The 288,358-nt window shown below is 35.1% G+C and overlaps 6 protein-coding genes across 7 annotated transcripts in view; all 6 read left to right on the top strand.

Annotated features, from left to right (window-relative positions):
- Nucleotides 1-61,632: 61,632 nt before the first annotated feature.
- Nucleotides 61,633-66,651, top strand: LOC125864680 (chloride channel protein CLC-c-like). Its single transcript, XM_049544710.1, has 7 exons — nucleotides 61,633-61,873; nucleotides 62,071-62,271; nucleotides 62,356-62,533; nucleotides 63,326-63,588; nucleotides 63,716-63,985; nucleotides 64,588-65,716; nucleotides 66,087-66,651. Exons 1-7 carry the CDS (start codon nucleotides 61,674-61,676, stop codon nucleotides 66,174-66,176), a joined length of 2,331 nt encoding a protein of 776 aa, XP_049400667.1. The 5' UTR covers nucleotides 61,633-61,673; the 3' UTR covers nucleotides 66,177-66,651.
- Nucleotides 66,652-77,828: 11,177 nt separating this feature from the next.
- On the top strand, nucleotides 77,829-238,569 carry LOC125864910 (ras-related protein RABA2a-like). Its single transcript, XM_049545020.1, has 3 exons — nucleotides 77,829-77,834; nucleotides 233,570-233,738; nucleotides 237,937-238,569. The coding sequence occupies exons 2-3, from the start codon at nucleotides 233,574-233,576 to the stop codon at nucleotides 238,417-238,419; spliced, it is 648 nt and encodes a 215-aa protein (XP_049400977.1). The 5' UTR covers nucleotides 77,829-77,834; nucleotides 233,570-233,573; the 3' UTR covers nucleotides 238,420-238,569.
- LOC125864897 (transmembrane 9 superfamily member 1-like) lies at nucleotides 110,472-120,299 on the top strand. Its single transcript, XM_049544999.1, has 12 exons — nucleotides 110,472-110,727; nucleotides 113,390-113,579; nucleotides 113,809-113,913; nucleotides 115,695-115,712; nucleotides 115,815-115,909; nucleotides 115,980-116,132; nucleotides 116,313-116,447; nucleotides 116,533-116,699; nucleotides 117,582-117,676; nucleotides 118,030-118,403; nucleotides 119,297-119,570; nucleotides 119,805-120,299. Exons 1-12 carry the CDS (start codon nucleotides 110,635-110,637, stop codon nucleotides 119,870-119,872), a joined length of 1,767 nt encoding a protein of 588 aa, XP_049400956.1. The 5' UTR covers nucleotides 110,472-110,634; the 3' UTR covers nucleotides 119,873-120,299.
- LOC125863763 (uncharacterized) lies at nucleotides 154,761-155,576 on the top strand. The gene is made up of 4 exons (XM_049543772.1): nucleotides 154,761-154,856; nucleotides 154,936-155,055; nucleotides 155,163-155,288; nucleotides 155,391-155,576. The coding sequence occupies exons 1-4, from the start codon at nucleotides 154,761-154,763 to the stop codon at nucleotides 155,574-155,576; spliced, it is 528 nt and encodes a 175-aa protein (XP_049399729.1).
- LOC125864900 (uncharacterized) lies at nucleotides 204,832-215,652 on the top strand. 2 transcript variants are annotated; one of them, XM_049545003.1, is made up of 12 exons: nucleotides 204,832-204,967; nucleotides 205,092-205,190; nucleotides 205,805-205,999; nucleotides 206,093-206,217; nucleotides 206,318-206,439; nucleotides 206,521-206,603; nucleotides 207,179-207,325; nucleotides 210,471-210,593; nucleotides 214,196-214,378; nucleotides 214,759-214,853; nucleotides 214,941-215,038; nucleotides 215,322-215,652. In XM_049545003.1, exons 1-12 carry the CDS (start codon nucleotides 204,926-204,928, stop codon nucleotides 215,414-215,416), a joined length of 1,407 nt encoding a protein of 468 aa, XP_049400960.1. In that variant the 5' UTR covers nucleotides 204,832-204,925; the 3' UTR covers nucleotides 215,417-215,652. The 2 variants fall into 2 exon arrangements, with proteins under 2 accessions (XP_049400960.1, XP_049400961.1); XM_049545004.1 differs by lacking the exon at nucleotides 207,179-207,325 and having other exon boundaries at nucleotides 204,891-204,967.
- A 47,231-nt stretch (nucleotides 238,570-285,800) lies between the features above and the next one.
- The window catches only part of LOC125864899 (uncharacterized), a 6,035-nt gene continuing 3,477 nt past the window's right edge, over nucleotides 285,801-288,358 (top strand). Inside the window, exons 1-3 of the mRNA XM_049545001.1 lie at nucleotides 285,801-286,255; nucleotides 286,892-287,828; nucleotides 287,939-288,034. Coding sequence (XP_049400958.1) covers nucleotides 286,023-286,255; nucleotides 286,892-287,828; nucleotides 287,939-288,034 — 1,266 coding nt within the window. The 5' untranslated portion in view covers nucleotides 285,801-286,022. The remainder of the gene's footprint in view (nucleotides 286,256-286,891; nucleotides 287,829-287,938; nucleotides 288,035-288,358) is intronic.

Below are 288,358 nucleotides of genomic sequence, written 5' to 3'. Positions count from 1 at the left end.
CTCATGCTCAGTACTAGTCATCATGGGACCCAATAAGGGATGGGAGAAGGCATCATCGCCTAATAGTCCATCCACTCTTTGAATAGTAGCAGCAACGGGGTGGTTAGTCGGAGGTTGAGCAACCTGCACTGTGGGAAGGACTTCAGGGCCGACCAACCCCTTCACGAAAGTCATGATTTGCTAAGCTAACACCGGGTCTAAAGGAGGAATGTCGGTATTCTCAGCCTGTGCATCCTCTTCTGGTCCAACATCCTCTTCGTCTTCGATCTCTACATACTCTTCCACCTCTTCTTGGGTTGCAAGAGGGGCCTTTTCCCTGGGAATATTCTCAACTGGGGCTCCACCCCTAGCGGGTGCTACCCTTCCTCGGACTCTGCCTCTTCCTCTTCCACTACCCCTGACTCAGGCACGACCTCTTGCTGCGGGCTTCGCTGCAGGCTCATTGATGGGAGCTATGGGCTTGACACCGTTGTATCGTGTGTTAACCATCTGCGGCTAGAAGAGTGAAAGAGAATCAGTTACCAATTTGGATCACCAGATACCAATTGGAATCAAGTGATAGCACGAAAGGAGAAGAAGACAAAGATATTTCCTAAAGTCTTGTAGCCTCTCGAAGATAAATACAAAGTCTCTGTACCATTCCGCAAGACTCTAATAGACTCATTTTGTTACAATGAGATCAAAGAACCTAGGGCTCTGATACCAACTTTGTCACGACCCTGACCGCCGTGATTGGCACCCACGCTAACCCTCTGGTGGGAGAACCATTACTACACCCCGACTAAACAATTTAAGAAAGTAAAACATTTAACAATACAGAAGCAGGTTTAAATGACGAATTTAATATGGAGTTCCCATAAACTCCGAAAGTCTTACAAACAATTATCACGAAAATTCAACCCCTAGAACTGAAAGTAATTGTACCAAAACTCTACCAATCAACAAGTCTAAGAAAGAGGGGGTGCAACCCCTGAAACCATACTTAAGTAAAAGTCTAAACATGTAGTCGAAGTTCGAAAAGAATGGACTAAACTAACAATGGATCCATGGAAGCTTGAAAGAACTGGCTCACCCTTGAATTCGGTCTCGGTCAAAGATCTCCAAACTGAGGTCTATCAGTAGCCGCCTAAAGATGCCCTATACTCAACAAAGAAAGAGAAAGTGCAATAGCAGTACACGAAACCACAGTATACTGGTAGGATCACGCGACTACTCTAGTAAGTGAAATACACGCAAGAAATTATAACACATTAACATACATATACAAAACGCATAATTCAGTTATCATTTAGGAGCAACATACAATTTCCCAATATCAATGACAGGTAGATATGAATGTAATAATCACAAGTGTTCCTCTTATGGAACCCACACCTAAACTGTTAGTGTGTCGGAACATGATACCCGATCCATTATACATGTGTCGGAACATGACACCCAATCCAATATATGTGTCGGAACGTGACACTCGACCTAATATGTGTGTCAAAACGTGACACCCCATCCAGTCAGCACAACCACAGTCACAATCACACCCATAATGAATAGTACTCATAGTCATACAGTCAAGTAATAAGTTCATGGCATGTAATTGTTCATACATAATCATTTCATTAGATTTGATTCACATTCCCAATTCACATACATACACGCATACAATAAAGTAATTAACCAACATATATCACACAACAGGAAATCGAACCATCACCTACCTCGAAATCAAGCCTGAATACTCTTAAGACACGTGATCCTTCCCTTTTCGGAGTCTTTCAACTGGTTCTTGATCTAAAACAAGAAATTAATGCAAGGATCACTAAACAAGGTCTAATTTACCCGAATAATAACAAAATTATTAACCCAAGGCCAAACCAATGATTCTAATGTTCAACTAGGGATTTTCCCACCATTAACTTCGAGCCAAAATCCTTCCCAACTATAATTACCTAAGATTCTAAGTTCTACGAATTAAAAATACGAATTAGAGGATTAATTAACTTACCTTTAGCCCAAGAAATCATGGGAATTTGATAAGAACTGCTCTGGGTCGTCCCTTAGCTCTGAAGAACGAAGTTTTGTAGAAAATAATATTTTTGGGGTTTTTCCCCAATTTAATTCTCCACTGGCCCGCCACATTGGACCCCATCCCACCACTGTGGCCCCACCCTAGCCAGATTAATCCCGCCCCAGCGGCTTGCACGGAGACAGAAATTTGAAATTTGAGTTCCACGCTCCCATTTCACAACACACTTTCAAACCTGGACGTAAAACTACTCCTTCACGCCAAGATTAGTTTCGGGAGTTTTACTCGCCCGAATTTGATTTCGTAAAGTTGTACATGCTCCATAATGTCTTGGTTATACACTCACGTGATCAAACTCTTAATTAAATCCCCATCCATTACTTGATTACACTAGACCTCACTTGACTTAGATTTCATCCAAGTCTGGCCTATGTTAGAATTTTCCAAGTTACTACTCAGAAGTTTTTTGGCCCAAATTCCTTCCCCATTGGTTTTTCATAACGACAAGAACATATCATTACAACTTAAGATAATTAATTGTTGATTTTAATTTTAGTCAGATTATTTACATAAAAAGGGTATTTTAATACAAAATATCAATTGATTTGAATTTACTAAAAAGTAACCAAGTAAACATGATTTAACATTTTGTTAAATCTATAGAAAAATGAAACTAGGGTATATGTGCTCCTCACAAGTTTTTAACACACTAAACCTTATAACAGTAACCTTGTCTAGTGTTTAACATGTAAAGTCGGTAAGTTAAGTATCTCCTAAGTGATCGGTCATCCAAATAGGGAATATCACCATGTAACTTGGTCGGTCTACGAGTGTGTCCTTTACTAGCCCTTACCCTTGACTCCATATTAGCCTTCACAAAGATGGTTCAAGCTATTAGACGACGGATTATCATGCCAAATCTCTGTTGTTTAATATCTTTTCCCATTCCTTATTAACTTGGTCGAGTAAGTAGGAATAAGACAGATTCTAACATAGGCCTCCGTTAAAAAGCAATTAAAATGAAGAGATTAATAATACATGCATAAACACTATTCAAGAATTACTAATTATTGAGTCTACTTTGTTAATTACTCATGGTTCCCACAATACTAGTTGTGGATTTAGCTACTCATGTTTAGGTAATCACAATTCATATTAAGTTTGTTAAAATAAATCACGAACTTATAATTAGAGTAATCGAAATTAGGAATCTTGAATTGACGAACAAAACTTGTATTATAATCTGATGCTTCAAGAATTAAATGGACAAAATGTTCACCAAAATAATTCTCAAAGCCAAAAACAAAGTATCAAATTGTCTAACTCTTAAAAACATAAAATAAATCATATATTTATAAACATCTAATCCAAAATAAAGTCAAAAAAGGAAACATAGGAAGATTCGGCTCGACAATCAATCCTATGACTTGGTCCTATGAATTGTAGGAATTCCTACGGTTCTTAGAGACCTTTTGTCAAACAACAACTTCACTTCTTAACCTCTAGGATTTTCTACGGGTACGTTCTATGACCCGAAGAACTTTGCATGACCCATCTTGGCATTTCGTAGTTTCAAGTACTGAGACTCAATTTTCTGATCTTTCATACGACTCGAACCTATGACTTGTAGAAGTTTCTACCGCTCGTAGTTTGGTCTTGTTCTTTTACACTTAACTCCAATTTTCACCGCTTCAGTCCACGACTCATTCCTACGACTCATTTAAAAGTCTACAACTTGTAGGTTGAGTCATCAAAACAGCAAAAACTAATGTTTCACCTTTTTCCCTTCCCGACTTGTCAAAAACCTATTTTCCTACAAAATACAAGAAAAATACCATTAAATCTAATAACAACTACTTAAGACACTCGCAAAACTCCAAGTTTAAAGCATTATAAGTACTGTAAAGCTACTGTACATTAACACTCTCAACTTAAAATCATTGCTTGTCCTCAAGCAACACTACTAACTTTAAATGACATAATGCAAAAGTAAACCCAAAACTCAAGCAATTACATGGCATTTTCCCAATAATCAGTCCTCTATTATCATTTTTTCAGCACAGTGTAATCATTAAGCTCAACAACAAGTTAAAACATGTGGATAAATTTATGACATAGACATACCAATAGATACATTCACATGCAAAAAAAATAATCACGAAGATACCAACTACTGACAATGTAACTTGTGCCCTCGCTGCAAAGAAATCCCTTTGTTCACATAAATATTGATTTATAGTTCAATTTCAGAGACTCAATATACGCTCACTCTCACAATTGAATTCAATACAGTACATGCACAATACCATAGACTTGCCCTCATTTTCTATACTTAATACTCTCAAAACATTAAATTAAGATCACTATAGGACTTTCTTAGCTTGTCACTCAGGCTTAGGGTTAGGTGTGGTGTATTTGGATTTTAAGTGACTTTTTCGGCCTCCTTGACCCTACAGTGGCTATTTTCGTCTTTTACAACCAATCTGGGGTATCACCTTAATTTTTCTTTTTTCCTCATTTTTCATTAAAACTCAAGTGTGAATTTGACTTGCTTTTCTTTTTAATTTCATTTCAATTTTTTCTTCAACTTTTCATTCTTTTATTTTTTTATTTTCTTTATTCTGCCACTATCTTATTTTTTTCTCTCTTCTCAATACATAACTCTTTTCATACCCCTTTTTCTTGTTTTCCTCTATAGTAGACTTGGGCTTTTAGCCTGACTTGAGGTGCACGATATCTAAGGAGGGACGAGTGCCAAAACAAAGGTTTAACCATTATCAAGGGGAAGGTGAATTGAACAAATTGAAAGAATGGTCTAATTTTGGCTCAACAATTTGGATCGAAAAGAGCATTTTCATTTGGTTGGTTGTTTTTAGGCTTTAGTGGACTCAATTTCAACAACGTTCTATGATGCTTTCCTAATTAATAGTTAAATAATCTTAGCAAGACTAACGGGCCAAATTTTAGACTGACTTATATTGTACGAATGAGAAATTAATCTTACACACACATGGCACATCATTTCACTACCAAAATTCAGTGTATCTGGTTCATGCTTGATTTTAAGCCAAATTATCATATCAGTTCCTATCATGTCATGCAAAGATCCTACACAGTTGACTTACCAATCACACAGATATAGCACAAACACAAAATTTTGAGGGATATCAATTTAGTTACTTCCATTATGCTTTTGTATCTAGTGTACTTTTACAATCAACATCCTAACATGTCGGTTCAACAAAAATTAAATAGTTCTTGGGGGAAAAGAACACATGTAAGAAAACCCCAAGGCATGGTCCTAGTGTTAGGGTTATTCAGACTTCACCCTTCACTCTCTTAACATATTCACCCACCCCGACAGAAAAGATTGTTCAATGTCCCTAATGCATGAAAAATAAAGATTCGAAGGTGAAGATAAATGTGTGGCGTCTAAGCACCGAAGAGCTAGACAGAGTCATGTGGGTCTGCTGGTGGGGACCTCGATACAACAATGTGTGCCTCCAAAGTGGTATGTGGGATGCCATCAGTAACGTCCACTGAAATAATTCGAGGATCACCATTTGTAATGCTCCTCGAAGCCGATGCTCTGGCTTCCATTCCACGTGCATTTCACAGCCACCCGATGGGGTCCGCATCACCAAATAAAGTAGCAACAACCTAATCTCCAGCCTCCATAGGTGAAGGATCTATAAGGAAGCAATTGCACCAGCCAATGCATCAACGTCAGCCCAAAGTCTGGCCAACTTAGTCTGGAACCTGCAAGATTTGCACGCGACATAGTCTGGGGTCGGGCTAGAATTCACAACTCAAAGACATATGATTAACATTTCAAGGACACTTCATCCAATTCTAATTGTCAACGATCGCTAGTCAGTATAAAACCCAACTGAATGAGTTGGGGTTGAATCCCACATGGAGTGGTACGTGTTTAAGATTCAATAGTAAAGTGTGAACATGGTCAAATCAGTCATAGAAATATAAGTTTTTGAATAAAGACATCATTCAAATAAGGGGGTGACACGAATGTCAAATGGGGAGGGGTTTTGGTTTGAAATTATCAACAACAACAATGAACAATATGAAATAATAATAATGAGACGGGTTCTTGGGATGTGATTCAATTATAGGCTAATATAGACAAATGGGCAATTGCAACTATTAGAAAATAGCTAGATATTAGTGAGTAAGCTAAATTGTAGGGGAGGTACACTTTCTCTTGAGCAATTTATCCCGAATCAAGTCGATTTCTCTCGAACATCGACAAGCATGCAAAATAAGAATAGCCTACACTTTAGTTCATTCACTCTCTCGAGCTTAATGTGTGGAAAGGGTTTAGGATTCACTCTCTCGAGCTGAACCCATGGCAACCCAATACCCACAGACCATCAATCAATAATCTTAGTTTTAAAACCTCTCTCTCAAGCAAGCCAAAAACACAAGGGTAGAATTGCATTCCCAACTACGATTCTTAAATTAAACCATAATTAATTATTGAACTCACTTCTAAACAACATTTAAACTAACAATTAGCAATAGCCATAAATTAAATCAACTCAGAATCACATAATCACACCACAAGAATTGGGGTTTTAGCTAGACATTATAAAAAGATAAAAATTGTTACCAAATTGAGTTTCCATCAACTGGGTAAGATTGATTTCGTCTTTACAATGGTCCAAGTTGAAGAATCTCAAAGACCCACTTCCAATTTCTCAAAAGTGAAAAACTTCAATTCTTCAAAGATAAGGAAAACTAGAGAAAACTTGTCTCACAGTTCAAAACTATGAAAATTATGAACACATGCACTATTCAGAATGAATAATGATACTAAACTAAATGTTCAAACGTTTATTTATAGTCACCAAAAATGTGCTACAAAGAGCCATTATTGCAGTAAGTCGGGCTCGCCGATCCACTCTTTAGGCAATTACATCGCCCTTCTGCCTTGACCTTCAACATCCTCAAGGTCTGTAACTTTGGGTGATCCAACATTGCATCGCGGAACCACTCAACGATCCGTCGACTGATCCTTTCTCTCGCCAACTTTGTTCTTTCCTTCGTGGCTTGGCACACTGGAACTTTAGGCAGTCAAGCAGTCGTTCGGTGACTCGCCAAATGGACTTGGCAATCACTATGCTTGATTTTCTTCATTCTTTCAGCTCGCTTCGTTCCTTTTTGCACATTAGTTTCCTTGCTTTGTTCCTTAATCCATATACCTGGTAACAAAGGGTTTTAGATTGGTTACTGGCACAAAATAAGCATTTGAGGAAACTAAATCATTATGTATAAAGCCCTAAATGAGTCAAAATGTCAGACTCATCAACATATATCCTCCATTGTGTGGCTTGAGTCTGCTCCGCTACCACAACTTTCGTCCTCGTCTCAGACTCCTCAATAACTATTCGTATGCAATGTTAAAGAGGATACAATAACTAAGCCATCTAAGTCTTTAGCCGTTGAAACTCAGCTATTGGCAAAGTAGAGAGACCCGAGGTAGTGGGAGTACACGGTGTGCTATCAGTCGAGCAAATATAGATGGAGGACCAGTCCCAACAAGCTCAGTAGTAATGGTTGGACTATCATCCTCTGTGGGTTGCTCTTATGCAGGGCCCTCACCCATAACCGATATATCAAAGTAGATGTCGCATCTTGATATAGATAAGTCATCCTCATCACGAATCAGACCAACGTCCCCAGTCTTGGTAACCTCAATCAAAGAATCAATAGATATCACCAGGAAAATGGCCTCTCTACACAGTTAAAAGATCAAGCATGCAAACAAAAGGGTAGTGGTTTTTGGAAAAAGTTCTCTCATGGATTTCAACAATCAATACATGGGAAAAGTCAATCTCCTGCCTGGAAATCAAACAAGCTACCATTATTGCCCGATCTAAAGTCAAATGATTGTTTGCCATAGTAGGAGATAGTCTGGAGCAGACAATGGAACACCAAAATTTTGTAGAAAAACTGAGTAAACCCTAGTTATAGGTGCCAAAAAATAATGAATCCACTCGGCGTTGACACCTTGCTCAGCTAAATATTCGTTTACCCATCTCAGCACTGCTTCTTTCTCATCCGCATCCCTCATGGATGATTAGTTCTAGACTAACTTCATCCGGTAGTCAAACTCAACCATATCGATAGGTTGCTTATGTGATAGGCCATAAATAAAACTTCAGATTGTATGCTCTAATAAATCCACGGGAATGTCCCATATTTATGTGGTTAGGAGTGGGAACTGATCCAACTTTTTGACCCTAAAAGGTAGGGCATTTTCACCATAGTTGCGTGAGAGGCATAGAACTCCCCACCATGATATCATTATACTTTCCTTGTGAGTAAGCCATCTACTCACACATGTGCCTTCGAAATAACTCATGCATGAATGGTACGGTGTGAAGACTCCCAGCAATAACCCATGGATCCTCCGTAATAGGTCGGGCATTCTTGTTTTGAGTATTTTGGCAGATTGCATCCAAATAGATATGAAACATGCCCTGGACACACCACCGGTTTGGTTCACTCACAACTCGTACTGGCTGAACAACTCTAGTAGGTGGTGCATCGTCCTCTTCACTAAACTTGGATGATCTATAATTAAACTCAGAACCAAACTGTGATCTGAAGCCTGACTCAGACTGTGAGCTGGATGCCGACTCTTCCTATAAAATGACCTGTTGGCTAGAAGTGTCAGCTCCATTTTCATACTGGGAACTGATCCTCATGGAGGTGCTGCTATGTTGACCGAATCTGAATCACCTCTACATGTTTGGTATGTTACTGTTATTCCCCGAGCCTACACCCTGGACGTGTCCGAAACTCGAGAACCATGGTTGGTCCCCAAGTGAACCCTTGGCCTGGCTCAATACTCAGCAGAAGACTTATTCAACAACATAGGAACTCAAATGAAAGTATTAACCTATAAGATCTCATTAATAAAGTAACTTAACTCCAAGATGTCTGAAATACTTAAATAAACATAAATGTTCAACCCAAAGTCTTTAAAACATCAACAAGGGAAATGGGAAAAGACTCATCAACTAATATTGTCTATAAAGCCTATCAATACTATGATGGAAGTCGGGACAAAACCCACGACATCCTAACAATACTTAAATCTAAATGTTCAACCTTTCGAAATCAAGGAGGCTCACCAAGCTAGCTGGAATGCAATGAGATCAACGAAGAGCTTGTTTATGACCCTAAACACCTTTATCTGTTCCATGAAAATATGCAGATCGAATGACGTCAGTACATTGAATGTACATGCATGTAAAGGGAAAACTGAAACATTAAGATATGTATAGCTAAACTGATAACTCGGGAAGACATACTCACGTCAACTCAACTCGACTCAACTCAACTCCAATATGAAAGCAACAATACAAGACACAATATAAAAAATGTTTGAAAGAGTAGACAATAGCTTAGAATGTATCAAAATACAATAATAAACTCTTTACTCTTATTAGGAAGGTTCTCTAATCGACAGCCATCATTATGAGCTATGTGATGATACAACGTCTCGCCAACGCTGCCAGAATTGTCCTATACCTTGTCGGGAGTATAGAACTCCTCAACTAAGTGGATTCACTAAGCTATGCTTAAAAGCAATAAGGAATCATCTAAAAAGTATGATCATTTACCTATGTTGGCATACATTATTTATGAGGATATTGAGTTGTCTAAAATCATTCCCATATCGATGCTCAATACTACTCCCAATAATATATACCTCATGCTCAAATGTTTAAAAACATAACTCTTCCTCAATTTGAGATAATTACAAAAAAAATCCTCTTAAAAGAGGTAATGCTCAAGACTCATCATAAACTCATTTAGAAATTGGTGTTTCTCTCTTTTAAATGTAAAAGTAATATGTACTTGGGAATACTTAGTTCCCTTATACCCATTTTGAAACATGAAACTCAACTCTCCTCATTTACTTAAGTCTTAATTCAAGTTCTAGAAGATTGTAAAAGACTTCTCAAAATGACTCAAAAAGGTTTCTCGAACTTTACTCTTAATCTTTACTTTAATTTGAAATGAAGATTTAAGATTTATGATTAGGATATATATAAGATCTATCAAGGATTAATGAAGGCTTAGATAGTTAGTATTAGGAAGAGAAGGAAGAATGGAAAAGAAAGTGTCCTGACGCCCCTGGAGCATGGGTGGCATGCCACGCTAGTCCTCTTTCTACTGGGGCTCAAGTGAGGTGCACTACAGGTGCAGGGTGCAAGCCGTCCTAGTGCCTTGGGGCGTGATGCCCCAGCCTAAACCCAGAACTTTTGACCTGTTTTCTTGCTCAAATTCAAGGCCTAACTCATCTAGAATCGAATGGTTTCCTCCAAACTAGTTTGGTTTCATAAACCCAACACAAATTCAACGAAAACCCACCAAAATCCATCAAGAACAACACTAATTCGCAAGACCCTCACCTCAAGAACTCAACAAGACTCCATTGTTAGAGAATGAAGCTAAAACTTCAAGAACTTCTCAAGAATTCAAATTCAATAACCTTCAAGTACAAATATATGGATGAATTCACATGATTGGCGTGAGGGAGAAAACACTAAACACTATAAAAGCTTTCATACTATGAAGAACACTTGTTCTTGGTGAAATCCCCAAATTCTTGAAAGAACGTTTGAAACCCTTCTCGTTTCTCCTCTTGAACTTGCTCTAAAATCCCTAAACGATTTTGAAATGTCTAAAATTGACCTAGTATGATTATACCCCTTAACTTAGGTGAGCAAAACATGGGTAGGCCTTTAGGGGTAAGGAAAAGACCAAAATACCCTTCCTTAAAATAGATGAAATGCCTTAACTAGAGACGCTGCACTCAAATGAGCATAACTCCTTCATCCGAGCTCAAAATTTGGCAAACTCAGTGGGGTTGGAAAGAGGACACAAAGACCTTCAATTTGATATCTCCTGGGTCACCTAAATTCTTATGTGCTAAAAGTTATGGTCTTTTGAAGTTGACCTAAAACACACAATTGAGAAGTAACCTGTACGAATCTCAATTTTGCTCTTTCGAAGTCCGAGGTCCTACAGTTGCCTTGTCGTCCGGGGTTATTTGGGTGAACCCTTTCCCAATTTTGGATTGTATTCCAAACCACTTTATTAATCATTTGCACATTCATCCCGCAACTGATATGTTGAAGTAGCCCGCGCTCGGAAAAAAGTTGCGGTGGACTTGCCCCTAACTTCGTGAATTTCCTTTTGGAGGTATTGTATATGTGGAAGAGTCATTAGTACCATAGACAGACTAAAGGAAAGCAAGAAAGTTTAAAATAAAACTAAGAAACCAAAACAAAAGTTGTGGGAAATGCACTATTTTTGGTCCTACGGTAGGGTTCCTATGCATCGTAGAAGTTTTTACCAGCCGTAGGACCCAACCGTATAAAAGGAAGTCAAATTTTACTTATTAAAGTTTGAACTACGGTTTGACAGTACATTCTCAAAATTTCTATGAACATAGGCTAACTTGTAGTTCCTAACTTAGGCTACTGGTTTGTGCCTTTTAGGACTATGAGGCTAATCTATAAGCCGTAAAAGATTCCTACGATTTGTCGATAAAATCCATACAAACATAGGTGAAACATAGGAAACATTAATAATTTAAGACATACTACAAGGGGAAACTACAGATCGTAGAAATATTTACGGGACATAAGAGACCCTCATAGGTCACAAAACACCAGACCAGTGTACCAAAATCACACCCGATTCTGATTTATTTCCACTAACAACCCAATCGAAACAATTTCTAACACGGATAATCATGAAATATTATAAAAACACCCACAAAACTATCATTTCTTTAATTTAAATAAGTATCTGAATCTTAACTTAAACAATTAAAACTCTACGTCAAGTTACAACTCAAACCTTCAACCAAAATCGGTAGTTTAGGATATGCATCCATACCTTATTAGTGAAATTGAGGTTGTGTTAATGTGTTTTATTTTTACTCCGACTCAAATCCTTTACTCCGACTTGTTGTGACCACAACCCGTGACAGTGATGTAGTTAGGGGAAAACAAATCAAATTGAAGAAGAAGGGGAAAGTGATGGAGATGATGGGTTAATTTTATGGTATGGTGGATGATGAAAGGGTAGGAGGTTTTAGGGGGTGTTACAACTTTAGGATGAAGGGAAATGGGGGATGAATTTTAAAATTGAACAGTTTTATTTAGAAAGGTCGCGGGTCAGATCTTTAATTTAAGCGTACTCGGCTTGACGAAATCTCGTTTATGTGTCGTAGGACTTCCTACAATTTGTAAAAGACTTTTGTAGTTGGATTCTATTCTTACAACAAAATAGAAAAATTACATGGAGTCTACAAGTACAGACTACAGACTGTATACATTTTTACGATTCGTATTGTGTACTCGTAGACTTAAAGTTGCAGTTGTATGGAGACTTAAATTCTATGGTTTGTCAAATTAACTCGTAGATGGGACCCATAGAAAAAGTCATTTATTATTATCTTATCGCTAAGGTTCTATGAATAAGGCCTGCAGCCCGTAGAAATTCCTACGACCCATAGGACCCATATGTAGGAACCTCTGCACTTTAAATTTTTTCCATTTTATTCTTTCTTTCATGCACATGTAGCAAACATTTGGCCTTACTTTGACATTTTCTTGATACTATTTTGACACGGACCCTAAGTTAACCTATTCTAGCCTAAAAATCAAAACTAAAAATAGAAAACTTTAGAAATAGATAAATTTATATCTTGGGTTGCCTCCTAAGCAGTGCTTGATTTAATGTTGTGGCACGACACAAACTCCCTAATTACTTAGACTTCTTCGGGATCCAATTCTTCAATCACTTCTTTGACTTCCTCCGACTGTTCCAAGTAGATTTTTATTATTTGGTTGTTCACCTTGAACCTTATTCCCTCATCATTCTCAAGTTCAACCGCTCCATGTGAAAACACTTGTACTACTCAAAATGGTCCCATCCACTTTGATTTGAGTTTGCCAGGAAATAAACGGAGCCTTGAATCGAAGAGAAAGACCAAATCACCTGATGGAAATTCATATTTTTTGATATTTTGATCATGGTACTTCTTCATCTTTTCTTTGTACAATGCTGAACTTTCATATGCTTTCAAGCAAAATTCATCAAGTCCATTCAGCTCATTTAAACTTTGATTTGTTGCATTACCCTAATCCAGGTTCAACTTCTTGAGTGCCCACACAACTTTGTGCTCCAGCTTTACAGGCAAGTTACAAGAATTCCCTAACACAAGTTTGTAAGGAGACATACACATATGGGAATCTTGAATGCACTACGATATTCCTATAGAGCATCATCAAGATTTCTTGACAAATTAGTTATGTTCGCATTCAGAGTCTTTGCAAAGATTTTCTTTATCTCTCTATTTGACACTTTAAATTTCCCACTAGATGGCGGATTATAAGGAGTTGTTACGCTATGCCGAACACCATACTTTTGAAGCAACACCTTGAACAACTTATTACAAATGTGAGAACCTCTATCGCCCTTGGTGTACTAAAATCTGGAGAAGATATTATTTTTCGGGAATGCAATAACACTCTTTAGTTCATTCTTTGAAATCGCAACAAATTCCACCCATTTAGATACATAGTCAACCGCTACAAGTATGTACTTTATCCCATTCATACTCACAAATGGACCATAACGTCAAGGTCCCAAACACCAAACAATTTAATCGCCAAAATAGGAGTAAGTGGGAGCTCTTGCTTCCTTGAAATACCTCCTTCTCTTTGACATCGATCACAAGACTTAAAAAATCATGAGCATCTTGGTGGATGGTAGGCCAATAATACCCACATTTCAAGATCGTATGAGTAGTCCGGATATGACTATAATGACCACCAATATGAAATAAATGACAAGCTTCCAATATACTCATCATCTCAACCTTAGGAACACAACCACACATAATCCCATTGGCGCAAACACGAACTAGATAAGGCTCTTCACAGGAAAAAAAATTCTCATCAGATATGGATGTTCTTCGTTAGTGGAACGACAAATTCGAAGTCACAACATCACTTGCCAAATAAGTAGGGAAAACTGTGAACCAAGGGATAAGATCTAAAGAATGAGCCAAAACCTGTTTGTCTGGAAACGTATCATCAATTTCAATGCCATCAGCTAACTTCAATATTGCTTCTTCTTCTAATCTGGACAAGTGATCAACAACTTAATTTTGTGGTCCTTTTCCATCTTTCACTTCAAAGTCAAATTCTTGCAACAATAACACCCATCTAATTAGTCTTGGTTTAGCATCCTTCTTTGCCATAATATATATCAAAGCTACATGGCAAGTGTGCACAATAACTTTAGTGCCAAGCAAATAGGATCTAAATTTTTCGAATGCAAAGACTACAACAAGTAATTCTTGTTCAGTGACAATGTAATTCTTTTGAGCAACATTCATGGCTTTGCTCACATAATATATGGGATGCATAATCTTCTCACGTCTTTTCCCTAATACTACGCCAAGTGCCACCCCACTGGTATCACACATAACTTTGAATAGTTGTCCACAATCTGGTGAAATGATGATCGGTGCAGAAATCAACTTCTATTTCAACCCTTCAAATGCTTTCAGATAAGAATCATTAAACTTGAACTTTGTCTCCTTTTCAAGTAACTTGCACAATGAGTGCACTATTTTTGAGAAATCTTTGATAAATATCCGATAAAAACCAACATTCCCAAGAAAGTTTCTAACACACTTTATAGAGATAGGTAGGGGTAACTTTTCAATTACCTTGATCTTCACTTTATCAACCTCAATGCTGCAGCCTCCAATCGGGTAGCCTTCACATCAGCAGAATGGGCTAAGTGCCCCATCTTCAAGATCATGGCCTGAGTAATCCTATGAGGCTGGGAAGTAGTAGAAGCACTAGGAGCCTGGAAGTAAGTGGAAGCAGGTGACCTGAAGGCCCGGAGGCCGGAGTAGGCAAAGATGCCTCTGGAGGTATAGAATCAACATCCACCTCCGGGATGCATCCACCGGAGCTGCTCTCCTCCTGTTTGCCTCCTCCCGAGTGTCCTCGACTTCAATGCATTGGATGTCAGTGGAAGATGTAGGAGTTACCTCGATATCCCTCATCTCATCACGAGGAATTCCATAATGCCCAACATAACTTTGTAATCAAGACCGGAAAGGGAAGGTGACGTTTGGTGCTGCTTGGCCCTCATGGCCATCTCCTACTCAATGATGATTCCCAAGTTGATGCTCCTCCGGGCTATAATAGATTTGAGACAGGCAACCTTTGGGTGGCAAAGGATGGACTCATTCTGCAAAGGAATGACAGAGCTGCTGATGAACCCGAACCAGTACTGAGCGGCAACATTTATGTCTTTCTTATATATGGGAGCTCCTGCCTCAATCCACCTCGGGGTGGTATAAAAAATCAAAGGTGCAGGCTAGCCCTTTAAGTCATCCAGGGACTGCGCTGTAGCCAAACCCTCATATGCATGCGCAAAACATATAGCCCCGTCAAGTATAGTATTAATGTGATCGCTACTACACCCTACTTCTTTTCGCCGGACCATAACAAACTTCACCGGGCTGAAAACACTGGCCTTCTTCTTGCCCTTAGGCACTAGGTCACCATATGCTTTGTAAAATTCCTAGACCCATGTAGAAATATAACGGCCTCGAGGCCTGGTTAACTGCTCGAACCAGTGAAACTGGAGAATGTCCCTCAAGGTGGAATATCTACCCACTAAACCCTCTGTGGATAGCATCTTCTCCTCGAAAATTGTCCTCAACCCGTCGGCCTTTAATCTGTTGAGTAGTTGGGGATGAGGACCCTGTACTGGTGGTGCTGGAACCACAGTTGGTGCCGGAGCTGGCATTGTATCTGCTGTAGGAGGGGTGGCCTTTGGAACTCTTGACGAATCTAGGTGAGACCTAGCACGAATCTCTGCCCACCGGGACTGTAGAGGATGGTCATCCTCCGGCTCAGAAAGTGCAACTTGGGATTCAAAGAATTTTCCCTCGTTCCCGGAGTTGTGCTCCGGAACCTCAGATACGGCTTCTTGCCTTTGCCTTTTCCTTCCTTTGGAGTGGCCTTCTTTCAATTTTGAGACAGACTCACTAAACCGATCGGCGAGTCGCCGAATCACTTAGGCGACCCAGATCGGGCTTGCCGAAAGGATTGACTCAAAAATTTTATCAGAAAAATGGCCTGTCGTCAATGGGAAGGCCCACTGGGCGAATCACTGACATTATTTGGCTAGCACCGATTAGCCCGCCAAAAATTACAGTGCATTTTAGGTGTTAGGGGCGCAGAAAGGGCGATCAAGGAGACTTTCGGCAAGTCACCGAGTGCACTCGGTGAGCTTAGGCTTCTCGCCCAAAGTTACAGAACCAAACTCAATATAAACATGAAATTAAAGTTGATAAAGAAGGATTCGGCGAACCGCCGAGTGGTTCGGCGTTCTGCGATTTGGCCAAAATTGGTCATTTGACGACTTTAGCCCTTAAGAATGACGTCAAACGCTCCATCATTGGGCAAAGCACGTCATTTAGCACAACTTGGGTTACTCAGACTTCACCCGACTAGACCCAAAAACAATTAAGCACAACCCAATAATTTATGATGAATTTTAAGGCACAGAACTCGGGAAATTAACAATTAGGCATGACTATGAAATTAAAGCAGGCACACAAGCACACATTTATGATTTCAGAGAGGCCCAACAGACATAAATAAGAACAATACAATTGCAAATGAGGCTAATCGGTAACTACGAGTTTGGGGTTCAGAAAACCAACCTTTAATGCTGAATATAAGAATTTATAAAGCTTTGCAGCAAAGTATCCAACTCCGAACACATATTCAATGACTAGAAAGTGGTAAAAATGCAAAAATATCAAAAATATAGTGTTGGTGTGATTGTATGACGTTAAAAAGTGAGGGAATGTGAAAGAGTTTGAACTTTTAAACCTTTGGCCTTTTAAAACCGTTCAGTTTGCGCCCTTTCTGCGATATTAATCGACCTCGCTGAACCACTCGGCGACACGCCTACTGGTTACTTACCTTGCCAATTTTTACAGGACCTCCACTTAATGTGGGGGTTCAAACGGCTGACAAAGTCGGGTTCGCCGACTTGTTCGGCGATTCGCCGACTTGTCTATGGGCCCACCGAGTTTTACAGACTCCAATTATATAATTTCTTTAGTCCAATGGCGGTCCAAGTCGGGCTCGCTGATCTCTTCAGCGAGTCTCCGACTAGACTCTTGGCTTGCCAACTTCCAGATTTCAAACACATTCAACTTTTTCACCTGCACAACCAATACACGATTATTCCATAAACAAAAATAAAGCAACAAAAACTTGGGTTGCCTCCCAAGAAGCGCCTTAGTTAACATCGTGGCATGAAGCGTCCCCATTCAACTTTGATTCATGGGGTTTGCCCTAGTGTCACTAGGCAGCCCCCTTTTTGTCTTGGGTAGAGACGAGACAGCATATGACCTATTTGGGTCTCCAGTAGCTGAATAGACATGGAATGAGAAGCAGTCATCTGATTCAGCATTAAGACATTCTCTTTTATCTCTTTCAACAATGTCATGATCTTCGTCTTTGTGGAGAGTGAGTGAGAGTATCTCTTCTACTTGTCCATCCTCATAGTCCTTGGCTTTCTACGCTCATGAGGAGGAATGTACCTCTCTTTATTTTTGTACAGTGCTTCAAATTCCATGATCTTTTTGGCCAAGAGATCCAGCTGAGTCAACAGTGTGGCCAAATCCTGGTCCTTCTCTGTCTCCTTGTTAATCTTAGTCATGTGATCAAGGAGTTGGGCTTCTATTGCATAGGGTAGTCATATGATACCACCTGGAGAAAGTTGGTCAGCCGCTACTCTGTTCTCAGGACCAAGACCTCTATAGAAGTAGTCCAGTAGCATTTTATCTGAGATTTCATGATTTGAGCATTGCAACAATATTGTCTTAAATCTCAGCCACAACTCATGGATTGACTCACCATCAAATTGCTTGAAATTTAGGATGCTATCCTTAATAATCATCATTTTTTAAGGAGGGTGGTCCACTTGGTTACCGTTGCTGCAAGACATGCTCCTTTCTTCTGTTCTAAACGAGCAACATACAAACCAAAACTGAAAGTAAGTAGATTCAACTATGACTAAAAAGAACAAAATTCAACTTCACCAAAAAGATTCTAAAACAACACCACTCCCCGGCAGCGGCGCCATTTTGATTATTTAATGTTTCAAAGACACTTCATCCAATTTTAAGTGTCAACGGTCGTTAACCAGTATATAACCCAACTAAATGAGTTGGGGTCAAATCCCACAGGGAGTGGTACGTGTTTGAGATTCAATAGGGAAGTAAGAACATGGTCAAATTAGTCATAGGAATATAAATTATCGAATAAAGACAATATTCAAATCAGGGGGTGACACGTAAGTCAAATGGGGGGTTTTGGTTTGAAATTATCAACTACAAACATCAATAAACAATATGAATTAATAATAGTGAGACGGGTTCTTGGGTTGTGATTTGATTATAGGATAATATAGACAAATGGGTAATTGAAACTATTAGAAAATAGCTAAATATTAGTGAGTAAGCTAGACTATAGAGGAGGTAAATTTTCTCTCAAACAATTTACCCCGAATCAAGTTGATTTCTCTCGAACATCAAACAAACATGCAAAATAAGAATAACCCACACCTTAGTCTATTCACTCTCTCGAGCTGAATGTGTGGAAAAAGGTTTAGGATTCACTCTCTCGAGTTGAACCCATGACAACTTAATACCCACATACCATCATTCAATAATCTTAGTTTTAAAATCTCTCTCTTGAGCAAGCCAAAAACATGAGGGTAGAACTGCATTTGCAACTACAATTCTTAAATTAAACCACAATTAATGATTGAACTCACTTCTAAATAGCATTTAAACTAAAAATTAGCAATACCCATAAACTAAATCTGCCCATAATCACATAATAACACCCCAAGAATTGAGGTTTTAGCTAGACATCATAAAAAGATAAAAATTATTACCAAATTGAGTTTTCATCAACTGGGTAATATTGATTTCGTCTTTACAATGGTCCAATTTGAAGAATATCAAAGATCCACTTCATAATTTCTCAAAAGAGAAAAACTTCAATTCTTCAAAGCAAAGGAAAACTAGAGAAAACTTGTCTCACAGTACAAAACTTTATAATAGACTAAGAAATTATGATATGAGATACTAAACTAAATGTTCCAAAATGTATTTATAGTCGCCAAAAATGTGTTGCACAGAGTCACTCGGCGAAGTAAGTCGGACTCGCCGAACCACTTGGCGATCTGCCCTTTGGTCATTTCCATCGCCTTTCTGTCTTGGCATTCAGCAACCTCAAGGTCTTCAACTTTGGGTGATCTAACTTTTCATCGCCGAACCATTCATTGATCCACTGACTGCTCCTTTCTCTCGCCAACTTGGTTCTTTCCTTCAGGGCTTGGCACACTGGAACTTTAGGCGGTCAAGTAGCCATTTGGCGACTCACCAAGCTTGCATTTCTTCATTGTTGCAGCTCGCTTCGTTCTTTTTTGCAAATTAGTGTCCTTGCTTTGTTCCTTAACCTATATACTTGGAAATCAAGGGTTTTAAATCAGTTATTGGCACAAAATAAGCATTTGAGGACACTAAACCTATATATATAAAGCCCTAAATAAATCCAAATATGAGACTCATCAATATTCCACTCCATCAAGTGCAACAACTAACTCATCGTACTCCTAAATTTGCTCTCCATAAAAATTTATGATCACAACCGCTAATGCTTCAACACCTAATCTCCCTTCAATTGACACCTCTGATTGCTCCTTAACAGTCAAATTCACTAGGTACACTACTTTAAGATCACTTTGATGATTCATTGATTCGGAAATATTAAATCTTACTTCCTCATTATTCAATCAAAATTTTATCTGTCCTCTCTCCATATCAACTAAAGCATGTCTAGTAGTAAGGAATAGTCTTCCTAAGATGATAGGCACTTCAAAGTTAACCTTGTAGTCTAAAATCACAAAATCCACCAAAATTATTAATGCCTCAACTTTGAATAGAACATCTTGTAGAACCCCAATTGGTTTCTTTATAGTACAATCAACCATTTGTAGCCGCATTACAGTTGGTTTGGGAGATCCCAAACCCATCTTCTTGAACACAGATAACAACATCAAATTAATGCTAGCACCTAATTCACATAGTGCCTTAGCAAAGTCTAACACACAAAATAGTACGTGGAATGGTAAACGCTCCAGGATCCTCCTTCTTTTGCACTAACGATCTTGTAGCAATAACACTGCAATGCTGCAACTTATCACCCCCTTCAAAAATGATGACCTTATGTTTCGTCATTTGATATTTCCTATGCTTAGCATTGCCCGACATCTGTTTTAGTGCTTCAATCAAAGAAACATTTATCGAGAGTTATTTCAACTTAGAGATGAACTATGATATTCCCTTTCTCAGTTTTCTTGACCAATATTTGAGGGAAAGAAGGCGGAGGTTTGGGCATCAGAATGATCTTTTGAGTAACTTCGGCTTCTTTCACACTTTGATTTTTAGGATGTTCACCTTCTTTGACTTTATCCTCTTTCGGTTCCTTAGCATTTTTCATCTCAGTCGATATATGAGGGTCAATAGTCTGTTTTCTACTTTGAGTATTGATTTCCATGCATTGTGTATCATTTTTGGGATTTTGGACAGTATTGCTAGGAAGTGTTCCTTAGTGGTGTGGATTCGTGTTCAAACATAGTTGACTTAACCTTTGCTCAATCTGTTTAATTGACAATACTTGTGAATCTACCTTTGCTCGATAAATCAGTCCGCATCTCTTTCACATTGTCATCTATCGAGTCAAACCGTTTTCATCATCTTAGACATCATATGCTTAATGCGATTAAAACTTTATCCTCCATTTCGATTCCCTGATGTAACATATGTGATAACACTCAAACTACTCCTCTAAACTAATAAAAAAAAGTAGGAGGCCATCGTCAATAAAAAAACACAACTAAGAGTCGGGGTCGAATCCTACAACAACAATTTGCCGGTGATTGAAGATATAAAGAACTAATAGCTACAAGTTTAAATCTAAGGTCAATGACAAACCATTCTCAAGTTGAGAGAATGTTTGAGTAACACAATAAAGACTTCAGGCAAAGAACAAATCAAGCAAGGGCTAATCGAGAATTGTGAAATTCGGACTTCAACGCTCACTCAAAGATCCATTGCAATCTCAACACATGATCATTCACTCATGGGTATAGGCTAGGTCATCATAGATTAGTCCTAATCTCCTTTCGATATCAAAGGATTATTTTATGACATCTCATTTCGGTCTCAATCATGTAATTCATCAAAACAACCTAATATCTTAACTTTGACCTTTCTTTTAAGCAAACCTCGCACTCAATAATAAAACCCGAAACTTTTTCCCTTTGGTCTCAAATTTAAGAATCAAAGAAAAAATGCGAGTATAATTCTAATTTTCCACTTTGCAGATTCTATTTTCAAGTAACCCACAAGGATTGAACCCTAGAATTGAGCTTGCACTCTCAACTCATAAATTCAAACATGAATATTAGATTAAACCCAACTCATAAAGATTACACATGGAATCAAATACAAAGAAATAGGATGAGTATTCAAAGACCAAAATGAATTGCATATTTCTAGCACAAAACCCCAATCTCAATTAGCAATTACATCCCCCAATTCATTCAATACAAAGCAAGGGAAAGAAGATTGGATAAACAATATTAGCATTAGGAAAACAATATTGAAACCAAAATATGAATTATGAGCCAATAAAAAGGATAAGGCTGGAAGGGGACAACTAAGAATATAATTAGTGCAAAGGTGAGATCTTTAGGCAAAGTGGACTTCAAGGACAATCAAAGAAATCCTAAGATCATTTCTCCAACCAAACTCAATCAACATCAACATTTCAAGGCTAATCGGGCAAGTTTTAGTTAACACAAGTGAACATAAGGCATTATTCACAAAAACTCACCATCTATGGCATGAACACTATTCAAGAAAAATCAATTTCACTTCCTAGTCAAGAAAAAAAGAGTTATTTTTCACATCAACACCTAGTAAATTGGAGTCACAAAAAGAGTCAAAACATTGTCACAAGTTATCTATTTTCACAAAAAAAAAATCCAAAGGGGTGCTCATTTCAGTACTCACAAGGCTTTACTAAATCTATTAGTACCAAACAAGTCACAACTAATATCAAGGCATGACCAATGCAAACAACACTCAACAAATTGATGATTTTCCCTTAAGAATGACGTCACCCTATCTATCATTGGGCAAATTCAAGCCTTTTTGTTGAGCCTTTGCAATGGTTTCAAAACTCACAAGCTACAGGTACTCAGATTTCCCCTGCTTTAAGGCATACAAGAATGAAACACTTCCATCACAATTTATTTCTACAACAAGATACTACTATAATACAACCAAAATATTATAAAAATGACCAACCCATACAATAAACAAAAATAAAAACATCTAAACAACAATTCAATATGTCCATCAAAACAAGATAAAACAACCCAAAGGGGAGCTCCCCAACTAAAAATGTTGTTGTGTCCTCACAACATAACTATGAAACTCAAAAAGAGAATACGAAGGGCTCCCTGGGCAGCCTCAATTCTCTCCATCGGTATTGGTAGCCTCACAACTATCATCTCCACCATCATCACTCTATGTAGCGGGATCATCTCCATCTTCCTTTGGCCTAGAAGTCGAGAGTGGCTCATTAACCTTCAAAACTTTCCAAAGGACTTTTACCCCTTTCCACATTTGAGTAAAGAACTTGTCTCTACTCTTCTTCCACTTATTTATTTCACTATGTGAGATGCTTAACTCATCATGTGACTTAGTCAAACTGGCGTAGGCCTTATCCAAATTTGAAAGTTGAGCTTTTTGCTTCCTTTGATCTTTCAAGTAGGCATGAAACTCACTTTGGGGAAAATAGGATACCGGCCCAAAAGATGAATCACCTGAACTCTGCAACAACCTTGTCACTAACTCTTTCAAGATCCACAACTCACTTGTCAAAGACTCAAAAGGGACCACAATCGGAGGTGTAGGAGAATCATCCTTCACAATATGCACAGATTTGTCGGAGTCAACCTTCCTCTTCTTGATTTTTACCACCGTGCCTTTACCACGCATCCTAAGGGGAAAAATAGATTTTTGGGCTCCATCTAAGTGTCACCCGGAAACACCTCAACCTCAACACATTTGCATAGCTCCGTGATCAGAGATGGAACAAAAAAGATAGGCTGTCATGCATTTTGAATTCCCAGAACTCATTCATGATCAAATGACCTATATTATATGGGACATCATCAAGTATATATGCCACTATTTGTGTCCGCAACTCTGGAATGTTACTAATATTCCCACTAGGGGAGATGCAGCTGCATATACTTGACATCCATGACCTTGCTTCGATTGTCAAGCCTGAATATAGGATCTCGGCCTTTGTGATGACCCATGGGACATTTTTACATGGATAAAGCTTTAAAGCTAGCGAAGAACCTGACTCACAATCCTTGGTCTTGAATGCCTCAATATCATGTTCATGTTGTCCATATATGGTATTGATCGTGTCTAGCCCATACTTGACAACCTTGTCCCGAATGGTGATCAACCTTGATGTCATGTTAGTCTTTGTGAGGTTGGCTTAAAACTCCCTCGCCCATTCCTCATTCGGCCTTCAAGGTTCAGCCGCAAAGCATATCCAATCAGATGTTATCAACCTTTGGTAGAAATTTGGAAGTAGTTCCTTAACCTTTTCAAGTGATATGCCTTTCTCCGAAAATAGCTTCTTCTTCATCAAATCACCATAATAGATCTATTGTGCTTCGAGAGAGACAAACTGATGTTGGTCATATTCGACCTCCACTTCCTCCTCAAACTGAGTTTGTGTGTCATTCTTGACTTTGTAAAAATTTGAAAATCACAATAGTATACAAGTGTGAGAATCATGCGTTAAACAATCCTATTTAATAAGTAGAAGTCAAAGAAAAGAGTTGGAAATCAAATAGGCATCAAAATAGGCCTACTGAATAAAATGCACACCGGCAGAAAATAGCCTCAGGTATCGCAAAAGTGAAGCCATGTTTGCTTAAGCATACATCACAAAAGCAACCAGAAGTCTGCTTATGCAGAAATTGCAAAAGCGAAGAGGGATCGCTTAAGTGAATATCGCTTTTGCGATGGTGAGTTTGCTTTTGCGAACAATCGCCTCCCGCAACATGAACAACCAAATTTTAATTCAAATTTAATCACAAAAGTTTAACTACCAACAGTGTAAAATCAATAATTAGATCATGAAATGGGTACTCAATACTTCCCCATATTCTAAATCATCCCACACACATGTATTAAACATTAAAGCAAAGAATTTAGCCAATACATTCATAATTTTAAACACCCCCAAGTTAGAGAAATTCCCACATAATACCCTAACTTTAAATCAAGGAAAATCAAATGACAAACAAAATTAACCAATTTAAGAAAGGAAAAGTGAGGGAGACAAACCAGATTGTGTTTTCAAAATGAAGACCAAGAGTTTTAGGACAATTTGAGATAGTTGTGGGAGAGAACAAGAAGTAGGACCTTTTATTCCCTTTTAAATTCTTACCTTCTCTTAAGCGACAATTGGTCGTTTTGCGACCTCTCATGAAAGGATAGGGTTCTCTTAAGCGAGTGCCCCTCGATGGACTCGAGGGCTATTGGATGATTCACCTAGTCTCTTTCGGCAAGCTTGGGCACCCAAAAAGCTTCCCAAGTCATATTTTGATGAGGTTTTAGCCCCAAATTTTATTTCCTCCAAGATTCACGCCTCCAAACTTGTTCAAATTATTTTGAAAAACTCTAAAATCATGAGGGTTAGTCAGAAACTAAAAGTAATCCTAATCTAAAAGTCAAAATTTGAAAATTAAAATAAGTTGGATACCAATGGGGTGCCTTCAATCAAGCTCACAATTTAACATCGCAGGGCAACGTCAAGTACACCACCCTTTGTGTTTCCACTTCGAGGCAATGAACCATCTCCCCAACTTGAGATCATTTTCATTCCAAAGAGTAGTGTTTCACCCGATCGTTCACTTTGAAGACTTGAATTTCTTACCCAACTTTGAATCATGCTTTCGTTTAGGATCATTGGGTAAGAGTGAAAGGATCACTTGGCCATGTGAGCATTTAACTTCATAATTATTGTCCTTCAAGTGAGTGGCACTCTCACTTGCAAATGATCTAAAGTTTGCATATATGATATTTTTGGCTTTTTCTTGCAACGCTAAAATCATTTCTTTGACTTTGGTATCTTGGAGTTTTATTGGCTTGGTTTGGTTGCAAATGCCCAAGATTTCGTCCATGTTAAACCTACCCCCCTCTTCTTGAAAATACCAACTCTATTTTATATTTGTTGAGCTTTTGGGAGGGAATACCACATACCCTATTCTTGATCTTACATCGATCTCTAAAGTATCAATACCAAACCCAAGTAAGATCATCTCAAAGCATCAATTAAGGTTCAAGTTGTGAAATTTATCGCACAATTGGGACACTAGATGTAGGTGCTTCTCACTATCTTCAAACATTTGAATCAAGCTCATGAGCTAAGATTGACTTAGTACACCCATTTCATCACAATAAGGCCATGGGTCATCAACGTAGGGCTTACAATCCCCAAGCATTTCTTTATCACAAGAAGCCATAGAAACAAAACAAAAAAAACAACTATTCATAATTTATATAGAAACAAGTAAACTAGAAATCCTTAATCAATTCAATATGCCTAATGGTTCCTCGGCAACGCCGCCATTTTTGATAACTCACAAACTACTCTTCAAAATTAGTCAAAAGAGTAGGCGGTCGTCGTCAATAAAAATACTTAACTAAAAGTCGGGTTCGAATCCTACAGAGAATAATTTGCCGGCGATTAAAGAGATAAATAACTAGTAGCTACAAGTTTAAATCTAAGGTCAATGACAAACCATTGTCAAATTAAGTTAATGGTTGAGTAACACAAATAAAGACTTTGGGCAAAGAACAAATCAAGCAAGGGCTAATCGGGAATTGGGAATTTAGGTCTCAACACTCACTCAAGGATCCATTGCAATCTCAACACTTGCTCATTTACTCAAGGGTAGGCTAGGTCATCATAGGTAAGTCCTAATCTTCTTTCGGTCTCAAAGGACTATTTCATGGCATCTCATTTCCCTCTCAATCATGTAATTCAACAAAACAACCTAATACCTTAACTTAGACCTCTCTTTCAAGAAAGTCTTACACTGAACAATTAAACACTAAAGTTTCTCCTTTCGGTCACGAATTTAAGATTCAAACCGAAAATGCGAGTATCAATCTAAGTTTCCACTTCACGGATTCTATTTTCAAGCAACCCAAAAAGATTGGACGCTATAATTGAGTGTGCACTCTCAACTCATAAATTCAAACATGAATATTAGATTGAACCCACCTCATAAATGTTAAGCATGAAATCAAATACAAAAGCAATAGATTGAGGAATCAAAGACCTAAATGAATTGTATATTTCTTGCACAAAACCCCAATCTCAATTAGCAATTACACCCACAATTCATGCAATACAAAGCAAGGAAAAAAATAAGATAAACAATATTAGCATTAGAAACACAATCTTCAAACGGGAAGATGATTTATGAGGCAACTTCCCTTAAAAGTCTCATCCCCAAAATTAAGAACAACAAGACATCTACTCTAAACTAAAAAGATGAGTTTTTCTCGTTGCAATCTTCTCTCCTATATTTTTGGATGATTTCATTCCTTTGATGATTATCTCCAGCCCCCTTTTGTCTGAATTTGGATCTAATGCTTGAGAATTTCCAATTCTGCCCCTGTCTGGATAAACGCTCTCAGCAAAAGCAGTTGGGAGTTTACAAAAATAGATGTCGCAAAAGAGAACATCTTGTCACTTAAGTGAACTCTGCCTTTCTTGACCAGTTCATAAAATTGAACCACGCATCATCGCTTAAGCGACCAATTCACTTTGGTTGGCTGTTCGCAAAAGCAAATACCAGCTCGCAAGTGCGAGATCTATGACTCAATTTCTGCCAAGTTCTACTCCTTTTTTACTTTGTGCATCATTTTTCCTTCCTGTAACAAAAACATGAAATTAACATAATTCAAAGGGTAATTAGCCTCTTTCTCTATTTGAGTGCCACAAAATCATAAGAAAAGAGCCTAGAATTAGTGAAAATCCACCACTCATCAATATTGACCACTCTTTTCGTTCCTGTTATTATACCCTTTTTTGTTGTAATTATTATCTTGATTATAGTTTCGTTCACGGTTGTAATTGTTGTAGCTCTGACCTTGATTCTCTTGACTTTGGATCCAATTATACTAATTAGATGCTTAGGAGTTAGTCCAGAAACCCTCCGTCTACGTATTCACAAAATTAGCATCTTCTCATAGACACACTTATCATGCGACGGTGTTCTATTCTATTAGTTGATTGCATTAACTTTTTCAGCAACCCCACCCAAGTGTTTCAACACCAATCTAACCTCTGTTCTTAACTTTACTACCTCTTGACGCATATCTTCACTCACTTGATCATGAGTGGCTTGTATTGAAAAAGAGCTCTTTGTAGTAGCTGAAGTTATAGCGTATCATGCTTTATTATGCTTTGAAATCTTTTCCATCTTCTCTATAATATGTTGGAATTTAAAAATTCATAACTCCCAAATCTTTCATATTCATAACCTCTCAAGTCTTTCATATTCATAACCTCTAACTATTTAATGTGGAAGGTTATATTAACACTATAAAATCACACTAAAATTGTGTGTTATTTTGTAGTCATCTTTGGTTAGAGAATTAGTGGCAAACATGTTACAATATTTGTAAGCTTTGAGGTGCATTATCTTTTCCAAATATGATTTCATATATTACTTTTAATTAGCAAGTAAGGCTAATATGTCAAAGCATATTTTTGTTTCTTGTAGATAAATTATTTTGTTTTGTTATCTTTGAGATTCATTTTAGGACTAATAATCTATTTGTTTTTTTTTCTTGACTCTTGTATAGGATGAAATGAAATCATCCAGAGATGGAGATTAATGGATTTTGAGCTATATATATTGATTATTCTTTATTATTTTTAGGTGCTTAAGAAGTAATGTTTCTATTATATTATTTCCTTTTGAATTATTTATGTTTTGTCAAAAATGATTATATGTGTAGGAGGATTTATGATTAAATGCAATTTTCTCCTTATTCTTTATCTTTTTCTCCTTTTGCTAGATAATTTTTTAACTTATTTAGTCATATTTTGCAGATTATAGGAGATATATCTATAACGAAAATGGTTAGACATTCTTGCATAATTTGATTTTACAAGGTAAAATAATTTGATATGTCTAATATAATTACAACTCTTTCTTTGTTGAAATCATACATTAATATTATTTGTTTGTGTTCGTGAAGATATAAATCCTGAGTTTTTTTTAAAAAAAAAAAATAATTTATTTTCTTTAGCCCTCTATGTAACTCTTAGATAATTTGATTATATTATAATGAAAACACTCTTCAAAATAATTATTTGTTCAGGTAAATTCATCTCTCACTTTTTTGTTGATAATATTAGTTTATTATGTTTGTGGGGTATAATATTTTAAAACATAGAAGAATGAAATGAGTAAATGGATATCGATATGCAACTTAATTAAATAAATACGTACATATACTTCCATAGTCCGATGGAGCAATTTTTATTAACAAAAATGATAAAACATGAGAATGTAAAGTTAATTTATAATTTTGAAAATACAGTTTGTTTTATTAAAAACAAATTATTTATTAATGTGTAAAATTGCAATCTTTAAATTTTTCATTTTTGTTGTTTTCTAGGAGATTTCAAGTTGTTTATTAATAAGTCAAGTTGCAGTATTTATATTTTTCATATTTGTTGTTTTCTAGTAGTTCTCAAGTTATTTCAAAATTGCGATTAATTTATAATTTTAAAAATATAGTTGGTTTCCTTGCTTTCTATTTACTTATAATAAATATTTGTCTCAATAACTCTAATTTGATTGTCTTTTCATTTTCTTAATGTTCTTTATTAGTGTAATAATGTACAAATATTACTCTTGTTATGTTACAAACAAGTCCAAAGCCACATTGTTAATCCTCTTAATTACTGTGACTCTTTATTCTTAGGAATTTATTATATTGAATGTAATATTTATTTAAAATGTAAAATATAATTTTTAATATTTTTGTGTTTAAGCCAATCAAAATTAAAAGAAATAGGAATTTGTATGTGTCATTATTTTGAATTTTTTTTTGCGTAGTTAATTCTCTCTTTTGTTCTCTTTTATTTTTATTTTTATATTTTACGTTCTTTTGTTTTCCCAATATAAATTGTCCCAAAAATAATTGGATATTTGAACCTAACTATAATAATAATATATTAAGATATGGAATCTAACTAATTAAGATTGTTATTATGTATACTCTTTTTATTTAAAATTTAATTATTAAAAAGTTATTAATCAAATATTAAATTAATCTAATATTGTACAATAAAAATAATTAAAACATGTGATGATTGGGTGATGATGACGACAAGTAATAATAATTGTGGATAATGATTAAAAATAGTGTAGGCTAACGATATAGTCATGAATAATAACTATTAATGGCAATCTGAGTTACTCATTGTCGAAAAATTATATTAAGAATATAATTAAAAAGATTACAAAGAAGCGGAAAAGAACAACCAGATTTTCAAGTTTACATAAATATATATAAATTATACTAAAAAGATCCCAAATAAAAAAAAATGATCACATCTCAAGTTTACATTTCATTAGTTCTAATATTACCTTCTCTTTTTCTCTATGAAATTTATTTTTAATATTTAACTTTCCGAAGTTCACATATATTGATTTCTTAATGAATTTCATATTTGACTTAAAATTTTTCATAGCTTCTCTTCTATGAAATTATGTGATTAATAAAAAATTCATTTTATTAAAGTAATTATTGAAATTAGTATGTAACTTTATTTTAATTCTTTCCATAACCGCGCGAAGCGCGGCCAAGTACACTAGTAACTAATAACAACGGTTAGAACTAGTTATTCTTTAAATTAATCTTTCTACATTCTACGAACAATCTCTTCACCACAAACATGCATTTTCAGATCAAATGATCGGAAAGGGTAGTTAACAAATAATTGGGTTCATAAATAAATGACATTTTCTTTAAATATAAAATATATAAAAAAAAAATTGGATTTTAATTTTAAAAAGAAATCAATAGCTATATTTTGGTCTAAAAATAAGTCTTTTTTTTTGCAAATTTTTGGATTTGATTTTCAAAATCTAGAAAAATTCTATGTTAAGCAGGTTTTGCCAATTTTTTTCTTTCAAAAAACGCTTTCAAAATCTATAATCAAACGAGTCCTAAGAGTATGTGTCATATAGATACATCAAATTGACATGACTAAATGACTTAGGCAACTAAGAAGTCTCTAAATTTTAAAAAAAGTGACACAAGTTTTAAGTATCGAGTATAATAGACAAGTTTATGGTTAGCGTTCAATGATATTTGACCATTTTCGAAAAAGCCTCCAAATTTTTCTTTTTACTCTTTGACTCAACTTATATAAAATTTTAATTACGTAAAAGGAAAAAGAACCTGCCATTGACAACAACTCCTTCACGTGTTCTTCTTCTATTGTTGTTGTTGTTGCTTTTCTTCTTACAAAAATTGCAAAAAAAATATTCGCCTAATTTACATAATTTTTGGATTGAATTTCGTTCATGTAGCAGTGAAAATTGTTTGAGAAGTGATTTTAAATCATTTTGGTAAGTAAATAATGTTATTTTGTGTGTACTGCTCATATGAATAAAACTCTATTTTTTCAAATAAATTTAGTAGTAATTGCAACAATTAGTGCATTTGTAATATAAAGAGGTTGCAGCCAAAGGCTATAATTACTCCAGAACTTACAACTAATGCGTAAGATTTATAATGTAATTTTTTTTCGCAACAATTAATAAAGAAGTTGTAGCAACTGTTACAACTTCTTATTAGTTGTTGCAACAATTAAGTCGTTGTACAATTATTTTTTGTTTTTTTACAATAACTAATTAAGTAGTTACAACAAGCGAAATAACTGTTGAAATAGATAACCCACTTACTGAAATAGTAGTGGTAGTTGTTGAACAACTACTCACAATTATTTTTCTTCTGTCACGATCAGTTATTAATTTCTTAAATAAAAATATCTATAGATACCCCAAACTTCACTAATGGGTGACAAAATAACAATACAGATTGATTGCCATGGTGAATGAATCGAGTTCAACATATTGTAACACCTCGAAAAATAAAAAGTCAAGTCAAAAAGGAAATTTGCATAATTTTTTGCTAATGCAGTGATCTACGAGTCCCATCTATCGATGTAGAAGGTTCTACGGGCTGTAGAAGGTGAGTCATAGAACTTGAGTTGAGTTTAGAAATTTCAAGTTTCTAAAGATTGGACCTACGAATTGATAGAACGAGTCGTAGAAAGATTGACAGGTCGTTGGACTAATCCGTAGACTCAATTCAGAGATTTGGTTTACAGACCTCACGAATGGAGTTAACGGGTCGTAGTTGATTCTACAGATCGTAGAAGGGGTCTCGTCGAAAGGTTCTAGACTTGTGAAATTTAGACTTAAGCTTGTGTTCTACGGATGAGGTCTATGGATCATAGGAATTTAGATGGACCGTAGGAAGGGCTCGTGGAAAGTAAGGTGACTTTGGGTTTATGAAATTGGTTCTATGGTTGACCAGTACGGGCCGTAAAAACTTCTATAGATCGTAGGTCTCAATTGTAGAAACCATCCGAGAGTTATTTTAGGGTGGATCCACTAATCTATGCTTTAAAGCAATCAAAAATATACTCAAATTTCCTCAAGAACAACCCTCAAACTCAAAACTCTCACCTCAAGAACTCATCAAACTCTATTATGATTCTAGATGAATTAGGATAAAAAATCAAACAGGAAAAATTCGTCGGGTCTTCTGGACAGGGGGTGGCACAACGCTCCACAGATCCGCCACGAGGGCTAGCGCGCAGCCCCTGCAATGCGCCAAAAATGGTTCTCTAAAGTTTGGGGTTGGCGCCCTGCACTAGGAATGCGCTATGGTCACCTGCCCCCGTTCCTTTTTCGTCGTTCGTTCTTTTAAAATGTATCTTCACTCTCTTCCTGATTTTAACTATCCAAACTACATCTAATCATTGAGAAATCCTATATATCCTAATCATAATTCTTGAATTCGCATTTCAAATTCAAGATAGAGTTAAGAGTAAGTGTTTGAGGGCGTTCTTTGAGTCATTTTGACAAGTCTTTTGCAATCTTTTTTAAAAGTTGTTTTTATACTTGAGTACTTGAGTATGAGGATGAGGAGATTTGAGTTTATGTTTTCAAAATGAATTTAAGGGAACTAAGTATTCCCAAGTGTTAATGCTTTTACATTTAAAATGAAAGGAAACCTTGTTTTCCAAATGAGCTCATGAGGAGTTTTGAGCATTATCACTTTTAAGAGAACATTTTGAGTAATAATCTCAAAGTTTGAGGATGAGGAAATGTTTATAAACATATGAACATGATCTATATTATTGGGAATGGTATTGAGCACCAATATGGGGACGGGTTCAGACAACTCAAAGTCCTCACAAGCCATGTATGCCAACATAGGTAAAGGGTCATACTTTTTAAATGATTCCTTATTGCTTTCAAGCATAGCTTAGTGAATCCACTTAGTTGAGGATTTCCTATACTCCGTCAAGGTATAGGACAGTTCTGGTAGCGTGGGCGTGACGTTGCATCATCACGTAGCTCATAGTGATGGTTGTCAGTTAGAGAATCTCCTAAATAAGAATAAAGAGTTATTATTTTATTTTTAAATACATTGAGTTGTTATTTACTGTTTTAAAAGCTTTCTTTATACTGCATTTTTATTGTTGTTTTTATATTGAAATGAGTTGAGTATTCTTGAGTTGAGTTGAGTGTAGTTGAGTTGAGTTGAGTTGAGTTGAGATGAGGTGAGTATGTTCTTTTTTTTTATCAGTTCAAGTTTATGTCTATGCTTTAGAATTCCCCTTGCATGCTCATACATTCCATGTATTGGCGCCATTTGACCTGCATCGTTTCATAATGAAAATATAGATATTCAAGATCATCAATCGGCGCTTCGTTGATCTCATTGAGTCCCACCTAGTTTGGTGACCCCCCTTGCTTTCCGGAGGGTTTCACTTTATGGAGTTTTTTTTGTTAGGACGTCGTGGGTCTTGTCCTGACTTCCATCATAGTTATTAGAGGCTTCATAGAATGTAGTAGTCGAGTAGTCTTTTTCTTATTTTCATCGTTGATGTTTTAAAGACTTTGAGTTGAACACTTATTTTCATTTGAGTATTTCACACATTTGAGTTAAACTACTTTACTTATGAGGTTTTATGAGTTAATATTTCTTATTAAACTCTCATATATTGTTGAGTAAGTCTTCCGCTGAGTATTGAGTCAGGCCAAGGGGTTCGCTTGGGGACCAGCAATGGTTCTCGAGTGTCGGCCACATCCAAGGTATAGGCTCGAGGCGTGACAATTGATATGAAGTCTCTCCTATTAGTAGAAGTTGGGCCACTAATAGCAATATCCTTGTCTTTAACTATATGCCACGTAGGATTGTCTTAAGTGACATAGCTAGTGGATCCACCTAAGCTAGAAGTTTAAGGTCTTTGTCTTGGCAAGCAAGGACGCCTCTTTTTCGTGTGGGAGCAAGACATTGGATCCCATGTTATAGCTCACGTAGTTTTTTTTTGTTAATAGTATATATCTAGGGCGGACCTACATATTAGATTGTGGGCGCTTGAGCACCCATTAACCTGGACGTAAAATGTATATAGATATACAGAAATATTAAGAAATGGATATAAATTACTAGTGAGCACCCACAACATATTAGTTTGTTGTGGTGTGTTGGTTAAGAGTTAGATGCTGAAGGCCTTCAGTTTTAGCGGGAGAGGGATCAAATCCTTCTTAAAGCGGATGGTTTTCTTTCTTATTCTTACTTCTTCTTAGTTCTCAGTAGTTCTATTTTATTTTTTTAAAAGCAAAATATAATTATGAATAATGTTTTCATTTATGAACTATATTGAAAATGAATTTTATAATAATATCACATCAAGTTTATACTATGTATCTAGTAATAACTTTACGGAAAACAAAATTAAGCACCCACTATCACAAAATCTTGGATCCGCCGCTGTATATATCTCACAAATTGAACTAAGACTTATGAAGCTGTCATTATGATTTTAAGATGCATTGACCATGTTCATGATTTATGATTCTTCTTTAAAAGTTTTAATATGTTTTAGCTTGGTCAAGCATATCATGTTTTCCCCCTATGTCCTCTTATGATCATGTTTTACGTTTTTATGCATATCCCTCGTACAAAGTACACTCCATGTACTAATGCATACTTGTGCCTACATTGTTTAATAATTTAGGGTGTGATGCTTCCTCTTCTCCCGCTCGTAGCTAGTTGATCATTCAAGGTTGAAGACGTGGTGAGTCATCATGTCTGAGTACCATGTCATTTTTCACTTTGTTATCATATGTCTTTAGTTTTTCGGTTGTTGTACGTGGTGTACAAGTTACGTCCCGACCACTTTTTTGATGTATTAGATTGACTTGTGAAGACTATGAGTAGACTTCCGCTCTTATGTTAAACTCTTTCTTTATATGAGATTTTCTACTTTTGTCTATTATATTGTGTATACGTATGTCAAGTGGCTTGTGTAGGGCCTCTCGGGGTCTTATACATCATGTCACATCTAGAGTATACTTTGGATCATGACAGTTATATTTTTCATTGAAATGGTAGATATATGTTAGGCTCAAGTACTTTTTATGACCTATGGAACCTATATTTTTTATTTGTACGAATAAAAAGTCATAGTTGTCAATGAGATATTCTTAAAGATTAAATATGACTGAGTATTGTTGTTTGTTGTTGCACATGATGCGGATAATCATTTTTTCCATGATATACACTACTAAAAAATTGGTGAAAATGACAGAAAGGAAAACGACAGACGACGCCGCTCTGAAAAAACGATGCCATTTGCGACATTGTCTATCGTTTTCCTTATTAAATTTTTTTTGTTTAAACGACAGATAGTGACTCTAAGTTCGTCATTTATTCTGGCAGATTTTTGCGCCATTCTATATATATATATAATTAATTCTATTTTTTCAAAAAATTTAACATAAGCGACGGACGGCGTCAATTAGTCCGTCTTAATTTTGGTCAAAATATTGGTCAAATATTTTAACAAAGCGATGGACATCGTCGATTGGTCCGTCGTTTTAAAAAAATGTTGGATTAAGATTTTGACCACAAAGTGATGGACTAAGCGATGTCGTCCGTCGCTTTTATTAAAATATTTGGAAAAATAGATCGAGTTTTTTTTCATTTGTCCCCCTTTTCGTCTTTCTTTCTTCTCCTCTCTTTTTCTCTCTAAACTTCCACCACCGGACGCGCCTCCCTCGGTGGTTTTGGAGTTGTCGTCTCCCCTCTGTCGCCGACCTCCCTACTGCACCGTGACCTTGCCACCCTTGTAGCCTCTCTCTTCTAATTAAATTAAGGTTATGGTTAGTTTTTTTTTTTCAATTTGAGTAATTTTTTATTTGTTAGCATATTCTATTTAGTTTGTTGAATCTTTATTATTAACATAGTTAGTTTGTATATTTGATTGTGAATTAGTAAATGAAGTTATGATTTTAGGACTTTAATTTGAATTGAGATTTTTTTAATTAGATTGTGAATTGGGTATTTTTTGAGTTGGAATTGAAGTGTTTTTTGAGATTATAAGTTAGAACTAAGAAGTAATTAGAAGTAAGAAATACTTGAAAGTTGAACTTAAAAAAAATATTGGATGGTATGATTTTTAACGAATTAGAACTTAAAACTAATTGAAAATTAGATATTTGAAATTAACATGAATTTTAGGATTTTTGGAGTTGAACTTAGAAGGTTTTTGGTTTGTATACATGTTGAAGTCTAAACTTTAGAACTAATTAATTAGAACATAGAATTTATTGTTGTCATGAACTTGAACTTTAGATACTTGAATTTTAGGATTTTTGAACTTTAATTATACTCAAAATTTGAAATTTTTGTACTTTAACTTAGAAAAATTCAACTTGAATGTCATGAACTTAGAACTTAATTAGAACTTGTAATTACAACTTAGAACTTAATTATAACTTGAATTTAGAACTTGAACTTAAAACTTTGAACTTGAAATCTTGTTGAATTGTAGTCCTTATGAACTAATTAAGCTAGTTAGAGTTTAGAAATCTTGAATTGTAGGATTTATTTGAACTTAGGTTGTGAACTTAATTTAGAAATTTTGAATTATTCATGAATTTATGAACTTAGGTTTGAACGTTAGAAATTTTGATGAATTGTAGTCTAAATGAACTAATTAAGCTTAAACTTTAGAAATCTTGAATTATTTTAGGATTTATGAGCTTTAGGTGTTGAACTTTAGAAATTCTGAATTGTAGAATTTACGAACTTTGATTGTGAACTTTAGAAATCTTGATGAATTGTAGTCTTTATGAACTAATCAAGCTTAAACTTTAGAAATATTGAATTATTGTAGGATTTATATATGAACTTTAGATTATGAACTTTAAAAATATTGAATTGTAGAATTTATGAACAAATAATTAGGTTGTGAACCTTAGAAATCTTGAATTGTAAAATCAATTATGAACTTATTAGGTTGTGAACTTCAGTAATGTAGATGAATTGTAGTTTTTATGAACTAATTAAGCTTAAACTTTAGAAATATTGAATTATTGTAGGATTTACATATGAACTTTAGGGTTTATTGAATTGTAAAATTTATGAACTAATATTTAGTTGTGAAGTTTAGAAATTTTGAATAATAGAATTAATTATGAACTTATTAGATTGTGAGCTTTAGTAATGTAGATACATTGTAATCTTTATGAACTAATTAATCTCAAACTTTAAAAATCTTGAATTATTGTAGGATTTATATATGGACTTTAGGTTGTGAACTTTTGAATATAAACTTAGGTTGTGAACTTTAGAAATCTTGATAAAATGTAGTCTTTACGAACTAATTAAGCTTGAACTTTAATTTGGAGATCTTGAAATGTAGTATTTATGAAGTTAGGTGTATAAATTAGCTAAATATATATAAGTAATTATAAATAAGTAATTATGAACTTAGGTATATAAATTGCATATAGATGTCATCGAGTGGTGATGGTGATAAATCTCGTGATCATCTTGAGGTTAGCCAGCCTAATAAGGCTAGAACAAAGAAGTCTATGAGGCCTATAGATGTTGAGTATATCCCAAAATTTCTTTCTTCTGCGTCGGAGCGAGGTAATACTGATACACATTTGTATGTTGTTCCATTTGAGACTGTGGATCCCCAAGCATATCATACTCAGTACCATCGACCCCATGGTGCTTCCTCTACTTCACACTCCTTGCATCCACGTCGCTATGATGTCTACCTACAGAGGCTATTCGTAGAGCACGATCCTTATCGACAAATAGCGTATAGGCTCCATCTCTATATCCATCTCCCACAAGTATTGTTGTCTCCTGTATTCAAATTAGCAAATCGAAAATAATAAAAGATGAAAAGAAAGAGAAAAGAACTATTCGAATTCACAGAACCCACTGTGTGTCCTTAAGAAATTTAATCCCCTCAAGTACTTGAGGTTGTAGATTAATTCCTCCCAAGATAAAATGGATTAACCATTAAAGAAGTATCGGTACCTCAAACTTCAATAATTTCAACGAATTCAAATGACAGCAACGAATCACACACACAGACTCGGTCAATCGATTTTATTTTGTAAGAAATGTATGCATAAGAAGGAAAGAATTTAATGCAAAAAAATGAGTGAAAATCTCTCTATTTATAGCTAACAAAGGGTAAAGGTCACAACTCTTTGGAAAAAAGACAACCTTTCAGAAAGGTCACAATCCTTTGAAAAGGCACAACCTTTCAAACGGTCACAACCCTTTAGAAAAGACACAACTTTTCTTAAAAGTCACAACCCTTTGGCAAAGTCACAACCCTTCATTTCCTTTCACACCTTTAAGCCCAACTATCCCCCACATGAATAGGGAATGACTATTGTTAAAATATATGCATGAAAAATTGTGTGATTCATAAGTAAGGATTGATTGCATCTGGATAAGTGAGTTTCCCTTTGAACTTTCCACAGTGAATACATATCAGATATACTCAGTCAATCGGTAGATTTGATATCTTTGAACTGTCGAGCTTTGGTGTATACCGAGACAACATAAGTCACACAATCAACTCTTGAACTATTTTTAGTTCTCATTGTTTTGTTCGTTTTAGCCATGAACATGTCTTGGTTTATAAGTGTGTAGAGAACTGGCCTTACCGAATTCTCCCCAAAGCGATTACACTTCACACTTACATAGGTGATTTCTGAATATGTTATCTTGTAGATACACCATTTGATATACCATGTATCAAACTTAGAAACCATTAAAAACTAATGTCTTTATTCTTGTTACTAAACATTGTTTTATCATGAGAATGGACCATAAAAATTATTTTGACAATGTTGAATCGTCATCAATGACTTTGTTTGATCTCCTTGAAGCTAGATCTTGGGATCTCCAGTCTTCTAGGTAGAGTTACCGCTACAATGACTTATCCTTGGCCATAGTCTCATTCCCTTTGATAATCTATCAACTCCCTCTCTAGTTAGGCCTTTTGTAAGTGGATCCGACACATTATCCTTTGACTTTACATAGTCAATTATGATAATTCCACTAGAGAGTAGTTCTCTAACAATATTATTTCTACATCATATATGACGAGACTTTCTGTTATACATCATGCCTCATTCCCTACCTATTGCAAATTAGCTCTCACAGTGTATGCATACTTGAGCTAAAGGTTTGGGCCAAAACTCTTTCAAGAAATTTTGGAGTCATTCAACTTCTTCACCGGCCTTATCTAGAGTGATAAACTCAGAATTCATAGCAGAGCAAACAATATATTTTTGTTTGGAAGATTTCCAAAAGACTGCTCCTCCAATAAGAGTAAATACATATTCATTCGTGAATTTTACTTCATCAAACCTAGTGATTCAATTTGCATCACTATATTCTTCCAATACTGTTGAATATTAGTTATAATGCAAAGCATAATTTTTTAAGTATGTTTTAAATACTCTAAAAAAAATTTCATTGTCAGCCAATAAGTTTGATTGAGATTACTCGTGAATCGACTCAGTTTACTAATAGCACATGTTATATCTGATCGTGTACACTTCATGACATATATATCATACTTCTCAATACTCTAACATAATTTAATTGTGAGTCACTTTCTCCTTCATTCTTTTGAAGTACAAAGCTCATATTTATTGGAGTCTTGACAATATTGAAATTCAAATACTTGAACTTGTCAAGTACCTTTTCAATCACATCAACTACTTCAATGTCTTTCACATCGAAGTTACTTTCTAGCATATGCTTAGTAGCATTTATGTCAGAAATGTCTCTTTTTATGATCAACATGTCATCAACATAAAAACAAACAACGACCTTGTGATTTGGAGTGTCTTTAATGTAAAAATATTTATCACATTCATTAATCTTGAACTCATTTGCCAACATAGTTTGGTTAAACTTCACATGTCATTATTTGGGCGCTTGTTTTTAGTCCATAACTTTACTTAACAAGTTTACACACTTTCTTTTCTTTACTAGGAACCACAACGCCCTCAGATTGTTCCATGTAAATTCCTTCCTCCAATTCTCCATTTAAGAAAGTTATTTTCACATCCATTTGACGAATTTGAAGGCCATATACCGCAACTAGCGTAATTAACATCTAAACTGCTGTAATCCTAGTTAGTGGCTATTGTGTGTCAAAATAATCAATGTCTTTTTATTGTCTAAAGCCTATGACAACAAGTTTTGCTTTGTATTGTCAATAGTTTCATCAACTTTCTTTTCCTTTTGTAGATCCACTTTGAACCCAAAGGATTATTTCCTGGAGGAAGAGCAACCAACTCTCAAGTATGATTGCTCAAGATTGAATCTATCTTACTATTGACAACCTCTTTTCAAAAAGGGATGAGTCCATAGAAGACATAGCTTCTTCGAATATATGAGACTCATTTTTCAAGAAGAAATGTTACATAATCAAACCAAAGGAAGTAAATGTCCTTTGACATTATGTACATTTTCCTTTGGTTCATTTCAAGGTCATTTAGACCCGTTACTTGACTATCCGACGATTCGGACTTATGAACCATAAATCAACATGCTTTACTATTTGTAGCATATCCAATTTCTCATATGGAATAGACTGTATTAGAAATTTTTAGATCACTATCTTTCAAGAGTTATTGTTTGTATATACTTTAAGAGGCGACAAGCAATTCTCTATCACGATACAACAAAGCCGAACAAACAAAACTTTTTGTTGCTCCCTTTCTTAACAAACAAAAGCTTTTTATTTGTTTCTTCCTTTACTAACAAACAAAACTTTTTGTTTCTCTCTTTTTGAACATACAAACTTTTTGTTGTTCTCTTTTGTTATAATGATAGTACCCCCTCCCCTCCCCCCCACAGATTTTGTGGTAAACCTGAACTAATAAGTAGGATGTTCAACATTTTCTTCAAAGTTCAATTTTTTTTTTGTCAACAATTTCATTAGATTGAGGTGAGTATGTATAGTAATTTGATGGATGATTCCATATTCCAAATATATTTCTGCAAAAGAAGATTCATATTCTCCACATCTATCACTTCTAATCATGACAATGATTTTCAACTCTAGTTTTATTTTGCCTAGATGTTTCTATCGCTTCATCCTTACCATTCAACAAATAGACATAACAGTAGACTAGTGCAGTTGTCAATAATATTTATGAAACACTTTTTCCCACCACGAGATGGTGTTGACTTCATATCACAAATGTCAGTGTAAGTCAATTCTAAGGGATTAAAATTCCTTTCATCAAATTTATAAGTATGCTTAACATACTTAAATACAACACATACTTGACATTTTGATTTATTGCACTAGAAGTTAGGAAAATCTTCTAAGTTGATCAGTTTTTGTAAGGTTTTGTAATTGACATGTCCTATGCATTCATGTCACAAACAATTTGATTCAAGTACGTAAGAACAACAGAAATAATGAGTTTGAAAAGACCTTCCACGAGGTACTTTTTTTTACAAATATTTTGTTCTTTACTTTTTATAACTTTGTCAAATACAGACATTGTTTTAGAGTCAACACCTTGTCATATGTCCTTTGCAGAAGGACCTTTCCATAACATTCAATTTGTTATAAAATTACCCATGACCATAGTCTCTTCGGTCCAATAAGGGCAATATGCCCAAATGTTTGTTTTACAACACAAACATAACATATCACTTTTCACCAATGTTTATGTCTATACAAATAAATTTATTTTAATAGACATATTTTTCATGAAAAATTACAATATATTTTAAGTGACACTTTTTCATCAAAGAATACAATTCTTTTGACGAGTAATATAATTTTGTGGTTTTATACTAGTCATATCATATACTAGTAAAGAGAGACTCAACGACCACAATATCAAATATACTCCAAGAATTTTTTTGGGTCAAACATAAAACAAGAATGTCATTAAATTTCATATCTTGTACTTTCAAATTTAAATTAGATAGTAAGTCTACTTTTGTCTTTATCACAAGTAAAGAACCCCCACATTTTAAATATGTTCTAAAAAATATTTTTCAAGTATTTGAAATTATTTTCCACATATTTTTTCCCATACTTTTAAATTGTATACTGATGAGTCCACGAATTGGACTCATTTAGGGCTTAATTTTTATAGATTTAGTGTCCTCGAATGCATATTTTGTCTCAATAATTGATATAAATCCTTGAATTTCAGGTATTTGAACTTAGGGACAAAGCATGGAAACTATTGAGCAAAAAGGAACAAGGCAGCTAAAAGAACGAAGAAAAGAAGGCCTGAGGATCGCCTAAACCATTGGGCGAGTCGCCGAATGGCCTTGGTCTCGCCTAATGTTCCAGTGTGCCAAGCCCTGAAGGAGAAAATCAAGTCAACGATAGAAAGGAGCAGTCGGCGAGTCGGCGAACAGTTCCGCGATGCAGTGTTATATCGCCGCAAGTTACAGAACTTGAATTTGCTGAAGGCCAATGCAGAAAGGCGATGAACCAGACCAAAGGGCGGATCACCGAGTGGATCAGCGATCCCGACTAACTGCGTAGAGTGGACATTCGCAGCACACTTTTTGACAACTATAAATACTTGTTTGAATATTTAGTTTAGTATGCAACCAGTTTATGAAATTTTAGAATTACTCAGTTTTAGAACTTAGTTTTTGGAGACATTTTCCCTTAGCTTTGGAGATTTTGAAAATCCCCATTTGAAGAAATTGATAGTGGGTATTGAAGATTCTTCATCTTAGACGTGTGTAAAGACCATATCAATCGTACCAACTTGATGGAAACACTTTTCGGTATCAATTTCTATCTTTTTACTATGTCCAGCTAAAATCCCAATTCTTGGGGTGTGATTATGTGAATACGAGTTGAATTTACTGTTGGGTATTGCTAATTGATAGTTCATTTGCTGTTTAAAGGTGATTTCGTTCAGTGGTTGTGTTTGAATTTAATGGGGTTGTAGTTGCAAATACAATTTTAATTTTGTGTTTTTGGCTTGCTCGAGAGAGAGGTTTTAAAACCAAAACTACTGAATCGATGATCTATGGTTATTGAGTTGCCGTGAGTTCAGCTCGAAAGAGTGAATCCTAAAGTGGGAACTTTTCCTTTATATTACATCTATCCTAATAATCTATTAATGAACATCTAAGGGAGAGTGTTGTAAATATATCGTATTGTAGATGTTCATACACAATTTTCTAGATGTGCTTGCAACCAGACATATCACAAGTAGCTCAATCGCCTGAATAAGCATGCAATCAAATAGATAGGTGGCTATCATTTTTTGAAAAGACTTCCGGTTGCTTCCTGAAAAGTCTTGCATCAGTTTCTTTCTTGTATAAATAAAAAACTAACTCAATCTATTTACAACAACTTATAGAAAAATAAAATTATCTCTCTCCCCTAATTTCTTTCGATATATTTTTATTGTCTTAATAGTTTATTATAATTTCATACCAAATTTTACTTTAATGCCTTAACTTTTAGATTTTAAAAATATAACTCTTCTTGAATAAGGCGAAAGGACCTCTTGAGCTCAAAGTCAACCATCATCAACTAATATGCAATGTAGACTTCTTTTATTAAAAAATAAAACACCGTCATTTGTGTAATTGGATTAAATATCATATCCATTCATTCTTAATATTCTATGAATTATGTTCATACCACCTATAAACTATTATATATTTTAATGTCTTACTTTTCAAAATGATTATTGATGATACTATACATCAGAGTCTGTGCCAAAACAGTGCCAATATATATTACTCAGTCTCAGCATATATGACAAATACAATTTCGAGTGTCATTCATTTTTTTTAATCATTTATAAATATTTTAAGTAATGAGTTATTGTGATTTATAGTAATTTTAATATAATTTTCTGATAATATATGTTATTGCTTGTGTCCCAATTTTTATGACATCAATAGAATTTTGAGATTCAATTAATCTAATTTATGTCTTTTAAATATTTTAATTTGTCAATTATTATGATTTAAAATATTTTTTACATAATTTTCAAATAAGATATGTTACTCTAGTGCCTCAATTTATGTGACATTAATACAATTTCAAGAGTCAATTGATTTCTTTTTTGTCTTTCAAATTTTTTAGTTGTTAATTATAGTGTTTTATAGTGCTTTTTAGTCATTTCAAATAATATATATTTCTTCCTTTGTCTCAATTTACATGGCATCAATAGAATTTCAAAACTCAATCGAATTTTTTACATCTTTCGATATAAGTTGCTAGTAATTATTATTTGTAGTACTTTTACATAATTATAAAATATATAACATACTGAAAAAGAAATGTAAAACAACTTAAAATGAAAAAAGTACAAACTTCTAGCCTCTTTTTTTTTAAAATGTCAAAATTGTCTAGGAAGCAAGTATGTCAACGACCATGCCAAGAAAATTATTTACAAAAAAAAGTCTATTTAAATTTTTATAATTGTAATAATGAGAATAGCACGCAATATATATATATATATATATATATATATATATATATAAGGCTAGGAGGCACACAACTCTTGGATGACATATCTGCAAAGTGGGTGCCACTCTAAAAAAAATGAGTATTCTTGTTATTTTAAGATATCCTTATAAATCACAATTATTAACAACTTAAAATATTTTAATATCTAATAAGATGCTACAAACACACAACTTAACAGTACATTATATATTTAAACATTACATAAAAATTACAATAATTAACAATTTAAAATATTCTAGTATATATTTGAAAATTATGTAAAAAGTACTATAAATATAATAATAACAACTTAAAATATTTCTAAGAACACATAAAAGATTGGTTGATTCTTAAAATTCTATCGGTGCAACATAAATTGGAACAGATGAAATAACATATTATTTGATAATTTCACAAAAGATACTATTAGTCAGAATAATTAACAATCAAAAATATTTAAATATTATTATATGAGAAATTTGGTTGACTCTGATTTAATTGAACTTTTGTATGTAGTATTTTTACAAGTATTGAAAATATGTTGTAAAGATTAATGAAGACCACTAAAAGTAATATTTTCAACATTGTCAAGCAACAAACGTCACAGCCACAACTCTATCAAGAGTGTCTCTCATCAAATTTATATCATCAAAATCATCTCATAATAATTAAGTCTAAAGTAGCTATTCCGCACTATTTATAGTCTAAGCTAACTATTACATGTTGGATTTAGCAAGGTGTGAATGAGAAATAAAAAGAGAAAATGGAAAGTGGGGAATCAATTTTGGAGGAAAAATGAAAAGTCATTGCAAAATGCAAATGAAAAGTCATTTTTACCATATTGATAGAAGAAAGGAAATTGTTGTCCTTATATTAGGAAACATTTCCTTTAATTCTTAAAGGGTTAAGAAGAAGGTGCCCCTCGCGCCGTTGTCGTCGTCGCTCGACTTTGGCTTTGACTTTGAATTTGACAAATGATTGATTGATAATATTTTTTGGACAAAATTTATTTAATCAATATTGTTAATTCATTTCTTTTCTCTTATAAATTAATTCAGAATGTTAGTTAAATAACGGAATTAATTTCGCAACGAATTATTTGAAATTTGCGTGTAACGGTAAATTCGTTTGAAAGGATTTGTTCCTTCGTTCTGGAAAAAACGGGTCTGAACAGATTTGTCTGAACTAGGGCTGGCAAGGGGACGGGGACGGGGACTGGGGGACGGGACGAAGGGGGACGGGACGGGACGAGGGACGGCGCTGGCGGGATTTGGCCGGGACCGGGATTGGGGGGACAAAAATAAGTCCCATCCCGTCCCTCTATATATACGGGATGGGACAGGTTTTGGGGGGACGGGACGGGGGATTTTTTATTTTTATATACTTATTTATTTGTATTGAAATTATATGTTATTGAATAACATTTTTAGTTTATTTGATTTTTTTTCAATAACATTTTTAGCTAATAAATAATGCTTAAGTTTTCAAATTTCAAAATTCAAATTTCAATTTCAAACTTCAAATTTCAAACTTCAAATTTCAAATTTCAAATTTCAAATTCAACTGTCAAATTTCAAACTTCAATTTTCAATTTTCAATTTTCAATTTTCAAATTTCAAATTTGAGAAGTTCAAATTTGTATTTTAAATATTTTAAAGTAATTTAAAACTTGAAATTTTGATTTTTAAATTAAGTATTTTAAAGTTAATTTAGTATATATGTAAATATGTATGAATATATTAAAATTAAAATGCAAGACAATAGTTATATAAAAAAGACTTAATAAAGCCTTCAAATTTATTCAATAAAATCTAATTGCAACTTAGAACTTAGAACTTAGAATTTACAATTTACAAATATTAGTGGAGTAACTAATCTATGCAGCCACCTTCTAGGAAGGGTTCTGTTTAAATAAGTTCTCATATGTAAAACTAATATTTGTTACAACTATTAGATGAGTAACTAATTTACGCAGCCACCTTCTAGGAAGGGTTCTGTTTCAATTAGTTCTCGGATGTAATCTAATATTTATATTCTCCTTTAAAATTCAATTCTAATTGTCACATCATATCGACGGTAACATCCTCCGGTGTTGGCAAACTTGCTAGAAACTCTTGTGACTCTAATTCATCATCACTAGATTCAATTACCGCATTAATCCAAGCTTCTTGTTTAGAACTTAACTTTGGCAAATTATAATTCCTCCTCTCGGCGTTGACCCAGTCTCTAAATAAAATTGATATTTCCAAATTGTCTTCCGCCAATGAATGTCTATGATCGCCAAGTTGAAACCTTGCCGCACTAAAAGCAGCCTCTGATGCAACTGATGAAGCTTGAATAGCTAGAACATTATGAACCATTTTGCTCAAAATTGGAAATGCAACGCTCCGCCTCCTCCACCATGCTAATAATTCTTCATTGCCATCTCTGTCTTCCACTTTTTCTAAAGATTGATTAAAATATTCTTCAAAATCATCATGGTTAATAGAATTAAGACCAAGAAAATCTCGCATATAACTTGAAATTTGAGCTTTACTCTGAGGATTAGAAGTTTGACCAACTTCTTGAGTATTTCCTGTAGTTCTATATTTTTCATACAAAATTTTTGCTTCTACTTTTATGCTAGACTTACACATTTCACAAGTTGGATTTATTTCCGGTAAAATTTCTAAGGTATCATAAAAAGCGTCAACAAGTCCCTACACACCTTGTAATTTATAGTCAGGATGAAGTAAAGTAGCAGTTAAAAAAGTTTGAGGAATAGGAAAAAAATATTTTTAAAATTTTTCAATCATACCTTCAATTGCAACTTTAAATTTTTCAATTTTTTTGTATTTAGAAAATTGAATTGAAATAGCACAAATATTTATTAATACTGATGAAATAGTAGGATAATAAATTCCAGAAAACATGGTTGTAGCATTATAAAAAAGTCTTAAAAATTCTAATAGTTCATTAGTTTCTTCCCAATCTTCTTCACAAATTTTGTCTAATTAAACACCATTTGTATGGGTCCTCTATATTCGTAAGCAACTGAAAACATTTCGTAAAAAGAATTCCACCTTGTTTTAATATGTCTTGGAATTTTTCTTGGTGGAAAATCACATAGTACACAACGCTCATTAAATTCCCTAATTCTAGCAGCTTTATTAGCATAAAAAATCCAGGCAACAGCATATTCAATTTTCATACAACCACATTCAAATAATGAAATACCATCTTGTACAACTAAATTTAATACATGTGCAACACATCTAACATGAAAAGAATTAACATCAATTGGACATAATCTAGTTTTTAACATACTAGCCGCATTTACATTATTAGATACATTATCTAATGCGACAGACATTACTTTATCTATAAACATGTAATAATCTATAACACTCAAAATATTTGAAGCTAAATATGCACTAGTTTTTTTCTCTACACATTCTTTATAACTTAAGATTCTTTTTTGCAAATTCCAGTCATGATCAATCCAATGTGCTGTAACAGCTAAATAATCACGTCCATTAACACTACGACCCATGTCCGAAGTTATAGACACTCTATAATCTAATATGCTAAATATACAACGAAGATATTGACAATGTTTACCTTGATATACAAAAACATCAGATTTAACAGTATTTCTTGAAAAACCTCTATAATTAGGATTATAAGTTTGTTGAATATATTCAATAAAATCGGGATGTGAAGAAAAACTATAAGGTAAACCACAAACAGAAACCATTTTAGCTAAATTTTCGCGATCTCTTTCCTTATTATATTTACGTTATGTTAGTGGACCACCGGGGTTAGAAGGATCTAATGTTCCTTGAACCATATTAGAAGCCCCTTCCGATTCATTAACATTAATATCAAAATCATTAACTGGAATTCCTTTTTTTCTATTGGCTAATGATTTAGCTTCTTTATATTGAATCGGCACACAAGATAACAAATGTCTATTTAAGCCCCCTGTCCCACCTTGACCTCCACCTTGTTTATGTTTAAAAGGTTGCTTACACTTATTACAAATAACAATAGAATTTTCCTTATCTAAAGTCATAAATTGCCACACACAGAAGTTTTAGGGCGTTGATACTTCACCTTCTCCCTTGTAGGAGGTAATAAGGGGTGGGCGTCCAGAATTTTGCTCCGTTGAATTTGTAGTTTCATTTGGAACATTTGTCACCGGACTAATAGGTGTATCTTCTAATTCATCTTCTTTCGAACCAACTTCTACTTCTTCACCTGAATTTTCATCAAGATAAGGATTATTATCACCATAAATTTGTTGTAAAAGTTCACAATCGAGTTGAGCATTTGAATCAATATCATAAGAAGTATCATCAACATAAGTAGAATCATTTGTATTAAATCTAATTCTAGACATTGATTTAGAAGAAGTACCACCACATTTACTCTTATTTTTTTCCTTACTACTTTTTTTATTAAAATTAAATAATTTACTAATGCCACTTGGTTCTTTCTCTTTTCCTTTACCGGTATCTTTTTTGTTAGAACTCATGTTTAATTATATGTAAAGTATAATATAAAAATAATAATAACACAAAAATTAATGACGAAAAATAAAATATAAATATTATGAAACGAATGTACCAAACGTCTGCGTTAATAGCAGACGTTATAACCGATTCTTGAAGCTTGTAGTTTGTTGTAACTTGTAATTTGGAACTCCAATACTTGATAGCAAATATGAGAATTATATATATTATGATATAATATGAAAATTTAGAATTGAAATATATGTATTATGATATAATATGAGACTTAAATGGAATAAAAAAATTGAGACTTAAGATTGAGACTTGAGAGGATATAAAAAATAGATGAGAGAATATATGATTTTGTAAGAAATAATAAGGGATATAGGGGTATTTATAATATTAAAAGTGGGTTAAAGTGTATTTATGATAACTTGAGGATTTAAATTAAAGTATTAAAAGTAGGGGTGGTAGGGGGTGTTGGGGAAGGGAAAAAAAGGTGAATAAATCCGTTGGGGTCCCACTAGCCGTTGCCCCAACGGATATAATTCAAAAAAATAAAAAAATATTAGGGGATCCCGTGAACCGGCCGGTTCATCCGGGCCGGGTTGACCGGGCCCAAAGGGTGAACCGGCCCCTAACCGGTCCCCTATCCCGAACCCCTCCCAACCCGCGAAAATTTATGGGACCGGGTCCGTCGATCCGGTTCTTGAACCGGTCTCGGGCAGGGGCGGGCCGACCCGGTCCCCCTACCAGTCCTAGTCTGAACAAACGCGTTCCTTGCTGCTAATGGCTATAAATAGGAGGTCGTTTTTGTTTTCAAACACTGAAATTTTTTCCTCTCTGCACACATTTTCTTACATAAATAAAATTGTTGATCGACTGAGTTTGTGTGTGCTCTTGTTGTTGTTCTTGCGCTCACTGAAGTTATTGAAGTTTGAGGTACCGCTACTTCTCTAACAGGTTAATCCGTTTTATCTCGGGAGGAATTAATCTGCAACCTCGAGTACAGTGAGGGGATTAAATTTCTTAAGGAAACACAATAATTTCTGTGGACTCAAATTAAAATTTTCTGTCTATTTCATCTTTTTCTATTTCTGTATTTTTGACTAACCTGAATACAGGAGTTTCAATAAATAAATATCCCTAAAGAATTAAAGATTTTCTTAGTCAAGAAGTTTGCATTTCATGAATAATCAATTTGCATTCATATCCATCTTCTTCTTTCTTCCTTGTACTTTCACTTTAACATGTTCTCGAGCTCAAAGCCTTCATTCCATATTCCTTTCAATTCTTCAAAATATTAACTTGATGCAAATGTTTTGGACTTCTTATCTTGGTTTGGTGTGCATGCATCAATTATAATCATCTTAAAAAATATTTGTTGATATAGTGTACAAACATGTTATTGTTTACTCTTGTGCCTTCATATTATTAAGCAAGTTGGTGATTTGAATTAAAACTCTTAAAGTGTTCCCAAAAGCAGTAGAGTATCTATTGAAAGAAGTTATTTTAATTGATTCCAAAGTTATCTTTGCGCAATTGATGTATTTATATATTTTTCTATAATATGAGCATGACATAATTTTACTCATACATGGAAGTATTGAAATAGGATCAATTTCATATTTCGAATGAAATCCCTCATATTTTTTTTAATCAATTCCGCTAGGCAATGTGTGCCTAGGGCTCGTTTTATTAATAAAGAGAAAAAGGATCTCAAAGAAAAAAGTGCAAGCAAAAAGGGCTAGGCCTTACCTTACTAATCTTAATGAGGTGACGAACCTCTACTAATTAACAAGCATGAAGAAAATAAGAGCTAAATAAATACTGTCAATTTTTTTTTAATATATAGAACATTCATCTGATCAACTTAAGGATTTGATATAAACATGTTATATATTTTCATGAAGAGTTATCATCATACTATGTTATTTTACTTGCAAAGATATTATCAATTTATGAAGCAACCAAGAACTATACTTGACATGATCCTAACAATATTATATAACAATTATGCAACATTATAAAATAATGTCAATGCAAATGATCAATCAGTTCGTCGAATGATAATTTGACAAATCTGATCATATAGACAACCACTTCAACCTATGATAAATTGATATAGAAGATTTGAGTACATCATCTTCAAGAGTTATGTGATACTTTAATTAGGAAGAGTAAAATATGTATTGTACTATGTATTCCTTAATCAAGATTTTATTCCATTAGATTTTTCTGATATTTTAGTGACACCGCTAGTAATGCTTATTACAAGAAATGCGTACTCTTTTTTCATTCTTCAATTTTTTTAAAATAAAATTTTAATTAGACACATTATCTATTAAGAGCATCTAAGGGGAAATTTTGTAAATACATTGTATAGTAGATGTTCATACACAATTTCTAAATGAGCTTGCAAGCAGATAGACCACAAGTAGTTTAATTCTGAAAAAGCTTGCAATCAAACAGACAATTACTGGCAAGCTACTCCTGAAAAGTCTTTCAACTGCTTTTTGAATAGTCTTAAATCAACTTCTTTTCTTCTATAGATAAAAAAAAAAAAACTCTGTTAGATTACAACATCTTAAAAAAATTATTTCTTTTCCCTGATTTCTTTTGCTATATTTTTTTTTATTATCTTAATATTTTATTATAATTAACAAATTTCACTTTAATGCTTTAGCTTTTAGATTTTAAAAATATAAAAAGGACCTATTGAGTTCAAAGTCAACCGTCAAATCGAGAGAAAAGTTGAATTTCAAAAGGTGAAAAAATAATCATCGACTAATATGCACTATACACTTGTATTATTAAAAAAAAATGGAACAACATCATAATAAAATGTATAATTAGATTAAAATATAATATCTCATTCATTGTTAATATTCTATGAATTATGTTCATACCACTCATAAACTACTATATATTTTAATGTCTTATTTTTCAAAATGATCATCAACTAATATGCACTATACACTTGTTTTAATAAAAAAAATGAAACAACGTCATAATAGAATGTATAATTGGATTGAAATATGATATCTCATTCATTCTTAATATTCTATGAAAAATGTTCATACCACCTACAAACTATTATATATTTTAATGTTTTACTTTTCAAAATAATTGTTGATGATACTAAACATTAAAGCCCATGCCAGAGGTATATATTACTCACTTTGTCTCTATTTATGTGACACAATGAAATTTTGAGTGATTTTTTTTAATGATTTGTAAATATTTTAAGTTAGTAGTTATTGTGATTTATAGTACTTTTACATAATTTTCATATAATTTATGTTACACCTTTGATCCCAATTTATATGGTACTGATAGAATTTTGAGAGTTAAGCAAATTTTTTTTAGGTCTTTTCAACATTTTAATTTGACAATTATTGTAATTTATAATAATTTTTACGTCATTTCCAAATAAGATATGTTACTCCATATGTCTCATTAGGTGACATTAATAGAATTTCGAGAGTCAGTCAATTTTTTTATGTCTTTTAAATTTTTAAGTTGTTAATTCTTTTGATTTATAGAACTTTTAAGTTATTTCAAATAATATTTGTTCATTCCTCTATCCCAATTTACGTGGCATCGATAGAATTTCAAAAGTAAATCAACTTTTTTTTATTGTCTTTTAAATATTTTAAGTTGCTAATTATTATTATTTATAGTACTTTTTACATAATTTAAAAATATATACCACATTTAAAAAGAAAAGTAAGACAAATAAATTAAAATGAAAAAAGTACAAAACTTCTAGCCATTTTTAAATGACCAAATTGCCCATGTCTATCTAGAAAACAAGCATGTTGACGACCACCTGCTTCCTAGACTCTTATTAATAGTAACAATATATGAAAATAACTATACCAAGAAAAACATAGGAATGTCGAGCGAATTATTTATAAAAAAAAAAAGTCTACTGAAATTTTTATAGCTATAATTATGAGAATAACACATATTTATTATTATTACCCTGATTTATAAGTGAACAAGAAAAGGACTATCACAGCATCAATCAATTGTACCAAAAGTAAAGTAAATTGTACTACAAATTTTGCCCATTTTGTTTCTTCACATTCTTTCTCAACCACATGTATGAATTTAATTTCACCATCTTCCTTTTCCTTTTGACACGTATTACATCTTTGTCATTGTGAAAGACATTTGGTTTTCACCCAAAACACAATTTCATCTTTTCTACTTCTCTCTTTTCTCTCACTATGTTATATGTTTTTCATGTTGAATTGATGTATTTCATCACTTCAAATCGGTTCTTCTTCAACGTTGGTCGGATAGCTCTTCATCATTATCTTTGTACAGGTTAGATTTTTCCATTTTAATTAGTTGATTTTTTCGAATATTTTATGGGTCTTTTATATTGAGAAAGATTGAATCAGGGTAATGTGCATAAACTTCCATAGCTTATTTTGTATTACTAATTTAGTACTTCTCTCATTGATTTGTATCCATAGTTTGCACATCATTTTTCATGCATGTCTCTTTATTATCGTTTTTAAAAATTTTCAACTTTATATTTGTCAGGAGACATAGGATTGTGAAATAGCTATTACAAATTACTGCAAGTGAGTGTTTCGATAATTCTTGCTCAAATTTTATTCAAAAATTTCTGAAAGTTGGACGCAACAAATTTATGTTGCAAGTCACTATAACCCGCATTGAGTGCTAGACCTAGCATTGCGGGGGAAATAGTTGCTTCTAAACTCATAAATGCCCATTTTGTTGTGTATTAAGGTTGAGGTCTCATGTTGGAGCAGAGATTGCACTGTTGAGTTTTCTTGCTTGAAGTTATTTTGATTTATTTTCCTATCATGACATAGATAAGTAACTTTCAAGCTTCATATCGAAAAGTATTCGAACTAATAATAATAATTATTGTTCAACAAATATTTAATGGAACTTTGAGTGCACTGTCATTGTGTATTGCAGCTAATGAAAATGAATAGAAAAATTATGATATTTATATGTAGTTAGCTTTTTGTGAAGAGGCATATCACAAATAGTCTAATGAGAAAGCATATGTTTACATTCATAGTTGCAAACGAGATCGACTTGGCCTGAGTCTTAAACGAACAATAAATTTTTTGACATAAAAACTGGCAAGTTCTAAAGATTGTTGTTTTATAATTTTAGTATATATTGATATCTGCTTACATTTTACATTTCACCTTAGTAACTGATGCAAGCAGGTATACATATAGGAAGTTCTTTTTTATTTAGATGGCCCAATAACTCTTACCTTTTTGCTAATAACTTCTCTCGCACTATGTAGCCGTAATATTCAATTTGTTCTGAACCATCTTCTCTCCTAATGACGATGATATTTTAATAGGCTGAGTTGTTTTTAAAGTTGTTATGAATATGTTATGCATGATTTACAAATTGTGATTAGAATAGTTTCAGTTACAAGGATTGAAAAATGTTAAAGCTTCTCCCCATAATCTTTGCTTCTTCCTTTTGAAATTAATCGACATAGAAATATAATAACTACGTTTGCAATCTCTCCGCCCAAAATTAGTTCGAAATCTTAGTAAGTTCAAAATCTTAGAAAGTGAGGTAATTGCTATAATATTTAGTTTCATATTTTAGCCTGAGCTTTACGTTTCAAGTAGGGACTCCTTCTATGCTTCTATCGTGTCACAGAATTTTCCAAGCAAGAAAACTTTTAACTTTTGGTGTTTCAACTTACTCCATGTAATGTTTTTTGTCGTCTCATTCGAGTCGAGCATTGTACTTGTGCACGAAAATTAGAGTTGTGATTATATCATCTGAATCTTCTTTTATTTTTGGCTGCTCCTTGATTTGCATGCTATTTGGAAAAGATCACTGTAAATTTTGAATGTGTGCTTGACCGAAATATATATCACCAATTATTTCACTATTACTGTTTCACCAGCCTTTGGTGAAGTGCAAGAATTTATTTGGGATATTTATATTAATTTCAGAGTTTCCTTGATGTTACCTTTTTAATTATAAGCATCCTTCAATTTAATATATTGTTCAAAGATTTGAATACATGTTCTCCTATGTAATTGAAAATTCAAGTTGATTACTCGAGCAAGTATTTGGCAGAAGAATAGTTTTAACATTTTGTTTCAGTATCTTGGTCATTATGCTACTATATTTTCTAGATTCTTCTTTCTTCTTTCAAAATGTTAGATTAGTTGACTGATATTTCCATATTTTTTCAAGATACTTCAGGATCCCTTTATGCACAACTCCAGCACAACACTGTGGCTGTTGAATTAAGATATGCCTATGATGTACTTGAAGATGTGAGCAGTTATGATTTGAGTATGTTATGTCTATTGAAGAGGGGTATAATGAGAATGTCGCATTCGGTGTTGAGGATTTGATGCACAACAACCCTGCAATGAAAGAGAGACGTATCATTCAAGGTTAATTTTCGTTTGTTGTTGGTCATTGCACTTCCTGATTTTTAAAGTATTTTTCCAGTTTCATATTAAGTGTTGCATGTAGGAGTTGCTTGCACTGCTGCAACATTGTCACGAGAGGGGTATTTTGCACCAAGATTTTATGGTATCTGCTTTGTTGATTGACAAATATAGGATGCTAAAAATCGTTGGTTCTAGGTTCACAAATTCTTTTAATTCTGAAAAAGAGCATCCTATTTCAAGTCAAGTTGTCACATTTTGGTAAAGAGCTTCAGAACTTCTACTAAGTGCTACAAATTATGAAATATGTATTGATTTTTGGAGTGCAGACCGCCTCATGGCTGAAATGTTTGCAGGCAAAAAACACTCATCCATGAATTCGGCTTACATTGTTGGGGAAGTTAGATGGACTATGACTGGAGTTCAAGTGCAGTAAAGGAAAAGACTGAGAAAATATTCATTAGTGAGAGGTACGCACTATGTATCTTTATATTCATTTTTTGTATAAGGTTATATCATATGTTTCAAGTATTTAGTTTGCTTATAATTTATGACTCTGTATACATCTTTTGATTGTAAATAATAACTTTCTCTACTTTTTGTGTATTTGATGTATACTCATTCGAAATAGAGAGTTCATATATTATTAAAGAAGAGACTCAACTGGATCATGTGCCGTCGTATTTTTCATTGCTTAGGAGAAAACAAAATACTTATTATATTTCTAGGAAAAGCACAACTGATTGGTTGTGACCTTATAAGATGTTGTTCTTGATAATTTTGAGAAGACATAGGATATATATTTGTATCTGGTGTAAAACACTTTCACAGTGTCTTCCATTGTAGGTGTCATGTCCCTTCTCAATTTGGAGGAAAGATGAGAATGTGCGGCATCTCTACTTGAACTATTTGCTATAAATAGTGGAACACTTCTCTTGATATGATATGTAAAAAATGTATCGTGTTCTAATTTCCTATTTCTAATAATTGCGAGCATCTGAATGTTGAACTGATTTTTCAAACAATATTTTTTGTTATATTGTAAATAGAAGGGAACATTTAACCATTTTGGATCATATTGAAGAAAATGTTCGTGTGTTGTGACGGAGAATCACTGCTAAAATTGAATATTATTACTGATGAAATAGCAGCAGCTCGGACAAGCTAATGTCCACTGAAAATATTAGTTGCTGAAGCAGTGATAGATGTGTGCGAGGAAAGAACTAAAACAAAACTAGCGACTCTATCGCAGAATTAAATTTCACTCACGAAAGAAAAATCATCTCTCATTCACCTTGGAAAACACTTCATCTTTTCCATTTGAATATACAGTTGGATTCTAATGTTCATTAATATGTGGAAATTTTGATTCAAAATCTTTGTTAATTTTTTGATTTTTGATTAATTTTTTACTTGCATGTTCGTAATGGAGTTTGAGATGCCTTGAATTGAATTCATGAGTTTCATTACTTTGGATATGGTAATCCCCGTTGCTCACCCCCATCTTTTTTTTTTATTATTTTCTCGACTGATTTTACACCCATTAGTTCTGGTTTTGCAAGAGTTCCTCAGTTGTTCTGTTATTAAAGTCAGATATGATCCATTTATCACGTTTCTATGGATTAATTTTTTAATGTCTCTACATTTTGAGGCTGTGATTGCACAACTACTCAATTTTGGTTTATGTTTGATCATCAATGAAGAGTCAATTATTAGTAGATCAAAACCTAATTTTTTTTTTTTTGATGAAGTAATTAGTTCTATTGCAAACATCAAGTAGATGCATAATAGTTACAAAAGCTTCGTAGCAAAAGGTCAGCTCTCCTTTACATTGTTAATTAAGAGTCAGGGAGTTGACAAAGTTCAGAAATGAATCAAGGGAGTTTAGAGGGGATAAATAAACCCAACTATACAAAAACATGAGGCAATTAGCTTTTAAAGATTGGTAGGTAGTTGATATTCCATCAAAGCATCTTCTATTTCTTTTGTTCCAGATACTCCAAAAAATGGCTGCAAATATCATCTTCCAGATTCTCTTGATAGTGCTATCAACTTTCCAGCAACTCCAGCTTATCACAATTTTCTTGATATTCTGAGGCATGACCCATGTGAGGCCAAAAAATGCTAAAAACATACTCCACAAGTTTACTGCTATTTGACATTGTAGAAATAGGTGGTTGTGTGTTTCTGCTTCCTTCAAAACCTAATTTATGCGTGTAGAAGGTGAATATCACTCTGTACTGTTGCTACTGAACTATGCTGCTTCTTTCATTTGGTAGTTTTGTTTTTATTTAAGAGATCAAACAAAGTAGTGAATTTGATTGTCTAATTGAATCTTTATGTGGCCTTCTTCTGTAGTATGAGAATTGAGAGTGTAGTCAATGAGAAAGCTGGCAGATCAGTAGGACTACACGGTGGTATGTGCTAATACAAAAACAGACTCAAGATCACATATTGGACTGCTGACACTTATGCAACAATGGTTGCTGCTTCTATTTTATTCGTGGAACTGATCATTCATATTCCCATAGACTTCTCAATAAATCCAAATAGGTACTAATCCCATCCTCATTGTCGAATCTTTATTCCACTTGGCCAAACTCCTAAATGTATCCTTATAGTGTTTTCTTGGTTTGTGACTCAGCTTTTCCAATTTGGCAAAAGCCATAAAGCAACGTAACTATAATGGGGAATGACCATTCTATATTAATTTCTCAAATAGTCATTTATGTACTAGTTATTACCCCTTCAAAGGCTGAATTGCTAATTATGAAAGTCGAAGTCTCATATTCTCTTTGTGAATAAAAAGTTATCTGATGGACTTTTCATTGTTGAAAAGGTAATGGATGTGCCAGATGTACAAGATGATAGAAGTTGAAGAAGTTGAAGAAATTATTGACAGTAGCATATGTTGTCATCTGCTTTGAGTCCTAAGTGTTAGATATTCGCAGGTTAATCTTTCAGTAGAGAAAGTTCAACTATTTCATTCTCAGATGTTCATCACCACATGTATTGCAGATATATTTAATTTCCCAACTCCTTTAAGTCCTAAGTGTTAGATATTCGCAGGTTAATCTTTCAGTAGAGAAAGTTCAACTATTTCATTCTCAGATGTTCATCACCACATATATTGCAGATATATTTAATTTCCCAACTCCTTTAAGTTTGTAAAAGTGAAGTGGGATCATATAAAATATCTTTATTTTGTATATGTTGCTATGATTCAATGACACTTATAACGTAATTAGTTCTATTTTCCTTTCAGTTTTCAGAAATCTTGTGAACGTTTGGCCCTCTTCCTTTAATTGATTTTGCAAATACATGTACTCATTATTGTTTTATCTCAATTTCTTAGGTGTAAGATTCTATCAAGAAGAATTCAATGACGATACAAAAAGACTTTGTGAGTGAAATTGATGTACTCATCCTGCAATGAGTTTACATATAATTTAATGATACCTCTGACATTGTTATTTTAGGGCGTGCAACTGTTCAATCAACGCTGTGTATAAACAGGTCATTGTTGGGCTCATGCTCAGCATGGGCCTAAGCCCTCTAGTATATATATATGAGGCCAAGAGGCACACAACTCTGGGATGATGTGTCTACTTGAGCTGTGTGCTTCTAAGCCAAAAGTGGGACTCCTACTTTAAAAGATTAAGTATTCTTGTTGGTTTAATTTATTTGTCTTATTTTTTTAAAATTTGTTATATGTTTAAAAAATATGTAAAAAATACTATAATATTAATAATTCACAACTTAAAATATTCTATTGTATATTTAAAAATTACATAAAAATACTATAAATTACAATAATTAACAACTTAAAATGTTTTGACATCTAATAAGATTCTACAAGCACACAACTCTTAAAAGTACATTATATATATTTAAAAATTACAATAATAAAAAAATTTAAAATATTCTAGTTTACATTTGAAAATTACGTAAAAAGTACTATAAATTTAATAACTTTAAAATATTTTTAAGAAGAAATAAAAAATTGGTTGATTCTTGAAATTCTATGGGTGCAACATAAATTGAAACAAATGGAATAACATATATTATTTGAAAATTACGTAACAGATACTATTAATCACAATAATTAATAATTTAAAATATTTTTTTCAAAACAACATATAAGAAAATTAATCAACTCTCCAAGCTAGCGTTTGGCCTCAAGTTCTCAAATATTCTTGGCAAATCATATTTGGGTGAAGTTTTTGGTAAAGTTTCACCATGTATTCGGCCCCAAAGCTTTTCAAAAATATTTGACTATTTCAAAAAAATATGATTTATACCCATAAGTTCTAAAAATTATTAAAATACCCATAAACTTATATTATCATTTTATAATGAATACGTTCCTTTAAAAAGTAACCTTATAATATAATTGTTAACAATCAACAATAACAAAATAACAATATAGGCAAGACAATACTAATCGCATACTCAAACTTGTCACTGATTCAGTTATAATTATAACTCATTAAACAAAAAATGTTCCCTTTTTCTCAATTTTATCACTAAAATTTGAACTCAATTTTTTTTGGAGGCGGTAATAACAAATATTAGTTGGAATTAATATATAATTTATATTTTTTTTATAAAATATAAAAGTTTGAGGTAATTTTTAAATTTTTATTAGAACTTGGCCAAAATATTAGTTTTTTTTTTCTCAAGTTATATAACTAAACACCACTTCTCAAGTTTTCCCACAAGTTTTTCCCTAAGTATTATTAAAACCAAACGAGTCCCAAATTTCATTTATGTAACATAAATATAAATTTGGAAGAAACGGAGTAATCTCAAAAATATGTTGGTAAAGATTAATGAAGAGTTGAAGAGCACTATGGCCCGTTTGGTCATGCGATATGGTATCATGATATGGAATCATGAGATGAAATTGAAGGTTTGTTTGGACATGCGATATGTAATTTTTGTGTTGTATATTTTCTCATAAATATAAAAATTCCATAAGTTGTAAAACTATTAAAATAACCCCAATTGTTTATTCAATCTTATCAAATAAACAAAAATTATAAAATCGCATAATAAATTATTACAAAGTTATTTGTTCTTCAGTTAAATAATTGTTTCATCTAACTTTAATTTAATAAAAAAATTGAACATAAATTGTACTTGATATGCTCATATCTCTCAGCTACTCTTACAAATAACCTATAAAGTAGAAAAAAACATACATTAGTGAGTAAATATTAACTTAGAAGTTAAATGCACTAAGATAAAAATTAACAAACATCACTAACTTCTAACTATTTACAAGAAAAATCAATAGTTAAATATTATTGAATAACGAAATTTTAAAAAGTTACCACAAGTTTGAGTCAAAAACACTTCTAATAAAATTTAATCAAAAAAATTATAACTAGTCCACTTGACTAAATATTAATAACTAATTGATCAAATTTTCCTAAGTCCTCAATCAATTGGACTTGATATCCTTCAGTCATGTGAACGAACATTTTGCAAATACTAAGATTAAGAAAGTGCGGCACCGCCAATGAAAATTGTCTTTTATCAATATTATGCTTAGTCATAAGATTAAGACGTTTTTTTTTATTATGAAAAATCAAAAAAGTATTACTCCCTTTGTTCTCATTTATATTCACCAAATGAATTTCTACTTTATCATTTATATTCACCAAATTTAAAGTGATAATAAATTTTATATTGGTGAGAATAATAAATTTTAAAAAGTAATGATGTGATTATAAATTTTATTTACATATGAAACAAATGGTTAGTAGATATAAATGTGGGGTTGTTTTAACAAAATATAAACTCATGGATCAATTATTGTATTAAAATATCTCAAATCATGATGGTTTTTGGAGAATATGGTATCACCTCTCATGATATGGAATCATGAGATGGAATCAGCGTAAAATCACATGTCCAAATGCTGATTCCATCTCACGATACCGTATCATGATATGATATCGCATGGCCAAACGCTACTAAGAAAAAATTGTGGGGAGAATGGAAAATGAGAAGATAATCTAAAAAAATGAAACGCCAAATAATGTGTGATTTGTTTATCACAAGTTTGATGCCCTGTCGAAATTACTGTCACGGATCTCCCGCTTCTCTCTCTTTCATTAAAAAAGTCCACTTAGCCAGCGCCTTATATAAATGAAGGTGATTGAGAACATGATGATTTCTTGTTTCCTAGATAGATGTGCGTTTCTACCCATACACGTATTCATTCATAACAGTAACTTTTATTTTATGTGTCTCAATATATATACATAGAGAGAGAAAAAGAAGAGAAGGGAAGAAAGACCATTCATCATCCATTGATCTGATGGAGAACCAAGTTGACATAGAGAATGATGGAGGGATGATTGAAGAAGAGAAATTTGATTTGGAGAGAAATTTTTCAACAATTTCAGAGAGTGGTAGTATAAGAGTGCCTTTGCTCAAATCGAAGAGCAGAGTCAACAATACCTCCCAAATCGCTATTGTTGGAGCCAATGTTTATCCCATTGAAAGCCTCGACTATGAGTATGTTTTTTGCTCTTTCTTAGATTACCCAATTCTATTGTAGTCAACCTTGAAAATGAATACAAGTCGATCTGTACTGCTATAGTTGCTATTTCTGTCATTTTGCAGTCAAGCTAGCACAATACATGCTTTTTCTAGTACTAACTTTTAGTATGATTAAAAAATTATGCAACCATTGAACTTTTTACTTTTTGCAGTATTGTAGAAAATGACCTTTTCAAGCAAGACTGGAGATCTAGGAAAAAGGTTGAGATATTTCAATATATATTTCTCAAATGGACTCTTGTGCTCCTTATTGGATTGAGTACTGGACTTGTTGGTTTCTTTAATAACATAGGAGTGGAAAATATTGCTGGTTTCAAGCTTCTTCTCACTAGCAACTTAATGCTTGACGGAAAGTAAGTACAACTTCAACTTCAACTTCAATCAACATACTCTACGCACTTTGTTCAATTTATTAAGTTATTTTAATTCCAGAGCAGGTATTTCCAGGCATTTGCTGCTTTTGCCGGTTGCAATGTGTTTTTTGCAACTTGTGCCGCAGCCCTCTGTGCATTTATTGCACCTGCAGCTGCAGGCTCTGGTATACCTGAAGTAAAAGCATATCTAAATGGTATCGATGCTCATTCCATTTTGGCTCCAACTACATTACTTGTCAAGGTTGGTCTCTCAACTCCTTTTCCTTTCTTGTGTACGCCTTGTTGCTCCCCACATGGCCATATCTAAGAAGCACAATTCTATTGAATTAAACTTACAACAATAACAGTTATGCTTTCAATTAAAAATATTTCATTCAGGGATAACTCAATATGTATTAACACTCAGATTTCATATGCTTTACTTGACAACCTCTCTACCTTCACAAGGTAAGGGGTAAGGCTGCATACACACTACCCTCCCCAGACCTCACTTGTGGGATTACACTAGGTATGTTGTAGTATTAATGTGCAGATAGCCATGCTTATTTTTGAGGACTCAGTCCAGTTCATCCTTGATTGTTTTTACCCTTACTATGGATATCAAATGAAGTAATTACTTTACAGAAAACTTGTACAGTAAAAAATATGTTGATTTATATTGTTTGGCGTGCTTTAGAAACCTTTAAAACATTGTTTGAATTGGTTTAGATACTTTTATTTAGTACATCTGACATGGTAATCCATGCATGTTACCATTTCACTTGTTCAGTTTTTGGTTTGGTTTCTCAGACTGCCATGTTACATTGAATTCTGGAGGTCTAGTTTATCATTTTTTTTGCTGTATATCAACAGTCTGGCGTTCCCGTCACAGTCATCAATTACCACGGAACGATAAGTTATAAACTGAATTAGTTAGCACCCTAGTTCACATTAAATGATTGTTAGGGTATATTTGTTTTTTCTTCTAATTCTATGGGTTGTGATTTATCTCATCTCCACAAAAACACTTATTCTGGCATATTGCATTCCACAGATCTTTGGATCCATTTTGGGTGTTTCTGCTGGATTTGTTGTTGGCAAGGAAGGACCCATGGTCCATACTGGTGCTTGCATAGCAAACTTACTTGGACAGGGGGGTTCCCGAAAGTATCATTTAACTTGGAAATGGCTAAAATACTTCAAAAACGACCGTGATCGTAGGGATTTGATCACTTGTGGTGCCGCTGCTGGTGTTGCAGCTGCTTTCCGTGCCCCAGTTGGAGGAGTTCTTTTTGCTCTTGAGGAAATAGCATCATGGTCTCTCTCTCTCTCTCTTACACACACACACAGAGTTCATGCACATAATAAACATGCCAAATCCTTGCCTGCATTCATAAAAAAGCTTGTATCTCAAAATGTTCAATTGTTCTATTTCATGTTGTAGGTGGCGAAGTGCTTTACTTTGGAGGACTTTCTTCACAACTGCCATCGTTGCTATGGTTCTCAGATCTCTCATACAATTCTGTCGCGGTGGGAACTGTGGACTATTTGGGCAAGGAGGTTTGATAATGTTTGATGTCAATTCAGGAGTATCTAATTACAACACAATAGATGTATTGGCACTTATCTTTATTGGAGTACTTGGAGGTCTTCTGGGAAGCCTTTATAACTATCTTGTCGACAAGGTCCTTCGGACTTACGCCGTCATTAATGAGTTAGTCTTTTAAACCCCTTTTGCCAATGATTTATGTTTAGTTACTTTTCTCTCAGTTGTTAGCCATTAGAGGCATAGATGTATGTTCAAATCCGATGAGTAACAATTTTGAGAAGTAGGCAAGGTTTTCCTAGAGCATGTATTACTTTTTCTTTTGATGTTAGATTTGTATTTTTATTTTCTTTCATTTTCATATTGGATTTCCAGGTAGATGAATGTTACTGATCCATACTGATTATGTGGATAGCAGTGAAATTCATCAGGATATTTCATCAAAGCATGCATACATATTTCGAAAAGTTCATCTTAAATGGGTCCTTTACCTATTGCACTAAGATTTGTTTGATCAATGTTCTTCCCTTTCAAGTTATTTGGTACTTGTAAAAGATTGACTATGTATGTGTTGGTTTTATTTATTTATTTTGTGATGCCATCTCGATAGTAAGTTACATGTGCTGTTCCACAAGTAGATTTTTCCTGGTGCGTAAACTGTGGTTGTACTCCAGTTATTTTCTTCGACTTATTCTTGGAAACAAAAGTAATAATTATGGTATTCTTTTTGCCTGGTTGTCCTTCAACTAATTTTTGGCAGTGAATTACAGGAGAGGTCCTGCTTTCAAGATCTTGCTTGTCATGAGTGTTTCTATCCTGACTTCTTGTTGCTCTTATGGCCTACCATGGTTTGCAGGGTGCATTCCATGTCCTGTAGGCTTGGAGGAAAAGTGCCCAACTATAGGTCGCTCTGGAAACTACAAGAATTTCCAGTGTCCAGCAGGGCATTACAATGATCTTGCATCACTCTTTCTGAACACCAATGATGATGCCATCCGCAATTTGTTTAGTTCAAATAATTCAAATGAATTTCACATCTCTACTCTTCTAATCTTCTTTGCTGGTGTATATTGCCTTGGCATTATAACATATGGAATTGCTATTCCTTCTGGACTCTTCATTCCTGTCATACTTGCTGGAGCCTCCTATGGGCGTATATTTGGTAGAGCCTTGGGTTCGTTGTCCAATCTTAATGTTGGTCTGTTTTCGCTACTTGGTGCTGCCTCTTTCCTTGGTGGTACCATGAGAATGACAGTATCAATATGTGTCATACTCCTTGAGCTTACAAACAATCTACTAATGCTTCCATTGGTGATGCTTGTTCTCCTCATATCAAAAACTGTGGCTGATATTTTTAATAAGGGTGTCTATGACCAGATTGTGAAAATGAAAGGTTTGCCTTTCTTGGAAGCACATGCTGAACCATTTATGAGGAATTTGGTTGCCGGAGATGTCTGTTCTGGGCCATTATTGTCATTTTCAGGTGTGGAGAAGGTGGGGAACATAGTACATGCTTTGAAGTATACTAGGCATAATGGCTTTCCTGTGATTGATGAGCCACCTTTCTCAGAGACACCAGAGTTATGTGGGCTTGTTCTACGGTCACATTTACTTGTTTTGCTCAATGGAAAGAAATTCACGAAACAACGTGTATTGAGTGCCTCCAATATTTTGAGTAGGTTTCATGCATTTGATTTTGCTAAGCCAGGATCAGGTAAGGGGCTTAAGTTTGAGGATCTCGTCATCACGGAAGAGGAGATGGAAATGTATATTGATCTCCATCCTATAACAAATACATCCCCATACACAGTAGTGGAGACCATGTCTCTGGCCAAAGCTGCAATCCTTTTCCGACAACTTGGTCTTAGACACTTATGTGTTGTCCCAAAGAAAACTGGGGTAAGTCCTCTTCTCCCCCCCCCCCCCCCCCCCCCCCCCCCCCCCCCCCCCCCCCCCCCCCCCCCCCCTCNNNNCCCCCCCCCCCTTCCCCCCCTCTCCACCTCACCCTGTCACTTGTTTCTTTTGCCATTTCTTATTCATTTTTTCAAAGTTTCTTTTATGATAACACTATTTACACATAGGTTTAGTACATATTGTGTAATGATCTGCATCACAAGTTGATGGGAACTAGAATCTTTAGGCCCCCCATTTGCATGGATTGGAACTTCATTTAGTAAACTTTGATGGAGTAAAGATTTTCAAAACAATACTTATTCTGCATTCTACTATACAATAATGTCCTGAAAGTACAGCTATTCTTAATTTGCAGAGGGCTCCAATCGTCGGAATCTTAACAAGGCATGACTTCATGCATGAGCATATATCTAACCTCTACCCGCATCTTGTCCCCCACAAGTAGCCAGAGAAGTTTGCTCGTTCCATAGGCAAATAAGCAGCCTATTGTGCATTACTATTCCTTATTTCTATATTTCCAGAATCACTTTCATTGTAATTCTTTTGGTTTGATTTTTGTACAAACTACAAATGCACTGATTTTCTCGTATCAAGCTTGTGGTCTTGCTTAGGGGTGGAAAATGGGTTGGTTGTGCTGAAGTTGCGGTTCAACATGAGTTGAACCAACAGATGGACCAATGTACAACCCTGTCCAAAGCTTGCTTGGGCTAAGATGAACTGAGTCATGATGAACTGTGGGTCATAATCCAACCATTTCAATTTGATTTGTTTTTTTTTCTTTCCTCTTAGAGATATTGCTCTCTTTGTCTCAATTTATGTGACACCGTTTATGAAAAAAAACTTTTAAAACTTGTGATCTAAAACAAGTTTTAACTTGTGGTTATATATAATTTCATGAAAGGTAAAGGGGTGATTATAAATTTGAATTGTTTCTAATTATGCAAAGATGATATTACTAAAAAGGCTAGGCGCCATGTAAATTGCGAAGTGAGTAATATATTTTCTTAATCAAATATCCACTAACAAGTCTTTAGAAATGTTACTTCCTCTTATTTCAATTTGTTCGTCTTATTTATTTTTTAGTTTAGTTCATTTTTAAAAGAATGACTTTGTTTTTGCCGACTTTTTATTTCTAACTTTTTGACATGTTTAAGATTAATTTGGTCATTTCAAATGCTTCAATGTGAGCAGTTAAACAGTGTTTTTCCAGTTGTCACGTTAAAAAAAAAAATTACTTGAATTGTTTCTTTTGCTTTTGCTCTTTGGCCCTAAACACTGTGTGTGCCATTCCAATTTATTTGTTTTTAAGTTTGGTGGTCCATCTACATACCCCAATCATTGACGGAGCCAAAATATTTAATAAAGGGGTTCAAAATTTGTAAAAAATAAATACATGAAGTATTCAAAAGGGGGTTCGACATCTACTATATATATCTAAAAAATTATTTTAACCATATATAATAATTTTTCGCCGAATGGAGTTCGAATGAACCTCCTGACTCTAAGGTGGCTCCGCCACTGCCCTTAATCATTCATTTTGTACTTCTTCGTTTTAATTTCCTTATCTTATTTTCCTTTTTAGCATGTTATATGTTTTAAAATTATGTAAATAATAGTAATAGTATAAATCACAATAATTAAAAAATTTAAATGTTAAAAAGCCATACATAGAAAGTAATAAAATATTATTTGAAAATTATGTAAAAGGTACTATAAATTATTATAATTAACAACTTCAAATATTTATAAGACATATTAAAAAATTGATTGATTTTTGTAATTCTATACGTTCCACATAAATTAGGACAAAGAGAGTAATATATATTATTTGAAAATTATAAAAATTACTAAAAATCACAATAATTAACAACTTAAATATTTTTAAAACCATATAAAAATTACTACAAATCACAATAATTAACAACTTAAATATTTTTAAAACCATAAAAAAATTTGGATAGCTTCACAAGTTCCATCCTATCACATAAATTAAGACAAAGAAAATAATATATATTAGGACTCGTGTTGGCACGAGGTCCTACATCTAGTAGATATTTATATACAAATCATAACAGTAAGGGGTCATATTGTCCCTCTATTCTCATAAATAAAATTATATTTATACCTTATCATATTTTTTTGATATATTTTTCCTTGCATTGAACTTTGAACACATATTTTCTCTTTGAGCGATTAAATTCCATGTCTCCACTACGTGGATATATTTTTATATCAATTAAACTTTTCTCTCTATTTAAATAATCTACCTGACTCAATTATCAATACGTTCAAATTACACCTCCAAAAGAAGTATAAAGTGGTTGTTATCAAAATATAGAACATAACCAAGATTGAGATCGATCCCACAAGAAATATGGTTTGGTTGTAACACCTCAGATTTGAAAAGAATGGAAAAATGCAGTTTTTGAATTGCAGGTTTAACCTACGGCTCCCACCTACGGTTGGTAGAAGCATCTAATAACTGTAGATGGCATTCGTAGTAGAAGGAAAATGAAGAAAAACTTTTGGAAAAATTTTAGGACCTACGGTGGCCATGTACGGTCCGTCGGTAGACCTACCAACCGTACATGGCCCCGTCGATGGATGGTTCAAATTCAAGTCTCTGAACCCTACCTACGATCGACCAGGACGGTCCGTAGTAGGACTTACGAACCGTAGGTCTGAACCGTAAGTGAGGTCCGATAGTTATTTTAAGAGGGGATTTTGGGTCTTTTCCTAATTATTTTAGCCCAATGTTATGTCGTTTTACCTTCTATCCTAGGCCTTATATAAACATTTTAAACCCTCAAATTACTGAATTGAACTCATTCTCCTAAATTCTCAAAAGTTGATAAAGTTCTTCCCCAATATTTTTCTCTCTAAAGCTTGAAGAATAAGTCTAGGTTTCAAGATCAAGTCTCCAAATTCACCATTGATTGTGGGTTTTTAACATTAAGGTATGATGGTATTCACCTATGGAGTCCTTTCCTGCACATGGTTCCTAAATTCTCCAATTTTACAAGTTAGACTCTCCAATTGAAGTTAGGGTTTTATTCAATCTCATGGGTTCTTTTCAATTATGATCTAGTTGATTGTTTTATGTTTTTTTATGCATGAATTGAGATAATTACATGTTTTTAATTTGAATTCACTTGGAACCATGCATTGATATATGAATTTTAATTATGGACCCTAACTTATATGACTTTATGAAGAAACTTGAATCTATGAATATATTTTTATAAAATTATGCATGTTTTTATGAAAGCAATGTTTATGACTCAAGTAAACTTATAGATGAAGGTATCTATATGTGCTATAAAGCTTGTCCACATGACATGAATGACATCTAGATTTGTCCTCAATGATTTTCGGGCTATTTTCCTAAATTAGGTCTTGATTAATATGGTATCCGGATATGCCATCAATGATTATAGATCATGCTTTCAAAACTATTTTCATTAATAGTAGGGAACTTCTAGCATGAAGTTAATGACTATGAGCCTTAAAAATCTATTATGAAAAGATCATGGATGGTGAAAGGTTTTCTCACGCATGGTCTAAGGAGCTAGCTACCATATGATGTTTCTAGCTTGGATTAGTATCTCAATTGTACTTTTCCATGGATGATAAAAATGAATAATATTAATGACTATTCCGTGGAATTTATGCTTAGCACTATGTGGACAAGCAGTGATTACCCATGTCCCATAACTATGTGCCACCATAGGATGATTGACTTAGATAGATATTAGCTAGTGGACCACCTAAGCTGGAAGTTTATGGTTCTTACCTTGGCAAGTAAGGACATATCTTTTCGGTGTGGGATAGACACCGGATTCCATGTTATAGCTTACATGGTCTATGTCGGTTAGAGTTAAATCTCCCACAATAAGGAACTAAGATTACTTTCTAAAAGTATCTCAAATGTGTTCTAAAGATGTTTAGGTTGTATTGACCATGGTTATGACTTATGTTTTATAACATGTTATTTTATGATTTATCTTGTTCATTGTATGTCATGAAAAGTCCTTTTTAGCATGATTTCATAACTCTTATGCATTACTATCATACTTGGTACATTTTATATACTAACACATACTTTTGCCTACATTGTTTCAATAATGTAGGGTCCGACGCTCCTACCTCCCATACTCGTGGCTAGTGATCCCTTTTAGATATTTGAAGATTGACGAGTCCTCATGTTTCGAAGATCGAGACTCTTTTATTTCTTTCATGTCTTTTCATTTTTCAGATTTTGTATGTGATGTATGTGTTACGTCCCAATCACTTTTCTTACGATGTATTAGATGGATTATTGAGATAAATGTTAGACTTCTATTTTGATTCAAAAACTATTTTGAAATATGAAATGCTATCTTTTAAACTCTTTTGGTTTTCTATTATCTTGTATGATGTATGCTAAGTGGCTTGTGTAGGGCCTCTCAGGTTCTTATACGCCATGTCACGTCTAGGGGCTACTTTGGGTCGTGACATTAGACCTAGCTCAAATGCAGTTATTTGTACTCTTAGTTGTATTATTTCCAGGGGGAGGAGGAGTTCGTGTAACAATTGCAATTTTCTTCGGTATTCAAAAGTAAACAAGTAATGGAGGAACTACTTTAGTGTTTAAAAATCATACTAGTAACTTTTTTTTGGTGCGTAACATGCAAGATCGGTAAGTTAATTTCATCTAAGTGGATGGTCACCTAAGTACATTAATTTTGCCATACAACTTGGTCAGTCTACAAGTGTGTACTTTCATAACCCTTATCTTTGATCCTAAATTAGCTATTCTTGAGTAAGTTCAACCTATTAGATGAGGGTTGGTAGCCTCAAATCTTCGTTGTTTCAACCTTTTTTTCATTCAATATCCTTTTGGTCAAGAAAGTAAGAATAATATGAGTAATAACATCCACAATCATTTAAAAACATTTGAAACGAATGGAAGAGCAATACATGCATGCACACCATCCAAGATTTACTAGATACTTAGTCTACTTTGTTAATTCATCATGGTTCTCACAACCCTAACTTTGATTTTAGTTGCTCATACTTTTATGATCACAATAAATGATAATTAAATTAATTGTAATTATGCACTTACAAGATGAATATTGAAAATTTGAAATCTTGAAATATAACTTCAAAAACAAAAGTCAAGAATCAAAGAGTCAAATCTCTCCAAAATTCAATTATCAACTCAAAGAATTATTTTCTTATGTTTCAAGAACCAAAACGAACATAAAGTGTAAAAGAAAACCTATGAAAAATATTTATAGACATTAAAAATCTATCCTAAACAAGCTTGCAAAATTATATTAGACAACTTTATTGACCCAATTAGGGACCGTAGTTCCTTCTACAACTCGTAGAAACCCCTCATAAATGGTAGTTGGTGCATAGTCTTAGGAATTTTTTCACGGACAAGAGCTACAATTCGTGAAAACTTTTATGGTCCATAATTCATATTTGTAGTTGGGGTAACACCAGATCGAGCTAGAGTCAAGTGTGACACCAATTGCATTCCTAAGTTGGGATGTGAACATTATTTTCATTTCTATCTTCTTGAATGAGTTATTGTTTGAGCATTGTTTTAAATAACATTTAATTAAATCTGAATTCTTGCATAGGCACTTGTTAGGATCATCGACCAACAATACTGGCTTGCTAATACTTTTAGACAAAGATACCTCGCATATAAATTGATGATCAACTCTTGAATCATTATAATTTAACTTAAAAAATAAAGTTAAAGTCTTATTACCATCAACTTGCACCTTTTATGTTCTGAACATATTTGCAATAGTCGGTAAACACATCATGAAAAAATTGCATGAAAGATTGTGAGATTACAGAATACTTACACTCGTAGCCGAAATAATAAATTTGTGATGTACCTAGCTCACTGCCAGAACACAAATCAAGTGCCCCCGCCGCAACCAAACACATGGTAAATTTCATCTTCACTATGACAAATAAAAAAAAGTGATTTCATTCTTTACCTAGAAAGTCTATTTTGGCGATGTAGCTTGACTAGCTAAATGACACCACAAAACTTATTAATATGTATATTTATAAGTTAAACTTGTTTGAAATAGTCTAGTGAATTGACTCCAATGTTGCAACAATATTTTAAGGAAGGGTAATTCATTTTGCAACATAATTAGCGGTATAAATCTTATCAAACTAATAGTTGCAATTGCCACAATTACATATATATTCATTTTCTATGTATTTGCCAATGTCTGAGCTATTGAAAATGTCAATTTGACATCCATGTTTATTAACAATAGTTGTAGAGCTACGACTAAAAATAATTGAGAGGATAACCAACTCTTAATTCAAGATTACAAGAGACGTAAGAAGAAATGCTCTGTAAGTTCATGTGAGAAAAATATGATGAAAATTTCTTTCTTTTTTTTAGAAACTGGGTATGATGAAAAATATTATTTTGGTACTTTCTCTACGGACATGGATAAACATGATTCTCCCTTTGTAGGTGATTTGTGGCTTCTATTAAGAGAAGTTAATATTGATTTATAATCAACATTTAATTATTTTTTTTGTGATTTTACCATCTAACCATCTATTTGCTGATATTTCTTTTAGCATAATATATAAATATTCTCTTTGACTTGAGCTCAATTGGCATCTATGTTCTTCAAATTTGGGTGTGCATACATTGAAATTTAAACTATCATATAGTTGAAGGAGTATACACACACATTCCACATGACAAATCTCGACATAGATGTCAGGTGAAGCTATACTAAAAAGCACATTTATGTATAACACCTTTTTTTTTGTTCACTCTGAATTTTTATATGAGAAACGATGAAAACAAGTACCTGATTTTATATGAATATAAATGTTGGATCCCTAAGTAGAAGTTCAAGATTTTCATTTGCATATAATTACTTTTTAGAATTCAATTGATCATATAGAGATATGAGAACTTTTGTAGAATGAATTAATAGATTATTATCAAGTTGAGCGATGGTTGATTTTTCTCTAACAATAATAAGGGTAATCTCTTTCCCCATAATATCATGGTAGTTAATAATTAGGATCCTATAATGTATGTGATGGGAGTTAGGAATGATTGTCCAATAAAGAGTGAAAGTTTTTTTTTTTTATAAAATATCTTTAGGCCTTGGAGTGCCTTATATATATTTGAAATGAAATGGTTCAACCATTAAATAAATTTAAAATAATAATGAAAAAAAGGATCACCTTATAGTGGACTGCTCAATAAAAACAAAGTGCAAAAAAATAAAAGACCTATCTAGATAGATCCACCAAGATCTTTTCTCTTTCAGTCTAAAATAACTTCTAAACTTAGAAACCAAAATATTTTCCCCTTCATGTTACTCCAGTGGCTGTGTTTCGGTGAAGAACCCATTTCTTGTGTGTTGTTGTAATACATTGGAAGTTAGAAAATCGAAAAGACAAAAATAATGTAGAAAGTTTGTCTGAGACTAGTTGTACGTCCAACCTACAAACTGTAGGAAGGGAATGATAGACACCGGGTAGATTTTTGGAAAAAATCAAGTTTCAGTACCTCATTCGATGATTGACCAGGATGACCCATCAACCTTTGTACGAGTCGTAAATAGGTCTCGTAGGTGGGTCCCAGACTTGGTAAAATTTTGAGGATCAAGTTGACTTCCATGGTTGGGGTCTATGGAGCGTAGAAGGTTCCATGAGCTTTAGACTAGTCTCGTCAAAGTTGGTCCAATTTTAAAGTTTCTAAACTTTTCTACGATCTACGGACCGTAGATTTAAACCGTAGAAAGGTTTGGTAGTTAATTTTAAGGGGCTTTTGGGTTTTTACTAAGTGATTAATACCTAAACTAAGTCATTTTGGTCCTCATTCTAAACCCTATATACGTATTTCAGGCCCTAATAACTACCCATTCTAAAGCATTCTCCCAAATTCCTAAATTTCCGGTAAGTTCATCCCCAAAATTCTCTCAAGAGCTAAGAAAGAACAAATTAGGGTTTCAAGCACCAAGGTCTCAAATTCACCATAGCAATTGGGCTTTGATCTTCAAGGTATGTTAGTTTTCACCTATGGAGTCCTTTCCTCCATAGGGTTCCTATATTCCCCAAGTTTTTACAAGTTAGATTCTCAAATCAAAGTTAGGATTTTATTCAATCTTCATGGGTTCTTTTAAATTATGATTCAATTGATTGTTTTCTATAATTTTATGCATGAAGTGAAGTAATTAAATGTTTTTTGAGTTGAATTCTTATGAATCCATGCATGATCCATGATTTTTATACTATAATCAAATGTTGAAGCTTATGAACTATGACAGATGAATTTATGAAGACATGCATATTCTTTTGTGGAATTGATATAAATGATTTAAGGATGCTTTGAGAGTAAAGTATCAATGTTGTTGCTGTGAAGGATTTCTCACAAAAGGATTCATAAGTTTGAAAGCTTTTCTCTCCTAAGTTGAATCAAGAATAAAGAGCTATTCTAAATTAGCGTTAGCTTAGATTTGTTGCTAAATTAATATTGTACCTTTCCATGGATGATGAAATGAATAAGGTAAATGACTATTTCGTGGGATTTTTTCTTAGCATCGAGAGAATATTAAGATGGAAGCTCTCCGATTAGTAGAGGTCGGGTTTCTATTAGGAATATCCTTATCCAATAACTGTGCGCCACCATAGGATGTTGTCTCAGATAGACATTAGCTAGTGGATCCACTTTACCTCAAACTCATGGTTCTTACCTTGGCAAGTAAGAAAATCCCTTTTCAGTGTGGGATAGACACCGGATTACATGTTATGGCTCACATGGTCTATATAGGTTACATGGTAAATTTCCCACAATAATGAACTAAGGTTACTTCTAAAGTATCTCACAATTGTTTTAGAGATGTTTAGCATGCATTGACCATGATTATGACTTGTGTTGTCTAACTCTTCTATCTTATGATTTAGCTTAGTCATTCCATGTCATATAACTCTTATGCACTGCTATCATACTTAGTACATTTCATGTACTAATGCATACTTGTGCCTACATTGTCTCACTAATGTAGGGTCAAATGGTCCGACCTATCACACTCGTGGCTAGTTGATATTTTGGCATTTAAGGATTGGTAAGTCCTCATGTTCTGAGGACCAAGACACTTTTATAGCTTTATGTCATTTCAGTTTTCAGACTTGTATGTTATGTATGAGTTACTTTCCAATCACTTCTTTGATGTAATAGATAGCTTATTGAGGCTTATGTTAGACTTTTGCTTTTGTCAAACTCTTTTGTGATATAAGATTATTTATTCTAAATATTTATTTCTATTATCTTATATGATGTATGCTAAGTGGCTTGTGTGGGGCCTCTAGGGGTTCTATACGCCATGTTACGACTAGGGTATACTTCGGGTCGTAACAAACTTTGTATTAGAGCATAAAGTTTATAAAGGTCCTACGATGTCTCATAAGCCATGTCGAGTAGAGTCTTGTTCATGAGTGTGAAGCACGCCACATTTATGAATAAGAGGCTATAATATGTTTAGGAAACTCCAGTTCTTTCAATACTCTAAAGTCGTGCGATAGAGTATTACTCTATATATCTCTCTCCTAATTCTTATCCGATGTTTTTCAGGATATGGCCCCTTGAAGAGCACACGGTATAAGGAATTCAAGTGAGAATATATAACAAAAAGCTCCTCAAGTTCTGGTTGACCCTTTGGCCGAGCAAGTGGCTAATGCAGAATTCTGAGTTGCTTTTCAAGTGTTGGCTCAAGCTATGATAGCTCAAGCCAATAGGGAGGTTGTGTTCCCCATGAACCCAAATGTGGGTACGCCAGTAACTAGAGTAAGGGACTTTACTAGAATGAATCCCCTGGAGTTTTATGGTTCCAAGGTTGAGGAAGACCCTCAAAAGTTCATTGATGAGGTGTATAAGATTTTGTAATAATGGGTGTGACACCGGTGGAAAAGAAGGAATTGGTCGCTTATCAACTTAAGGGTGTTTCTTGAGTTTGGCTTGATCAATGGAAGGAAGACAGGGAAGAAGATAAGAGTCCTTTTGATTAGGAAGAGTTCAAGGCTGCTTTTCTTGATAGGTTCTTTCCCCTTGAGATGAGGGAGGCAAAAGTACTTGAATTCATCAAACTTCTTGAAGGAAATATGAGTGTGAAATAGTATGCGTTAAATTTTACTCAATTGTCCAAATATGCTCCATCTATGGTTTCCAACTCTGGAAAAGGATGAGTAAGTTTGTTTCGGGTGTATCCAAAATGGTGGTTGAGGAATGTGGTACTATCATGATCATTAAGGAAATGGATATTTATTGTTTAATGACACATGATCAATAAATAGAAGATGAGAAGCTTAAAGAAATTTCTAGGGAGGCAAAGAGGGCAAGGAACAGATGGTGACTTTTCACATTTGAGGTTCGATGGAAATGTTCATTCTAGATTCCGACAAAGGTCCTCCGGTCAAAGTTCCTTTAATGCTCTGGTTCTAAATTTAGACAAAGATAAGGTGTCTAACCCTAAGCCTCAAGAAGGAAATGGTGGTGGATCTTCATTGTCTACTTGTGCTAGATGAGGAAGGAAGCATGAGAGTAAATTCTTAGCCGGTACAAATGGTTTCTTTGGTTGTGGTAAGAGTGGTCACAATATAAGGGATTGTCCATTACTTACTGATAGGGGAATAGAAAGTAGACAAGCTCTGTCTAGTGGTTCGAGTTCAAGTGCTCCAAAGCAAAATAAATTTTATGCACTTCAAACTCGGCATGAGCAAGAGGGTTCTCCTTATGTGGTTACCGGTATGTTGAAAGTATTTCATCTTAACATTGCTTAACCCTAGTGGTACCATGTCTTTTGTGACACCTTATGTGACTGAGATTTGACGTTTCTTTGAATATATTATTAGTCCTTTTTTGTGTCTCTACTCCTTTTGGTGAATCTATTATGGCTAAGAGGGTCTATAGAAATTGTCACATCTTCTTATCCAATAGAGCCACTCATGTTGATCTTGTAGAGCTTGATATGGTATATTTTTATGTTATTCTTGGTATGGATTGACTCCATTCTTTTTATGCTTTCGTTGATTGTAGAATCCAAGTGATCAAGTTTCAATTTCCAAATGAACCCGTTCTAGGGTGTAAATGGGGAAATTATATGCCTAAGTGTCCGTTTGTTTCTTGTCTTAAAGCAAGAAAGATGATTTTTAAGGGTTGCATATAACCTTATTCTGGTTAGGGATACATATTTTGAAACTCCTATTCTTAAGTCAGTCCCCGTTGTGAAAGAGTTTCTGGAAGTGTTTCCAGATGATCTATCTGGTATTCCTCCCGAAAGGGAAATACACTTCGTTAATGACCTTCTCCTAGATACACAACCTATCTCTATTCCTCCCTATTATATGACTTCGACAGAATATAAGGAATTGAAAGACTTGTTGGATAAGGGTTTCATCCGATCGAGTATTTCTCAATTGGGGTTCTCCAGTTTTGTTTGTTCGTAAGAATGATCGTTCACTTCACATGTATAACGATTATCGACAATTGAACAAGGTCACTATTAAGAATAAGTATACTCTCCCAAGGATAGATGATTTGTTTGATCAACTCCTAGGAGCAAGTTATTTCTCCAAAATTGATTTCTGGTCGGGTTATCACCAATTGAGGGTGAAGAGAGATGACATCCTGAAGATGGCTTTTTGAACTTGGTATGTTCATTATGAGTTTTTAGCAATGTCATTTGGTTTGACTAATGCTCCAGAGGCATTTATAGACTTAATGAATAAAATGTTTAGATAATATCTTGATATGTTTGTTATCATGTTTATTGATGACATCTTGATTTACTCATGGAGTGAGGATAAGCATGCCAATCATTTGAGGATTATGTTGCAAGCCCTCAAGGACCAACAACAATTTGCAAATTTTGATAAATGTGAGTTTTGGTTGAGATCCATGGATTTTGTTGGTCATATTGTTTCTCGTAAGGGTATTGAGGTAGATACTAAGAAAACATATGCGGTTAAGAGTTGGCCTAAACCTCTATCCCCTTCGGACATTTGAAGTTTTTTTATGATTGGCTGGATATTATAGAAGGTTTGTTGAAGGGTTTTCGTCAATTGCCTCTCGATTAATTGCATTAACCCAAAATAAAGTTAAGTTCTTATGGTCGGAAGCGTGTGAGAAGATTTTTCAAGAGTTGATGGATAAACTCACTTCGACTCCTATTTTGATTTACCAAAAGGACTCGATGGGTTTGTTGTTTATTGTGATGCTTCAAGGATTGGATTAGGGTGTGTTCTTATGCAAAATGGGGGAGTTATTCCTTATGCTTTAAGAAAACTTAAGATTCATATAAAGAACTATCCTACCGATGATTTGGAGCTAGCGGCGGTGGTTTTTGCCTTAATGATCCGAAGACACTATTTGTATGGTGTCTATGTTGATGTCTTTACCGACCACAAGAGTTTACAATATATGTTCAAATAAAAGGAACTAAACCTTCACCAACGTATATGGCTAGAAATCTTGAAGGACTATGACATGAGTGTCCTTTACCACCTAGGCAAATTAAAGCTAATGTGGTGGCTGAGGCCTTAAGTCGGTTGTCCATAAATAGTGGTAGCTGAGTGTCCTTTACCCCGCACTCATCGACAATTTGATTTGATTTGGGTTATTGTGGACCGGATGACGAAATTGACTCACTTTCTTCTCGTAAGTACTTCATTCTTTGCTAAATAATAGGCCAAGATTTATATTAGGGAAATGGTAAGGTTTCATGAGGTTCCTTTTCCATTATCTCTGATCGTGGCACTTGTTTTATATCTCAGTTTTGGAATTCGTATCGAAAGGTTCTTGGTTCTCAAGTGAAAATCTACATAACTTTCTACCCTCAGAAGGATGGACAAGCCGAATGTATCATCTAAACTTTAGAAGATATGCTAAGAGCTTCTGTGATTGACTTCAAGGGTAATTGGGGTGATCATTTTCCATTGATTGAGTTTGTTTATAATAATAGGTACCGTTCTAGGATTGGGATGCCACCATTTGAGGCTCTTTATGGTAGGAGGTGTAGGTCTACTATTGGTTGGTTCGGATTTAGCGAGGTTTCTTTGATAGGGTTCAAGTTGGTGCATGAGGCTAAGGAAAAGGTTCAACTTATTCACGAAATATTGAAAATGGCTCAAAGTTGACAAAAGTTTGATGCCGATATTAGCTTGAATTTCTTGAAAATTTCACCCATGAAGGGTGTAATGAGATTTGGAAAGAATGGGAAGCTTAGTCCTAGTTATGTGGGCCCATATCAAATTTTTGCAGTGTATTGTAAAAGTTTCTCATGAACCTGAGTTGCCTAATGATTTAGTATCGGTACATCTGATATTCCATGTCTCTTTGTTGAAGAAGTGTGTTGGAGATATGACATCCGTTGTGCCTTTAGAAGGTTTGGGACTTAAAGAAAATATTTCTTATGAAGAGGGTCTTGTTAAGATTTTAGACCAGCAAGTTCGGAAGTTGAAACACAAAGAAGTTGCTTCCTTAAAAGTTCTTTGGAGGAACCAAGTAGTTGAGGGTTCTACTTGGAAAGCCGAAGCTGATATGATGTCCCACTATCCTCATCTTTTTTCCCCCATTCCTATTCTAGCTTGAGGTATTAGTTCATCATGGTTCATTTATTTGGATTCATGCGTTTTAGTCATTCTTATGTTTCATATGCATGTGTGTTCATAAAAAAACTTGATTTTTGAGGTCATGATTTAGCTTGGGGTGATTCTTCATGTTTATGTGCATTTTGATGAGATTTGAATTCATGTTGGCTTGTTAGTATCTCTCCTACTCTATTCATGCTAGCTTGAGTCCTATTTGAGGATGATGTTCCCAAGGGGGATATATTGTAATACCTCGTAAATTTGAAAGTCGAAAGGAAAGGAAAGTTTTGATTCTTGGCACTGAAGTAGGATCTACGAGTCCTACCCACAGATTGTAGTAAGTCCTACGGGCTGTAAGAAAGGAGTCGAAGACTTGGAGACGAGTTTTTGGAAATTTAAGTTTCTGAACTTTCACCTATGATTGGACAGGATAAGTCATGAAATTTAAACGAGCCATAGATGGGTTCCGTAGAAGTATTTCGTACTTAGTGAAATTCTTGGGTAACGTTGATATCTACGGATGAGGTTTACAGACCATAGAAATTCAGACAGTTTGTAGAATGGTGTCGTAAGAAATTGGCCAATTTTAGGCCCCAGTAACTCAACCTATGGTTGACCAGTATGATAAGTAGGTCCAAACCGTAGGGTCCTCCAACAGTTATTTCTTAAGGGTATTTGGGTCTTTTTCCTATGTATTTAATACCTATACTATGTCGTTTTGACCCAAATTTTAAGTCCTACAACTACCCTTCTACCCCTAAAATTACCCTAACTCTCTTATTCACTCAAAACCCCAAATCCATCCATATTAATCTTACTTAATTATCTATCTAAGTCCAAAAGGAAGGCTAGGTTTTCAAGCTTCAAGTCTCTTATTTCTCCATTGCTTTTCGGCTTTGGTTATTTCTCCATTCGCTCATTCAACCCCAAAGATTTATCAATCCTCCAAGTTGAATTCATCAATTTGATTAGGTTTCCATTCAATTGTTTTGGGTTCTAATTGTATTGATTCATTTGTTTGAATTTGATATAATTGTGAATTTTTTACTCAATTACATGTTTTACAAGTGATTTCCTATGAACCCATGCATTTTCCATGGTTTTATATGAACTCTTAAAGACATGAATTTATGAGGAAGCTATGAATCTATGAATGATATTTTCATGACAATTATGCATGATTTATGAAAGGGAATATTTTATGTCTTATGCTTTAATATTAGCATCAATGGAATTGTGAAAGGATTTTCTCACATGTTATGGGATCATGATTTGGTGAAATGTTTTTCTCTCACATTCATGACTTATGATTTAAGGAGCTACTCCTTAATGATTTAAGCTTGGATTAATAACTTAATTTTGTTTTTCCATGTATGATGATATGTTTATGTTTATGACTATTTTATTGGGATTTTTACTTACACCGAAAAAATATTGAGATGGAGGCTCTCCCATTAGTAAAGGTCGGGTCTCTAGTAACAATCTCATTGTTCCTAACTGTGTGCCTCCGTAGGATTGTCTTAAATGACATAGCTAGTGGATCCATCTAAGTTATAAGTTAGGTCCTCGTTTTGGCAAGTAAGGACATCTCTTTTCGGTGTAGGAGTAAGACACTAGATTTCATGTTATAGCTCACATGGTCTATGTCAGTTAAAGATAAATATCCCACAGAAGTTATCACGACCCAAAGTAAACTCTAGACATAACATGACGTATAGAACCCCGAGATAATAGAAATAAAGATTTCAAAGTAATAGTCTTATATCATAAAAGGAGTTTGACAAAAACAAAAGTCTAACATAAGCCTAAATCAAAAGAAGTGATTGAGATGTAACTCATACATCACATACACGTCTGAAAATTGAAATGACATAAAATTGTAGAAGTGTCTAGATCCTCGGAATATGAGGACTCACTGAGCCCTAAATGCCAGAAGATAAACTAGCTATGAGTGGGAGAGGTACGAGCATCTGACCTGACATTAGTAAATTAATGTAGGAAAAAGTATGCATTAGTACATGGATTGTACTACGTTTAATAGCAATGTATAAGAGTTATGAAATCATGCTAAAAGGACTTTACATAATATGTAATGACCAAACTAAATCATAAGACGAAAGGGCATAATCATAATCAATGCAAGATAAACATCTTTAAAACACTTCTGAGATACTTTTGAAGTAACCTTAGTTTATTATTCTGGAAATTTTAGCATGTAACCGATATAGACCATGTGAGCTATAAAATTAAATTTGGTGTCTACCCCACACCGAAAAGATATGTCCTTACTTGCCAAGGTAAGAACCATGAGTCTGAGCTAAAGTGGATCCACTAGCTAATGTTTATTTAAGACAATCATCCTATGGTGACACATAGTTATGAGATAAGGAGATTGCTACTAGTGACCGACCTCTACTAACGGGAGGTCCTTCATCTTAATATCCACTCGGTGCTAAGTAAAAAACCCACGAAACAGTCATTAATCTTACTCATTTCTTCATTCCTGGAAAGACCCAATTAAGCAACCAATCCAAGCTAGTGTTCATATAGAATAGCTCCTTAATCTTGATTCAAGTTAGGTGAGAAAACCTTTCAACCTTGTGAATCCTTTTGAGAGAAAACCATTTCACAATCATGTTCTTAGTATTTTTTTTTAAAAAAACAACAACAACATTGATGCTTTACTCTCGAAACATCCGTAAATCATTTATATCAATTACATAAAAGAACATGCACATCTTCATAAATTCACCTTTCATAGTTCATAGGCTTCATCATGTAATCATTGTCTAAGAATGATGAATTATGCATTGGTTCATGCGAATTCAATTTAAAGACATATAATTACTTAAATTCATGCATAAAAATATTAAAAATGATCAATTGAATCATAATTGAAAAGAACTCATGAAGATTGTTAAAACCCTAACTTTGAATTAAGAATCTAATCTTTTAAAATTGGAGATTTTAGGAACCCTATGAAGGAAAGGACTCCATAGGTGAATACTAACATATCTTAGTATTCAATTCCCACAATCTATGGTGAATTTGAGACATTGGTGCATGAAAGTATAATTTACTCTTCCTTGAATTTAAGGGAATTGAAGGGGATGAACTTGGAGGGAATTTGGGGGTTTGGGGGAATGATTTAGAATGAGTAGTTTTAGGGCTAAAATGTGTTATATAGGGTGTAAGATTAGGAAAAAAACGACCTAGTTTAGGCATTAATAACTTAGAGAAAAGACGTAAACCCCTTCAAAATAATTGTCGACCCCTTTCTACGGTTTGGACCTATGGACTGTAATGGTCAATCGTAAATTTTTTTAGAAACTTTTAAAAATTGGACCAACTTGATGGAACTTATCGACAACTCGTATGTCTTCTTACGGTCTGGATACATCAACCATAAAAACAAACTTAACCTTCAAAATTTCACCAAGTGTGGGGACTCACCTACAAGACCTATCTACAACTCATACAATAATTGACGGGCCGTCTTGGTCAACCGTTGAATGGGGTACTAAAACTTGATTTTTTCAAAAAATTTCCCTAGGTCTACGGTTACCATACTACGATTTGTAGGACTTCCTACGTTCTGTAGGTTGGACTCGTAAAACTAGTTCTCAAACAAATTTTCTGCTTTATCCTTTTTCTTTCGACTTTCCAACTTTCGAGCTATTACAAAAATGAACTAAGTTACTTTCAAGGTTTTGTGAAGCTTTCAATATGATTTTAAGATGCATTGACCATGTTCCTGATTTATGATTCCTCTTTAAAAAGGTTTTTATTATGCTTTAGTTTGGTCATGCATATCATGTTTTCTTTACGTCTCCTTATGATCATATTATACGTTTTATGCATATCCCTCATACTTAGTACATTTCATGTACTAATGCATATTTGTGCCTACATTGTTTAATTAATATAGAGTCAAATGATCTTCCTACTCGCGCTCGTGGCTAGTTTCTTGATCATTTGAAGTCGAAGAGTTGGTGAGTCCTCATGTTCGGAGAACCCTGTCACCTATGTTTACAGTCTTTTATATCTTTAGTTTTCAGATATTGTACGCGATGTATGGGTTACGTTCCGACCACTTCTGTTGATGTATTAGAATGGTTTGTCAATACTTTTAGTCGACTTCCTCTTCTATGTTCAAACTCTTTTATGATATGAGATGTTCTTCTTAAATTCTTGTATTTTCTATTATGTTGTGTTGTATGTATGTCAAGTGGCTTATGTAGGCCCTCTTGGGGTCTTATAGGCTATGTCACGTCTAGGGTGTACTCTTGGTCGTGACATAAGTAAATTCCTAACAAATTATCACAATTATATTGCTATTCATAATCTTTAAAATGGAAAGAATTTAGTAATACCAAATCATTCATGAAAATTTCATAGTTATAATAATAACCACTTTTAAATCATGATTTTATAACATACTCATAAGAGACACTAATCAAAAGAATCTAAATCGTGAAAGTTTTTCATAACAAGAAGTGCTTCAATCGAAAGTATCTAGATTATGTTATTCATTCATAAGGGAGGTACTTCAACCAAAAGCCTCATATTTCCATAAAATTTATTGATACTTTATTAAAAAACATCCTTGATTCATAAAATCTTTCATATCATAATGCATGCATATCATCATAGATTAAATTCATATCATAAAATACTTGCATAGTATGAGTTCATGAAAATGTCATTGAAAATATGTATTTTGATCAAATAATGCATAATAAGATCAATCATGATGAAATAACTTGAAATCAATTGAACCAATACGAAAATCATGAAAATCCTAGAATTGAGAAAAAATCATAATATGAATTTGAGGTTTGTTTGAGACTCAATGGGTTAAGAGGAACCCATTGATGAATTTCCTACATACCTTGATCGAAACCATACTGAAATTTTAAATGGAGGCTTGGAATCCTTGAAACCCTTGCTTGCTTGGAGAAGAAGACTTGAGAGCGAGTTTGGAGTTTGAGAGAATGAAAGTGAATCATGAGGGTTTTGGGTCTTAGAATCAGTAATAGGTCTTCAAAATAAGCCTAAAACGATGTAATATAAGAATTAAAAGAGTAGGAAAAGACTCAAATGACCCTGAGGAATAACTTCCAATTAGTAACCACGAATTCCTTCTACTATCTATACTCCTTCGTACGGACCATACTGCGTAAATCAAACTACTGAAAATCCAATTCGTTGATGAAGGACCACTGACCAACTTCCACGACCCGTATCCACAACTACGATCTCTATAACCTTCCTGTGTATCCCAAGCCTTGAAAACCACATGAGTCCAGGACTTTAGACCACGAACCCCTTTGTAAAGACTATATTCCATTTAATAGCCCATACTGGCCAATCGTGCAACCAATATTGAAATAACCAAGTCCCTCATGAAAAACTACAATTTTCTTTCTACGAACCATGCTCCTAAACACGAATCATATATCCCACTTGTGAAATGTAAAACAACATCCAAAAATTCTAAGTCTTGACCACGATTCTCATCCACTAAGACAGAGACCAGTACATGGTATCGTTCAACACTATACTGGCAATCTTTTCTGTAACTTCCAAATTTCCAAACTAACTTTTACATTAATGAGGTGTTCTACCATGTGGTTCAGATTTTCTGAAGTTTAGGATATGAAATCTTAACTAATATTAAAATATTGATGTTCATCTTGAAAATCAAGCCCGTGTATGAAACTCTTCCTCTATTCTTCAAAATAATTTTTTTCTCCAAAGATGTCAAATAATGATTGTTGACTTTGCTATGTTTATCTTTTTTTTAGTTTTGAATAACATGAAGTTGTCCACCACTTTAAGATTACCTAGGATAGTTGCAAACCTTCAGTTTACAAACCTATAAGATTAGCAAATAACCCCTACAATTTTGAGGTTAGAAATAAATGAGACATGGTCTTTTCTTTAGGTAACTAGCAACACCAACACCTTTATACCAAGTTATTCTTCATGTGTTGTAGGATTTCATCCTTTAGTAACCTAATTTTTTATGCTCTCCAAATAAAAATGACATTTTGAAAGAACTTTCTCTGTCTAGATATATCTAAAGACTTCCTCCTGCTCTACCCGTTGTTTAACATATATTTCCACAAGCTTTTAACTTAAAATTATCCTTTCAAACTATAAAATCCAGCATGAATGATTTAGTGAATCTGAATCATTAGCAGGTGACATTGTCTTTATGATATGTTGCACAAAGTCTTCAGGAAAACTATCTTTCAATTTATGTATGTTCCATCCATTTGCATTTGCAAAGCTGCAAACTTCTATTTTCTCTTCCTATACTTCTAAAAGTAAATGATACACAACCCCAAGAGATCTAGGTATCAAATCAGAAGCTAGACTTTTCCTTCTTCTTTTTTAAATTTTCCAACACATTTAATATTCTATCAGCTCTCTCATCTTCACCATCTTCTTCCATATAGTAGATGCCTCTCTATTTTGAACAATCACGGAATGAAGTTTCTTGCAATATTTATTGACTAAAATAGAATGCCATAATGAGGGTTTAAACCTCAACTTCCACAATAATTTACAAAATATAGCATCTTAAACTTATAAAATGATTTGAAACCTAACCCTCTTTATTCCTTTAGTAAATAGAGAGTTATCCAGTTTATCCAATATCTATTCTTTTTATCTATGATATTCTTTCAGAAGAATATGAAAAAATTTCTATGCAATTGCTTTAACACACCAATTGAAGGGTTCAAATATGATTAGAATGAATATATATGTATATACACACACACCTTGAAGCATATGTCTAATTAGCACTACTTTAATTTTCCTCCATTTGATATTTTTTTTTGTTAGGCTTGTACTTTGTTCCCCATTTTCTTCATAATACTATCATAGTGACACACTTTATTTCTCCCATGATAAATAGGGAGACCAAGATATGTGAACTTTTTGAGTTTAATTACAAGTACAAAAACCATAACAAAATTGAAATAAAGAATTTAAAACTTTTTGATCGATCTAAGCGAAGGATAGCTCACTGAGAGTGTTGAACATGAATGGGAACTCTTGATTAACTTATTAATTTGTTATATACTATATGTTATGTACTTGGTTTGTCTCTGATAAATTTTGACTTAAAATTAAGCTACATTTTATATAAGAAACTATTCTCTCTAGAGAGAATTTACAAAGTTTGTTTGTGGGGCCATATGAAGATGAATTTTTTTTTCTTGAGAAAACAACGATTTTTCGAGTGTTTAATTGTATTGCTAAGTAGATTTTGGTAAATGGTATTTAGGTAGTTCAAAAGTTTCAAATTGATGTATGATTATTTCATGTGGTGTTATATATTTATTAGTTTTGTATGCGCTTATTTCCAAAATTAAGATCATTATATGTCATTTTTGTGTTTGTTTCTTTGTCTTTTGGGTACTTTCAATTCTTTTTAAATGTGAAGTTATGATAAATATATTGTGTAATAAATTAATTTCTATCTATAAATTCTTTGTTTATTGTAGGTTGTGTGTCACGACTCAAGCTAGACCCTAGATGTGACATGGAAAATAGAATCACGAGAGGCCCTACATGAGCCACTTTACATAAGAATGAAATAATGAAATACAAGATATGAGAATACGACACAAAAACAAGATATAATTCACAAATCTTTAAGTCATAAAAGATACCAAAATAGAGTACATAAGAGAATACGTTGAACATCAATTATATCTGACACAAGCCTTCTACTATCATAGGAGTTGTTAGGACAAACCCCTAAACCACGTACAAATACTTAAACAAAAATGACATCAAGGAAATAACTAAAATGTATGATCTCGCCCTCGAACCATGGGGACTTACCACTAGCGCTGATGAAGATGAGCGATCCCAATCTAGCAACTTCCAGAAGGAGGAGCATCAGATCCTATATTATGAAATAATCTAAGCACAATATGCATCAGGTAATAAATATGGGAAAACATGAATAAACACAAATGTGATGATATAATGAACTTAAAACATGAGAATTTATGACCAAGTAAAATGTAGTAAAGCAACTTTTGAAAAGTCATAAGAAGAGCTTAAATCAAATCATTGATGAGGTCATCAAACTTTTAAGGAAAAACATAGTTCATTTGTGAGATATTTTACCATTAACCAATATAGTTTGTGTGAACTATAGTAAAGAATTCGGTGTCTTTCCCACACCAAAAAGAGGTTTTCCTACTTTTAAAGGTAATAATTATACATGTTAGCCTAGGTGGATCCACTAGCTATGTCTTTCTAATATAAATCCTATGAGACACATAGTTAGGGACAAAAAAATTGCTATTAAAGACTAAACCTCTACTGACAGCAAAGCCTTCATCTCAAAGTTCTCTCAATACTAAGTAAAATCCCGAAAGAAAATAGGTGTAATCATAGCATAACATAATACTTGGAAATGTAAGAATCTTTCAATACCAACCCAATCATAATCTTTATATTATAGAGTAGATCCTTTAATATTCATGATTTCATTAATTGTTCATAAGACATTTACCTATCTAAGTATCTTAAATCTTGATCATATTTATAGTTACAAAACCTTTCACAATCATTTGATACTTTATCTAAAAACATCCTTTATTCATAAACCTTCCATTTCATGATGCATGTATAACTTCATAATCATAGTCTATATTCATAAAATAGGCATAAGCATAGATTCATATGAAGTAAATTGGGAAATTGAGTATCTTTTAGGACCCAATCGATGAAAGAAATTCATTGGTGAAGTTCCCACATATATACCTTGGTGATAAAAACCTTAGAAATTTTCTAGAGAATGAGGCCTTGAAGCTTGAAACCCTAGCTTTGCCTTGAGGGTTCTTGAAAGAGAATAGGAGAAGAAACCTTTGAGATAATCTAAGGATTTTTAGGGAATTGGAAGGATTGGGTAGTTTTTGAAGAGTAAATGTCACACCCCTAGGCCTAAAAATGGGACCTAGGATCACGAGTAACCCCAAGTTAACAGATGATTCCACAAATTGGACTCATTTAGGTCTTTATTTTGATAGAAATAGTGTCCTCAAATGTTTATTTTGTCTCAATATCTAATGAAAACTCTTAAGTTTCAGGTATTTGAAGTTTTAGTGGAATCATGGACACTTAGGTGCAAAAAGGAACAAAAAAGCTGAAAATAACGAAGAAGCTGAAGCTTGAGCGTCGCTAAGCACACTTGGAGATTCGTCGAAGGGACGCACTCTGCCCTTTGTTTCAGTACGCGAAGCCCTGAAGAAGCAGGATAAAAAAGGCGATGAAAGGAGTAGTCAGCGCTTCGCCTAATAGTTCCGCGAAGCAGTACTATGTCACCCAATGACACAAAAAATGACGATGCTGAAGGCTAGTGCAAGACGGCGATGAACTACACCAAAGGGCGAATCGCCGAGTTAATCGGCGATTCCGACTAACCTCGTTGAAAGATCCGCTAGCACTATTTTCTGAAGTCTATAGATACTAAACTTGTTATTAGTTTTAGAAGAGTCGAACATTTATTTTAATTTTCACAATAGAATAGTACTTTTTTGGATATTTTCTCTCAAGTTTGGAGAGAGTTTTTTGGGAGACTTGAAGAAAGAATGATTTCATCTTCCCCAAGTTGGAAGTGGGTCTTCTCCATTCTTCTTTCTTTGCTTAAATCAAGGTTTAATTCCTTATACCCATTTGAATTTAGTATCATGTTAGGTGTATTTTGTTATTTCTTGATGTGTGGCTAAAAACCCCATTCTTGGGGTGTGATTTAGCAAATATGTGTTGATATTGTTGTTGGGTCTTGCTTGCTGATAGGTTAGATGTATTTTAATGGTGATATCACCTAGTGGTTGTGGTTTAATTTAATGGTTTGTAGTTGCAAATACAAAACACCCATGTGTTTTTGGCTTGCCCGAGAGGGAGGTCACGAAACCAAGACCACTAGACTGATGGCCTAAGGAGTGGGTCGACATGAGGTTCAGCCTGAGAGGGTGAGCCCTAGTCCCATATCCTAACACTTAGCTCGAGAGAGTGAGTGTGGTAAGGCGTAGGCTGGACTTCATGCAGCAAATGGGTGTCCGAGAGGAACACATTTGAAACGGGATAAGTTGCCCGAGAGGGAACTTATTACCATCTAAAGCTTAGCCTAGTCACTATTATCTTGCAAATTTCATGTCGAAAACATGTACCCAATGATTTATCTCAACTTGTATTGTGGTCACACCCCAAGAACTTATCCCCATACTTGATTTTCTTGTTATTTTTGTTGTTTCTACTACTTGTGACAAAACCCCCAATTGATATTTGATACTTTTGTGTCACCCCCTTTAATTTACTATGTTTTTAATCGTTAATGTCTTTAGCTACGACTAGTTAGAACTTAATTTTATTTTTCTAATAATTCTCAAAACCACTCCCTTGGGACACGACCCCAACCTTTAGTTGGGTTACTATATTATCGATGATCGTAGACACTTGTACCGTAGGTTAGTATCGTTGGTCACGATAAGCATCACTAACCCTGAGCTGGCATATCATAAGCAAACTAAACATATCTATGAAAAGATAATTAATACATAAGCTAGATTATGAGATAACTGAATGATGGGGAATACCCAATACTAGTGTGAATATATATAAAATTCTAAGAATTTAGTGATACAGAACAATCACTCAAAAACTAAAGCTGAATCTAAACTATATCTGAAAAAGCCTCTAACTGACTAGAGTTGATAGGACATGCCCCCAGTTAACCCTATAAAAACTGAAACTAAATGAAAGACTAAATCTGAAAACATGTTTATTGTCCCCAAATTATGAGGACTCACCACTGATGCTGCTGAGTATGGACCAGGAACCAATCTACGCGCGATCTGGATGGTGAGAACCTGAACCTACATCATGAAATGATGTAGCGCAGAGTATGTGTCAGTACTTGAAAGGTACTGAGCATGCAGAATATGCATAAAAGCCGAACAAACATATAAATTGAGCAAAGCATACTAAGCAATGATATAATATGAACATGATGTAACTACTGAAATATGTTGAAATGGATACAATGACCAACTACATAACCTACTGAGATTGAATATTGAAGTATATTGAAAACCTGGTCAATTGAAATAGAGTCTGACTATGCAAGTTACTAGTAACTAACATAACCACCACGTGAGCTAAACATGAAGTCCGATGTATACACCCTATCGAAGGGCCCGATATACCTTGCCAGGGTATGAAGGCATGGCTGGCGTGATCAGTAAAACTGATGCCTATAGAGGGGACTTAACCAACATGGGCACTTAGTTCTGGGATTATAAGTGTACGCTGAAATCCTAGTCCACTCGGTGCTAAGCCTACTCCCAACTGAATATGTATATGACGCATTATGATTGAAATACTGACATGATGAATAGCTTAAATTACTGACATGCAAAAATCTGAGAATGTAACAATTATATATTGATAATATGATATTCGAAAACTAAAGCATGTATATCTGTTTAACTGACCTAGCATGTGTAATTCATGAACTAAGAGAATCTACACAACTAGGGTTCTGATTTTCATGTAAAGAACTAAGCAACGATTTCACAAAAACACGATAATCTGATTAGGAATGCTCTAAAAGCTAAATCACAACCAATATCTAAGGTTTTAGAAACCCTACGTCTAAGCAAGATATAGCGAATCAAGAATCTGATTAAATTCTAGGGACCTAGTGGATGGAAGGAATCCACCAGTGAAATCCCACATACCTGGTGACGAATTCCATAGAGAAATCTTTCGATTTTGAGGCTGGAATTAAAGAAAACATGTTGTGTTCTTGGAGGGGTTTGAGTCGCCTCTTTCTCCTCTTTTGTTCTAAGCTTGGTGAATTTTAGTGAATAATGGTTTAGGGTAAAATCTGACTAGAATAATAGGCTAAAACTAACCAAAACGATGTAGTTTAGAGATAAAATAATTAGGAAAAGACCCAACTACCCCTAAACTAAAAAGTTAGCTGGGTGACTGAAGAGTCTGAGATTTCGACTCATTTAGGGCTTTGTTTTGATAGTTTTAGTGTCCTCAAATGCCTAATTCATGCTCTAAACTGATGTTAAAGTGTTGATTTGCAGCTATTAAAGCTAAGGAGTAAGGGAAGGACACTACCGGGACAAAAAAGAGAAAATAAGCTGAAGAAGTGTAGAAAAAAAGATCCTAGTGATCGCCAAAACCACTCGGCAAAACACCGAGTGGCTCTTTAGCTCGCCCAAAGTTGCAGTGTACCAGCCTTGTGGAAGAACCAATTTGGCGACAGGAACGGGCAGTCGACGAATCCTCGAACAACTATGCAACAACAACCTGGATCACCTAAAGTCACAGAACCCTGAAGACAAATGGCCAATGCAAACCACCGATAGACTAAGGTAAAGGGAGGATCGCCGACTGATTTAGCGAGGCTCGACTTACTTCACTCAATGGCCTTTTGGGCAAAATATTAGGCAACTATAGATTGAAATTTATAATGAAAATTCAAGAGATCCCTTCTAGTTCTAATTCCTTGAATTCGATATTTTAAGCTTTTCTCTCTGTTTTTGAGTTTCCATTGTAGACTTTGAAGCTTTTGAGGCTTAAACTTGAAGATATGAAAGTTGGTTTCGGAATTTATTCAATTTGGACCATTGTAAAAACTTGGGAACCTTTACCCAGATCATGGCTAATGTATTTGGTAATCGATTCTCTATTTTTATGATGTGTAGCTAAAATCCCAATTCTTGGGGTGTGATCATTGGTTTATTTATCTAATTATCTAATGGGTATTGTTGTTTAATGATGAAATTGATGTTTTAATGTAGGTTTAATCATTAGTTGTGTTTTAATCTATGAATTGTAGTTGCAAATGTAATTCTAGTTTAGAGTTCTTGGCTTGCTTGAGAGAGAGGTTTTGAAACCAAAACTTTTGATTAATTATAGTAGGTATTGGGTTGTTATGGGTTTAGCTCGAGAGAGTGAATCCTAAACTCGATTCTACCTATCTTTCTCGAGAGATTAATGTAACGACCCTCAAAATAAAGTAGGATAAAGTAGAGCCTCACATGGGTTTTATGCATTAATAACTTGTCAAAATAATGAAGAATAGCCTTTTAAGTCAGTTTTAAAGAGTTTGGAAGTCAAACGTCAAGGGACGACCAAGACGTTTGAAAACTAGTCTTTTACGTGTTGGTGTGTTCTAGTATGTTGTTCATGTTTTTATGTGTTGTTTGGAATTTAAAATAAGTGGAGGTGACCCTAGTGTCTCAATAAATGTTTTTAGGGTCAAAACGTTCGGATACGACTCCCCGGGGGCCACCCTAAGGGTCCCCGAGGAGGACCCCAACCTTGGCCAAGCAAGCTGCCAAGGCAGCTTGAAAATGCTCTTAGAGGGAGCATGTCCGCGTCGTGGAGTAGCTCCACCAAGGGCCAAATGTTTGGTCCGCGTCGCAGACATGTCGCGGACTCTACTGTCTCGAATTTAATTTCTAGAAAACTTGTGGGAACATCTCCGCGTCGCGAACTTGTTTCCCGACGAAATCTGCGAAAATAAAACTCAAGTTTGACTTGTTTAAAAGGTCCAACTAAGTGAGGGGTAGTTTGGGTACTTTGGAGAATTATTATAAATGGTTATTCTACCTATTTTAGGGTATTTTAAGTTGGTTAAAACCCCAAAACCTAAAATTAGACCCCATTCTTCAAATTGACCCTTCCCTCTCAAAATAGATTCTCTCAAAAACTCCATTGAAGACCTTGATGAAGCTCAAGCTAGAAGATGGGTTTTCAACTGATTTCTTCTTCAATTTCATGGGTCTTCAATAATTAAGGTATGATGACTCTTGATTCTTGAATAATCTCTCATTCAAGGAGTTATATCAAAGATTTTCAAAAGTGATTCAAAGACCAACATTCCCAATTTTCAATCTAAACATGGGCTCCTTGTCAAATGATTTTCTAAATCATTCTATTGATGAATTGCTGTGGAATTAATGTTTTTAAGATAATTTTCAAAGGAATTCTTGAAGAACCCATGATCCCCAAATTCTTGAAAATTGGCCTATGATGTGGGTCTTTGTGAATATGATCTCTATTGGTGAAATTATGTTTAGATTAGATTGTATTGATGTTTCTTATGATTATCTATACTTATTCATGTTGAATTGTTGGTATATTGATGAGTTGAGGATTATGGCCTTATGGGCAAAGTTATGGGTTGATCCCTTTGTTTATAGAATTGTACTTAGACTATGTTTATGATATTGAATTACATTGTTGATTCCTATTGCTACCTATGTCAATTGATTATGAATTGTTGAGGATTGATCCATGGTGACCATGGCTTGGAGAATTGGTAAGTTGACCTAACTTCTAGTCTATAGTATGAGAATTTATGTTATGTGGTTTGATCCACTTATAGTGGAGGTGTTCACTTCTTGTCTATCTATGCATGTTGAAATCATGGCCTTGAAGGCAATATATGTGAAGTGAATTGATGATTATGATGCATATGTTTATGAAGTTATGCTATGAATGTTATGTATGAAATCCTCAATGCTAGCATGATGTTTAAAGTGTGTTGATGATGAGGAGTATAATGTGAATGATAATGTTAGGGATAAGATGTGGTTTACATGATTGATTATGTTAGGTACTATTATGGAATGACCCCTACCTATATGACCCCTATATGAATGTTTGATCATATACATGTTAGGAGTACCTATTCAATGTTGAATGTGTCCTTGTCTCCTATGATGAAGTGTGGGTGTGTGATATGTGAATTGCTCATGAATTGGGGACATTGTGAATGTGTTGTGATCCCTTTAAGGGAAGAACACTCAATATCAATGTTGTTGCTAATATGTCACTATGAGGACCAATATGCGCACACACACTCTACATGTATAGCTATGAATATGATGTCTTATGGTGTCTATTGACATGTTAACTCTTATATGCACCTTTACATCTTATTATGCATGCAAAATGTATGATTAGCAAGGTATGAATATGTGTTGTATAAATGTGTTTCTTTGAAAGGCTTTCTCACATATGTACACACACATGAATGAATGAATAAGGTTTATGATAATCTAGTGAAAGTGAGTCTCTCGAAAGGTTTCTTCAATTATACTCTAAACTAGACTATGTTATGAATAGGGTATGATTATGTGAAAGGTCATTCTCACATAAGGTAGGTTCTATGATGAAAGGTCATTCTCATCTTAGAAACCTTTGAGCTATATGATATGAGAGATTAAGTCCTTAAAGCCTATTTTATGAACTAATGTTAAATAAAGACTTAAAGATGTTTAAAAAGGGAGTTGGAGCTTAGCACCGAGTGAACATGAAAAATGAGAGTGGGGGCTTCACGTTAGCAAGTCCGGCTTCCCATAAGAGAACCTTCACGTTTAGCAAGTCCGGGTTCCCAATATAGATGTTGTCTCATGAGATGTAAACCTCCACGCTTAGTAAGTTAAGGTTTTCTAGTAGCAATCTCCTTGTTTCATAACTATGTGCCCCCGTAGGTATTAGCTTAGTGGATCCACTAGATAGCTATTATGTATGTAGGTCCTACTTTGGCAAGTTGTACCCTCTCTTTTCGGTGTGGGAGTAGAACACCGAATTCCATGTAGCTCACATGGTCTATGTCGGTTATGGCAATGTCTCCCGAAAGCTAAGAAATAAACTAAGATAAGAATATAAACTCTAGTCATGATTTCTTGAAGAGTTACTTAGTGTAGGTAGGACTATGGACCCTACTTATGCATTGCACAAGTGGATTCTAAGGGAGGTTATGATTAGGCTCTTTATGTAATGAAGACTATGGTCTATGTATGTTAATATGAAAGCATGTTAAGGTTGACTTTACTTATGTCAAGACATGAAGTGTGTTTATGCATGTGAATTACACTTATGACTTCTTAATGGGTTTGCTTAGTATATGTGGGGGTATGTGACTCCATGTGTACATTGCACAAGTGAGCTTGTGAAGGGGTTGTGAGGGTAGTTTACCTATGATATGAACTAAATAGGTTATGACTAATGATGTAGTAAAGGAATGAGTCCTTATATGATGTTATAAAGTATGTTGGTCTTATGTCTAATGTTAAATGAAGATGTTATGACTTGTTGAATATGATGTGCCTAGTCTATGGTGGCTTCCTAGGAACACTTGGTGTGAGTAGTATTATGGGATGCTACTTGCACATTGCACTAGTGTGACTTGGGGGTTGTCTTAGGTGATGGTTCCTATGTGAAGACTATGTCTTATGGTGTACTTATGACTCTATGAATATATGTGGTTGGATTGATGAAGGCTATATGTAAGTTCACCCTTGGTAACCTTAAAGCGATACATTGCACCAAGTATTCCCTAAGGGTTGCTTGAGGAAAGGAGTTAAGATAAACATGAAGTTAATGTATTGTATGCATTGAATGTGCCTAAAATGTTATAAGTGGCTCTATGTGCTATTATGAATGGTTTCCATGTGTATGATGGTGTATGTGGTTTATATTGTGCCTATGTACTAAATGTTCTTGAAGTTTCTCTAAAAAGGCATGATGCATAGTTTCCAACTAAATGTCCTTTTAAAAGCATGTTTTGCATGGTTATCATACTTAGTGCATTCTTGTACTAACACCATTCTTCTTCATCTTTTACACCAAGTGTAGGTGATGGTGACTAAAGAATCTTTCATAGAAGTGATGAGCTTGGATTACTATTTCCAAGTTCGGGTGTGTCCTTAAAGATTCAAGGACCTTTATGTTAAAGAGTTTCCTTAAGTTCTATGTACTAGATACTAGATAACGATCACCCACACCTAGTATTGGATGAAGTGTGGTTGAGTGTTTATAAAAAAAATGTCGTCGCTGCCGGGGAGTGGTGTTGTTTACAATTCTATTATGGAAGTTTGAGGTTTAATCTTTTTGTGTTATAGTTGAATCGACTTACTTTATTTTGTGTTTGTGTTGGTCTGTGTTTGAACAGATGAGTAAATGAGCGTGAACATGAGTAATGGTAGACAAGTGGGCCACCAAGACGATATTAGAAATCTGAACGATGTGAATGACCCAATTCAATTGGGTGTTGTTGGTGCAATACGTCTACCTCCTATTGATGGGAATGTTGTCTTCCATGTTACTAGCACAATGCTACAACTCTTTTAAATGAAAGGATTATATGAAGGGCTGTCCCAAAAAGACCCCACGAGCATATTCAAAACTTCGTAGACATTTGTGGTCCGTTCTCATTCAAGAACATATCACAAGAATTAGTTTGTCTCTGGTTGTTCCCATTCTCTTTGATGGGTGAAGCCACCAAATGGTTGGCTGAGTTACCGAGGGACTCCATCACCACTTGGGATGAGCTTACCACATCGTTCCATGTGATATTCTTTCCCCCGTCAAAGATGATGACGTTCAAAGATAGCATCCAATGTTTCAAACTCTTGGAAGGTGAACCAATCCACGAAACGTGGCTGAGATTTAAGAAGTTGGTACTTCAATGTCCGACTCACGGAATGCCAAACCACATATTGTTACAATATTTCTATAGGAGTCTTCACTTAATGAACAAATGAGTTGTTGATCAACTTGTTTCCGGAGGTATAATGCAACAACCCTATGAAGTAGCGTCTCAACTCCTTGATGGCATGACCAAGATCAATAGAGCATGGTACACTCGTGAGGAGCAAGTGTCTCCTCTCACTTTTAGGATGACTAAAGAGAAAATCAAGAAGGATCAAGAGAGAGACCAAAATATGGCCAAAATGATAGCCCAACTTGATTTATTGTCGAAAAATATGATGGGTAGTGGGTTGAAGAGTGTAAATGTTGTAGGTGTTGGTGGAGCAAATCCCAAAGAAGCACAATTTGAGGCGTTGTACAATTAGGAAGTAAACTTCCTTGCAAATCAAGGAGGAGGATTTCGTTCAAACTATCCAAGGCAATGTGGAAATCCTGGTTGGAATAGAGATGACGGATGGAGAGATTGTGATAGGGAATGGCGTGACTGTAATGCTGCTTGGAAGAAAATGGATGGTGAAAAGGAAAGATGCATCCCACCACATGAACGCCAAAAACGTAATGAGCAAAGAGCTGACCTAGAGAACTTCCGTGCGGAAGACATGCTTTCACGCATTCTCAATAAGGTTGAAGGGTCGGACAACGTATTGAAAGATATGAAGGAAGACGTCTCAACTCTCAATCAGACGTTAACTTCTCAATCAGTCTCTAATAAACAATTGGAGATCCAAATAGGTCAAATTTCACCTCATTTGAACCCAAGGCCAAAAGAAGGGTTGCCTAGTGACACAACCGTCAACCCCAAAAATGAAGCTTGATTTGGTATTTAGATTGTGCCACGACATTAAATAAGGTACTTCTTGGGAGACAGCCTAAGTTTTTGATGTTTTAAAATGTTGTTTTTGAATAACAAGTTTTTATTTTACAGGTTGAAAAGTGAAAGTGTTGGAAAAAGGGTAATATGCGAGCTAAAAGTCCAAACGGCGACAAACCAAACAGGTCGGCGTCCCCGATTTGGACCACCATTTGAACCACCTAGCTTGATGGGGGATTCTATAAAACTTGGCGAGCCAAAAGCTCTGTCGGCAACTTGTTGAACTGGTCGGCGAGCCTGACTTTGTTCGTCGTTTGAACCCCCAAATTGCTGGGAGTTCTGTAAAACTCAGCGAGCCAAAATACCACTTGGCGCATTGCCGAGTGGGTCGCCCAACACGACTTATACCGCCAATTGGCGCACGAACAGAATGATTTTAAAGGCCAAACGGTTTAAACTTTCAAAATCCTTTCACTTTCCTACTTTTTAACTCCTGCATTCTCTCATCCGATATTAGTTCTTTAGTATTTTTGCATTTTACTCTCGTTTTATTGGAATCTTTGCTCGGGGGTGGAATTTGGATTTCTTTCCCGCCTAGATTTTCAAATCTATTTCGGCATAAAAGGTTGGTGTTCCGAACCGCGAACTTAATGGTAGTTGAAATCAAATGCTTGTGATGTTTTGTTGATGAATATCATTGGGTAATGTAGTTGAATCATTGTGTGATTGTTTTTTTGCCTAATTTTAAGTGAAATAGTAATTATTCGGCCTTTAATCATGATTTATATGTCTTTGCTTGTTGATATCGAGTTGAAATTGTTGGGTTATGATAATATTATGTTGGGTCTAGCCGGGTGAAGTCTGAGTAACCCCGAATTGTGCTAAATGTCTTATTTTGCCCAATGAGGGAGCGATTGATGTCATTCTTAAGGGCAAAAGACCTCAATTGGCCAATTTTTGCCAAATCGGGGGAAGTCTGAGTACCCTGAGGGCATGGGTAGTATGGATCTTGTTTTAATTTCATAGTGAAATTTTGATTTCGATGGCTGCGGGTTTGATTTTGAAGAGTGGGGTGAAAATCTGGCACGTTGGGCCATTTGGCGAGCTGGGTCGAGCTCGCCGAGTGGTTCGGCGGTTCGCCCAATTTCCCTAAAATGCTGAGTTTTATTCGGTAACTTTTGGCGATACGCTTGAGCTCGCGGAGTTTACTCGACAACTCGCCCAAAGTGCTTCTTGATCGCCTTTTTGCGTCCTTAATTTTTTAAAATACACTGTTAATTTTGGCGAGATACTTTTTGTCGCCGATTGTTGTCACCAATCCGTCGAATGGCCCTGTACATCGCCAAGCAACTTTGAATTTTTGAAATTTTTATTCTGGAACTTTCGGCGAGCCTGGTCTGGCTCACTAAAGTGGTTCGGCGAGTCTTCCTGTAGTTATTTTTCTGATATTTTTCTAAGGATTTTCATGTTATTTTGCAGGCATGGCTAGACCCAAGGTAGAAGGTAGAGATATACCTCCCCAAAAGCGGGCACACATAATTGTTATTAGTGAGGATGCAGCTGCGTCCCGGGCAAATGTGACTAAACTCCCTACAAAGAGAAGCAAAGGTAAGGGCAAGACGCCCGTTGTTGAGACACCAGAGGCCAGCTCAGACAGTGAGGGGGTCTACGAGACACACCTTAACACATCCGTCAGTGTGAAGGAATCACATGATTCTCAGGCTTCCATCTCTGAGCCTGAGGATGACCAGTTACTACAAGCTAGGAGATTAGAGCTTCACTCCAAAACGATGAATGATTCATCTAGGATCCTGGTGCCTCCAACTCCTACCCCTCCAGCTTCAGCTCCAGTGCCTCCTCCAGCACATATAGTAGTACAGGCACCACATGTTCAGGGTCCTCCTCCCCGATCACTCAATCGACTAAAGTCTGAGGGTTTGAGGACCATCTTAGAGAAGAAGAGATTGTTTATCGATGGTGTAGTGGACAAATGGGTAGGTGTGGAACACTATCAAGTTCCACAAGTTTGAGATTTTTACAAAACCCTGAGGTCCCTACATTTGCAATTGGATCTGGGAGTTTTATTCGGCCTTTGGTGAGCTGGTCCCTAAGTGGGAAAAGAAGGTCAGCATGTTCAGGCCGGTTGACTTTGTGATGGTTCGCGGCAAGAAGGTCAAATGCCATTGTTCAGACATCAATGTCGTACTAGGCTACTCAACGGACATTATGCATCAATACATCGACTTGGTCCAAAAGAATACCTTAGAGGATCTGAAGGATTGGATGATACCCCTTATCTCCGATGCCCACCCAAGATGGATAGAGGCAGGTGCTCCCATAGAGAAGAAGGACCTGAATGTTGCTGCTAAATACTGGTTCGGGTTCATCAGTAGCACTATTATGTCATCTCAGAATGAATTCATCCTCAGACACCCGAAGGCAGCCTGTCTAGGGTCCATCATTTCTCATCAGACGCTGAATTTGGGGTTATTGATAGAGGAGGAGATGGCCATGAGGGCCAAGCAGAGATAAACCTCGCTCTCATTTACAATTTCTGATCGTAGAGTTGTGTAAATGGGCCCGTGTTCCTAGAGATGAGAAGACGGATGTGGAGGTGACTCCCACCTCTTCTACTAACATCCGGTGTATTGAGGTCGATTACTTACGGGATGAGGCTGATCAGAAGAGGGCAACACTAGTGGATACGTCCCCGGAGGTTGATGTTGATACATTGACGACAGAGGCAATCATACCCCCTCAGGTTAGTAGGCCTTCAAGTACTTCTCTATCGACTGCTTCTGAAACTCCCAGTTCATCTGTTGCCCCCCTCCCCCTAGATCTTCTCCTACTGTTCCTTCTGCCTCCTGACCTCTTATCACTGAGGTGATGCTTTACAAGAAGGGCCATTTGGCCTAATCTGCCGATGTGCGTGCTTCCCGGGTAGAGGCCGTTGTTCCTGGAATGATAGAGAGGGCTATTTTTGCTGCCTTAGCCCCCATTAGGGTTGAGATAAAAGAGTATGTTGTCTATATTCAGAGCCATAGTTGGCGTTAGATGCCCTTATTGTGAGGGTAGAAGAGTGTGAGAAGGGCCAGGGTGCCACATATGTTGTTATGGCCTTGAAGGCCAACATTGTTGAGCTACACAGAGATGTGGACGAGTTGAAGTCCACTGATATGTCCATGTTCTTTGGCACTGTGGAGATCCCAGATGTCCCGAGCACCGATGTTCCAGCTTGTTCTGATGTGCCTCCGACTACTACCAGAGATGAAACTAGAGCTGATGACGCTGCTGCTGAGTCTGAGTCTAAGACAGATGAGGAGCACCTTGGTATTCATGAGGAGACAGTGTATGAGAATCTGGCCGACTTGGAGGGTACTATGTTTGAGACTTCTAGACAGGCATCACTACGAGACACTTTCATGGTAGGCTCTAGTGGAGCCACGGATGCTGAGATACTGGGCACTAATGTCCCTACAGAGGGAGTGACTGATATGCAGACTTCACCCCAGGCCTAGCCTGGCTGGATGATCTTCTTACCTCCTTTTATGTTCATTTTAAACTGTTTTGGTTTTAGTTGTATTTAAAGACAACTGCATATTTTGTTAGTGGGGTGAGATATTTCCATACCTACCTTTTTTGGGTTGTTTTGTGAATAGTGGCTTGATCTTGATTTTGATTGTGTTTTGTGAATATTGGAGCTTATTGGTTTATATATATCTTGGTTGTTGATAAATTGTGGCCCATAGTAATATTTCGAAATGGTTTTGAACAAAGTTTAAAATTTGTGCCACCTCTTTTGTGTGTGATTGTGGTTATTCTTGTGCAAATTTGAGTGTCGGTTGTGGTCAATATCGATGACTTAAATAGTGCTCTTAATTTAACGAAATGAATGTGCGGCTACGATGAGGCAAACTAAGTTACATAGAAAATATGTGAACTATTAGCATCTCATTATGACTAATCGATTGTTGATTAAGTCTCTTGTGATGAACATTGCACGCTAGCTAGAAAAGTGTGGAGTCTTGTTTGATAATTGTACCAATGCCTTGTGTGGTGAGGTTGTCTTGAACATTGTGTTTGATGACACCTAGAATTTGCCCCGTTGGTCCGATTGATTGAGTGAATCAAGCAATTGAAATGATCTTAGGCAAGAATTTTGAAGAGTGAACCAACTTGACAATATACCTCTTTGTGGCCAACCTTGTGAGATATGTGAACTTTGCTTGACACCTTTTGAGCCTATCCTTTTCTTTGAAGAAACTTGAACAACTTTGACCTATGTATCCCATCACCTATAACATTCATGAAGTATTGGTTCATTTGAATATCCAAGCCTAAGTTGGGGGTGTGGTGAAAAAGAAGGAAAGTCAAGAAGTGTGAAAAATCCCCCTTTGATGGATTGTTTAGAAAAAGATGGAACCCCTCTATGTAAAAAAAAAAAAGAGAAAAAGAAGAAAGAAAAGAAAAAGACTGAAAAAAGAAAAAGTTGTGAAATCAAGTGCGTGAAAATAGTGAAAAAATGGGGTGTCCGGTGATTCATGTTTAGTTGAATAATGGGGTGGATTATGAACATGTTTGAATGTAAAAGAGAAGGAGAAAAAGTGATTTTCAGGCCATACTTCATGAAGGTAGAAGCCACTAAGTCTAAATGACCATACCTTTACACTCAGCCCCAATACAAGCCTTAAAAAGACCTTTGTGATCTTAAGTGAACTGAAACGAATGTTGATTGGAAAATAAGGGCAAGCCTATGGGTGGAGTCATGCATGTGTTCTTCTTTTTAGTGTGAGAGTTGTATATGATTCTGGGACCGTAAATTCTTGAGGAATTTTGTGTGAATGTGGATTCATCTTTGTTGTGAGGGCATTTGAGTACCCTTGTTGAGCTTGAACTTGCATTTGAAGCAACCATTGTGAGCTTGAGTACACTTGATAACGGTGAGTCACAGTTAGAATCTTTGAGTGCACAATTGAGCATTGTATGTGTAGTTTGAACCTTTTGTGTGCATTCATGTTGAATCTTAAGCAGCACTGTTTGTAGAAATCCTTGTTGAACCGATTGATCTTTAGATTACTGGAGGACAAGCAAAAGTTTAAGTTGGGGTGTTGATGAGTCTGAGAGTTCGACTCATTTAGGGATTTGTTTTGATAGTTTTAGTGTCCTCAAATGCCTATTCATGCTCTAAACTGATGTTAAAGTGTTGATTTGCAGCTATGAAAGCTAAGGAGCAAGCCAAGGACACTATCGAGCAAAAAGGAGCAAATAAGCTCAAGAAGTGAAGAAAAGAGATCCTAGTGATCGCCAAAACCACTCGGCGAACCGCCGAGTGGCTCTTTAGCTCGCCCAAAGTTGCAGTGTGCCATCTCTGGGGAAGAACCAATTTGGCGACAAGAATGGGCAGTCGGTGAATCGCTGAACGACTCCGGGACAACAACCTAGATCACCTAAAGTTACAGAACCCTGAAGATAAATGGCCAATGCAAATCGACGATAGACTGGAAAAAAGGGCGGATCGCCGATTGGTTGGGCGAGGCCCGACTTACTTCGCCCAATGGCCTTTTGGGCCAAAAATTAGGCAACTATAAATTGAAATTTAAAATGAAATTTCAAGAGATCCCTTTCGGTTCTAATTCCATGAGTTCGATATTTTAAGTTTTTCTCTCAGTTTTTGAGTTTCCATTATAGACTTTGAAGCATTTGAGGCTTAAACTTTAAGATTTGCAAGTGAGTTTTGGAGTTTATTCAATTTTGACCATTTTAAAGACTTGGGAACCTTTACCCAGATCATGACTAATGTATTTGGTAATCGTTTCTCTATTTTTATGATGTGTAGCTAAAACCCCAATTCTTGGGGTGTGATCATGGATTTATTTGTCTAATTATTTTATGGATATTGTTGTTTAATGATGAAATTGTTGTTTTAATGTGGGTTTAATCATTAGTTGTGTTTTAATCTATGGATTGTAGTTGCAAATGCAATTCTAGTTTAGAGTTCTTGGCTTGCTTGAGAGAGAGGTTTTGGAACCAAAGCTTTTGGTTAATGATTGTAGGTATTGGGTTGATATGGGTTTCGCTCAAGAGAGTGAATCCTAAACTCGATTCTACTTATCTAGCTTGAGAGAGAGTGGATACATTAAGGTTGTGGGTTGTTTATCTTGTTAAGCTTGTCGAGGTTCGAGAGAACTCGCCTGAACCGTAATAGTAGTTCGAGAGAAAACTATTACATTTATAGTCTAGCCTACCCACAATGTTTAAGCAAATTATTGTTAAATTTCAATTACCCATATAGCTTAATTAGCCTAAAATCGATCACATCCCGAGAATTAATCTTAATCTTGTTGAAACCCCTCTTTTCGTATTTGTTTTAGTTGTTAATTGACAAACCAATCCCCCATCAGACATTTGTTGTCACCCCTTTCAATTTAACTATATGTTTTGATAATTTCTGTTCCTACCACCAATTAGATTACATTCATAACTTCATAATTGAATTCAAACTTGTACCGCTCCCTGTAGGTTTGACCCCAACCTTTCATTGGGTTTTATACTAGGATCGACCATACCTAGTATTGGATGAGAGGTGGTTGAGCGTTTATTAGTGACCGACGGACTGTCAGCTTGGCTGACGGTCCGTTCTGTCATTCGTCGTTGGCTGTCAGAGGGTATAAAACTGGGGTCTAAACCATGGACCTGGACCATGGACCGTGTACCTACGGTCCATAGGTCCTGCCGTTGGTCAAGGGTTTTCTGGGAATTCTGGGGGAAAGTTGAGGTGGCCAACCACGGACCCCACCTACAGTCTGTGGTTTGACCTAAAGTCTGTAGGTGGCCTCCGTCGGTGGCACCTACAACTTCTTAAAATCTGAAATTTTTCCTTTCTCCAATCTGGGGAGTTACAATATCTCCCCCTTGGGAACATTCGTCCTTGAATGAAGTCTAAACTAGCTGAATATGGAGGAAAGGAGCCGCAATCCCTACCAGTAAGTAGTGGAAACTAAAATCTGGTTGAACTGAGTTCCAAGAACATGGAAATATGCTGAAATACAAGTACGACCAAAGGAACATGGTACTAAGACTGAATTTACGCACGAGTAAACTGAGAGACTAGAGAGAAAACTTTTATCTCAAGCTGAAATGGAATCGGAAGGAAAGAGGTGAGGATAATTGGCCTTCATGGCTACTTCTGCTTCCTAAGTAGCTCCCAACCAAGTTTGTCAGATCTCATCACCCCTTCATAGGTGATACTTTCAGGAAAACCCAATCATCTATCTCAAACTCTAAGTTCCTTCTCCTTACATCTTCATAAGACTTTTGTCTTAAGTCTATTTTTAATGAGCTGAACTTTTCCTTAGCATAATGAACCAAATCTGGCCCAAATCAAGGCTACTTCACCTACTCATCCACCTTAGGAATACATAAGCGACCATCTCCCCCTTGGGAGAAAACCTCTACTTTCTGTTGATGAATTGCACATTCCAATTGAAGCATTATAAGATCACTATCTTGTTGTTCCTTAACTTCCGCTACTAATGAGGATTCTGATCTATTCTGGATTATCACACCACCATCTGATGTGTTTGTAAGACTAACTCCTAAGCGAGCAAGCTGATGAACATCTTTTGCTAATTCCTTTCTCTCTTCCTTAACATGTGCTACACTACCTTTTAGAGATCATCTTTTTGGCATTTAGGTAAGAGATAAATCGACCTGTAGGCACTGAGCTACTACCCTTCCATTCTAAGACTGGATCATTGGGAAACTGAAATCGAACGGTCCTAGTTCTACAATCGACTGAGGCATAATATGAATGTAACCAATCCATGCCTAGAATTATATCAAAGCCTACCATTTATAACTCTACAAGATCTGTTGAGGTGACTTTCTAAGAGACTGTGAAAGGCAATTTCTGTATACTTGTCTAGCTATAGCTGGGTTACCAACTGGAGTAGAGACTGAGAAGGGTTCTGAAAGAGTTTTTGGACTGACCCCTAAGATTACTGTTACAAAGGGAGTTACAAAAGAAAGAGTAGCCCCTGGATCTAACAATGCAAAAACATCTAAAGAAAGACTCTTAACGTACCAGTGACCATATTACGAGAATCTTCCTGGTCCTGGCGAGCTTGGAGAGCATAGAACTTGTTCTGGCGCTGAACGCCACCGTACCAGATGACATACCCTGCTGAGTTGGGCGACCTACTAGTGTTGTTGGGACTATAGACCGAGCCCTACTATTGTTACCTTTTTCACCCTGCCTGGCAAAAGGGCAATTCTTCACCATGTGACCAGACTGACCACACCCAAATCATCTTTCCTTGCTTGCAAAATACTTGCCCAGATGATTCTTACCACACTTTGGACAAGCTGGTTAGGTCCTATTTCCCGAAACACTCCCCCGAGACTTAGAGCCTGATGCCCTACTATTCTGATCTTATCGAAACTCTGAGTGATTTCCACCACCCGATTTCTGCTGATAGTACTCATACTTCCATGTTCTAGAGTTCTTGTTTTCCTTAGCCATTTCCCTAAGCTTATTTGCCTCAATATGCTGAGCATGAGTCATGAGCCTAGAGATATTCATATCCTTTAACAACATAGCATTCCTGCACTCTGTCTTCACCAAGTCAGATACCCCAAATATAAACTTACTCATTTGTGCCCTTGGATCGACAACCATGTATGGAGCATACCTGGAGAGTTGGGTAAACTTAAGTCCGTACTCTTGGACTGACATTGAACCTTGTCTCAAATTCATAAACTTCTGAGCTTTAGCCTCCCTTAACTCTCTTGAGAAGAACCTGCCAGAAAGCTCCAGTAAAACACTCCCAAGTCACAGGAGTTGCATCCGCACCCCTATTTTCTTTCAACTGAGTGAACCAAATGTGAGCTACATACTTAAGCTTGTAGGATGTCAACTCTACCCTATCATTTCCACTCACTTACATCACTCCAAAGATTTTCTTGACCTTATCAATGAAGTTCAGGGGGTCCTCACCCACTTGCGACCCTAAAAACTCAAGCAGATTCATCCTAACAAAATCCCGTACTCTAGTTGCCACTAATCCACCATTAGTGTTAGTAGGAACTTGAACCTGCTGGTTGTTCTGGTTGTCCACGCTCTGAGCCAAAAGCTGGATAGCATTTTGAAACTCTGCATTTGAAACCTCATGGTCTGGGATTGGAGGAATTGCATTAGCATTGCGTGCATTAGCATTCTGTGGGTAAGCTCTACGAGGAGGCATGATCTGAAACGCATAACAACATATTAGAAATGAGGAAATTGGATCATACCTTACGCACGATAAGAGTAGCAAAGAAAGTGAAGTTTTCCTAAAACACTTTGTAGCCTCCCTCTCATTAGATGTCGTGCACTTCACACCCATGAAAATGAATCTACTTAGTGAGGCTTTCAGACATCCTAGGACTCTTAACCTAATGCTGTAATACTAAGTTTGTCACTCCCCGAGCGTAAATACGAGACCTAGGATCACGAGTGACCCCAAGCTAACCCTGAGCTGGCATATCATAAGCAAACTGAACATATCTATGAAAATATAACTAATGCGGAAGCTAAATTATGAGATAACTGAATGATGGGGAATACCTAATACTAGTTTGAATACATATAAAATTATAAGAGTTTAGTGATACTGAACAATCACTCAAAAACTAAAGCTGAATCTAAACTATGTCTTAAAAAGCCTCCACTACAATTGCTGGGACATGCCCCCAGCTAACCCTAGCAAAACTGAAACTAAAATGAAAGACTAAATCTGAAAACATGTTTATTGTCCTCGAAGTATGATGACTTACCACTGATGTTGTTGAGTATGGATCGGGAACCAATCTACGCGTGATCAGGATGCTGAGAACCTGAACCTACATCATGAAAGGATGTAGCATAGGGTATGCGTCAGGACTTGGAAGGTACTGAGCATGCATGATATGGATAAAAGCTGAACAAACATATAAATTGAGCAAATCATACTGAGTAATGATATAATTTGAACATGATGTAAATACTGAAATATGTTAAAATGAACTGAACTGAATACAATGACCAAGTACACAACATGCTTAGACTGAATACTGAAGTATATCGGAAACCTGGTTAATTGCATTAGAGTCTGACTATCAGAGCTACTAGTAACCGACATAACCACCACGTGAGCTAACCGTGAAGTCCGATGTATACACCCCATCAAATGGCCCGATATACCTTGCTAGAGGTATAAAGGCATGATTGTCGTGAATACTAAAACTGATGCCCACAGAGGGGACTTAACCTACGGGGGCACATAGTTCTGGGACTATAAGGGTACGCTTAAACCCTAGTCCATTCGGTGCTAAGCCTACTCCCAACTGAATATGTATATGACGCATTATGACTGAAATACTGACATGCTGAATAACTCAAAATACTGACATGCGAAAAAATGAGAATGTAACAATTATATATTGATAATGTGACATTCGAAAACTGAAACATGTATATCTGTTTAACTAACCTAACATGTGTAATTCATGAACTAAGAGAATCTACACAAGTAGAGTTCTGAGTTTCATGCAAAGAACTAAGCAACGATTCCATGAAAACATGATTAGGAATACTTTAACAGCTAAATCACAACCAATATCTAAGGTTTTAGAAGCCCTAGGGCTAAGCAAGATATAGCGAATCAAGAATCTAAATGAATTCTAGGGACCTAATGGATGGAAGGAATCCACTAGTGAAATTCCACATACTTGGTGTTGAATTTTACGGAGAAATCTTTCGATTTTGGGGAGGAACTGAAGAAAATCTGTTGCGTTCTTGGAGGGGTTTGAGTATCCTCTTTCTCCTCTTTTGATCTAAGCTTGGTGAATTCTAGTGAATAATGGTTTAGGGTAAAATTTTACTAGAATAATAGGCTAAAACTGACCAAAACGAAGTAGTTTAGGGATAAAATAATTAGGAAAAGACCCAACTACCCCTAAACTAAAAGATCGACTAGGTGACCGATGGACTTGACCGACGGACCGTAGGTCGGCTGACAGTCCATCCTGTCAGTCATCGTTGTCTGTTAGAGGGCTAAAAGCTGGGTTCTGAACCGTGGATCGTGATCCCACCTACAGTCTGTAGGTCATGCATTTAGTCAAGGGTTTTCTGGGAATTCTGGGGGAAGGTTGAGGTGGCCAACCACAGACCCCACTTACGATCCGTGGTTCGACCTACGGTCCATAAGTGGCCTCCATCGAGGGCACCTGCAACTTTTTAAAATCTAAAAATTTTCCATTCTCGAATTTGGGGTGTTACAGTAAAGGTAATTTATAAGACTTAGTTATATGGTCTAAATGATATAATATAGGCATAGAAAGAACAGGAAAAGACACAAAAGTCTCTAACTTAAATTTTTTGGAGGGGATCTATGACTCAACCAACGGTTCGTAGAAACTTCTACGGACTGTCCTGTTCAATTGTAGAACATACTACTTGAGACCAACAATTCTGATGAGTTCCACGAATTACTTCTATGGGTTGTCAACCGTTCTACAACTCGAAGATCTTATCCATAGAACCCAATTACCCACAAATCCTCCAAGTCCAAAAAAAACTTCCACAAGCACTTCCTACGAACCGTAGGAGTTCTGTAGATTCGTAGGTCCATTCGTAGGGCATGAGGTACCCAAAATAACCAACACTGGAACTCACCCTAAAGGCACTTGCTACAAACCATAGAGGTTTATCTTGAAATTTTCCAAAATCTCAATCAACTTCTACGACGTCCTTCTACGATCCTTAAAGCCATCTACGAACCATAGATATGCCTCGTAAAACCTGCACCAACAACTCAAAATCTGCAACTTCTTTCCAAACTCAACTTATCAAATTTTGAAGTATTACAATGTGTTTGCTACTTCACTTCAAAGATGGTGATACAAATAGGTTGTTTTTAAGAAATAATCTGGGTTGCCTTAGTCGAGGAAATCTAATCAAATGAAACTCTAGATGGCAGGATGGACACAGTTTTCGTTAGTTGAATAATTTAGTTTGTGAAAATTGGTTACTTTTGCGGAAAGCAAAAATTGTAAGCGTTTCACATTTCTCTTTTCACAATTACAATTGTTCTCTCTATAGTATAAAAAAGGTGTAAATATATATATTTTTTAAAATTCTTTCGGTTGCTATTGTTATTAAGTTGTATATGTGTTAACCCTCCCTAGCACCAAAATCATCTCGCTATTTAGAGGTCTATAAAATTTTTTTGTCCACACAAATTTTTACTAGTGTGCAATTTTCTATCTTTTTTATTTTAAAGAAAAACTACCTAAATACACAACTTATTTTACCATATTTTCTAAAATTTCCTATTATTTGAAAAATTTATAAAAATCCTTACTCTCTCTTATTTTCGAATACATCACTTTACATGATGTATCGGTTGGATACATCACTTTACAGGATTTATTGGGACATATGCGATGTATCGAGACGTCGAGCGATGTATCGGTACATTGAGTGATCTATTCGAAACCGAGATGCGATGTATTAGGACGTTGAACGATATCTCTGAAACGAGAACGCGATGTATAAAGACGTTTTGGGATGTATCCAGATTCCACCAAATTTAAGAAATTTTTGTAATTTAAAAAAGTAGGAATAAGAGGTAATAACTTTTAAAAGGATGATATCTCATTTAGCCCATTCAAAAAATACACACTTTATTCAAATTATATTATGATGGACTTCATTTTCTTTCTGCTGTATGTACAATTTTTGTTAAGAATAAGAAAGTTGTGAAGCAGCTCTACCGCAATAGGGGCTACTCGGACACTCTCTTACTCTGTGGAATAAAACCAGGCCGAACGAGTAACCTGAACCGTTGTATCCATATCTTTGCCGGCGATACAGATGCTGCCGACCGCTCGATCACTGTCTCTTGTCCTGTTCCTGGCCGCCTTCATCATCGTTCCGCCTGCGCTTGCTTCCGAGTCCGATCACAAGGTAACAATGTTTCACATATTCTTCATATTAATGGGGAAACCTAATTCTCCTTCATTCTTTGTTTTTCATGGTTGACATTTGTTGAAATTCGATCACTTTCTTCATGTATTGTTCAGATGTATGAGGATATTGATTACTTGTGCGTCATGTTATAATTTCTGAGCCATTATAGTTTTGAGTAGGTATCAATTGGATATATAAATCTTCTATATTCATTCAAAATCCAATTTCATCAAAACTTCTTTTTTAGGCGTTAGATAGTTAGATGTTACTATACAGTTTATCCCGACATGCAGATTTTCTTAAATACCTCCAAGCGAAGTCTTAATGGGAACTGTGAATGAAAGTAAATACCTTTTTCTTCTAAAGCAAGATAATGTGTTAGCTGTACATCTTAACTAACTTACTTCACTCATCTTGGAATTACATTATGCTGATTCTTCACAAGAAATTTATCTTTGTAAGCATTACATCTGTCTGACTGTAACCGACTGAAACCTAGTAGTGAAGTAAAGCTTCTAATAAGTGTTCAGAATGATTGTCTGTGCATGCAGTAGCTTAGGCAGGATTTTGTGCAAACAATGTCGATCTATTGTCAAAATGCAATTTGTATACATGTTTGGATTTGAAGCAATGGGGTTTTAGCGGTAAACTTCTTAACCGGAGTTGATGTTTACTTTGTTTTATTTTCCAAGTTGTATAGGACTACTGTATATGCATATTTGGGAAATATTATTTACGTCCTGGTTAAAGGTGTCTCCTCCACTGTGTGATGGATAGGGGGATTTGACGATGATCCATAATTACCAGTTGCTAAAATTTGAGGAAAACCACTGAAATGAAGAAAATGTGAGGTTTTTTAACAAAATCTAATGCGTCCTAAACGGTCCGCGACGACTTTTCAGCCTCTATGACTTTACTGGTTATTCTGGATAAGGGACACTGTCAACTCCATTTTGATCTTATCATGTTATTTTTGCCTTCTAAGTAAGTACTTATGATAAAGGCACGTTGAATGTTAGTAAAGTTTAGGCGATGCCACTAAATTTGCATGGTTAGAGGAGGTACAACTTATTAGAAGGAAAAATCCTAAAAGTTGAAATCTTCTAGTCGGATTAGTTTGCTTCATACAGTTGGTTGTAGAGGTGCTCAAAGTTTATTTATTTATTTTTTGAGAACCTTGATGTTTGGGCCAGCTTGGTTAAAATCTGGGAGCATTCTATACGCTTTGTGTTTTCTTCAGGTAATTTTCTTATTATCCCCCTCATGAAGATCTTTCAATTTCTCAAAGTACTCCCTAAACCCATTTCTAGTATTCAAAAGAGTGTCTTTTTCCCGTAAATATAAAAATGATAGGAGGATTGTATACATGCAAACTTAGCGATATTTTATAATTTTTTTATAGCAATGGTGTTCAGGCAGTGTGCACGCACCTTGACTATTCCACTGGGTGCCTACTACCTCTGTAGAAAAGGTACTACGTAATCTGACACTAAGACAGACTAAGGCAGATGGGAAAATGTCACCTTGTATTTTTTGTCTCTGCTGCGATTTAAACCTGGTCGCCCATGGTTTTCACCTTCTTCCTGGATTGCTAGGCCAAACCCTTGGGTGCAAAGAACATGATAATCGGTAAAGAAAAGTTCTTTTTGCAGACATACAAAAGCTGCAGACAATTCTCGAAATAACGTACAGAAGGAAAAAAGTTAGCATGAAAAGGGCTGCTCGCTGGCAATGGTATTTCACATAAAGTTATTTTTTTTGCTAAATGGCAATATTGCTGGATAGCAGCATATTGTGGAGGTGCATTTTTCTCATGATAATTACCACACCACTGTCCCATTCTTCACTGGGTGATTATATTTTAATGACCATACCTGCTAATTTGAACATATGCCCTTTATTCTACAGTGTAATAGAGTGTTTTTGGGAATTTGTGACATATACAGTTGTTAACCTTTTCACCGGTCCGGCAAATGGATTAAGTGTATTATAATAAAAATTATTGGATCATTTCAGTTGCTTTTCCTCTGTATAGCTGGAAAAACATCTCTACTGGAGAGTGACTAGCTTAACACTAATGAGGCTGACTCAGTCTCACATGCACTCTCCTTATCTCTTAATATTTTAATTCATATTCTCTCTCTGAAGAAGGTATATGATTTTTTTCTTCATCAAAAAGAAGGTATATGATCTATTGTTCAGAAGGCATAATGGTTCTTTTCACACTTCATTCTATTGATCTATTCTATTGCTTGTTTCTGTCAATTGGACTATTGTAGTATGATGCGTTTAAAACTTTGTGATTTCTGTTCTCCCTTTAGTTTGACTATCTTTGCACGGGTGTTTGTAAGATATTAATCCTATCTTGTTTTTTTAGCTTATGTTTTTCTGCAATACAGGTTTGCCTACTTCCTTGCTCCATGGTTTGTTCTTTTCTGCTAATACTGGGAGAAGATACATCTCTTAGAAAGTTACCTTCTCAAAAAAAAGAAGAAAGTAAATCTCTTAGAATATAGAAAATATATGTTCTGGAAACTTTGCTAAGTATTAATGAATGCACCAGTAAAGTGAACAAATCAGTACACCTACTTATATTTTCTTGACCAACTATTTTTCATATGAAATTGCTTTTCTCTGACCACTATGCTTTCTTCAACAGTATCAAGCAGATGACCCGGTTACCCTCTGGGTAAATAAAGTTGGGCCATATAATAACCCACAGGAAACATACAACTATTACAGCCTTCCATTCTGTCATGCATCTGGTAATACTCACAAATGGGGTGGCCTTGGTGAAGTTTTAGGTGGAAATGAGCTTATCGATAGTCAGATTGACCTAAGGTTTCAAAGTATGTGAATCTCTTTTGATTTGAAATACTACCTTTCTTTTTCTTGTTTAATTTGAGTTGCATGGCTGGGCTAAGGGTCTATCGACTATCAGAAATAACCTCTCTACCTTTACAAAGTAGTGAAGGTAGGGTTAAGGTTTACATACACACCACCCTCCCCAAATCCCACTTGTGGGATTACGCCTGGTATGTTGTTATTTAGTTGACATGGACTATTCTAATTTGATAGAAAATGTGGACAAGGGTAGCATTTGTGAGCTTGAGCTTGATGAGACGAAGGTTAAGCAATTCAAGGATGCTATTGAAAACAATTACTGGTTTGAATTCTTCATTGGTACGTTACAAATTTTGTTCTTTTTGATATATTTTAACATTATATAGCTAATGGTAATATTGAGTTTTGTCTGCACCATAGCGCAAAACTTCCAATAAAATTTTGGAGTGAGATGGCATATAAAACATATTGCACAATCAAAGTTGTCAAAGATTGGAATTTTTTCAAGTTAGCAATCCTATTATTCCAACATTGATCATAAGTATTTTGTTAATTTATTTTGGTAGAAGTCCGTGAAATATTCCAATAAGTACATCTTTGGTTCTGTCATATGTTACATCGTGCACTAAGTATTGTTGCTGATCTACATTTATAATAATCTAGGGATGGTTTTCATGGAAACGAAATAAAGAAAGATCATAGATGGTTTTACAGATAGGTGATTGGTGTAACGTATATCCTGCTAAAATTTTGTTATGAATTACCAAATTAGAATGTTAATTATCTCCTAAAGCTTTTTGATGGGTACTGGAAAGTTAATTTAGCTTTGTTTGTCTTCTCTTTAGTAAAGAATTGAGATTGATTTTAAAATCGTTTCGGGATTTTTAAGCAAGATAGCAGTCACAAATTTTGTTGTAGACTGCAAACAAATATAAGTTACTTTGTCAAAGAGGTAGGTGTTGCTTGGAAATGGTACAACATCATGCATAAAATCTTAGAATACCTAGGATCTATGTAATTATGGTTTTAGCTTGTAACTTTTTGGAGGTAGCCAGCATACTTGAAGAATACAACTTTAACTTTATCAAAAAAAAAAATCTTAGAATACTGTCCTATTCAACATAGACACTAGGCTATAGGATGGTCTCAAAATGCTTACATTGGACCAAAAATGCATTACAAAATATGAACATTGCTCAGTTTCCCAAGAGCTTTACATTCTATCCCAAGGTCACACAATTTGATGATCAAGGGTTTACTCAAAGGGCAAGATTTCATCCATGAATTTCTATGTTTGTATGATATGTTTCTCTATAAAAAGGACAATGCATGAAGTAATGTAGGCGTACTTCATTTCATGATATAAAGGTATTCTTGAGATGCACTTATGCTTGAAGCTTGGTGAGTGACAGGTTAAGCAATAGTTGGCACATCAGTACAGGTACCAAGGTACTAAGGCGAGCACATGGCTTCTGTATAAGAGAGTACTTCACCAATTAGTAAATATTGATTGAAAAATAATATCTTAATTGCTTGGTAACGTTATTGATGAACCTGTTAGTGACTGGAAGTAGGAAATTAGAAATTATAATACTATAAGATTGGTCATTAAATCTAGATTAGTAATTAAAAACTGCAACTTGGAAAAATTAAAAATGAATTTCAAAAATTGACATGGGTTTTTCTACATATTTTAATTAAAATTGCAGCTTTTCAATTTCTTTGTTCAATTGTGTTCCTATAGTTATTGCTGTGGAGAGAATGTGATATGTTTTTAATTTTCGATGGAACCTTTGCTCTCCAACGGAGGAGATATGTTTCTTTTGCTTATGAAGTGACATTGGTGAAACTTCAGCTGTTTGTGGTTTTAACGTCTTAAGAGATGGATTTCTTTAGCAACATCTTCTGGCATATTATAAAGTCTCCTTCCTTCTTCCCTTTTTTATATGCAACATCCCTATTGAATTCATGTTGACTTTGCTTTTCTTCACTTGTGCCTCACTGTTTTATTGTTCTGTTGACTGTCTTATAGAAGGATTATTTATTTTACCTTCTAATTTTCCATTTTGCTTGTTTTGACTATTATCTTCTTTTGTCTCCGGTCGAATGCCTTTTTCCAGATGACCTGCCTTTATGGGGTATGTGCTCTCTAAGCTTTCTCTCCTTCTCTTGCAAATTTCATTTTCTTACTTGATGTATGGGTAAGTGGTTCTACTTTGTGCTTTATTTTGGTGTTTTAGGTTTTGTTGGTGAGCTACATACTGACAGAAACAGTGATAACAAGCATGTGCTTTACACACATAAGAATATTAATATTAAATACAACAAGGACCAGGTTAGTGTCTTTGTTTATTTCACCTATGTGGCCTGTCTGCATACTGATGTGCCTGGTTTCTTTCTTGCAGATCATTCATGTTAATCTCTCTCAGGAGAGCCCAAAGCCTTTGGAAGCTGGGAGAACATTGGACATGACATATTCTGTTAAATGGGAACCTACCAATATCAGTTTTGCTCATCGTTTTGATGTATACTTGGACTACCCATTTTTTGAGCATCAGGTGGGTTTTAGTTTGAGGCATTATTTCTTTAAGCAAACTTACTATACCTTTTTTGTTTTGTATCACTAGATCTAGATCAATGTAAAGTTGTAAAATCCTCATGTGTTCAATGTGGCATAGAAAAATTCCTTATTGTGCTTGAGTTTCGTATTGGTTATAATTGTAATATTCACTCTGCAGATCCATTGGTTCTCCATATTTAATTCTTTCATGATGGTCATCTTCCTTACTGGTTTGGTGTCTATGATTTTGATGCGGACACTGAGGAATGATTATGCCAAGTATGCTCGGGAAGATGATGATCTCGAAACCCTGGTAAAGACTTGATGCTGAAGAACCTTGTGTTTAACTAAGGCTTGAATAGGCTTTCTGTCCTAAAACGTTAATGTTATTGTCTCAGGAAAGAGATGTTAGTGAAGAGTCTGGTTGGAAACTTGTTCATGGGGATGTGTTTCGGTCTCCTCATTATCTGGCGCTAATTTCAGCTCTTGTTGGTACTGGGGCACAACTTGCACTGCTTGTTCTCCTTGTCATTCTGTTGGCAATTGTGGGGACATTATATGTTGGGTATGCCGGAGCACTTGACATTATTTTTTAAAATTCTAACAGCATGTATACATTTCCGAATTCAAATACATCAACCCATGTGCCTAGCACATGCTATCTATTTGCCTTAGCCGAAATTGCATCTGCCCAACACTTTAGAATATTTCAGCCTGCTTCCAACACTTAGTTTTATTCCTTCAATTCTGCCAACTCGTGCCAACACTTGAATCAACTTTGTCTTGCCATCGTCAAGTCCCACATCCTTGGCTTGTCAAGCCAACACACTGCCTTTCCTTGCCGATGCCACTGCTCACACATACGCCTGTGTTTGCCTTTGCACGTCCTAGCTGCCTTGCCAACACTCGAGCATCTTGAACACTTTGCTGCACACCAAGACTTCGCCGCACAACTGCAGTATTTAACCCACACACATGCCAAGCCCAATGCCCAAATCCTTGCCATGCCAGTCCGACGTTGCTTAGTTAGACTAGGGGTCTAACACTATCCAACCTATTGATGATTCCTGTTGGGACAGGAAATAATGACATCATACATGTTGGAAGTGCATCAAGCACATAATTAATCAGAGTCAGTCTTATCCCTAGTGAAAGGTACTGAGACTGCCACCTTGCTATCCTCTTCTCACACTTCTCAATCACCCCATTCCAGATTTCCATAGACTTGGATTTTGCCCCCAAAGACATAGCCAAGTATGTGGTTGGGAGGACACCCACTTCACCTCCAAGACTGTTGTTATGCTTTTCTAGTACCATTTATTTTAACTAACTCCATGTATATACTATGTTGACAGAATTATCAGCTTAAACTGCATTGTTTTTCTTATTTTTGGGTGGGGGAAGGGGAGGAAAGCTTAAATGTCATGTGCATATTATATTTTTGCAGGAGAGGAGCTATTGTCACAACTTTCATAGTGTGCTATGCTTTGACATCATTCATTTCGGGCTATGTTAGTGGTGCAATGTACTCACGGAATGGTGGTATGTGCTCTTACTTATCTATATCTATGCATACAAGCCACTACTTTTGCCAGACGTCTTCTTTATGGCTTGCCATTTTTGGTTCATCTGACTAAGAAAGTACAGATGAACAGAATATTTTGCCTTCATGTTTGTTAGTATATACTGTAGACATTTCTGGTACCAACATTATCTGGGTGCATAGCTTTTATTCCCTTGTATTATCAGGTTTACTCTGTGTCTATATATGGATATACACACAGAGAGTATATAAAGTATTTCATTTGGTTTACTATGTATATATTTTCTTAAAGCTTGTTACTCTGTCTGAATGTCTACATAAAAGTGTCATGGTGTTTGGTTCCTGGTTGCAGGGAAAAGCTGGATCAAATCAATGATTCTTACAGCGTCACTTTTCCCATTTTTGTGCTCTGGGATTGGCTTTATTCTGAACACAATTGCAATATTTTATGGGTCTCTAGCAGCCATTCCCTTTGGTACAATGGTAGTTGTCTTTGTCATCTGGGCCTTCATTTCCTTCCCCCTGGCTCTTCTTGGTACTGTTTTTGGGAGAAACTGGAGTGGCGCTCCAAACAATCCATGCCGTGTCAAGACCATACCTCGGCCTATTCCCGAGAAGAAGTGGTATCTGACACCATCTGTAGTTTCCTTGATGGGAGGATTGCTGCCATTTGGAAGCATATTTATTGAGATGTATTTTGTCTTCACCTCCTTCTGGAATTACAAGGTAAAGTCTAACCTTCTGCGAGGTTTGTAAACACTGAGTCACTTGGTATAACAAACTGAAGGGGAAGAATTGACAGAAATAGATACAAAGAACTTGAATACAATCCTTCAATTGATTAGGAATTCTTTCTAATGAATATGAATGTGAAACGATTCATGGATTTGAAATACAATGAGGGGTCCTCCTCCCTTTGATCAGACTGTTTGCTTGTTCGTTTCAGCTAGTTCGTAGTTTTTCATCTGCCACCCCACTGATAAGGAGTAATTGGGTAATTGAAAGGGGAATCCGTTAAATATTGAGAACCTTCTTAATGGTGGGGGTAATTTTAGCCACATAGTATAATGGAGGATAGATGTGACCATTATATTAAAGTAGAGGGGGTAAAATTGTCCCTTTATTAAAATGTCCTGGAGAATAACTGGAAAAGATTACATAGGATGATGACAAGTTCATTGCTTCTGGACAGGCAGATAATACATTCCTTTAGGTGTATTCAGTTTATTTATTGTACCTACAGATTTTTTTTTTTTTTTTTTTTTTTTTTTTGTGCTTTTGCACATTTTGTTTGTCTAACTCTTCATCAGATGCTCCTATTTCATTACATTCCTTCCCTCCCCGAGTATGGAGGGCAAAGAAAAGGGGGAGAGGATCATCCTTTTTTCATCCTTGGTTAGTATGGGAAGAGGACAGACAAGCTAAGGGATTTCAACCTACTCCTTTTATAGCATGATATGTTGTAATTTGCAGTTGTCAACTTTTTAAATTGAAGAAGAATATATGAAGTAATAAAGCCTTTTATTAGGTAGTGGCGTTATGCAATTTTTCTGTGAAGCTGCTGGGCTTTTGCAAAATTTGAAGTCATTGCTAATCTCTTATATTGTGTTCTTTTGCAGGTATACTATGTGTATGGATTTATGCTTCTGGTGTTTCTGATCCTCATTATTGTTACTGTCTGCGTGACTATTGTGGGAACATATTTCCTACTAAATGCTGAAAATTATTATTGGCAGTGGACTTCGTTTTCCTCAGCTGCCTCTACCGCTGTCTATGTATACCTGTACTCAGTATATTATTATTATGTGAAGACTAAGATGTCAGGGTTCTTCCAGACCAGCTTCTACTTTGGCTACACACTGATGTTTTGTCTTGGCTTAGGGATTCTCTGCGGTGAGTATATCAGCTCCAGTTTTAAAGACCATTCATGCGATATTGTGTTTGATTAGGATCTGCTTTTCATTTTTAGGAATTTACGTCAACTGTTATATCTGTCTCATTGCTCTGGACAAGGATACATCTGTTAATAAGTTTCTTTCTTTATGTTGCTTGTGAGGAACTACTGCGGCCTTTTATTTTGTTTTATGCTTTTCTAATCAACTACATCATAATGTCATCTATGCTCAGGAGCTGTTGGATTTTTGGGCTCTAATCTATTTGTGAGGAGGATTTATAGAAACATCAAATGTGACTGATTTTCTTTGGAAGGAGAGAGTTCAATGTCCTTATTTACCTGGTCACTGGCTATGAGGTCAAGAAGAGTATCAAGTATCTTCGTGGGGTTATTCAGTCAACTGATGGTAGGTGCCTCTGCCAGGAATCATCGGAGCCTGAAAGTTTTCCTTTTTTCGTTTGGGCTGTAAGAGATTTTTTCTTTTCTTTTGTACTTACAATTAGAAAGATTAGATAGTTTGAGGTATTCAAGGCTAGCTTTTCAGATTGTCATTTAGCAATTTTGGACGCTCTAAAGTAGTAATCCTTCATTTTTATAAATTATTTTACTGCAAATGAATGAGACTCAGGTTAGTTTTTCCGGTTGGTGAGCAAGTTAGAACCATGATTTGGATGGATAATTATACATTGTGCAGGAACTCAGATTTCTATCTTCCATCTCTAATTGATTATCAGATGCTCAAAAAGGTTTTTACTTTTCAGAAGTCCCTGTATACTGGTCATCTGCAATACACACCCCCTTTATTTTTTGTTTGCTCTCGTAGGCTTCACTATGGCGGCGGAGATACACCATTGTTGTTGACCTAGAGTTGTCATTAGACTTTGGTGCGACTCTACATTCGGTTGGTTCCATCGGTTTCACAATAGTTTAACTCAGCATATTTATTACGCGACACAATGATGAATTCACCTTCTATAATCAAGTGTTGAAAAAAGCATGAATAATGCAATATGATATAAGGAATACAAATCAATTTACATTTCCACCATTTAAATAAATAAAGTTTCGTAGATTTCAAAACATAATTTATATTGATGCGTGAATTGGGAGTACTATATCAAGTTATCAACAATCGAGATTGAAATAACTACGCAAGAAAACATCATCACAAACCACAGTCGACAACTATCCATCCTTCTCACTTGCCTGTAGCACCATCAATATGGGCTAGAATCGTTGGGTCGGTTTGGTCTAACTCGTAATCTGATAGGGCTGGGCTAAGGTTTTTGAAGCTTATTTAAGAAAAGAGTATTTTTTAGCTCGGTTTGAATAAGTTTGATTTGTGGAGCTTGAGAAATATGGGTTGGACCAACTCGTGGGCCAAATAAAAATTAATTAAAAAATAAAAAATAAAATAGAGTATCAAAAATACACAAGAGTCCAAACTTAAAATCTATTTAAAGTTTTAAATATTAATATTAATATTCAAATACAAATTATGTTTATAAAATATGTACTACATAAAATAAAAATTCCCTAAAATTTCTAGGAAATCTTTATGTAGGCTCTAGCCTATGAAATATTGTCATATATTTTGTGTTTTATTATAATCATTGAAAAAAAATTAAGTTAATATTTCTCTTTAGCTATTTATACTTTTACTAGAAATCAAACTTAATAAATATCATAAAGATAATTTTATTTGTGGATTTGACTAATAGATAGTAGAGAAACTTTCACATATAGCAAACAAAAACAATCATATTTGTATGTTATAACAAAGTTTGCATAATTGCGCTCCATAGCAAACATATATATGTATAATTCGCTATACATATATACAAAAAGAAGCAATTGTATAATTAGTTGGCTCCTCTTCAAAATTGTATAATTTCGCTGGCAGACCATTTATATAAATTGTTGTTAGTCTCTCGTTTGTATAAATCGTTGACAAACATAAATTATACATTATACAAGCATAAAACTGGGCAGGGAAATATTTTTATTGTATTATTATAAGTGTATAGGACGAATATATATGTATTTGCATGTGTATATACAATTTTCTCTCGCTTTATACAAACAGAAACGCAATTTATACACTTTTGTGTATAAAGCGAGAGAGGCGAGCACATAGAGAGTGAGCGAGAGAGGAGAGTGGCGAGCGAGAGTTTGAGGGAGAGAGGCGCTGGCAAACAGTTTGCTATATGACACAATTAAATCAAAGTGTGATTATACCATTTAATTTGAATTAATAGTTTGCCATTATGTACAATTTTCCCTAGATAGTAATACTAACACCATGTAATATTGTCTTGTCGATATTTATGATAATATTTTAAAATTATAATTTGATTCAAAAAATCATAAAAAAAAGAGCAACTTTCACATATAGCAAACATAAAAATCATATTTGTATGTTATAACTATAGTTTGCATAATTGCGCTCCATAGCAAATTTTATGTTTGATATGGAGCTTTTGATTTGTATAATTCGCTAAATACATCCAATTTTATAAAAAATGTTCAGTTTTGTATAAATTCATTTATACATTGTAATTTGTATAATAAGATATGTATTTGTATAAATATAAGTGTATAGGACGAAAATATATGTATTTGTATTTGTATTTATATATACACTTTTCTCTCGCTTTATACAAACACAAACACATTTTATACCGAAATGTATAAAATGGCTAATTGTATACCGAATAAGATGGAAAAAAATGGAATGTTTGCTGCGAATTACAAATAAAAGAAACTATGGCTATAACATTTAATTTGAATTAATAGTTTGCTATTTCATACAATTTTCCCTAAAAAATATACTTTAAAAAAAAGTGGGTTGACCCGGCATAGCCAATAGTCCAATGTACTTGTGGCTTGGGCTAATCGTTTTCTGACCCACAAAAAAATGGAACAGCCTGACCATGACTGTCAAATTTCAAAGTCTATATGGATTAACCCAAATGGGGTGAGCCAACTCATATTGACAGCTCTACTTGTCTGATGCAGTAATTCTAATCTTGAATTACTTAAAAAAAATCTTGTTAAATGTAGCTCATGCATCTCATCTACACTTGGAAGACTTCAATTGATAAACTCAGTCATTTTGATTTAGTCAACGCCCCTCACTACTAAAAATGAAGAAATTATCGATGGGAAAATTAATAGACATTCAAACATATTGGAGGTGACCCTATACATGAGACTTGGTTGAGGTTCAAGAAACTTCTTTCACAATGTATGACACATGGCGTTCCGGACAATTTGCTGCTGCAATACTTCTATTGCAACCTTGATTCAGTCAATAAAGGTGTGACTGATCAGTTGGTCCAAGGTGGATTAATGAGACAACCGTATGATGCAGCTACTTTGTTTCTAGACAACATGACAAAAGTTAACCGTGCATGGAACACTAGAGAAGACCAAGTGTCTACTCTACAATTGAGTTTGAGCAAAGAGCAAATCGAGAAGGACAATGAATGAGATGAAAACATAGCCAAAATGATGACCCAATTCGATTTGTTATCTAAACATGACATGAGAGGTGGACTGTTGGAACCAACAGTGGGCAGCGCCCGGATGATGCCAAGTGTCAAGCACTATACAATAAGTTCATTTGAGAAACCAAATGGGGGTTCTCACACCAATTATCAATGATAAGGTGCGAATCAAGATTGGAACAAGGATAGAGATAGTGATTGGAAAGATTGGCGAGGTGGAAATTAGAGAGATAAAGAGGCTAAAAAAGATAGATATATGCCTCCCCATGATCATCTAAGACCAAAAGATACAGTTTGGCCAGAAGGAAACCGAACTGAGGAAATGATTACAAGGATCTTCAACAAAGTTGAAGAGTCCGACAAAGTGTTGAAGGAATTGAAAAATGACTTCTCCACTTTATCCCAAACGATGGATTCTCATTCGGTGTCTATCAAGCAGCTGGAGACTAATAATGTCAAATCTCCACTCATCTCAATCCAAGGTAAAAGGGAACGTTGTCTAGTAACACCATCCTAAATCCTAAGAATTAATATGGAGAAGTTGAGAACTATGTCGTGCCATGACGCTAAATAAGGCGCTTCTTGGGAGGCAACCCAAGTCTTTACCTTTTTTTTATTGCTTTCAATAACATGCGTAGTGAGTGCAGGTTGAGAAGAAGTTGAAAGGTTAAAAAAGGGAACATTAGGCAATGCCACGAACTAAATGGAGATAAAATGAAGGTGTTGTGCAGACTTATTCTTGTCCGCCTTATGAGATTGAAAATGTGGAAAAAGGTACTGTCAATTTTGGTGATCAAAGCTCTAAAAGCTGACCCACTTAAGTGCACTATACATACTCTTCGGGTCCACCGACTCATCCTTTAGGTTTGGTGTTTTGTTTAGGTAGGATAAGTGAGCTTGAGCTGCAATTGGCGATTCGACGAATACGTTTAGCGATGATAGTCATGACTATCAAACAAGTTGTATCACTTGAGTGTTTGTGAGTCGTGAGTGTGTGCTTTTGAAGTTTGAGGAGTGTGATTGTTTGCTTTCACTGTCAACCCAATCCCAATTCCTTGTTATTATTGACTTGTGCTTCCTACTGAGTTTGGTTTTGATTTTTATTTGAGAGTTTTGAGCTTTAAATTGCAATATGGGTGTGGGCTTGAAGCCATTAGTTGATATTGATTGCTAGAATTTGTTGAGTAGCTTTCTATTTGGCGTATTGAACTATACTTGTGAGTTGTTTGCATGTGTGTGCCTGTAGAATGATAATCTTGATTGTGTTGGTTAGTTTGTGAAATTGAGATGATATAAATGTTGGGTCAAAACCTAATTTGACGTGGGTGAAGTCTGATTAACCCAGTGTTGAACCAAATTGCATGATTTTACCAAATGATAGACATGGTGACTACTTTCTTAAAGGTAAATCGTCAATTGGAGCAATAGAAGTATCTGAGGGAAGTAAGAGTGCCCATGGGTGGATAAGTATATAGGTGGGTCGTAATGCTGGTGGGGAACACATGTTTGTTGTGTATGTTGGGTTTAGATATAAAAATTAAGCACTGGAGCAGGTTTGTCTTAGCTCGCCAAGGAGGTTAGGCGAATCATTGAATAAGCCCTAGTTCACCTCCTTTAGCATATATGTGACCTTGGGTATTGTCCCATTTGAAGAAACAACTTGAATCCACAAATCTTAGCTCCCACTTCTTCTTCTTCTTCTTTGGGAACTTCTGGAGAGAGAATTTTTGAAAGGAAGAACTCTTTTGATTTGATTTGGGTTTTCTCAAAAAGTGACTTAATTGAAGGAATTTCAAGTCTAAAAAGGTTATATACTTACTAGGAGAGGAATAAAATAATGTGGACTCAACTTTGGAAAAGAACTAAGGACCCTTAAAGTTTTAACTTAAAAATTTGCTTGCCACCACGACTTGGCTCGCCCTTTGCACCCCTTGGCTCGCCAAGGGCACTAGGCTACTCGCCTAATGGGCCCTTGGCTCGCCTAAATGTAACGACTCGGAAAATGATAGGTTAAGCAAGAGCCTATGACTTTGTGTTGACTTTATAATGAGGTTCTATGAGGGGTTTTTATGTAATTTCGTTTTAATTGTGTTACATCCGACAATTTAAAATAAATATGAAGTAGCTTGAAATTGGAAGTAGTCACTTTTGGAAAAAGTTCAGAACCTGGAAATTTGGTTAAGTGTGGGAAATTAGTGAGTTTTTGGCCAACTTTGAGCAGTCATAACTCCTAGCTCAGGATGATCCAGGAATAGTTCCAGTTATGTATGGAAAGCCCTTGGAACGATCTTTCCAACGCCACCGAGTTTGCTCGATTCCGAGTTCGTATGAGCGAGTTATTCTCTTTGAAAGTTGGGCAGTTAGCAAGAAGTCCGTCCGGAAATTTAAGGGCATTTTGGTCTTTTCACAAATCTTTTCTTTTGAGGTTATATTATTGTGTTAGGCTGATTGTGTATCATTTTTGTTCCATTTTAAAAGAGTAAGAGTTAGGGTTCTTGAGTGAAGAAGAGAAGAAGAGGGGAAGAAGAAGAAGAAGAAGTTGGAGCTAGGATTGAAGATTTTGAGTTCTTTCTTCTTCAATTCTCGTGGGTTTTCAACTTAGAGGTATGGGGATCCTTTATCCTTGATTATTCTTCCTTTCAAGGAGCTCAATTCAAATGATTCAAAGTTCTTCCAAAAACACAAAAATCCTAATTTCGATTCTAAGCATGGGTTCTTGCATTAAATGATTTTTTTTGATGATTTACGTTATTAATGGTGTCTATTGATGGTTTTAAGAAAGAAATTTCCATGAACCCATGTCTTGGCAAGTTTCCTAAAGTTGGCTTATGAAGTGGGTTTATTATTTATGATTGAATGATGATGGAAGTATGCTTGGATTGAGTTGAATAGTTGACTTCTATTATTATCTATGCTTATCTATTGTGAATTGTTGGAGAGTTGAGGAATGGTGATTGTGGCTTGGGAAAAAGGGTAAGTGGACCTAACTTCATTGTTAAGGTAGAATTGATATAGAATTGTGATAGATTGATGTGTGATCCACTTATGGTGGAGGTGTTTACTTATTGAATGTATTGTGTTTATGGCCTTGGAGGCATTATATGAGGAATTGAAGTGTTGACATGATATCATATATGTGAATGTGATGTGAAGGACTTGAATGAGAATCAAATGAAGTAAAGGCAATCATGTTGTGAATATAAAGGTGTTCATGTGATCTCAAGGTGATCTTGTTTAAAGTGTTATTGTATTGTGATTGAAAGTGTGTCCTCTATTATTGTTCATATGTGATGATGATGGAATGTGAAGGATCTTTATAATGTGATGTGTGTCTTGACTTGGTAGACTTAGGTGCCTCTTCTTGATACATTAGAAGCTTTGTTGAATATGAATCGATAGGATATGGCATTCCTTTCGGATGTAAGTGACGAAACCTGTTTTTGAGCTGGATAGTGTTTGGTATTTTAGGCATATCTCTTGCTCTAGAACTTAGTTTGCAGTGAATAAATATGATTTGGAAAGCTAACTCGTATACCTACAACTTTTATGTTTATGTAAAATTCTAATTTAACTGTTATGGATACGAAATATGGGACGCAACATAGGGCAAGTTCTGCCCAGATTCCGAGAATTGAAATCCTGCATGACCAGCGGCTAGTGTCTTGACTATATCTTTTTGTACAAAATATATTTTGCGGTGATCCTTGTTTGTTTGCAACCCTAAGAGATGTATCTACATCTTTCATGAAGGTTATAAAGTCTAGTTCTGCCATTTTCCTTTTCAAATCTAAGATGCAACATGAGGTACTAGGCTGGCCAGATTCACTGTTTTGGGAGCATAGTTGTATTTGTACATGCTAGGCTTACTTATGATGATGATCCTATTTTACGTCAACATTACTGAGCTAATAGAAGTTAAATAAGTTATGTAATTGTATTTCTAAGGTTGATATACTCGTGAACAAGTTGAGGTATGTGGGTTTGATTGTGGAAACCTTCCTTTCCACAAGTCCAACCATTTATCCTCTATTTCTACTTCAAGTTTATGGGTCCTTATGATTATTTATGAACTCTTGAATTATGGAATTACTACTACACATCCTATTATGGTCTATTTTGCATATTATCATGAAATGGAATTATTATGTGATGTTTATGGTTTTCATGCTTCCATGATCAAATTATGAAGGTTGATATATATGTATGTTGTTGGTGGGCTGATTTATATGGATTTTGGAATTGGTTGGACTTAGTATTCTTGAAATACAAGATTTCATTTACATGAACAATAGCCCACCTTGTGTTTGATAAAATGCCCATTTATAGAATTCTTAGGAAATGGAAGGTCCAATGTACGTCCTATGAATCGGATGGTTATATAATTACTGAAATGATGATGAAATGGACACATGTATATTGTTTTCTCTATATAAGTGTTGTGAGTCGACCAAGCCTAGTACGGGGGGTAGTAGGCCCGTATAACCATATCGAGGGGTTGGTACCTTGGTTGCCTAGTACGGGGGGTAGTAGGCCCGTATAACCATATCGAGGGGTTGGTACCTTGGTTGCCTAGTACGGGGGGTAGTAGGCCCGTATAACCATATCGAGGGGTTGGTACCTTGGTTGCCTAGTACGGGGGGTAGTAGGCCCGTATAACCATATCGAGGGGTTTGTACCTTGGTCCCTAGCTCGGGGGGTGGTAGGCCCGGGTAACCACATTGAGGGGTTTGTACCTCTTTCGCCTCTCCAAGGGGGTGGTAGGCCTTGGAAATACTATATTGATGGTCACTCACCACACATGTACTATGCCCCACTAAATATGATTTATTTTATGTAAGCATCATTATACATATCATCTCATTAATATGCTATCTATCGGGTATGATTATGCACTTTGCCTATAAAGTCCTTATCTAAGGTAATCTTGGGGAACACTTAAGTGTGCTTGAAGAGGATTGTGTGGGCGGTCACTTCTTGTCTCACTCAAGTGTGTCTTAAGGTTATATTAGGTATAGGTCCTATGGTAATGAAATGACATGTGTCCTTCTAAAGTTAAGCATGTGTTGTATATGGATTTATGTTAAGTATATGTATGGTTGGCCATGGTCTTATATGTTAATGTTGACTTGTATTATGTCTCTTATACTTGTAAAGGAAAGGTTTTATCAAAGGACATGAAAGCATACATTTCTTGTAAATGTCCGTTGTGCATATTTTCTGGCATGGTCTCTATACTTAGTACTTAATTATGCTAACCCCTTTCTTTCGCTTTTTGACTAAAGTGTAGGGATTTGGAGATGGTGATATGTCATGGCTACTTGATAGGTTTTTAAGAGTTGAAGATGAAGACTTGGTGAGTCCTCATAGATTCGAGGGCAATAACCAACATGTTCTTTTTATGTCTCTCTAGTATTTGCTTAAGTTTTGAGTGGGCTTAGTCCCAATGTTATATTCAAATATTAGATGGTTTTGAGACATATTGTATAAAGTCTAGAAAGTCTTCCGCTTGCTATTTATTGAAAGTATCTTCGTGTGTGAAGAAAGCTTTTAATTCCTTATGGTTTTGGTGTCTATGCGATGAATGAATGCTAAGAGCCTTGTATTAGACCTCTTCGAGGTCGAGTACGCCGGTTACGACTAGGGGGTGCTCCCGGGTCGTGACACTAAATTTCCAGTAGGTTCCCTAAATGGGCAGCTCAGTAGGCAATGAGGGTGGTCTTTTGGGCGAATCGCCAACCGAACCAGCGAACCACAACATAGCTCGCCCTTTTTTTTTTCCAGAACCTAGGCCAAGAGGACAACCCACTAAGCGACCCCAAGTGCACTTTGGCGCATCGCCAAGTCACTTGGGAGATCATGTTGCCCAATCGCCAACTAGGTCCATCAAAGAGCTAGTTCTCTTTCACTCTCCCTTGCTAGCTTAGGCCCTTGCTTGAACCCTAGGCTTCTACCTTACTCCATTTAGTTCTCAAATAGCCTAGACATCAACCTAAGGTTACACTAACCCTTACACACTAACCCTTACGTTAAGGCTCTAGTTCAACCTACTCATTTTCCGGGTCGTTACATTATATCCCCTTATGAACATTCGTCCTTGACTGACACCTTTAAATACTTCAGGGAAAAACGACTCAAGACTAGCAGCCCATTATGCATGCAACGTCATAAACAATGCACAAAACTAGGAGGAAACATCAACTCCATCTCAAACATACTCCATGCAACACAAGAAAGTAGGAACTACATCTACAAACTCATTATGCATGATAAACATGCTTAAAACGGGTTATATATATATATATATATATATACACACACATCACATTAGTTCATCTTTTTCAACAAACATATTTTTATCAATCCAGACTAACTCAAATCTTTCTAAATATTTTTAAAATTTAGATATGACCTCCTCTTGATGTTTGGACTCTTTTGATATATCATTCACTCGAAATGATTCACGATTGTAACAAGTCAAATTTTAAAATTTAAGCTTCAAAACTCTTCAATAACGAATGTTAAATTGTTCCATTTTTTTAAGCGAAAAATAGATTAGATTTTAAATACTAAATTTTCACTTTAATTTTTGAAACTCTTCAATATTTGATTTTTCGAGTGAATATAAATTTATTTTTCATGTTTGTGATAATGCTATTAATTTTTTCTCGGGATACGAAATCATATTAATATGTGTCTTTTGTTAATTTGTAAAAAATCAGATGTATTATTATTAACAGATGCAACCTTGTATGTAAATGGTTATGCATGTATATAATAAATGTGGCCAAATTATCAATTTTTGTAATATTGATTGTTTTACTAACAAGAGCAAAATTAAATATGGTAAGTTCTGATTATATTCAATCCTATAGATCCTATTTGTGTATGCTCTGTCCTTTCAAATCCTATTTTGTTGAATTATAATGGGTTTGTTGTTGTTGTATATATGGTCTTTGCGAAGAAACCATTTTTTTCTTTTTTTGATTTGAATATCAGATTCATTGGATATATGTGTGTGGAAGTGGAACCCTCACGACTTCCTCTACAACCCCTCTCAACCACAACGTAAATTATGAATCCTATTTTTCCTATATGACTTTATTTCAAACAATTTCTTGTTTGGGGCTTTTTCATACATTTGTTGAGATTTTGAAGGTCTTTTTAAATTTTATTTGGGGCTTTAATTTTTCACACACTTATAAAAAGACTTTGATAGATTCATAACACCTCGGATTTGGAAAATAGAAAAATGCAGCTTTCCAGGACCTGGTGCAAGAACTACGGAAGCCACCGACGGTCCGTAGGTGGGGTCCATCGTTGGGGACCAAATGTTTATGGTCTCTGACCCCACCCACGATCGACCAGGACGGTCTAAGGTTGGACCTACGGACCGTAGGTTTAACCGTAGGTGAGGGTCAGCAGCCAATTGGAGGGAAATGACTGTTGGGTCAACTTCAAACGGTCCTATAATTTAGCGAATTAGGTGTCCCATGACCTATCAAATTAAAGATAATTGAATCCTCTTTCCAACGCCACTAGTTTGCTAAAATCCCATCTCAGAGTAGAACGTTATGCTCATTTTAGTGAAGCCCTATCGGGAATATCATAAACAACGAACCCAAATGACGGTCGATAGTCCAAACGACGGCTTGTTGTTCCCTCAGTGGATGGGCCTCATCATATTTAAGTCAGGGTCGTTTTGGTCCTTTCCCCTATTGTTGGGCACTTACACTACTTCTTTTGATGCCTAAACTGTGTCGTTTTACTCAATTAAAGCCTAATAACTTAGTCAGACTTACCCATAACCTTTATTCACCATATGTGGGATTTCATTAGTGGTTTCCTTTCATCCACTAGGTCCATAGATTCAGCCAGTTTTCTTGATTCTCCATATCTTGTTTAGGCCAAGGGTTTCTAAAACTTTAGATATTTGTTGTGATTTAGGTGTTGTAGTATCCTTACTCAAAATAGTATGTTTACTTGGAAAGTTTTCTTAATTCCTTGTATGAAACTCAGAACCCTAGTTTGTGTAGATTCTTTTAGTTCATGAATTACACTTGCTAGGTCAGTTAAACATATAATCATGCTTTAGATTTCGAATGTCACATTACAAGTATATAAATGTTGCATTCTCAATTAGCATGTCAGTATTTTGAGCTATTCAGTATATCAGTCACATTTTAGTCATATACATATTCAGTTGGGAGTAGACTTAGCACCGAGTTGGACTAGTGTTCAGCGTACCCTCATAGTCCCAGAACTATGTGCCCCAATAGGATTATAAGTCCCCTCTGTTAGGCATCAGATTTAGTGATCATGCCAGTCATGCCTTTATACCCCTGACAAGGTATATTGGGTCCTCTTGATGGGGAGTATACATCGGACTCCACGTTTAGCTCACATGGTTTTATGTCGGTTAATAGTAGCTCCCACAGTCAGACTCTTAGTGCATTTGACCAGGTTTTCAGTATATACTTCAGAAACAAGTCCAACATGTTATTTTTATGATTTGTACTTGGTCATTACATTCAGCTTAGCTTTTCAGTTATGTTTCAGTATTTACATCCTTACTCAGTTATGTCATTGCTCAGTTATGCTTTGTTCAGTTTATATGTATTTGTTCAGTTTAGTATCTATATCCTGCATGCTCAGTAAATTCCAAGTACTGACGCGTACTCTGTGCTACATCCTTTCATGATGTAGGTTCAGGTACTCAGTATCAAGATCATGCATAGATCGATTCTCGGTCTGCATTTCAACAAGTTCAGTAGTGAGTCCTCATACTTCGAGGACAATAGACGTGTTTTTTACTTTAGTCTTTTCATTCAGTTTTTAGTTTTGTTAGAGTTAGCTGGGGGGCATGCCCGAGCAACTCAACTCAGTTAGAAGCTTTTCAGACATAGTAATAGAATCAACTTGTATTGTTAAGTTCATCTTTCAGTTGTTATTAAACTCCTAGTATGTTTTATACATTCAGACTAGTTGGGTATTCCCCACTTTCAGTTATCCATTGCTTTAGCTTCTGCATAGTACATGTTTTATTCAGTTATTCTCAGTATGCTTCATTTATGCCAAACACAGGGTTATCTTGGGGTTACTCGTGATCCTAGGTCCCGTGTTACGTCAAGGGGGTAGCCTCAGGGCGTGACAGTTAAAAGCTGGGATTTTGGAGGTTTTTTTAAATTTTATTGTTAGGAAAGGAATCAAGAACTCAAATTTTTCGTTGTTTTAAAATGAGAGAAAATCCCTCTATTTATAGAAAACAAAGGGTATTGTAAACAAATGCTTATTGTGACTTATCGAAAAGGTCACAACTCTTTGGAAAAGTTACAACGCTCCAGAAAGGTCACATGGGTAAAATAATTTAGCCCATTTAAACCTAAATTTTATTTGGGCTAAAAAATTAAGACATATTTTAAAATTAAATAAGTGTTAAAATCTTAATGGCCTAAAGTATGAACTATTCAGATTTAGACTTTGATTAAATCTAAACCATACTGTTATTTACTTGGTATTTTTGTATGAATAATTTTCACTGTCATTCTATCCACAACTGTTAACAACGTTTGCCATCACAATTACCATCATTGCCACCAACCCTAGCCATCAAAACCACTGTTTGCAACCATATTGTTGTCAATCAATATTATCAGTCGCTACCATACTTATCATCACTATTAGCCACTACCACTACTATGACCAATCCCTGCTACCTTTCACCTCCATTATCACAACTAGCACCATCTTCAACTACTAACATCAATCAATTCTACCATCACAGTCACCATCACTAATACCAACCATCATTATCATGTGAGTCACCACACCACTAACTATCTCCACCTTCATAAGTTCATAACTATCACCACCACAAGTACTAGCCACTAGCACCAATTATCACAACCACCACAACTACAAATAATCTACATCATCACTAGCGAACATTCATATTTTTATAATAATTTTATTATTTTATATTCATAATTTTTTTCAAAAATTTAACTACTATTTATCTAAATTGTATACTTCTTAGGATTAAAAATAAATAAAGATAGCACATTAACAGGTTGAAGACACATAATTTTAGGGAAACTTACAAAAATTCCATATGTTTAGGGGTTAATTACATCATATCTTGAAAGTTTCTTCAATTACAAAACTCATGGATTTTTCATTGCTCTCAGATACATTCGTTGGTTGTCTGATACATTGCAAAAGAAATATTACATGAGAAGTAATGTAAATTCGATGTGAAAAAAAAGGGCAGTGAAGAAGAGGGGATATATTGAAAAACAAATGTATCTTTTGCAATGTATCACAATAAAGGAGAAGTACCTGACCCCACGCAAACGTGTACTCCCATGGATTTCTTGACTAGAGGAGAGTTTTGCATGTAGGGTGGTGTCCAGGGCCATGGATGAATTTTCAGTGTTTATTAACAATCTTTCTTTTATTGATTTGTCGTTAACAAGTAACTCTTTCACATAGTAAAAATCATGGGACTCATCTTCTCAATCGAAACTAAATAGATTCCTACTGTCTACTTCTTGAGAGGAGTTAGCACCTAATTTGATCAAGATTCCTCTCCTGCGGTGGTATTGAGACCATTTACCCATCTTGTTTGATAGGAGCAGAGGAAGGCATATTAGACTTCTTTTAGATTCAAGAACATGTGGATGTCTTCTTGATTGAATCGATAGAGAGGCTAGTTCATGGAGTGTCTGTGTGGTGTAGGGGAGGCCTTCTTTAAGGATTTCCAAGAAGTTAAAATTTCTTAAAAAAACTTTAAGGATGTTGAATAAAGAGGTGTTTAGTAGGATAGAGGTGAAAATTGGATAAATTGTGTACGAAGTAGGGAATTGGAATGGGTACAAGTGGGGAGGCAGCTAGAAAAGAGAGGTAAGGAGAGAAAACAAGTTTTCAAAAATGAGTTAGCTGACTTGGCCTTGGCCAAAGAGGTTAGTGGTAGAAAAAATTCAAGGGGCGATATGGTTGAAAGAGGGGGACTCTAATAAAAAAATTTCTCACAGGGTAGCAGTCGCAAATAGGAGAAGAAACTACATAGAGCCGAAAGAGGGAAATAGGGTGAATAATGTGGAGAAGGAGGAAGTAGATGGGGGAGTTGTTAATTTTTATGAACATCTTTTAGAAGAGGAAGAATGCTGGATTTGCCTAATTTGGGAGGATTAGGGTTCAATCACTTTGGAGGGGAGAAATTAAAGTTTCTAGAAAGTATAATCGAGGAGGTCGGGTGTTTTACAGGTGAAAATGATTCGGGACTCGATGCATTCTCTTTTGCGTTTTATCAACATTCCTAGAAATAGTTAAAACTTATGTGATGGATACTATTGTTGAGTTTCGTCACGACCTGAGCCTACACCCTGACATGGCTGGCACTCGAGAACCTTTGACGGCCCTCAAGTGAAACCTCAACTTAGCTGAATACAAGAGGAAGACTAACTCAAGCATACATAAGCATCAAATTGAAAGAAATATTTAAAAAGAGTTTACTGAATCTCAAAACTAAACTGAATATAATGAGTATGAATCATAAGTTTTAAATAAAAAATCTGAAACTGAAAGACTCTCCAAAATTTTCTATCTATGAAGCCTCTACTATATAATGATGAGTGTCTGGACAAGACCCAGGACTCCTAAAAAATTATTACTAATAACTCACAAAACTTGAGTCCTCGGGAAGCAAAGAGTTCTTACTCAAAAGCTGATGAGTGGATGAAGTGATCTCAACAGACTCTTCTTGAGGATCCTAATAACATGTATCTGCATCATTAAAAGATGCAGGTCAAATGAAATTTGTACATTGAATGTACGAGTATGTAATATAGTTGAATAACAAATAACTGAATGAAAGGAATGCAATAGATATATATATATATACTCAACTGAATGTAAAGAAATAAAGAAGTGAAATCATTAAAACTTTACAAAATACTTACTCATCTTTGAACTTAACATATTAAGTGATATAATAAAAGTACACTATTAACTCTATTTGTAAGATTCTCAAACCGACAACCATCACTATGAGCTACATGATAATATAGCGTCTCTTCCACGCTGCTAGAACCTTCCTATACCTTGTTGGGGTATAGACACCTCAACTAAGTGGATCCACTAAGCTATGCTTAAAAAGCAGTAACGAATCATCTAAAATGTATGGCCCTTTACCCATGTTGGCATACATTGTTTATGAGGACTTTGAGTTGTCTGAACTCGTTCCCATATCGGTGCTCAATTCTACTCCCAATAACATATACTGATCCACATATGTTTAAAAACATAACTCTTCATCTGGTTTGATATAATTGCTAAAACTACCCTCTTAAAAGAGGTAATTGCTTTTGAAATATCTTTTGAACTCATAACTCATTTAGAGATCTCAATTTCTCTTTTATCAATGTAAAAATTGATACCTCTGGAAATACAAAGTCCCCTTATACTCTTACTCAATTCATACTTGAAAACTCTTTCTCAAAAACATATAAAAATAATATTTTAATATGATCATTGGTAACTTGAGAAGTCATACTGGATAAACATTGATGGTAATTCTAGATACCATATTGCTCATACATTGATGGCTACTCAATTGTCATACTAATCATGTTTTAGAAACTCTTTTCTTAAAAGTCATCTTTACTTTCTTAAAAGTAAGTTTAAGAACTCAAGTGTTGGCTTTAAAAAGCTTTTAAAAATTTATAACTCAAATCATAGGGTTCATGTAGAATTATGGACATGAACGACTCAACTCAGGGATCTTTATAGCAATAAGGAAACTCAGTACTCAGAATTTAAAACTTAAGAACTCGAAACTCATAACTCAACGATATTTCTCCTCTAAAAAATACTCAATTCATATGTTTCATGCTGAAATATAGACATGAACGAATAAAATCAAGAATTTTAATGCAAAACATATAGAAATTCAATAATTAGGAATAGAATTTAATAAACAGGAACTGAAGAACTCAAATCAACTTATCTCAAGAATACTCAAACCTAGGGATAAAATCCTAGATTACTCTTTTACTGATTTAAAAGTAGATGTAGGGCAAGAGGACAAACTAGTCCAACACTATGATAGCCTTACATACCCTAAAGAAAAAGGTTCTTGAATAATCTTGAAAAAGAACCTGATTAGAAGCCTTTAAACCCTAGGTTGAAGGAGAACAATCAACAAAGCCTTTCTTGAGATTCTTGAATTAGTTTCTTGAAATCTCTATGGCTAAGAGTTATGATTTTCATTAGTAACTCATAATTTTATGGAGGAATTTGAGTTGGAAAAAATGGAATTCTTGGAGAAAGACTTACATTGAAGAAGAATGTTGCAAAAGATTGAAAGAATCTTGAATGGGGTCTTCTACTTTGATTTTTCCTAGGGTTTTACCTTAGGGTTTGAGAGAGAAGAGAATGATGAATTAAGAGATGCAAATATAATTGTTTTGGGCCTTTAATTAGTCAAGAAATTTGTTTAGAGTCTTATTAAAGGTTAAAATACAAAAAACGACACATTTTAATGTTTTTATGTTGGCTAATTCGTCACAACACTATATCAGGTTAGTAAAATGATCTTAATTTGTTACTCACAAATCGGATTATTGCGAAATTGGTGGAGTTGGAAAGAAGATTCAAATACCTTTAGTTTGATAGGCTACGAGCCTCTTAACTATTTATATTCTAAGAGATATGGTCGTTTGAAGTTGATCCAAGTATAATCTTACATCAAAACTTAATCTGTACGGAAACATTCCACTCAACTTTGTGCTAGGGGATTCTAGTGACCTTAATTCATATCCAAATTTATTCCCACACTAAATAATTGATTTTTACACATAGGTGGAAATTAAGAATCACCTAGTAGGATCTTACATGTAAATAAAGAATAGTTTGGGCCTTGGCTTAGAAATTTTTGGGGGTGTAACAATATCTCCCCCTTAGAATCATTCGTCCTCGAATGACAGTTAAACTTAACATAGAAGGGAAAGGATTTACTATCACTATCTCTCTCGACTTCTGAAAATGCCTACTAATATAGCTAGAACTGATTCATACTCAGAGTTTTGAAACTGGACTAGAGCACATAGGTAACAAACGATATGAGTTTGAACATAGTCACACTCTATCTCAAATTATTTGACATGAAACAAGGATATCTAGGTATGAACTAAGAATTGAAATAAAATTCCTTGACTAATATGACCAGCAACTTTCAAGTTTAGCAACACTTTCCACTCTGCTCTCTAGGAATACTACTCATCATCACTATCACAAACACAATTAAAAAGGGATCACTAAAAAAGCTTAGAGCGTAAGATCATAAGCACGATTCATTCAAGAAATCTGAAATAAGAATATGCATGGCATAACATTATATTGTTAGCCATTGAGAGTAAATCATGTATTTTTGAGACAGAGCATACTATGAGATATGAATGCTTATATAAATAAGTACATATGATGAACCTTATATCTATAACTTTATGGAGTAAGATTGAGATCAATGGCCTAAAGTATTTGCCCCTTATTATGGAAACTGAGCATAAATGTGAATATCCTTGAAGTGTATGAGCGTAGGTCATGAACACAATTCTGATATTAGGAATGTCAACAAGATGTTGTAATTGTGAAAAGTTAAAGTTGATTTTTTGGGAATATGATTTATTGTTCTAGTAATATTTCTAGAGTTGTCTAGGATAGTATCTAGGATAATTATCTTAAAAAATATCTAGATATGTAGAAGATAAAGTTCACTAGATTTTTCTTTGTAGAAGTATCTAGAAGAATTTCTAGAACCATCCATGAAAAAGTATAAATATGGGTGGTCATTTGTAAGAAAACCCAAGAAGAACAAATATCAAATAGACTTCTTCTATAACAAAGTTCTTTTTATCCAGAATACACTTTCTCCCTTCTAGCTTCCTCTTCTTTAGTTTAGTCTTTCGATCTTACTTAACGATCTTGAGCTAGCAGAAGGTTCCTGATTTATACCTTTTTTCTCCTATTCTCTACATGGTATCAGAGCCATAGTTGCAATTGGCTTGTGGGTGTTATTTCAAGATCATGTTGTTGGTAGATTCAACTAGTTTGTGTAGATGGATTTTAGCGGTCGTGTTAATGGACTCGGGATGGAGTTGTTAAAGCAGTCCAATTACAAGATATGGAATCATACCTTGTGGGCGAGGATTCGTTGGATGTTGTGAATGGGAGTAAAACAAGTCCTCCTATTGACGGACCTGAAAATAGTAGCATATACAAGAAGTGGAAGCAGGTTAATGCAAAGGCGGAGTTCATTCTGAAGAGGACAATCTCCTCCGATTTATTTAATCACATTATAAAGTGTAAATCAGCTCATGAAATATGGAGACCCATCGATCGCTTGTTCAACCAGAAGAATGAAGCTCGACTACAAATATTGGAGAATAATTGGCTAACATCACTCAAGGTAATCTTTCTATCTCCGAGTATTTTTTAAAGATTAAGAACTTATGTTCTGAGATATGTTTATTGAATTCGAAAGAAGCTATTAATGAAGCACGAATGAGAAGAATAGTCATTCGTGGGTTGAAACCTAAATATATTCCATTTGTGACGTCGATTCAAAGATGGGCTCAAAAGCCATCCTTGGAGAAATTTAAAAATTTGTTGTCATCACATGAATTACTTGCCGAGCAGTTGGCTAGTGTGTTTGTCAAAGATGGAGAAGGAGATGCTCTTGTAGCCGACAGGAGAAACTTCAAAGGAAAATCAAGAGGTATGTCACACTATCGATTCTCATCTGATTCAAGCTCGCCTGAAAAGACCAAAGAGCCTTCAAACTATTATGGTAAAAAATCTCCCAGATGCTATCGATGTGGTAATGTAGGACACATAAAATGATATTGTCAAGCCAAGGAGAGTAATATGGTTCAAAAGGTTGTTGAAGAAGAAGAAGAGTGAGGAAAGTGTTTAGTAGCTGAGGCACGAGCAATAGATGCTATGGTTTTCATCAACCTTGAAACATATTGGATTGAGGATTCGAAATATAATGCAGTCGATCACGTGAAGAGGTGAAAGGTTGATGTCATTAGTATGAATCAAGAAACTATTACAGATGTTCATATTGGTGATATGATAGCTTCTATCGAAGAAATCAAGGAAATAAATTTTGAACAAGCAGTTCCTGGAGCTATATATGTCGATGGTGACCTTTATGGAGAAACTATTGAAGAAGATATATGGGAAGATGAAGTCTCTGATCAATCATCAGCCATATCAAGGTCAGTCACTGGCTTAGATCAAATATTGGAAGCAAATGGAGATGATGGATATCAAATAGATGAGGAAGTTGACCTTGAAGGCCAAATTTCAGGTGGAGAGACAGTCGACATAATTATTGGAAGCTCTAAAGATGACAAACAATTTAAAGAGCTAAAAAGAGAATGTGGTGATGGATCTTGTGCTAGTGATGAGGCTTCACAGGAAATTGATGATGAGTTCATCACCAACTCAAATGAAGCGACTGATCCTAATAAAATTTCCTTGGTTTATAGAGATGCGTTAGAAGGAACGGGTTCCAGAATCTTGAACCCTAAAGTTCCAAATTTGTCCATCGCAGATGATTATCTGAATAGTACAACTATCAGGAAGCTAAGAAAAAAGGGGGAGTCTGAGTACTCAACAAGGAGATAATTCTCATGGATCAATTACTGATGAAGAATCGGAAGAACCAAGAGGACTTCGGAAGAAATTATTGAGGTATTCACCAAGACATGGTGCAAAGCTTCGTTTAAGTTCTTCCAAGATAAGTGTGGGATAGTTTTCAAAAAATCACTTTAAGGGGGAGTGTGAAAAGTCAAAGTTGATTTTTTGGGAATATGATGGATTGTTCTAGTAATGTTTCTACAATTGTCTAGGATAGTATCTAGGATAATTATCTTAAAAAATATCTATATATCTAGAAGATAAAGTTCAGTAGAATTTTCTTTGTAGAAGTATCTAGAAGAATTTCTAGAACCATCAATGAACAAGTATAAATATGGGTTGTGTTGTTCATTTGTAATAAACCCAAGAACAACAAAAATCAAATAGTCTTCTTCTATAACAAAGTTTTTTTATCCAAAATACTCTTTCTCCCTTCTAGCTTCCTCTTCTTTAGTTGAGTCTTCTGATCTTACTTAACGATCTTAGGCTAGCAGAAGGTTCCCAATTTATACTTTTCTTCTGCTATTCTCTATAGTAATAACTAAACTTGACGACTACGCAAAATTATGAATGGATTGATACATCACTTTAACTCTTTCTGAAGACATCACTATCTCATTCTTAACACTTGAATTGGTTTCTCATCTTATCATCTCCCCCTTAGTTCTAAAGCTAACACTTAAAGAGATATGAATCTATTCCATCATCTGTAAACTGGTCTACATTCCCGTTACTCTAATAATCGCGAAAGGCTTATCTCATGGCTACTGAACTCTCCATAAAAAGGTACTAAGACTCCTTCTAAGACGCTTCTCTTAACCTCTTCTCATTGGCTTATAAGGCCACTTAATCTGACTATTATTAATCTGACCTGTTCTTCTTAGCCTACAACTAACATCCTTCTATGTTTATATCAACCTAACTAGAGGAAGCTGTGAACAATATTTAAGAGGCTCATCATTGACTATATAATATCCTTTCTACCAAACTCTAAAGGGTAATAAATAATTCTTACATCAGCCTAGTCCACATTGATGACTCAAATACAGGCATAAATGAAAACAATAAACTTAATTAATTAGAACCTCATCTAATTACATACAATCTCGGGTACACCTCTTAATGCTTTTGTTACTCTTATAACTTAGCCACACTTCGCTGCCCTTATCTAAAAGTTAGGATCTCTCACTTGTACCACTCATATTCATCACAACAAACATCTCAATTCCGCACCTACTCTATGTTAAGTCTACCACATCACATCTCAAGACTAACATCATCACCCTCATGTTGTCATTCTTTTGATCAAGATACTGATCTCAAATTCAAGCTTAATGTTTATTACGAAACCCGAATATCAATATGATTTCTCACTTACTATACTAACTTACAACTACTAAATAAAAATTAAGAAACACACACCCACTAAGACCTCATGACAAGTAGTCAATCTTTACCTCTCAGTCTTCATACTGACAATTTTGCCGCTACACTTTCTTTCACAAATTAAGTACTATTTACCCATTCGCTATACATCATTGCCTAATTAGTTCTATAACCCTCTGAATATTATGGGCTCTCCATTAAAGATCATAAGCCTAACGTAGATCTATCACCTCATGAATACTCTTGCTATTCTATTCAATACATACACTTGGTTGCTACTAACACAATGACACATCATCTTAAACTCCTTTCTAGTTAAAGTATACTCTAACTTATCCTATCTAGTAACTTTTACTCTACCTCCTATCATGAAACATTCACAAACTCATTCTTCTTAGTCTACTCAAAAGGGAAAACTCCCCATTGATAACTTAGTGGGTGCATGACTATAATAACATAGCTTGCATCATCACTATCTCCCTTCCATCTATTACTATACCTCTACATGCTTTCGTCTAACTCTGGGTACTTTACTACTTCTGCTTATAACATCATAACTCATGCTATCTTTCGGTTGAAAATTACAACACAAGCATTCTAAAGCACACTTCCTTATAAGGGTCTCAACTGAAACAAGGTATAGAGAAGATAGTAAATCTAGCTTTTAGCTTTAAGCATGATTCATATGACTAAGAGTGCATTCTTTCGAAACTCAAAACATAACTCACTCAAAGGCTTCTCTCAAGACCCTTTGTAGTCTCATGACTTTCTCAAGATTTTTTCTGAGAGTTACACCTAGATAAGGATCTGACTTTGCTTTTCAACCACCTTGAGTATTAGGGGTAGTCGAATAGATATAAGAAACACACAATTTAGAATAAGTTCCTTATGATACAGCTCTATTGTAATAGTAAGAGTATGAAAGAAGGGAAACTTTTCTTAAATGTCTATTGTCCCTCATTTATAAAAGTCGGACCATCACAACCATAAATAAGATTCTACTGACACTGCTTCATAGACAACCTAGGACACTTGAACTCTGTGCTTTGATGCCAAGTTTGTCACAACCTAAGCCTACACTTTGGACGTGGTCAACACTCAAGAACCATTGCTGGCCCTCAAGTGAACTCTCATCCTGGCTGACTATAAGTGGAAGACTAACTTAAGCATACATAAGCATCAAATTGAAAAAAAAATTTAAAAATAGTTTACTAAATCTCAAAACTGCAATGAATATAAAAAGGATGAATATAAGTTTTAAATAAACCATTTGAAACTGAGAGACTATCCAAAACTGTCTGTTTATGAAGCCACTGCTGTATAAACATGAGTGTCGGGACAAGACCCAGGACTCCTAAAAAATTATTACTAATAACTCACAAAATTGGAGTCCTCCATAAGCAAGAAGGTCTTACTTAAAAGTTGATGAGTGGATGAAGTGATCTCAACAAACTCTTGTTAAGGGTCCTAAGAACCTGTATCTGTATCATTAAAAGATGCATGTCAAATGGCATCAGTACATTGAATGTACGAGTATGTAATATAGTTGAATAACAAATAACTAAATGAAAGGACTATAATAGATATTGATATATACTCAACTGAATGTAAAGGAATAAAGAAGTGACATCATTAAAACTTTACGAAATACTTACTCATCTTTGAACTCAACATATTAAGTGATATAATAAAATTACACTTTAAACTCTATTTGGGAGATTCTCTAACTGACAACCATCACTATGAGCTACGTGATGATGCAACATCTCGCCCACGCTGCCAAAACTGTCCTATACCTTTATGGGGTATAGAACACCTCAACTAAGTGAATCCACTAAGCTATGCTTAAAAATCAATAAGGAATCATCTAAAAAGTATGAGTCTTTAGACATGTTGGCATACATGGTTTCTGAGGACTTTGAGTTGTCTGAACTCGTCCCCTTATCGGTGCTCAATGCTACTCCCAATAATATATAGGCATGCTCATATGTTTAAATACATAACACTTCCTTTGGTTTGAGATAATCGCTCAAAATACCCTCTTAAAAGAGGTAACTGCTTTTGAAAGATCTTTTGAACTCATACCTCATTTAGAAATCTTTTTTTCTCCTTTATCAATGTAAAAATTGATACCTCTGGGAATACATAGTCCCCTTATACTCTTACTCAATTCATACTTGAAAACTATTTCTCAAATACATATTCTTTTTGCCCATTTTTGCAGCCAATTGTTGTTCCTATTCCTTTGATTGGTTTTAACACAGTTATTAGTTGCCAATTAAGAATTTTTATTTCTATATATTTTTGCGACGGGACAATCAGTGGTTGGGTGCCCATGTTTGCCATAAATATAGCACAAGTCAGCTGTAATAGCTTTATGATTATAGAAACCAATGTCTGCTTTCTCATTGTGCCTTTTCTCACTTAATTGATTGACAATTCTTGATGAGTAAGTCCATCTATTAGCCCTTTCAAGATTTAGTTTTATCTAACAAATTTCTACATTTAGTTTTCTCACCTTTTCTTTTTCAAAAAAATAATCATTTTTGCATTTCTTTCAAATCATTTTCCAGTTTTTCTTTAGTTTCACTCATTTCTACTTTTCCTTTTCCATTGACTGGCATCTTTAAGATTTCAGTTTTTAGATCTAGGTTAGATTACTCAAGTTTTTCAACATGTTTCTTCAGACAACTATTTTGATCATCAATTATAGTTTGTCCACTTTTGAGTTCCATGCACTCAAATTTCTAATCTGCAAAGACTTTAAACAACTGATCTCTTTCACATGTTAATTCTTGAACTGCATCAATTAACCCATTCATCAATCCGATTAATTTATTTTTTGAAAGTAGATACAGTTTTTGTTAAGATCAAGAATACTAACTTCAGAGTTTTCATCATCCTCAAGGTCTGAATCTCCTACAGCCATGAATGTTGTTCCATCTATTTCTTCATCGTTGGATTCTTCAGTTCTTGATCCCCAAGCAGCTACCATTGCACATTCCTCCTTTTGCTTTGACGTCCTTTCCTTTTTTGCTCTTTCTTTCCTCCATTCAAATTCCCATTAATGACATTCCTTAATATGATGATCAGTTTTTCCACACTTGTAGCAACCAACTTTAGATTTATCATTTGACCACTTCTTGTGACTGGTTTCCTCCTTTTCATTTCCTTTTCCTTTCCTGAGATACTTCTTAAAGTTTTTTGCCAGGTATTCCATTTGTTCCTTAGCAAAATCAGAATCTTCTCCATCAGACACTTTCAGGGCCAATGAGTTTTCATTGAGCATTTCCTCCTTCTTCAAGTCATCCATGTTCATCTCATGTGTTCTGAGATTTCCCACAAATTTATCAAATGTCATTATGGAGATGTATTTAGCTTCTCTTATAGTAGTTACATTTACATCCCAATTGGTTTTTGGAAGAATCATTAGCACTTTGTCAACATGTTCTTCAGTAGTGAGAACTTTTCCTAGGGATGACTACTCATTAATCAGCTTAGTGAGTCTAGTAATTATTTCTAATAGAGGTTCACCTTTCTTTATTTTGAAAGTTTCATATTCACTGAACAACATAGCTACTATGAATTTCCTTACTTGACTAGTTCCTTCATGAACATTGACAAGTGCATCCCAGATTTGTTTGGCAATAGTACAATTTGAGATTCTGTTATACTCATTTGGTTCAAGGCCACAAACTAGAATGTTTGTCGTCTTCGCATTTTTCCTAAGAGCTGATAGATCCAGTCAATCCCAACCTTTGGAACTTGAACTCCTTCAACAGTCTTCATGGAATAGTAGGTCCAATTGTTATCCTGTCCCACAGTTCATATCTTCCGCTTGAATGAAGTCTTCAATGCGTGCTTTCCACAAGCCAAAGTGAGACTCATTGAACATTGGGGCTCTGACAATTGATTGTCCTTTGTTGTGGTTGATAGGTAGTGCATAATTCATTTTGATCTTTTATCTTAGGTGTTACCCTGCATAAGATAACCTTGCTTTGATACCAATTGTTATTCTACAAGACCTAGATTTTCTTACTTTTATTTCAAACTTTACTTAAGTGAGCAAAGTTGCCTAACATGTTTCAAAGAGAATGTAAAGACTGTAAAGTAAGAACACAATATTTTACATGGAAACACCCGACTCAAAAGGTGTAAAAACCACGACTTGTTCCTCAACAGGATTTACCCCAACTTCACTAAATAGCTACAAGCCTCAACAAACAACGAGATTACAAGAGTTTATGTAACCTAAAGATCAATCCCCTAATCTCAATTCTAGCAAAAATCTCCAAGGTATATGCTCCCAGTGTCTTTGAGTTGCCTTCAGCTTGAAGACTTAGATCTTAGAATCAGTTTATAATTCACTGATCTAACAATATAAAAATCACAAATACTAAGAAACTTCCTAGATTTATTCTTCTATATTCTTCGTTCAAAAGCACTTCAGGAATTAATCAGTCAGTCGTTTTTTCTTTGTAAGTGCTTGACAAATATAGACGCCTCTTCTGCTATTTATGCTTTTGCTTTCACTACACTTCAACTTCCTTCGGGACTCTTCTTTTATTCATAACTCTATTTCAATTCGAGTTCTTCTCATGAAACTCCTTTATGAAATAGAAGTCCTTCTTGAAACAGTTTCTCATGAGATCACTTTGCCAATGTGTTCCTTACATTTCGTCATTTATCAAAACAATACTTATCCTAACACTTGAATTGTATGAATTGTTTTCTCTTCCATGTGGTCTGATATTGCTTGTATTTATTGATTGTGAACTTCGTGGTGAAAGTAATGGTGATTTATTATGCTGAGGTCTTTGCCAACGAGTTTTATGATGCCCTGGTCTTTGCTAGTGAGTTTTATGATGTCGAGGTCTTTGTCGACGAGTGTTATTATGCCGAGGTCTTTGTTGGCGAGTGTCGTGATCCTAAGGTCTTTACCGACAAATGCCATTATGTCGAGGTATTTGCCGGTGTGTGCTATGACGTCGAGGTCTTTGCCGGCAAGTGTTATTATGCCAACCTCTTTGTCAGCGAGTGTTATGATGTCGAGGCCTTTGCTGGAAACTCTTATTATGTCGAGGTCTTTGTCGATGAATGTTATTATTCCGAGGTCTTTGCCGGTGAGTGTTATAAAACTGATAGGAAATGGTTCCGGATAGAGATTATTATTATGACTTTATGCTTATGCGTGACTTACTTGTGAATTGTGATTGATGTACTTGTTATGTGTGACTGAACTATTTGTCATTGAGATTGACTTATTTGAATTTTTTTTATTGTTGAATTGTGAAGATTGAACTATAAATATTGGGTCTGTGAGTTGTCTATTGTAGAATTGCTAGGTTGGGGTGATTTGTGTGCAGCTGATAGTTTGAGGAGGTTTAGTTGGATTGTAAGGAGTATTCAATTTCTAGCTAGTTGTGTTGCTTAGTAGGTTGGTTGCTAGGTATTGTGTTGTTAGTATTGATCCCTTGCTTCAACACTTGTGTAGGTTCTGATCCTGGACCCGTGTGATCTATTTTTCCTTCTCTTGATCTCGAGGCTCGTCAAGGACTTGAGAGGTACCTTCTTGTCATCCCTTTTCTTACATTTTGTTCTATTGTAGAAACAAAGATTGAGACTTGTATCTATTTCTTAATTCTGCACTTATGTATTTATTGGCTTGTACACATAACAACCATATTTTGGGGGCTCTAATAGAATAATAAGTTTTCCGCTTTATGTTGTTCTTATTTTTACTATTTTCCATTTTTCTTTCATTTTCGTTGGGTTAAGGCTGACTTGTCTTGATGGGAAAAGAAAGGTGTCATCATGTCCATTTTTAGATCGTGACAACATGCTTTTGTGATAACTAACTAGGTGAAACAATGAAGTTTTGTGGGAATTAAACTTCTCCAGATATTTTGTCATTGATATTGAGCACTACAAGATCTCCCATGTCTCCATATTTTATAGGCACTGGTAACTATAAATCTGCCCTCCTGTGTTTTCAGATAACCCTGTCTGTTGCATTTGTGTCAAGGCTAGTATCCCCCTAATTTTTCTAGTAATGAGGTCATACTCTCTATTTCCCAACCATTCAAAAGTTTTTTGAAGGATAGGTTCCATCCTTGTGTAGACCAACAATCACCTACCTTGGCATCCACAATGGTGCAAATGGAGAATAGGTATCGAAATGATTCACTCAAGGGGCCTGACCAATCAAACCATCTCCTCAAAATTTGAAAATTTTGCCGCTCCCCACCTTTAGAATCAGATTTTCTTCCATAATGCTCTAATTGTTCTCCATACTATCCATCCATATGGTGTTGTAACTGTGCCTATACATATTAGATTTAGTTCCCCATATTTTGTTGTTATCACCTCCTTCCATAGTGTTATCCTCAATGATACATCTCCATAGACATTTCATTAAAAGACTTATGTTCTGAACCTTCAAATTTCTGATACCCAGGCCTCCTCTTAACTTTCCCCGCATTACAGTCTTCCACTTCACCAGATAGTAACCATTGCCTTATTTCCCTCCCCGCCATAGAAAGTTCCTTCTAAGCATGTCCAGTTTCTTGATACCTTTTTGTAGGAATTGGTAATAAGGACATAACATAGTTTGGACGAAGTCCAGTGAATAGTTAATAGAATCACTCTACCTCCCATTGAGAGGCATTTTTCTTTTAGCCGTGCAAACATCCTTTCTGCCTTTTCCAGAATCCCATCCCAAATATCTAGTGCTTTATGTTGAGGCATACCTAAATAAGTGGTTGGCAATCCTTCACTTTTACACCCCAAAATTTTTTCCAAACCTTGAATTTGGGTACATCTTTAACATGACTCAAGCTACTCTTCTCCCAATTAACCTTTAGGCGTGACACAACTTCAAAGAGATTGAAAATTAATCTGATAAAATTCGGTTGTTCATCTTTTTGTTCATACATGATAATGGTATCATCTGCATATAATAAGTGACTGATTTCCCTTCCGCTTCACTACTAAAAAACGATGGACGGCGTCGCTAAGAAAATGACATTTTTTGCCACGCGGTCCGTCGATTTTTAATAAAAATAATTATTTTTAAAATTATTTGACAAAAAGCGACGGACAACATCTCTTAGTCCGTCGCTTTTTAGTGAATTTTTGCGCCAAATATATATATAATTAATAATTATTTATTTAATATATATAGCGATACCATCCGTCGCTTTTATTAAAAATAATTATATATAAATTAAAATATTAACCACGCTGTCCGTCGCTTTTAATTTATTTTAAGATATTAATTTGTTTTTACTATAGCGACGGACAACATCTTTATGTCCGTCGCTTCTTGGTCAAAATACTTGGTCAACTATTTTTAAAAAGCGACGGACAGTGTCTCTTAGTCCTTCGCTTTTTGGTCAAAATGTTGGTCAACTATTTTAAAAAAAGCGACGGACATAGAGACGATGTCCGTCGCTTTTCATTAAATATCTAAAACAGAGACGCGATTTCCCCCATTTCCCCATTTCTGAAAACTCTCCTTCTTCTCTCCACTCCTCACCACCACCACTGCGTCGCTGCTGCCGCCGGACCCACCCCGAGCCAGCCGCTGCCGCCTTCTCTGTTGCTGCCGGACCAGCCGCCGCCTGCTTCTCCTCTTTGTTCAATCTCTCCTTCTCATTTAAGGTTAGGATTTAATAATTGATCAAATTCTTTTTCAAATTGAGCTATATTTTGATTTTGTTAGCTATTTAATTGTAATTAGTTTATTGAATTTGTGTTTATTGATTGTTAGTTTGAATTAGGGATTATTAGTTAGTGAGTAAATTTGTGTAATTTTAGGATTAGTTTAAATTATGGTATTTTATGACTAGTTTGAATTAGGGTATTTAGGAGTACTTATTGAATTTGGATTTTAGGGCTAGCTAGTTTGAATTAGCGATTTTAGGAGTAGTTTGAATTAGGGTATTTAAAGACTTGTTAGAATTTGGGTATTTCTTGAGTTAATTAGTTTTATTTTGAGATTTAGGACTAGTTTGAATTTGTGATTTTAAGATTAGTTTGAATTTGGAGTTTAGGACTAGTTTGAATTATATTTTAGATTTTAGAACTAATAGTTTGACTTTGGAATTTTAGCACTAGTTTGATTTTGGGATTCTAGGACTACTTTGAATTTGTTATTTTAAGAATAGTTTGAATTTGGAATTTAGGACTTGTTTGAATTATATATGAGATTTTATGACTAATAGTTTGAATTTGAGATTTTAGGACTAGCTAGGTTTGAATTTGGTATTTTAGGGATTTGAATTACAACTTAATTAGATTTTATAATTAACTATAACTTGAACTTAATTAGGAATATGAACTTGAAAACTTGTTGACCTTATAAATTAAATTTGGGATTTTAGCACTGGCTAGTTTTGAATTTGGGATTTTACAAGGGAATTGAATTACAACTTAATTAGAGCTTATAATTAATTATAACTTGAATTTACTATAAATTGAACTTAATTAGGAATATGAACTTGAAATGTTGTTGACCTTAATTAATTAGAACTTAATTTTTATTCTTATTAGAACTTGGATTTTATTTGAACTTAATTAGAATTTTGTAGTACTTGAAAATCTTATGACCTTTATTAATTTGAACTTAAATTAATTAGAACTTTATTGAAATTAATTAATTTATAATAACTTGAAAACTTAATTAGAAATTAATATAAACTTAATTTTAAACTTAACTAGAACTTGAACTTAATTAATTAGTATTCATTAATTAATTAAGCTTTAACTTTGTAGATATTGAAATGTAGTATTTATATTAACAATATAAATTAGTTTAATGTAATAATATTATTATTTAATTTATTAATATAATTGAATATCTATATATTTGTAGATGGATCATCGTTTGTGGATGTATAATATGCATTATGAATAGCTTAAATCCATTACGGTGTCCTTGTAGTGCATGTAGGTGCTTCAAAATTTTTGAGCTAGATACATTCATGGTTCATTTGTACCGTAATGGATTTAAGCCTAGATATTTTGTATGGATTGATCATGGAGAAAGAGATGGATTGAATGGTATGTTTTATAATTCGATGCATGTGGATGAATATAATATGCTTGCACCACATGGTCAAATTAGGGTTGAACAAGATAGGGTTGAACATGATAGGGTTGAACATGATAGGGTTCATAAAATGATCAGTGATGCTTTCGGGGTTCAAGGTGGGATGGAACCCAAACAATATTTTGATGAAGCTCCTAATGAAGAAGCAAGACGCTTCTATGATCAATTAGAAGAGTCTAGTCGTCCACTATGTGAAGGGAGCCTACATTCTGCTTTGTCAGTTGTGGTTAGATTAATGAATATTAAATCAGATTGGAATGTTCCTAATGCAGCTATGGACTCAATGGTTGATCTTTTGGGTGAACTAGTTAATTCGGAGTTTAACATACCTAAGAACTTCTATCAGGCAAAGCGTTTGGTTTCCAAGTTAGGATTGACGTATGATAGAATTCATTGTTGTGTTAATGGTTGCATGTTGTTTTACAAGACTGATAGTGAATTAGAAAATTGTAAGTTTTGTGGACATGCTCGTTATAAGAGGACTCTGGCTGGAAAGATGGTCCCAGTTAAGGCGATGCATTATCTATCTCTTATTCCTAGGTTAAAGAGGTTGTATGCATCAATGAGGTCAGCCCCACATATGAGATGACATCGTGAATATAGAAGGTCGTCGGGTGTCTTGTCTCATCCATCTGATGGTGAAGCATGGAAGCATTTTGATAATGTATATCCTGATTTTGCTAGTGAACCAAAAAATGTTAGATTGGGGTTGTGTGCAGATGGCTTCACACCATTCTCCAATGTTGCTTCGCCTTATTCATGCTGGCAGGTATTTCTTACTCAGTATAATCTTCCTCCTGAAATGTGCATGACTAGTCCCTACATCTTTCTAATTTGTGTTATTCCAGGTCCTCATAATACAAAATGTTAGATTGATGGTTATCTACAACCATTGATAGATGAGCTCAAACAATTATGGTTTGAAGGCATTTTGACTTATGATATATCAACTAAGCAGAATTTTGTTATGCGTGCTTCTTTAATGCGGACTATTAATGATTTTCCTGCATACGGGATGTTGTCTAGTTGGATGACAGCTGGAAAGCTAGCATGTCTGTATTGCATGGAAAATAGTAAGGCATTCACTTTAAAGCATGGCAGAAAAAATACATGGTTTGATTGTCATTGCCAGTTCTTGCCAATTGACCATGAGTTTAGAAAGATGAAAAATGTATTTAGGAAAAATAAGATTGAAAGTGACCCCCCACCTCCATTACTCACATGGCATCAAATTTGGGAGAGAGCTTCTCAATTACCTAAAGTTACAGAAGCTTCACCTTCTAGACTTCCTGGATATGGTGTTGAACATAATTGGACCAAACAAAGCATATTTTGGGAGTTACCGTATTGGAAGGACAATCTACTACGACATTGATGCACATTGAAAAAAATTATTTTGACAATTTGTTTAACAGAATGATGGATGTTAAGGGTAAGACAAAAGACAATCCAAAAGCTAGAATGGACATAAAGGAATATTGTAGGAGAAAAGAGATATGGCTGCAGAAATTACAAAATGGTAAAATAGTTAAGACCAAAGCCAGCTTTTCATTCACATTGGATGAGAAACGTGAAATTTGTGAGTGGGTTAAAAATTTGAGGATGTCGGTGGGCTATGCTACAAAGTTAGGAAAGTGGGCAGATATGAATGAAGGAAAATTGATAGGTATGAAAATTCATGATTGTCATGTGTTCATGGAAACTTTAATTCCTATCGCTTTTAGCCATCTACCCGAAAGGATATGGAAACCAATCACAGAGATAAGTCTTTTTATAAAAGATTTGTGTTATAGAAAGTTGTTGGAGAGTAGTTTAGACAGGATGGAGGAAAATATTCTTGTTATTACTACTAAGTTGGAGAAGATATTTCCATGTGGTTTCTTTTATGTGATGGAGCATCTTCCAATTCACCTTGTACAAGAGTTCCGCCTCGGAGGTCTGGTTCAAACAAGATGGATGTATCCATTTGAAATATTCACTAAGTTATATATATTCACCAAGTCTTTTATTAACATATATATACATATATACATGCAAAAAAAGTGGCAGTTCCAAGCAAATAATTAAGCAAAGGGGAAAAATTGAAGGATCAGTTGTTCAAGGTCATATTGGGAGAGAAACTGGTGATTTTTATTCTTGTTACTTTGGTCATGATGTGTCATGTAGGAGAAACAGGTCCAATCGCAATGATGAAGGCGATATTGATCCTTTATTTCCACCGATATCAATTTTTAATCAAAATGGTCAAGGATCTAAAAAATATGGAAAGCGAGGCTTCACTAATATGGAAATGCAATCAGTTGTGACACATATTTTGCTTAATTGTCCAGAGATTCAACCATATCTCAAGTAAGTGTTAAAAATATGTTATCAAATTACATATTAATAAGTGTTCATTAACTAACGAAATACTTGAATGTAAAATGATCAGCTTGTTTGTAAACACATGGGGTAATGAAGCCATCTATACATAATTTTCCAAATCGCAACAAACTATGTAAGTGTGCAATCACTAAGTATTTAATAATATATTCATGTTATACAAAATTATATTACTTGAAATAACAATCATGTAGGTTTACGATGAATACTCAAGTGTCCAACATTTGCAATTAGTGAAAGAAGTAGCACTTGGACCTGAATCTCAAGTACTGACAATCAATAAGTATTGTGTCAATGGTTTTAAGTTTCAAACTGAAGAAGTTTCTAGGAACAAGAAAACAAATACTAGCGGTGTCTACATACAAGGTGATGTTGATGGTACTGGCCAAACTATTGAATATTATGGTGTCATTCATGAGATTATTAAAGTGAGGTATTCAGGTTGGCCTAAAAAGAAGATTGTATTGTTTTGGTGTGAGTGGTTTGACCCATCACATAGAGGCACAAAGATGGACCATCAACATAATATAATTGAAGCTAAGCACACTAGAAAATACATAAGTTATGATCCTTTTATTATTGTACAAAATGCTAAACAAGTGTATTACGCTTCATATCTATTGTGTAGAGACAAAGCTGATTAGTGGGTTGTTATAAAAAGTAAGACTGTGGAAAGAATTGAAATTGACAATGTCTTAGATGTGGCGTATAAAAATGATGTTGCACTTGTTCATCAACAAGTTGATATTGAATTGGAAACCACACTACAACATCCTCAACACATATTATAAGAAGTATATGATGATGGGATACTGAATGTTAAAGAAGAAATATCTGAGAATGAGGAAAATGAACCATTTGATGACAAAGAATGGGACGATAATGAAAATGAAACAACTAAGTAGGAAGAATGAGAGAATGATGGAATTGAAACAAGTGAGGAGGAATAGTAATAGAATAAAAGCTAGTATACGTAAGTTAATTTATTTTGCTAATTTTATTTAATTTATGATTTTTATATATTATACATGTAATTTGCATACAGATGTCATCAGGCGGTGACAGTGATAGACATCACGAGCATCTTGGAGTTATCCAGACTAATAAGGCTAAAAAGAAGAAGTCTAGGAGACCCATAGATTCTGAGGATATTCCAGGATCTCTTTCTTCTGCGCCAGAGCGCATTAGTCATGATACTCATTTATTTGTTGTTCCGTTTGGTACGGCGGATCCTCGGCAATATTATCTGAATTAACGTCGACCAGTCAGTGCTTCCTCTACTTCACAGGCATTGCCTCCACGGCGCTATGAGGGCCTACCTTTACAGGCTATTCGTCGACCATGACCCTTATCGGCAGGTAGGATATCGGATGGTACTCCATCTCCCATAGGTATATCTCCTTAGTTATCTGCCATGAGGATTGAAGATTCTAGTAGCGAGCAGTCAGATGCTATGGCCGGTACGCCTCCATTGACTCGGTATTTTGTGCATCCTATTGTATCACCTTCATCTACGGCTGCACCTAGTGCTACACCATATGCTGAGATGCATGCTCTAGCTCCTGGCCAAAAGGACAGACTTGGTAGAGTCATGATTTAGTCGGATGGATCATCGTAAGTTTGTTTTGTATCTATTTGTTAGTTTATTTTATTTATTTATTATACTTTAATATATTATTCATGAACTAACTTATTTATTATGTGTTTTGCAGGTGGCATCCTGCAAAGGATGCTGCCCGGGATTTAAAAGTTTGTGTTAGAAGACTTTATACACAGGCTTATCACTCTTGGAGTGAGATTCCAAACAGTATACGTCAGGCGATGTTTAATGAATTAAAGGTATATATTTTTTACTTAAGTTTAATAATTTTAGTATACTTTACTTTTTTTACTATTGATCTAATTAACGCTATTCAATTTTTTTCAGACTCTGTGTACTTGGGAGTCAAGGTACAATTTGGTCATTGTGACCACATTTGAGAGGAGGGCAAGACTGTCTAGCTGACTAAAGAAAGTTTGGGATACTGATCCCGGGTTGGATGTTGCCTCATGGTTTTGATGATTTGCATGTGTATTGGAACAAAGATAAGTTTAAGGCAATGTCTGAACAAGCCAAAAAGGCTAGAGGCAGTCTTAAGGGTGGCTCGTTGCACACTGGAGGTGCAAAGACCGTTGGAACAATTATAAGAGAGATGGTAAGTTCTAATTCAACCTTTTAAATAAATAATTAGTTGATTCATATATATCGTTATAAATTTCAGTTTTTATTTATAGAAAAAAGAATTGGGACACACTCCCATTGAACCGGAGGTTTTCAAGAAGACTCATGTGAAGAAGGAAGCAAATGAGTCGGATCTGGATGTGTGGGTCGAGGAAAGGGCCGAACGAACTTTTGTAAGTTATTTAATATGAATAATATATATTAATAGTGAATATATTTCTGATATGTATATATATTGATGTCAATTTTTATATTTAATATGCATAATGAGTTTCATCAGTACGTCACTGAGAATCTAGATAGTTCGATCCAAATGACACCTGAACTGTCCACCCAAATTTGGATAGAGAAAGTGATAGGGCGGACACACAAGGGTGGAGTCTATGGTCTAGGCTCTCAAAACGATGTAAGAAGACTCTAGTCAAGCTTAGAAGGTATTGGATCATCACGTCAAGCCGAGGCACTTGACGATGTTCAGATTGCTTCTATGTCTGCTTAAATAGCACAGCTTATATCGGCATTGGCAGAGTCGGAGCGGAGAAGAATAGTTGAACAACAAAGCATGAGTGTGACCGTTCAAGAAATCAAAGAACAAGTGCTAAACCTCGCTCGTCGACGTACTACATCATCTCCTGCCGAGGACACCGACGACGACAATGACGAGGATGATGATTTTGTAGATCGCACTCCCTAGTTTAGGTCTCTTTTATGAACTTTTTGAAACTAATGTTGAATTACTTTATAAGTTTTTGTATTGTGATTTAGATATTTTTGAAGATTGATTTAAGTTTGATGTTTTATATGTTGTGTGATGTCTAGATTATATTGTTTGATTGGGCTAATGAATATGAATTGATATGTATTTGCAGGTAGGCAGCAGAAACTGGCTCTGCCATCAAAAAATTGCAGAAAAAAGCGACGGACAGGATAGTTTTGTCCGTTGCTTTTTTGCATTATTTTTTCAAAAAAACCCAGAAAGTGACGGACAGGATCCTTTAGTCCGTCGTTTTTCTGTGTATTTTAAAAAATTAATTTCTAGAAAAGCGACGGACAGTGTCCTTTAGTCCGTCGCTTTTCTGGGATTTTTAAAATATAAATTTCCAGAAAAAGTGACAGACAGTGTCCTTTAGTCCGTTGCTTTTCTCAGATTTTTAAAATATTAATTTCCATAAAAGCGAAGGACTGCGTCACTTATTGGAAATAAAAAATAAATGAATATATAAAAGAAGCGACGGACTCCGTCGCTTTTGTTAAAAAAAAAATCCTGAAAAAAATAATCAAAAAACGACGCATTCTATCGTTTTTTGAAAAGCGTAGAGCCAAAAAGCGACGAATATGACTGCGTCGCTTTTCCATCAATTTTGACCAAAAAAGCGACGCAGTCCATCGATTTTGGCCGTCGTTTTTTGACGGTTTTTTAGTAGTGCTTCCTGATCTATCCCCTATATTGGAGCCTCTGATCCATCTGTGTTGTGTTGTTATTCGCATCATACTATCAAAACATTTCATTGCTAAAATAAAAAGGAAAGGAGATAAGGGGTCACCCCCGTCTCAATCCTCATTTTGAGGGCAAGAAGCCAACTGGTTTTCCATTTAGAAAGACTAAAATTTTACTGTTTTATGCACACTTCTATACATTTCAGCCACTTGTTGCCAAATCCCATTTTTGTCAAAGTGTTCAATAGATAAGACCAATTACATGGTCATAAGATTTTAGAATGTCCAACTTGTATAAAACACATGCATCTTACCTTTTAATCTTGAGCCTATCCATTCATTAGTTATTAATGCTGCATCCGATGATCTGTCTCCCTTTAACGAAAGCCACCTGATTTTTGTGACCAATTTTCTTACCACCTTTTTTAGTATATCTGCAAACATGTTGGCTATGATTTTGTAACTCCTATCTAACTGGTTGGTCTATAGTCCTTCAAACTTGAGGTTCCAACAATTTTGGGGATCAAAGTTATGAATATTGCATTGAACTCTTTTCAAAAGCCTGCCTAGAAAAGAATTGTAATGTCCCATATTTAAACAAGGACATATTTTTCCTTAGAAAAAGAAAAAATAAGGAAATACAAGTGGGCCTTAGCCCATCTCAACGTAGCTAGGGAAACAATTTCCCAGCAACTCTTGAAAACAAAAAGAAAAAAATTGTATTCCTTGCATCTCTGTCTGTGAAGGAGCACAAAGATACTTATCACGGAAAAGAAAAAAAAAGAAGTGGAACTTGTGTTGTTATAAATATGAATTTCAAGCTATTTTACTTCAGTTCCTTGACATGCCTATATATGTATTATCACGGCTTGGGTTAATGTGACATTCATAATTCAAATGTGAATTTCAACTGATTTAGATATGAGAATACCCATGGACAAAGGCAAATTTTGATTCTACTAACACTACATATACTCCTAATCTCACTAATTGAGTTACATTGTGATGCTTAAATTGAGTTGGTATTATAAGTTTGGTGAGCTGCAACAAACATGAACTTTTATAGTGAATTAATTAGTTAGTGAAAGTTTCAAACAGAAATATTTGAAATGATGACTCTTTGTCGCTGAAAGTTGAAGGAGTGACAAACCAATGAATAAATATAAGTTGACAAGTGAGGGTTGAACCGTAACCTTGGGGATTGTGTATTGTAAATTAGTTCATGAAATAGCTCTAACAAGAAGATTTAACACGATATTTATATGATATGAATATAGGTTGATCGAATGAAAGTCGTATATATTGCTTGAAGTGACAAATTTGGTATTTCAACACGAATACTGTTAGTAGTAATCTTACCACAATATGTATTTCATAAATTTCATGATTTTTACATGGTTTATAAAGTAAATGTGTCACCAAATTTTTTGAACTTACATGTGAGACAAGTTTTTTACTTGATATGATACTGAAAAGATTATTTGAGATGATCTCATTTTTATAAGATATGATTACCGTTATTGAAAGGGTTTTACATTTATTTGAGAATTTTTTTTTGACATGTGGTTGTTAAACATTGAAATAATATCATTTGATAAGATTTAAATGTTCAGTTTGATTTTGAATGCTTCTACTGATTACAAGAAAAGTGTAAATGGGAGTAGACCTTGATGAATTTCGTAGCTAACTACGGGTTTGTTAGACCTGGTGCATCTTGTACTTACAGATTACTGAGAAATCCCTTGCTAGTGGGAAGGTAGAACTAGTATACCATTACCCATATTCCTTGAGTAGGGATCTATCGCTATGAATATTTAACTCTTATGAGGAGTTCACAGTTATTGGTTATTTCTTAAGGAGAAGGTCACACTGATTACATGATTCATCTTTGGAAACCTCCCAGATATAAGATTGATATGAAAGTGTTTTTCTGAGTTTAATTCTAGAAATTCACATTGATTTTGCTTCCATGAGACAAATTATATTGAATATTGTTACCGTTTCTGAGAGAGCATTGATTTCATCATTTGATTATTATACTAGCATGTTTTTCTGACTTGTCGCTCAATAAAAATATTATGGTTAAGTTTTATTACTCACTGAGCAAGCGTCTCACTTCTCGCTAAATGTTATTACACAGAACTTAGGTGACATTGGAGAAGATTTCATAAATTAGAGAGTGTGGATTGATAATATCTGATGAACATCACATTGCTTCGTGTGGCAATACACTTATTGAATTGCTATTGTTAATTTAATTCTTTAAAAACTTTTAGAGTCACTCCATTTGTCATTCCTTATTTAGAGTCATGATTATTCCTTCATATTATAGTCAAGTGGCTAGTTTTAAATTTCATTTCGTAATTGGAGAAGAATTTGTAAAATTGTGTGGCGATTGAATTGTCGATGAATATTGTGTATTCACATCGAGATGTTATTAGCTCTATTGTTGATTTCTAAGATAGGGAAAAATTGGATAGACCCAAAAACAAAGGAAACTTTGCTCAATTTTCGATAGATTTATGTTAAAGATTGCTTTGGAATTATTTCCCCTTAGCACCGGTGACCGACCTAATTTTGGTCGTGACAGGAATTGAGCCATCCCGGTGACGCATGCTCTCTAATTTGCAACTTATTATGCGTTTGTAAGTAACTAAATATTTAAAATATTTTAAACTTCTATAAATATGACCTTATCAATTAAATTCTCTGTTTTGGATCATCATTTAGGAGTTCCAATTTCAAACTTGGATCGGTCGGTGTAATATAGATACTATCTCATTAATTCAAAAAAAAATAAGTTTTTGTTTGAGATACCCATTTTTCTAATCTCAATTTATTGATCCAAAGGACTTTCCAAGGATTACTGCAAAGAATCAACTGAGGCAAAATCATTAAATTTGTAGTTTAGTTTTTATTTACAATGAGAATTTATAAATATTACAGTACATAAATTACATAAAAAAATTATCTTCCTAATATAAAAGGATAAAATTTATTTTTATTTGACTTGGAGATGAGGAAATATTTTTATTTAATTAAAATCATACAAGCTTATGTGGGTGGTAATATTTTTACGTGGGGCCTTTCTGTACGTGGATTTTTAGTTGTTTTTTTCTTTTATTTATGAAAAAATTGAATTAATTAAAAGATAAGATTTAAAATTTGAAGTTATTAAGATGGTTAACTTTTAACTTTTCCCACTTTCTTCAATATGAATTTTCAGGAAATAGTTACGTCACAAAGCCATTTACAATATATTAATCCTCATTATTTTTTAATGTCAATTTTCAGAACCTAATGCATGCATGCATTGCAAATTTATAGCTTTATTCGGTTGTTAAGAAAAAATGGGCTCAACCAATTCATCTCCATGTTTATATATTTAATTAATAATAAATGGTGTGGCATGTCTCCTATGCAAGTATATTGGTGTGTGTTTGTCTATGCACAATCTTACTTTTATTTTTTGGTCAAACTCATTTTCTTATTACTGTTATCTAAAGCTTAAAAAAAACTATTTTCAAATTGTAGATATTAATTGTAAAAGATCATATGTTTATAATTATTATTTTACATCTCATTTGTTTACAAATTTATATTTATATTTTTATAAAGGAGAATAGTTTTCAATATGGTTTAGCCAAGTTACAATAATAATAAATTATTATTAATAATAATAATAATAATAATAATAATAATAATTTATCACCAATAATATTTTTTTGAAAGAGTCTTGTTTTATATATCCTTCCAACCTTATATATATAAACTAAATTTTCATAACTATGAGTCTATGATAATACATATTCCAACCTGCTTGAATATTCCTTTTTTTATAGGAAATTTATTTTGCGTTTTCATTAAATTTTTACGTAAAAAAATTTAATAAACATGTTTAAAACTCTTTTCTGTGGAAAGTTGTCAGATTTTTATATTTACATTAAAATAAATTTTAATTATAATTAAACTAAAACGTGGTAAAAGAAAAAAATTTAAATTGTTTTTTTTTTTTGTAAAAAGAAAGATTAAAAAGGAAAAAAAATCTAACAACTCCCCCCGAAAAATAGCTACCCGTAGAAGAGTTCTAACTGAACTTTACAATTCATAAACTTATTAATTTTAGATATTATAAAATAAATTTAAATACATTTAATTTAAGTATTAAATTAAAGTATAAAGATTACTAATACTATTAGTACTATTATTTGTGAACTTTTATTTATTGCATTCTTTATTTTCTATTTTTTTTTTAATATATAGATGATTGATGATCGGATGACAGACTAATTTTTTGGATACTATAAGATAATGATATTATGAGATCAAAGGGCTAAAGTATTTGCCCCTCATTCTTGAAACTGAGCATAGGTGTGAATATGTATGAAGTGTATGACCATAAGTCATGAACACAATTATGATATTAGAGACATATGTTGTAATAACTGACTTTGAGGAATACACTAGATTACAAATGGATCGATATATCTCTAAAGCTCTTTTTGAACACATCGCTATCTGATTCTCCACACTTGACTTGGTTTCTCATCTTATCATCTTCACCTTAAGTCTGAAGCTGACACTTTAAAGTTATGGATTATTCCACCATCTGATCTACATTCGCTTTACTCTAATATTCGGGAAAGGCTTATCTCATGGCTACTGAATTCTCCATGCACAAGCACTAAGATTCCTTCTAAGTCTTCCTTCTCAGATGCTTCTTGTAACTTCTTCTGGCATCTATAAAAGACTTTCTATAACTACTACCCACATTGACTTATAATGCCGCTTAATCTAACTCTTAAGGTAAAAATAATGCTTACATCAGCCTATTCCATATTGACAGCTCAAATATACTATCTAGGCACACATGAAAATCATAGACTTAATTGGAACCTCGTCTGATTTCATACGATCTCAAGTACACTTCTTAATGGTCTTGTTACTCTAATGACTTAACCACACTTTATTGCTCTCATCTAAACGTCAGAATCTCACACTTGTACCACTCACATTCATTGCAACTAACATCTTGATTCCCCACCTACTCTATATAAAATCTACCAGATCAGATCGTAAAAATGAACATCATCACCCTCATGTTGCCCACTTTTTTTTATCACGACACTCATCTCTAATTCAAGCTTAGTGTCTAGTACTAAACACGAATATCAATATAATTGCTCGCATACTATACTAACTTATAAGTACTAGATAAAATTAAGAAACACTCACTAACTAAGACCTCATGACAAGCAGTCAAGCTTTATCTCTCCGTCCAGATTACTATCACATTCCATTTCACAACTTAAGTACTATTTACCCATTTACTATACCTCATTGCCTAATTTGTTCTATAATCCTCTAAATATTATACTCTCTCCCTTAAAATCATAACCCTATCTTATATCTATCACCTTATGAATACTCTACTCTTTTATTCAACACTTATACTTGGCCTTCACTAACACAATGTTACATTGACATAAACCCATTCTGGTTAAAGTATATTCTAACTCATCCATACTGGTAAATCTTACTCTACCTTCTATCATGAAATCTAAACAAACTCATCGCTTCTTAGTCTACCCATAAGAGAAAACTCCTCATTGATAATTTACTGGGTGCATGAGTGTAACAACATAATTTGTCTCATCACTATCTTCCTTTCTTAAATTACTATACATCTGCATATATTCTTCTAACTTTGGGCACTTTTACTACTACTGCTTATAACATCGCAACTCATACTATCTCGTTAGGTGAAAAATACTATTTAAGCTCAAAATATATTTTCCTCATAAGGTCTCACCCGAATAAAGTTTAGAGAAGAGAGTCTGGGAGTACATATCATTTTTAGCTCGAACACACAATATGAATAAGAGTACATTCTTTCGAATCTTAAAACTTAAGATCACTCACGGGCTTCTCTTAAGTCTTTTTGCGGTCTCATAACCTTCTCAAGTATTTTGCTGAGAGTAACTCATCGATAAGGATCTGGGCTTTGCTATTTCAACCACCTTGAGTATGAAGGGTAATTGAAAGGATTTGAGAAATGCACGAGTATGAATAAGTCCCTTATGACACAATTTTATTGCATGACTTAAAGTATGAAAGAAGGGAAACGTTTTCTAAATGTCTGTAGCCCCTCATTTATAGAAGCGGGGTCCTCACGGCCATAAATAAGATCCTACCGACACGGCTTCAAAGACATCATAGGACACTTGAACTATGTGCTCTGATACTAAGTTTGTCATGACCCAAGCCTACACCCTGGATGTTGCCGACACTCGAGAACCATTGTTGGTCCCCAAGCTAACCTTCATTCAGACTGACTACAAACAGAAGACTAACTTAAGCAAAAAAATGGTTAAAAAGAAATTTTTAGTATTTAAACTCAAAGTAAGCACTCAACTCAAACGGCCCGTAAGATACTCAACAATTCAAGTGTAATAGTTTGCAAAAACATCTCAAGGAAAAATACTTACTGAAAAACTTCTCAAATCTATCAATCTATCTATGAAGCCTCTAATATTTAAGACATGTGTCGGGACAAAATTCATGACGCCTCGAAACTGCTAAACTGAAAGTAAATGTGAATTCCTCCATAATACAAAAAGGTTCATCAAAAGATAACTGGAGTGTAGAGTGATCTCAGCGAAGCGCCTATTGATGATCCTGAACAGCTGCATCTGCATCATAAAAGGATGTAGGTCGAATGACATCAGTACATTTGAATGTACAAGTATGTAATATAGCCAAAGCAAAAATAACTAAATGAAAAGACTGCAATAGATAAAACATAAACTCAATTGAATGTAAAGGATTAAAGAAATGAAATTATTTAAACTTTACAAAAACACTTGCTCATCTCTGAAACTCAACATAATAAGTGATATATAAAAATACACCTTAACTCTTTTTGGGAGATTCTTTAACCGACAATCATCACTATGAGCTACATGATGATACAACATCTCACCCACGCTACCAGAACTGTCCAATACCTTGTCGGGGTATAGAACACCTCAACTAAGGGGATCCACTAAGCTATGCTCGAATAAGGAGTCATCTAAAAAGTATGATCCTCCACCCATGTTTGTATACATGGTTTATGAGAATTTTGAGTTGTCGGAACGCATCTCATATCGGTGCTCAATACTACTCTCAATAATATATATACCGATGCTCAATGTATAAAAAATACTCTTTCTCTAGTTTGAGATAATTGCTCAAACTATCCTCTTAAAAGAGGTAACTACTTGAAATATTTCTGAACACATAAACTCGTTTAGAAATCAAAGTTTCTCTTTTCTCAAAATAATACTCTCTTTTTTCATGTAAAAATGAAACATTTGGGAAATACTTAGTTACCTCATACTCTTTCTCATATTCCTTTTTACTCCCTCAAAACTCAATTTAAAACACAATCGTTGGCTATAAAAGATTCTCAAAATTTATAACTCAAAATAGGGTTCATGCTGAAATATAGACATGAACGAATCAACTCAAGGATCTCAATAACAATATAGAAAACTCAATACTCAGAACCCAAGAACTCAGAACTCAATGATACTACTCATATCAAGAATACTGAATTCATAGGGTTCATGCTGAAATATAGACATGAACGAATCAACTCAAGAATCTCAATGCATAACATATAACAATTCAATAATTAAGAATAGAATTTCAAAAGAATAGGGACTCCAGAACTCAAAATCAACTTAATAAAAACTCTTGAACTTTTCTCTTAAACTCACTTTAGTTTTGAACATGCTTTGAGACATGTGATTAGGATATGTCATAATTTTCAAAGGTATATGGAGCCTATAGGATCTAATACAAAGAAATGAGGAGAGATTGACAGAGCGACCCCTGGCGTACTGCTGGCGCGGGGCACCAGGCCCCAAATTACTAGGGCTAAGTTTGGGCGCACTGCTGGCGCGCCGGCCCAGGGCCTAGAGTACTGAAGCTATTCCTGAGTGCACTGCTGGAGTGCCGCCCTTGGCCCTCCCCAGCGTCCCCAACAAATTTTCAAGTTAAAATTATAGCCCCAAGTTAGTTTAGAATTGGGAAATTTCTCCTAAACTCTACTTGTTTTTCAAACCAAAAAGAATACATGAGAAACTTTCACATGATTTCTTTTTAAAACGTAACTTTACTAATCAATAAGGTTCATATGATTCTAAGCATGAACAACATTATAAGATTCTACAAAGAATAAAGGAAATCAAAACTTCAACTGTTAAAAACTGAATTCAATATCAGGAATCATGATTGGATCCTTCAAATGTGACGATTTCTGACTGAATTGAGATGTCGGCCGTGAGGACGAACTAGTTCAATACTATCATAACCTTACATACCTGGAAAAACAAAGTTCTTGAACAAATCTTAAAACATAACTTAATCAGAAGCCTTGAAACCCTAGCTTGAAGGAGCACCATCAAGAAAACCTTTCTTGAGATTCTTGAAATAGCTTCTTGAAACTCTATGGCCAAGAATTAGGATTCTCATTAATGATTCATAATTGTATGAAGAAATTTGAGTTGGAAAGAATAATATTTTTTTAGGACTTACCTTGAAGAAGAATATTGAAAAAGATTGGAAGAATCTTGAATGGAAGTCCTATGCTTTAATTTTGCCTTAGGGTTTGAGAGAGAAGAGAATGAGGGATCATGAGATAAACATCTGATTGTTTTGGGCCATTAATTAGTCAAGATATTCATTTAGGATTTCTTAGAGGTAAAAAGACAAAAATAATTCTTTTTAATGTTTTTTCATCGAGTAATTTGTCACTGCACTATATAAGGTTACTAAAATGGTCATAACTTTTTACTCGAAAGTCAGATTGTTTTGAAATTGGTGGTGTTGGAAAGAAGATTCAAATACCTCTAATTTGATATGTTATGGAATACGTAACTCTTTAAGTTCTAAGAGATATGGTCTTTTGAAGTTGACCCAAGTAGAATCTTACATCAAAACTTAATCGATATGGAAGCTTTCAACTCAACTTTGTGCTAGAGGATTCTAGTGACCATAATTCATATACAAATTTATTCTCACACTAAAGAATTGACCTTTACACATATGGGCAATTTAAGAATCACCCGGTATGAGCTTATTCACAAATGAAGATGGTTCAAGTCTTAACTTATGACTCTATAATATAATTGTTTGTTATTTTTCTACAAAATTCAATTCATTATACATAATTACGATTCATATTTTGTTAGAGAAGGGCAAAAAGGACCGAAATCAATAAAGTCAAATTTAACAACACAAATGAATAATATAATATATTAACTAATATTAGTTTGTTATTGAGGGGATTATAAATTGTATAACATACATAAATTCCATATTGTAAAACCTAAAGTACATCATATCCCTACTCTTTTCTATTTTATAAAAATCCCTTAAAAATTGTAGCATCCGGATACATTCTACTCATCCGGATACATAATGCTTGATATATTAAATAACTTGACTGTTATGCTTAAAAAGGAATCTAAACGTAAAATTAATTATCAGTTTCACGAATCACGTAAAATAGATTGATATCCATCTATTCCAATTCGTAACAGATTCAAAGAATTCAAAATTCAAATTTTCTTCTCCCCCATCTATCCCAAATCATAACATATCCAAAATAGACGATCATAGTTGCTGATACATGATGAATATATTGATTTTTGTTGAGATATTAGGAATTTGGGTGAGCGATATGAGTTATGAACGATATAATAGTGATAGAATAGTTGTTGGACAGGCGATTTATTTTGTGAATCTCAAATCCATCATTACAACTGAATTGAATATCAAATTCTCCATTGATACAACAGACATACATGATGGTTGGAGAAATACATTGCTTTGATGCTACATCTGGTGAAATTGTTTGTGTCGAAGTGAAAACGATACTCATTAAATAAAGCAACACTCATCTCTGTAATAGTGAAATATAAAGTAAACCACAACTTCAATTTCTAAGGTACAAAGATCTGATAAAAGAAAAGGTATGGAATTGGTTATTTTGTATTGTGAATTACTCCCTCCATTTCAAAAAGAATGATCTAATTCCCTTTTTAATCTGTTTCAAAAAGAATGACCCATTTCCTTTTTTGGCAACACTTTAACTTCAACTTTCCACGTGGCATTTTTAAGGTCACAAGATTAAAGAGTATTTTGGCATATTTGACATAGCTTTAATTTAGAACCATAAGATTAGAAAGTCTTCTTTCTTTTCTTAAACTCCGTTCCAAGTCAAACTAGGTCATTCTTTTTAAATATTTTTTATTTTTTTGATATATAAGTCGTGATATATTGTTATTCCTAAGATATTTAGTGATTTTGTAATTGATATTTTGATACATATTATTTTAAATGTATCATGAACATATGTTTTTTTGTTTTCTATTTTTTGATATTTATATGTAAGTCACGATACATTAGTATTAGATTACCAACGTATTTTGTCTTTTTATCAGTAAATTATCATATCGTCATTATTTTGTATTTGATATGTGTGAATGTATATCTAGCTCTGGTTTGTATAACATTTATTAGAATAACATATTGTATCTGATACATATAACAAAATGAGTATCAATTAAGAAGTATCAGACACATGTTGTATATCATTATTAACGAGTGTGTATGTAGCTATGATATTTATAAACATATATCAGGCTAATAGTGTGTATCTGGTACTTATGTATTTGAAGTAATGTATCAGTTAACTGTTTGATCAACATTTCTTCAAAAACACTAAAAAATGGTACTTCATTTAATGTATCATTAACTTAATTAATGTTTGCCGGTTGTTGCATCATCTAAATTTATTTTTTCATTTATGAATCTGGAAGATACATTGTTAGCCTTGAGCGAAAAATATGTAATTATGGGAGATTTCAACTAGAAGAAATACATTGTGCACATGCAATTGTTGTTTTGAAGAGCAAGAATATTACAGATATGCATTCCCATTGCTTTGATTACTACATTGCAGTGAATATGTATCAGGTACATTGATACATAAATCTCACTACTTTAAATCCTAATTACTATGATTCACGATAGTTTGTAATATTAATTTATATATCATATTTTTACTGCGAGGTACATGTATCATTAGAGGTGAGATACATGTATCCAACCGTTTTAAAAGTCGAGTTACACGAGTTGTTGTAGACGTTGTGGACAAGAAGGTCACAACCGTAGAACTTATTTTTTTTTTCAAAGAAAATTTAATCATTGAATTTATATAAGACATTCATGTTCATGTTGAATAATTTTTCAGTTATATGAATTTTCACTGTTATATTTCTATAAAGTAGTTTGAATTGTTAACAATGTGAAGCATTGATACAATATATGTGAGTTTTGCTATTTTGTATAAAAAAATAGTTCAATTTGTATGTGAATGATTTATTTGATACACAATTAACTTATGTGAATCTATATGCATTGATAAGACTCATATCTAAGTTATCTAATAATAAATAACTTATGTGAATCTGATACATAATTATGTAATTTATATGCATTGATAAGACTCATATCTAATGTATTATATACATTAAGTGAAAAATTGATTATGTATTTCTGAAACTTTCCTTTTGTAACATGTTCAACTAGTGGGAAACACCATATACACGTAATGTATCAAACAAACACCATTCTCCTTTTATACAGTTGATTAAATTAGTTATGAATCTGATACTTATATTTCTAAACTCTAAATGAATAATGTGAAAGATGTAAGTATCAGATGATGTGTTATGTATCAACCTATAATTAAAACACAAAATATAAGAATTTACATGATATAATCAATAACAAAAAATATACAAATTCAAAAATGACATGAAACAGTTTTTAAAGTAACACTCTAAAGCTTAAGTAAAATTGTCTTAAAAAAAAGAAACAAAACATCAAAGGGTGCCTATTTATTTATACATAATCACTATTTGATATGAACCAAATCATCTTGCTACGGTGGAGTGAAACGACCTTTGGGCTTTGGAGGATCTTCTTTATTGCTAACATAGCTTGATTTTGCCTTTTCAGTATTGTATCTCCATAATAATGTTCCATATCCTGTGCGAAGATAATCAGCTCAGAAACCATGTGATGGGATGTTGATATCATCACAAAGGAACTCAGCAAAAGCAACTACAAAAAGTAAATCATCATGAGAAACATGCCAAGTTAATCATATGATAAATAATTTCAAATAAAAGTAAATCATGAGAAACAAAAATAATGTATCGCAAACAATAAAAAAAAGAAGTTAAAAAGCTTTTATTTACTAATTACCTCAATAAAAATGTTTTTCATAAATATGCCAAATTTGGACTTTACACCCACAACTCTCCTATTGCTTTCCATAAACATGCCAAATTGATCATGTGATACATAATTGTAACTACAATGTATCTTAATGTTTAGTTTATACATAATGATTGAAAAAAAAAGTAACTGGTACTCAATGTCAATTGATGATCTATGCAATCTGACAGATATTTGTATCTGATACTAAATGCCCACTAGTTGAACATGATACAAAATTGCCAATATTTAAATATGATACAAACAAAGGAGTACAATTAAATTAGAAACTTGCTATTTATCTTATATTTGTATCTGATACATTTTAGTAAACTTTTGTATATGATCCATACTGAAATATACATGTCTTGAATGATACATTATTGAACTTTATTTCTTTTATCAACAATTTCAGAAAATTGCAGCAACTCCTCAAATAATGTACAAAATTAGGATTTAGTGTATCAACTAATTAAAATTAAATATTGATACATTACAATATGAAACATTATTTTTTCATTAATGTATCATTTTTTGATTAACTAACCAAAACAGATTCAACAATCGATAAAAAAAGATCGGCATACTAACCTTAGGTAAGGATGGTCGAAGTAATTGCAGGAGAAAATTTTTTACCCCTCTTTTTGGAGGTTTTAACAACCTGTGCTTTCGAAAATGAAGGGACACCCTTCTTCAACTTCTCAATGTTTACCTTCGCCATTACTAAAGGATCGTGTAGTTTTTAGATCTATTTTCAGTCCAACCAATATCTTCATAATCAAAAACATGAACAATGTAAGGTTCATTTAATTGTGTAAAATCAAGAATAAAATATGGTGCATCTTCCATATGCATCAGTTGTGACATCCCGAAAACTTTTAAGATAAGATTCGAGCTATTCTTTATTTGTGAATAAGATCGTATGGAGATTCTTAAATTGCCCACATTTGTAAAGGTAAATTCTTTAGTGTGAGAATGATATTGGATATTAATTAAGGTCACTAGAAACTCCTAGCACAAAGTAGAGTTGAAAGTTTCCTTACCGATTAAGTTTTGATGTAAGATTCTCCTTGGGTCAAATTCAAACGACCATATCTCTTATAATATAAAGAGTTACGTGGATCATAACCTATCAAATTAAAGGTATTTAAATCTTCTTTCCAACGCCACCAATTTCGCGTCAATCCAAGTTTTGAGTAAAAGTTATGACCATTTTAGTAACCTGATATAGTGTAGTGACGAATTAGCCGACGGAAAAATATTAAAAAGGGTCGTTTTTGCCATTTCACCTTTAAGAAACCCTAAACAAATTTCAAGAAAAATTAAAGACCGAAATCAATCAGATTTACATCTCTTAATACATCATTCTCTTCTCTCTCAAGCCCTAAGGCAAAACCCTAAGGAAAAATCAAAGTAAAAGACTCCATTCAAGATTCTTTCCATCTTTTCCAAGATTCTTCTTCAAGGTAAGTCTTTCTCCAAGAATTCCATTCTTTCCAACTCAAATTCCTCCATAAAATTATGAATCACTAATGAAAATCATAATTCTTGTCCATAAAGATTTCAAGAAACTAATTCAAGAATCTCAAAAAAGGTTTTCTTGATTGTTACCTTTAAGATAGGGTTTCAAGGCTTCTAATCAAGTTCTTATTCAATATTCTTCAAGAACCTTGCTCTTCCAGGTATGTAAGGCTATCATAGTGCTGGACTAGTTCGTCCTCACACCTTACACCAACTTTCAAATCAATAAAACAATAATCTAGGATTATTTCCCTAGATTTGAGTATTCTTGGGATGAGATTTGAGTTCTTGAATTCCTTATTATTTTTGAAATTCTATTCCTAATTATTGAATTGTTTATGTTATGTATTAAGATTCTTGAGTTGATTCATTCATGTCTATATTTCAGCATGAACCCTACGAATTGAGTATTTTTTTTATAATAGTACCATTGAGTTCTGAGTACCGAGTTTCCATATTGCTATTAAGATCCCTGAGTTGAGTTGATCATGTTCATACTCCCGCATGAACCCTATGAATTGAGTTATAAATCTTGAGAAGTTTTAAAGTCAACACTTGAGTTTTAAACTGCGTTTTTGAGGAAGTAAAGATGAGTTTTGAGAAAGATTTTCTAAAACATGATTAGTATGACGATTGAGTATGCCATCAATGTTTAAGCAGTATGGTATCTAGATATACCATCAATGTTTATGCAGTATGACTTCCTGAGTCATCAATGATCATATTACAATATGATTTTGATATGTTTTTTAGAAACAGTTTTCAAGTATGAATTGATTAAGAGTATAAAGGGACTAAGTATTCCCAAAGGTATTAGTTTTTACATTGATAAAAGAGAAACTTTGATTCTAAATGAGAAATGTGTTCAGCAAATATTTCAAGAGCAGTTACCTCTTTTAAGAGGGTAGTTTGGGCAATTATCTCAAACGCGAGGAAGAGTTATTTTTTTAAACATATGAGCATGAGGTATATATTATTGGGAGTAGTATTGAGCACTATACAAAATGCCTCAATTTCTTCACCATGATTTTGGTTCACTGACCCAGATTTATCATCTTCCTCTACAAATATTTTTTACTCAAATCCATTAAGTGTTGGGATTTTGATGGAGCCGATTTGTTGGAGATTGTGTTATTGTTGTTCATCAGAGATGCTTTGTATGGGTTTGTACTAGCTTAAAGATCGTTGGTTCGTGATGGGTTTCACCAGAAAAGGGTGTTTGGTGGTTAACAGTGACAAGGAAGAGGAGCAAACATGGTTAAGGATGGAAGTTTGTGGTGGTTGTTAGGTTTGCTATAGTGACTAGTGATTTGTAGACTGGTGGTTTGATGGTGGTTCATAGAGGAGGAGGTTGGTGGTGAATGATTTGAGATGGAAACATAATTTTTTTGAAATTTGGAATTTGATTGTGATGAGAAGGAGGAGGAGGAGGAGGAGAGGAGGAGGAGGAGGTGGAGGAGGAGGAGGAGGAGGAGGAGGAGGAAGAGGAAGAGGAAGTGGAGAAGGATGAGGAAGAGGAAGAGGAGGAAGAAGGAAGAGAAGGAGGAGGAGGAGGAGGCGAAGGAGAAGAAGAAGAAGAAAAAGAGAGAATCTGATTGTGCTTAAGTGAATTAAGGAGAAAAATGAGTAGAAACATTATGAAGAGCGAGAAAGTCTACTTTGTATAATTTGGGGAAAGGGAAAATATGATAATATATTTTGGATATACAAAAACGGAAGTGTGGCCCAACGTAAATAATATTAAATGTTAGTGGCGAACAGTAATATTTTCTAACTATAGTCATGTTAAATAATTAAGTAGTATATGTTTGCTTTGTCGCGTGATTTTCCCTGGAATAATTAACCTTATTAGAAGCCTATTATAGCAATAAACGGAAAATAAATTATATTCTCTCCATGTCAATTTATGTGGCACCGTTTGATTTGGCACGATATTAAAGAAAAAGAATACCTTTGAAACATGTGGTTTAACACAATCATTAGATATTTGTGTGGCTATAAATCATTTCATTAAGAATAAAATAAAATTTTCAAGTTAAGTTATTTCTAATTATAGTAAAATGACATTCTTTTTGGGACGGACTAAAAAAATAAAAGGGAGCCACATAATATGAGACTGAGGAAATACTTTTTATTAATTACATATTGTAGCCGGTCAGGTTTGTTTATCTACTTTATCAGGCCCAACCCTAACGCCTATTTCTCTTTCATATCTCCAAAGTTGCAAATTTCTTTTATCTCTCGCTTCACCATTTTCAATAATAAAAATATACGACCAATCACATAAAAAGATATAAGACAATTAGCTACATTGTGTGAATGTGACAATGAGAGTGTGGGTTTAATGGATGAGTATAATATTGAATTGGATATAATAATTAAATTAATTTTTTTAAGTGGAATAAATATAAATATCTATGTAGGCATGCCACGTATGTGCAATGTAGACGCCATATAGGATGATAAAAATGGAGAGAAGAGACTTAACGGTCCAAGGGAAAATATGTACCTTAAGTTGGATGGTAAGGACAAATATATCAAAAAAGTATAGTAAATGGCAAATATAATCCTTTCTGAGAATACAAGGACAAATCTGACCCTTTTCCGTTTCATGAATTGTATATATCATATGGACCACTAGCTAGAGGACCAATAATAATATGAAAGCCCAATAATTGGTTACGTTTGAATTATGACAAATGGACCAGCTGAACTAATTATCATCAGATTACAAATGAACTAGAAATAAATAAATAAATAAAAAATTATATCAGTCTATATTTAATTAAATTACCAATTAAAGTTGGATTAGGATGGATAATGCGGGCAGTTGAATAAGTTATAGCCATCTGTCCAACTTCCATCTAATTTATTAAATGACATGTCCTCACCTTAATATTTAGATGCTTAGAATCTTAGGAAGAAAATCCTAAGTGTTAATAATTAAATTTCAAATATACATTTAATGATTTTTTTTGTACAAACTCAATATTTGAATATAAGCAATTGAATTCAATCGAACCTGTATATGGACTTCCTACTCCGTCCCTGCTACCCTTTAGCTATATATAGTCAAACTTTTCTATGGCAATAGACTGACAACGTTTGTCTAAATGTTTCGTAACTGCTATAGTGAGGTGTTAGATAGATCTCATTTAACTTTATGAAAGCTCATACTATATATGAATTGATCCATATATATTCGACTCGCCTTTAACAAATTGATTATCCAATCTATTTTAATTGGAAGGATTGAGGAGTATTTTAACTTCTTATTCATTTTATTAGCACCACCTTCAGTTTTAATAAGATGGTTTCTCCGATCTATTTTACTTGTCATGTTTTTTATGCACATTTTAAAAGAAAATATTAATTAAAAACTAATATGACTAAATTATTTTTATGTACTCACACATAAATTTTATTGGATTAAAATTCATACAAAATTTGAATTAAAGTCATACTCATTTGAGCTGAATGATTAATTTAGGCTTTACAAATAAATAAAGTCATTTTATTAAATTCAAATTCAAGGTCCATTTCACCTTGAAGCCCAAACCCATGCCACGTGTCACAATGACTAAGCATTCAAGACCAACAAGGTGACGCCACATGTCCAAATGAGGTGGAAGTCACAGTCAAATGCAAGAACCAACCACAACATGCCAAGTGTCAAAATGACATCCTTTGGCCAATCATATGCAACCTTGTCCATCCCCTACAACTATAAATAGGGGATGGACATGGCATTCTAAGGGGATCAAGAAAACTCTTCAACCAGAATTATGCAATTGGAGAGAGCTACATCAACTACATAGCTCTTCGAAGGAGTGATCAACGGAGTTCTTCCCGGAGATCGACTTGAAACGACGAAGCACTTTTCGACGTTCCTGGAGATCAACAGCATCTCAAGGAGGTCTACATCATCCAACAATTCGAGAAGTATGCCACTAAAGGCCCTTGAATCTTGGAGAAGCTTAGGAGAGAGAATCAAGAGAACAACAGAATTGTACTCACAACGATTCATCAATAAAAATAATATTTTCTTTTATTTATTTTGCTTGCAGTCAATTTTCAGCGCTTAAGGAAAATTGGCACTCCCAGTGGGACCGATTCTGCTCTTCCTCTCTTTCTCTTGCAAATCAGAAACTACAAAGGCAACTACTGCAATGGCCTTCAGAAAGAGTATTGAATTTTCATACGAGGTATCTACTGATGTCGTATCTGCTGATCTCAGTCATGTTGGTCCAATTACTCGGCGTAAGTTCATGAACAGTGGGCTAGATGGATCTGAATACTTTACTTCTTTGGAGGCGATGAAAAACAACAACTCTCATACGATAGTCGTAAGTGCAACACCTAGGGGCAATCTTGCGTCTGTGTTCTTTGGAGAATTTTCTCAAATTGGCTCCAACTTTGGTGAATCTGAAGATTCAATGGATTCTCCAACTTCAATGAATGTCAATGTTTTGATGGCTGCCTCAACTGACATGGACGAGAAGTTTGCGATGATGGAGCAAACCATTGAGGCCTTGAAGAAATTCGTTGATGACAAAAATCTTCATATTGCTCAACCTATGAACAAGTTGGAGGTCTTCACACCTGGAGAGTCAAGTCATGTCCCCACTTGTCCATCAGTTTTGATCAACGAAACAAGGACGTTGAGGAATCTCTAGCAAAGTCAAAATTTCAAAAGGAGAAACAATCTGCTTCAGTTACTGCACTATCTGTCCAACAGTTGCAAGACATGATAACGAACTATCAGGGCTCAATATGACAGAACAACACAAAGTTCCTTGTATTACTCCAAGCCATATACCAAACTGATTGATTATCTATCAATGCCAACAAACTATCAACCACCAAAGCTACAACAATTTGATGGCAATGGAAACCCAATGCAACATATCTCCCACTTTGTTGAAACTTGTAGCAATGTTGGAACACATGGTGACCTTTTGGTAAAACAGTTTGTTCATTCGCTGAAAGGGAATGCATTCGACTGATATATCGACTTGGAACACGAGTCCATTGATAGTTGGGAGTAACTCGAGAAGGAATTCCTCAATCGTTTCTACAGTACTCACCGAACCGTAAGCATGATATAGTTGACCGGCACTAAGCAAAGAAAGGATGAACATGTTGTGGATTACATCAATTGGTGGAGATCATTGAGTTTGGACTGCAAAGATCGTCTTTCTAGCTATGGAAATGTGCATTCAGGGTATGCATTGGGGACTTCTATACATACTACAAGAAATCAAACCGCGAACTTTTGAGGGACTTGCTACACGAGCGCATGACATGGAGTTGAGCATCGCGAGTCATGGGAAATCATCTCATTTTGCTGATCGGACAAAAGAAAAGAAGGAGTTCAGAAAAGGTATGACCTCAAAGACCCAAACTAAGGAATCTATGGTGGTGAAATCAACTTCTGTAAAGGTCACTACCAAGAGTAAACTAAAAGGGGATGAAGCCCCAAGTCAATATCCAAGGAAGGAGAGGCGACGTCCAACCTTGAAGGAGTTAGAGATAAAGGTCTAACCATTTCCAGATACAGATATACCTATGATTCTTGATGAATTGCTAGCTAAGAAAGTTATTGATCTTCCTGAATCAAAGAGGCCCAAAGAAATCAATAAGGTTGGTGATCCTAGATATTGCAAGTTCCATCGCGTACTTGGCCACCCGACAAGTAAATGCTTTATCTTGAAGGATAAAATCATGATGTTAGTAAGTGAAGGAAAAATCATCATTGACCAGGACGAAACCACGGAGGCAAATCATGCTAGTGTAGCACAAAATCAAAAGAAGTGTTCAAGGTCCACTTTCTTGCAATTCGGAAGTTTAACTCCTATTGAAGTTGATTTTCCCAGGAAAACTCTTGAAGGTTCACTAGAGATAGACAACCATGAAGAAAATGAAGTTGATAGTTGGACTTTGGTTACTCATAAGAAGCGGAGACATCAAGCAGTTCTTAGGATACGACTTCCTAAGACAAGAGCACCAAGGAGTGATGTGAATCAACTACAGTCATCAAAAAATGGCAAGCCTTGTACTAGCCAAAAGATCAAAGGTTCTTTATCGCGGAAGGTTCGAAGGCACATTACGTTGGATGAATTCTTTCCTGAAAAATTCTTTTGCGGTAGTCAAATTGGTGCAACACAAGTTGTTTCCAGCACATACGAAACGAAGGAAAGCAAAGGCAAGCATAACACAACAATAACACAAGAATTTCAAGTTGATGGAAAAGTTGCCCCATGTTGTGCTACAAGTGCCTTCACATATGATGACTTGTTGTTAGGGTCTAAGCTACATAATAGACCCTTGTTTGTTGTAGGGCCTATTCGAAAACAACATCTCAATCACATTCTAATCATGGTGGTTTGACAGTCAATATTGTGCCAAAAGTCATTTTGAAAAAACTCGGGATCTTTGTTGATGAATTGTCCAAAAACAACCTAACGATCCAAGGTTTCATCAAGGAGGACAACGATCCATAGGGAAGATTCGTGTAGGATTCTCCATTGGCAATGTGAAATCAAACACTTTGATTCATGTCATAGATGCTAAAACATCATACAACTTATTGCTCGGGTGTCCTTGGGTTCATGAAAATGGAGTGGTACTATCTACTGTACATTAGTGCATGAAGTATATGAAAGATGGTGAAGTAGTCAAAATAGATGAAAACATCAATCCTTTCACTGAGGTGGAGTCATATTTTGCAGATGCAAAATTCTATTTAGATTCTGGAAGAGCAAATATGGAGGAACATGTAGAAGCTGACTCAACTGATCTCAAAGATAGTAAAGTTCAATGGGCCGCTATCAAGTTGTCTAAGAAGAGAACGGAAGAGGTTTCCATTAAGCTCTCACCATCTAAAGGAAACATGTAGACCAATATTGATGATTAGCAACCAATTTTTTGCTATATTCAATGTGAACATCGAAAAAAGGGACAACCACTGCTAGAGGAATGTACTCAGCAAGTTCACCCACCGAGGAAAGAATTGAGTCACACAACATTCCAAGATTTGAAGGAGAAATGATTGTCCCAATTGCACAAGTCCCGTCTTTCACTTTGGAGCCTTACAAAGGAAATACCCAAGTTAGTCAGATAAAAGGGAACTTTGATAAAAAGGTCTTCACATTATTTGAAAAATCAGGTTACAACTTATCAAATCCAGCAAAGTTAGGAGAACTCACGGAGGAAGTCATCGGTGAAAAGTTACATGGGCTTACAAAGTCTCAAATGCGGTTGAGAAAACAAGGATATTATGTCGCCATTCCTAAGTTTGGGATAGGATACAGCTTGTCGAAGCCTCTTCGAATTTCATCTAAGAAGGGGAAAGAAATAACTTCATCCCACTACACCTCTATAGAAAAGACAAAGGAATCTAAGCAACGTAAAACACCACGACATACTTTGGTGTTTGAACGCATAGGAAGATTGACACCCCGTGTCTCTGCATTAAGATTGGGCCGCAAGGATTGAAGGAAATCCTCTAAACTAGTGGACGGATATGCCACCACCATGAAGACCTTTGTATTTCAACGCTTGGGAACCAAAAGGAAGTCATCATCAGAAAGGATATTGATGGAGCATGAAAATCAAGATTCTTGTGATGTAATCGATGAAAAGGGATCCATAGTGTTTTCCCATCACGTATGAAGAGAAAAGTTGTATTGTCAATCACCACCGATGGTTCTTTGAAGGTGAAAAGAAGCACAATTGTTGTCACCAACCAGTTTCATAGAGAAACTAAGAAGGAGGAAGATGAAGCCATCACAGTCTTTGTGGGAAGTCAGATGGAAGATTCAAACTTGACATAATCATCCTATCACATAACAGTGGAAGAAGGTCCAGACATTGATGATACAGATGATGATGTCCAAGAGGCTCCCCCTCAACTGGAGGATGGCATACAATCGACCATAGACGACCTCAAGGAACTAAATCTAGTCACTCTGGAAGATCCACGTCCAACCTTCATTAGTGCATTTCTTACACCACGAGAAGAGAGGAAATACTTCAAGTTATTGGTTGAGTACAAAAACATTTTTGCTTGGTCGTACAGAGAAATGTCGGGCCTTAGTACCAGGATAGTTATTCATCATTTGGGAATCAAAAAGGGGACACGTCCTATAAAGCAATCACAACGAGTTTTTCGTCCTGAGTTGGTAACACAAATTGAAGTGGAGGTCAACAAGCTCATTGAAGTTGGATTTATCCGAGAAGTGAAGTACCCATTGTGGATCTCAAATATTGTACCTGTTAAGAAGAAGAATGGTCAAATACGTGTCTGCGTTGATTTTTGAGATTTGAACAAGGCATGTCCAAAAAACGACTTCCCTTTGTCAATCATTGAGCTCATAGTTGATGCTACAATTGGCATGAAGCTATGTCATTTATGGATGGATCTTCTGGATATAATCAAATTAGAATGTCTCCAAAGGATGAAGAATGCACTGCCTTCCGAACTCCAAAAGGAATTTATTAATACAAATGATGACCTTTGGTCTAAAAAATGATGGTGCCACCTATCAACGTGTAATGCAAAACATATTTGATGACATGCTTCATAAGAGGGTGGAATGTTGCATTTATTACTTAGTGGTAAAGACAAAACAAAGGGAACACCATCTTAAAGACCTTCGAATTGTTTTTGAAAGGTTAAGAAAGTTTGACTTGAAGATGAATCCAATCAATGCATATTTGGGGTTACCTCAAGAAAGTTTATTGGCTTCATTGTGCGTCACCGTGGAATTGAAGTTGATCCCGCAAAGATTGATGCCATTCAAAAAATGCTTGAGCCAAAGAACTTGAGAGACCTCTGCAGTCTACAAGGAAATTTGGCATTCATTCGAAGATTTATTTCTAACATGGCTGGACGATGTCAACCCGTCAACCATTTGATGAAGAAAGATGTTTCTTTCCATTGGGACCAATCATGTTGAAATGCTTTTGAAAGCATCAAAAACTACTTGTTGAATTCACTTGTATTAGGGGCATCAACTCCTAGAAATCCATTGATACTATACATTGCATCGCAAGAGAGATCACTTGGGGAACTTCTTCCCAAGAGAATAAAGCTACGAAGGAACAAGCACTGTACTATCTGAGTCGGACCTTGATAGGAGCTGAGTTGAATTATATGTCTATTGAGAAGATATTTTTCTTTATGCAATAAAAAAGATTGAGGCATTATTTTGAAGCGTACACTATCAAACTAATTTCTCAGGTTGATCCCGTGAAGTTCGTAATGACTCAACCAGTTCTCTAAGGATGTCTAGAAGGCTGGTCTATATAGTTTAATCAATATGAGATCGTATACACACCTCAAAAGGTTGTGAAGGGGCAAGCACTTGCTAATTTCCTTGTTGATCACCCTCTTCCGGGAAAATGGGAAACTTCAGATGAGTTCCCTGATGATGATGCAGTTTTTACTAAAGAGTTGCCGGCATAGACAATGTTCTTTGATGGATCTTCACGTCGAGATGGTGCAAGGGAGAGAGTCGTGTTGATATCTCCGGAACGATTAATCTTACCATTTTCATTTGTTCTAGGTGAAACATGTTCCAACAACGCTGCAGAGTACCAAGCTCTAATTATGGGCCTTGAAATGGCAATAGATATGAAGATTCCTCAATTGGATGTCTACGGTGACTCTCAATTGATCATCAATCAACTCTCGGGGAGTTACGAGGTAAAGAAGGACGATCTTTTGTCATATCACTAATATGTTACTTTCTTACTTGAAACGTTTGATCAAGTGTTCTTAAATCACGTCCCAAGAGAAGAAAATTGCATGGCAGATGCTTTGGCTAACTTGGCTACAATAATGGCACTCGGAGAAAATGAGACAACAAAGGTGCGTGTATGTCATCGATGGGTTATTCCTGGTTGTCTTGATCTTTAAATCGATGTAAGACATCATATATCTGTTCGAGTGGTTGAAGATGAAGATTGGAGAAAACCATTGATTGAGTATCTTGAACATGGAAGGTTGCCTGAGGATCCATGAGTAAGAACAGACATTAAGAGAAGGGCACCACGATTCATCTTTCACGAGGGAATATTGTTTCGTCGTTCTTATGAGGGACTATTCTTGCGGTGTCTTGACAAAGAAGAAACTCAACAAACCATGGAGGAGGCACATTCTGGCACATGTGGAGCACACCAATCAGGGCCTAAACTTCATTTTCGCATCAAGAGGATGGGCTATTATTGGCCAACAATGGTGATAGGCTGCTTAGAGCATGCCAAGAAGTGTCAAGCGAGTCAATTCCATGCCAATTACATCCATCAATCTCCAGAGGCACTGCATCCAACTGTAGTCTCATGGCCCTTCAATGCATGGGGACTAGATGTTGTTGGACCTCTTCCAAAGTCGTCAAAAGGACAAATGTATATCTCGGTTGCCACTGACTATTTCTCTAGATGGTCTAAAGCTATACCATTAAAAGAGGTAAAGAAGGAAAATGTTGTTGATTTTATCAAATCAAACATAATATTTAGATATGGCATTCCAAGGTGTATAGTTACTGATAATGGAACACCCTTCAACAATAAAACTCATAAGTAGTTTGTGCAAGAAGTTCAGTTTTAAGCAACATAAGTCTTCAATGTAGAAATGCTAACAAAGAGTCACTTGTCGATACACCATTGCCTAATCACTACTGTATGTTTTACTCTCATTTTGGGAACTTGAAATGTTGTGATATTTGCAAACTTGCTCAACATAAATTGTGATCGTCATTTAAGGTATTGTATTGGGGTATTTGCGTAATATTCTAATTATAATTATGTATAAATTGAAAGGGAGGCGAGGGTTATACATACAGGTATATATGTATACATTTTGGGCAGCCAACCTTTTTTTGGGCAGCAACCTTTTGGAGGCAGTCGTGCATGTGATAAACATAACTCTCGAGACTATATGTTTACACCTCCTCTATAGTGAAATTTGTGTTCCTTAGCTCTAAGAAACCTGGTGAACTCTCTCTAACCATATTACTCTAAAAATCACAAGAGAAAAATTTGGACATTTTGGCTGGAATTCGAGATACACCCTTCTCTTTGGTGAGTAGTCGAAATCTGTTTTTTGAGCTAAGTAGTGTTTAGTACTTTTGGAATATCTCGTTCTCTATAACTCTCTTTTCAGTGAATAAATATGTTTTGGAAAGCTAATTCTTATACCTACAACTCTTATGTTTATGTAAAACTCTAATTTAGCTGTTATTGATTCGAAATATGGGACGCAACATACGACAAGTTCTGTCCAGATTTCGGATTTAGAAATCCTATATGAACAACTGTTAGTGTATCGATGATATATTTTTATACAAAATATATTTTGCAGTGATTCTTGATTGTTTGCAACCTTAAGAGATGTACCTACATCTTTCATGAAGGATATACAGTCCAGTTTTGCCGTTTTCCTTTTCAAATCTAAGTTGCGACATGAGGTACTAGGCCGGCCAGAATTACTATTTTGGGAGCATAGTCGTATTTGTACAGGCTAAGCTTACTTGTGATGATAATCCTGTTTTACATTAACATAATTGAGCTACTAGGGATCAAAGAAGTTATTTTATTTTATTTTAAGGTTGTATATACTCGTGAACAAGTTGAGAACCTTGATACGTTGGTTGGTCTAAGGTTTGAACTCTTCAAGTTGTGTTGGACTGTTTCTAAGCTAAGCACTAAGGTTTGTGTATAAACTTGTACTTGCACTCTTTTAACTGCTTGTATATCTGAAATTTGATCTTGGTACCTTGGTTACCTCTTGTCACTTTGCCTTATCGTGTCGGTATCCTTTAAGACGTTAAAGACTCTTGTGTAACTCGCCCACTTGTACGGATTGTTTGATCACTTGGCACTCTTTTTGGGACCTTGTCCTTCTTGTGGTTGTGACGTTGTGACTATTGGCATGCCTCTTGATTCGGATCATTTTCCATCTTGACTCTGGATTTTTAGTCTGTCTTATGAATGGAAGTTGTTTATTTTAAGTACGAACTAGAAAGCCATTTTTAATATGGTTATTGGTTCTCTTGATTATTGGGTTTTGACCCTTCTTGATACAGGGCGTCGGCCCTTCTTGATACATGTTTGTGCTTGGTGTGATGACATGATGTATATATTGGGCGAGCCTTGTTGTTGAATCTCTTGGAAAACTGTGTTATGAGCGTTCTTGACATTTGGATCTTTAAATATCAAACTTGATACTCTTTATATATTGTTAACTTGATTTATTTATTATGTTCAATTATGTTGTCCATGACTTGAGAAAGGTAACTTGGTGAATTTGAGGGCTCCGAACCTATAGTTTTTACACCACTAAGCTATATGCTTAGCGATAGTTGTTTCTATCGTAGGGAATGTTCGAGAGGATGCATGAAGCTGGCCATTGGAAATGGAGATTTTGAGAGCCTTAAGGAAGATCACATTTGCATATATACATCTATATTTTGTATAAACCTTGGGACTTGTACATGATCTATGTGTTGATTATTTACATGAAATTTTTTAGGACTAATTTGATCATGTCACCATGGGTTGTAATATAAGTATGTCTATATGTTTTGTTTTTTTGGGCTATGTAAACCCAAGTCTTGTAATATACGAAATTTACTATTAGTTTTGAATGTTTGTGTGAAGCATGAACCAACTGATTTCGGTACTCGAAAGTTGGTAATGTTCTTGTTATCTCATCCTTAAGTGTGAGGATAATATATGCATGAAAAGCTCGTCAGTTATTTGCTTAAATTATTATGGGAGGGTTTTTCCGTCATAAGTTAAATTTCGCGCCATGTCAATTTTAACATCAAATAAATGTTTAAATGGGGAAAGATGTATATCCTTAACTAAATTGTTCGTTATGAACATAATCCCTCCACTAGATTAAAATCAATATGGCCATAATTAACCTCTTTTAAATGTCGCAAGTATTTAATTAGATTTCTTGTTTAAGTGGTAGTATCCTTTCGAAAGGGTCGCTACAAGTGTTGGTATCAGAGCCTAGGTTTGTGGTTCTAGGACTTTTTCTGTGAATTACTTGTATACTTGTTCGCTTTCAAAAAAGTTCTATTTAGGGTTCTTGTTCACTTACATGGTTTATCACATTTTTATTGCATGTAGAATGCACATACATCTAGTACATGTCCCTAATGCAATGTGATCTCCCCTTTTGAAGGAATTAAGTTATTGTTGCTTCTTCAAACCGACCTATGGAAGTTGCTCGTGAAGGTTTGGGTGCCTCTGTTTCCCAACCTAATACACTGTAGAACATCTCTCGAACCAATATGTTCCCCACACTAGTGGGTCTGAAGTGGGAAACCATCAGGGTGTAAGAGTTGGTCCACATCCTCACATGAGTCGTGGTACTCAAGCCATGAATCCTCATTTTCAACAAATGGTTGAATTCTTCCACCACATGGCTAAATCGATGAGCCCAACGAGATTAACTTTGAGAAAATGAGGAAAATGGGTGGAGTGGAGTTTGAAGGCACTGTTGATCCCACTGATGTTGAACAATGGTTGGAGCGCATGGAGGTATTTGAGCAGTTGGAGTGTTCAGATGTTGCCAAATTTAAGTATTCTATTTCACTATTAAAAAAGGATGCTTATGATTGGTGGGTAAGTGTTTCGAATGCCAAGGTAAAACCTTCGGTTCTTACTAGGGATGATTTTCTTAAGGAATTTCAAATTAAGTATGCCCCACCTGCTTATTGTGATGCAAAGAAAAATGAGTTTTTGAATATAAGGCAACGAGGCATGTCTATTTCTAAATATGAACAGAAGTTTCTAAGGCTCTCTTGCTATGCTGGAGGTATTATTAAAGAGGAAAAAGATAAGTGCAGGAAATTTGAGATGATTTAAATGATTCCATTAGGAAGAATGTGGTGATCCTACAACATGAGAACTTTTGTAAGTTAGTGTCTGCTGCTTTTACTTGGGAACGACTTGATAAAGAAGAAGATAGTAGAAATGAAAACAAATTCCGAAAGCCTAGACCAGACTTTGGAGGTCCATCCAAAATGGGAAGGTTTGATGATTCTAAGGCTGGTAGTGATAACATGCCACCTCAACAAAGGTAAAATAGAACAGAATTTTCTACAGCTAGCACTCCAAATTATGGCCAAGGTAGCCTCGTGTTCCCACTTTTTCGCAATGTGGAAAAAATCATTATGGTACTTGCAGGAGAGCCTCTGGTGCATGCTTCAATTGTGGGAGCTTTGATCATAAAGCGAAGGACTGTCCTAATCCTAATAATGCTCCTTCCTTAAACTGAAAGCTCAGTTCATAAGCCTTCTAGTAATCCTCCTCAAACTAATAGAGGTGCAAGACCTAAAAACATCCAAGCAGCAGGTGCAAATGGAGCTAATAAAGCTAGTGGACCAAGGGCTACTGCACACGCTTATGCTATGAGGCAGAGGGATGATCAAAATGGACAAGACGTGGTTGTCGGTAAATTTCACTTATTTGGCTTATGTGTGTTTACATTGATTGATCCTGGTTCTACACATTCATATATTTGTTCATCACTTGTTCTTCCTAAAAATGTGAAATCTGTGAGACTTAATTATAATGTGCTGGTTGAAAGTCCTTTGGGTTATCAAGTTGTGTGTAATCGAATTTATCGTGATTGTCCCTTTGTGATTCAAAACCTAGTCTTCCCTGCTGATTTGATTGAAATGCCCTTCAAGGATTTTGATGTTATTATTGGGATGGATTGTCTTTATAAATATCATGCAGTGGTAGATTGTAGGTCTAAGCATGTGACATTTAAAGATCCTAAATTTTCACACATCATTGTACAAGGTGAAAGATCATTGAAATCTAGTATTATTTCTGTGGCCTTGGCAAGAAAGTTGATGCGTCAAGGTTGTGGGGCATACCTTGCTCACATAGTTGATACACATTTGAAGAATCCTTGTATCAAGGACATACTTGTTGTATGTGATTTCCCAGAAAACCTTCCTGGATTGCCCCCGGAAAGAGAGGTTGAATTTCCAATCGAGCTTATTCCTGGATCTAACCCTATTTCTATCACTCCTTATAGAATGGCTCCAGCAGAATTAAGAGAATTGAAATCTCAATTGTAAGAACTTCTTGAGAAAGGTTTTATTCGACCTAGTGTTTCTCCTTGGGGAGCCCCTGTTTTATTCGTAAAGAAGAAAGATGGCACTCTTAGGCTTTGTATTGACTATAGACAATTGAATAGAATAACAATCAAGAATAAATATCCACTACCAAGGATCGATGATTTGTTTGACCAACTAAAGGGTTCTAAAGTATTCTCAAAGATTGATTTAAGGTCTGGATATCACGAACTGCGTGTTAGAGAGAAAGATATTCCTAAAACTGCTTTTAGAACTCGGTATGGTCATTATAAATTTTCGGTGATGCTATTCGAATTGACAAATGCTCCTGCGGTATTCATGGATCTAATGAATCGAGTATTCAAGCCTTATCTTGATCAGTTTGTAGTTGTCTTTATAGATGATATTTTAATATTTTCCAGAAGTATTGAAGACCATGATAAACACCTTTCGGATTGTTTTGAAAATTTTGAAGGAGAAATAATTTTATGCTAAACTTTCCAAGTGTGAATTTTGGCTTGATGAAGTAGCTTTTTTGGGACATGTTGTATCAACCGAAGGCGTGAAGGTGGATCCTAGTAAGATACAAGCAGTTGTTGAATGGAGACCTCCCAAAAGTCAAACTGAGGTAAGAAGTTTCTTGGGCTTAGCAGGATACTACAGAAGATTTGTGAAAGGCTTTTCCATTATCGCCTCCCCTTTGACTAAGCTTTAGCATAAGGAAGTAAAGTTTATTTGGGATGGCAAATGCCAAGAGAGCTTTGAAACTCTCAAATCCTTGTTGACTCAAGCGTCTATACTTACTCTACCAATTAAAGGGAAAGAGTATGTAGAATACAGTGATGCTTCTCACAATGGTCTAGGATGCGTTTTGATGCAAGAAGGGAAGGTTATTTCTTATGCCTCTCGAAAATTAAAACCACATGAATTGAATTATCCTACTCATGATCTTGAACTTGATGCTATAGTCTTTGCTTTAAAAATATGGCGGCATTATTTGTATGGAGATAAATGTCATATATTTACTGATCACAAGAGCTTAACGTACTTGGGTACTCAAAAAGAGCTAAACCTAAGACAACGTAGATGGCTTGAACTAATCAAGGATTATGATTGCACGATTGATTATCATCCAGGTAAAGCCAATGTGGTTGCAGATGCCTTAAGTCGAAAATCCTTTACAAGCATTTCTTTGAGTCCTTTACCCTTGCTCGTTGAATTAAGAGCCATGAATGTTTGCTTCACACTTAATTCAAATGGTTCAGTTATTGCTCATTTGCAATAAAGCAAATATTACTTGAACAGGTGCAAGAAGCAAAAAAAGTTAAATGAGAAACTTGTAAAATTGACCAAAGAAGTTCAAAATGGGGAAAAGCTTGATTTTACAGTAACGGAGGATGGTGGCTTATTTTATTAAAACAGGTTATGCGTCCCTTGTGATGACAAATTGAGGATAGAAATATCAAATGAAGCACATACTTCACCATATGCAATGCATCCTGGGGGTACAAAGATGTATCAGACCATCAAAGAACATTATTGGTGGAATGGTATGAAGAGAGACATTGCGGAGTTCATTTCCAAATGTTTGGTTTGTCAAAAAGTAAAGGCAGAACATCAAGTCCCAGTTGGTTTACTACAGCCCTTGTCGATGCCAGAATAGAAATGGGAGAGAATAACTATGGACTTTGTTTCTGGACTTCCTCGCACTCAGAGAAATCATGATGCAATATGGGTGATTGTGGACAGGCTAACCAAGAGTGCTCACTTCTTAGCAATCAGAATGGATTACTCACTTGAGAGTTTAGCCGAGTTGTACATTAATGAGATTGTAAAACTACATGGGATCCCTGTGTCTATTGTATCTGACCGAGACCCAAGGTTTACATCTAGATTTTGGGGTAGCTTGCAGGAAGCTTTAGGTACTAAGTTGAAATTTAGCACTTCGTTTCATCCTCAGACAGACGGCCAGTCGGAAAGAGTGATTCAAATTTTGGAGGATATGCTTCAAGCTTGCATTATGGAGTTTGAGGGTAGTTGGGACAAACACTTGGCTTTGATAGAATTTTCTTATAATAACAGTTACCAATCGAGTATTGAAATGCCTCCCTATGAAGCCTTGTACGGAAGGAAATGTCAGACCCCTCTTTGTTGTAGTGAAGTTGGTGAAAGAAAGCTTGTTGGTCCTGAAATTGTGCAACAAACAGAGGACAAGGTAAAAATTATCAAGGATCATCTAAAGATTTCTTTGGATAGACAAAAGTCGTACGCTGACCTTAAAAAGCGTGACATTGAATATCAAGTTGGAGATAAAGTATTCTTAAAGGTGTCTCTGTGGAAAAAGATTATGAGATTTGGCCAAAAAGGAAAACTTAGTCCCCGATTTATTGGACTTTATGAGATACTTGAAAGGGTTGGACCAGTTGCATATAAATTAGCTTTGCCACCGGAGTTAGACAAGATCCACAATGTCTTCCACGTTTCTATGCTCAGAAGATATTGTTCTGATCCATCTCATGTTCTTCCAGTTGAATCTATTGAGGTTAATCCTGAATTGACGTATAATGAAGAACCTATTCTAATTCAAGCTCGAGAGGTAAATCAACTTAGGAACAAGAGAATCCCCTTAGTAAAGGTACTTCGGAGGAATCATTCTGGAAAAAAAGCTACCTGGGAGAGAGAAGAAGGCATAAGGACCCAGTATCCGCACTTGTTCCAGGACTAGTGTCAGGTAAATTTCGATACGAAATTTCTTTAAGGGGGAGAGAGTTGTAACACCCCAAAATGCTAACCAAGAGTCCTTGTCGATACACCATTGCTTAATCACTACTATATGTTTTACTCTCATTTTGGGAACTTGAAATGTTGTGATATTTGCAAACTTGCTTAACATAAATTGTGATCGTAATTTAAGGTATTGTATTGGGGTATTTGCGTAATATTCCAATTAGAATTATGTATAAATTGAAATGGAGGTGAGGGTTATACATATAGGTATATATGTATACATTTTGGGCAGCCAACCTTTTTTTGGGCAGCCACCTTTTGGAGGCAGCTGTGCATGTGATAAACATCACTCTTGAGACTATATGTTTACACCTCCTCTATAGTGAAATTAGTGTTCCTTAGCTCTAAGAAACCTGGTTAAATCTAACCATATTACTCTCAAAATCACAAGAGAAAAACTTGGACCTTTTGGCTGGAATTCGAGATACACCCTTCTCTTTGGTGAGTAGTCGAAATCTTTTTTTGAGCTAAGTAGTGTTTAGTACTTTTGGAATATCTCGTTCTCTAGAACTCCTTTTTCAGTGAATAAATATGTTTTGGAAAGCTAATTCGTATACCTGCAACTCTTATCTTTATGTAAAACTCTAATTTAGCTATTATGGATTCGAAATATAGGACGCAACATAGGACAAGTTTAGTCCAGATTTCGGATTTAGAAATCCTATATAAACAACTGTTAGTGTATCGATGATATATTTTTGTACAAAATATATTTTGCAGTGATTCTTGATTGTTTGCAATCTTAAGAGATGTACCTACATCTTTCATGAAGGATATACAGTCCAGTTTTGTCGTTTTCCTTTTCAAATCTAAGTTGCGACATGAGGTACTAGGCTGGCCAGAATTAATGTTTTGGGAGCATAGTCGTATTTGTACAGGCTAAGCTTACTTGTGATGATAATCCAATTTTACATTAATATTATTGAGCTACTAGGGATTAAAGAAGTTATTTTATTTTATTTTAAGGTTGTATACACTCGTGAACAAGTTGAGAACCTTGATACGTTGGTTGGTCTATGGTTTTAACTCTTCAAGTTGTGTTGGACTGTTTCTAAGCTAAGCACTAAGGTTTGTGTATAAACTTGTACTTGCACTCTTTTAACTGCTGGTATATCTGAAAGTTGATCTTGGTACCTTGGTTACCTCTTGTCACTTTGCCTTGTCGTGTCGGTATCCTTTAAGACGTTAAAGACTCTTGTGTAACTCGCCCACTTGTACGGATTGTTTGATCACTCGGCACTCTTGTTGGGACCTTGTCCTTTTTGTGGTTGTGACTTTGTCACTGTTGGCATACCTCTTGATTCGGATCATTTGCCATCTTGACTCTGGATTTTTAGTCCGTCTTATGAATGAAAGTTGTTCATCTTAAGTACGAACTAGAAAGCCATTTTTAATATGGTTATTGGTTCTCATGATTATTGGGTTTTGACCCTTCTTGATACAGGGCGTCGGCCCTTCTTGATACATGTTTGTGCTTGGTGTGACGACATGATGTATATATTGGGCGAGCCTTGTTGTTGAATCTCTTGGAAAACTGTGCTATGAGCGTTCTTGACATTTGGATCTTTAAATATCAAACTTGATACTCTTTATTTATTGTTTACTTGATTTATTTATTATGTTCAATTATGCTGCCCATGACTTGAGAAAGGTAACTTGGTGAATCTGAGGGCTCCGAACCTATAGTTTTTGCACCACTAAGCTATATGCTTAGCAATAGTTGTTTCGATCGTAGGGAATGTTCGAGAGGATGCATGAAGCTGGCCATTGGAGATGGAGATTTTGAGAGCCTTAAGGAAGATCATATTTGCATATAGACATCTATATTTTGTATAAACCTTGGGACTTGTACATGATCTATGTGTTGTTTATTTACATGAAATTTTGAGGACTAATTTGATCATGTCACCATGGGTTGTAATATAAGTATGTATATATGTTTTGTTCTTTTGGGCTATGTAAACCCAAGTCTTGTAATATACGAAATTTACTATTAGTTTTGAATGTTTGTGTGAAGTATGAACCGGCTGATTTCGGTACTCGAAAGTTGGTAATATTCTTGTTATCTCATCTTTAAGTGTGAGGATAACATATACATGAAAAGCTCATCAGTTATTTGCTTAAATTATTATGGGAGGGTTTTTCCGTCATAGGTTAAATTCCGCGCCATGTCAATCTTAACATCAAATAAATGTTTAAATGGGCAAGATGTACATCCTTAACTAAATTGTTCGTAATGAACCTAATCCCTCTACTAGATTAAAATCAATATGGCCATAGTTAACCTCTTTTAAATGTCGAAAGTATTTAATTAGATTTCTTGTTTAAGTGGTAGTATCCTTTCGAAAGGGTCGCTACAACACCTGTCAATGGTCTTGCTGAAGCTTTTAACAAGACACTTGGTAACCTGTTGAAGAAAGTAGTTGCAAAGAATAAAAGGGACTGATATGAGAGAATTGGGGATGCTTTGTGGGCATATCATACAATTTTTAGAACAGCTACGCAAGCGACTCCATTTTCATTAGTGTATGGCATAGAAGCAGTGCTTCCGTTGGAGAAGCAAATTCCATTATTGCGAATAGCAATCCAAGAGGGACTTACAACTGAAAGTAACACTCAACTTCGTCTAGCAGAGTTGGAGGCATTGGATGAAAAAAGATTGGAAGCACAACAAAGGTTGAAGTGTTATCAATCTCGACTTGCAAGAGCATTCAACAAGAAGGTGCGACCTTGATCATTTCAAGTGGGAGACTTGGTCTTAGAAGTCCGAAGACCCATAATCCTCAACAAACGCATCGGTGACAAGTTTACATCAAAATGGGATGGGCCGTATGTTGTGAAGGAAGCATATTCAAGTGGCGCTTATAAAATTGTAGACCAAGATGGTGTAAGAGTTGGTCCAATCAACGCCAAGTTTCTGAAGCAATACTTCCCATGAAGGTCGTCAACACTCCTTAAGGTATGACCATAAACTACATGTTACTTCTGGCCCGCAAGAGTATAAACTGTGTATGGCCCAAAAAAAATAAAAAAATAAAAAAATAAAACTCATCATCTTGAACTACGATATGACTTGATCCTCTTCATCAAGGTACATAGGCGCTTGGAGTAATCACTCTAAGCTCAGTTAAATGAGTAAAAAAAAAAAAGGGGGGTTTGGTGGCCTTGCGTGATCATCACAGTAGCTCTTTAAATTCTATGTAGCTAGCACATGAGTTCAAATATGTCACAAATGAGCAAAGGAGAAGATTTTTGGAGCATACTTCGCAACATAAAAATCGGCTCGTGATTCAGACATTTCTTCGTTAAATTGTGAATTTTCTACCATGGCCACTCAAAGCTGAAAAAAAAATAATCATCATATTTTGGAATTGATCTGAGCATTTCAAAGGCCTAGTAGTGGGAATTCATAAAGATCTTGATCATCATTGTTACACACATTGAAGTTCTTGAATCCCTCTCTGCAACAAAAGAAGAAGCTCGTAATACTGAGACCCCTGCATCAAGTTACTGATCTTCTATTATGATCGTTCAAAGTTGCATATCAAACATGCTAAATTTAGAAGTCAACTTTAGGTATTAATCTGATCAATTCAAAGGAATTTTGATTTGAATTATTGATATGCGACAGGCTGAGGAATTCATTGGCATTGGATCAAGCGACTTGCGATTCTACTTGAGCTTTTTGCTTACGTTGGAGATAATTTTGTGTAATTCACTGATGCTTCAGTAAGTTACTCAAAATTAGAGGCATCTTTACGTACAACATCAAATCGGGATACCCTTCGGATCAAAGCTCTATGTTGAAATGGTATAGCCGCAAAGATCATGATGCAAACACTCCAAGTTCAAGAGACAATTTTTTGTTGTTGTCAAAAGCGCACAAAGTTGAGGAAATGGCATTCTGGGCGTATAGTCAACTTGAAAAGTTTATTCTCATCAATTTGGAATGAATTTTGTTGTAACTTCTATAAATAGTGATTTTCTTGATGCGTTCGTCACAATGAAATAAGAAGCTCATAGTTTCACCACTCTTACAACGAATTTTGGATTTCACACCGAAGATGTGCTCCTCACAATGAAATAAGAATCACATAGTTTCAGAATTCAAGCTAACTTCGAAAATATATCTGTATAAATCTGGAGATCTTTTGACCATGATTTTTAGACATGTTGTATTTCTATAAGTTATGCTTCCAACGGAACAAGGATCGCATCATTTTGAGGCTCCTACGCCAAGTTATTGACTTTCTCCCAAAGTTGTTCAAAGCTGAAGAGTTTAGCGAGGCAGAATTTGAGCTGACTTTGAAAATATATCTGTGCTAACCTGGAAATCTTTTGTCTGTGATTTTTACATATGTTGTACGTCTATGATTTATGCTTCCAACGGAACAAGAATCGCATCATTTCAAGGCACCTACGCCGAGTTATTGATTTTCTACCAAAATTGCTCAAAGCTGAAGAGTTCAGGGAGACAGAATTCGAGTTAACTTTGAAAATATATCTGTACTAATCTCGAAAGATTTAGGCCGTGATTTTTATATATGTTGTACGTCTATGAGTTATTCTTCCAACAGAACAAGAATCACATCATTTCGAGGCTCCTACGCCGAGTTATTGATTTTCTCCCAATGTCGCTCAAAGCTGAAGAGTTGAGCGAGGCAGAATTTAAGCTGACTTTAAAAATACATTTGTACTAATCTGGAGATCTTTTTGCCATAATTTTTACATGTATTGTATTTCTATGAGTTATGCTTCCAATGAAAGAAGAATCATGCTATTTCGATGCTCCCACATCGAGTTATTGGTTTCCTATTGCAGGTGCTCAAAGCTGAAAAATCGGTCAAGGCAGCATTCGAGCTAACTTTGGAATAATAGCCGTACTAACGTGGAAATCTTTCGGTCATGAGTTTCACATATATTGTATTGGTGTGAGTTATCTTTCCAATGAAATGACACACTCGCTATTTGAATGTTCCTACTACGAGTTACTGAATTTCAAACATAAAAGCTCAAAGCTGAAATCTTGGGGAAAGTTGTCCAGCATATAGAGCAAGTTACAAATCACACGACAAGCATTTGAAATAGAGAAATAAAAGAAGGCATTTGAGAAGAAAAAAGACAACACTTTTATTCATTCAATAAGGATTGTCACTACATCATAGCAATGTTCCAGAAAACAAACAAGACAAAAGAAAACACACAATAGAACAAGAAAATGAAAGAGAATGTCCTTATGCAGGAAGAAGACTAAGGAAAAAGCTCATGACTAAGGATTTGGTGACGACTTGTCTCAGCCTCCTCCTTTAGCTTAGCTAGTTCTTTTATTTATGTTTCCGACAAGGGAATGATTTTCTCGATGGCATGAATTCCATCTTCACGGTTAGTGATAGTCTCTTGATTTTTAGACAGCCTCTTTTGATGATCTTCAATAAGTGAGATAGTTTTCTTCTTCTTTGAAGTCCACACTTTTAGCTCTTTTTCAGCTCTTAAGGACCTTTTGAAGTTCTTCCAACAGTTTGTCCATATTGATTCTCTCCTCATTTGCGGTATCAAGACATTGTTGTGCAACAGAAAGCAACTCTTGATGAGAATACCTTGTTATCTTTTGAGAAGTGGGCAGCCTTGCAACATCCTAATCTCTATGTTTCTTGAAAAAATCTTCAAGAAGAGAAAGGTTGATGATGTTAACTTCTCGAAGCCCTTTAAGAATCAAGGCAACACCTACCTCCAACTCTTTGAGGTTCTCTGAAGATACAATAGAGAATTGAGTAATACACTCAAATAAGGTACGCCACATTCTAGAAATGTAAGATAATTTGAAGCTGGAAATAGTCTTTTGTGGTTCAAAATTAGAGGCAATTCTCAGCAAAGGGCGGACCAAATCCCTGGAAACATCTGAACATCCAATTTGAGAAGTTTCAACAACCTCCACATTAGTAGTTGAGATATTTTGAGAAGTTTCAACCTTTTCAGAAAAAGGGGCCATCGGCTTTGTTAGTTGAATCTCATTTGCAGCTTGACTCTGAACTTCAACAAGAGGGAGGTGAGAACTCTTTGCCACATTGAGGGAGTTCGAGCTTGTGATACAATCTTCAAATACATCTACATCGCTAGGGATGTCCCCAAGACCCAACTGGATGATTAAAAAAAATAGAATTAATATCTAATGATTGAAAAATGGGGGGAGGCAAGTTTAGAGAAATACTCAAGAGGTGACTTTTACCTGATGTGCCAATTCTGTCAAGGGCATTGTAGAACCAGTAACACCATCTTCAAGGATCGCAGTATCAATACTAATGGAATCCAATTTGGCGAACTCGCATTGTTGAGTGTTCAAGTCTTTAGGCTTTTTCTTCAAACGCTTCCAATGTAGCTCTTGGCTAACATTGCTCTCATTGGAGCTAGAGGCTGCACTAGTACTAATGTCAATCTCATGGAGTGAAATAGACGTTTTTGACGTGTTTCTACAAGATGATGCAATGCCAAGTGACTTTACAACACCTTTATCCGATGAGCTGGAACGTTTCTTCCTTTTGAGAGTTACGTCGATCACCTCTTTATCAGTGATATTGGCAGCCTTGGGAGTCTGTAAAGGACCCTTAACTCCGTTATCCACATGTGTAGCCTTGCCCTTCGAACTTTTAAACTTGGAAACAACTCTGACAGATTGCGGAGGGATATTTGGTGTCACCTTGGACTTTAAAGAGTGAGGAAGCTTTTCTTGAAGTTGTTCTCCTTTGGTTGGTAAAGAAACATCATCTTTTTTTGGACCTCTCAAAATTATGTGGGTACTTCATCTCAACAGAATCTCTCGATGGGATGGCCACCAATCTGAATACTCACGAGTCATTAAAGACCCCTTATTGGATGGATGCATTGGTATGATGATCTTCGAAGAGCTCCCAAGATGAACACATGAATCCCATAGTTGCACCAAAGCTAGCAGCGAACCATCATAATGGTGTTGTATGAGTGCACCAGGAACGTCTTGACAATATCCAAATTGTCGACTGAATCGGTTAGGGCTATAAGGCTCCACAATCAGTTCATCATTCAGGCTCAAAGTGACAAAACTTGAACGAAGGTCTATAAGGAAATCGCTCTAGGAATTGGACAATTTTCCACTATCAAAAATATGCAACTTCTTTCCTTGTAGCATGTCCAGATTGTGGAGGTTGTGCACATTCACTTGTTGGAATAACTTGCGAGCGTCAACACGGTCAAAATGTTTCACCATCTTTTCTCCAGAAATTTGTCACATTTGCACACCTCGTTGAGGACGGGTAACACGGAAGTAGGTCTCAAAATATCACCTATCCATCCATATACATAATGGAGGGGAAGTAATGCATTGCAAGCACTCAAGTTTGAAGAAGTAGATATATCCTTGAGGCCGTGATAGATGCTTGCTAGGACCGGAACCACCAAAGAAAATATTTCTCCATGAGCCATCAAGCTTGTGACTTTGAAGACACTAGCACGAATTCAATCAGCTTTCTTATTAGGAAGAACAAACTTGCAAAGCCAACATGCGAGAAAAGCCGTCAGATAAGTCTCATCTCTGAATGATTCTTCTACACCTAGCTCGACAAAAGGAGCATTCTCTTCTTCGGTTCGAGGCAAAAAACTCATGTCAATATTTCCAAAAGGATCATGATTCATCCTTGGTGAAGGCTCAGCATATTTTCTCGGCCCCCTAAACCAAAACTTTGTTCATTCTCAAAAAGCGACTTCGTCGATGGCACCTTTGGTAAGTCGGTAGAACGCCAAAAACAAGAAGGAGAAGCTTCTAGGGAGAAAAGACTTCCTTTGATCATCTACATGTGTCAACTCCTTAGCCGAGGGTATAACTTCATCATAAAAGGAACCATGAATAGGAAGACCTCCAATGGTTCTCAAATCCCATAAAGAAATAGATAACTCTCCGACGAAGGTAGAGACCGTATTGGTGGATGGACGCCAATTCTCACAAAAGGCCTGGAGAACACTTTCGTTGTGGTCGTATATGAACATTGAAGCAAAGATAACATCATAAGTCTTGATGTTATCCAAAGTCTCCTTGCAGCGGGCAAGCACATCCTCTACCCACTCCCAATAGCCAAATGTATAGAGAACCTCACCAAACCCAGAAGAAGGAATACGCCAACTGCTAAGATGTTATCCAAAGTCTCCTTGCAGCGGGCAAGCACATCCTCTACCCACTCCCAATAGCCAGACGTATAGCGAACCTCACCAAACCCAGAAGAAGGAATACGCCAACTGCTAAGATGTTCATCACGACGAGAAGGGATGACAACAACAACATTTTGATGAGTGGAAGACCTCAAGAGGAGAACTTTTTCAGTTGTGACATTGTCGAAGAAATTGTCTGTAACATCCTTCATTTCTGTTGACGACCACTCTAAGAGATGATGAGAAGTGTCCAGCATCTTTCTAACAAGTGGGAAGGCGCCGATCACCGGAGGATGAACTTTCAAGATGAGAACTTTGGCACGCGAATGTTGCTTGTTCTCCACGATTTCAAGGCAAGTGTATGGCGCATCTCGATCACTAAAGTCCATTGTCACTGCTGGAAATCAAGATTGCACAATGTGGCTATGAAAAAAAAGAGGAGGTTACATTGGCGAAAACACAATTAGAGTAATCAAAAGACAAAAAGATCTCACCATCAGAAATGAGTTCAACCTTGAAAATTAAAACTGTAGCAATTGGAAAGGAATTTGGCTACAAATATTTTATATGTCATAGTGCCATGTTTCTAGTTTCGGAAAAAACAAACGGCTTGCGATTTTGATTTTTCTACAATTAGAAATGAATTTTATACTACGGGCGCGCAAATCTATCAATCAGAAGCAGGTTCAACATTGAAGATAAAAACTGTAGCAATGGAATACAAGTTTGGCTGCAATCTTTTTTCTATGTTATAGCCCCGTGATTCTAGTTTCAGAAAAATAATATAGCTTGCAATTTCGATTCTTCTACAATTAGATATGAATTTTACACTACAGTTGCACAAAGCTGAACCATCAAAACGGGTTACTGCTAAACAAGATTCTAAGTTACCTGAGAAAGTAGCAAGAGTACTTTTCTTGAAGTTTCTTTCGAGATATAAGGGAGGATACGTCTATCGATTTGATAAAAAAAAACAAGCGAATTCGCAACTGAAGAGTTAAATACACTTGGATAACTTGTTCTTTTTGCAGCGTCTAGAATTTTGTGTGATGAAATTCTTTATGCATTGGAGGGGATTATATAGGGATTTTTGAGAGAAATTTCTAATCCTTCCACAAGGCATAATAAGGTGAATTTGGAAAATGAAAATCTGATTTGGGTTGAGATATTCCATGTCCATTTTGAAGCCACACCAATATGGAAGGATGAACCAATGAGTTAAGGGAAGAAGAATATCTTCATTGATTTGGATGAAGGAAAGTTGATATTCTTTTTATTTGTATCAAAAATCCAACCAATCTTCTTGTTTTTTTTTTCTCACACCTTGCAAGGAAGATCAGACGGAAAAATAATGTACTCACTAGACCCATCTTTTTGAAATCAATATAGAGGGTCCACGTGGTTGTCGAGCAAGAATGTTTAAAAAAATTGAGATCACTACAAGCAAATCATTTGTAGTGGCCTAGTTAGAATACGACGATAAGAAACAAATACTCTTGAAGTCTCAACAATGCATTCATGAAGACTTTAACTCTAGTCGTCAAATTCGGCAAGCCTACACGTAGAGAAGTCTCAAAAAATGAAAATGCATTCACGAAGACGTCAACACTAGTCGTCAAATTCGTCAAGCCTACACGTAGAGAAGTCTCAAAAAAATGAAAACACATTCATGAGTACTTCAAGTCTTGTCGCCAAACTTCGGCAAGCCTGCCCGTCGACAAGTCTCGAAGTAAGGGGCATTTGTAGACATATAAATTTTATTGGATTAAAATTCATACAAAATTTGAATAAAATCCATACTCATTTGGGCTTTACAAATAAATAAAGTCATTTTATTATATTCAAATTCAAGGTCCATTTCACCTTGAAGCCCAAACTCAAGCCACGTGTCACAATGACTTGGCATCCAAGACCAACAAGGTGACGCCACATGTCCAAATGAGGTGGTAGTCCTAGTCAAATGCAAGAACCAATCACAACATGACAAGTGTCAAAATGACATCCTTTGGCCAATCATATGCAACCTTGTCCATCCCCTACAACTATAAATAGGGGATGGACATGACATTCTAAGGGGATTAAGAAAACTCTTCAACAAGCATTCTGCAATTGGAGAAAGCTACATCAACTACATAGCTCTTCGAAGGAGTGATCAACGGAGTTCTTCTTGGAGATCGACTTGAAATGACGAAGCGCTTTCCAACGTTCCCGATGATCAACAACATTTCAAGGAGGTCTACATCATCCAACAATTCGAGAAGTACGCCACTGAAGGCCTTCGAATCTTGGAGAAACTTAGGAGAGAGAATCAAGAGAACAACAGAATTGTACTCACAACAATTCATCAATAAAAATAACATTTTCTTTTAGTTATTTTGCTTGCAGTCAATTTTCAGCGCTTAAGGAAATTTGTTGCGAACACTCTCTGATCTTAATTTAATACTACTTTTTTCATCATATTAGTCTCTCTTAACACTTGCTTTGTCTATGTCAAAGAAACTCAATCACAAATTTAGCAATTTGGTGGCTCGTCTCTACCAAAACTAGATGACTAAAATCAAGACAAAAATTTTGAACCAAATTGACTGAAAAAAGTAAGAAGTAAAGGGTCTTGTATCATGTTCTGAAACATGTAATCAAACATTTGAATTAGAAACTGAACGGTTTTATTTGAATTTTTTTCTTAAAAGAGCTAAAGATTTACATACATAAGACATATATATATATATACATGTGTTGTACCTTTTTGACAACCTTTAACCATTAGACCATTTTTCACTTGCATGATAATTGAAGTAGTAGGATAAACATTTTCTGGTTCCACAACTTGGATATTGTAATTGTGTATGATGGTACCTACCACAATTTTCATCTGAATAAATGCCATTTATTTCCCTAAACAAGTCGTTGGACCTGCGTTAAATGCTGGAAATTTGAAAGATGGCTCATGTTTGATCCCTCCACATTCAGAAATCTATCTATGTGGCTTGAACTCTAGACAATCTTTCCCCCACAAAGTCTTCATTCTCCCCATTGTGTGGAATGGTAGAATCATTCTTGTTTTTGGACTAACACGGTAACCGCTTGGAAGGATGTCATGATCAAGTGGAACTTTGTGCTCCAAAGGAACTGATGGAAAGAACCTAAGAGTTTCACACAAAGCACCATGTAAATAAATCAATTTTCTTGATTCTTTTTTGGTGAAAAACTTGAGGTTTTCGCCTTCTTTTACGTGCAATTGTTGTTTACTCTCTTCTTTAATCTTTTTCTCAACTGAGGGATTTTTAGCCAAGAGGGCGAAAAAACAAGTGAGAGTTGCATTTGTGGTGTTCCTCCAAGCAAACATCAAATTCAAGAAAGTATCCCTTAATTTGAACTTTTGCATTAGCTGATTATTGTGCTTTATGAGAAAGCTTACCTGAATTGAACTTGTGTCATGTGTGGTGAGACATTATGTATTTCATATTTTGCATCTTAGTCTAGAATTTGTCCTGCATGTTGTTGAAACGAAATCAAAAGTATTGTTGTGTTTAGGAGATGATAATAGGCCTTCTTCGATATGTTTAGAAGTTTCAGCCTTATCAAATATACTATCACTACTAGCCCCTTTGAGCCTGTAGCCTTTTGTTGGTAGCCTTATTTTCACCTTGACTCTTTTGTTGAATTCCTAGTTGTTTGCACCCTACTTGCCTAGGCACTATAGCATAGATTGATTGGAATTGGTAGAATTAAATGTCAATAGATGGTGTAGTGACAAAAATGAGACGAATGATAGCTGCAAGGTGATGAAAAGGCGCACATTGAAAAATGAGCCACATAAATGCATAAAAAATAAATATGAGAGAGAGAGACAAAAACAAAGCAAACATAATAATGATGTTTGGGGCATTCTTTAAATGATGCGAGTTACTTGTGACATGAGTGTTAAGGAGAGGGTTGAAATTAAAGAGAAGGAAATAAAGAGGTAATGAAGTTTAAAATGTGTACAGTGCTTAGGAAAGTGTAAATCACTATTATATAATTTCCTACCCGTCCCCTAGCCTACATTACAACCCGTGAAAGTCTTATTTGATTCTTTTCAAAGCATGCTTAATTAGTGGAGATATACTTAATGGGCAAGCCTTTGGTTCTAGGTGCATACATGTGAATTGTTTTTTGTGAGTGTTAGAGTTGCTCTTTTATACGAAGTCCATACTTTATACTAAATCTTTTAAGTTGAGAATTTGGACTATTTTTTCTTGTGAGGACACTTGTTTGGTGAAGGGTGACATATGATGGCTTGCATGAAGCATTAATGTTTAAGTTGCTAAAAGTTGTTGAGTCAATACTAGAAGTCATGTGGTGTCTATATAATGGCCAAGGCTAAATGTGAATGCAAACATGCTTATTATGACTTGACAAAAAGATAAAGTAAGTAGGTGAAGCACAAATGCTATTTGTGGTGAGTCTAGGTCTGGGTTGCAGGCATGTGAATTGTTCGAGGACAAACAAAGCTGATCTTAGGCATATTTCTATGCCTAAGAGCCAAGTAGCACTCATGCTTTATCTAAATTTGAGGAAAAATTCTTGTGTTATTGATAGTGTCTGAGTCATGTTATTCCATTCTAAGTAACCAATGTGATTATTAATTGTGGTTGGGAAACAACAGAAAAAATGGCACAAAAGCGGCAGTATGTAAAGTGAAGATTGGTCCAAGCACGAAAACACAAACGATAAAGTGTCAAAGAATAAAATGAAGTTCAAAGTGAGAAAAAACTCTATGCTCTGTATCCTCTCTGCGAAATTATTTATTCCTACATTGATGATACAGAGAGACAGAGGACTGTGTATCTATCCTCTCCGCGTCGCGGAGAGGAAGAGTTCAAGAAAATTTGAATTCGCAAGCACCTGCACATCGCGGACATGGGGCCTAATTTTCTGCCGACTATTCTCAAACTATAAATAGACTTGAATTTTATTATTTTAACCATTCTTTTTATGGCTTTTGGAGAGCGACGACCTGGAGACTTATTTTCTTTAATTTTAGGGTTCATTTCTACTCTTTACTTTCATCGATTTCTCTTATGATTATTAAATACTTGAAGATTGAGAATCACATTATGAGTAGTTAAATTCTTTATTCTAGGGTTGTTGCTACAAGATGATTGTATATTATTGAATTTGATGGATTGGAATTGGTTATTGCATAAAATTGCTCTTTTTGTCCTTAATTTAATAATTCGTGATTGGCCATCATTGAAATAAACTTGTTGTCCGAATTGAACTCGTGAGAGGAATATGAGGATAGAACGTGGGACAAAAGAAGCATGATCTTCTCCAGAATTAGGGTTGACTTGTATCTAGGATAGGGATATGCCTTGAGATCTTGCTTTGTTGATAAACATGATGAAAACGTAATGCTTAGTAATTGGTTCAATCTATCCCCGCTCAACGATGTAGTTAGACTGATAATTACAATAGGCGATTATAGGTCGGGAGACCATGATCATACATTTAACCCTGTAAATCATTGATTTGATAACCAATTAAAGTCCATTAAAGGGATCGTATGCATGAATTCAAAGTAGGTTGTAGCCCTGAAATTTCCTAAGTCATTATATTAACTCCAACTCAAATGTGAATCATATTAGTTAGTTTAATAACTTTGAATAATCGATAATTTAGAATCAAATATCAACCTTTCGGGATACACTTGCTTTAAATTACAAATGCACGACTGCGTACACTTGCGTGTGCATTTGGATGCAATAACCTACTTCATTTAAAATCGACTATTCATACTTTCATCCAGGTCTAAATATTTTTTCGAAAATCGTAGACCTAAAGAATTTTTTTCAAATCTTGTTTCTTCAGTATATTTCTAAAATCATTAAACAGTTTCCCCATTTATAATCTTACCAGAATATCATCCATTATATTTGTATGAGTATCCATAGGTGTCTCAAAGTCATAAAATACCTAATAAGCTTGACAGATTCGGCTGAAGGATCAACAACAGAAAGATTGGCAAACGAAGGACAAGCGACAGAAGGATCAGCGGCTGAAGGATCGACAATTAAAGGCCTAGCGATAGAAGGAATGACAGTTGAAGGACTAGCGACACAAGGACTAGCGGGTGGAGATTCTGGTACAGGTTTATTATGACGTTTTTTTAATCGAACCCCATTTTATCTATCCTTGTCTTGTGAAGCTTCTCCATTATTTTCAGTATTATTTGAATTGTATCAGCAACATCACAATCATCTTTGGAAGAATCATTTCTTCTTTCGGATTCTTTTTCTTTAAACTGCTCTAAAGCCTTATCCAGTTGCCTACAACTTGATGTTGCCTCACTCTTAACAATAACATGCGCAACAAGATTTATTAATTGTGTTTCATTAATGTTCTTATTTTGTTGTTCTTTAGCTTCTCTTTGTCTACTAATTTGCTTTCTTTCTGAAGTTCTAGTAGGAATATCATTTATAGTATTTTTTTTCTTTTAGTTCGAGCCATTTAATATACACACCAAAGACAAAATAGAAATAATCTCCTAATTTAATCAATCATTATAAATAAAGAGGAAAATGAAGCAATTGTTGAAGTTGATGAAGCAACTGTCGCAACAAATGCTGAAATTTCTATAAAAAAAACCTCAGTTGAACCATAGACTTAAGCAGTTGCTATACATATTTCGGTAATTTAGCAGATTTGTTATAGCAACTTCAACCACTAAATCATCTATCCACCACAAGTTATTAGATTGTTATAACATATGCATACTTTTCAAATATAATACCAGAATACCAACCAAACAACAACACCAACACCAATCACAGGAACATTTTTGTTTTTCTCACAAAGAGTACAACAACAATGAAAAACAACATATTTAAGAACACATCACTAAATGAACAACCCAAGAAAATATGCATATTTTTCAAGCTTAACATCAGAATACCAACCAAACACCAACACCAATCACAAGAACATATTTTTTAATCTATTACAAAGAGTACAACAATTATCAAGAACAACATATATAAGAACACATCACTAAATGAATAACCCAAGAAAATCTTCAATTGTTGTAGAAACTTTAGCAACTGATTCATTCAAGTGTTTCAGAAAGTTGAGCAGTTGTTGTAAGTATTTCAAGAGTTGTTGTAAGTACTTTAACAAATGCTTTATTTATTTACAGTAGATCTGAGGAACCAACCATCAACATCAATCGACCATTAATTACAAGAACATATTTTTTTTGTCACAAAGAGTAAAACATCTTCAATAACAACATATTTTTTCACGAAGAGTATAACGACAACAACCAAATAACAACAACATATTTAAAAGCACACCACAACAAGAATAATCCAAAAACATATTTATTAGGGCATTTAATGACAAAATTTGTGAAATCTATATACTTTTTTTTTGTCTTCTTTAACCTAAATCATCATTTTCATAAGAAATATTGAAACCCTAACTACGAGAGAAAGAAAAAGAACTTTACTTTTAAAAAATGTTGAAACCACTCATGCAGTGAGAGGAACAAGACGATAGGGACGAAAAGGAGGAGGACAATGCGAGTACAAAGAAGAAAAAATGGAGAAGAGAAGAAGATGAAGAAAGGCCAGAAAATTTTACTTTCTAAGAAGACGAAAGAGAATAAATTTAAACCTTTGGGGGAAGGAGTGGATTATTTTGTATTTTAATAAAGTTTTAAGTGCTCGTTGCGTAGAGTGCATTAGGAAAAATAATACACACATTAAACTTTGTATATTACTAGTATTTTTTTTAATCTATGTATAATTAATGTTTGCATTAGTTATACACTCTATTGTGTATTAAGGTGTGCATTACTAACACCATGAATTTCTAGGTATTAATAATGTAATGGTTTTAATGCATACATTAACTCAATCAAAGACCCAATTACCCCTCAAAACCTTTTTTTTACATCTTTTCCACCATAATAGTGGAGCGTGTCTTTGTAAATAATTTTTTTATGCAATACATACTATTTTTAATGCATCATACCAAACAATGCATACATATAATTTATGTATAATTAATGCAAGCATAACTAAGACATTCTATTTAACATTATTTTTATACACTCTACCAAACGATCCCTACAAAATTTTAGAAGTACATTTTACCCCTACTTAATTCCTAATTAGTACTCCCTTTGTCCCTAATTGTTTGTCCAATTTTCTTTTTTTACTTGTCCCTTTTTACTTTTTCATTTTAACAAATCAAGAAAAAGACAATTTTTTTTACCTGTTATACCTCCAATTAATTACTTTGAAAAATGTAGAATTTCTTGAAAATCTTAAATTTTTAATTCATCAAATTCATAATTAATAGAGATAAAATGATAAACTCACTATGTCAATTATTATTTTCTTAATTATGGTGTCAATTCAAAAGTGAATAAGTATTTAGCGACAGAGTAAAAGCTTTGACTTTCACTAGTCAAAGTTATCACATTTTTTAATTTATGTCTTAAATTTTATTTTATTTTTAAATTTCAACACTTGTTATACTAGACACCCTCCACTCATTTTTCACGACACTTACTTTATTTACTTTTTTATTTTAAAAGAAGAAAGGTTGAAATAAACAGTAGTCATTCGTAAATTGAACCAGACTATCCCAGAACCCCTAGCGAAAGCCAAAAAAACCCTCAAGCTCGACGCCAATGGCGAAGGTTCCAAGCAAGCACTCTCGCGATCAATTTCAGGTATTTTGCTACCTATATCTCTTTCTCTTTACCTTTCTTAAAATGTTTGAAGCGTACCATGTCTGTAATTTTAACGATTACTTTGCTTGATATTCGGTTTTACTGACATTTTTTGGCTGACCAGGACATGCAGGGGCTCTTGAATAACTTGCAAGATTGGGAACTATCATTGAAGGGTAAAGACAAAAAGATGAAATCTCAGGCTCGTGGCAAAGAGACGTTGGTAATCACTTATTTCATAAAACATACATCTTCATATATACTGTGCTAAATGATGCTTTAGTTAATTAGAATTTTGCATTGGCGACACCTGAGGAGCTATGTCAATTATTTTTTATGTATATATAACAAATGTTAAATTCTCTCCACTTCTTGCTATGTTTACTTTTTTTGTACTTCGTATAGCCTTAGTGAAAATCCTGACTCCATCATTGAATTTGGAAATTCACTTTTCTTTGACGTGTCATTTTGCTTTCCCCTATGTTCTGAGACAAGTTTCGTATGTTTGTGTGGCACTTCTAAGGGATTTTGAGTGATACCTGGAATGCCTTAGAGAAACACCTTTTATTTGTGATGATGATTCTGATATTTGCTGTTGTTAGCTTAACTTTGTTTAAGAGTTTTTCTAAATTTTCTGTCAATTTCTGAATAATTGTGGAAATTGCGTTGATTTTAGTGTCTAGCCATTTATAAATTTCTCAGCCATGTGGCTAAGAGGTTACATCACACATACTTCAGCCATGTGGACTAGTGCTGTGGGTTATTTGTAAATGATTTTGTATGTGTTGACTTGTCAGTATTAAAACGTTTCCCATTTCTCCTAATAACCTTGCACAGAGAGAAGATTGGAGCCATACTAGTGAACTTCTTACTAGTCCTCAAGTTAATGGGACACGAGTTGGCAAATCTACCTCGATCAGAAGTGCAGCTGGTCCATATAATTATTCTAAAAATTACAATCCAATTAGCCATCTATCAAGTGAACTGATATCGGAAGAGAGCAACATCAATGCCAATTCAGAGAAAGAGCTGGTACGTTAGATCCTTCAAATTAATTGTGCTTTTTTTGAAAATGCAAAGCTTGGTCATTATAGCTGGTAATCTGCATTATATGCTATTTCCTAGGGTAATGAGTGCTTTAAGCAGAAAAAGTTCAATGAAGCCATTGATTGCTATTCTAGAAGCATTGCACTTTCACCAACTGCAGTCTCTTATGCCAATAGAGCGATGGCTTATCTTAAAATCAAAAGGCAAGTTTAATGCACTTCATTTTTCTTTTAGGTGAAGTATAGTAAAGGCTTGAAAATTAGTAACTGTCTTACCTCTATGTATATCTCCGCATGTATTTAGGTTTCAAGAGGCAGAGAACGACTGTACAGAGGCCTTGAATCTGGATGATCGTTACATTAAAGCTTATTCTCGCCGTTCAACTTCTAGGAAAGAACTTGGGAAATTGAAAGAATCAATTGAAGGTATAGTTTAATCTTAAAATGTAAGCATACGGAAAACTGTTATATCCAGGTTTCCTGTCTAATGCAACTGTAGCAGCACAGATGCTGAATTTGCGTTGAGGTTGGAACCACAGAACCCAGAGATCAAGAAGCAGTATGAAGAAGTTAAGGCTCTGTATGAGAAGGTGATCACTCTATTTAGTTTAGATGCAATCTCTTTTTTGTTTTCCTTAAAAAGAGTTTGCATTATAATAATCTGCAATGATTTCTTTCTTGGAGATACTTTGGCATGACTTCTAGGTCTGTGAGATGGTACTAGTCCTTTGAAGTGTCTTGCACAATATTTCCCGTGATGAAATGAGGAAAAGCACTGGTGATACAATTGAAATAACAGCTATACTATACTTCCGCTAGCAATTCACCTATTGAAATAATGTAATTCCTGTTTTACAAGCCATGTCTGCTCCATGTAGGCTTATAATGATAATTGGTTAATGAGAAATGGAGCTGTTTGTGCATATATGTTGTGGGAGGAAGGAACTTATGCAAATTAACTGATAAAGTTCTTTTTGCATGCACTGAAGATCTATGTTTAGTGTTCCTTGATTGCACCATGATACATTTTTGTATCTTCTGGAGCTTCATCTCTTTGAAAGATCTCTTGGTCCCTTTTAGAGGCTGTTTAAAATCTTGACATTTTTTATGTTTTTCTATGCATTGATCACAGATTATTTAGTTCTCAATTTAATCAACCTTGTAGGAAATTCTTAAAAGAGTATCAGGAGCAACAGATGTTTCTGCACAAAGGGCTCAAAAATCTGGAAAGACAATTAAATCTGGCCCTGTAATCCAATCTGTATCAAGTAGTTCTCAAAAGATGGCTGAAGTTCGGACAATTCCTGCCAAGGTTGTCACTTTAAACTGTTGGAAAGTATTATAGCATTTAGTTATCTTAATGCAAAGCATGGACCAATTCACTGTCCTCTTGTCATAATTCGTTATAAATGATTGATTCTATCAGTTATTTTAATAATATTCAAGTACTCTCTTTAATAAGTGAAATTTGTATTCTAGCACTTAGCATCTAAAAGTTAAACTGGTGTGAGGAGATGCAACAGATAAAGAGGATTGTAATGAGTTTCTATATGATGACGAAGAGTGTGGCTTAGTGGTCAATGAAGTGGGTTCAGAATCATGAGATCTCATACCAAAGACAAAAGCTTAGTGATTTCTTGCTATCTATTCTAGCATTGGTGGATAGAGTTATCTGGTACCTGTTGCTAGTGGAGGGGGATAGGTTTCCTGGGGAATTAGTCGAGGTGCGCATTCTATTTGACAGAGCGCTCTCAGGACTACATTTCAATGTGCTAAAAAGTATTATATACCATGTCAACCATGTGTCTAGCATAGAGGAACTTACAAGTATTACAGGTTGTTGCATTGGGATTTTTCTCCCACTTACTTGGCTTACCTTTGGGTGTGGGTACAAGAATTGTGAGGTGTTGAATGGTATCATCGAGAAATTTGAATAGACTAGCTTCCTGGCAATTGCAATATCTGTCTGTGTTGAAGTCCGACTCTCATTAACAGTGTTCTTGACCTGCTCCCTATCCCCAACAAGGTTCTAAAGAAGCTACACAAAATCAAGAGGGATTTTCTTTGAGAAAGGAACAACGGCACTCACAAATTTCACTTAATTAAATGGGATAGTCACTCTGCCAAAATTCAAGGGAGGTTTAGAAGTTCGAGATTTAGCCTCACACAAACAAGAACCTCCTAATAAAATTCAAGGGAGGTTCAAATTGAACCCTCTACCTCCCACTTAGATCCGCCCTTGCTTTTGAGGTATGGTGCGGTTATACCGTCCTTAAAAAAACTTAAAAATCTTCTGCAGTTTGTGTTTCTCTCATATTCCACAAGTTAATAGGGACTAGTTAGACAAGAAAGATGAACCTGGAGTATTTATTGGTTACAGTACAATCTCTAAAACTTACAGAACTTTTCAGCCTCATTGGAAAAATTTTGGTAAGCAAAGATGTATTTTTTGGAGAATGAGCAATGGGACTGGGAGGAAGTTAGCCAGAAGCAGATTATAAACAATTTATCAGATTATGATGAGGTAATTGATGCTCAATCTTGAGAGGAAGAAGGTTGCTCTTTGACATATACCAGAGATGCAATGTTGCCATTTTAAAGCCTTCTGGATTGAAGAAGCCATTTCAGATCCCAAGTGGCAAGCTGCACTGGAGGATGAGCTTGCAATGATCGACAAGAAAAAGACCTCACAACTAGTGGAAAAGCCTCAAGATGGGAAGGTCATTGGTGTGAAGTGGGTTTACTGCACAAAATTGAATGCCGATGGTTCCGTTAACAAGCTCAAGGCAAGACTTGTTGTAAAAGGTTATTCACAAAATTCTGGAGTTGATTATTCAGAAATATTTGCTCCAGTTGCTCGACTTGATACTATAAGACTGTTGCTTCTCAAAAAGGTTGGAAAGTCTTTCATTAGATGTCAAGTCAGCTTTATAAATAGGTTTTCTACATGAGAAAATTTATGTGGAGCAACCTCAAGGTTTTTATGTAAAGGGACTAGAAGATAAAGTCTTATCTATTGAAGAAAGCCCTTTATGGTTTTAAACAGGCTCCAAGGGCTTGTTACACGCATTTGCAAGGCTTAGGTTTTAAGAACAGCCTAAGTGAATCAACTCTGTTAATTGAAAAAGGAGATTCTGATATTGTGGTTCTATCACTTTATGTTGATGATCTTCTTGTAACAGGGAACAACCTTCAATTGATAGAGGAATTCAAGGAAGAAAGAAAAAAACATTCAAGATGACAGACTTGGGAGAAATGTCTTACTTTCTTGGAATGCAGATTCATCAAACTCAAAATGAAGTGTTCGTGTCCAAAAGAAGTATGCAAGGGAGATAATTAAGAAGTTCAAAATGAAAGACTGCAAATCTATGAACACCTTCAATGAATCAAAAAGAGAAGTTGATTAAGGATGATGGCAGTTTCAAGGTTGATAAGGCAAGTTATAGAAGTGTGATCGGACGTCTCATGTATCCCACTGCCACAAGACCTGACATTCTGCAACCATTAAGTGTCTTGTCCGGATGTTTGAATTGTGCAAGTGAAATGCACATGAAAGATTCCCAAAGAGTGATAACGTATGTCAAAGGAACTTTGGACTATGGTGTTAAGTTCTGTAAAAGTCAGAATTTCAAATTGTAAGGTTATTCTGATAGTGATTGGGGAGGGTCAGTTGATGACATGAAAAACACTTCAGGTTATTGTTTTAGCCTTGGTTCAGGATGTTTTTCATGGTGCTCAAAGAAGCAAGATTTTGTGGCACAGTCAACTGCAGAAGCTGAATTATAGCTGCAGCAGCGGCCATAAATCAAGCTTGTTGGCTAAGTAAGATCTTGATTTAGAACAACAAGAAAGCATAGAAGTGTTTGTGGATAATCAGACAGCCATAGCCATTTCTCATAATCTATTTTTCATGGGAAAACCAAGCAAGTATCCGATTAACTTTACTAGGGAAGTGCAAGAAGCAGGTTAAAAGATCAAATTGCTGATCTGTTTACAAAGTTGTTTCATGTTAAGAAGTTGAGTTTTTCAGAAGTAAACTTGGAGTCTGCAATTCTTGAGGACACACAAATGTTACCTGATTTGTTTTGCAGATAGTTTGGACTCTATTTTTATTTTTTGAAACTTTGTTAGCTATCTTTAAGTTCAGTTCCTTTATTTTAGTTAGCGATAGACTTGTTTAACAGATTTTTAGCAACAATCAGTTATTGACTTCATGTATATAAGCAAGCTTTCTTGATCAATAAAACGACGACTTTCCAAGTCAAATTTACTTGCTTCTGTTTCCGTAATATGTACAATCTCTATAATGTAATTTCAACATGGAATTTGAACTTAAAATGATGCTAACAGTAGATCATTTATTGGGTAACTAATATATTTTATGAGCTGGTGAAAATTTTGTCCAATACTGGTGTTCACCAATCCACAATGCCTTGAACATTCAAATTCTGTGGCAGGAAAACAATAGAGATGTTCCTGGGACTGCTAAAGTTGAAGATACTCATATGCAGATTAACAACAAAGATTCAGATGCTTCTCCAACCGTTCCTACCCTGAATCCTGCTTTTGGGACTGCAAAGGTTTTACTCCAGGATTTAGTTATTTCTGCTACTCCTTCTGTTCTGTATTGAAACTTATCATATTGAATATCCCCCACCCCTATCCCCACCCCCACCCCCACCCCCACCCCTATCCATTTCCCTTTGCATGAAAGGCAATCGGAAGGTTCCAGTTCATATAAGTATACATAATGTTGTGTCAAAAACTTTATTAAGCAAATATATTGTTATTTGTGAAAAACTGTCTTTTGTCTCATAGCCTTTTTGACAGTGGTATTCATAATCCATGTTTGATGATGACAAACACTTGACCGATATCATTTTTTTTTGGATGAACAAGTCAAGTCGTTATCAATTATGATCACCAACATAGGGTTAATTTGCTGTAGATGCTTGATCAATTTGTTTTACCACACATAAAGCTATCTTCACTTGCTAGATCATGCACTTATTTGCTCTAGAACATCTTCCACATGATGAACAAATTTAGAGCAAGCATCCAATAGGCAAAGACTAGACCAATGTCATTTCTGTTTTTGGATGAAAAATTAAGTCATTATCAATTATAATCACCAACATAGGGTTAGTTTGTAGTCAGATGCTTGTTTAGCTTGTTTTACCACGCATAAAGCTACCTTATTTTGCTCGCTTATGCACTTATTTTGCTCTAGAGACATCTACCGCATGATGAACACATTCAGAGCAAGCCATCCACATAGTAAACTTCAACTAAGTAATGCACAATCGTAACACTCGTCATAGGGACCTTGTTTTCAGCATTTGGTCGGGTTAAGATCATATTAAGGATTATCTGGCATAAATATAGTAGAGAAATATATTGCATTGAGACACTATTTACCGACACCATATTACAATTCTTTTTCAAGTAGGATTCTATATACTATTCTCTTTCCTATTCCTATTCTAACACTCCCTCTCAAGCTGGTGCATATAAGTCATAAGTACTGAGCTTGTGACAAAAGTAAATCATACGAGGACTGGTGAGGGACTTGGTGAAGATATCTTCAAGTTGATCAATCGACTTCACAAATTTTGTAACAATAGCTCCTAAGAGTATCTTTTCCTTGACAACATGACAGTCAATTTCAATGTGCTTAGTCTTCGCATGAAAATGCTAGATTTGACGTGGTAAGAAGGACTGCTTGATTATCACACTCAAGTTTCATCTGACCAACTTCTCTAAATTTTAGTTCTCTCAACAGTTTGATCCAAACTAGCTAATAATTTGCTACAACCATTTCTTGATATTCTGCTTCTGCACTAGATTGAGCAACCATACTCTATTTATTAGTCTTCTAAGACACCAATTACCTCGTATTAAAACACAATATTCAGATGTAGAACGTGTATCAGCGGGTGACCCTGCACAATTAGTGTTTGTATGTCCAATGTTGTGCTCATGGCCTCGATCTTCAAAGATTAGTCCTTAACCTAGAGTTGACTTTATATATCACCAAATATGAACAATTGCATTCCAAGGATTATCACATGGGAGTCATAAACTGCATTACAACACTCACAATAAGATTAAAAGGACAACTAGGGACATAAAGAATAAAGTTTGGAGTGACCGAGGATAGGGGTTTGTCATTTCCAACTCCTTTTGATTTTGTTAAGGCCATTGGCTAAAATATTAGTAGGAAGAGATTGTGAATAAACAATTTCAGACAAAGTGATTTGTTACCAAAAATATGATCAGAAGCGTTTGAGTCAACGACCCATGATCCAAGAAACCTAGAAACACAAGCAAAGGAATTACCAGCAACTGAGGCTACTTGTGGAGACGTCTGTTTACTTGCTCGATATTGAAGGAACTCATCATATTCTATCTAAGTAATATGAGTATTATTGGATGGTTGATCAGGTTGCACAACAGAGGCTTGGTGTTGAGATGTCTGTTTACTTTCTCGACAATGAAATGACTCATTATATTCCTTTTGAGTTGTATGAACATTATTGGGTGGTCGACCATGCAGAGTAACATATGTCACGAGTGTGTCCAAGCATATCTCATTAACTACACTTGTTGAGATATTCCAAAATGACCTCCTCCTTGATTCTCCGTAGATTGATATGTTTGATTTTCTATGATTTGAGATGCGAGAAAAGAGGAGTCAACGGTGAGTGATGAAACCACTTTGTGACTGGGAGGGGCGGCAAGGCGAAGTAAATGAGAGAATAATTCATCAATTGTAGGAATTGTAGGACTAGCTAAAATTTGATCACGCGCATTGAATCATGGTCAGTAGGAAGTCGAGTAAGTGTAAGAACTAGAAACAACATTTGTCTTGTGCTCTTGTTGGTTTTCCACATTTGTAGTGATTGGCATCAACATTTCAAATTCTTTCATGATTGCCTGTAATGTCCCAAGTAAGTAGACATTAGTTTCTTGATTCATTGAGTTGGTCATTTGAGATATCACATCATACAAAAGAGATGTCTGTGTATAAAGGAAGCCTTTTCCCAAACTTCATAACATGTCTGGAACGGGCGAAATCAGGGTATCCAACTTGGAATCAATAGATTTCCTTAGGAGACTACATAATTGAGCGTCAACCTTCTCCCATTGTGCATTGGCTTTTGCATCTTCCTCACTAGCTTTTACCTTTTTATCTACCACACTGGCATTGTTTGTTGAGTGGTCTTGGACACCTTGACTCTTACACCACAACTCAATTGAGGAAGCTCAAGCTAAATAGCTTGAGCTTCTCATTAATGGTTCTAAATTGATCATAGGGTTGAAATTCCAATTCTCGTAATTTTGGGAGCCAAAAATATCAACTCCGAAAGACATCTTGTGAAATCAGAATTGTAGCCTAAAATCTAAAAAAAAATACAAACCGTTGCTGGAATCTAAAAAAAATTGTTTCAATGCCGGAAAATTAATATGACATTTGGAAAGTGAATGGATCGTCTTGGAATCAAGAGACAAGTAGATCTTGAACAAGAACGTTGCTGGAAAATTGGCCGAAACAGGCTCCAGCCCCGACGCGTGGTCAGATCTCATCGGAAGTGACGAAGCTTCTGGGAGGCATATGCGAGGTCGGCTACCGGAGTGGTTGACTGAGGTTTGGTCGGCAGAAGGTAGGGGGCCCTGTGGTGGCGTTGGTTTTCACATAACACTGACAGAAGAAGGAATTGATGAAAAATAGTCGCCAGAAAATTGAGGCAGAGTGACTGATTTTGTTTTCTTTCCCCAATATTTCTCATCAAAGCTCTAATACCTTGTAAGAAATAAAGGAGGAAAATATTATTGAACTGTGTATGTACATTATTGCACTTTACTCTATTTATAGACACTATTACAATCCCCTTCAAAGTAGGGTTCTATAGATTATTTCTGTTCGTATTTCTATTCTAAATATATATTCTAAAACCTGCTTGAGTATTTTATGTTGATGCATATCCGTTACTGAAGTTTCACATTTGGTGAAACATTGAATGTTAGTACCTCCAAGTGTCTGAATTTATTTATGACTATTTTAGTGAACAACTGTATTTGTATTTCATTTACAGGCGATACCATACTAGTATTTTGTCATTTCTGTCATGCTAATATAATTCTACACATACACTTGATGCCCTACTTAATATTTTTGCAGAAAACTCACAAGATAAGCAAGCAAGAACTAGAGGAATCTGTCCAAGAGCTTGCTACCCGAGCAGCTGGTCTTGCGAAGACTGAAGCTGCAAAAAATATTGCAGCACCAAATTCAGCCTATCAGTTTGAGGTTTCTTGGCGGGGACTTTCTGGTGATCGTAATCTGCAAACTCAATTATTGAAGGTTTTTAAGTTTTTCTCGTCATCTTGTTTTTTTTTTTTGATGACAAGGGAAACCTGCAGCCGCTACCCTTTGGGTGCGTACAGGGTAAAACCCTCGCTCCTATGCAATAGCTCGCAAACCACATAGGAGAGGTAACCCGCACTAGGCAAGCCTGATGCGACGAGCTCGACCCAGAAAGCAACCCCTTGCTTTCGCTGGCAAGGGATTTTGAACTTGAGACCTCCAACATGGAAGTCCCAAGCCCAAACCACTGGGCCACCCTAAAGGGTTTTTTTTTTTTCTTTTTATTTATTGGTCAAATCTATGTTAAAACAGTCAAGAGTCTACTTTTTTCATTTCTGCACCTGTTTCAGTAATCTAGACCTGCTTTCTCTGTTCAGGTCACTTCACCTGCAATGTTACCCAGAATATTTAAAAATGCATTATCTGCTCCGATGCTCATGGACATTGTAAGATGTGTTGCTACATTTTTCATGTAAGTATGGGGTACATTTAGGTGGGATCTTCAAGTAGAGTTTGCAGACTGTTAATCTTGACATGATATTTTCCTGCTATTCACCAGTGAAGATATGAATTTGGCAATTAGATACCTGGAAGATCTGACAAAGGTCCCAAGGTTCGACATGATCATCATGTGCCTTTCATCCACCGATAAATCTGGTATGTTTGATTTGTATTTTTATTTCATGTAATTACATGTTTTTACTATGTACTAATGTAAGCAATAAAGCTTTGCATAATAATTATCCACATCATTCCACTACATAAGTGAAGAGATTTAAGAGTAGCAGTGTGACACACATGCTATGGGAACATCATTTTCATGTACTAATCTTCAAGATGACCTCTTTAAATATTATTTGCTTAGATGAGGGTACCCTATGCATTAAATTTAAGTTGCATATCACAGTTCAGTTTTTACTGATTTGAGCATGTGAAACAGAACTTCTCAAGATATGGGAAGAGATCTTCTGTAAGGAAGCCGAGGAGCACTCTGCTATACTTGGTGCACTCCGCGTCCCATATGGCCTAAAATAATGATGGAGCTTTTCTGGTCCAGTTAACGGTGGAAACTGAAATTCTTGTATTATTATAAGATTTTTGTTTTTGTACAAAGCGAACATGCATGTGGATATAGTTTGATATTGAATGGGAATTTTCTTGTTGAAATTCTGTACCGGTATCTTTAAGATGTTTGAAGACTCTTGATAGGAAATTTTTGATATTTCCATGAGTGTTGTGTTGCCGTTTTCCTTGGATATTCACATCATTTTCTGGAGCTAAGATGGTTACTGTTTGTCTTCCATTAAGATAGAAAGATCACATCGACTTGTCCTGGTGTTGACTGTTGAGATGTTGCTTTAAAATTTTGTAGTAAGTTTGTTGATTCATGGTGTAACACAGCTACTAGGCATCCCTGAAATTTTAGTCGAGATTCATAAGGCAAATTCGGGCAGCCACTTTCATTTTACCGAATTTCACCAAGTGTTTGGGAGCTTCCAAGACCCTTTTTAACCAAACTTCAACAACATTATTTAAGATAAGATCTGCTCATATTTTGTGTTAAGTATAGCTCTTTAATACATGTATTAACATAAAATGAGAATGGAAATTCTAGATTCCCAACCATCTCTTCAAAGAACACTATAGGCGGAATGTAATGACCTACCCTGTTGTTATGCCTGTTTAGGGCCATAGTACACTTGTATAGGTCCTCGTGGGTTGAGGATTGACAAAAATCTGAAAAGTAAAACTAAGTGAACATTTCTATCAGGCTAAAGGAAATTAAAGATCGTAAATAATAGACGAAGACCAATGGCGATTTGAAAAACAGGATCTCACCGCAACTCCAAAAGAGAAGAAACCGCTAGATCCAATCAACTGCTACTAGCATCACCCTAACTATGATCAACATCAAAAGGGTAACAGAAGTATGGGGTGAGTACAGTCTACATGTACTCAGTAGGTTAGACCGATCGAGTATAAACAACTAATCAAACTTAAGAAATAAACTATAAAACGTTTTCACCTACACGCATAAAAGTCCCACTCTGACATCGGTGTTGTCAATTTATGTAAAAACTGCGCGAATAAAATAAACACAAAATGATACAAATAAACAAGTCACACAATACAACAAAGTTGGCCACTGCAATGTAATTAATAAGAAAATGATGAGGTGGGACCAGGTGGGCCACAACCTGTCATATACACCTTGTCGAGCTTTAGCTGCTAGACAAGGACCCATGGGGGAATCATAATCCATATACCAATCTCATAATATTAATATCTTACCAACTTGCCACCTAGCACGTAGTTAAGGATATAAGTAAGGTGTCACATAAAGATAGTAGTTCTCCACTTTCTCATATTTTCATGAACAATGATATGTTGGATGAGGATGAATGCATCATAATACATATAACACAAAGGCATAATTAGTTCATCAAGAATTTCAAATAGTATCAAGTTCCCAAACTCAACAAGTCATAAGCATACCTCAAATATTAGGGGTAGTGGAGGAATCCATTTGAATCGATCTTTACCACTTGGAAAAACATTTAGTTCATTTTAAGATGTTTTAGAAAAAATCAACTTAATCCTAACTCGGATATCTCAATGTCAAAAGTAAACATAGGTCACACAATTCCTCACTCGGGAAATTACTCAAATATCACAGGTTTTCAGCAACATTTAAAGATATAACACAAGTCTCCACACAGGCTAAACATCATACATAGGCATCACACGAATTAAACAGGAAAGTCAACACTTAACAACCTCTAAAACACATACTACAACTCATTTCACAGTTAATTCCCTAAGAAAGATCACTTACTCATCTAAGTCTAAAAAAGGATAGCAAAGCCTACCTCGAAGGCTAAAACTTCACTCGAACAACTCTAACGAAGTACTTCATCAACCACACGATCCCTAGCTATCAAGAATGAATAGAGTTTGTCAAAAGGAGCCCGATGATCCCCATATTGATAGGATTAGAAACCGGGGTAAAATAATCCTAAAACCACCTCAAAAATCAAAAGGCTAAAATCAGATTATCTTTTTAATTGAAAAAAATGGTTTACAAGACAAGAGGGATTCGTGGCTGAAAACCCCATTAAAACCGATCAAGAAACAAGCTCCAAATCAAGAAAATACTAATTTTTCGACTTAAGGGAAAACCCCCCAAAACCCACATTGAAATTAAGATTTAAAAGAGTTTTCGGAAGATAAAACTTGAAGGAATTGATAAAGAATGATTAAAGGCTCTTACCCAAACGAATTTCACTAAGAAAAAATTCCAAGAATAGCCTCTCCTAAGCTCAAATCGAGTGAAAATAGTGGAAATGAGAAAAATGAAAAAAATTCCAAATTTAGGTTCTGTCCAGGTGAAGAATGATCATCGCATTCGCCAAGGACATAATGTTTATATCGCGATCGCGATACTCCCTGTAACGACCCAGAAATTTGTAGACTAAACTAGAGCCATGAGCTAGGGTTCTAAAGTTTGATATATGTGAAATAGAGTCGTAGATGAGACTTTACGTGCTTAGAATGAGTTAGTGGTTGAACGTCAAGGTAAGTGTTAGACCTCGCAGATTAGAAAACCTTTTATAGTATGGTTGAGCATGGGAAGGGCAAGTACCAAGGCAAAAGGGCAAGCCTAAGCCAAAGGGCCAAGGCTGCCTAACCTTGGCAAGCTACTGCCCAAGGGTCCACAGCTACTTTCACTGCTAGTGGTCTTGACCACGGTCCGTGAAGGGGCCCGTGAAGACCCCTTAGTCACATGAGAGGCAAGGCCTTGAGGCCAAGCTACTGCCCCAAGTCCACGAGCCACTTCACGATCCGTGGTCTTGACCATGGTCCGTCAAAGTGGTCGTGAAAGTGCCTTAGGAAATGCGGGGCTTAGCAAGTTGAGAGGGACACTGGTGAAGGGACCACGAGCACGACCACGAGTTGTGGTGTCCTTGACGAGCCGTCAAAGTGGCCGTGAAGCCTGGGAGTTGGCTGCCAAGTAAAGGTTAGTTTAGTAAATTCCTATTCGACTAGGTTTAAGTAGGGGTCGTTTTGTATGTCTTTTATTCACATATTTAGACTATTTTAAGTCTTTAGCTCCCAATTTTAAGTCACTTTATACAAGACCCAAATCAAAACCCAAATCACTCCCCTCTCAAATATTTCTCTCTTTAGAAAGACCCCCATTGAAAAAGAAGCTAGAGGTTGAAGCTAAGGTCAAAATCAAAGGTTCAATTGTTGAAGGCTTGTGCTAGGGCATTGATTAAGGTATGTTTAGATTTCCATCTATGGGTTCTTCCACCCATAGAGCCCCCTTAGTAATCCCCTAATTTGTGAAGAAGAACCCCAATCTAAGTTATGGTTACTTCCAATGTGTGGGTATAGTTGGGTACGACTCCAATTGGTTGGATAATTCTTATTTCTAGTTAATTTAGTGTTGATTCATGACATTATGAATAATTTATGTGAATTCCTTGGTTAACCCTAGAATTCAAAGTATGTGGGTTTATGCCTTTTTTATGTGAAATTGATGATTCTTGATAGGTCTTCTAGGATTGTCATCATGTATAGAGTTTATACAAGAATATGAATATGAATCATGAATTGAACTAGACCTAGTTAAATATGATTGATCTTGACTTGTAATGTTGAAATTGAACCTTTAGGATGAATTGTGGCTAGAATCACCTAGTAATGAAGAATGTGATTGAAGGCCGGCCTTGAAATCTAGGTTCATAGGATGCTTTCATGTTGTAGAGTTGTTAAGAGTGAAGACTCCTAGTTATGAATGTTGAAGGATAATATGATTGACTATAGATGCTAAGGCTTTGAGAGTAAAGTCTAAGTGAAAATAAAGTCTAATGGGTACAATTGTGGTGAAAGGCCTATACTCACCTAACCTACTTTATAAATGTTTGATAGAATAAAGTGATACAATCACTTGAACATGGATTGGATGTCAAGGACATCTCTCCATGAGATATGAATGTTAAGAAAGGCTTAATAGTGAATCTAGGGGTATATGCTTGGCCCCTAGTGGATATAGACAAATGAGATGGAGTGTCACATAAGAGAGGGTCCGAGCTCCAAGTTGAAAGGAGAACCGCACCTAGTTGATGTGAGGACTATCCAAGTCAAAGGGGGAACTCTTACGTAGTAGAGTGTGGATTTTTTCAAAGTTAGGTCTCATGAGATGGAGGCCTTCAGATAGTTGAGTTATTGTTTCTAGTAGCAATCTCCATATCCAATGAACTTACACATGCTTGAAGAGGAATCTCATAGTGTTCTAAAGCATAAATGAACTATGATGTGATTAAGAAAGTACCTCATAGTGTTCTAAGGTTAAAGAAAGGAACAAGGTTCCTAGCCAAGAGGTATTAGTATGAGGACCTAATAGGTGTACTTAGCATGAATAGTATTATGGGATGCTATGCATGTATTGCACAAGTTTGAATTTGGGTTACTAAAGAAGATAGTGAGATAACTAAAGGTGACAGATTCCCTTAGTTATGAGAGTTAAACTAGTGATAAGACCAAAGGAGGGTGAGTATGACTAAGATGACTTCAAGGCTATACTTTGTGTGAAGGATAGTATGGGATGCCTTTCATGCATTACACAAGTGTGTCTTGAGGTTACTTAAGAGTATGTTTCCCTTATGGTAGAAAGACTTAAGAGATGACCATGCATATAGACCATGATAAAGACGACTATTAAGGGGTACTTGGCTTGGGTGGTATTATGGGATGCTATTCTTGCTTTACACTTGTATGCTTTTGAGGTTACTTAAGAATGGTGCTATTATGGTGTAGAGGACTAAGAGTCAATTATGCTTGTATGACTATGAATTGTCTCCTATACTCATTAACTTTGTCTTATGTTGACTTATGATTATGTGATGCTCATGTTGGAGATTATATTATTATCTCTTATGCTTATGTCTTATGTTGACTAACCATTTTGAGATGCTCCTATGTTGTTGTGTTAGCTATCATACTTGGTACATTTTGTACTAACGCATATTGCCTACATTCTAATCTAATGTAGGTCTGGAGATTGAGTTCTTTGGATGCTAGGTTTCTTAGGTGCTAGAAGAGTTGAAGGCTTGGTGAGTCCTCATAGCTTCGAGGACAATATCCCTTATTTCCTTTTATGTCTTTTCCTTATGTTTTAGACTTTTCATGGGTTGCGTCCCAAGACTTTTATTCATGAGTTTTAAATAGATGGTTTGAGACAAAGAGTTAGTAAAAGACTTCTGTTGCTTATGAAAATGTTTTCTATTGATTGGATCTAAAGAAGTTTTAAATTTCCTGTACTTTTCTAGTATCTAATGTGATGATTATGCTAAGGGTTTTTATTAGATCCTTTCCGGGTCAACTACGCCACGTTACGCCTAGGGGGTAACCCTGGGTCATGACAAACTTGGTAATCAGAGCAGAATGTTTAGAATGGTTCTAGGATTGTCTCAAACCACGTCTAGTAAAGTCTTGTTCATAAATGTGAAGCGCGCCAGATTTATGACTAGAAGGATATTGGATGCTTAGGAAATCCTACTTTTTCATTCTCTTAATCATGCCATAGAGTTTGGCTTTAGTAGGCCCTTTTTCTAATCCTTTCCCTATGGTTTTTCAGGGTATGACTAATACAAGGGCTAATGCTAGTAGTGTTGAGGAAAGTGATGAGGAGCAATAAGTTCCTATTCAAGTTCCACACCAAGCTCCTCCTCAAGTTCCTAATGATGCGGGAACTATGACAAATGTGGAGAAAAGGGCGGCTCTCCAAATATTGTCTCAAGTTGTGACGGTCCAAGTCAATAGGGAAGTAGTTGCTCCGGCTAATAATGTGAATACGGTTGCTTTGAGAGTGAGAGAGTTTTTGAGGATGAACCCTCCTGAGTTTTATGGCTCCAAGATGGAGGAAGATCCTCAAGGTTTCATAGATGAGGTGTATAAGGTGCTTGCTATCATGGAGTTGACTATGGTAGAAAAAGCGGAACTAACCGCTTATCAATTGAGGGATATAGCCCAAATTTGGTATGAACAATGGAAAGATGATAGGCCGTTAGGAGCTGGCCCAATAAAATGGGAGGGGTTCAAGGAAGCATTCCTATATAGGTTATTTCCCCTAGAATTGAGGGAACGAAAAATGCAAGAATTCATCAACCATCGTCAAGGAGGTATGAGTGTAAAGGAGTATGCTCTTAGGTTCACCCAACTATCCAAGTATGCTCCAACCCTAGTGGCAGACTCAATGGCTAGAATGAATAAGTTTGTGATGGGAGTGTCCGAATTGGTAGAGAATGAGTGTCGTTCGGTAATGCTTATTCGTAGTATGAATATTTCAAAACTTATGGTTCATGACGAACAAATTTAAGAGCAAAAGCTCAAGAAAATGAATAGGGAGGTAAAGAGGGCTAGGACCAATGATGTGAAGTTTTCGAATGCTAAGTCCGATGGACAAGATAGGTCTAGGACTAAACCAAGGTTCCGGCCAAGATTCTCCCAAGCCTACTTGCTCCAAGTGTGGGAGGAGTCATTATGGTAAGTTCCTAGCCATCATAGATGGTTGCTATGGGTGTGGGAAGGATGGGCACAAAATGAGAGATTGCCCGATTCTTAAGGCTAAGGGAAGGGAGGATAAAAAAGTTGCCTCTAGTGATCCGGATGAGGGTACTCAAAAGGAGAATAGGTTTTATGCTCTCCAATCTAGAGAAGATCAAGAGTGATCTCCTCATGTCCCTTCCGGTAAGTGTTTTATGCTTTAGCAAACTTCCGGATTTTTCTTGTCTTTTGTGACTTGTTATGTTGGATTTTGAAATTGTCCTTTGCATGAATGATGTTTAAAAGAGTTTGTGTAGGCTTACACCCAAGGGGGATATAGTGTGCTTATTTAGAAAGGTTGTTGTGTATTTATATGTTGCCATGATTTTAATTGTGCATATTCATGAAAATGCTTAGGTTTTGTTAGAAATGACTTACATGCATTGTTTTGCCTCTTGTTGTAACATTTTTGAGTTAAGTTGCATATGAGATCCATGAGAGTATGTTGAGCATGGTTAGTTGGAGAAGGTAGTTCCTCCTATGAATATGATGAGTTATGAGAATTTCATGCATAAATGGGTTGTTAGATGTAGTTTCTACTTCCTTGAGTTGCATTGAGCATGTTTAGAGTGGGATTGAAGTTTTCCTCTCTTGTTGTGTGCATTTAGATGTAGTGCATGCATGATGGGCTGCTAGTCTTGAGTCATGTCCTTATGAAGTGTGTAGAAAGGTCATTCGAGGACAAATGTTCCCAAGGAGAAGATATTGTAACGACCCGGAAATTTGTAGACTAAACTAGAGCCATGAGCTAGGGTTCTAGAGTTTGATATATGTGAAATAGAGTCGTAGATGAGACTTTACGTGCTTAGAATGAGAGGTTTAGTGGTTGAACGTCAAGGTAAGTGTTATACCTCATAGTTTAGAAGACCTTTTAGAGTTTGGTTGAGCATGGGAGGGGAAAATACCAAGGCAAAAGGGCAAGCCTAAGCCAAAGGGCCAAGGCTGCCCAACCTTGGAAACCTACTACCCAAGGGTCCACGGCCACTTTCACTGCTAGTGGTCTTGACCACGGTCCGTGAAAGGGCCCATGAAGACCTCTTAGTCCCATGAGAGGAAAGGCCTTGAGGCCAAGCTACTGCCCCAAGTCCACGAGCCACTTCACTATCCGTGGTCTTGACCATGGTCCGTCAAAGTGGCCGTAAATGTGCCTTAGGAAATGTGGGGCTTAGCAAGTTGAGAGGGACACTGGTGAAGGGACCACGGCCACCACCACGAGCTGTGGTGCCCTTGGCGAGCCGTCAAAGTGGCCGTGAAGCCTGGGAGTCGGCTGCCAAGTGAAGGTTAGTTTAGTAATTTCCTATTCGACTAGGTTTAAGTAGGGGTCATTTTGTATGTCTTTTATTCACCTATTTAGACTATTTTAATTCTTTAGCTCCCAATTTTAAGTCACTTTATACAATACCTAAATCAAAACCCCAAATCACTCCTCTCTCAAATATTTCTCTCTTTAGAAAGACCCCCATTGAAAAAGAAGCTAGAGGTTGAAGCTAAGGTCAAAATTAAAGGTTCAATTGTTAAAGGCTTGTGCTAGGGAATTTATTAAGGTATGTTTAGCTTTTCATCTATGGGTTCTTCCAAACCATAGAACCCCCTTAGTAATCCCCTAATTTGTGAAGTAGAACCTCAATCTAAGCTAGGGTTACTTCCAATGTATGGGTAGAGTTGGGTATGACTCCAATTGGTTGGATAATACTTATTTATGGTTAATTTAGTGTTTATTCATGACATTATGAAGAATATATGTGAATTCCTTGGTTAACCCTAGAATTCAAAGTATGTGGGTTTATACCTTTTTGATGTGAAATTGATGATTCTTGATAGGTCTTCTAGAATTGTCATCATGTATAGAACTTATGCAAGATTATGAATATGAATCATGAATTGAACTAGACCTAGTTAAATATGATTGATCTTGACTTGTAATGTTGAAATTGAACCTTTAGGATGAATTGTGGCTAGAATCACCTAGTAATGAAGAATGTGATTGAAGGCCTTGAAATCTAAGTTCATAGGATGCTTTCATGTTGTATAGTTGTTAAGAGTGAAGACTCCTAGTTATGAATGTTGAAGGCTAATATGATTGACTATAGATGCTAAGGTTTTGAGAGTAAAGTCTAAGTGAAAATAGAGTCTAATGGGTACAATTGTGGTGAAAGGCCTATACTCACCTAACCTACTTTATGAATGTTTGATAGTATGAAGTGATACAATCACTTAAACATGTATTGGATGTCAAGGACATCTCTCCATGAGATATGAATGTTAAACAAGGCTTAATAGTGAATCTAGGGGTATATGCTTGACCCCTAGTGAATATAGACAAATGAGATGGAGTGTCACACAAGACAGGGTTTGGGCTCCAAGTTGAAAGTAGAACCACACCTAGTTGATGTGAGGACTATCCAAGTCAAATGGGGAACTCTTACGTAGTAGAGTGTGGGTTTTCCCATAGTTAGGTCTCATGAGATAGAGGCCTTCACATAGTTGAGTTAAGGTTTCTAGTAGTAATCTTCATATCCAATGATATTAGACATGCTTGAAGAGGCATCTCATATTGTTCTAAAGCATAAATGAACTAAGATGTGCTTAAGAGAGTACCTCATAGTGTTCTAAGGTTAAAGAAAGGAACAAGGTTCTAAGCCAAGAGGTATTCATATGAGGACCTAAGAGTTGTACTTAGCGTGAATTTTATTATGGGATGCTATGCATGTATTGCACAAGTATGACTTTGGGTTACTAAAGAAGATAGTGAGATATGATTGTGCTATAGTTGCCTTCCTTGTTATGAGTGACTAAAGGTGACAGATTCCCTTAGTTATGAGAGTTAAACTAGTGATAAGACCAAAGGAGGGTGAGTATGACTAAGATGACTTCAAGGCTATGCTTAGTGTGAAGGGTAGTATGGGATGCCTTTCATGCATTACACAAGTGTGTCTTGAGGTTACTTAGGAGTATATTACCCTTATGGTAGAAAGACTTAAGAGATGACCATGCATATAGACTATGAATAAGATGACTTTAAAGGGGTACTTGGCTTGGGTGGTATTATGGGATGCTATTCTTGCTTTGCACTTGTATGCTTTTGAGGTTGCTTAAGAATGGTGTTATTATGGTGTAGAGGACTAAGAGTCAATTATGCTTGTATTACTATGAATTGTCTCCTATGCTCATTAACTTTGTCTTATGTTGACTTATGATTATGTGATGCTCATGTTGGAGATTATATTATTATCTCTTATGCTTATGTCTTATGTTTACTAACCATTTTGAGATGCTCCTATGTTGTTGTGCTAGCTATCATACTTGGTACATTTTGTACTAACGCATATTGCCTACATTCTAATCAAATGTAGGGTCTTGAAGATTGAGTTCTTTGGAGGCTAGGTTTCTAAGGTGCTTGAAGAGTAATTGAAGACTTTGTGAGTCCTCATAGCTTCGAGGACAATATCCCTTATTTCCTTTTATGTCTTTTCCTTATGTTTTTGACTTTATATGGGCTGCGTCCCAAGATTTTTATTCATGAGTTTTAAATAGATGGTTTGAGACAAAGAGTTAGTAAAATACTTCCGTTGCTTATGAAAATGTTTTCTATTGATTGAATCTAAAGAAGTTTTAAATTTCCCGTACTTTTCTAGTATCTTATGTTATGATTATGCTAAGGATTTGTATGAGACCCCTTCAGGGTCAAGTACGCCACATTACGTCTAGGGGGTACCCTGGGTCGTGACACTCCCTGTCTGTGATTGCGAGGGCTAAAGAAACATATTCATCATGATCGTAGCCTATGGATCGCGAAGGTCAAAATGAGCTGCACCAGAAACTGAAAAACTAGCAACTCGACACATGGTAAAATGCCTTCAAATGGGCCTTAAGAAATTATTTGGAGTCTGATAAAATAAAATGGAAATGCTACCTTATTAAATTCGATATTTGGGATCGATAGAATCATCAAATTTCTTAAAAGAGGTCAAATGACAAAATTACCCTTCTGGCCTCTCTTAAGGCTTAAAACTCAACTTCTCGCACTTTGTTATTTGTGCTATTAATAACAAAGTGATGATATTTCAAAGGCTCAAGGGTAAGTTTTATTGATTGAGGGTAAGACGGTGGATTCATGTTTCATCGCACCAAAAGGGTAAGACATCGATTAAAGTCTCGATGCACCATTATGATAAGATTTTGAGTTCAAGTCCTTTAGTATTTGGGCCTAGCATGCCTTGTATGGATAAGACATTGGGTTAAAGTCTCAATGCAATATATTGATATAAAGTGATGATTGAGCAAATCAATATGCTCTTGCTAAAACTTGTGAAGTCCATCCCATTGAATATGATTCATTCTTAAAAGAGAATGTGATAGCAATTCAATTAAAGTCTGAAAGATGACAAGATTATTTTATGATTGGACATATGAATATGGACATGAACGGATAAAATTATAACAATCATCATTGTGATAATTATAAAAGAAAGAACATTATGAGTTCTCAAAATGGTTTTTCAAAGAGTGAAGCTAATTTTTGTCATCTAATTTGGTATGAAAGGTATTGGGCACACAATTATCATGCAAACTAATTTGATTTTATAAATCCTCCATCAAAATAAAGAAATATAAAGTGAAAGTGCACTTGACCTTTCAAAAGTGATGTCGAGGTATGTCATATGATTATGATGAATTTCAAAGCATGACAATGAACTTCTAATGAAAAATAATAATTATGAAGCATGTATATATGATTATAGTCAATTCTTTGAAGAGAATGTGACTTGTGGTAAGTATCATGAAAAATGAACCATTCTTGAAAATGAGTGTGTCAAGAGATGATGAAAATTATAAATAAGGACATACTCATGCATGATTTAATAAATACCACAACTCACCCATATGAGAGGTTAGAGAGATATAAAGAGATTTATTTTGGCATAAATGATCATTGGTCAAGTACTTTTAGTACATCACAAATATTATGGTATGCTTTAGTATGAACTACCGAAAGGGCAAAAGAAGGAAATAATTTCTTGCCACAAAAATTGTCATTGGTTATGCATGTATTTTTGTGCATCAAAAATGTTTTGCCAGATATTAAATAAAAGGGAGGAGATACTAATGACAAAAGTAAATCTAGAAACAAGTTTTGCTTGTAATGATTTTGACCATGACAATAATGATATAAATTTCTCCTTAAAAGAGATGTTTACCACACAAACAATGTTATGAAATATGTAGTAGTTTTCAATGTTATTTGTGAGCTTTGGTGAGCTAATGTGCTACTATCCAAATAAATAAAATTGCTCATGATATTGGAATTATAGTAAGTCTCGAAAGAAACTTTTTTAAGTTTCAAAGAAATAGTCAAAGAAAAATATATTAAGACTATAAAATATGGAAAGATTTAAGATCTTGATATTACTACAATCAAAGTGGGTTATAAATATTTACGTGAAAGGTTACCCATATTTGCATATTGTTTATGGTAACTAAGTATGGGCATGATGATAGAATCACTTGCAAAATAAACTAGAAGTTTATTGAAATAAATATCAGTTGGCATGGCCGATTGATGACCGTCCCGATTTAAATATGATACAAAAATAACAGAGAATTCATATAGTATTATATATTTGAAGAAATAATAAATCCTTCAAGAATTCTCTTGTGTTGTTTGTTCTCATGATAAAATTATCATTGCACCAGCTAAGGTTGAGATTATATCTCCTAAAATTTTGAAATGTATAAAAAGGTGAATATGGACCCGTTCACTTGTCATGTGGACCATTTACTATTATATAGATGCATCTATGTTATGGTCACATGTGCTTTATTATCAACTTGCAATTTAATTTTTGCAAAGGTTGTTTGCTTGAATTGATAAATCAAGAGCACATTTCAAATTATAAAACAATATTGATAATGTTGGTATATATCCAAATGGTTTAAGCAGAAATTATATGCCTCAAATAATAGTTAAATCATTGGTCATGAGAACAAAACTCACAAAAGAAATTTGGTATGAGATGTGTTATTTAAAGTGTAGCAACACTTGTACGTATCAAGCCAACAAGGTTCCCCTATCACAATTGGTTTAGGGTCAGGAACCAAATAATTATCATCTAGAAATTTAAATGTGTGATATATTATTCCATTGCTCCACCATTATAGAATGCACAAAGATGAGTCCCCAAATAAGGTTGAGGGAATGTTAGAGAAATCTAACATTAGGGGGAGATAAACAACTGGAAAATAAGTTATACATAATGAATTATCATTGGTATGATTTTCATTGAAGAGATAATTTAAGTCAATTGTCAGACGCATTTGCTGACTTATTATAATCCAGTTATAAATGCTCCAATGAAAAGTCCTTGAAGGACATAATTTATGGCACGCCTGAAGCGTGATAAATTAATCGATTCGAAAGATAAAGCTTCTTGAAGAAGAAAAAAAGCAAATGATTAAGATGGTCATAATAATGAGGCAAATGTTTTAGAAAAAGCACTATGACATAACACTTTATAAAAACCTTGGCAAAGGTTCAAGTACCTGAAAATGATGAAAAATAAAGCAAGTTTGATAAGTTATGTCACTTTAGAATCAATATCAAATAACTATCGACGATATATTGAATATAATGTAGCACTCAAAATTATAAATGATGATGAGGATCTTGATATTAAATTTGTCGAGAGTTGACAGGTAAATGATTGGCCAAAAGAAAATACAATTCAAGTATATTTTTATTCACTTGGAAAAGTGATGTTCTGGACTTATTTTGTCCATATCCAAGAGATAATGTCAGTGGGGTACAAATGAATTATTGTGCAATAAGTGAAATCGTAAAATATGAAGTAATGCTTGTGCATTAGAAAATAAAGATTTTTCACAAAAGTCCTGACATTATTGTATGGAGATGTATACTCCTAAGGTGGATGCAATAAGGTTCCTTTCAGTCTGACAATATATGAAAAACTTGAATACGCATGATAAATGATTCTCATGTCTAGTTAGACAGTAAATATTATATGAAAATCCTTGAAGGGTTTAGAAGGTTATAAAGTGATTCCGTTGAATAGTATCTCAATGGTTGTAAGATCGCATATTATAAAGATAAATTTTGATCTCATTAAAATGGTTAGAAAGTACCATGTCATAGTGAAATTGGTGCACTTTTGTATCATGCTATTATTATTCATGGTAAATACTTTTATTAGCATGCATGCAAAATATAACATCACTCTTATCGGTGGAGATACTAGAGTGAATCAAATATCGATATAAATTATTTATTCTGATCAATTGTGTCAAGATTTATTGATCATGTAATTGCAGGAAATTATGAAGTTTGAACTCATGAAAGTTATATATTTTCATTTGGAAATACTGTCATTTCAAATCATTCCATAAGACAATCAATCTTACTGAAAGTGTTTGTTAGTGCTCGATTGTTGTTGCTAACAAATCGAACGAGCAATTTGTCTACGTCGACAAGATCACGTATTGAGTGTTTTGAAAAATATATTTGGTTGAGATAAATAAACATATCTAGAGAATATGTGACCTTCCTTCGAAAAGAGATATTCCAACAACATTATATGAAGACAATGTCTCGTGTGCTCAACTAAGAGGAGGATACATCAAAGAAGACTGAGCAAAATATATTTCATCAAAGTTGTTCTTTTTTATTCATGACCTTCAAAAGAAGGATGTAGCAAATGTTCAACACTCGTATTCACCAAGACATTATCAACTTCAACCTTTGAGAAATTTAGATATAAGATTGAAATGTGTCATCTTCGAGTTGTTAAGTGATGTCTTAAATTAGGGGGAGTGAAATACGTGTTGCACTCTTTTTTTCTTAACCAAGATATTCTCCCATTGGATTTTTCTGGTAAGGTCTTTAATGAGGCAACTCTTAATGCGTATTATAAGATATGTGTACTCTTTTTCCTTCACTAAAATTTTTCCCATTGGGTTTTTCTTGGTAAGGTTTTAACGAGGCACACTATTTATTAAGACATGGACATCCAAATGGGAGTGTTGTAAAATAGATGTCCACATACATATATTTTGTGGTAACATATATGTACACACTATACACTTTATGTAAGATGAATATACACGCAACAAACAAAGTGTTGTAACCTAACCATCCATATGATATACTTGGTGCCGAAAGTATATACATGACAAGAAGATATCCATGTATCACACTTGGTGCCCAAGTATATACAACTATATATACCCCTCTTCTTGCAACAAAGTAAAAAATATAAGGAAAGAGTAAGTGCGAGAAAAACATTCAATAATAGAGAAAAACTATTGCTGCTACTACTACTACTTTGTGTCTCTCTTTCTCTCCTTTTCTTCTTGTCCTTGTATTTTACTACACATGCTTCATTTTATAACATAACTGAATATATAGAGATTGGACTTATTTTTATGGCCACAACATTAATTAGTTTATTATCCTCCAATAACAATACAAGCAAAAACAAAGATAAATATGTCTTGAAATAAGACAAAATATACTACATAAATTTATCTTGAAAGTATGAAGTCCACTTTCTATTTGGATAATTACAATAAAATCAATTCGTCATATTGGATTGTACAATAGAGCAATTAATGCATTAATTACCTATCGAAGATCGCTGAATGAGTTTCAGACTCCATCTCAAATCTAACCGATTCAGATGTCTTAAGACCCGATAAGTGTAAGAATCTAAAAAAAAACAAATGCGCTTAATGAGTATTATCTGAATGGTTCAGATTCGGACCTTCATTAAGTTCAAACAAATGAGACCTTAGTTTGACTTGATACTGAGTTTAAGAAAGAAAAATAGACTTTTGAAGATTGTGGTCTAAAATAATTCATAGATGATTATGTGATTATAAATCATATTATTAAGAGTAAAATGAATATTTTAAAATTAAATTTAAGTGTATCGGTTTTTTGAATAATCACTACTACCATAGATTACATGTGAAGTCATCAAAATGTGATAAACTAAACAAATAGAAATGGAAAGAGTATTTCACTTAGAGCCCGTTTTGATTGTCTTATAAAAAATAGATTATAAGTAAAAAAAAAAGGCAAAATTGTCTGATGGACCCTTGTACTTGTATGAGTTTGTATTCTGGACCCTTCTACTCAGCTCTTTGTCAAGTGAACCCTCAAACTCAATTAAAATAAGATATTTAAACCCCTCCAACCATGTGTGTAGCTCACTCTCCCTTACATAAATGACATGGCATTAATATATTTGATGTGGATATGACATGTCATTTATGTAAGGGAGAAAAAAATGTTAATTTTTAACATACAAGTAAAATTAATAAAAAAAAATTAACATTTAGTAGAAGGGTCCAAAATACAAACTCATACAAGTAAAATTATTAACTAAAAATGTTACTCCATAAAAGATAAAAGAAAAAAATTAATAAAAAATTTTCTATTTTAAAAAAATAAAATAAAATAGTTATCTCTCTCACCTTTCCTTCACCCCCTTAACCCACAATCACTATTAACACCATCTCCAATCTCCTTAATTTTTTTCTTCTTAAGGCCGTTATTGTCTACAACCGTGACGAAGCTCTTCAAGTTCTTAAAAATCATAGTTCAATTCTTTCTCAGTTTTCATCATTCACAACTCTTAATCTTATTTTTTTTACCAACGTCTACATCCAACTTTTGAACCACCATAGATTCCTTTTCTCCGCATCAATGAATCATCATTAAAATACCTCAATATATCATAATATTTATACACAATTTTACATCACACATTCACCTAATTTTACAAAGACAACCAACAATCTCTTTTCATCCATCAAGATTATCGAATCTTACTCACCTTATGGGTTGTAAATTACAAGAAAAATGAAAAGACAACACATATCTACAACCATACCACATTTTCGTTTTTCTATAAAGAAAGAAAATATGAAAAAAAAATAAAAGAGAAAAAAGAAATTGAACAGGCTGGGAAGGGGAGAAAGTGAGAAATGAAGTTTGGATAGGGAAAAAGATACATGTAATTAGAAAGAGAAAAAGAAATGAGTGGGGTGGGAAAAGAAGAAATAAGTGAAAAAAACAAATTATATTCAATTTTTTTTATTTTTAGTCTTTTTTAAAAATAATTATTATTTTAGTTTAAATTTGATATTCACGCTCCTTTAACGCGTGAAATCACGTGTTTGTGCCAACTTAACAATTAAGTTGCCACATAAGCTTGATCAATGGTCAAAGGGCTTAAAATATTGAGTTTCATTAAGTTTAAGGGTTCAATTGACAAATGGTCAAGTATAAGGGTCCATACTACAACTCATATAAGTATAAAGGTCCACCAGACCATTCAACCTAAAAAAAAAAATAATAAATCAAACTTAAATAATTTTAAGTAAAAATAAAAAGTAGGAGAGACCTACTTTTGATTTTTAATTTATATTTAATTTTACAAAACACTTGATAACTTATTTTAAGTCATTTTTATATCGGAAAAGGGTCAAATATACCCCTGTACTATTGGAAATAGTTCAAATATACCCTTAGTTATACTTTCGGGTTAAATATACCCCTCCCGTTATACTCTTGGCACATATTTGCCCTTATGACTAACAGAGGGACACATGAACGATTAGGATTAAAAGAAATCATCCAATTTAAATCATACCCAATTATAAGGTGATCCGCCCTGCTCAAATTAATTTTTCCCGATCCAATTAATATTATCCGACCCAATTTAAACTTAAAGATAAAAAATGAGAGGACCTGTAAATATAATCCATTTTGCAAACAAAATTAGAAGTTTTTTTTGGTTTACTCCATCTCTTTCACTGGAGCAAATTCAAGTCCTCTTACTCTTCTTACCTTCTTGGAAAGAGCCGTTACTATCAATGCTGATTGCTCTTCCATTGTCATAGAAAATATTTTATTTAGTGACAAGATAGAGACTGCACTGTCATGGAAAGTTTTTAGAAATGTTTTCAGTTTGTAAACATAAGTGGAGATGATAAACATTTTGTTCCTTATAAATTAAAGCAAAGAAGCACAAATAAAATTCTTTAGGTTTTTTATGATTGAATTTTAAAATTGGGTCGGATGATATTAATTGGGTTGGGTAAAATTGATTCGGGTGGGGCGGATTACCTTATAATTGGATATGGTTTAAATTGGATGATTTCTTTTAATCCTAGTTGTACATGTGTCCCTCTATAAGTTATAAGGATAAATATGTACCAAAAATATAATGAGATGGATATATTTAACCTGAAAGTATAACTAGAAATATATTTAAACTATTTTCAATAGTACATGATATACTTTTTTATATTTACCTTTGAATGCAGACAGTATTTCATTAATTGGAATTTGTTTGAAAATGTGTAAACCCACATGACTATTGAGTGCCGTAACTGTGACGTTTGTTCCGCAAAAAGCAAAAGCAAAATAGAAATTACTAGCACAAGTTTGAAAAACAGAGGTCCAGAGAAGTCCAACACAAGTCCAAGCGTATATTTGTGATTGAGCTAACAGATCCAGGATTGTTGATTGTGAGTAGACTAAGTGTTTGTTGAAAGAGAAATGGCAAGGAGAGCAGACGAAGAGTACGATTACTTGTTCAAGATTGTGTTAATCGGAGATTCTGGAGTTGGCAAATCCAATTTGCTCTCCAGATTCACTAGAAATGAGTTCTGTTTGGAGTCTAAATCAACTATCGGCGTTGAATTTGCCACTCGTACTCTCAAGGTTCTCTTCTCTTCTCTTCACTCTTTTGTATTTCCGATCATCATCAACTTATTAACAATGCATGAGTGAGCGATGCATCACTCAACTCTCATTATCATCTATATAATCTATTAAATCGATTTTTACACTTTCAATTAGCTAGATTTCATTGGTTGCCTACTTAAGATCTGGATTTTTACATCCATGTGATGTGATTATTTACTCTGTTTATATAATCTGGAGAATGTGTGACGGCAAGAGCTATAGCAGCTTATGATGCAGTTGATTCAGAAAGGGGCGGTTGGTGGGGAGTCAGATCAGGCCAATGATGATATTACTGAGAAACGTCTTTATCAGAATATTTTTGCTTCTCAATTCGGATCCTTTTTCAAGTTTGAATTTGTTCATTTGGAATTTGGGTTCTTCTACTTCATATTTATTTAATACGAATATTTTCCCTCTTTTTTTTATATCATTCCTTAAGTCCCATAGGTTTGATCTGGTAGAATTTGACCCATTTTCTCACAGGGTTTTGTGAACCAACGGGTCGCTCTTCTAGTTGAATGCGTTACACCTCGTCTCACCACCCCGAAGCATATAGATCCACCTGATCAATGAACACTCACAATTTGGAATAGACTCATCTCTAATGCTTTGCATCTTCGCGAGAACTCACTCCCTTGTTTTGTGGCATGGAGTTAGGTATCAGGATTTTGATTTAATAAGCTTGAATCATATTTGTAATCTTTTGAGCTCCAGCACAACAGCCTTCTTTCTAGATCTTTGAAACCAGCAGAGCCTCAGTCCTTACTTTTCGTCTATGCAAGTTGTTAAGTAGGAGTTTTAACAATAATATAATTGAGTTGAAGTTGAAAAAAAACTGATCAGCTTCAGTAAATTTCAGGTGAATAACTCACAAATCTCAGGACTAGTGTTAGAAGTCCTAGAAGTCCAGGTTATAACATGGTTGAAGATCGTCTTAGAAGTCCATTATGGGTGTCTTAGGTTGAAGAAAAACGAAAAGGGAGTGATAAACTTTCCTTAAGTCAAGATAACTTTTAGGGAAAGACAGGAGAGATGGAGAGATAGAAAGAGACAGAGAGAGGGGAGTGGGGTGGGTACAAAATTTTATGTCTAAAGCCTTATAGGGGTGCATATGTCCAACCCTCCAACTTTGTCATATTCTTATTTTTTCAATCATCTTTCTTTTTCCATCCTATCTATCTCTTCTAACGAAAACCTGTCAATTTTCCCCACCCAAACCCATTCCTTCGATAGCTTCAACTGGCATCACCCATGACAATTACCTAAAAACTTCAACTTCAACAAGAATCTGGCCACCTACTTTGACCGACAGCAGAGAGTAGAGACTAACACCTAGATTCCCAATTAACTAAACTTTTTGAAAGTCGAAAATACATTTTCTGATGGACATAGTTGATTATCCCCAATCAATGTCTTGCGTGTTGTAGTATTAGATAGATGGTATAAATTGAAATGACAAATAAAACAAATAATCGCCTAAACTTGATGTTTCTTTAGATCAACTTTTCCATTTCTTTAGATGTAGTATTACAAACCCGATTATCTTGCAGGCTCTGGCATACGGAATACCTTTCCAAATTATTTAATTGTTTCTTTTTGAAGCATGTGTGTATTAACAAATATTCGTTTTTGAGATTGTTGTTCAATTTTCTGTGAATGGGTAAGTTTTGAATGAAGCATCAATTGACATGGTAGTACAGTCATGAGGGTGATAGCATGGTAGGGGAAGATGAAGAAGATGGAGGTATACATTTAATTTCAGTGCTTTTTAAAAAAGCTAATGACACAGGAGACGTACACTTGTTCAGAAAAAGTGGTCAAACACAAAAGTGGTGTGTCTTAGATACGTGTGAGAAAATGTTTGTTTGTATAAGGTTGCATGTGAGATTGGAGTGTGTTAAGAGATTTGCATACAAGCTTGGGAAAAGGTATGTATTAAGCCAAATAAATACTTCATTCAGAGTGGCAGTGCCATTGATGGCATGACACACAGTCCTTTTTCTATCCTGGACCTGGTCAACACAAAAATAGAGGTTTGCTCCTCTCTACATCACTTGTTCTCACATACACATACATCGTGACAAACACAGAATGTGCACTCAGGAAGAGACAACACCACACCACTGTTCCATCAATGATCATCTATTTGTCATCAACCATCACCACCTTCATCATCTCACCACCTCTCGCTTATTCCTACCCACCATAAGCTCCACAATTTCACTCCCTAAAAGGAAAAAGATCAATTAGATCTAAAAAAATCAGATTTACTCAAGTCTACATCAAGCACCTCACTATTTTCCATCACAACTGTACCTGGTAATGTTTGGTTCAAAGCCTTTGGAAGTCTAAAAGAACTACAATTAACAAATTATGAATTTAAAGAAGAGGGAGAAGTTGATGCTGGATCCTTCAATTGGTCGAGTGGTGGCAGTGTCGCCACTGGTTATTGCTTTGATTTCTTTTTTGTTGAAGGTTCTTCCGTTGAAGGTGGAATGGTGGATGTGGACTGACTTGGGGTGGGGTGGGGGGAATGAGATTTTGAAAGATTGAGGAAGAGGATGTTGTGGTGGTGGGACGACAGTGTTTGGATTATGTAAGGTGATGGTTATACTGAACGCTGGTTGATTGTTGGGATTCACATGTGGCTTTAATGGTTGTTTGTAGGTGGGTCTAAGGTGGTGAAAGGATGAAAAGGAAGAATGGAGAAAGGTTTGCTGCAGAAGGGTTTATTTTGAGTTGAATGCCAGGTTATATAGTGACAGTGAGAAGCATAGTGGCATTAATGGTTTTTCTGGGGCAATATGCTATTTATTTTTTTGGTGGGAGAGGAAGGTGGTGTAAGGTTGTAATGTAGGTGAAAAAGGGGGGGGGGGGGGTTAACTAGAGCCATGTCATTTAATTGGACAAAACTGGCTAATTAGAGACATAGGTGACCCCAAGCTAGGTCCATTAGTGTATAACGACATTATTGAGCCAATTGGATTGATAGCATAGGTGGCCCCAACTATTAATGGAGGGAGAAATTGTGGCATTTTGTATAGTTTAGGGGTAAATTTGAATTTGACCCTTTGCCCTTGATAAATTATCACTTGCTTGAGTTTGGTTCCAAATATGTTTTCAACTTTTGCTCTTAAGAATCCTAGATTCATGATGCAGAGAGCTCTTATTAAAAGAAAATTGCTCAATGAAAAAAAGTTCCTCTCTTGACCAAACACCTACCTTCTATTATTAGCATGCAAATTTTAGTAAAAAACCTTATGTTAATACCTAAGTTGCTCAGACTCTTCACTTTTGGTGCTGCACCCGTGCCGATTTGGTCAACCAATTTTGGGTACTTTGACCAAATCGATGGGAAAGTCTGGACAATTTTAATGATTTTTGTAATCAATACAAAAGCTAAGGTGAAATTAAAGGAAATAGAATACCTTTTTATAGAAATTTCTATGTCACTCATTTTCCTTTGATCTCCTTCCAAAATTCTCCTCAAGTTCTCCACATAATATCTCATAATTTAGGTTTTATAGCTCTATTTTTAGATAGTCTAATTATTTTTAGGCGAATCCCCGCACCCATAGGCCATATCCATAAATGGATCCGTATCCCCGAATCTTAAAAATTAGATCATAAAGGATCCGACCTTTAGCTCCGCACCCGTATCGGACACCCGCACCCGAGTCCAAGCACTTAGGTTAATACTTTCTATGTAACTATAATTTTATCCTATGTTCTTACTTTTTGGTGGAGTTTGCACTCAAGTAGCAAAAATATAAAGTGGTATTTCTAATGATATTCAATTTGCAAATTGAATGCGTGATGCATAGAACAGTCATCTTCACTGGAAAACTAGAAAAATAGCCAGGATTACCTGAGCTAAGAGCGAGGTTACGTGTATTGTTCCACGTTCTAGGAGGTCAAACATGATTGCCACAAAATCATTCAAATGAACTCTACCTTTGTGTGGATGCCATGATATTTTGCATAGATTTTAATATTCAACAGAGCTTCTTACATGCTGTAAGCAAGTTTACATCAATTTTCTTCTTGTTTGTTGAATGAGCAAATGTAAATTGTGATTCTTTACGTGTTTCTACTCGTCCTAGTTTTTACTTAATTGTACATTTTGAAAAAAACATAGTTTCTGCTAAACTGATGATGTATCATATATGCATAGGTAGAGGGAAGGATCATTAAGTCTCAGATCTGGGACACGGCTGGACAGGAGAGATATAGAGCCATTACAAGTGCATACTATAGGGGTGCTCTTGGTGCTCTTCTGGTATATGATGTGACAAAACCCATTTCCTTTGAAAATGTCAGCCGGTGGTTAAAGGAACTGAGGGATCATGCAGACTCCAATATTGTGATTATGCTGATTGGAAACAAGACAGATCTGAAGCATCTGCGAGCAGTTGCTACAGAGGATGCTCAAAGCTATGCTGAAAGAGAAGGGCTTTCTTTCATAGAAACATCAGCCTTGGAGGCAACAAATGTTGAGAAGGCTTTCCAGATGAATCTTTCGGAAATTTATCGGATAATCAGTAAGAAGTCACTCTCTTCAGAAAACCCTGCACCTGCTAACATTAAAGAAGGGAAGACTCTTGTTGTTGGAGCAGAGGAGATAAACACCAAGAAAGCTTGTTGCTCTGCATCTTAATGATTCATCACTTCTTTCAATCCGCTGTTTGATTCCTTATTTTCAATCGATTGCTTTTATATTTGTTTTATATTTTCTATCAATTGTCTTGATCCTTTTGTTATAATTATTGTAATTAAATTTTGAACTTGTTCTTGATTTATTCTATGTAATTTTGCTATTCTCAAGTGATGAGAATCAAACCTGCAACACACTTGTTAGTGATTGAAGCTTTACTATTCAGTTTCAGAGATGGCATACGGTTCCGTTTACCGAAGCCACTTCTTCTAGTACTCCCTGTAGTCCATAATATTTGAATTTTTTTAGTCTATTTTAATGTTCAAAATAAGTTATTTGTTCAATATTGAAGAAAGTTATTCGAAATTTATTTCATTTTTTCTCCTCATTACATTTTCAAGGTGATAAGTTCAAAAAAGGTAATTGTTCATATTTATAATTTTACTTTGAATTATTTTTATTTTCAAGAATAGTTAGAGAATAATTAAAAGGGAAAAAGTGGAAAGTGGAAAGTGGTGTTCAATTTATGTCCTAATTTTTTTTCTTAATGAGTGTGCATTGCCTCACAAATTTGATTAATATGCACTAAAAAGAGTATGTAACGACTTGCTCCGTTGTTGTAGCAATTCAAAATTGATGTATTTGATTAGAGTTTGCCTGGGATGAGAATTGGTGAAAGATTTAGGCTACACCAGTTTTGGCGAAAATCAGGTGTGGTGGGTTTAGGAACCGTTTGTGATTAGTGGTATAGTGTTTGAGTATTGTGATTCATGATTATGTTAGTTGAGAGGATTAGTGATCCATGAAAACTATCAGAAAGAAAAATAGATTAGTAGAACTCAGATGAGACATTCTTGCGTTGTCCTAAATTCTTGGTGTGTTGTGAAATGGGGGAGTTTGGGGAGATACCCCTATCTACCTCTATCCTCATGGGACCCTATGGTACCGCTATAGCGGAAGGCTTCCATCACGGCGACCTCAACCAAGTCGAGGACCGCCATAACGACCATCTATTCATCGTAGAGGTCTCAACCAAGCCAAGGACCGCCATAGTGGACATTTGTCCGGTGTAGAGGCCTTAGCCAAGCAGTTGATTTGGCCGCCATAGCGGCCTTCAATAGCCTGAAAAGAGAGAACTAAGCGGAATCATAGTCTCAAGTAGAAATCTCATATAATGCCGAAAAGAGTACAAAATCATAAATGCAAAAAAATACAATACTATGTCTGACAACAAGCCTCTACTACATAATAAGTGACTAGGAAAAACCTTAGCTCACTTGAACAATATGAAAACTGAAAGAGTCTGAAAGAAAATAAAAGAACTCATAATGTGTGGTTATGTCCTCGAAGCATGAGGATTCACCAAATTTGGATAAAGGTGACAAGGATTTGTGCCAACCGCAAGCTGGATATGGAGTGTTAGATCCTATATTATAAAACAATATAGGCACAAGAGTTGTATACGGTCAACACTCTAAATGTACTGAGTATAACAAAAGATGCATGAATATAAACATAATAACATGATAATTTGAGAACATGATAATGCATGACCAAGTAAATATGACAATGATGACATGATTTGATAAGTTGAGTTCATGAAACATAGTACAATATTTTGAAAATCATATCATAAGTATAAGTCATAATCATAGTCATATTCTTTTGTGGGAGATGTCGTTAATCGACATAAACCATATGAGCTATAACATGAATCTTGGTGTACTACTCCCACACTGAAAAGAGAGTGCCTTACTTGCCAGGTAAGGACCATAATCTTAAGTTTATGTGGATCTACTAGCTAAAGTCAAGTCTCTACTAATGAGTGACATACTAGGGAGTCAAGCCTCTACTAATGGGTGACTCATCTCATCCTACAGTGGCACGTCGGGACAAGAAGATTTCTACTGAAGGTCTCATACCTCTACTAATGGATGAACCTTCATCCCAAGGTCCACTCGATGCTAAGTAACTTCTAAAGGAAAACATACATAATCATATCATATTCTTATTCATTGTCTTTGAAATGATAAGAATCTAGTAATACCAAATCAATCATGAAGACTTATAATCTTAAGAATAACTCCTTTAAAATATGATGATTTCATAACATAATCAATTCATAAGAGACACTTATCTAAAACATCTAAATCATGATAGTATTTTTATAAAAAGAATGACTTCAATCGGAAGCATTATGTTTCATAAAACATGCTTGATACTTTATCTAAAAGTATCCTTGATTCATAAGTACTTCAATTCATAATGCATGCATACATCTTCAAAGCTTGATTTCATATCAAGGTCACTTGTTTAGCATAGGTTCATGTAAAAATCATTGAAAACATTTAAATATGATCAAATGATGCATAATAAGTTCATTTATGGAGAGAAAATCGTACTTCAATTGAACTCATGGAAGAATCATGAAAACCCCTAGAAATTTGGATAGAAATCATAAGTAGAAATTTAGGTATCTTTTGAGATTCAATGGATGAAAAGTATCCATTGATGATCTTTCCACATACCTTGAGAAATCCTAGCTTGAAATCTGTAAAGGATACTTGGAGCTTAAAGAACCCTAGAATCTCCTCGAGGGAATCTTGGAGAAGAAGACTTGAGAGCTTTGGGAGTTTGAGAGTGAAACGGGGGGGGGGGGGGGGGGNGGGGGGGGTTGAGAGTAAAAAGGTTATAGGTATGAGGAATAGGCTAGAAACGACTTAGTTTACCAATTAAAAAGATAGGAAAATACCCAATTAACCCCACTACAACTGTTGAATCCTCTTCTACAGACACACTCTATGGTCCGTATTCCTTTCTATAGACCGTACTAGTCATCCGTAAATCCAACTCCTGAAAACTCATTTCTTTGGTGAAGAACCACGATCGGCCAACCATGAGTCGTGGTCCATAGTACGACTCGTACACTGCCATTCGTAAACCCAAGGTACTACAATCATTGGGTTCTGAAACTCGAGTCCATGAGACCCAACCAAGGGTTGTCTTCCCCTCTACGGTCCATATAACTCATCTGTATAACCTAATCCATTGACATCTTCACTTTTTGAAGTTCATCACCACAAAACCCAACTACGGTCCGTACACCCATCCACGAGCCATCCTATTGACTTGTAAAAAGTCATCTGAGACTTAAAATTTTCTCCAACTTTTAGGACATCATCTATGACTGACAATTACGGATCGTGGAACCAAGTACGGTCCGTACTTTGCCCTCGTAAACCAGTTGCACCAAAAACTTTCTACAACATTTTCCTTTCCAATTCAACTTATTAACTTCTGGGGTGTTACATCATTACTTGACATTTCGGGTTACGGGTTGACTTATCTACTGGTGAGTTATAGTAGGTGTCATCATGACCTGAGAGATTGGGTCGTGTAAATGATATATAATATTGACTAATGGATGTAATTATCAATAGTGATTAGTGGATGTAATAAGGATTGGTGGTGCTGATTGTAACTAATGGCTAATGGTGATGTGAATTGATTTCGATGATTGAAGGTAGTGGTGGTTGGACTGAGGATGATAGTTGTGAATCGTAGGTGGTGGTAATTGACGGTGGCCGGAGGGATATTTGTGGTTGAAACAGTGGTGGCTAAAAGTAGATGGAGATCATTTTTGAAGAATGTTTTAAATAGACATTTTGATGATATTAAGACTCTTATAGATCTTAAACATTCAGACTCATTAAGTGATTGCAAAATAAAAAATAAAAAACACACTTAATGAATTTGATCTAAATGAATAAGATTCAGAGCTTGAAAAAAAAAACTGAATGATTCATATCTGAATAATTAAGATTAAGATCTTTATTAAACGCAAAGAAATCATGAGGCCTAAGACCTCATTTGTTTTCACTTAATGGAGGTCTGAATCTGAATGGTTCGGACATTAGCCCATAAAATGCATTTGTTTTTTTTACTTAAAAATCTCTTAATGGGTTTGAATGAATCAGATATGTGATAGAGTCTTAGGCCCCATTTCTTTGCACTTAATGGAGGTCTGAATCTCAATCACTTAGATTTAGCCTATTAAGTGCGTTTGATTTTTAGGTCTGAATCTTAATCATTCGATTCAGCCCATTAAATCCATTTTTTTGTTTCTTTTAAAAAAACCCTCTAAATGGATTTGAAAAGAACTGAACGAATCAGATCTGTAGGAGAGTTTTAACAACATTCAAACTTATTTAATACACTAGAAAAAAATCACGTCCTCTCTCTCATTGTGCGACTTGCTCTGTCTCCCTACAAACTTTCTTCCTCTGTTTTCTCAACCAAACACCATTTTTTCCTCTTGAACTAGTAAGTTTTCATAACCTTTACAAGTATTTTCTTATATTAACAATTTTTTTAGGTTGTATTGATTTTTGTCAAGAACTTTTGTTGTAAATAATATTTTTGGGTGTATTGATGTTTATCAAGAACTCAAGATTTTTGAGTAAAAAAATAGTAGTCATGATTAAAAACAAGAACTATATATGTACATATCTGAGGTCTCTTATGAAAATTTAATTTGTTTAGGCCAAAGACTTCACCTATACCCTTTACAAATTTGTGTACAACTTTTGTCTGAAGGTTGTACTGCAACAAAAGTTCATGATTGGAGTCCAAGTTATACCTATATCTAGTAGGTGACAAAAATGATGGAGCTCCTAATAATTCTTCATCCCAATCTTCTATTTTGGTTGAAAGAAAATTTTTGAGGAAGAAATTGATGAGAAGATGAATACTGCTTGGAGTTATTGATTAAAAAAATAGTGTACCTAGCTTTAAAGAATGCAAATAAAAAAATTAGATGGACTTGGATAAGAAGAACCATTATACAATAAAACTGTTAGTATATTTTGTGAAGATGACAACTACCGAAAAGCATGATGACGCTAGAGGTTTTTTAAGTTAGAGAATTGATTTAAGATCATTAAAAAAATAGAAATTCTTTAATTTTTCTGATTAGCTAGAATATATGTTAGGTATTGATGATGTGAAACCTTCTTTATTATCTTTCGACTAGTATCTATCATATTGAATTTTTTGATATCATATTATGCCTATGAAATATTTTTTTTCATGATATATTTCTTATAAAAATATGTTCATGTAGAATTCTTAGAAGAAATCACGTTACAATAATTTTTATATCGATATATAATTTTTATTTGCATATCATATGATTTTTTAATCAAATATAAATATTTAAAATTATTTTTTTTTTATTGAAAAGTAATGCTTTCTTGTTGAAATGAAATTTTTCTAATGTTTAATTTCATATGCACATTAAGATATTGAAAACAAACAATCTTATTCATTTAGTGTTCAGATCTAGAGACCACATCTTAATATTCAGTGTTCAAATCTAGAGACCACATCGTAATATTCAGATGTGTATTCAGATTTAGACATTCAGATCTTAATTCACATCTTAATATTTAGATGCTTATTCAGATTTAGATGTCTTAATCTTAATGGAAACAAATGAAGCCTTATTCTCATTGAGACCCTTTTAAATACACTTTTATTTTCAGAAAAAAAACTGTGGTCCATATTTTTTTCGTAAAAAACAAATCAAGTGTTTCTCATTCTCCAACTTTATTAATTATCCAAATTATTTTCTTTAAATTTTTAATTTTTGTTCTTCTTGCTTGTTTATCAAGAATTGATAAAATTATTGTAAAATTTTGTTTGATTAAAGTGCAAAACAACTTCATAAATATGTGTTGTTGAAATAACAAAAAGACGACTTCATTTTTTTCTAACAATTATTTTTATTATTATAATTTATATGTAGTCCACACAGTTTCACTTTATTTTTATCAAACATAAAATATTTATTTATAATTTAAATATCATAACATTTCTCAAAGAATGTCATTTTTTCTAATATTTTGTTAATGTAATAGTTAACTATTATTTTTTGAATCATAATAAATATTGTGTTTGCATACACACACACGATAATATTTATATATATATATATATATATATATGAATATGTATATGTATATGTGTCACGCCTCAAATCTCATTAAGACGGACAGGCACCTGATGCCCTAAAGGACCAAGAGAACCAACATGTAACCTATGCCTACTATGCATATAACTATGACAATCTTGTGACAAGTTCACATAGGATGCAACGATACGAACCAACATAAGTAGACCCAAACTGCACCAACAACAATACACATAAAACAACCTAAAATATTCTTTTATCATACAACCAATTATTGAACTCACCACCCCCTTGAGTTCTTTATGACAGCACACCCCTAATTCCTCACTCAAACTCATACATAAGGAGGAAGAAAATGGAGCAGTACCTTACCTCAATTTCTGCAACTTCTCCTTATAACTTGAATTCCTCTAGAACTTCAACTTCCCTTCACACTTAAACCAAAGAAGAAGAGAAATGTATCTTAATAACCAAGGAAGTGAGCAGTAGCTTCTGAAAATATTATGCCTTTATACCTATACTTGAGCATGAATAACATGTTTTCCTAATCATCCATGGGAGAATTAAGCTAAATCCAGAAGTGTTTTCACTTACCTTGTCTTGCAGAGATGAGGGTTTCTTCAAGAACCCTAAAAGAACTTTAAGGCTGCTGTTTAATCCTTAAGAGAAAAGAGAGGGAAAAAGCTGAAGTTAATCCTCAATAATGTGTGTTAAAATGAATGAGAATATCAGCCAATATATCTTTATATTGAGCTTTCTTCACCTTTAAGAATATCCACTAGAAAGCTTCATTTTCAGCCACTAATTGGTCAAGTAGGTGATGCACCTGCTTATGTACATCAAGCAGCTCAAAAGGTCAAACTAGGTGATTCACTTACTTGCTTTCACTTGGGCTTAAATATTGGGCCTTGACAGATTTGGCTATTGGGCTTTCATTTCATTTTGTTTTATTTAACATAGTTTGGGCCTCAAGTGAGTCCATTAGCATAGGCCCAAATCTGATCTATAAACCTTGGCCTTTTTAACTAGATCCATATAGTTCAAGTAGGTGATGCATCTACTTGGTTCTTTGGACTGGTCAATAAGTCAAAATAGGTGATGCACCTACTTGTCACCTACTAGCTTAGTTAAGTCAAGCAAGCAGCTCACCTATTTTAATCCATTTTCTAATTATTAATCTCTTTTTATTTAACATAGCACTTAAGTTTCAACTTTAAACTCAATTACCACCTTATTGTCTCGAGTTTAAAAATTTCCGTTGGAGTTATAACTTGCAGTACACATGCTGCAACATGCAAGGCATCACATCACCTTCCGAACTAGTTTAAACCAACATTAATCATATAAGAAACATGGTCCCTCACATATACTATAAAGCTATGTCAAGTATCACAAGAACAGAACAATCATATGCATAATACGGGCTGTTACATCCTTCCCCCCTTAAAACATTCGTCTTCGAATGTTAGCATGGTTATCCAGCCCAAACAAGTTCAAGCCTAAGTATTACTATTACTCACATCAAACATATAGACTTATACTTACTTGTTAATGCCTCAACTCAACATTTTCATCTTTCTCATTGGTCTGGAAGAGATGAGGATACTTCAATTTCATTACTTTTTCCGCTTCCCATGTAAATTCTTCTACTTGCTGGTTCCTCCATAATACTTTTACAGAAGCTACTTCTTTATTCCTTAACTTCCTAACTTGTCAATCCAGAATAGCAATGGGTACTTCTTCATAAGTGAGATCTCTCGTAACTTGTACATCTTCAGTAGGAGTAATACGAGATGGGTCACTTACGCATTTTAGAAGCATTGAGACATGAAACACCAGATGAACGGTTGAAAGTTCTTGAGGTAGCTCTAACTCATATGCAACTTGTCCAATTCTTCGGATAATCTTATATGGCCCTATGTAGCGTGGACTCAACTTTCCTTTTTTTACCAAACCTTATTACCCCTTTCATCGGTGACATCTTAATGACACTCAATCCCCTATGGAAAATTCTAGTCCTCTCCTTCTAACATCCGCATATGATTTATGTCGACTTTGAGCTGTTTCTAGCCGCTGTTGTATCACCTTGACTTTTTCCATAGCTTGATGAACAAGGTCTGGCCCAAATAAGGCAGTTTCACCTGTTTCAAACCAGCCAATTGGGGATCTACATTTTCTACCATATAAAGCTTCATAAGGTGCCATTTTAATACTTGAATGGTAGCTATTGTTATAAGCGAATTCAATAAGCGATAGATGATCATCCCAGCTACCCTTGAAATCTAATACACAAGCTCGCAGCATATCCTCAAGTGTTTGAATTGTACGCTCTGCCTGACCGTTTGTTGGGGGTGAAAGGCTGTACTTATATTCACTTGTCACTACAAGAAAACAGGTGTTTAGCTACATACACAAATTCTAGCAAAAGTGATAAAATCCCTAGCAGACCTTCAAAGCTCTAATTTTTAGCTAGCAAATTATATCATTCCTAGCTATTTTAGCTAAGATATCTCTGCTAGGCTCTTTCCGTAGCAAACAGTTTGCTACGATGTATACTAGCTAAATTCATAGAAAATTTTTCTTGGTAAATGTTGACTTTACTAAGACTTAGCAAGGAATTACCCTATCTAAACTTACAAATTTTCTAGCTATTTTTCAAATTTTGCTTGGAATATTTTCTTTGCTAAATGACTAGCTAAAAACATCTAGGGATATTTTCTAGATAAATCTAGCTAGAAATTGTATGACGAATACAAATATAATTTTCTATATTTGATACAAGATGAAAAACATAGTTAAATCAAATCAATTTTTCAAAATAAGCAGAGTTATAATATCATCAATCCTTGAATAGTGAAGTACATGGTTACTAGCTAAAACATGTCTTAAAACATAAAAACAGTAACATAAATGTCTTAAAACATAAAAACAGTAACATAAATTATCTTAAGGTACATTTGGGGTAGAACCAGATCCATCTAGTGGTGGTTGAGGAGTAAAACCAAGCATCCGAGCCACAGCAGCACAAACCGCAATAGTCACTTGAGCTTCCATATTTTCCCGAATATCTATTTGCACATGCTCTTGCATATTCGTCATCCGTTGCTCCAACACGCGGTCAAGAAGTTGTTGAAATTCAGGTGTTTCAAATATTTGTTGAGTAGGAATATTTGAAGGATTCTGAGCAGTAGAGGATGCACAATTAGAATTGTTTGAATCTGCCAGTAAACAATTTCTAGAACCAAGCCTTTATATTTTTCCTTTTTTAGTTCCACCAACTGTTTCTATCCAAGTTTTCAGTAATTGCTCCTCCGATACTGTTTTCAATAAATTCACATCATCTTCACTAGTTTTTTCTCCTTCATCTTCTCCATTTGTGGTCGTGTTTCTCTCCATGTCTCCGTCATCTACTTCAAGACCTTCTTCATTCCTTAATGTTGAAGTCTCACCCACCTTATGCTTAATTGTATTTGTAAATGTATTCTGAAAAAAGAATAAAGTGATTAGCTATTACATTGTATAACAAAGCTATCAAGTTGCAAAAGGTGCTATGAAAGTACTCAAATTTATTCTGTAATAGAATAAATGGATAACAAGAAATAAACTTATATAATTAAAGGAATAGAATACTGTAATTGATAAAGTAAACAATGAAATATATATTTGAACTAATACAAGAACATCTTTCCTAAATGCTATATTGAAACTATATAGGTTCCTTATTCAAACCTTGAGGTGGAATGAGAGTCAGGCTTAACAAAATATAATGAGTTCAATAAGAAATAAACAGATGCGAAGATGATATGAACTAACATGATCAAAATAGGGAACCTCACAATGCAATGAGCATACAACATCATAAACAAAGGGAGGAAAAGCAAACAAAGTTACAAGAAGAGTGTTGTGACATTCCAGAAAGGATAATCACTTCCATTGGCGTGGATAACTGGCAGTGGTTTATCATACACAGAGTAGGTGCAATTAGGTACCTATTAGAGGAAACTACAAACATGGATACAGTGAATATGGCTAATGTTTCTGTTCACTGTCTCAGGGAAATGAAGCGAGAAGATAGACTTAGAAACCTCCTGATGGGAGGGTACACCTTTCTCTTTAATGAATTGGTTAATCTGGAACGTAATGGGAATGAATAACCCCTTCAAACAATGATCAATTTGTATTACCATGATCAATTTATGCATCTATAACTACTCATTAGCCGAAAATAAGAGAATCTGGATTTTAAGAATGTCTGGTGAAATGACTATTCTGATGGAAGAAGTACATGATCATTTTACACATACAAAGGTAGCAAGTAAGTGTTCTAATTTTTATTGTTTGCTAACAGTGATCTATGCCAAAAATTGTAGAGAGCAAAGGAGGAGAATCTTATGGCAGAAATTACTTAGAATAGGTTCTATCATCACTGAACCTTGGTGTATTTGTGGATATTTCTATTCTCCCCTACTAGATTTGGAATGAATTAGGGGCCAACAGGTCAATGAATCTGAAACAAAAGACTTTCAACAGTAATAAATGTATTAAATCCTTACGGATATGAAATCTATTGGAAGAAGGTATACTTGGACAAATTGTAACATGTGGAGTAGAATTGACAAGGCTCTTTGTAATGATTATTGGATGATACAACATGGAACCTGACAACTCAATTCAAGAAGAATAGTTTTTCTGATCACTCGTCGATTCTTATTGAGCACTATAGTGCAGATAGTGGACCCCACAAGCCTTTCAGATTTCTGAACATACTGACTAAACATGAGAGCTTTTCAAACATTATTACAACCATTTGGAAACAAAATGTAAGATGAGATATATATTGAAAAAAATGAAGTTGTGTAAAGAACCTCTGTAGAGGTTATTGACATAAGAAATGGGGAGCTTTGGCAATAGAGTCACTGAGGCAAGAGAGAAGTTAGAATCCATCAAAAAACAGATCACTCAACATGTGGGGATTAGTGTAGCCAACACTATATTTGACATAGAAAAAGAAGTTGTAGTTGAACATAAAAAATGGTCTTATCTCCAGGAGAAGGTGTTGAAACAGAAATCTAAGGCTCACTGGCTTGAAGTAGCAGGAGACAACAACAAGAAGTAGTTCCTTATCTGTGTGAAAACTTGAGCCAACATGGATAATATTTTTATTTTAACCAGTCTTGATAGTAGACAGCTCCTAAAACATGATGAAATTGAGAAAGAGATACTTCAATTTTATAAAAGCTTGATGGGTTCTTGGAATGATTGTCTACTAGTATTGAACTAATACAAGACATCTTTTCTAAATGCTCTATTGAAACCATACAGGTTCCTTATTCAAACCTTAAGGTGGAATGAGAGTCGGGCAGAAACAAAATACAATGAGCTCAATAAGAAATATACAGATAGGAAGAAGTTTGGAACAACCTGTTCATGTCGAACTGTACTTCCACCACTGGTATGCCTTTAACCTATAACCCACCAAATATAATTGATGGACGACTATTAATTGTCTTAGAGGCATCAGAAATAACGAAACTGACCGATGAATGGAATAATGCTCTAGTGATGTATATGTTGTGAAGCACCTGATTTCTCCTACATGAGCAATTATATTGATGGGTACTAAAATTTTGCTTATGTACCTGAGTTATATTACCACGATGCAAGCTGCTACATAGTGAAATTCCAAAACCAAAACGATAGAGATGAAGTCCTGTTCACTGGTCCTTAACTATTGGGGTGAAACTCTTAGTATAATTTCTAGTCGACTAGAGAAACAACTCTTTGCGGATGTGTGTACTGCTAAACAAAAAAGGGTATCCTATACCAGAGTCTTAGTGAAAATGAATGTAACACAAGGTTTGCCAGAAGAGGTTGAATGGGTGTTTCTCGAACAAATACTTACAGAATTGGGATTTCCCAGTAAAATGATGGCATGGATAATGATATGTTTCAACAGTGAGATACTTGAAGTTATTTCAAATGTGAAATCATTTTTTTGGTGAAATAGTCCACCCTCAAACAAGTGCACTTAACACCACAACTAACAACCAAATATACTTAAAAGTTCTTTCAAATGTGAAATCACTTACCTTGCGTTATGCCCAAGAATTAAAGAACAAGAAAATTTCTCATTAACAGAGCAATTATTTTTTTCTTCTTAGAAAACAATTCACATGAATTTAAATTTAAACAAAAATAACTTTCAGAATAAATATCACTGATGAAATGAGATAAAAACATACCCAAATCCTTTCTGACTTTCCACAGATCCACTTCTTCTCATTTTTGGTTTTGTGAGTCATTAGAAATTATGAAGTCAAAAGTTAAAAAATAAAAATAATTATAAGAAAGTAATATTACATTTATTTGACACATAAAAATATGTGTTTGAATAAATCCTTTTACTATATATGACTTTTCCACTTCTCTTAGTTAATTAATTCAAATAACTTAATGGTAGTATTTGACCTTATGAAACGTGTATCTTTTGGAATCCTAATCATGTACTCCCTCCGCTCACTTTTATTTGTCATGTTACGTTTTCGAAAATCAATTTAACTATAATTTTTATAATTTACATAATTAATTTGATATTATAAATAAAAAATTTAGATATTCAATAACTATACGAAAAGTAATTAATTGTAATTTTTTGCATGTCAATATGATGAAAAAATACATCATAAAATGTTAGTCAAAATTTCTATAATTTGACTCAATAAAATGAAAAGATGACAATTAAAAGTGGATACAGGCAGTAATTAGTATGTCATGCCTTGGAAAAACCAACAGTTGTATTTGAAGTACTATTGTTACAGTGATTCAGATATTTCTTATTTCCTATTAATATATTTAAAACTTTTCACATAAATATTATTTGTAATAATATTTTTTCTTATTTTATTTACTATTTTTCTCCTTTGTTTGCTTTAAATATTTATCTTCATGATTCATATATATCTAATTACCAATTCAAATATGATATTCATAACTCTTATGATGTTCATATTCATAAACCTCTAAATAATTAATTTAAAATTTTAAGATATTTTTTGATATTCCTCGGAATATTTTATCTTATATAAATTCAACTTCTCATATGACCCCGCTATCCAAACGTTTATATCATTATTATACTATTTGATTCATGTTTTTGTTTGACTTGATAAATAAAGTCTCTTGAATTTTGATTCGTTAGGAAGAAGATAAAGATAAGAACTAAGAAAATTATGCGTTAATTTTGTATTTATTCTTCTATCTATACTATTATATGACTTTAGTCTTAAAATTGGATACGTTGCATTTTTTCAATTGTTATTTCTTTGTCTTTCTCTATATCAGACTTCTTTAATTTATTTTTATATGAATTTTTTATTTTTGAAAGTTTGTATTTTTATTTGGCCTCAAATTAGTCATTTATGACTTCATCAGAAGTTTATTACTATTAACCAAAGTTACGTTCAAGTTTAGAGTTAGTTGCTTAAAAGAAATACATTTAAACACTAAAATACGCCCTTCATTTTGTATTTAATTTCTTGTCCCACTTTTAAAAATTTATTTATAACTATTGAATTTTACTATTTATTACACACGTGTTTTTATAGAATTATAATTGTTCTAAAGATTTTAAAGGATATATATGGGACACACGACTCAATTCCTACTAAAACTTAAAGGGAAAATGCATAAGTACCCCTTCAGCCTATGCCCAAAATCCCTGAGACACACCTCACCTTTACTAAGGTCCTATNNNNCCCCCCCCCCCCCCCCCCCGAAGTTATTTTTTAATTAATTTTTTACCACTTTTCGGCTTACATGGCAATATAAACCAGATAGGTTGAAAGCTTTGTTCAACACGCGCTGGGCCCCACTTTTTCAACTTTCTAAAAAGTAAGCTATCAGTTCAAAAAGTAGCTTTTACACTTCCCAAAATTTCAAAAAGCTATCACTTATGTTTTAGATAAAAATATTATTTATAATCTACTTTGTTAATATATTTTTAGTTAGTTTATAGCTTTCAATGTTTATATATTTTATGTCAAATTTGGGATTGTAAAATTTTGTAAATATTATATATATATTTTATTTTATTTATAGATAAAAAAATATTACTTATAATCTACTTTGTTAATATATTTTTAGTTAGTTTATAGCTTTCAATGTTTATATATTTTATTTCAAATTTGGTCTTGTAAGATTTTGTAAATATTATATATATAATTTTATTTTATTTATAGATAAAAAAAATATTACTTATAATCTACTTTGTTAATATATTTTAGCTAGTTTATAGTTTTCAATGTTTATATATTTTATTTCAAATTTGGGCTTGCAAAATTTGTAAATATTTTATTTTGTATTAAGATCCGAAGTTACAATTATATTGTTATAGTTTTCAAATTTGAAGTTAGCAATTTACTTTGTAAATATTTCGTTTTGTATTCAGTTTGACTGTATCCTTTAATCTTATTAATTTAACATAATGAACGTTGATATTTCAAAAAAATATATTTTGTACTCATGTGAATTTTACCGTCTTTACGAAAATATCTATTCATTTAACGTTTCTTAAGTTTAGCTTATTACACAGGTAGGTGAAAATATATTTGATCTCTTTTTCAAACACCATTAAGTTGTAAAAACCCGAAAAAACCCGAAAGAACCGACTAAAACCGAAACTGAAAAAACCGACTTTGCGTGGTTTGATTTGGTATTTAGATTTAATAAACCGACATAATTGGTTTAGGTTTTTTTTAATGAAAAACCAAACCAAACCGACCTATGTACACCCCTACTTCTAAGTCATCAAGAATCATGGTTGGGTTCAAAGGTTAGTTTTTTCTTGATTTTATTTTGTTAGCTTTTCGAAGAAAGGAGCAATTTAACTTATGATAATGGGGTTTTTTTTTTTCCAAACATGAAGAACAATAATAAAGAAGAAGACAATTGAGTTAATATTTATTTTTTTCAAGTTTATTTTAACACATGGCCAATATTTATTGGCCAGTGCTGTCTAAAAACTGCACCCACGCGCCTAACATAGGTGAAGTCACGGACTCAGCCANTAGTAAAGGTTAGGTGTGTCTCAGGGATTTTGGGCATAGGTTGGGGGGGTACTTATGCATTTTCCCAAAACTTAAATATAGAATTTGCAAGAAACTTTCCTAGCAACCTATCAATTTGGCTAGGCATCTTTCCTAGCTAAAACATAGCTAGGGAATAGCTAAGAAATATTTTCCTAGTTAACCAAAAATCCTTAAAGAGAGAAAAATTGCGCCAAATTAGATTTCCTGCAAAAAAAAATTGGCGCCAATTTTGATTTTCCGCCAAAAATTAGCAAAGAGATTTTGCTTGGAAAGGTCCCAAGCAATGTATTAGCTAGGGATTGTTCATAGCTAATTCCTAGCTATTATTTGACTAAATTTCCAGACTAAAAAGTTTACTAGGAAACAAGACATTTCTAGCTAAATCCGACGCTAATGTATTGATTAGGTATGAATATTAGTTCTCTAGCTAAAATTCGTAGCTAATAGCATGTTTTTTTGTAGTGTGTGTTCCCAACTCTTCTGAAATGACTTCCAAAAATTTGCAGTGAATTGAGCTCCTCTATCAGATATTATAGAGATTGGCACTCCATGTAGTCGAACTATCTCTTTAATATACAACCTTGCATACTCTTCAGTTGTATAAGTAGTCTTCACCGGCAAGAAGTGTGCTGATTTGGTGAGTCTGTCAACTATTACCCATATGGAGTCAAACTTCCGAAATGAGCGAGGCAAACCAGTAACAAAATCCATATTGATCATGTCCCACTTCCAAATTGGAAGTTCTATACACTGCATAGAACCTCCGGACTTTTGGTGCTCTACTTTTACTTGTTGACAATTTGGACATTGAGCCATGAATTCCGTAATGTTCTTCTTCATGTCCCCCCACCAATACATTTATTTCAAGTCATGATACATTTTAGCTGACCCCGGATGGACAGAATATCTCGAATGATGTGCTTCCATCATAATCCTATTTCTTAATTCATCTACATTAGGTACACACAATCTGTTTTGACATCGAAGTACTCCCTCTTGCGTAAGTTCAAATACCTTTGTTATACCCTATTGTACATTCTCCTTAAGCTTTAATAGAATAGGATCAATGTACTGCTTCTTTTTCACTTCCACTACTAATGAGGATTTTGCCGCATTTTGCACAATAACCCCTTCGTCTGGAGATTCAAGAAGGCGAACCCCCAAGCTAGCTAGTTGACATAGATCCTTAGTTATTCCTTGTATTTCCACAGACTGCCCATAAGTGCTTGCCATTATTTTACGACTTAACGCATCAGCTACTACATTTGCTTTCCCGGAATGATACAAGATATCAATGTCATAATATTTTAATAGCTCCAGCCATCTTCACTGCCTCAGATTTAGGTCCTTTTGCTTAAAGATATATTGCAAACTCTTGTGATCAGTGTATATGTCAACATGAACTCCATACAAGTAGTGGCGCCATATCTTCAAAGCAAAGACAACTGCTGCTAGCTCTAGTTCATGGGTTGGATAATTTTTCTCATGTGGCCGCAACTTCCTTGAGCCATAAGCTATTACTTTACCATGCTGCATCAATACACAACCTAAGCCCACTCCTGAAGCATCACAATACACTGAATAGCCTTTCATGCCCTATGGAAGTACCAATAGAGGTGTAAAAGTTAATTTATTCTTCAGTTCTTAGAAGCTTCTTTCACATTCATCACTCCATTGAAACTTAGTTTCTTTGTGTGTTAGTTTTGTTAAGGGTGCAACAATGGAAGAGAATCCTTCAACGAACCTTCTGTAATAACCTACCAATCCAAGAAAACTACGGATCTCCGTAGGCGTTGCAGGTCTTGGCCAGTTTTTCACGGCTTCTATCTTCTGGTTATCAACCCTTATTTCTTCATCGGATACAATATGACCTAAGAATGCCACAGATTTCAACCAGAACTCACATTTAGAGAACTTTGCATACAACTTATGATCACAAAGAATTTGTAAAACCTGCCGCAAGTGATTAACATGGTCATATTTTGATCTTGAATACACCAAAATGTCATCTATGAATACTATCACGAACACATCTAGAAATGGCTTGAACACCCAATTCATCAAATCCAGAAAAGCTGCTGGTGCATTTGTTAGCACGAATAACATGACTAAAAACTCAAAATGACCATACCGTGTCTGAAAAGCTGTCTTGGGAATATCTTTGTCTTGGACCCTTAGTTGGTGATAACCCGACCTCAAGTCGATCTTTGAAAAACACCTAGAACCTTGTAACTGATCAAACAAATCATCAATTCTAGGGAGGGGATATTTGTTCTTAATCGTTACCTTATTCAACTGCCGGTAGTCGATACACATTATTAACGAGCCATCTTTCTTGCGTACAAATAAAACTGGTGCTCCCCATGGGGACATACTAGGCCTTATGAATCCTTTTTCTAATAAGTCTTTTAATTGCTCCTTCAACTCCCGTAATTCTACCGGGGCCACTCTATACGGAGGAATGGAGATAGGTTGAGTATCTGGAATCACATCAATACCAAACTCTACTTCTCGTTCTGGAGGCAAACCTGGAAGATCCTCAGGAAATACATCAAGAAACTCATTCACTACTGGAATGGATTGAAGAGTTGGTGGCTCCGCATCTATATTTTTCACTCTCACTAAATGACATATGTATCCTTTGGACATCATCTTCTTTGCCTTAAGATAAGAAATAAATTTACCTCTTGGTGCCCCAATATTACCTTTCCATTCAAGGACTGCCTCTTTTGAAAAATGGAAATGCACCATCGTAGTTCGACAATCTACCATGGCATAACAAAAAGCTAACCAATCCATACCCATTATAACATCAAAATCTACCATTTCTAGCTCAACAAGGTCGGCTAATGTATCATGTTCGCAAACAGTTACAATGCAATTATGATAAACCCTTCTAGCTATAATAGACTCACCAATCGGTGTAGACACTTCAAATGGCTTCACTAATAATTCTGGTGTTCTTTTGAACTTTTTAGCAATCAATGGAGTAACATATGATAGTGTAGACCCCGAATCAATTAATGCATATACAACATGTGAAAAGATGGACAATGTACCTGTAACCACATCCGGCGAGGCTTCTAAATTTTATCGATCCCCTAGGGCATATGTGTGATTCTGAACTCCACTAGAACTAGCTGCTCCCCTAAATCCTTTACCACGACCAGTAGGTATTTGTCCCCTACCCAAAGAAGGTGCTGATGATGATGATGCAACAACTGATCTAGTAGGTTGTGCCACACCACCCACACCCCTATGAGTGTAATTTCTTATCAGATGACCAGGTGTACCACACCAAAAACAAACATATGTCCCAAACCTACATGCACCTAGATGATTCTTTCCATATTGTTTACAAGACTGTCGAGGAGGTCTTGATTGACTCATACTTCCCTTCTCTTGGTACCCCGTTGTTCGTGAACCTTGGCTTTCACCTCTTTGCCCAAACTGATTGCCCCTAGATTCTTGAAACCGAGGTGGGGCACTAGCTGTAGAGTAGGAAGATGATGGTCTAGGTGGTTTGTTAAAAAACCGAGGCCTAAACTCACCTTGGGATGGTGTAAACTGCCCCATGGATCTGTCTCTCTTAGAATGCCCTGTTTCCGACTCTTGTGTCTTTCTTCTTTGCCTTTGATCCTCCAACTTTTGCGCAAAAGCTTACATCCTTACTATATCCATATCTTTATTCAACGAAGTAATGGTACAGTCTCTAACCAGATATGAATCTAATCTATCCACGTATCGATGAACTCTATCCTCCATAGTAGTTACTACATTAGGAGTATACATGGCCAAGGAATTAAATTTGAGACTGTACTCTCTCACACTCATATTTCCTTGGTGGAGATTTAAGAACTGATTCACACGGGCCTCTCGGATCTCCAATGGAAGATAATGGTCAAGGAATGCCTTTATGAACTCTTTCCACGTAGCTGAAGGTGCATCTATTCCCCTAGATTGCTTCCAAGCTTCATTCCACAATATAGCTACACCCTTTAATCTATATGCTGCTAGCTCAAGAGCTTATTTACCATTTACATGCATAACATCCAAAGTGCATTGGATTTGATCAATAAAATCTTGTGGATCCTCATTAGGATCTGACCTGGTGAATGATGGAGGGTCCAAATTAAGGAAGTCACGTATCCGCGTGCCAGCTGCTCTATCTACACCACTAGTACCTCCAACTGGACCTTCTTGCCTTTGGCCGTGGCTAGCAACTATATGAGTCAATAATTGGATTGCATTCCTCAAATCTTGCTCGATAGCATTAATAGTGGGTTCTTAAGGTGCAGCTTCTCTCCTTAGATCTTCTGGAGATGGAGGGGTTGGGAAAGTCTGTGATAGAGACTCATCTTGAGCCTCGCTTTGAACAGCTTAATTAAGTGGTGGTTGAATGGTCCCTTCTTGGGCAGCAACATCTACTCGCTTACCTGTACTTTTACTCCTTCTCATAACCGGCATCTTTGCTATAATAAAAGCAATTCAGATGTTAAATACGATTCACCTACAACTTTGGTTCTATCGCACGGTCTAAGAAATTAAAGAAAAGAGACAACTCCTACATGTCCCGTAGCCTCCTGTTTATAAATGTGGTGCACAACACATCCATAAGCAAGACTCTACACATACACGACTTTGTAGACTCCCTAGGATGACCTATTCTGATACCACTTTTGTCATGCCTCAAATCCCATTAAGACGGACAGGTACCCGATGCCCTAAAGGACCGACAGAACCAACATGTAACCTGTGCCTACTATGCATATAACTATGACAATCTTGTGACAAGTTCACATATGATGTAGCAATATGAACCAACATAAGTAGACCCAAATTGCACCAACAACAATACACATAAAACAGCTGCAAATATTCTTTTATCATACAATCAATTATTGAACTCACCACCCCCCTTGAGTTCTTTATGACAGCACACCCGTAATTCCTCACTCAAACTCATACATAAGGAGGAAGAAAATGGAGCAATACCTTACCTCAATTTCTGCAACTTCTCCTTATAACTTGCATTCCTCAAGAACTTCAACTTCCCTTCACACTTAAACCAAAGAAAAAGAGAAATGTATCTTAATAACCAAGGAAGTGAGCAGTAGCTTCTGGAAATATTATGCCTTTATACCTATACTTGAGCATGAATAACATGTTTTCCTAATCATCCATGGGAGAATTAAGCTAAATCCATAAGTGTTTCCACTTACCTTGTCTTGCAGAGATGAGGGTTTCTTCAAGAACCCTAGAAGAACTTTAAGGCTGTTGTTTAATCCTTAAGAGAAAAGAGAGAGAAAGAGCTGAAGTTAATCCTCAATAATGTGTGTTAAAAGGAATGAGAATAGCAGCCAATATATCTTTATATTGAGCTTTCTTCACCTTTAAGAATATCCACTAGAAAGCTTCATTTTCAGCCACTAATTGGTCAAGTAGGTGATGCACTTATTTGCTTTCACTTGGGCTTAAATATTGGGCCTTGACAGATTTGGCTGATGGGCTTTCATTTCATTTTGTTTTATTTAACATAGTTTGGGCCTCAAGTGAGTCCATTAGCATAGGCCCAAATATGATCTATAAACCTTGGCCTTTTTAACTAGATCCATATAGTTCAAATAGGTGATGCACCTACTTGGTTCTTTGGACTGGTCAATAAGTCAAAATAGGTGATGCACCTACTTGTCACCTACTAGCTTAGTTAAGTAAAGCAAGCAACTCACCTATTTTAATCCATTTTCTAGTTATTAATCTATTTTTCTTTAACATAGCACTTAACTTTCAACTTTAAGCTCAATTACCACATTCCCGTCTCGAGTTTAAATATTTCCGTCGGAGTTATAACTTGCAGTACACATGCTGCAACGTGCAAGGCATCACATCACCTTCCGAGCTAGTTTAAACCAACATTAATCATATAAGAAACATGGTCCCTCACATATACTATAAGGCTATGTCAAGTATCACAAAAACAGAACAAGCATATGCATAATACGGGCTATTACAATATGTATATGTATATATGCATATATATATATATATATATATATATATATATATATAAAATAAAATGTACAAATGAAGTAATAAAGTAAACTAAGAATGCTCATAATAATTCTTCAAATATAATTTTAAAATCCTTCTAATTAAAATTGAAAGAAAAAAGTATTCTTTGAATCTATTTTACAATAGAATGTTTTTCTCTTTAAGACTAATCAAATAAAAATTTAATTATTATAGTATATTACCTATTTTATTTTCCAAGTTATCAATTAACACTTAATATTATTATTCTTTTGTCTCTAATAAAAATCAAAAAACACAAATTAAGACACTAATCATGTTTTGATCATATAACTTATTGGTGATCAGAAAAGTAAATTAATTGAAGTTAATTAAAATCTAGGAAAAAATTGACAATAACAAATGCATAATTATAATACAAAAAATTGCATAATTAGAAACTATATGCAATCTTTTCATTAAATTAATACAAATAATAAAACAATACATATTAACTATATATTCATTTTACCTGGAAAAATAAATAAAAATTGTACCATGGTAAAAAATTTCTATTATCCATTAAGATGAACTATCCATAGAACTTTCTATAATTTAATATTAGGAAAAGTTTTACCAACGACTCTTTTCACTTAAAATATTGAGAAACAAGAATTAAACCACCCCAAATAAAGGTATTCGTGAGAATGATCCACAATAAAATTGATTTCAATTTTGAAAAAAGTACACAAATTGTAACGACCTGTTCCAGTGGTTATAGAAAAGCCAATGGGGGAAAGAATTGGGGCCAAAAAACTTTTGAGTAGTAACTTTGGATTTCCTTACCTAGTGCAGATTTGGACGAAATCAGAGTCGTTATGGTGTAGGTAAATATGGTAACAATTGGGTGACTTATTTATGATTTTGATTACATGAGTGGTTAGATAAGTCGTTAAGGAATCTGTACGACTTTACAGAATTGAATTCGGATGAGTAGAACTCCCGGAATTGATCTTACCGTGAACAATATTTTTCTAAGCGTCGTTGGTTAAAGGTGTTTTGTGAAATGAGGGTCTTGGAATTATTAAAATAGCTCACTGATTCCGTGCAAGTTGTTGGGGTGGGATTTCTGCCGCCAGGGCGGGGCCGCTGTAGCGGGGTAAGGACCGCTGTGGCGGGTTCGACGCGACTTAAAGTCGTAAATAAACACCAAAATGTCTTTATTCTGCACTTTTCAACTTTGAGAGCTAAGGAACGACTCCAGACGAGTTCTTGACCATTTTTCACCATTCTTGAGGCTAAAGGTAAGGTTTTAACTCCCCGAATCCATTTTTCGATCCGTAGAACATAGTTTCTTGGGTAATTATCGATGGGAGAGGGTTTTGATCTATGATTTATGGTGGAAGAAACCCTAATATGGGTATGGGGATCAAGGGTTTGGCTTAGGGTTGATAATGTTGATTATAATTCGGGTAATTATGCCTCGTTTATTGATCCTTGCGTTAATTGTATGTTTTTAGACCATGAACAAGCGGGAAGAATCCGAAAAGGGAAGATTCAAGTGCCTTAGGGGATTCAAGCTTGGATTCGAGATATGTGATGGTTGTGGTTTCATGTTGGTGGGATATATGTTTGTAATTGCTCATTATAATGCATGAATATATGTGAATGTTGCATTATTGATCACCTTAATCGTAAATGAGGATAATTGAATAATTGTATGCTATGAATAACCTCTTGTTGTATGATTGTGAGAATAAACATTGTGATTGTGGTTGTTGACTGGACCGGTTGCCATGTTTCGGTATACACATGGGATCGGTTGCCACGGTCCGACATAAACATGGGATCGATTTCCACGTTCTGGCATAAAAATGGGATCGATTGCCACCTTTCGGCATTAACATGGGATCGTTTGCCACGTTCTGGCATAAATATTGGATCGGTTGCCACGTTCTGGCATAAACATTGGATCGGGTACCATATTTCGGTATGCTAACAGTTTGGGTGTGGGTTCCATGAGAGGACCGTTGAATTGTGTTCCATGAGAGGACCATTGAATTGTGTTGTGTATCTACTTGTGATGATTACGTTCATATCTAATGATGATTGATATTGGAAGACTGTATGTTGCTCTAAAGTGATAACCAATGTGTATTATTGAGAACGTGTGATGCTATATTGATCCTAAAAAAGATGACTAATATTGTATATGTTCCGTATATGCATGTTTTATAATGTTGTGGTTACTTGCATGTGTTTCACTTATTGGGATAGCCACGTGATCTTACCAGTACATGTGGTTGTGTACTGATACTACACTTGCTCTTTCTTTGTTGAGTACAGGGCATTGACGTGGCTATTGATAGACCTTAGATAGGTGACTATTGAGCGTGACCGGATTCAAGGGTGAGCCAGTTCTTTCAGGCTGTCATGAATCTCTCTTGTTTAAGTCCATTCTTTTCAGACTCAAGCTATTTGTTTAAGGTGTTTGTTTAGTTTCGGGATTGTACCCCTTGTTCTTAGACTTGTCGTTAGTAGAATTTTGGTACAATGACTTTTAGGTTCTAGGGTTAAGTTATTTGTTTAAACCTTGGAGTTTATGGGGACTCCATTTTTATAGTCATTTAAACATGCTTCCGTATCTTTAAATGCTTAGTTTTTGGTTTAGTTGTTTGGTTTGGGTTGTAGTAGTGGTTCTCCCACCGGAGGGTTAGTATGGGTGTCAATCACGACGGTCTGGGTCGTGCACAAATAGACCTTACAACTAAATTAATTATCTACAATCCAAACTAATTCCCTAAATGGTCAATCGGATGTGCCCCTTTTGTTTTGAAGTTAACTTTTGTTAATATTTTAAATTCTCTTTATTTGAGGTAAAATATTCATTCATCCGGTATATAAATTACTTTAGAAAAACTTCTTTGTTTACTATACTAAATTGTTCTCCTAACTTTAATGAATATAAGGACAAGACTTAAAATCAAAACTTTTTTTTCATCCTTTTATCACTTTGTAATGAATGAGACAATTCATTCTAATTTTCATCAAGTAGGTTATTATTTTTGTTGCCCTATCACAAAATGAGCAAGTTAGCGACTTGTCAAAGCTTGGTGGCAGGTTTTGTCGGAAAAAGAATATTTTTCAGCGGGAGTCTCATCTGGGTGGCTGTGTTAAACACTTATAAAACAAATTTTAAGTATATTCAAAATTAATCTATAGATGGATCATTAGACTTTGTTGCTTCATATAGTTTATGAAAATTATTAATATATTGACACTCATAATATTAATCTTTTCTCTTGAATAATTTTTGCATAAAGTAGAAAAAGAATATCATTAATTTAATTATTTAATTCGAATATCTATGCTTGAAATGATGTTAAAGAATAATTAATTTAATTATTTAATTCGAATATATATGTTTGAAATGATGTTAAAAAATCATTGGATCATATGATATGTTTTGTTATTTCCTATCATAATTATTTAAGAATATCATAATAATATTTTTTCCCGAAAACTAATTAAATTTCTATTATAAATATATATAAGATTATAATATTTGGCCTTTCATTATCTAGTGTGTGTGTATATATATATATATATATATATATCAAATGTGCATTCAGATTTAGACGACTTAATCTTAATGAAAACAAATGAGGCATAGCTGCCATAATGATCCATAAGATTTTTAGGTTGTGACATAAACCATTTATCATGTAGGTAATTTTAATAGTGGTGTAATCATTTAAAATTTATTAAATATAAATTTAAAAAATGATTCGGATTATATTAAATTCATTAATATATTAGTCCAAATAAATATTATGGATTGATATAATTGAGTTAATTATTTAAATTCAAAATATGAATTTAATTAAAGCCCGCTCCATAAACCCCATATGCCATGTCACTTAAATCTGATTGGCCAAAGGAAATCCTATTCCAATCACAACTCCCCTATTTTAAAACTATAAATAGGGGTCTTCATAATTCAGAAAGAAGACAAAAAATTCTAAACAAGAAGCTAGAGAAAATCCGTGGTATAAACGCCATAAAATTCTCTATAAAGCTACAAGTTTAAGAATTCAAGCATTTAAGTTCAAGAACGATCAAGATCAAGACTATCAGGTTCAAGAACAAGCTCAAAGCCCTTGAATTCAAGCAAAAGTCAAGATCAAGATAAAGTTCAAAGTTCAAATTCATCAAAGATTCAAGATCAAGCTTTAAAGCCCTTGAATCATATTTGAAAAGGCGAATTCGGAGGAATCATAGAGATTGTAACACTCGCACTTTCAAATAATAAATACGATTGTTGCTATGATTTTCCGTTCTTGATTATTGTTTTCTCGATGCGAATTTTATTGTCTACAAGTGGCAATTATAATTAAGTGTCTAATGTTGAATATAAAAAAGAAAAAAATATTAAAACCTTATATTATATGTACAAGTAAAATAATTAAATATAAAAAACAATGGTAGATAGATTTTATAACAAAATTATAAATGAACTTTTTATTTAGTCTCCAAAGAAACTTCACTTCAAAATTAAGAAAAAATATGATACAATTTCAATTAAAGATAAAAATTAATGGTGAAAAATGAATTAAAATATCATAATAAGGGTGCAACTGTAAAATAGACGTTGCATGGTAAAGAAAAAAAATGATATTTCTACAAAACTACATTATTTTTCAGGTTATTTATTGTACTAACTTTATATTAGTGATATTTGAGCTTGTTTGCAATTAAGAAATTTTAAACTGGACCTAGTCAATTATCTTGGGAAAATAATGGTAACTGAACCATTTTATTACGGGCAATAAATAACTATTTGATCCGAAAATGTAGATTTTTTTCTTTTATTTGCTTCTCTCAGTTCTATTTGCCTCATGATTTGTATTTCTCTTTGATTCAACATTTCCAGAGTGAGGTAATTTTTCCATTTCCATATTCTTTACGCACTTCAAGTCCATGGCATGTAATATCTTTTTATTTGTTTACCTTGTTACTTATAAGCATGCATATTTATACTAGATTCACCGTAAGTGCATGCACTACACGTGTACGTCAACTTGATATTTTTTATACCAAATTTGGATGACACACTGCTCGGCCAATTTTTGGGTGATTTTCTCCATATCCAGAGCTTGAATAGGAGTGAATATATTATTCATATAGATGATAGTATTAGGGATTGAGAGGTTTGAAGTTTATGGATTTCTATATAATGATGTCAAGTTAATATATAATAATAATCGAATATTTAATAAATTATATGATACATATACAAGGCATAGAAAAAAGTTAGCTTAACCCCTACATTATTTCCATGATGGATCTGAGTAGTATAACATCGTTTTCTTATTCTCCGTTTTTAGAGTTTTTATGGGGTCTCATTCGCTGGTGAAAATGATTTTCTAGTAGTTGGCATCAGGGCTTGAAGACATTTTGGGTATTTTAGGGAATTCGTGTTTGGTATGGAGGAGAATAATCTTCATGAAAAATATTTTCTTGGAAAACAATTTTTTAATTTTTTTTTAGATAGGATGGGGGCCTCGGACATGTCAAGGGATGAAATGGTCAAGGTACAGGGGCCGGGGTTGGATGGATGGAGACAGAGGCGAACCGAGGATTTGAAGGCTTTGGGTGTACCAATATTATCTTAGCTCAAATATGGCTCTAAGAATAGTGAAATAAACACTCTGGCTAGATTCGAATCCAGGCCTCACGGGTGGATCCTCTAGCTTGTACTAGTAGCACAATGACACTCCTATGCTATAGATGCACTGTTAATTATATCCTACTTTCTGTTAGTTTCTCAAGATAGATATACATGATTTTTTCTGAAGTTAACGGGTGCATGTACATTTTCACCTAGAGGGGCGGGTCCGCCTCTGAGTGGAGAGGATATAATAAAGATAGAATATCACTTATAGAACTTGTTTTCGTTATTTTGTTTAAACTTGTGTGTTATGTTTTAATGGTATAGAATTGGAAAATGGGAGGAAGAATTCAACACATCCAGCTTGGAGGTCCAATGCTTATCAAGGAAATAGTAATTGCATCTGTGTTGGCATTTGCAGCAGGTGGTACTTTTAAGATGTGGCATTGGGATATGCAGAAAAGATCTAAGAATTTCTATCACCAACTTGACAGAGGTGAAGCCACTGTTGTTGCACAAGACTATTAGCCCATCACTCTAACCTTATCAATAATCATCACCTATCTCCTTACTTCTTTTTTTCTTTTTCTTTATTAAATCAAATCCCATTTAATTAGTATTTGTATTGATGTGTATTCTGTTCTTAATTAATTCAAATAAGTTTCATGCAAAGGGAAAGCAATTCCTACTAGAAATTTTACTATTTATGACACTCAAATTCGATAACTTTAATTAAGGATCGACCAATTTTATATATATCCCAATCTCTTGATTTGTTAGATAATGCATCTTGTTTTCAACGATTTCACATATATATATTTATCCTTATTTAGTCTCTAATCCTAAATCCATCAAGATACATGAGTATAAAGAAAATGACATTGTATAATCCTTTAGTTGATCTTTTTTTTTTCAAAAAAAATATTAAGCCATCGCCATCACAACTTAGAGTTATTAGGTGTGGAGAGTTTAACTTGATCCCTCCCATGTTTATGATTTCTAAAAGAAGTTACACAAAATAGGGGGGGGTGGGAGGAGGGACATGTACCTAAACGCTGGCAACCAATATATAGTATTAGGACAAAAAAAAAATGAAAAAGGCTCATTCTATAAGAATACAAGATTCAACTAACAAAAAAAAAAATTACATTTGTCATATCTTCTTTTTCTCAAGGTAGTTGTCATTGTCTATCTAGTTGAAAGAGTCCTTTCACTTCTTACGGGAGTTGTTGATAAGAGAAGTAGAAGATATGTTGACACCCAATTTTGATCGACCTTTATCAATTTCGAAAATGATATTCGATTAAATACGTACTTTTAAAATATGTCGAGTTTAAGATTTTAATCGATTTCGTCTAAAAAAAATAAAATAAAAATATATTTAGTATGCATGCTTTATAAAAATTATTGTAAATGCTATTAAAATATTTTTTTATTAGTAAACCTCGAAATAATTCATATGTTTTTAAAATTTAAGTGATTATATAAAATGTTATAATATTTGTAGTATTTTAATTAGATAGCATTTCTTTAATTTCCCTCAAAATCATTTAAATTGTAGCCTATTTTATTCTAACTCCTTTCAATTCTAGCCTAATCAATTTCAATTTTATTTTAATAACGGAAAAGGGTCAAAATTGCCCCCGAACTATATGAAATAGACCATTTATACCCTTCGTTACATTTTGGGATCAAAATTGCCCCTGCTGTTATCCTAAGAGACCACAAATACCCTCAAGAGTTAACACCCAAATTTTTGTTGACGTGGCAAGCCACGTGGGACTAATCCTTCCACCTAAGCGTTGTCAACTAGGGTTCACTACAAAAGAACTAGACCTTTAGCAGCACCAACAGTCGCCACAAAAGCCCAGAAAATCGTCACTAAAAGTTTTTAACATTAAATTCTAATTTTGTGTTTTTTTCTTCATTGTTTTTAAAAACTAAATATGATATTGATTAAGTAGGAATTTGAAGACACTATATGTTTATTTTTATGTCATATGTAAATGTATAAAATGTACAATGATGCATTATATATATATATATAATAGGAGATTTGAATCGAGAAGTAATTTTGATTATTTTTCGTAATAATATTGGATGTTTTTAATATGGAAATTGCAAGTTATTTATTATAGAAAATTAGGTCGCAATCAAAACTTAATTATCATATTTTTTTGTTGAAAAAATAGGTTTTACTAGCGAATGGTTGTTGGAGCCTTAGTCGCCACTAAAAATCACTCATAACCTTTAGTGGCAATATTTTGGGATTTTGTGGCAACTTTGTCACCACTAAAAGTCAAGTTCTTTTGTAGTGAATCTTAGTTGGCAATGCTTAGTGGAGGGATTAGTCCCATGTGGCTTGCCACGTCACTAAAAAATTGGGGTGTTAACTCTTGAGGGTATTTGTGGTCTCCTGGGATAAATGCCGGGGTATTTTTGATCCCAAAATGTAATGGAGGGTATAAGTGGTCTATTTCGCATAGTTCAGGGGCAATTTTGACCCTTTTCTGTTTTAATAATATCCACCCTTTCATTGCAATTCTAGCCAATTTTATTTCAATGTTGGCCATTTCAAATCCAATCCAATCTGATTTAAGATCCCTACTTTAAATCTTGACCGTCCATCTCATTCCGTTTAAATCTCAGCCTCCCATCTCAAAATGATTCAATGGTCTTGATTTAAGATCCTAACTTTCCTATTTTAATCAAAATACCCCCAAACCTTAACCTAATTCTTCATTCTTCTTCTTTCTCTTTGAATCCGCCTCTCCTCTCTTCTCCTCCCTTCTTCTTCTCTTTTCTCTCCTCTCTTCACAGGACCACCAGCAGCAAGCAGTTGACGAAGATACAACAGCCAGGCGAGCACGTGCTGCGAGCACATGCAGCAACTCCGACCAGTGAAGCCACCGGACAGCAGCAATGACGCTGCTCCGACCAGCAGGCCAGCGTCGATCTCTTTTTCCGGCGACAGCAGTAAGATCCGAATGACAACAACTCCAAAGCTGGCGAGAGCCACCAGCAAGCCTCCATCGCTGGCAACAGCTCCAGTCGGCGCAAACAACAGCAGCAGCGAGCAGCAAGGAAGCAGCAGCCGCTGGCGAGAAGGTAGAGTCAGCGCCTCCTCGTTTCTCTTCTCTTTCCGGCGAGAACCAGCGGCCATGTGAGGTCAGTGACGTCGGAAAATAGCAACAATAAGCTCCAAACAAGCGAGCTTCGTTGGAGCTTTTGAAATTTTGAGTTGGTTTAAAAGACGGATCTCTAACAGATCCGTCCAGGTATAGTTCTTTAAAATTATTATCTCATCTTTTAATAATTTTTGTTCTTCTTTTCATTCTCAATTTGGCATGGATTTTCTGATGTATAAATGTTGTTATGCATGCTCACTTTATGAAAGGTTATTCCATTTTAAATGTGAACCGTATTTGATAATGATACGGTGTAATATGACTGCTGAAATTGGTAATGCATAATTAACCGATTAAATGTTGCTTCGATTTCTCCTAATTATGCTAATATGTTAATGTTTTCTCGCATATAATTGATTATTTGAAATGGTCAATAACTCTAGTTGCTTGAACCATGATTTATGGCTTTATTTAAGGTAATGCAATTTGTTTAAATTGAGTTAATTCTTTGCTTGATCTAGTAAATTAATTTTATTTTCATAATTGTCTCTTGCCCGTTTCTGATTTGTCTGATTATATGGTAATAAATTGCTTGTGAATATTAAAGAATATTAGCATTTTTTTTTATTTAGTATGCAGATTCTCACTTGCTTTTATATTTGGTAAAAAAATAAAATAAAATAAATTATATAGAATTTGATTCGGTTCCCGGTTGTTTAAGGAAATAAAGTATAATTGACTCCTTAATTTATTGTTTTCTTTTGAGTGCTCTATTCTTCTATTATATAAAATGGCCCTTTGTCTCATTATAAAAGAGGGCTAGAACCATCACACGGTTGAGACTCGGACACACTCTTAACACTAAAAAGAAAAAAAATACTTTACGGTTTAAAAGAAAAGAAGTTTAAAGCATTGAACTGCTCTCGCTTTGCTGTGTTGCTGTGTAGCTGATTCAATTTGGATATTTTGCTAAAATACTTCATTGCTGATAAAACTTTCTGCATAATCGATTAGCTCTTCTTTATTACTTTAAATTCCGTCTTGTATTATCTTATTACGAATGTTGTTGTGTTTGAAAAATGAAATAAAAAGGGAACATCCGGGTCAGTTTTTGCTCTCTCCTCGCTCTGTGTGATATTATATTTGTCGTTATGCTTTACTTGTCTAAATGCTTGTTTTGTCGAATATGTATAAAATGAACATGCGCATATGTTGAATCTGCCCGTAATTAGTGTTATTGTTTTGTTATATTATATTATTGTATGCCATATATTTGTCTGTATCTCACTTTAGCAGGTTCGGACTTGATTTTAAGTTCGAAGAGTCGCCAGGGATGGGTCTTTCAGATGGGATCTAGTTTTCATTCGTGTTTATAATATTTGTATTATTTTATTTGGTGTTGTAATAATTTTTTTAGTAACACTCTCTATATATATGAAATAATCTTGGGGATCGTCCAAGGGGAGGGAGTTTACGTGCTAATTGTTACTTTATCGCAAACTTACTTGTTGTTAGAAAGCATGCCTATAGGAGTGTGTTCTGTTTGATCATTCCCATTCTAATATTTGCACTCAAGATCTGTCTAAAATAAAATCAATTACTTGTCACCAATCACCTACTTAAAGCTTGCCTAATTTGAGTGTAAAATTAACCATGTAATTAAATACCTTGCTTTAGTTGATTTATATGATCGTTTTCTTCATCGCTAATAATAAATAAAAATAATGTATGACTGCCCCTTGCTTTATTAACTTAAACCAAGCTCCTTACATATAATAAATGAATAATGCGTGATTATTGTCTTAATTTATATTTACAATAATTCTGCCATTTTAGAAAATATGTCAATAGGGATTTAAATAATTTTAAAGCATATTATTTGAGTGTAGTATTTATGCATATAGGTTTAAATAGTTCTAATACATGGCTAATAAAATAAATCTCAACTTGTGCACACTTAGATACCATGCCTATAGGAGTTACATAATTCTTAATATATTATTTGGGTGTAGACATTATGCATATAGGTTTCAAGTGACTTCTCATTTCTTATCTAGAAATCATGCCAATAGGACTAAAACAATAAAATCGATGTTGTTAACTAGTTAGTTTGAATAATTTCTACATGTTTTAGTAACTTAAGCCTGCCAGTTAATAAATTTATATTAGGTTGCTAATAAAATTTCAGCATGTTAATCACTTAATTAGCATATTTATAGGCTTCTCATAAATTTTCAATATGTTTTTTTTAGTCTGTTATGAATATTCTCTATCTAAAATAAGTAATTTCTACTTAAAATAAATCAATGTCTTCTCCTGCATGCTAACTGCGACATTAAATTTATCTACCATTTAAAACAGAGTTATTAAATCACTCTTTTGCAATAATATTTCTATCTTTTTTTAAATCACTTGATAACTAATTTTGCTCTCTGTATTGTTATTTTTGCCCTCTTAAAATCAACTAATAGCTTGCATTTAATCAGTTCTCTGCTACTTGTGTAAGTCTTGCCCTGTTAATGTTAATTAGCTAATAAAATCAACCTTTGTATGCGCACATTTTTCTGCCTAATTCTAAATAGTTATTTGTATCATTATTGTGAAGTTTGTATGCTTGTATGCGCACACACTTAGCATGAGACCTTCACTAATTATGTGTTGTTTGCAAGCATGTTAATAAATTAATCTAGAGGCCAACATGAGATTTACGTGTTAAATGCTCGTCTTATTTGTTTGACTTGGTGTCTAGGTGGGCCTAATTAGGAACCTCTATTTTTATTTTAGTCTAAATCCACCCTAATAGTAGTCCAATGCCTCTTGGACCTTAAGCGGGGGTCGCTAGGCACCTTTTAGAGACGAAAAACATGCGGTGGTAGGGTAGGGGTAGTTAGGCCCTACGGAGATGATGACATCGACTCAGTTTTAATGACAAACCTTGGTTTTGTCTGTCCCTATGAGAAACTGACCGAAATAAATAAAGTCGAGTGCTGATCCGTAAAGTCCTTCAGAGTCTCCCTTTTCTCTTGTCCCTTTATCTGTTTATAATTATATTTATTTCTGGCAGTTTAATTAAATGAAAAATGATATTTACTTATATAGTTGTCTACTTTCTATCTTCTCTCTATCTCTTTTAAAATTTTATTTGTGTTAATTATTTAGTATTATGTTATCACCTAGTTTTGTATGCTTAATAAATAAAATAAATAAATAAATTGATCTTAATTGTTAAATGTTAGTCATCACCTAGCACGCATGCTTAAATTAATTTAACCAAATAATTAATGACGTGACTTTTTTGCTACTTGTAACCCCTACATAAATTGCATGAGATATAATCGGGACCCACATTTGTGGACCTTGAGGGATGCCTAACACCTTCCCCTCGAGGTAATTTGAACCCTTACCCAATTTCTGGTTCGTTGATCCTCGGAATTTTTGAAAGGGTCTCAAAAATTCCATCAAAAGGACATCTTCTTGCAAATCACGATACTAGGGCAAAATTTTTTAGAGGAACTCAAAAATTCCATCAAAAGCATTTTTTCTCACAAATCAGTAATTGGGGCAGAATTTTTGAGAGGGTCTTAAAAATTTCTTCAAACAAGCATTTTCTGCACAAATCAAGACTGGGGCAAATTTTTTGAGAGGGTCTCAAAAATTCACAGCAATCAAGCTACAATCTTCAACAAAGATCAGATAACAGATTTGATACTGAGATGTTGTAAAGTCTCAAACTGTGCCATGGTCAAAGATTCAACATTACTTTTTACAAACTAATATTTTCAAGAACTTTTTCAAAAACTCTCTCCTTCTATTTTACATTTTTCTTCAAAGCAAATGCCCAGAAAGGTCTGGATGGCAAGCCAAAAGGAGCACACTGGTCGGGGCAGATCAACCGCCCCCCATTTTTAAACTCACAAATTTTCTTTGTATACAGAAAAAATAGGTACAGATACAAAAGACAACTTCAACATCGTTTGACCACTATTAAGCTTGACGAATCGCTAATAAACGGCGCCATATCATTCTGACAAGATAAAAGGACCAAGCTATTTTGGGCCCGATAATCGCCGATCAATGGTACCCTACCCTTCCAATCAGACAAAAGGATCAAACTACTCCATATCAAGCTTGACAAATCAACTTTTCAACTGCACCTACTCCTTACATAGGACGAAGGGTCAAAGCTACAATATTCTGAATTCGTCAACAAATGACACTCAATCCTTCTAAAAGGCGAAGGTTTATGCCCTCAAACAATTATCGCATGATCCCGAAAACTATATTATGCCCAGAGATTGCATTGTGCTCGAGATTACATTTGTGCCCGATATTGCATTGTGCCCGAGATTGCATTTGAGCCCGAGGATTACATTATTGCACGTGCCCGAGATTGCATTATGCCCGAAGATTGCATGTGCCCTAGACTGCATTGTGCCCGAGAATTGCATGTGCCCGATATTGTATGAGCCCGAAGATTGCATTGTGCCCGATATTGCATGTGCCCGAAGATTGCATTGTGCCTGATATTGCATGTGCCCGAAGATTGCATTGTGCCCGATATTGCATGTGCCCGAGAATCGCATTGTGCCCGATATTGCATGAGCCCAAGAATTGCATGTGCCCGATATTGCATGAGCCCGAAGATTGCATTGTGCCCGATATTGCATATGCCCGAAGATTGCATTATGCCTGATATTGCACGCACCCGAGAATCGCATTGTGCCTGATATTGCATGTGCCCGATATTGCATGTGCCCGAAAATTATATTGTGCCCGATATTGCATGTGCCTAAGAATTACATTGTGCCCGATATTGCATGAGCCCGAAAATTGCATTGTACCCGATATTGCATGTGCCCGAAGATTGCATTGTGCCTGAATTGCATGTGCCTGAGATTGCATTGTGCTCGAGAAATGCATATGCTCGAATAAACTCAAATCAAGCTACAAGTATCAACAGATGCCCGAATTACAAATTCGCTTTCTTTACTCATTACTTATGTTCCGAAGGCGTCATGGTCTAAAGGCATCTTTCATGGCCTGCGGACATCATATCATGGCCTAAGGATTTATTTTCTGCTTATCATGATCCAAAGGTGTCATAATCTAAAGGCATAATTTTTCAGGGCTCGCAGACAACATTTTCATGACCTGAGGATATAAGTTTTGTGTATCATGGCCCTAAACATCATAGCCTAAGACATCATTTTCATAGTCTTATGGCAAACATCATTGTCGATATGGGAAATTGCATCATGTTTACTTTTACCATTTATTTGATATATCTACTCTAGTCACTTTATTTAGTCATATTACAAGCTACAGATTTGCAGAGACTGACATTTTACAGGTGAGACATTTTTCTCCCTCTCGGCTACAATTATCGTGCTTACATCTATCGCAACAAAGGCCCTATCAAATTCTTAGCTACTCATATTACCGTTTTTCATCTAATCCTTGGCTACTCATATTACCTCCTCTTCATCAGATCCTTCGCTCTTAAACCAAAAATCTCTCTGTCATGCCTTCTCGCTACTCTAATCCAATCTGTTCAAGCCAATATCGTTCCCGTTCGAATACCGTACCACTCTTTCAATTTTTAGGAGCTTCGTTTGCTCCTAAATCTAGAACTACACACAACCTGATTCTCGTATAACCAGAGATATGTAGGCGACTTAACACCAAAGTCTCGATCGTACCCCTTTGTAACTTTATAACTTCAATTGATCCCGCTGACATCTTTCGTCGGTCCGACAAAATCGGCTACTAAGTCAACGTTGGTTGCCCGACAATTCATCCTTCATTCTAAAGCAACCAACGGGCAGCTGTTGACACCCAATTTTGATCGACCTTTAGCAATTTCGAAAATGCTATCCGATTAAATACGTATTATTAAAATATGTCGAGTTTAAAATTTTAATCGATTTCGTATAAAAAAATTATTTAGTATGCATGCTTTATAAAAATTATTGTAAATGCTATTAAAATATTTTTAAATTATTAGTAAACCTCGAAATAATTCATTTGTTTTTAAAATTTAAGCGATTATATAAAATGTTATAATATTTGTAGTATTTTAATTAGATATCATTTCTTTAATTTCCCTCAAAATCATTTAAATTGTAGCCTATTTTATTCTAATTCCTTTCAATTCTTGCCTAATCAATTTCAATTTTGTTTCAATAATATCCACCCTTTCATTGCAATTCTAGCCAATTTTATTTCAATTTTGACCATTTCAAATCCAATCCAATCTGATTTAAGATCCCTCCTTTAAATCTTGACCGTCCATCTCATTCCGTTTAAATCTCAGCCTCTCATCTCAAAATGATTCAATGGTCCTGATTTAAGATCCTAACTTTCCTATTTTAATCAAAATACCCCCAAACCTTAACCTAATTCCTTCTTCTTTCTCTTTGAATCCGCCTCTCCTCTCTTCTCCTCCCTTCTTCTTCTCTTTTCTCTTCTCTCTTCACAGGACCACCAGTAGCAAGCAGTCAACGAAGATATAACATTCAGGCAAGCACATACAACAACTCCAACCAGTGAAGCCACCGGACAATAGCAATGAAGATGCTTCAAGCAGCAGGCCAGCATCGGTCTCCTCTTTTTCTGGCAACAGCAGCAAGATTCGAACGACAACAACTCCAGCAACTGGCGAGAACCACCAACAAGCCTCCATCGCTGGCAGCAACTACAGTCGGCACAAACAGCAGCAACCGCCGGCGAGAAGGTAGAGCCAGCGCCATCTCACTTCTCTTCTCTTGTCGGCGAGAACCAGCGGCCATGTGAGGTCAATGACGCCGAAAAATAGCAACAATAAGCTTTGAACAAGCGAGCTCCGCTGGAACTTTTGAAATTTTGAGTTGGTTTAAAAGATGGATCTCTAACGGATCCGTCCAGGTATAGTTCTTTAAAATTATTATCTCATCTTTTAATAATTTTTGTTCTTCTTTTCATTCTCAATTTGGCATGGATTTTCTGATGTATAAATGTTTTTATGCATGCTCACTTTATGAAAGGTTATTCCATTTTAAATGTGAATCGTACTAGTTATGATTTCTCTTGTTCTTGCGGACTTGTTTGTTAGCTTGATAATGATATGGTGTAATATGATTTAAGCCTTCAAATGCATGATAATATGACTATTGAAATTGGTAATGCATGATAATATGACTATTGAAATTGGTAATGCATAATTAACCGATTAAATGTTGCTTCGATTTCTCCTAATTATGCTAATCTCCTAATTATGCTAATCTGTTAATGTTTTCTCGCATATAATTGATTATTTGAAATGGTCAATAACTCTAGTTTCTTGAACCATTATTTATGGCTTTCTTTAAGGTAATGCAATTTGTTTAAATTGAATTGATTCTTTGCTTGATCTAGTAAATCGATTTTATTTCCATAATTGTCTCTTGCCCGTTTCTGATTTGTTTGATTATATGGTAATAAATTGCTTGTGAATATTAAAGAATATTAGCATTTTTTTCATTTAATATGGAGATTCTCACTTGCTTTTATATTTGGTAAAAAAATAAAATAAAATAAATTATATAGAATTTGATTCGGTTCCCGGTTGTTTAAGGAAATAAAGTATAATTGACTCCTTAATTTATTATTTTCCTTTGAGTGCTCTATTCTTCTATTATATAAAATGGCCCTTTGTCTCATTATAAAAGAGGGCTAGAACCATCACACGGTTTAGATTCGGACACACTCTTAACACTAAAAAGAAAAAAATACTTTACGGTTTAAAAGAAAAAAAGTCTAAAGCATTGAATAGCTCTCGCTTTGCTGTGTTGCTGTGTAGCTGATTCAATTTGGATATTTTGCTAAAATACTTCATTGTTGATAAAACTTTCTGCATAATCGGTTAGCTCTTCTTTATTACTTTAAATTTCGTCTTGTATTATCTTATTACGAATGTTGTTGTGTGTTTGAAAAATGAAATAAAAAGGGAACATCCGGGTCAGTTTTCGCTCTCTCCTCGCTCTGTGTGATATTATATTTGTTGTTATGCTTTACTTGTCTAAATGCTTGTTTTGTCGAATATGTATAAAATGAACATGCGCATATGTTGAATCTGCCCGTAATTAGTGTTATTGTTTTGTTATATTATTGTATGCCATATATTTGTCTGTATCTCATTTTAGCATATTCGGACTTGATTTTAAGTTCGAAGAGTCGCCAGGGATGGGTCTTTCAGATGGGATCTAGTTTTCATTTGTGTTTATAATATTTGTATTATTTTATTTGGTGTTGTAATAATTTTTTTAGTAACACTCTCTATATATATGAAATAATCTTGGGGATCATCCAAGGGGAGGGGGTTTACGTGCTAATTGCTACTTTATCGCAAACTTACTTGTTGTTAGAGATAGGGTGACTAACCCTAAATCCCAAGGGGGTAATGGTAGTAGATCTTCTGTAATTAGGCCTACTTGTGTGAAGTGTGGGAAGAAACATGATGGTAAGTGCCTAGCCGGCACGGATGGTTTCTTTTGTTGTGGAAAGAGTGGTCACAAAATGAGAGATTGCCTGATGCTTAAGGTTAACTGAAGAGAGGGCATGCAAGCTCCTCCTAGTGGTTCAAATTCCAATGCTCCCAAGCAAAACCGCTTCTATGCTCTCTAAAACCAAGGTGAACAAGAGAATTCTTTGGATGTGGTTGCCAGTATGTTAAAAGTTTTCCATATAGTTGTGTATGCTTTGTTAGATCCCGGTGCTACTTTGTCCTTTGTGATGCCATAAGTGGCAATACAATTTTATATGATCTCTGATGTGTTGTTAGAACCTTTTTTGTCTCTACTCTTGTTGTTGATTCTGTGGTGGCTAAGAGGGTTTATAGAAGATACCATGTTTTCCTATCTCATAAGGTTACCCTTGTTGATTTGGTAGAGCTTGACATGCTAGATTTTGATGTTATTCTTGGTATGGATTGGATGCACTCTTGTTATGCGTCGATTGATTGTAGAACTCGTGTAGTCAAGTTTCAGTTCCCGAATGAGCCTATCCTTGAGTGGAAGGGGGGAAATTATATGCCTAAGGGTCAGTTCGTCTCATGTTTTAAAGCAAGAAAGATGATCTTTAAGGGTTGCATTTACCATCTTGTTAGGGTGAGGGATATAGATTTTGAAACCCCTATTCTTGAGTCGTTCCCCATTGTAAATGAGTTTCTGGAGTGTTCGCAGATGATCTAGCCGGTATTCTTCCCCAGTGGGAAATAGACTTCAGTATTGACATTCTCCCAGATACGCAACCTATCTCAATTCTTCCTTATAGAATGGCCCCGACTGAGTTAAAGGAGTTGAAAGACTTGTTGGATAAGAGCTTCATCCGACCGAGTATCTCACCATGGGGTGCTCTCATGTTGTTTGTTAGAAAGAAAGATGGGTCTCTTCGTATGTGCATCGATTATCGTCAGTTGAACAAATTGACCATTAAGAACAAGTATCTTCTTCCAAGGATAGATGATTTGTTTGATCAACTACAAAGGGCAAGTTTTCTCAAAAATTGACCTTAGGTCGGGTTATCACCAATTAAGGGTGAGAGGTGAGAATATTCCCAGGACGATTTTTAAAACTTGGTATGGTCACTATGAGTTTTTGGTAATGTCATTTGGGTTGACTTATGCTCCGGCGACATTTATGGACTTAATGAATAGGGTGTTTAGACAATACCTTGACATGTTCTTGATTGTGTTCATTGATGACATTTTGATCTATTCAAGGAGTGAAAATGAGTATGTTGATCATTTGAGGATTGTATTGCAAGTTCTTAAGGACCATGATCAACTTATCATAATGTTTAGCAAGTGTGAATTTTGATTAAGGTCCATAGCATTCCTTGGGCATATTGAGTCAAGTAAGGGTATTGAGGTAGATCCTAAGAAGACGGATGCGGTTAAGAGTTGGCCAAGACCTCTAACTCCTTCGGACATTAGAAGCTTCTTGGTTCTTTTCGGTTATTATAGAAGGCTTGTTGAGGGATTTTCTTCTATTGCCTCTCTGATGACGGCTTTGACTCAAAAGAAGGCTAAGTTCATTTGGTCGGAAGCTTGTGAGAAAAGTTTTGAAGAGTTGAAGGATAGACTGACTTCCCCTTCGGTGTTGACTTTACCGAAAGGTACGGATAGTTTCACAGTGTATTCTGATGCTTCTAGAGTTGGGTTGGGATGCATGCTCATGCAAAATGGTATAGTGATTGCCTATGCTTCAAGGAAACGTAAAGTCCATGAGAAGAATTATCCTACCCATGACCTTGAGTTAGCGGCGGTTATATTTGCCTTAAAAGATTTGGAGGCATTATTTATATGGGGTTCAGGTTGATGTGTTTACCGATTACAAGAGTTTACAATACGTGTTTAGTCAAAATGATTTGAATCTTCACCAAAGGAGGTTGCTTGAATTATTGAAGGATTATGACATGAGTGTTCTTTATCACCCCGGTAAGGCAAATGTAGTGGCAGATGCTCTTAGTCAGTTGTCTATGGGTAGTATTGCTCATATCGAAGATGATAAGAAAGAGTTGGTTCGAGATGTTCAAAGGTTGTCCTGGTTAGGTGTTTAATTAGTGGACTCCACCAAGGGTGATGTTATGGTTCACAATGGGTCTGAATCGTCTTTTGTGGCGGATGTGAAATCTAAGCATGGCTTTGATCCTATTTTGGTTGAATTGAAATAGGTGGTACTTAAGAAATCCGTTGAGGCTTTTTCCCAAGGGGGAGATGGTGTACTTAGATACCAAGGCCGTTTGTGTGATCCTAATGTTGACGACTTGAGAGAGAAAATCTTGATGGAAGCCCATAGTTCTCGGTATTCCATTCACCCGGGAGCCACCCAGATCCATCGCGACTTGCGGGAGGTCTATTGGTGGAATGGAATGAAGAAAGATATCGCAAAATTTATGGCTAAGTGTATTAATTTTCAACAAGTTAAGGTTGAGCATCAAAGACCGGGAGGTTTATCCCAAGATATACATATTTCTACTTAGAAGTGGGAAGAGGTGAACATGGACTTTATTGTTGGTTTGCCTCGCACCTAGAGACAACATGACTCTATTTGGGTTATTGTAGAACAGATGACAAAATCGGCTCACTTTATTCCTGTTAAGGTTTCCTATTCGGCGGAGGACTATGCTAAGTTGTATATAAGAGAAATGGTGAAGTTGCATGGAATGCCTTTATCCATTATTTATGATTGTGGCCCTCAATTCACTTCTCACTTTTGGAGGTCTTTCCAAAAGGGTCTTGGCGCCAAGGTTAAGCTTAGCACGACTTTTCATCCCCAAACCGATGGGCAAGCAGAGCGTACCATCCAAACTTTGGAAGATATGTTAAGGGCTTGTGTAATTGACTTTAAGGGTAATTGGGATGACCATTTGCCATTGGTAGAGTTTGCCTACAATAATAGTTATCACTCAAATATTGGTAAGCTCCATTTGAGGCCTTGTATGGTAGGAGGTGTAGGTCTCTTATAGGTTGGTTCGAGGTGGGGGAAGTTGCTTTGATAGGTCCCGAATTGGTTCTTGAGGCTATTGAGAAAATCCAACTCATTAGAGAGAGGTTGAGAATAGCTCAAAGTCGGCAAAAGTCTTATGTTGATGTGAGGAGAAGGGATCTAGAATTTGAGGTAAACAATTGGGTCTATTTGAAAATCTCACCCATGAAGAGTGTGATGATATTTGGCAAGAAGGGAAAACTTAGTCCCCGGTATGTAGGACCATACCAAATTTTGAGACGTGTTGGTAAAGTTGCCTATGAGTTAGATTTGCCAAGTAAGTTGGTTTCGGTACATCCAGTGTTTCATGTCTCTATGCTTAAGAAGTGTATTAGAGATCCGACATACATAATCCCCTTAGAAGGGTTGGGGGTTTATAAAAGTCTTTCGCATGAGGAAGTTCCGGTAAAGATTCTAGACCAACAAGTTAAGAAATTGAGAAACAAGAAAATAACTTTCGTGAAGGTCTTATGGAGGAATCAACTAGTTGAGGGTGCTACTTGGGAGGTCGAGACCGATCTGATATCCCGCTATCCTCATCTTTTTCCTTCTACTCCTATTCTAGCTTGAGGTAATGAGTTCCTCTTGAGTTTTCCTTGTTTTGGGAGTCATGTGTGCTATATGAGTTTTCCATGATTTCCCTATGTTATGCATGTTCATGAGAAATTTATGTTTAGAAAGAAAATGAGTTTATATGATTGATTTTCCTCATGTTGTTGTGCATTGAGTATGAATTGCCTATTGACTTCATGAAATAAATTGATGAACATGCTTTGATTATGCCTTTTGAGAATAAATTGCATAAAGGCTCCATGAGATTGTGTTGAGCATGCTTTTAGCTTGGAGAATGTAATTCCTCCTAAGATCATGAGAAATGTTGAAATTTCATGCATAATGGTTGTTAGATGTAGTTCCTACTTCTTTGTGATGCATTGAGTATGTTTGAGTAGGAGTTGATGTTTCATTCTTGTTTGTGTGCATTTGATGATGTTGCATGCTTGATGGGCTGCTAGTCTTGAGTCTTTACTACCGTAAGGTGTCTAAAACGTCATTCGAAGACAAATGTTCCCAAGGGAGAGATGTTGTAACACCCCAAAAACTAGTAAGCTAAACTAGAGCTAAGCGTGGGGGTTAGAGCCATGGAAGTGGGCAAGGGCCAAGGGAGAGGACTAGGGTAGTCCACTCTCCCCTAGACACTTCCCAAGCAACCACGACCACTACCATGGCTCGTGGTGAGGACCACTGCATGTGATGTGGCTCGTGGTAGGCTAGGTAGTAGCCTTGCCAAGGCTGCCCAAAAGAGGACCCTCCCCACGAGCTACTTGACGACTCGCGAAGGCCACCACGGGCCGTGGGAGGGGTTGCGGTCATTACTTCACCATGAGAGGCAACATGTGGCCACCCTGGCCACTACCTCAAGGTCCACGGAGGGGACCACAGCTTGTGGTACCTCACGTGGTCCCTGGGCAGGTCACTTTAAGTTGAGGGTTAATTGGTCAATTCCAGTTTTAATCCAACTTAAGTGAGATTGTTTTGCCTAAGCCTAGGGTCACTATATAAGTCATCTTTACTCCAAAACTCACCCAATTAAGTCAAATTTTCCAAAACCCAAAAGAATCCCAAAGTTTATCCTCTACAAAATATTCTTTCTCTAGAAAGTTGAAGAATGGGGAGGAGAAGAAGAAGGAGGAGGAGGAGGAGGGGGAGGAGGAGAAGGAGGAGGAGAAGAAGAAGAAGAAGAAGAAGGAGGGGGAGGAGGAGGAGGAGGAGGAGAAGGGGGAGAAGGAGGAGAAGGAAGAGAAGGAGGAGAATGAGGAGAAGAAGCATGAGGAGAAGCAGGAGAAGAAGAAGAAGGAGAAGAAGAAGGAGAAGGAGAAGGGGGAGGATGAGGAGAAGGAGAAAGGGGAGGAGAAGGAGGGGGAGGAGGATAATAATAATAATAATAATAATAATAATAATAATAATAATAAGAAGAAGAAGAAGAAGAAGAAGACGAAGAAGAAGAAGAAGACGAAGAAGACGAAGAAGACGAAGAAGAGGAAGAAGAGGAAGAGGAAGAGGAGGAGGAAGAGGAAGAGAAAGAAGAAGAAGAAGAGGAAGAGGAAGAGGAAGAAGAAGAAGAAGGTGGAGGATATTCAAGCTAGGGTTCAAGATCAAGCTTTTTTACATCACTTTCATTGGGCTTTGTTGTTAAGGTATGGTAGTTTTCATCCATGGATAACTTTCATCCATGTAGTTCTCTCAAAATCTCCAATTTCAAAAAGATAGAAATCCCCAAATGTTGGGGTTTGATTCAAAAGTCATCGGTTCCTTGCAAACTTGATTCTAATGGTTGAATTATGTTATATTAAGCATGAATTGATGATTTCCTATGGTGTTTATGATATATCCCCAAGAACCCATGAAATTCCCATATTTCTCAATTGTGATCTTATGATGTGGGTCTTTGTTGATGAAAGAGAGATTTCATAAATTTATGCATGAAGTGATAGAATCACATGAATTATAATGAAATCCATGTCTAATGCTTTAATTCTAGATGTGTTGATTGACTTTAAGTTTTGAACCTTAAAAGGGCAAAGTATGAGATTATGCATGTTTTTATGAAATCTATATAAATGCTTTGAGAACACTTTGAGAGTGAAGTGTCAATGATTATGATATGGTTGTTGTTTTGTTGTTGAAAGGACATTCTCGTAAACACATATGAAAATGATGTGAAAGGTTTTCTCACATAATGAAGATTCTAAGGTTGAAAGGCTTTCTCACCTAATTGAATCTAAGATTTACATGTAGATATGGACGGTGAAAGGTTTTCTCACGCATGATCTAAGAGCTATCCTAATGAACTAAGTTGGATTAATTGTCAAGGACATCCTTCCATGAAACATGAGTTAAGTCAAGACTTAATAAGTAATCTGTGGGAATTAATGTTGAGCACTTAGTGGATATTCAATATGAGATGAAAGCTTTTAAGCAAGTTGAGTCCGACTTCCAAATGGGAACCTTTTACGCTAGTTAAGTCCGGGTTTCTCAAGTATATCTCATGAGATGGAGACCTTCTACGCAAGTTGAGTCCGGGTTTCTAGTAACATTCTCATTATCCCATAAACTACGTGCCCCGTAGGATATTTAGCTAGTGGATCCACCTAAGCTAACAAACCATGGTTCTACCTTAGGCAAGTAGGACAACCCTTTCGGTGTGGATAACACCGGGTGATCATGTTATAGCTCACATGGTCTCATGTCGGTTAAGGCTTATTTCCACAACAAGAACATGAATAATGAACTATGGTTACTCAAGAGGCTTTGTATATGAGTTCAAAGGTTTTAAAGATGATGATGATTTATGTTGCCTATGTTTTACGACTTATGATTTCTAACCTCTTATACTATGTTTAACTTGGTAAATTGCATGCTTTGGAATGAAAGGTCCTTTTTATCATGTATTCAATGTTTTTGTGCATGGTTGTCATACTTGGTGCATTTTTGTACTAACGTCTACTTTTGTCTACACTTTTTTCCAAGTGTAGGGTCCGGTACTCGAGGTGATCATTCTTGTGGCTAGAGCTTGGATTTGATTTTTTCTCGAGCTTGGTAGGTCCTCATGGTCCGAGGATGGGTTTCCTAATGTTTATTCTATTTCTTGTACTTTCCTTTTGAACAAGTTGTATGGTCTAGGCCCTATTTCATTCAAGATTGTAATAGATGGCTATGATGAGACAAAGTGTCTAGACTTTCACCTTCTTTTATGAAAAACTTTTTAGACTTGAAATGTATTTTACTCTTATTATTCTATTGCTTATGTTATGAGGATTAAGTGGCTTGTATGGAGTCATTCGGGTTTCTATACGCCATGTTACGTCTAGGGGTACACCTGGGTCGTGACATAATGAAATAAAGGCCCGGTCCTCGAATGTAGGAGGACTCACCAATCTTCAAGTCTCTACAAATAATCCCTAGCCACGGAAGTTCAAACTTGGAGCGTCAGACCCTACATTTTGATAAGAAATGTAGGTAAGAGTATGCATTAGTACAAAAAATGCACTAAGTATGAAAGTCATGCATAAAACATTTGAAAACATGCTTGAAAAGGGACATTTTAATAATATGCAATGACCAAGCTAAACATAAGGTAAAAGAGTTAAACAACATAAGTCATATAAACATGGTCAATACAAGCTAACATCTTTAAAACATTCGTGATATTTCTTGAAGTAAACTTAGTTCATTATTGTGGGAGATTTACCTTTAACCTACATATACGACCATGTGAGCTATCAACACGGAATCTGGTGTCTACCCCACACCGAAAGGGGTGTCCTACTTGCCAAGGTAAGACCATGAACTTCTAGTTTATGTGGATCCACTAGCTAATGTCTAAGACAATCATCCTATGGGGGCACATAGGTATGAGATAATGAGATTGCTTCTAGAAACCCGATCTCTACTAATGGGAGAGCTTCCATCTCAATATCCTCTCGATGCTAAGCGTAAATCCCACGGAATAGTCAATTTCTTATTTTGTCTTTATCATCCATGGAAGGGCACATCATATTGCCAATCCAAGCTTTGTCATAAGTCATCCCTGGAAAGGTACTATTAAGACTACCAATCAAAGCTAGTTTTCAATTCATGCTTTTACGTGTTCATGAGAGACCCTTTCACAACACAACATCATTGATACTTTACTCTCAAGAATCCTTAAAACATTTACATCAATTTCACAAGAACATGCATAATTCCATAATTATCTTATCATAGTTCAAAGCCCACTTTCAATCATGATAATCTAGAAAACAAGGGTTAGACATGGGTTCATGGGAGTTCATCATAAAATCATGTAATTATCTCAATTCATGCTTGATAGGTCATAAAAAAATTAAGTAAATCAATATTTAAAGAACCCGTGACATGGAAGAAAAACCCTAACTCAATTGGATATTTTTAACTTTGTAAATTGGAGAATATGGGAACTCCATGGAAGAAAATGCTCCATGAATGAAGATTATTATACCTCAATGCCAAAAGCTTGCCTTCAATGGTGGAATTTGAGGCTTAACTTGAAAACCCTATGTTGACTCTTTCTTCTTCAAGCTTTCTAGAGAGAAATATTTTGGAGAGGAAGACTTGTTCTTCTTTTAGGAATTTGAGAGAATGATTTAAATTGGAGAAATTTAGGGTTAAAAATACTTATATAGGACTTCTAGGTAAGGGTAAAATGACATAGTATTAGGATAGAATAATTGGGAAAAGACCCAAAAGCCCTTAAGAAAATAATTGCCGAGCTCACCGACGACCACGACCTACGGTCCATCGATCAATTTACGGACCGTCCTGGTTGGGAGTCGATAAGTTCAAAGACCAATAAATTTTGGACCTCAAATGACGAGACCCACCCACGGGCAGTGGTCCCACCGACGGGTCGTGGGTCCCGACTATGGTACATTCTATGTACTAACATATACTATTGCCTACATTGTTTCACTAATGTAGGATTCGACGCTCCTACTTTCCACACTCGTGGCTAGATTAATCCTTAGAGTTTTTTAACAGATTGGTGAGTCCTCATGTTTGAAGGACCGATACTCTTTTATGCTTTCATGTCTTTTCATTTCGGATTTTATATGTGATATATGAGTTACGTCCCAATCACTCATATGATGTAATAGATGGCTTTGAGACTTATTTAGATTTCCGCTACTTTTTGTCAAACCCTTATTAATCAAAAATGTCTTTTGAACTCTTTAAGATTCTATCATCTTATATATGTTTGTTAAGTGACTTGTATAGGGTCTTTCGGGGTCCTATATGTCATGTTACGGCTAAGGTGTACTTTAGGTCATGACAATTACTTAGGGTTAGAGTATAAAATATCCTTTCCCAGTGAAGGGTAGCTAATTTTCATCACAATAGTTATATTACACTCGCAATTATAACTCAAGCTCTCAAATTCTTGGTATTTTCGATGATGTCGCGTGACAATTACTTAACCTTGAAAAATAAATTTAAAAAAAAAAAAGAAGAAAGGAAAGAAAATACGTTGCTTAAGTTTAATAGCAGCGAGATCTGGTGGACCGCTGCACACGCTTTACAGGCGCGTAAGAAGCAACATCTGCACCGGTTAACAGATTTAAAACTCCGATATCTTTTCTCTCTCACTCAACCTCCACCAAACTCGCTGATCTATTCTCCATCCTCTCTCTCAATTTATCGCCTGGATTTGCGCCTTCATCCATGGCTTGCATTTCAGTCCAGTGCTTACTACTACTGCCCACTCTCGCTATACTATTATCAGTCTTCACATCAGTGGAATCCTCAATTCACATCTATAACAGAGATCCATTCAGAGAAGTTGGAAATGCTTACCTTGTCTCCGGTGGAAGTGAAGGCGTCGCTTCCTCCCGCTTCATTCCTCCGCCCCATCGCCCATTTCGCTCTACGGCCCATGATGGCCTCTCTTATATCAGGTGAACTCTTCAATTACTCTTGCGCTCCAACTATATGTGTGTTTGTGTTTATATGTATCCAAGCAACTTTAGGAATCAAAGTCTAAATCCAGTTGAGGGACATTTTTTCCATCTGTCCCAAGTTTTGGTTTGTTCTGTCGGGGCGAGCGATCAAGCTGACTAAGATACTATTAAGTCATTTTTTAGAAGAAGAAGAAGAATATTGCACTACTTAAAATCCAGGATCCACCTAAAACTTTAACAATATCTGTATAAAAATGAAGAGGAATATTACACAACTTTAAATTCTGGATCCACCTAGATAGCTGGTTCATTCATAATTGCAAGTGTATATATGTTATGTACACTGTAACCACTGAACTGGTTGAGACATTGTTGTAAACGTATATTGTATGTAAGGTACATCATTACCACTGACTTTAAATCCGAGATCCACCTTTGATAGATTACCCACAAGTATTATGAAAAGATGGTCAGATCTAAAATGATACTTGGTCTGCACTTTTTATTAAACTTCCGGAAGATCTATTGTGATGTTGGTGCAATTTAAGGGACAGTACTGATAGATAGATTTTGGGCTCAGTGACATTGTTTGTAACCTATTGCATTAGTATCTGATGATTTGAACATTTAAAGGTTTGAGAATATCACATTTTGGAGGAGCAAAGCAGCTGCAGACCAGCATCCAACTATGGCATATAATAGTGGGTTGGTTCAAATCATAATATTTGAGGCTGCAGATCGTGACAATATTGGTGGTTCGCCATATGGTGGGCAAAGGTCCATTTGTTGCACCTCTGATCTTGCTAAACTTGAAGGTTGCAAGCAAGGCGAAGTCATTAGAACACCTTCAGTGACGGATGCTAATTGGCCAATGGTGTTGAATGTAAACTTTAAAGGAAGACAGTTGTCAGTCCAATTGAAGAAGAAGGAGGTTTACATAAAAAAGACGGGAATGTATAACCTCTTCTTCATCTCATGTGATCCTAAGCTTAAGGGAATGAAGGTATCTGGGAGGACAGTATGGAAAAATCCTGATGGATATTTGCCTGGTCGAATGTCGCCCCTAATGAAGTTTTATGCTATAATGACCGTAGCATATATACTTCTCACTGCAATCTGGTGTCTTCAGTATGTCAGACACCGGCAGGACGTTCTGCCGCTCCAGTACTGCATCACTGGAGTTATTGCCCTTGGGTTATTGGAGATGATATTTTGGTATTTTGATTATGCTTATTTCAACAATACTGGTGCAAGGCCTGTGGGACTCACGAGTTGGGTTGTTACAATTGGAGCCACAAGGAGAACTGTTTCACGCCTTCTTATTCTTTCTATCTCAATGGGTTATGGTGTTGTTCGCCCTACCCTTGGTGGTCTCACCACAAAGGTGCTCCTTCTTGGAATAACCTATTTTGTGGCATCTATACTGCTAGACATTACCGAATACGTTGGTACAATAAATGACATTGCAGGGCGAGCAAGAATTATGTTGGTCCTTCCTGATGCATTATTAGATGCATTCTTGATCTTATGGATTTTCACTTCTCTTTCAAAGACACTGGAACAGCTGCAGGTTGATATCTTACTGTTTTTATTGAAACTTGTGTACAACTACATCTTCCAAACGTTTCATCCCTTTTTTTCTCATAAAATGTCTGATTCTCTCACGACTTGTTTCTTCAGGCAAAGAGGAGTTCTGTGAAGTTGGATATTTACAGACAATTTTCAAATGCATTAGCAATCACTGTCATTGCTTCAGTTGCATGGATTGGATATGAGGTTTGTGTTTGATGCATGAACTTTAGAAATTAAATCAATAAGGCTTTTTAATTTGATCAGCATGATATAACTACTTAGAGGCTTGTCCCTTAGGTCTATCGTAATTTCCTTGTTTAAAAGGTTCACTAAATGTGGGCATACTAGGATATGGTTTCAGTACTACCTAAGTACTTTTCTGGATATAATACAAAGTTACTGTTTATCAAAAAAAAAATGCGGGCATACAAGGAGAGATAAGATTAGGAACAAAGATATACGGGACAAGGGGGGAGTGACTTCCTTGGTGGACAAGATGAAGGAAACAAGATTGAGATGGTTCGGGTA

The sequence above is a fragment of the Solanum stenotomum genome, chromosome 5 (assembly GCF_019186545.1).
Source record: "Solanum stenotomum isolate F172 chromosome 5, ASM1918654v1, whole genome shotgun sequence".
NCBI classification, from domain to species: domain Eukaryota; kingdom Viridiplantae; phylum Streptophyta; class Magnoliopsida; order Solanales; family Solanaceae; genus Solanum; species Solanum stenotomum.
Note: the sequence above shows the minus strand (reverse complement) of the source record. Positions and strands in the feature narration are given on the sequence as shown.

Coding starts and splice junctions, on each gene's coding strand:
- LOC125864680 (XM_049544710.1), top strand. CDS start 61,674: ATGGAGAACCAAGTTGACATAGAGAATGATGGAGGGATGATTGAAGAA. Junction 61,874..62,070: donor ATTGAAAGCCTCGACTATGA/GTATGTTTTTTG, acceptor TACTTTTTGCAG/TATTGTAGAAAATGACCTTT. Junction 63,589..63,715: donor CTTGAGGAAATAGCATCATG/GTCTCTCTCTCT, acceptor TTCATGTTGTAG/GTGGCGAAGTGCTTTACTTT.
- LOC125864897 (XM_049544999.1), top strand. CDS start 110,635: ATGCTGCCGACCGCTCGATCACTGTCTCTTGTCCTGTTCCTGGCCGCC. Junction 116,133..116,312: donor ACCCATTTTTTGAGCATCAG/GTGGGTTTTAGT, acceptor TTCACTCTGCAG/ATCCATTGGTTCTCCATATT. Junction 116,448..116,532: donor ATGATGATCTCGAAACCCTG/GTAAAGACTTGA, acceptor TTATTGTCTCAG/GAAAGAGATGTTAGTGAAGA.
- LOC125863763 (XM_049543772.1), top strand. CDS start 154,761: ATGTCTGAACAAGCCAAAAAGGCTAGAGGCAGTCTTAAGGGTGGCTCG. Junction 154,857..154,935: donor GAACAATTATAAGAGAGATG/GTAAGTTCTAAT, acceptor TTTTATTTATAG/AAAAAAGAATTGGGACACAC. Junction 155,289..155,390: donor GTCTAGGCTCTCAAAACGAT/GTAAGAAGACTC, acceptor TAAATAGCACAG/CTTATATCGGCATTGGCAGA.
- LOC125864900 (XM_049545003.1), top strand. CDS start 204,926: ATGGCGAAGGTTCCAAGCAAGCACTCTCGCGATCAATTTCAG. Junction 205,191..205,804: donor CTCGTGGCAAAGAGACGTTG/GTAATCACTTAT, acceptor AACCTTGCACAG/AGAGAAGATTGGAGCCATAC. Junction 206,440..206,520: donor ATTGAAAGAATCAATTGAAG/GTATAGTTTAAT, acceptor GTAGCAGCACAG/ATGCTGAATTTGCGTTGAGG.
- LOC125864910 (XM_049545020.1), top strand. CDS start 233,574: ATGGCAAGGAGAGCAGACGAAGAGTACGATTACTTGTTCAAGATTGTG. Junction 233,739..237,936: donor TTGCCACTCGTACTCTCAAG/GTTCTCTTCTCT, acceptor ATATATGCATAG/GTAGAGGGAAGGATCATTAA.